This window comes from Dermacentor albipictus, chromosome 8, assembly GCF_038994185.2.
Source record: "Dermacentor albipictus isolate Rhodes 1998 colony chromosome 8, USDA_Dalb.pri_finalv2, whole genome shotgun sequence".
NCBI lineage: Eukaryota > Metazoa > Arthropoda > Arachnida > Ixodida > Ixodidae > Dermacentor > Dermacentor albipictus.
Genome location: NC_091828.1, coordinates 93,026,232 through 93,294,394, shown reverse-complemented (window position 1 = coordinate 93,294,394; position 268,163 = coordinate 93,026,232). Strand labels below are relative to the sequence as shown.

General features: G+C 45.6%; 6 protein-coding genes, 3 long non-coding RNA genes and 1 pseudogene across 12 annotated transcripts; 1 reads left to right on the top strand and 9 right to left on the bottom strand.

Moving 5' to 3' along the window:
• Positions 1-39,315: 39,315 nt before the first annotated feature.
• Positions 39,316-42,249, bottom strand: LOC139048850 (uncharacterized). The gene has a single exon (XM_070523724.1). It carries the CDS (start codon positions 41,927-41,929, stop codon positions 40,943-40,945), a length of 987 nt encoding a protein of 328 aa, XP_070379825.1. The 5' UTR covers positions 41,930-42,249; the 3' UTR covers positions 39,316-40,942.
• Positions 42,250-74,879: 32,630 nt separating this feature from the next.
• Positions 74,880-83,084, bottom strand: LOC139048498 (GTP-binding protein Rhes-like). The gene is made up of 3 exons (XM_070522900.1): positions 82,687-83,084; positions 78,318-78,544; positions 74,880-76,575 (listed from the first exon to the last, which is right to left on the bottom strand). The coding sequence occupies exons 2-3, from the start codon at positions 78,519-78,521 to the stop codon at positions 76,069-76,071; spliced, it is 711 nt and encodes a 236-aa protein (XP_070379001.1). The 5' UTR covers positions 78,522-78,544; positions 82,687-83,084; the 3' UTR covers positions 74,880-76,068.
• A 9,462-nt stretch (positions 83,085-92,546) lies between these two features.
• LOC139048497 (uncharacterized) lies at positions 92,547-108,072 on the bottom strand. Of its 2 annotated transcripts, XR_011507741.1 has the most exons (4): positions 107,981-108,072; positions 105,498-105,606; positions 97,201-97,259; positions 92,547-92,696 (listed from the first exon to the last, which is right to left on the bottom strand). It is a non-coding gene; the product is annotated as an uncharacterized lncRNA (long non-coding RNA). The 2 variants fall into 2 exon arrangements; XR_011507740.1 differs by lacking the exons at positions 105,498-105,606; positions 107,981-108,072 and adding an exon at positions 101,890-102,244.
• Positions 108,073-109,166: 1,094 nt separating this feature from the next.
• On the bottom strand, positions 109,167-118,087 carry LOC139048847 (uncharacterized). 3 transcript variants are annotated; one of them, XR_011508001.1, is made up of 5 exons: positions 118,003-118,041; positions 115,651-115,666; positions 115,067-115,252; positions 113,091-113,252; positions 109,167-109,291 (listed from the first exon to the last, which is right to left on the bottom strand). It is a non-coding gene; the product is annotated as an uncharacterized lncRNA (long non-coding RNA). The 3 variants fall into 3 exon arrangements; XR_011508000.1 differs by lacking the exon at positions 115,651-115,666 and having other exon boundaries at positions 118,003-118,087; XR_011508002.1 differs by lacking the exon at positions 115,651-115,666 and having other exon boundaries at positions 109,167-109,288; positions 118,003-118,087.
• Positions 118,088-128,399: 10,312 nt separating this feature from the next.
• Positions 128,400-144,975, bottom strand: LOC139048496 (uncharacterized). The gene is made up of 7 exons (XM_070522899.1): positions 144,868-144,975; positions 142,306-142,338; positions 140,960-140,989; positions 139,705-139,887; positions 137,638-137,656; positions 130,098-130,195; positions 128,400-128,819 (listed from the first exon to the last, which is right to left on the bottom strand). The coding sequence occupies exons 1-7, from the start codon at positions 144,869-144,871 to the stop codon at positions 128,536-128,538; spliced, it is 651 nt and encodes a 216-aa protein (XP_070379000.1). The 5' UTR covers positions 144,872-144,975; the 3' UTR covers positions 128,400-128,535.
• LOC139048495 (mucin-4-like) lies at positions 144,870-164,735 on the bottom strand. Its single transcript, XM_070522898.1, has 2 exons — positions 163,157-164,735; positions 144,870-144,973 (listed from the first exon to the last, which is right to left on the bottom strand). The coding sequence occupies exons 1-2, from the start codon at positions 164,681-164,683 to the stop codon at positions 144,926-144,928; spliced, it is 1,575 nt and encodes a 524-aa protein (XP_070378999.1). The 5' UTR covers positions 164,684-164,735; the 3' UTR covers positions 144,870-144,925.
• Positions 151,469-159,608, top strand: LOC139048846 (uncharacterized). Its single transcript, XR_011507999.1, has 3 exons — positions 151,469-151,707; positions 156,122-158,073; positions 159,216-159,608. It is a non-coding gene; the product is annotated as an uncharacterized lncRNA (long non-coding RNA).
• Positions 164,736-170,448: 5,713 nt separating the features above from the next.
• LOC139048849 (fatty acid synthase-like) lies at positions 170,449-199,944 on the bottom strand. The gene is made up of 10 exons (XM_070523723.1): positions 199,768-199,944; positions 199,412-199,566; positions 197,258-197,476; positions 195,687-196,016; positions 194,991-195,110; positions 185,649-186,007; positions 177,534-177,887; positions 175,671-175,914; positions 172,459-172,698; positions 170,449-170,769 (listed from the first exon to the last, which is right to left on the bottom strand). Exons 2-10 carry the CDS (start codon positions 199,479-199,481, stop codon positions 170,582-170,584), a joined length of 2,124 nt encoding a protein of 707 aa, XP_070379824.1. The 5' UTR covers positions 199,482-199,566; positions 199,768-199,944; the 3' UTR covers positions 170,449-170,581.
• LOC139049284 (fatty acid synthase-like) lies at positions 199,944-262,152 on the bottom strand. The gene is made up of 16 exons (XM_070524662.1): positions 262,105-262,152; positions 241,780-241,918; positions 230,503-230,829; positions 228,576-228,776; positions 226,298-226,420; positions 225,304-225,537; positions 222,812-223,113; positions 221,962-222,354; positions 217,323-217,512; positions 215,836-216,065; positions 212,845-213,048; positions 210,717-210,974; positions 209,928-210,144; positions 203,874-204,131; positions 202,134-202,307; positions 199,944-200,986 (listed from the first exon to the last, which is right to left on the bottom strand). Exons 1-16 carry the CDS (start codon positions 262,150-262,152, stop codon positions 199,953-199,955), a joined length of 4,332 nt encoding a protein of 1,443 aa, XP_070380763.1. The 3' UTR covers positions 199,944-199,952.
• LOC139048494 (uncharacterized) lies at positions 204,810-206,332 on the bottom strand (annotated as a pseudogene).
• Positions 262,153-268,163: the final 6,011 nt, after the last annotated feature.

Sequence of the window (268,163 nt, the reverse complement as noted above, 5' to 3'; positions counted from 1 at the left end):
CTAGTTTGCATAATGGACTCCTGAATATCAGCGTGCATCCGAGGCGCGGCGAAGGTGTGCCTAATTATGGGTTTTACGCGCCAAAATCACTTTATGATTATGAGGCACGCCGTAGTGGAGGCTTCCGCAAATTTTGACCACCTGGGGTTCCTTAAGTCGAAGGTACGCTTAAGGGCATTTTTGTCACTGCTCCACTCTCTGTAGGTTCACAAAGTAGCGGCACAACTCCAGTCGCAGACCGTCGAAAAGTTTTAGGCGAATAATTGGGTAAAGTGCATGTGAACGTCGCCATGTGAATAATTTCAAGCTACGTCGCAATGGGGAATCGCTGTAGTTGCCGTTTACAGCTTCGTTGGCCGACCACCTTCACAGCCGGGATTAGAGACCAATTTTTGCCAACTTCATTTTACTCACAGATGCAGTTAGGACGTCGACTTTGTAATCACCTTTTATAACGCCCTGGCATTCAGCGCTCTTTGTGCCTTGTCGCACAGTTCCTTAATGGGATGAAGAATCGCAGAGTGTCACATCGCATTGGGTTCGGTAGCGTACACGTTCCACCAGGTTAGCGCACAGCGTGCCGCAGATCTTTATATTCGTTACTTCTCAATCGTTCATGTCGCTTTGCAAGTCGATCGGTTTGTCTCCTCAAAAACGCGCTGTGCCGTGAATGGCAGAACGCATCCAGGGTTCAGCTGTGGAACCGCCTTGCAATGAGGAGCGGCTGCACACCTGCGCATCACAAGAGACGCCACGCGTTCTTCCCGGAATTAGAGTAGTTTTTGTGACGTTCTGAATGACAGCAAGTGATATTACATACCGAAGGACGTAAATCTGACAAGCTTGCACATTGCCGCACGTTTTTCGTGATGCAATGTTCTTCAGGAAGCGCGTTCCATATATCTGCGTGCTGCTCGCTTGAGTGGGAACTTTGGTGTCGTAATATGGCTCGCGATCTCCTAGTCGCTGCGAGGCGAAATCACCTGCCTGGACGCCTCAGAGCTCTCGCTGTAAACGGAAGCGGCCGCTGTGGTATTCCACTGGACTCTTATCTCGCGCACGGATTTAGTCTGTGTGTACATAGCTAAGAAGATAAACCTGCGTATTCGTCTTGCCGATGTTTGAAGCGATCAGTTAGGCAATTTTCACGTTCGCGCTATCGGAGCGGTAACTGCTACAGGTTGTTCCTTGTCCTACGGTGTTGACGCCTTTGCACTGGACTCTCTGTAGCCCGCGCTCTCTGTATCTGTCCGATATATCTCATTGTAGCAATTAGTACTAGCGTTACCTGAGCAGCTCTGATGTGGCATAGAAGACATTTTCTTGGCTAATACTAGAATTTTTGCTGCAATGTGACCACCGCTACGATGTCGACTTTAGGTATAAGTGGACGCATTCTCCTATTGTGAAACGTGTTGCTTATAAGCAAATGGTAGCGCCTATATTTATACAGGACAATACGCAGGTATACCTGGTCAAATTAGAGCTACATCAAATGATACATCAAATGACTGTCGATACATCAAATGACTTCTAGAAGACGGGAACACAAAGGAGTGGTTGATAATCGGCCTCGTGTTTGGTGAAAATGTTTACCCGCGAAGAAGTAAAAACCAAAGGTCACAAAGAAACCTGTTAGAGTATTTCGCTAACGCCATGCATAGATATGGGGACATATGGTGACACAGCACACACTTTCAGCCTGAAGGGAAGACATGTGGGAAAACTGTGCTGTTCCAGCCCAGCAGCTGTATGGCCAATGCTGTGACCACCACAGGGGTCCCACAATAAAGCCGGTTCACCGGTCCAGTCATCTTGACTCAGTGCCACAACCCGGGACCCCGGAGCTACAGTTGACACGGCGAGTCTCACCGCGTATCCCGCTCGCTCTCTCAAGAGGCTTTATTCATAGGCATATATGCCTGCATGTAGGCTCATTGTAAACGGCTATTTTGATGAGATACATTGACGGGTGCCTCCTTCTCGTTCGCAAGGAAGAACAAGCAAATAAAATAGTTCACACACTCTAGAATGAGGTCTTTTCACGCTTATGAAGAAGGCAACACCACGGACACTTTTTGGTGCACGCTTAACGACACCGCGCAAAGGAAGGGATTGAAGCATGTCCCAACGTCATTCTGCCGAGGGCAACGCTGCTGAACACGAGTCCCTGGCAGCGTCAAAGGACCAGAACCGGCTGTAACCGAATAGCCTAATGTGGCATCGCCGGCTGAAGGAGGTCGTCTCACCACTGCCATGTCGCCAGTAAGAAAATGTCAGCAAAGTTCATGTGCACGTACCTTTATATAATACAGCGGTACCATTTGTGGAATCAATGAATCGCATGTGATCAAGACCTTGGAATCACTGTGTCACGACTATTCCATAAGTCACCTATTACGTTCTCGCTGTCGCATACATTCACCCATTGTCCTCCCACTATGTATCCTACCATTCAACCAGCACACCCACTATTCACCCAGCACGTACACCATTCCGCCCCCCCACCCCCATTTACACAAGTCACCCTGTATGTATTCCACCATCCACCCAGCACACCCACCGTTCACTCAGCAGATTCATATTTCACCTACCATTTGCACAGGTCACCCTGCATGTATGCCGCCATCCAGCCAGCACACCTGCCCTTCATCCAGCACACTCACCCACCATTTACACAAGTCACCCAGTATGCATCCCGCTAATAGCTCCCACCCACCATCTCCCACTACGCCCACCATCCGCCCTGTGTACACACGATGAATCCCATCATACCGACATTGTTTTCCATCATGCCCAGCATAAAATTCATAATGGGCAATGCTGGGATTTTTAATGGGGTAGTGGTAACTGTCATAGTGCGCACCGGCACCACCACTAGGGCTCTAAGACGACCAAGCCACCGGCAGTTACCAGCAGCTGCAGAAACAAGGCTAGCCCTCGTCCTCCTGTTACCACAGTAGTACGGCCCCAGTCAGCGGAGTACCGTACCTCCGCATCTCGAACAGGCAGGCAAAAGAGAACTGATATCATCCTTCCATACCATCTCCGCTGCGGATAGGGCCACACGACGACTACGCCGTAGAAACCGTCAGCGATCACTGCAGCGGTACCACCGCTCTGATCCCGCGAGGGCGCAACTAGGGCGTGTTAATCGAGGACAACGAGGAGAAGAAGCGATTGGGAGGACAGACTTGTTAAGCCCACCATCGATGCCTGGCGCCGGCCGAGCTGACAAGGACCTCGAAGCAGCAGTCCTAGTAGTGCAAAAAGACATGCGTCTGTGTCCGGCTTTTACGTGGCACGTCGTAGGGCTTCGTTGGGACAGACCATGCCGCGCCCAGGACACAGGACCAAGCTGTCGAACGCGAAATGCTTGCGTAAACGGCGCAACGCCAGAACGCCAATCGCGCAAGGAAGTGAACAGAATTTTCGGCAGTGCTATCTACATAGTGAGGTTTTGATGCGCGTATAAACCAGCTTCATGGCGCCAGAGGATATGGCCAGCATAATAGTTGTTCATTGTGCATAAGACAAATTACAAGACTTCAAAACATCAAATGCAACAATGCGTACTTTAGGAGGCAATGACGGAGGCGCTGTAACGTGACGAGAAACGGACGCTAGAATGCTCAGCCACAAGGCCCAGAAGAACGATGGAAACGTGTTTCTTGTAGTTGCTGCATAACGTGATATTTAGATAAGAAGGTACGACTGAGCTCAGTGACTCACGAGCGTTGCGAAAATGTACGCATCCCTACGCAGCACGATTCCCTAGCCCAGTATAAAGCACTGTAGTAAGCTCGAGCAGGGTCTGTAGCTTAAATTCTATTGAACCATTGCCACATAACAACCCAGAAGCAGGGTAATTTATCTAGAATTAGTAAACTGTTTACCGAAAGCCACCCGAGAGAGAGAGACACTTCAATCGAAGGTCAAGGAAATGGCAGTGCCTAATCATAGTACCTTGCTGGTGAAGCAGCGCACAGACACGGACACAGTGAAGACAAACAGGAATAGACGACGCTCGCTGCTAATTCCGACGACACTCGACCCTATTCCTGTTTGTCTTCACTGTGTCCGTGTCTGTGCGCTGCTTCACCAGCAAGGTACTATGATCACTCACCAACTAGCCCAACTTTCCACGTTACTGGCAGTGCCTAAAGTTGGTTAGTGGTATGGGAATCAACCTTTAATATATTAAAATGCGAAACAAATATCTTACAATGTTTTCAGCTATAGTATAATACAATGGCACCGGACGGTGAAGTAAGCATCGTACAAGCCCATTAGTTCATGTTGACCATTATGTCAAGAGGTTGACAGCCTCTACTTGTTTGTACTAGCCCCGTACTCGCGCATTGCTAATAGTGAATGGCAGTTTCGTGCGCTTAGGCTATCATTCTCAATGTCAAGTGCATAAGGGCGGACGCGTAGCCGTTCTTACGAATCACCAGATAGAAGCAACGCTTGTTGATGAAAATTCTGACATAGAGTGCCTATGTTTTAGGTTGTCATGCTGGGGCCATTTGTTAGTATTGTTTGCGTGTTACGAACCCCTGGATTCAACACCCCATTTCATGGTCAAGCTAAAAGAATACATCTCTCCTTTTTAACATCAGAAAATGTTTCTTGTTGGTGATGTTATTCTGCCTAGCAATAACTGGGAAAGGCTTCAGGCAGGCTGTAAGGCTGACCAAAACACTAACGTTATCTTCGACATTATGCTAGAGCATGAAATAATACAATTAACTATGTAACCTACTCGTGTACAAAATTCTTTGAGTACTGTACTTGATCTGGTTTTTGTAAATCACAGCCTTTCTGAATACGTCGTTTTAGCCAATGATGGTGCATCTGACCCCAAGCTTGTAACTGTCTCCTCGCCACTGAGGGCACAGAGACACATTGTTTCAAAGATTATTCTATAGCTCATGGTGCAAGCATAATAGAATACATGGAAACGTGCTTCAGTCATTTCGGCGAAGGTGAGAACGACGTATTCACGCTCTGGGCAATGTTTCTCAAAATGTGTCGTCACTGTACAGGTACATCTGCGCAGAACAAAACAGAGAAAGCCAGCAAAGAAATCCCGTGGATGACGCGTAACATTCTTCAACTAAAGCGCCAATTAAAAAGAAACCAACAGAAGCGCACTCCGCCACAACTTCTCACTGCAATAAAAAGCAAATTGGCAACAGTGGTTCATAGTTCGAAACATAACTTCTTTAAAAAAGTGCTACCTGTTTTCACGAAAAACGCACCGGAAGAAAATTTGGGAATACTTACGTGACATAAGGTGCCTGTAAATAAATAATTGTTGGCGAAAATACCATCAAAGACAGAAATGGAATCGCTGAACCTTTCCACAACTACTTCATGGTGTCTTTTTCCCGGTCATACGTGGGTAACTTGTCTGATTATACTGGTCACGAGCCACATGAAGTGAACTTCATTGTATACAATGGAATTGTGTCAATGCTCTCAAACTTGAAGATAAAGAAATCGTGCGGCCAGGGTGAACTCACAAATATGTTTATTAAGCGTTACGGCGGGCTTATTGGTCGACTTCGTTTTATACTGTTTAGAGGTTCTTTGTTATCTGTTCAAATGGTCAATGACTGGAGGACAGCTCGAGGTGTGCCCACTTTTAAAAAGGGCAGTCAGTGGCAGTGTAATTTAGTGACAGAATAGGTTCCAGGGTAAATAGTCGGACTTGCATAAGCTTTTTTTCTCGCGGGAATTAAACATTTTGTTTAGTTGTTAATTTGTTAGGTATTCTTTTCTATATACTGCTAGCATGCGTCCGTGAAGTAGGGTGGTGTCGAAATATGTAAAATGTTGCGATAATTTTGAAGAAGTAACATTCGCTGAAGTTTCAGTAAGTGTTATATTTCATAGAGTGTGGAAACTCGAAGTACGAGAAGTCAGTATAACCTAAATACACTCTAGGAAACTAAAGGCAGGAAACAAACGCTTTATTAACCTTACTCCCCCTGCAACAGTCAGCATAGAGAAAAATGGCGCACAACTTTTTCTCTCAGCTGACTGTCACGAAAAGCATTTGGAGATTTGCGCACTTCATTATCTCTTCTACTTCAAGGAAACCAAGCATTCGCAGGCTTTTGTTTGAAACAAGCGGAGGCCAGGGAATGTGCATTTGCGGGCGAGGCGTTGTTTGGGAAGCATTTCAAGCAGCCAAAGAAAGGAATTGTGAGGGCACAGTCAACCACCCCTGTCCAAAAGAAGCTCAGCGCTTCCCATAGAAACGAAGTGAAGCGAACTCTCTTTGTCAGAAAGCCCCTTGACACTTTAATCACTTCGAGCTCATGGGCGAAAATAAAAAAAAAGTCTCTTGAAATTCGGTTTCATTCACACAAAGATTGAGGGTTTAAAAAATAATAGGAAGGAATCAAAGTAAGTGAGTGTCCAGAGCACTAAAACAGAAGCATTAAAACAGACTCGAGTACATTAGTGACAAAGAGAGCATACGGTACACGCCGGCCACTGAATACCGAGGAGCAAGCACACACGTCACTAGCGTGGTGAGCAAAACGGGTCACAGAGTCGCCGCGGTTTCGATGTACACAAAGGGTGCTATCACCATGGAGCAACTCGGAATAACATTAGCAATCACGACACATGAGTCACCCGTCAACGTCGTGAAGGATTCGCAACAGCACTGCCGCAAATTGAAGAGCGCCATGGTGGCTTAGTGGCTATGGTGTTGGGCTACTAAGCACGACATCGCGGGATCGAATCCAGACCGCAGCGGCCGCATTTCGATGGGGGTGAAATTGGCAAGCACTGGTGTACTTAGATTTAGGTTCACGTTAAAAAACCCCAGGTGGTCTAAATGTGCGAAGTTCCCCACTACGGCGAGCGTCATAATCAGATCGTTCTTTCGGCACGTAAAACCCCATATAAAACAATCAAAAACGGAAGAACCAGCACATCAGCGCTAGAAATTCGTTCAAAAGCGAGGCTTTGAAGACACAAGCTTCCTCTGGACACCGGGTCACAAATACGTAGCGGGGAACCAAGCGGCACATGCCGCATCCTGAGACAGACAGACAGACAGAAAAACTTTATTCGTAGCAAGTGAGTGTGGACTTCTCTGGGTCCCTGGACCACCGCGAGCGTACACACCGGACAACCCGGCAGGGATAATCCCGCTACGGTGATTCCGACAAACGAATGCCTAGAAAATACTCCAAAAATACTCGCACACTACAAAAAGTAACGAAGTCATTCTCCACCTGCTCTCAGGAAGCTGAACAGAGAACAAGCAGCCACCTTGAGAAGACTCACGAAAGGTATCTATCCACACGGGACACTTCTCCACGACCCGTATTTCCGGGGCATACAACAGGAACTAGATAAGGAACTTAGATAAGCAGACGTCTTTTCTGGATGGTTAATTTGGATGACGTGGTGCCACTGTGCATGGCTTAAATAAGTTTTCTCCAGAAAATAAAGTTGTTGAAGTTAGCGCACTGTGCTGTCGTCTTCCTTTTGTCCTTGTTCCTTGTTCAAGGATGCTTTCCAAGGATTTTTACACCTGTTCGGACAGGCGCATTGACATTTGCGACACTTGTGGCGCCATAAAGCCCATGACCTCAGAGATGTGCTCTTCTATGTTCATTCTTTATTGTGTGCTTTTATATTGAGGCGTATGGCCTTACTGAGTTGCTCTCTACGCTTTTCTTTCTGCTTTTTTTCATGCGAACTACGGTGAGCGTGTGTAGCCGCTTGTGAATTTGTATTAGGAACGTGTGGTACTTGTTTCAGGACTTGTGTACTACTCATGGGAACTCGTTCTGAAGTGCTTTTTATTGTTATTGCTTTTGTAGTTAAATTAGAGTTCTGGAGTGCTTTGTATTGCTATGGCTTTTGGGGTGATTTCGGAGTTCTGGAGTTCTTGTGTATTGCTACGTCTTTTGAAATGCTTTTGGAATTCTGAAGTGCTTTTGTGATGCTATGACTTTTGTTGTGCTTTTGCAGTTCTGGAGTGCTTTCTTATTGCTATTGCTTTTGAGTGCTGTTGGAGTTCTGAAGTGCTTTTGCATTGTTATGGCTTTATTCTTGCCAGTGTGTTCTATTTATTGCACGTTGGAGCAGAGGAGTAGCCGGCGCCTTTAGGAGGCGCTTACATCTACTTACGCACATTAAATAAAAAAGGAAGGATCATGAAAAGAAGCCATTAATTTAAGGCTGTAGAAAGGCTACCATTGAAGTTTATATTTGTTGCATGTAGTTTTGTAGTTGTATCTTGTCTTTAGCGTTTATGTGTAGTTTTGTAGGTGGCCCCCTCTGCAATGTATGAGCACCGTGGATATCCTAGGCATGTTTTGTACTTTGGCTCCTCTACTGAATTCTGCAATGCTCCGCGTATTCTTTTATACTCCCTTTTACGCCTTCGTTTTGTCGGGCTGTCTCATTCCGGATCTGTTCGTTCTGGTAAACAGTCCTCAGCGCGTTTCTAAATGCCTTCAGTGCTTTCATTGTATTTGTTGCCGTGACACTAAATGGCCCCAAACTCTGTTCTAAAATTGCGGTTACGGGCAGCGCGAGCGACGAGCACAACTCGTCACGAGTGAATTCTTTCCGTCGCCTTGTCTTTCGCTCTGGGCGTAACCGTGATTCAGCAATAACTTGTCTAATTTCTCGTGCTTTCCAAATCATACCATTTCACCAAAAACACGAGTGTGTTCCATTCGTGCAAAAAAAAGAAAAAATATCTGCGTGCGAACGTCTTAAGGAGGTGTTTTACCTGCTTAAGCAATCAGCTGCCTTCCTTACCCTTCCCCCCAGTTTCCGCTTTTCTCCGGATTTCCGAGGACGTTCTAATAACAATCAGTCTGAACGGTCTGTCTCGTCGTAGCCAAGGCATGCCACCGGCAGACAGACAGGCACACACCGCCTGCATGCACGCACACTCATAATTTCAGATCCCGAGTCCGTGGTCTTGTTTTCGTAATATCCGCCCTTGGTGTTGCCTTTGGCGACATTTTGCGCGCCAGCCACGTGAAGCCACCCCCCTCCACCTCCCTCTACCCCCCCCCCCCCCCCCTCCATAGTTTGACCCGGCTCTGACCCATATTCCGAGGGTGCCCGCTGTGTTTTTTCCACTCTCGTGACGGTAGCAATGATCCATGGCAGGCACAGTTCTTGGCACCCAGCGCAAGACCCCAGTGTGGATGCAGCTACTTCTCATTCTTCATCTGGACTTCCGTTCGTATATGCTTGCCCGCAAAAACACATTCCACTCCTCTCATGCTTTTTCTGCTGAGCTACGAGTAAATATGAGTCGTTAGTTGCTTCTCGTTGGTCGCGAGCTGGAGATGGTTTAACGCCTTGTCTTGTATTGTAGGCCTGTCTCTAGCGAATGAGACAAACTGTCTCGGTTAGCGAAGTAAAACTCTTGCTTGGGCTATAGTTGGTTCATGCTTTAATGAGTATGCTTTAAGATTTCATGCTTTAAGAGCATGGCGCAAAAGACCAGGACAGAAGAACACAAACGGCAGCACTGGCTGGTCCTGTCGTTTGTTTTCTTCTTCTAGTCTTTTGCGCCTTGCTCTTTACCCATTGGATTAACGAAATGCTGCAAGAAGCTACTTTACTACGGCCAAAAAGAAAATAAGGAAAATACATCTGGAAAGAAAGATGGTTCGGTGATTTATAGTCGGACATCGATGAAGAAAGCAGGGGTGAAAGAGTAGCATCTGAGAGAGTCGAAGAGGATAAATAGAAAAAAATTAAATATACTTAGTCGCGTATCCGTGGCTCTACTGGGAGTTGGCTTGTAAACAGTAAATATCTCACAATCGCTGAGGATATGATAACTAGTTGAGGTTATCAGTTACCAGCGTTCATTATTGAGTAGCCTGAATCTTTTTTTCCTAACCCGGCGCAAACAAGTGACTTCTTAAGTTTTGTCTTTCCAAGATTCCTAACTAGTCATGCAAGGAGCTTGATCAAGTGCCGTTGCTTCACATTACAAAATCTGTAATGGCAGCTCTTCTTTTGAATAAGTGAACAAAGCAAGGAAATTTTTATCGCGCCAACGCGTATGAGGAGTACTTAGTAAAAAATAAGCAGGTTGTCTGTTTTAATTTGTGGGCGTTATGTGTATGTGCGCGCTGCGACTTGATACTTCTGTCACAAAATGGCCACAGGAGAAAAGAAAGAAAAAACGCAATTTATTATGTGATAGTCTACAATAACTTAGCGCAGAAGACTGTGATGTGGAACAGGAACAAAGAAACTAGGATGCAATAAAAGACTCTCGTTGTACGACCCCGTTTCACTTTTCTTAAAGACCAGTTTGTGCCAAGACAATCGCACATTACTGCTTGCATTCTTTTGCTTTCGGAACGCGGGAGAGAATCAAATACGCGGCCTCGTTATCAGAAAATTAACGCCGTAGCCGTCGAGCTGGGTGACTAACCTGTATTACTATAGATAATTCGTTACTATCTACATTGCAAGGTAAATTTTCAGCAGCTTTTTATCAGGAGCATGAAGACAATTGATTTAATAGATAGCCTTATAAACCTAGTTCTTTCAAATGTTTTTATATGCATAGGGGACATCAACCCGAACTTTATTAATATTAGCCATCTATATCTTGCTTCCAGGATAACTTGTACCGGTCGTTGCGGCGTCTCAGAAATCAACATTACCGACCGACAACGCTAGTGTGCCTGTTATTGAAAGGCCTTCTTCTAGAGGAAGAAGCTTTGCCAGTCGTATTGCCTCTGAAGCTGCTGTTTGTGGCAATATGTCTCTTTTCAAGGAATTACGGTAACGTTCACGTCTTCAAGAGCCTGTCTTAGCGCAGCTTGTAAGTCTTTTTTTCGGTGAACAAGCAGTGAGCCTATAATTAACAACAGCAGCTTTCCCTGCGGAATCTGCACTCTTTGCTTCCCCATCATGGCTCCTCACCCCTGTCAGGGCCCATTCCTATATGTTTATGCGGTTGCAAAGTATTGCCTTGATCAAATGTCATGCCTTTTCATCAGTCCAGCTTGCGAATCGCTCGCAGGGGGGAATGCTCATTAAGGTGCATGAGTATTGCAAACAGGGTCGCATACGCGCAGAAAGAAAGAACAAGCACCCGAGAAGCAATCTGCTTGGCGGTTATGTTTACCTCCATAACTACACTACTTGTGCGTCACACGTCCAGAACCTCCGCTAAGCAGTGTTGAAGTTCAAAGTGGTTCATGAACTGAACCAAAGGCTACGAATTCGCGAGAAAAGGCGCGCTGCTGCAGTCACAGATATGATTGGGCACTAGGCAGCACTGTCTGAGTTTGTAACGCCGTAGAAGGGCTCGCTCATCTTGAACACCCTCCTTCATGCTTCATGCGTGTGGCGTCTTGACGTGTTGTGCCGTGTCATTCTGTGCCGCCTTATGTTGTTTTCGCCACGCTGTGTTGTAGTCCATAATGTGCGTGCTTTTTTTACTCGGACCAACCATTATGCTTGCTTGCCGTTAAACGCATCCATAGGCCTACAATACCGCACAGTGGCATAAACAAGGAAGCAAGGGGTACATACACCATCTGCCACTTTTGGGGCTCTTCGACTGCAGAAGGCAACTTCAAGACGCCCGTAACAACTCGCCCTCTTACCCACTCGGCCACGGGACCAATGCCCTCCCCCTCTCCCCTGTCCGTAAATCTTCCGCGAGATCTTTCTCCGCGACCAAGAATCCTCCCGACAGTCTACAAAATCACTACATGTCTTTCTCGCATAAATCACGCGGCCCACTTATCGCGCTCCCAAGAACATCCTGCCCCACTCCCCATCCCGACCTCTAAAGTCCCCCCTGCTTAAATGGACGCGGCGACCCAGTTCTCTGCCGGCAGCGGCAGCAGTGCTACAGCAGCATCGATTACAGGTGTCCCAAGCAGCGTCAAAACTACAACTTGCCTGCAGCGCTGGCTATAGCGCATTCATAGCAAAACACGGAGGTCCGAACACGAACAACGCTCGGCCTCTAAGATATAGAAAAAAAGAAAAACTTCCACGCCGATGATAGCGAATTGCATAAAACAGACGTAAAAGACGTGTGAAAGATAATTCAAATCTAATCGCACACAACACCCAGCACTCATTTTTCTAAAGCTTACGAAGCAACATCTCTGGCCAATATTTCTTCTCCACACAAACGCGCTACTGAAGATGTAAATTACAAAAAAGCAGAATATCTCTTCCGCTTCACGCTGTCATCGTGTAACACAAACAGAGTGGATTTCATTCAACACATAGCATCCAACCAGGCCTCATCTGAAACACTGTCAGAATAAGTGCAGGTCTCATATACATCAATTATTATTTCTGTTTTTTTCCTCAACATGGAAGGTTGCCAAAAAGTAAACCGAGCCCAGGTTGTGGCCGCTTGTCCGCTTTTTCCGCGTTCAAGTTGGTTGCTGCAATTGAAGCTCCAAGCATTTTCTTGATTTCTTTTTCTTTATCAGTACTTGTACGTGAAATCGCATAACCAGCTGCTTCCTCTCATTAGTGTCGTATCGCGATTCTAATGTCGGTGACGGATATTTCGATTGCCAGTCTGAACCGCCGTTATTATGACGTCGTTATATTCACCTTTCGTATTGATCTGATGTTTATTAATTATTAGCTTCACCTCTTTCACAATGTGACACCTTTCCCAGTTATTTTTTTTTGCTGGCCCTTACACTTAATTTATGTGCTGTTGCAGTTTCACGCTTGTCCATATTTGCACCCCGACCGGTGCTCGTGAAGAGCAAACTGGGTCAGCTACCCCAATAAGTCCCGCATCGCGAAAACACTTCTACGTGGGATAAACAAATGAGGTCCTGCAGCTGTCAACCGTTCCTTCAGTCTTTGCTATACTCAACCTTATGTTAAGAATGCTGCCATTCTTGAATTCGTTTTTGTATAGTTACTCACATAATTTCAGCACAAGTTTGGTGTCCGTAAAAATGACAGTGAGTCGTCATTCCACTTTTCAAGGCAGCACAAGTAGGCTGTTTCTTTCCTTTTTTTTGTTTTGCTTGGATGCTAAAATACTGTCAAGCCGGGAACAGTACACAAATGTGGGATTTCCCGTGGCAAAACCACTCTGAATACGAGGCACGCCGTAGTAGAGGACTCCGGAAATTTCGACCACCTGGGGTTCTTTAACGTGCACCTAAATCTACGTACACGGGTGTTTTCGCAATTCTGGCCCCACCGAAATGTGGCCGCCATGGCCGGGATTCGATCCCGCGACCTCGTGCTCAGCAGCCCAACACCATGGCCAATGAGCAACCATGGCGGGTGGCGGGAAAAGTAATGAAGGAACCAAAAACTCGGTGCTTTGCATTCTGTGTTCGACATACTGACATTGATTATGTGAAGGAAGTGTACGAGACGTAAATTTTAGTCCGAATCATGAAATGTATTTAACAGAGTAAGAATAGCATCGACACAGAACTTGATCACCTAATTTATGTGCTTTGTGGACACTCATTCCGTAACAGAAATTTACGTTTTCGTAACACGGGTAGTTAATTTATTATATTGTAGTAGCGTGGGTCTCAGCGTGGACTCATGATGCATTTCATCTGTAATTTTCTTCCGGCGTGTCTCCATTAATTGCCCGTTGTTGAAAACATTGAGTACAAAGATTATTATGTTGACCTAGTTGCTTAAATGTTGGCTCGAAAACAATGGAGCTTAAGCGCGTGCCCGTGGTGCTATCACTGAGGCATATTTGCTTACTCAATAGCATGTAATTAAAACGCTTTTTCGGAAGCACCGTTTTCAGGCCTGGCACTACTATACACAAATAGAAGCCTGCGCTAGCTCGTGAGTTATTCCAGTGTGGAGAACGCCAAGTATAACAACTGGCTCTTCCACGCCAGAGGAGTAAGGACACGATAAAGCACGAAAGATAAACAGATCACGGTGCTTGGCAGAATTTCTCATAATGTTCTCAAAGGGTTACCCCGAATACATCTTACTATTCAATAATAGCATTTTATGGAGCGTTGCAGAACCGTTATTATCTCAGCTCCACTGCCCGCAAGTTCTGAGAGGTCCCGTAGAGAGTCAACAACGTCTCTCTTTTTTAACTCAACTTTCTTATTGATGTCTCGCTGCCTTGATGAGCTGGTCTCGTGTAAAATATGTCGCGATAGCTTTGCCGGACCGACGAAGAGAGCCCATACCCACAACACGTCAGAGATAAACCAGAACTCTGCACACGTAAGACGATATACGTGATGTATTTGCACAGCATTCCTGAAAAGACTGGTGAAAGCTCGTCGTATCCTGCCTCGCTGTAGGTAACTTCAGCTCTTGAAACTAAATGTTCATCATGATGCCTGTGGCCATATTTACGTCCGCTGCTGCCCAAAGGTCTCTCGTGTGCCGATATCTGGTTACCCTTGTGTTGCCTCAGCTAATATTTTGCTATGCTTGCAGATTTTCTAACCTCCTCACACAATCTTACCATCTGTCTTCTTCAAGTGCATGCGGTATGAATCGAATGTGAGCGTGTTGTGAACGGGTAGACGCGAATCTGTCCACACGAATAAAGGAAAAAGAAAAACTACATAGTGTGCGCTGGTTCCTTTTACGGGCTCTGTAGAGCTGCTACACTTAGCGCTGACGCCACAAGAGTGCCTGGAGCGATGCGGGCTCTCTCAGAATCTGGGTCAGAACAGCGCCGAACTAGGGCAACACCCGGGGAGAGCACGCAATCCATCGTCGCCACAGCCAATAAGCGCAGCGGATACAATGAGAGCGAAGACCGCGGACCCGACTCCTGCGGTTACGAGTGCGTGTCCGTGTCCGTGTGTGTGTGTGTGTGTGTCCTTGTGTGTGTGTGTCCGTGTGTGTGTGTGTCCGTGTGTGTGTGTCCGTGTGTGTGTGTGTGTGTGTGTGTGTGTGTGTGTGTGTGTGTGTTTGTGCGTGCGTGTGTGTGTGCGTGTGTGTGCGTGTGTGTGCGTGCATGTGCGTGTGCGCGTGTGTGTGTGTGTGTGGTGATTTTTGTGACCGCGACAGAGAAGAGGCCGCTTTGGCGAAGAGATTGTTTGCATGGCCCTTAGAATGTGTCTAAAGAAACGAAAAGGAAAGAAGAAATTTAGAGGCATTTTTTATTATACTGTGATGTTGTGGCGGTTTTATTTTTAGTAAAAATATGTCATAAAGATACGCACAGTGCGAGTAAATGCGACCTGTGCAATCTGTGTGTGACTGTCAGCTGCCAAAGTTTACGGCACTCAGGGTTTACAAAAAGGAAAAGCTGAGTTTCTGTGAAGCCTGAGCCAATAGCCTCGCATTCAATGTTTTCGCTTTGAATTGCCTCTGGTACGTCTGCAGGTGTCAATTCAGCCAGAAACCTCATGCCCTAAGCGGGGGAACATGACATGGAACATCCATGTCTTGTAAACGTCTTTCTGAGCGGCTGTACAACACCAAAAAAAAAATACGCTAGATGTAGTGTCGTTGACCAGAAATACGGGCGAGAAGAAACGGAGTCCACTACGTTTCTCTCCGCTCAGCGACACTACATGATGCACCAATCCCAACAGTCTACGCCTCTAGATACACGAGAATACATTGGACAGAAATAAAGAAAATTAGATGAGCGTGGCTTCTGCAGCCAGATGCATTTCCTTGGGCTATCTTGTCAGCATATGCAAGCACCCCTACGACAATGGGAAATGGACGTATGGTTCTCGACTTGCGGAAAACCTGTAGGATCCAAAATTTATACGTTTACGATGCAAGTGCTTTGCCAACAACTTCGGTATGCAGCACGGCATCGGCAAGTTATTTAACAATATGATCACAGTCCTTACTAGGCTATCTTCCTTGTATGGAAAATTTATTGGCAGGATATAGAATAAAAACTAACTAAAAAGAAATAAAGTCCACGTATAATTTCAATAAAGAAACACACATTGAAGTGAGGTAAAGCACCTAGAAAACAAATTATTACATTTGATTGAAATGTAGGAGTGGTAAGAGATAGATAAATGAAACGGGACGAAACAACAACTTGCCACAAAAGGGAGTCGAACCCACATCCCCGCAGCGCGCGTGCTGCGTTTTACGAATTAAGCTACCACGGCACCATCTCTCCAGCCCCTGTGCTGAGTATTTTCGCGCTAGATTAGTCCTGGGTGTGTTAGCAAGCGCCGCTCAAAGTCACTGCGGCAGGTATAGATCATCCTTATAACCGCAAGCGTCACACATTACGTGAGCTTTGGAGCAGGCATCTACACAATTGAAGGCACGTGCATGCGACTGCGAAGTTCTTGGTTCATAACTTTCAAGCTCGACCACCTTGGCCAAGCGGCGCTGCGATGCTGATGGTTTACTGGCATCCTCTTCGAAACGGGGTGGTGGTGACGAATAATCACATGGCCTGCTTCACTTATTCCGATATACTGTACTGTACTTAGTGAGTGCAACGCTATACGCAAAAAGCATGGCAGCCGGCGCTTTTTGCGCCACCGGTGATCGCTGGGTGATCTCTGAGGAGGCCGAATGCAGTTACGTTGTATCAAGAATATTTTTGCTTTCATACGACACAAAAATGCATCATCTCAGTGTTACTAGCGCCTAGCGGCCGTGCAAGAAAGTACCGGTCGCCATGCTGTCCGAGTATCGCGTTTCACTCGCTGAGCACTGTACATGTTTTTTGCATTCTAGCACTTTTTAATGCGTCTGTATAATCATTTTTCACCACCAAAACTTCTCTATGTACCTTGTATCGCTGCCTCTGCCTGTAACGGATCCAGTCGTATCCATTTCTTCCCTGCTTCTTTTTTTCCACCAGTATTACAAAAGCCTCTTGCTTATCTCAAAGGCTGAGCGGCTGACGCTTGCGTCCACTTCAAGTCCAAAGCGCGTCTGCAAGGTGTACATGACCGCCGGGTCCCACATGGTGAATAATTTCGCATTACGCTAAGACGTGCTGGGTGGTCTACGGATATTTCCTGCAGCATACTAACGAATCAACTTGCGAATATTCTTTTTTTATTTTTTATTCATCGTCTTGCATGCTAGCCATCCCAACCTGGCTAAGAGCCTCCCCCCTCCCCCGTTGTGGTGAAGTCGCCTCAGCGGTTGCAACGACGCTCCTATGGCTGTAGGGATTGCGCTGCATCTTGAAAGACAGTACTGTGGAGTCAGTTCATTTTACTACCTTTAACGACCCCTTGCGAGTGGTACATAAGAGTTTTTTAAGACGTATATGGGACAAAAAAATAACAGCTTACACTAAGAGCTTCGAATGCGCAACATTTTGACGAGACACACTGAAGAGGAACACACACCACAGAGTGATTGGGGTGTGTGTTTCTCTTCTGTGTGTCTCGTCAAAATGTCGCGCAATCCAACCTCCAGTATGCTATACCAACACTCCCAGTCGTCAACCTTTACACTAAGAGGAAATGGGAACCATCTTAATGAACTCCGAAAATTATGTGAAGACGGCAACATTGAATGAAAGAATGCTACAGAGTTTGCCTCTCCGAGGAAAAAGAAACTGTGTACGAGGCCGAGAAACTTAGCAAACGGCCGGTGCACTGGAATTTAATGTGAAGGTGGAATGATGAGACTTGAACGACGTAACGAGTGATAAAAGAAATTACCACAGATCGAGACCATGGTGATGTGACGGCTAAAAACAAGACTGCTCAAGCCGGATACTGCTTGCAACGAAGAAATTTTGACGTCATAAAAATCCGGAGAATGAACGATTCTAGTCGAGCGATTGTGGGCCGATTTTAGCACATTGGTAATATATGTTTCATACATGCCCACCACGTCCAATGTTCACCATGTCATGTGGAGTTCCAAGGGCGTCGCCACAATAGCTGTAAATATTCGTGAGCCACCGCAAATGCATTGCAGAAACGGCAGCGCCTACGTTCGTACTAACGTCCAACGGTCCGGAAGCGATGTAGATAGAATGGTAGAGAGGAGATAGAGAATGAGAAAAATCAACGCAGCCACGAAACGAGTGAACGACAGCCTTGCCACCCTTCGTTCGCAGTTTCCATACAGGGCAGTATAGGAAAATTGCGACATAAGAAGGGCAGGAAGCGCTAGTAGACGCGACATCGGTTCAGGACAAACTGGGTGAATCTAAGTTCAATGACGGCTACAGCATTTTTCTGTCATTTCACACACACACAAAATAAAAAACACTGTGCAAGTTGTGGACAACTGACGCGCGGTGTGCGGACGCAAAGCCGTGTTGTCCGCATCATCTAGGCGACACTATGAAAGCGGTCGCACGTCAAACTTACACTGTTGTGCCCGCCGTGGTTGCTTTGCGGCTGTGGCATCGCTCGATTTCGTGGGTTTCATACCGACCGCGGCAGACACATTCCGACCGGTGCGAAGTACCAAAACGCTCCTGTACTTAGATCTAGCTGCACGTTAAAGCATCCCACAGGGTCATCATTGACCCGGAGTCCACCACCATGGCGTGCCTCGTAACCCGATTGTGCTTTTATTACGTACAGACCCATAATTCACCTGAAGGTTAACACTTCTGCCACGATGCGATAAGCCGTGTTAGGCCGTGACATCGCTAACCTTCTCAGGGGTTATAAAAAATTGTGGAAAACACGTCTCGTGGTGTGTTTTGTGTTCTACGGAGACAAGCAGCCGTGGAGAGCGCAAGGTAACGTTTAAGATCAACTCACCGCTGTCGTATTGCACTAAACGATGAAGACATTACACATTTGCAGTCGACAACTCCGCTAATTATCATGAATTAAAGCAAACAGCACAGAAAGCTATGCTGACATTGATTCCAACAGTGCGCGTTCCTGGAATTCACACTCCGTATAGTAGCAAGTTGTCAATACACCATCTTATTGAAATAAAACAGCATTTAATGTGACGCCTTTCCGCCTATGCAATGCGCCACTCACTTTTGAGGGTATGATGCACAAAACTTTATGGGGCTCCCGAATGTAACAAATGCTTATTGTGCCTTACTCACGTACTCGTCCTTTTCGCTGATTTACGCACGCATCTCTGACACCTCGACAGCGTTCAGCAGCTGTCACACGATTTTACACTGATGCGCGATTTTACACTGATCACTGCGATGATGAATTAACATTTTTCAGAACTGACTTTAATCGAAACGAACACATGTCCGCGTGATTACATTTCACACACAACGTCAGCACTGGGTCGAATGAGGTATATAATTCTAAACGTGTTATATGTGTCGTGTTTCCCTTAGGATACACCTGTAATCGTCATTCCTGCTCGACAAGCATGATATATCGTCTTCGTCCTCATGACATCAGCGCGTATACTTGTAACACTTTGCATCTGACTTGGCCTTTGTATTTAGGCATAGTTTGGAATCGTGAGGTGCGTAAATTTAAAAATTGCATTCGATAAAAAGTTGTGATCTTTGCAGTGCACACGTAAAGAGACTGCGTGGCCTTGCTCTTTGCATCAGACAAAAATGACAATAATGATTGCTGCGCTTAATTAAACCCTTCCTTGAAGATTCCAATAAGTGAGTTCCAGCTGCATATATTAATGTTATACCATTCCGAATGCACCGATGGGCTCAGGGGACTCTATCCTTTTTTCTGCAGAGCCTCTCTTTTATTCTGCAAAGATCTCATAATTAGAGAGGCCTTAAAATACAGTACAAATAATTTATTAAAACCGATAGGTAACAATGATGGAAAGTAAGTGCAGCCGGCATTTCCTATCAGTCGGAGATGTGCCGCTGTACATTTGCCTGCTCACTTACAGGCGCATTAATATGTCGTTTTCGTATGTCTCCTAGCCAGCCCCTGCAATACAGACATGTACTAAGCAGCGTCCGAGATGTCGACGGTATCGCCGACATAATGCAGCAAGTGAAGCGAGCCGCATTCCAGTGAGAAAGCATTTACACTCTCCTCATTACGCCACGGCCTGGTGGCGAGATACCGAAAATCAAGCAGGATGTCGCGCCTGCGAGCAAGCGATGACAAACGACAACAGCGAAAAAACAAGGAAAAAATCTCATTACAACCATATCGCTACGGCCAGTTGTTTCACGACCCCGACGGCGTTGCTTAGCGTCTCGTTTCCGGGTAAGCGATCAAGGCAAGCTCCGGGGCTTGGCAGCGAGGTTCAATGTCCCTTCTGAACGAGGATGTGGGCAAAGAGAAGGGAAATGATGGAGGCACTACGCGATCTTGCTTGCTTGACACCAGCATCGCGATACTCCTTTTCTTCTATTTGGCCTATCTTGAGCGAGTGTGCGTTTCTTGAAAATAAAGAAATGTGGATAACGTTAAAAGTGGGGGATATAGAGCGGGAGGGTAAGAGCTTATAGCCACACTAGAGCTGCGTTTGCTGGAAACAGTCATTCATGCAGTGTTTAAGCTCTTGATATGGGCTTTGCGACGAGGGATCATGGCTCCAATTACGCGCTCAGATGCACACCTGAGGGGCGGACATCTTGGCGTTGGGATTAAGAACTGGACTGAATTTCAACCTAACGAGCATTGATGATATTGCCTGCAATGCTGTTTGCAGCGCACGACTGACCACGTGCATTCACAATTGAGCGGCCATTTTACCTGATGATTGCGTGTGTGTATGTCTCGGACCTTTTACGGTAGTTCTCCTGTCACGTTGCCCTGTTTCATAGGTAACAACGGTGCAATAAATAGGGACTGAGAAGCAGAGAAAAACGACAGGAACGAGGTTTTCCGCCGACTTTATTTGTCCCTATTCAGTTCGCTGTTGCCCTATATGGATCAATACGAGCTGGCCCAGGCAACCGTTATTTTAATAAATAACTAAATGCATTGCATCAATTAGTCCCTCAAATAATTAATCAGTAGAGCAACTTCTATTTCGCCGAGAGAAGCAAGCAGTTCATTGAATGCACTAAGCGAGCAAGCCACCTTCAAGTGGCCAGCCATTCAAGGACTCACTGAAATAATCAGCCTAAAAACCCTTATTTTGGCTTATAGAAAGAAAGACGCGAAGCAATCATTCGGTCAAGCAACCCAAAAGTGGTCTTTCTTTGTGCAATGAATAAGTAAAATATTCAATGCGAAATTTCTTATATCGCCTTGTGGAAAAAGGGTACTAAATGGATCAATAAAAAAATCGACTAATCCTTAAGTGGTGCGCCATTTAACAATAAATGAAAGAACCATTTCACAGAATTCTTACTGCACCTGTTGCGAAAAGATGCAGAATGAATGAATGAATCGATCAGTCGATAAATTCCAAGTCGCCGAATAAATACAAAAATTAGGCGATCAATCCAAAGAGCATTTTGTCATTGGAAAGGAGATAATTAATGAATTATTTAATTAATTAATTAATTAATTAATTAATCAATCAATCAATCAATCATTTGATCGCACACTTAGTGAATGAACGGATGGATCAAATAGCATGTATTTCACCACAAAACACAGCTATTAAAATAGAGCTGTTCGAGAAAGAGCTGCAATCGGTAGCTGTGGGACAATCTGGACAACTGCAAAACAAGTGGCAAATCAAGTTTTGTTTAGATGACAAGGTAATCATTGGTCACTCTCTCCTCTAATCTAAATATTTTATTTTTGCTTCTTACCTCTCTGTGTGTTCCGTTAACGTGTCGCATCCTCTTTATTGAGTATGCATTCTAGGCTTACTACATGCAGCAGTACTCATCTCGGTTAAGATTATCACCAAAACTCATTTCGCACAGTCATGTCACACAGGTCCTAGAGGAAAGCTTGTAAGGCCGTCTCACATAAAAAAAGTTGGAGTGATCTTAGGGTGCGTTGGGCATGGTCAGCACGTCTCCAAGCATCCAAAATATTTTGTTCCGAAAAGTGGCACGAGTCCGAACGGTCTAGACAAAAGCTTAATTTCAAGTAGTGACATCTACTTCATGACATGGGCTGCATGATGTCTGCTGCACGAGAAGTAGAGGAAGATAGGAGCGTGGGGGTGTTATGAGGCATGAAATGCATGGGCAGGATAGAGGAAGAAAAAAAACTGAGGAAAAAAAACGTCTACAAACGAGCTCACGCATTGTGTCTGTCTCAAGGCTTCTCCGTTCCTGACGATGATGCCTGTTGTTCCTTCCGAAAAGGCACTCGCCTCTGCACTGTCAACGCCGAACTGAAGTGTCCTTCGGTCGGCCTCACATTGAGGGCCCACAAAAAGTACATGGTATATTCCATCGGGGGTGTGACAGACGCGACAGTATGTTTCCCGATCCCGTCTGATCTCACGAAGCTATCGGCGAGTGTACGCGACACCCAGGCGTAATCCATGAGGTAGTGTTTATCGGTCCATCTGCAGCCGAAATGTGAAGGCGGAACCACAAACAAGCGTAAAGTCTATGAAGGTGCTGTTGCCGATGGTCGGGTCGTCACAATATGGCGCTGTAGGGCGTATGATGGAGTTATAGGGCAAGGTGGTGATCTCGTACCAGGAAAAGTAGATTTTTATGTCCATGTCAACCACGTCGCGACGCTTTGGTGTAGATGCAGAGGACTCCTTCTCGATTGCCGGTCAACTCAGGTGCTGTAGAGGATGCCTTATGTGCTACCTGGAAACTTCGCATGATGCCTATTCTAAGTAACCTGTAAGCTGCCGGAGGAACCATCTACAGATACATGTTCGGTATATCCGCACAAGTAAGCAATATAGGATAACGTGGAATACTTGAGTGCAACGGTTGGGGCTTTCGACTTTTCACATTTAGCATGCTACAGCAGTATAACCGAAACAAAGAACGAATGTTCACCGATGAGCTACGCATACTAATCAAATGGCACGCGCAGATAGTTGCCCAGGAAACGTAGTTCCTTATCCCTCAGAAATAGTCATGGCATTTGAGGCAATAAGCCTACATTACCCGCCTTTCTCACTTTGCTTTATCTCTGCTTATAAATTTTGTTTGAGTAAACTTTGTGTAACGTGCACATTACTTCTATTATGTGGCCAATATGCTGCCAAGACCATTCTTGAGATTAAGTCGATGTTGTAGACAGGCAAGATGGCAGCTGCTGCACGTTTCTTATTTATTTTATTTATTTTATTGTACCCTCAAGACCAAAGTATTACAGAGGGGAGTGGGTAAAAAAAATATACACAAATAAATAAACAAAGCAGCAATAAACAACAAATGTGGTTAGTGTATTGCATCCGGGAGTAATGATGTCTGATAATGCCGAACGAAACTTTGAGTTGTCCTTGATTGCGACAACTGCGCCGGGAAGGTGGTTCCATTCCTGAGAAGTCCTAGGAATGAACGATTCGTTACAGGTTCTGGTGCGGCACTGAATGATTCCAACCTTGTGGCTATGGTCGATGCGAGAGGAAATGTAGGTAGGAGGTGATATTAGATTATCGCGTAGGTACGAATTGTGGAAATATAGTTTATGAAATAAAGCAAGGCGAAAGCACTTACGCCGGGCTGAGAGAGGAGCAAGCAGCAAAGAGTTTTTCATGGCAGTTACGCTTGATGTACGGCTGTAGTTGCTATGAATAAAACGTACGGCATTGTTTTGGATTAGTTCGAGTGGTTGAGTAAGGGTTTCGAGGTGCGGGTCCCAGATGGATGAAGCGTACTCCATTTTACTCCTAATAAGTGTTTTGTATAGAATTAATTTTAATGATGTAGGAGCAGAAGAAAAGTTTCGGCGAAGATAACCTAGCATGCGATTGGTATTGTTAATTACGTTATCGATGTGCAACGACCAGGAAAGTGATGGGGTTATGTGGACGCCTAGGTATTTATACGAGGTTACGACCTCCAGAGGAGTATCATTAAGGTAATAGTTCGGTGGAGGAATATAGCTGCGAGTTACACGCATACATTTACATTTACTTACGTTAAGTTGCATTAACCATACGTCACACCAGTTAGAGATAGCGTTTATATCGTCTTGTAAGAATTTGTTATCAGATTTGTCCGAGATTTCACGCAGGATAACACAGTCATCTGCGAAAAGGTAAATGCTAGAACAAACGTCAATGGGTAAGTCGTTAATGTAAATTAAAAAAAGAAGAGGGCCTCTAACAGATCCTTGGGGCACACCAGAGTCTACAGGATTAGATGAGGACTTATGATTTTCAACCACAACATACTGTGACCGATGAAAGAGAAAATGTTCAAGCCATGCAAACAGGTGAGGATCAAGATTAAGTTTACTAAGTTTAAATGGAAGTAATTTATGGCACACTTTGTCGAAGGCCTTGGCCTAATCTAAGAAAACACAGTCTGCGAAAGAACCTTTGTCGAGAATAAGATGAAGGCTGTGAGTAAAAGAATGAAGTTGGGTTTCACATGACAAGTTTTTTCGGAAACCATGTTGTGCTTTTGTAAAAAATGAATTATTGTGTAAGTGCTTAGCTAAATGTGAGTACAGAATATGTTCAAGAACCTTGCAAGGAATGCTTGTGAGGGAAATGGGGCGGTAGTTGAGTGGCGAATGTTTGCTACCGGACTTATGAAGTGGGACCACCTTCCCGACCTTCCAATCTGTAGGTAGCCGATGGGTATTGTTAGATATGGAGCTGTTTCCTGCGATTACTTCGAGTTCCCCAAACCACTTCGAGTCGCAGCACAGCTAATTGAGGAATGCCGAAGCAGGAAAGCACATTCCAGAGGAGCGGCCGAGCAAACAAGTTTAAGGCAACAAGTTCACGTGCCAACAAGTTCGTGCGCCGCCGGGATTAGCAGGTGGGCCTCCGACAATGGAGCATGAGCAGCCCTCCCCTTCTCCTCGTTCGAAGTGCATTGCCAGTCTGCGAGGCAAGACCACAGAGAGCCGCCAGGTGTGACACCGCGACACGGGCGCCTACCATTGGCTGAAAGTGGCGTCATCGGAGCGGACTCTCCCATTGGTCAAACATGACGTGACTTACAGTGCTCGAAGGGTTTATAAGAAGCCTTCCAGAGAGACCTGAGCATTCTGGGACATTCCCTGATTCCCTGATTCACCCCTCTCGAACTTCTTCCCGCGGGCCGCAGCGTCCGAGTTGCTGCCGGCCCGTAATGACTGTACGAATGTTACTGGACGCTCACCTTCCTGTATATAACGTAGAATAAATCCCTCCCAAGTTTTGGGTTTTCATCCCGACGCCCGTCCTTCAACCCCTACATCTGGTTGGCAGCGGTAGGATCGCCTCCGAATGCATCAGCTGGTGGCAGCGCTACAGAGAAACCTTCGTCGAGAGAGATCCTAAGGAACCGGGATGAGCGAAGAAGAGTGAGCCTTCGTCGAAAGAGGTCTGAAGAAACTGGGAGTAGCGAAGAAGGAGCGAGCCTTCGACCCAGGGAGTCCGGAGGAACCGGCAACAGCGGACGAATGAACCGGATGGCAGGGTGCTGTAACCGTAAGTGAGCGCGTGGTTTTTTTCCTTATGATTCGCCAGACTCAAAGGTCGTGTGTTCAATTTTGATAGTTCTGGGAATCGGGGGTTTGTTGCATTGTGTGTTTGCACAAATTAATAGGGAAAACAGTTTTAACCACCTGTCGGGGCAGCTGCCATGTATCTTAGAAGGTTGACGAGGTTAGACTTGTTGTTGGTGTGCGACGATTTGGGAGTTGAGGCGGACGAACGGATGGAAACGCCAGCTATCTTAAAGGCGATTCAAGATAGTGGCAATCATGATGAAAGCATTAAGCTTGCTTGGGAGGTGATACAGGAGCCACGGGAGCGTGTGCGTCGTGTACGTTTGCGGGAGCGTCGTGAACTTAAGAGTGAGAGTAAGCGTGAACAACGCGAGAAGGAACGGAAGCATGAGCTTCAAGAATTTACTCTTAGCTGTCAGCGCCACGAACGTGAGAATGAACGCAAACGTGAGTATTAGGGACGTAAGCTTGAGCGTGAGCAAAAGTATGAGAGAGAGAAGGCAGCACTGATCAAAGAGATACAGTATTGTGATCAGTTATTGGCACAGAGACAACGGCTGTCTGAGAATTCTGTCGGTAGTACAGAACGAAAGAATGAGGCAGCATCGAGCGGATTTTCGCCAGAAGCCGACGAGAAGAGTAGTGCCTGTGAGATTAGCTGCAGATTCATAAGTAAAGGGAAAAGGCTAGCTGCTAACGATGCCTTAGTGGCAATAGAGGCCGTTAAAGGCCAGAGTGAGAGCGACGAGGTGCTGTGCCAACAGATGACTGTGGAGACAGCTAGGCCAGCTGCGAACAAATTGGCACAGTTACCGCATGTGTGCGTCGCTGGTAAGGTTAGCGAGGTTGCTAGCGAGGAAAAGGGTACTGTTGACGCGACAGACGCGAGCACCCATGTAGAGCCAGATCTGCGTGCAGAAGTGAAGTGCGAGCTGAGCGGTGCAGTTGAGGGTAATTCTCAGGATTGCGAGCTGCGTAGCTCAAGAGAATACAACTGCATTGTTCAGGGATCGGTGCGGCTCTCCGCCAGTCTAGATGGCCTAGATAGGGATGATTCAGTTGTTAATCATTCGGGCTGTGCGCGTGAGACAGTGATCGATACCGACGGGCTGTGTGTCGATGCACAGCGTGCGCTGGGCAATGTAGTAGAGGGCAGTTCGCAAGAGTGCGAGTTGTCTAACTCGAGAAATGCCTGCTGCATTGTTCCAGAGTCGGTTGAGCTGTCCGCCGGTCGAGGCAGAGAGAGTGTTGATTTAAGTGAGAATCACTCAGACTGTGCGGGTAAGAGACCGATCCGGGCCGACGAAATGTGTACCGGCCAGCACGAGGCACGAGAAGGCGACATGAAGGCGAGTGCAAAGAGAAAGCGCCGTAAAAAGAAGCGCGGTAAAGACCGAAAGTCGGTAATTAATGTAGCGCCGCCAAAAATGGCGAGAAACCCAAAAGGGCAGGGCGCGAGGAAGAAGGTGCGGTCGTCTAGCACGATGTTGACGCATCCAGAACGTTCGAGCCACCGGTCAAAGGGGGACCGCGAAGAATGTTCTGCACGGACGCGGACAGAGGGCACGAGGCTGTTAAACTCCTCGTCGTTCCGTAGTTCTTTTCATAGCTCGGCGTGCAGTTCGAAGAAACGCAAGGTGGCAGGACGAGACCAGGTGGGGAGTAGCGACGCGGTCAATCAAGTTCGTGTTGAAAGCGGGGCGCCAGGACGCAAATTGGCAGGAGACCGTAACGTCTTGGGGGAGCTGATAGTGAATCAGCCCTTTTGTTGTCTCTCGGCAGCCAGAGTAGCTTTGAAACTTCGACCACCCCGGGTTCGACTCAAAGTATGAGTCAGACGTAAGCGTTTGGAACGGGAGGCCAAGAGCCCTTCCGTAGAAATGCAGTGTGTTGTTTTTATTTTTGAGCATCGGAAAATTTCGCGATTTGAGACTAGGTTTTCTTTCAATATGTAAGGTATGAGCTTTGTTTATGTTTTGGTTTGAGAAAGCTCCGAGATTTGAAAGACGCGTTTGTGTAAACATGTAGTCTCGCGAGATGCTCATTAATAAGTATATAGGCTTTCTTTTTTTATGTGTGAGTAACCTGAGGGTCAAGGTTATCGTTCAGAGGCCTATGGTAAAGCGCGTGTGTTATTTAACCTTCTTTAAGTGTTTTTGAATTTTCTAAGGTTAAGCGCGTAGGTTTTCAGTAAGTGCGTGATTTGCACGGAGAAGCGTTTTTAGTTCCGTTAGCGCGTGTCCTGTGTGGACGGAAGGAAGCAGATTTATCACTGGGTTGCTAGTGTGTGTGGAGGGCAGCCGTATTCTGACTTCTTTAGTGAACGTGCGTGGAAAGAGTTAGTAGAAGACGCATCATTTTAAGAGTTCTGCGCAGTGTGCAAGTCGCGCGAGTTTAATTGTTCGTTTACGTCACGTGTCCTGTAGGACCTTCAGGGAAAAAATGTGAGTAAGCGTAAGTGAAAAGTTTGCCTACAATGCAAGTACGCGTTTTGTTTAGTGACCACAAGGCTAGTGCGCTTGTGATTACGTACTTGTGAGGTTGACCAGATTGTTCAGTGGCACCATTACGTGCGATAAGTACGCCACTGCGATAGATTGGAAACATGCTGTTCGTGTGGTTAGGCCACTTAAGTTATGTTCGGCTGTTTTCATTTGTTGTTTGCATCGTCAACGATCCTTTTGTTTTGCAACAACAATAGTACTCTGGTCTTGTCGGCAATCGAGGAGAAATGGATAGCTGTTTGGAAGGGTGGTTGGAACTGTTTGGTCAAAATTGCGGGAAATAAAAGATAAGAGTTCATTTTGACTCAGTAATAGCCTGGCGAGTCAGGGGTGAAGAGCCTGCGCTTACACGTGGGGCAGCGCTGTGTTGTTTGGTTTGTTTGACGTATGTTCTCCAGGGCCCAGGATCCCGAGGGTTGTCAAACGAGGCTCGACCCCAGTACCCTGCAGCTTCTTTCAGCGTTCCTCATGGCCAGCGAATTGAGTTCACCGGCCATTCAGAACAACCGGGGCGAGGACGAGCTGTTAGATATGGAGCTGTTTCCTGCGATTACTTCGAGTTCCCCAAACCACTTCGAGTCGCAGCACAGCTAATTGAGGAATGCCGAAGCAGGAAAGCACATTCCAGAGGAGCGGCCGAGCAAACAAGTTTAAGGCAACAAGTTCACGTGCCAACAAGTTCGTGCGCCGCCGGGATTAGCAGGTGGGCCTCCGACAATGGAGCATGAGCAGCCCTCCCCTTCTCCTCGTTCGAAGTGCATTGCCAGTCTGCGAGGCAAGACCACAGAGAGCCGCCAGGTGTGACACCGCGACACGGGCGCCTACCATTGGCTGAAAGTGGCGTCATCGGAGCGGACTCTCCCATTGGTCAAACATGACGTGACTTACAGTGCTCGAAGGGTTTATAAGAAGCCTTCCAGAGAGACCTGAGCATTCTGGGACATTCCCTGATTCCCTGATTCACCCCTCTCGAACTTCTTGCCGCGGGCCGCAGCGTCCGAGTTGCTGCCGGCCCGTAATGACTGTACGAATGTTACTGGACGCTCACCTTCCTGTATATAACGTAGAATAAATCCCTCCCAAGTTTTGGGTTTTCATCCCGAAGTCCCGTCCTTCAACCCCTACAGTATATAAGGATTGCTGAAAAATTTTCGAAAGCAGAACAGATGAATAAACAACAGTATTTTTCAGGAATTTCGCGTTAACCAAATCAGCACCAGGACTTGATGACAACTTAAGACCTTTAATTACATTTTCGACCCCAAGAGGTTCAATGATAACAAAGTCCATAGGTGGGTAATTGCAAGACTCGAGCGTTGGAAGCACAGGGTTACTACATACGATAAAGTTGTTACAGAACACAGAGTTAAGGATATGGGGACATACATCTTCGGGTACCGGTGAACCGTTGGAATCAATCAACGTGATTGAATTATCTTTGGAAGGGTTAATAACACGCCAAAACCTTTTAGGGTCATTAGCAAGCATTGTGGGCAAAGTGTGTACTTGGGATGTCTTTTTGGCAAGTTTAATGGCTTCTGTGTAAGTACTGTTTGCCTCCTTATAAGCGTCCCATTTCGATGCCAGTGAACTTTTATTGGCAATTCGATACAGTCGTTTTTTTCGGTTTGAAAGCCTTTTTAACTTGGAATTGAACCAGGGTTTCTTAACATAGCAGGATATTACACTTGATGGAATAAACTTGTCGGTGAGGAGGAGGAGGAATAAACTTTATTTGTGCACAGCAGATTAGAGACCTAGGCCTCTGCCTAAATGACGGCCTCGAGCCCTTGGGCCCTGGCGGCATCTTCGGCCTGCTGGATTGCCTTGCGTTGGTCTTCCGGTGCACAGCTGAGCAACGCGGTCTCCCACTGCTCTCTGGTTTTAATTATTTTATTCTGTATGGGTGTACGAGGACAAGCCCATACCATGTGTTGTAGGTCCGCCCTTTCTTCACAGAATCTACATCTATCCGTGTAAAGGTCCGGGTAGTAGCGGTGGTAGGCCACCGGGTTCGGATATGTATCTGTTTGTAAGAGGCGCCATGCCGTCGCTTGCCGTCTATTTAACGAGGAGTGTGCCGGGGGGAAATGGGCCCTTCCCAATTTATAGTGTTTGGTGATCTCGTTAAAGCTGGTCATCCGGTCTCTCTCCGTTCCCAGTATTTGTTGCGTGTCACCTGCTCGGCCTGTCAGTTCTCGAGCCAGGTTGTGCGCTATTTCGTTCCCGGGAAGGGAGGAGTGTGCGGGTGCCCATATAATGTGAATGTCGCGATCTTCACGAAAGTTGTTTAAAATTCTGAGTGCTTCCGGCGAGATTCTTCCTTTTGCATAGTTCTTGACTGCTGTCTTGCAGTCGCTTACTACGATGTTGGCTTCCGTGGAGGCTATTGCCAGTGCTAAGGCAGCTTCCTCCGCCACCTCTGCCTTCCATGTTTTCACCGTCCCACTAACTCTGCAGTCACCCTCTAGACTCGTAGCAACTATCGACATACTCTGTCCATTTGCGTACTCCGCCGCGTCCACATAGACCACGTCCCTGGCATAACGGAATCTTTTGTGGAGAGCTCTCGCTCGTGCGTTTCTTCGATCTTGGTGAAACTCCGGGTGCATGTTTCTGGGGAGTGGGGGTATTGATAGATGTTCCCTTATTTTCCTTGGGATGTCTCTCCGCACTCCGTGCTGTGCTTCGTAGGTTATTCCGATGTCATCTAAGATGTGTCTCCCCGTCAAACTCTGCGTAAGCCTTTCATACTGCGCTACTCTCTGTGCCTCAATAAGTTCGTCTAATGTATTGTGCACGCCGAGCGCCAAGAATTTCTCGTTTGACGTATTTGCCGGAAGTCCCAAGGCTTGCTTATAGGCCCTTCTAATAATGCAGTCTATCTTGGCTTTCTCCGCAGCGTAGAGCTTGAGGTAAGGAACCACATATACAATACGACTGATTACGAATGTTTCTATTAATCGGATGAGATTGTGCTCTTTCATGCCATAGTGCCTGTTGGATATCCGCTTTATTAGTCTGATTGTTTGTTTAACACTATTGTCAAGTAGTCTAATGGTTTCTCCGTTATGGCCGTTTTCGGATATGCGGAGTCCCAGTATTCTCAGGCTCTCCACTATCGGTATTGTGGTGCCTTCTACTGTGACCACAATGCCCGGCCTTTCCCTAATGCTTTTTCGACCGCGGCATGTGGGCCTATAGAGCAGAAGTTCTGATTTTTGCGAGGAGCATCTCAGTCCCTTGTCTTTGATGTAGTCTTCTACCGTGTTTACTGCGGTTTGAAGGATCTCTTCCACATGCCCATCGCTTCCACCCGCCACCCAAAGGGTGATGTCGTCCGCGTAGAGGCTGTGTCCGAGTCCTTCTATCTTTTCGAGTCTCGCAGGAAGACCAATCATTGCCACGTTGAATAGAAAGGGAGATAGGACTGAACCCTGCGGGGTACCACTATTACCTAGCTTGAGTGCGTCCGATTTGGATTCTCCAATTGAAATCTTTGCGGTACGATCTGTCAAGAAGTCTTTGATGTACGCGTATGTTTTACGTCCTACATCCAGTTTTTGGAGATTTTGTAGTATGGCCTTGTGTGTGACGGTGTCAAAGGCCTTAGTTAGATCGAGACCTAGTATGGCCTTAGTGTCTAGACTTTTCTCACCCGCATCTATGATCTGATGTTTTAGTTTGAGCATAATGTCCTGCGTCGATAACTTTGGTCGAAATCCAACCATGGTATGTGGGTAAAGTCCTCCATCATCCATGTATCTCGTGAGACGTGTGAGAACCACATGTTCCATGAGTTTACCGACGCAGGATGTCAGGGATATGGGCCTTAAGTTCGTCAGTTGTGGTTTCTTTCCAGTCTTTGGTATAAAAATAATTTGGGCTGATTTCCATTGACTTGGAATGCTGCCTTGCTCCCAGCAGTTATTCATGTAGTCCCTGAGAGCTCGGATGGATACATCGTCGAGGTTTCTAAGTGTTTTGTTACTTATCCCATCAGGTCCTGGTGCAGATTTCGAGTTGAGCCTGGTCAATTCATATCTGACCTCTGCCTCCGTAATAGGGGTATCAAGATCTGGATTCTCGTTACCTAGGTAATCCGGAAGTACTTCTCTATCCGCATCTCCAACGTACATCTTTTGGAGCTCTCGGAAGAGCTCTTCTTCTGTGCCGTTGTAGCTGTGTATAACCTTCTGTAGATTGTGTCTTTGTATGGTTTTTGTACTTCCGGGGTCCAAGAGGCATCGGAGAATGTTCCAGGTCTTGGACATTCCTATCTGCCTTTCCATCAAGTCGCACGTGGCTTCCCACTTCTGTTGGGTTAATCTATTTGCATATATCTCGATTTCCTTGTTTAATTCCACAATTCTCTTCCTTAATTTCCGATTATGTTTTTGCTTTTTCCATCTTTTTAGCATGCTACCTTTCGCTTCCCACATGTGCAATAATCTGCTATCCATCTCCTCTATACCTGCCTCCTCTGGAACAGTTTTGGTAGCTCGTTTAATGTTTTCTTGCAGTTTCTCTGCCCATTTCTCTATGTCCGTTATAGTGTCTTCCGCAACATCTTGTCGGATTTTGGGGAAAGAGTCCCATTCTACTAGCTTCAGTTCTCTCCCCCTCTTTTTCCTTGGTCCTGCTTGTACCGTTGTGACGACGATGTAGTGGTCACTACCTAAGCTTTCCTGCATGTTTGTCCATTGAGAAATTGCTACATTCTTCGTAAATGTAAGATCTGGTGTCGTGTCGTTGGTTACGCTGTTTCCTATTCTGGTTGGTGCCTGAGGGTCAGTTATGAGCGTTAGGCCTTCGTGCTGAGCGTCTGCCCACAGGCTTCGGCCCTTAATGTTATCTATGCTGTATCCCCAAGCCGCGTGTGGCGCGTTAAAATCGCCGACCACGACTAGTGCCTGCTTGTGCGCTACGCTCAGCACTTTGCGGAAGAGTGGGCCGAATTTGGGCTTGTGCCGGGGTGGACTATATATGTTCAGAATAAATAGACTTCCCTCTTCTTTACGGGAGGGGATTATTTCAATCAGGACGTGGTCTATGCCGCGCACACCGGTATCGTGCTCGACAGCCGAGAGGTTTCTGTGTATGAGCGTCGTGACGGTTGCCTTCTCGCCGGAAGCACTATACGATTTATACCCCGATAATTTTGCGATCCCCCCGGTTTCCTGCAGGGCGATGACATCTGGCGCCTCCTTACTTGTTATGAACTGCTGCAGGTTTCCTCGCTTGCGACGATACCCGCGGCAGTTCCATTGCCAAATCGCGTATTGGTTACGCGGCGCCATGTTGATTTATCTGTTCTTCCCCGGTGGCCTTGCTATTTTCTACCGCATTCGGCCTGCTATACGGCTTGCTTTTAACCGGTCCTGCGCCTGCTGGCCTAATATCCTTTGTTGTGCTTTCTAGTGCCGCTACTCTATTCTCTAATCCATCGAATCGTTGTTTAATCTCTACATACATGTTTGTGATTTGTTGCTGTAACCCATCGAACATTCCTTTAAACGTTCCCATAACCTCGCTGATTGCAAAGACGCTGTTTTCTTCAGCCGTTTCTTGCGCCCTCCTTTTGTATGGTGGTGCTTCTCCGTTCGCTTGCGTGGGAATGGGCGTTGGAGCCCGACTCCGCGTCGACGCCGTGCTGGCGGAGGGTGCGTTGCCATTCTTTTCTTGCTGAAGCTTCGCGTTTTCTGCCCTAAGCTGCTTGATCTCATCTTTAAGCATTGCATTCTCTCGGGTAATCTGTTCTAGCATGTTTCTAATCTGTGTCATTTCCTGTTCTAGGGCGGACCCTTTAACTTTAGGCGATTGAGTAGCAGTGCCGGAGACCGCGCTTGCCCAGCTCACCTGCGCTTTGCTCCCGTCTCCCCCTCGATTAGTTCTCGAACCGGACCTCGACCTTGATCTCGTCCACGATCTGGTCCTGGACCTGGACCTGGAGCGTTGGCGACCGGCTTCCCCTGGCAGTCTCGGGAAGGAACCGGAGCGGTGTCTTCCATAGTTTTTCCTGCTTGTGTCTTCTCTGTCGGTTGAGGGCTGCTTGCTCGCTACAGTCTTATGATTGTTGTTGTTGCTCCCTCTGTTTTCATTGTAGTTGTGGTAGTAGTACTTTTCTTCTTCGGCCTCTTCTTCCCTCCTCCGTCGCTCCCAGCGGCGTCTCCTGACCAGGTACGGTATCTTGTATCTTGCTTGGCACTTCTTGTCTCCCGTGAGGTGGCCTTTGCCGCACAGTTGGCACTCCGCGTTGCAGTTGTGATTCTGCTGTGGATTCTTGCACCCACACCCCCGGCAAATCTTGTCTTCAGGGTTGGGGCACACGTCAGCCCTGTGCCCTGTTCTTCCGCATCCATAGCATATGTCGATGTGTTTTTTATACAAGGAGCATTGGATAAGCATCGCTCCATACCTGACATATCTTGGGACGTGAAAACCTTCAAATAAAACGATCACGTTGTCAGTGTTACCCATTCTCTTGGCGTGCAAGACTCCAGGATTGCGTGGCGTGACCAGACTGGTCACTATGTCCTCCGGACTTTCTTCCTGAGATATTCCTCTGATGAGACCCTTGGATGTATTATCAGGAGCTGCTCTGTAAGCACTTGCTTCAAATTCTTGTTCTCCAAGGCGTAGCTTCTTGATAGCCCCATATTTCCTGGCTCGGTCCTCGGAAGGCGTGCTGAGCACCACTATATTTTGTTTGCTGTTTATGCATATGCTGTCTTCCTCCGCTGTCTCTCGGCCGACCCCGGCAGCGTTGCGCAGACAGTAGTAAATGCGATCCAGCTTGTAGTCTGATACCTTAAGTCCGCCACGTGGACGCACGATAACCCTGTAGTCCTCTTTTGGCAGGTTAGGCAGCCTACTTGCTTTGATGATTTGTCGCACCTTGCGTTCGTTCTTCCATTTGTTTCTATTTTTTGCTTCCCCGACGAAGGTTCTTTCCTGCTGCTCGTGTCCCGCCAATCCGGCACCACCGCTGCATCGCTTCTTTGTGCCTCTTCTAACTTCGCACCAACCTGATTCTTTTCCGAACTCCTCCGGTTGCATTTCTTCGCCTCCCACGCTCACGACTTCCATTAGGGAGCAGGGCCTGGGTATCTCCGTCGGTAGGCCGAGCTCTCTCAGCCACCGCTGCGGCGGAGCCGTTCGAGGTGTCGAGGCGTTCTAGTTAGGTGTAGATCTACCGCCACACGCAGCGAGAGGAAGGACCGATTGACGGCCGAAAAACGGGCCCACCTGGTAGAGAATGGTGTCCTTGGACTCCTTGGCACCTGTTCTTTTGAAGATCAATGGATTTCTCCACAAAATGCGATTTTCCGCCGAGAATCATAAGAAAATGCGGAGCTGACGCGATGTGCATTCGCACTCCACGGCTTCTTCTTCTTCTTCCTCTTGTCGGTGAGCTCATGTATCTTATTTTTGAAAACGGTCCAGTTCTCATCAACCGTGCGATCATCAAATTGGCTTAGGAAAGGATCAAGAAAATTAGCTAGATGAGTATTAATATCGTCAAAGTTTGCCCTATCGTAGTGGTAAATTATTTTTTTTTCAACAATTGGTTTTATCACAGGAGATAATATGTTGAAAGAAAGACCCAGGTGATCGCTTAAGCCCGGTAAGCATGAAACATTGGTAACTATGTCAGGATGAGAGCATAATATTAAGTCAAGGAGGTTAGCGGCGCTTTCCGAGATCCTCGTTGGTTCTAATAATAATTGTGTTAGGGAAAACAAAGAGCAGAGATCAAGAAAGTCGTTACTTTGCGAAGAAAATGCATAACAGTGCGGAGGTTCAGTAGTCCAGCATATGTTGGGGAAATTGAAATCCCCCAATAATATGATGGGGTTTGAAGGATGCCGCAAAGTAAGGGTGTTAAGCACATCGTGAAGCTCAGTGGTGAAAGTGTATGGGTAGGATGGAGAGCGGTAGCAGACAACAATCGTAATTTTACGGTAACCGATATCAACGCACGCGCACACAACTTCCAGGTTACAGTATAAGTGGACTTGATGACCTTGCAGGGATTTTGAAATAGCGAGTAGTACGCCTCCGCCTTTGCGATTAGTGCGATCGCAACGGAAAGTGTGAAATCGAGACAAGTCAAAGATTTCACAATCTTGCACATGGGGTTGTAGCCACGTTTCTGTTAATGCAATGATACCAGCATTACAGCTATCGATGAGCGATTCTAGTTCCACGCGTTTGCGAAACACACTTCGAGCGTTTGCAACAAGCACGGAGACTTGTGGTGTTAAAGATACTCCATTGCCCTTTGCGCATTGCTATGTAGCAGGATGATGACGCAGATTGTCAGGTGCGCTTGCGTGATCTGGAACACTACTTTTAACTTGCTTAACGCTGTCAGTTGTTGAATCATACATAAAACACTGATTATCAATGAAAAGCTTGTTAAAACGTAGTTTAAATAAGGGGGAATTAGGTTGGTTTTTACCAAATTCGAGAAGCTTTTTTCGAGCGAGCCTTGTCGCAGGCGAGAAGTCCTCAGTTACTGAAATGTTACTATTTTTAAGCTGGCTGCGCGACGAAAGTATGCTCTCCTTAATTTTGAAATTTGTTAGTTTCATTATAACCGGACGACATTTTGTGTTTGAAAAAGTCCCGATTCGATGCGCCCGTTCAACTGAGTTTGGTGGCAAGGCATTTCCCATAGCTGACGACAGGGCATCCACGGTTTTTTGTTCAGTTTGCAGCCATGACTCATGGGAATCGGGTATGCCGTGAAAAACCAAGTTATTCCGCCTTGACCTGTCTTCCAAGTCGTCTAAGCGCGAGACTATGGTGTCCTGCTGCTTTTTTGACCGTTCAGCGCTCTCTTGAAGTATGGCGATATCTTTGTAAAATGTGTCTAGGGCTTCAGATTTTTTCTCAAGTGATTCGAGACGGCGGAAAATATCAGTTAGCTTGCCTTCGATTGCGTTTTGGCTGGCTTTCACATCCTTCATATCCGATTTCAATTCGGACTGACCTTTGGCAAGCTCGACTGTCGACTTCTTTATGTCTTTTAGCAATAATAGCACTGTACTCATTTGATCCGACTGGGATTCGGGAAGACTACTAGACGCAGAGTCTACTGGACGCAGAGTCAAACAAGTTCAATCCCTGAGAGAGTGTCATGCTTTTCAATATATCCGCATTGCTTGCGGTGCGTCAGATGTGACGTGACGACGCTTGTTACATTTACTGGCTGCAACACTCTTTCTCCCGTATTTTGTTTCACACCATTTTTCAGTCTGGCATCGTATGCACGTGCATTCCTCTTATCCTCGCCGGTGTTTACAGTGGAAGCACAGGTAGTGGACTGTATAGGTTTTTATTACACACGTAGGCCACACGCATGCACTCATCCGGGATATTGCTCGTGACGAAGATCGTTCATGAACTGCTGCAGCGTTGGACCAGCTTACAGGAACTCGATGGAGTAATGAATTGTGGATGGTATCATTCATCGACCTAGTACTCCTGCTGAAGATGTGGAGCTACCGAATGTGCTTTCAAGTCACTCAAAAGCCATTGAGTATACAAAAGAGATCAACAAACGAATTGAAAGAGGACATTGGGGCCATACGCGCATGGTTCATATCTGCCCTTGGGCTGCAGCGTACTGCAGGTGGAGACCTCTCCAAGGAGTCCAAGTCAAACGCCGAACACGACCGTCAAAGCAGTGACAGCATCTCTCGAAATAGCACTTCAGGAACCTCGTGCTTATTATGCTACTGACTCATCCATGCTGACTCAATGAACAATATTTACATCTAACCAATGTACGTCGCCGGGTCGGTTTCTCTCCACGTTTCTTTTTTGTGTGTGCGTGTGTGTCCCTGTCCTTGAAGTTGAGCTGGAATGGGCTTTGCTCGCTTGTCTAATTCTGGTTGCAAAATGCTGTACGAGGTGCCCAAGACAGGAAATTCTGCTGGCGCATTATCCGTCGGGGAACATGGTGTGTTACTGTACGTAAGCGCGGAACTGATGCAGCCTCAGCTGAACAGTCCGAGTTTTTCCCGTGCGCGGGTCGTCATGCAGTTGACGAATGAGGTTGCTCCTTACTGTATGGACGAGCCTCTCTGCGGCCCCATTTGAGGCTTAGTGATACGGAGGTGATGTTCTGACGTGATGCACCGCGTTGGTTCTGAGGAACCCTGCAAATTCGTGAGACATAACTTGGGGGCCATTGTCTATTACCATCTGCTCGGAAAGTCCAAAAGTTGCAAATACTGTGCGAAGCCCTCCTGCAGTCTTCGAGGCGATCGTCGATGTCATGGGCATGAAGCCAACGCAATTATCATGGGAGTTAACAAGAGCGAAAAAGCAGACATGCTTAAAGTACGCAAAGTCTAGGTGAACCCGCTACCATCGTCATGCGGGTCAGCGTTATGGCGCAGCGTTATGGGTGTGCGGAGAAGTTAAACAGTCATTCACTCTCACCTCAATAAGTTCATTGAATTTCGGCCGCCACACGTGACTACTTGATAGCACTTTCATGCGTGAGGTACCAGGGTATCTGTGCAAAAAACTATAGCCCTTCAGATTACGGGGACTTTTGAATAACCACTCTAGTGGCCCACGTAATACAACTCGAAGCTGCAGACAGCTCACTCATGCAGATGAAATATGGTGCCATGTCATATTCCGCAAGCATTTAACGCCAGCCATTTAAGATAAAAATTTGAACGTTCGACAATATCCGGCCTATCTTTGTTTACACGTGAATCTCTCTCGCAGAAAGTGGTACTGCTTCCACAGGTAAAAAAAAAAAAATAACCACCTAGACGCTCTTGCACGTTTCATTCAAAAGCAGTAATCGTGGTAGGGCGTCTGCGTTTTCCACTCGCGCTCCCTTCCTATAGATGCATTTGTAGCGATAAACAGCCAACAGCTTCCAACATCACCTGCACGCTGCGGCCCTCTGCGAAATCGGGTTTGTTTGCCGAAAAAAGGCTAGCTAGCGGGAAGTCACCGGAAGAGAATGTGAACTCGCGCTCATAAAGGTATTTATGAATTCCTTTTATTCCGAACACAACCACGAGCTCTTCCTTCTCGATATGCGCATAGCTGTTCTCAGCATTGCTTGAAGTGCGCTATGCATACCCTATTGGCCTTTGTTTGTTGATCACACGAAATTAAATCGCTACAACCCCATACTGGGTAGCATCGCAAACCAGAACTAGTGGTTTTCGCGGGACATAAAAAGTTACAATAAATCCCGTGTCAGCAGTTGCTTGCTTTATCTGAAATGCTTTTTACAGCGAAGCTGTTTATGCGGACCCTGTGCCTTCGTTGTCGGACTTCGTTGAAAAGGCGACATGTGACCTAGTGGGAGAGGACATAAGGGTTGTGTTGGGCAGTAAAAATTAGTAAAAGTAAAATAATTAAAATAGGAAACTAAGCCCTGCCTGCTGCACCGAAGTATTGCAGGCTGCCAAATTAGAAACATAAATGAAAATGACGTTGTCAAATAATTTTGTAGAGAAGAAAAAAAAATGGGGGGGAGTCTACCACCAGGGGAACCACGGCCAAGGGAGCGGACGGCTGCGGGATTTATTATTCTTAAATACGGTACATGATGCAATATTGTTTGTCTTGACTTACAATAATCTTCTTTTTCTTGATGTTGCATGCATATTTACACAATATTTATTTGACTTGTCTTTTCTTGACGTACAATGTTTTTTTTTTTCCTTGCTGGTATCTTGTCTTTCCGATTGTCTTCTGTTGTCTTGTGTTGGCGATGTCTTCGTCTTCTTGCTTCTGGTATCTTCTTTCCAGACTGGAATGTAATGTTTTTTTTTTTTTTTACCGGCTTCCACAGCCTACAGAGGTTCAGATTAGTTTATCTGCTTAGCTAAATGACACGATTGTAGGTCTTAGAAATATTATTCCTTGTCGCTCTTTTCCTTTATTCGAGTCTGTAATCAATTTTTCAGCTCGTCTTCATTTTTTAAAAGTGTTTAGTTCGTTTTTCTATCCCTTTACATGATACTTATATACTGTATATATATCACATACCGATCACACATATATGTTTACACCTTCAAGCATGTAAATGCGCGTACCCTATATACACCCTAACATATGAGTGTGTTATGTTTCTTCCTATTTCTTACTTATTGATTTCCTCAGTTATTTATAATGGCCTAATAGTTAAAGTTTTATAGTCTGTATTATGATTCTATAAGGATTGAGAAGATCAGATTCCGGAGGAGATTGAATTGGTTCTTTTAACACCATGGAGTGGAGTTGAAACTACGGGAAAAGGTTAGTTGTGGCTGGGTTTGACATCCCTGCCATCAGTATCACAGACCTTTGAAAAAAGGCAGTTCGAGTATCTGGGTTAGTTCTGACATTGTCCAACATATTTTTATAGGATGATTTTTTTTTTCCTGTGAGCCTCTCATTACTCAGGTGGTAGCCGAAGCCGTCATACCCTTTCATTCGAGGACTCAACAGTTGGTAACGTCTGACTTCGGTGGTAACCAACACCGTCATACCGAATGGGGCAGTTGATGTTTATCTGCTTCGGTGCTAGTGTTGATCGTCATACCGATTGCGTCAGATATATTTTTGGGTTTTTTTTTTTCCCGTACTTTTCCTATAATGTGTTCGATTTCTGTTTTATACCTTTACTTCGGTGGTGGCCGCGGCCGTCTTACCGTTTCAAGGTATCGTTTTTGTTGGATTGTTCGGTGGTAGCCAAGCCGTCGTACCGAGTTGAGGAAAAGTTTGATTTTATTCCTCGGTGATAGCTTGACCGTCTTACCGAAGGTGTCAGTAAATATTTCGTTTTTCGAAACTGCCAGAGGATTGGTCTGGTATATGATAGTTTGATGGGATGAGATGTTGTTTTATATTGAGCTGAGAATAAGTCCTTTTGGACTGTTGTTGGGCTAAGGTCTAATGCCTACGTAAGGCCTTTTAGTCGTTTATTTCTTGATTTTTTTTTCTCCATCCGTGGTGTCTGTTTTATTTATTTATTTCTTTAATGACTTTCGACAAACTAAACAGTTTTTTTTTTTAGATTTTATAATTTACTTCTTCCACCATCTCCTCCAAAATCGCAATTGTCTCCCCATCCCTTAGAATTTCGACTTTTTTCTTACTATATCCATGCCCAAATTTCATTTTTAACTTATCGCGGTACTTTCTAGTTATTTCACATTTTTCTAAATAATGTTCGAAAGAGTCGGCTTCTTCTCCGCAGGTACATATCTTATTTTGCCTAATTCCGAACCTCTGCAGGTAGTGTGGAAATCGGCCATGACCTGTCATGAATTGAGAACTATTGTAATTGGCCAAAAATAAGGTTGGAATTTCCGTAATATTTTTGATCCATTCCTTAATATAGCTTTTATAAAGGTTAGGTTCTTGATTCCAGACAATATTCCATTTTATATATATTTGTTTATATAACTGACTATTAATAAACTTTTTGGATATGGGGAGATCTATTTCTTCTCCGTATCGAATGGCTTTTTTAGCTAGGTCGTCTGCATATTCATTTCCAATATTTCCACTATGTCCTTTTATAAACGTTAATAATATTTTATGGTTCTTGTTTACTTTTCTAATTATTTCTTTAATTTGATATATATATGGATTTAAGTTGTCTGGGTTGCTAATTCCCTGTAATGTAGATAGACTATCGGTTAAAATTTGATAGCTAGCTGAGTTATTTTGGAGAGTTATATATTCTAATGCTTTTTTAATAGCTACTGCTTCTGCTTCGAAATTGTTGCTGTAATTTGGTAAGGAGTATTGCTTAGTGTCTATTATTTTTCCTGATTTTATAACTACGAAAGCTGATCCAGCTCCGTGTTCATTAGAGGAACCATCTGTAAAAATATCGTAATCGGCCTCTTGAGTTGGATTCTTATTAAAGCTGAATTTATATTTGTTAGTGGGATGAGTTTCCCATTTATCGATTTTGTGGGTTATTTTGGTACGATCGAATGCTTTATTGTTCCAAAGAAATTCTTTTCCATTGTTGATAATATTGTGCATTTCTATTTCCTTTTCTATTTTTAAATGAACTGGTGGCAAATTTGCTAAAACGTTTAATGCATTATTAGATACAGTTTTGTACGCCTTGGTTATTGATAATAAGGGTTTTCTTTGTGTTTATTTTAATCTTTTAAGAAGAGTGTTGGTGCATTTGTACCATACTGGTGCTGCGTATGTTATTATTCTTTCGGTTCCTCTTACATATATTTCGCGAAGTTGTTTGTTTTTAATTCCTCTATTATTGCCTATAAACTTATTTAAACCCATTGTTAGATTAGTTACTTTCTCTTTTATATAATCTAAATGTGGTATGAAGGAAAGTTTTTCATCTATTATTAGTCCCAATATTTTCATTTGTTGTACCATTTTGATTTTTTCATTTCCTAACTTAAGTATTGGAGGACTTTTTCAATACTTTCCTTTTAATATCATGAATTCCGTTTTTGCCGTATTGAATTCTATGTTTTTCTGTTTACCCCATTCATATATTATGTTCAAAGTTTCGGTTGCCTTATCTTGAAGATTTCTTTTGGATGTTCCTTTTATTATAATGGTTAAATCATCTTATCATCATCATCAATAATGGTTAAAACATACGTTTTTACTGGATACTTTTTTACTAAAATATCGGTCATCATTATTGTCCAAAATAATGGACTTAAAGGGGATCCTTGTGGTGATCCTTTTTTTAAATTGTATTTCTTTTCTATGTCTCCATTTTTATATAATATTCTTCGATTCGTCAGTACAGCTCTGATTAATTTTATTAGGTTATTTGGACATTCATTTTCTTCTAAATATTTTAAAATTTCGTCTTTATCAATAGTATTAAATGCATTTTTAATATCAATTGATATTATTAATGCTACTTCTTTGTCCAAAATAGTTTGATCTAACTTTTTCTTGATGTTTTCTAATGCCTGTGTTGTTGATGTTGCATGTTTAAAACCATATTGGTTTATAAGGAATAGTCCTTTCTTGTTTAGAAAATAGTATAAGCGGTCTTTAAGTAATTTCTCTAAAATTTTGCCAAATATTGAATTTATTGCTATTGGTCGAAAATCTGACGGAGTAAGTTGATTTTTCTTTTTTGTAATTAATATTATTTTCGATATTTTCCAACTCGTTGGAAAGTGCCCTGTCTTCAAGCAGCTATTGAAGAGATTTACAAAGAATGTACTCGTGTTTTGATAAATGAATTGAATAATTTCTGTTGTTAAATTATCTGGACCTGGGGAAACATCTTTCTTCAAATTTCTGACAACCGATGTTACCTCCTGTTGAGTAAATTCCACATCATCATTTTCGTTGTTATATGTTTCGACTTGGTCGTTTGACATTTCTGTCTCTTTTTCCATTGAGATTGCGTATAAGTTGTTTAAAATATATTCAATTGTTTCGCTTAAGGAGTTGGTTGTTGTCTTATCATCTTTTTCCATACTTTTTATTATGACTGGCTGTTTTATTTGATTTCTTGCGATTTTGTAACCTATGTTGAATGGGTTTTTTGTTATTTTTGATAAAAAGTCGTCCCAATTTTTCTTTTTTGCAATTCCTATATTTTCTACATATGCTTGATGTTCCTTGTAATATTGTTCTTTGAAACTTTCTCTGATTTCTCCTCTACTTTTTTTAAATCGTCTTTTCATTGCTCTTACTTTTTTCCTTTGTATCTCCAACTCCATGTTCCACCAACTTTTTCCTTGTTTTTTCTCTTTCGTTATACGTTTTTCGTATTTTTTGTACAATTCTTCAAGGGTGGCATAGAATTTACTTATTATTTCTTCTATGTCTTTTGGGTTCTGAAGACATTGGGATTCTTTTTCCCAGTTTATCTTGATTAGCTCAGTAATTGCTTTTTGCTTGCCAGTTTTAGTTAATTTGTATATTGCTGATGTTGGCTCTTGAAATAATTCTATTCTTATTAATTTGTGATCGCTATAAGATGGGTCTTTTAAAACTTTCCAACTTTTTGATTCGTTACATAGATTGTTCGATATGATGAATAAATCTATCCAACTTTTCCCATTCTTTGTTTCAAATGTGGGATCACTATCTTTATCATTTAATAATGTTAAGTTATTCCTTATAATAAATTCTGTTACACTTTCTCCTTTTTGATCTAGAATATCGCCTCCCCAGATATGGCTCTTGGCAATAAAGTCTCCTGCTATAATTATGCTTTCCGTTTGAACTTTTTGTATAATGTTATCAATGTTAATTAATAGTCTCTCGATGTTGCTTTTAGGTGGGGAATAACAGTTAATTATTAATATTTCTTTATTTTTGAATTTTACAACTACTGCTATTAATTCTTCTTCTATTCGCAAAGGGAATATGCTTATCATGTTAGAATGGATTATTATACCTGTTTTTGGATTTTCATTATGTGCTATAATTCTATCTTTTAATGGAAAAGGTATTATTTTTCCTTTTAAATGATATGGTTCTTGTACTAATGAAATATGATGCTGTTTTTCTTGTTGTAGAATATTAAGATTCTGATTTGCTTTAAATCCCGCGGATTTGCTTTAGATCCCGCGGAGCCGTAAGCGACGGCGCTCCCCAACCGTCCAGAGTGGACAGCCGGCTGGCACATCTTGTTGCGGCTAAGAAATCCATGCAACGGAGAGCGAGTAGGCAAAAACTCAACAGGAAGATACGCAAGAAGATCGCCGAAATAAACCGGGAGATCGAGACGCATTGCACCCGCCTGTGCGAGCAAGAATGGCAAGAACTGTGCGACACGATGAACGGGAACATGAGCGTTGGACGCACCTGGAAGATTCTCAGGCACCTGCTCGACCCGGCAAGCACCAGAACGGCGACCCGTACAGAGATGGCCAAGCTGCGACACAAGTACAAGGACGACCCAGAGGCCTTCGCGGAAGAGATCGTGAAGACGCACCTCGCACGCCCTAAAGGGCAAAGTCACCCAGAGTACTGCGGGGCTCCCAACGAAGAGCTGGACGCGGACTTTTCCGTGCAGGAAATTAGAACGGTCCTCCAGCTTCTGAAGACCAACTCGGCGCCCGGTCCTGACAGGATCACCAACAAGATCCTGAGGAACCTGAATGACGACGCCATCGAGAAGCTCTGCGAGTACATCAACGCGTGCTGGACGGAGGGCCGAATTCCGCAAGAGTGGAAGACCGCGGACGTTATACTGATACCAAAGCCGGGAAAACCGCTGGAGGTCCGAAACATGAGGCCGATCTCCCTCACGTCCTGCGTCGGGAAAGTGATGGAGCATGCCTGCCTTAACAGGGTGACGACGCTGCTCGAGAAACAGGACGCCTTCGGCACCCACATCATCGGTTTCCGGAAGGGCCTTTCAACGCAGGACGCCATGCTGCAGATCAAGGAACAGGTCGTGAACGCTCCGAGCACGCACGTGCGCGCCCTACTCGGGCTAGACCTCAAGAGCGCCTTCGACACTGTGAAGCACATGGCCATACTGGACAAGATCAGCCGACTCAATCTCGGGGCGAGGTTCCACCGATATGTCAGCAGCTTCCTGAATGGGCGCGAGGCGACAGTCAAGATTGACGGGGCCCCACCACGAACGGTCCGAATGGGTGGTGCGGGAACGCCGCAGGGCTCCGTACTCTCCCCCATGCTTTTCAACCTCGTCATGATCGGCCTGCCGGAGCGTCTTGAGGCGATAGAGGGCATCAATCATACCATATACGCAGATGACGTGACGGTGTGGACCACGGAGAACACGAGCGTCGGCGAAATGCAAGACCGACTGCAGCGGGCCGTCCGGGAGGTGGAGCGGCACCTCGAAAACACGGGACTCGTCTGCTCACCCGACAAGTCGGAGATCCTGCTCCACAGGCCGCGCAAGAAAGGACCCCTTCCGCAGGCCGTGCTAGACGCTCGTCGTTTGGGCGTCCGCGTCACGACGAGGGAGGGGACCCGAATACCGACGGTGTCCAAGTTGCGAGTGCTCGGCCTGTGGCTGGAAGAAAACGGTGCCAACCGCGAGCTGGTTGCCCGACTGCAGAAGAAAATGGCCGCCGCCACACACCTCGTGCGGCGGGTTGCGAACAAGAAAAAAGGAATGAAGGAACACAACGTTACGAGGCTGATACAGGCGTACGCGCTGAGCCACATAGCGTACGTCGCCGCATACGCCGACTGGAGCAGGAGCGAAACCGACAAGCTGAACGTGGCGATCCGCAGGGCCTTCAAGACCGCCCTGGGAGTACCCCAGTACACGCCAACCCACAGGCTCCTCGAGTTGGGCGTACACAACACACTCGAGGAGATCGCCGAGGCGCAGAAAATCGCGCAGCTGGAGAGGCTGTCGGGCACCGTAACGGGAAGACGAATCCTGGACTTGCTCGGGATTCGATATCACGAGGCGCGTGGACTGAAAGAACCACTGCTACCGGAAGTCAGGGACGCCATACAGACGGAAAACATGCCGAAGAATATGCACCCGGTGCATGACGTGCAAAGACGTATACGCAGGGCGGTAGCAATCCTCGAGAAGCATGGAAGACAAGAAGGCGTCCTCTTCGTCGATGCAGCGAGGTACCCCCGGCCAGTCGGTGACTCTGATGGCGACGAGGAACGTCGACCACCACCGCCGATACAAGGGAATGTGCGAGGCGAGCCTCAGTTACCAGCACCACCACCCCTACTCTTACTACGACAACAACGGCAGCAGCAACAACGGCAACGTCAACACGGCCGACCGACGGCGGCGGCGCCCGCCTTTTCCATGGCCGTCATAGATACAAAGGGAACGATCCGAGTCACGGCATCAGCGAGGCTGCCGTCGGCCGAAGCAGCGGAAGAGATGGCCATAGCCCTCGCGGTACTCCACGGAGGTGCGGAGGATAGCCTGATTATCAGCGACTCCAAATCAGCGATTCGGAATTACATCAAAGGTTGGGTGTCCGCGGATGTGGCGCGTATGCTCAACGCCCGGGCCGGGGACTTCGCATCCGGCACGATTACAAACAAGTCCCTCAAGTGGTTCCCCGCGCACATCGGGGAGCTTGGCAGTAACCGCAACTATGACACCAACATTGCTAACGGCCGAAGACGCAACGACACTCCACCCAACCACAACGAGCGCGCCCACCTCGTCGCGAGGCAGCTTACCCGCCGCGACGTGGTCACCCAGAGGGCAGCCGCTGCCGTTGTTGCGCGGGACCCCAGCGGAGGAGTGGCGGCGACGGCGGCTGCCACCCCGTCTGGCGCGGCCGCTGTCGTTACCAATACAACACAAATCGCGGCGGACGGAGCTGGGGATCACGCGGACGCCGACTGCGATGTCAGGGAGTTTCCGGCAACGTACAGAGAGGTGATTGCTCACTATCGGAAAGAAAGAAGAAAATATCCACAACCCCACGGGCGTCTCGACAGGTCCCAGGCGGTCGACCTGAGACGGTTGCAGACGGGCACTTTCACCAACCCCTACCACCTGCACCGCCTGTGGCCCGCGCTGCACCCGTCGCCCGGCTGCCCGTGGTGCGAGCACGAACGGGCTGATATGGCCCATGTGCTTTGGGAATGCCAACGCCACGTGGAACAAGGACAAAGAGGCCGGGCGAATACAACAGCGGAACCCTCTGAAGCGGGGCGCCTCGCTGAGAGATGGCAAGCCGCCCTCCTCAGCGAGGCACCCGAAGACCAGGAGTGGGCCGTCCAGCGGGCCAGGGCCGTTGCCGAGGATCTCGAAAGATCTTCCTCGGGCGATGGTCCACTGGCAGCCTAGCCCCGGGCACCAACATCAACAACTGCTGGATAAATAAAGTTTATTCCTATCCTATCCTTGCTTTAAATGCTGGTCCTAAGTTAATTTGTACTATTTGAAGTTTATTGTTAGGGTTTTGCTAGAAGAGCTGAACCGGGGGAAAGGAATTGGAGCAACGCCTTTTCCTCTATCAGAATCGTATCTTATACGCGAATCTTTCACGTTGGCCACACAGTACATTTTCGGCAATCGAGCCAGATCGGCAAAAATTTATCGATGATTGATTCCATGCGGCCGCGATAGAAACAAATGTTATGCTGACGGTTTGCAGCCAACTAACAGCGCTCAGCAATTGAAACGCGATGCTAGGAGCGCGTGGCTGCCGGTACTTCTTTCGCCAGCAAGAAGTATCGGCATCCAAGTCAATCGTCAGCCCAATCCAACCAATTGTGAAAATTGCTGCAGCGCCCACATCAGTGGGGAGAAACTCCCCGGTTTCGGTGGTAGAGGTAATTGGCGCCATCTCGGCATTGGGCGAACCCGAAAATTCGTTTCCTTTGCATGGCGTCGTAGATCGTCACACGCACGCGTGCCGATCCAGGTGGCCGAGCTCTTTTTCGCCCAACTCCTCTCCAATGACCCTCCCTCGTTACTCCCTCGCAACTCCCTCACCTTCGACTGTCTCCGCGCTTACGCCATGCGGCCCCGCCGGCGCGGCGTCAGCTCAGCCCGCTGCATGACGTTTCATGTTTCGTTATCTGCTGTTATCGCGAAGCGTGTGCTGCTGTGCGTTGAACGGCGTGGGTAGTTTGTTCAATTTCGTGATACTCGCTAGCTGTGGGCTTCTGCTCCACGATGTTTCATCCGTTTCACGACTCGTACCGCTCGTGCATCGTGCAGTGGTGCATAAATACTTCAAAAACAAGCCCTGCAAAGTTATTTCGGGTGCCTAAAGACAACAGGTGAGCGCTCAGACTCAAGGAAATCAGAAGGCGCATGTACACGAACACAGCCCTGTCCATGTGTGTGCTCCATGAGGCTCCGGACGTCGTTGCGCCGTTATTCTGTTACACTTGCCTCTTCCCGATGGAGAAAGCTGACAAATAGATGTTCCTCCTCATTGTCACCTGGTGTATGACTTGTGTTTCTTGGTGCCAAGTCTCATTCTGCAACTTCAGTAACTTGCCCAACTTTCCACACCGCCCTCAGTGCTTTTTCAGTGTGTCACGTTCTCCAAACGTATTAACAGCTGAAAAATTAATGTTCATGCTTGTGTACTATCTCAGTAACCGCCGATGGGAAAACCGCGTGAGCAACCTTCATGTGTAGGCATGATACGCTTTTTTGTTCTTCTGGAAAGCATGAGCCCTGCAAATGTCCAACATGCAGATTTTTGCAGTCCCTGTTTATTATACAAAGGAGTGCCCAGTAGGTATGACTTAGTGCCTTAAGTGACGTACGTAAATTTATTGCTAAGCATTGCATTTGGGTCGAAAGAAAAGTCGTGTTGTTGGCATATTTTACCTGGTCTTTGATTGAGGAATAAGCCTTTCTGCGAATGTTTTACATGTGCTGCAGCAAAAGCCGACTACCTTCTGTTCCCTGTACCACCGTTACTCAAGTTGTGGCCAAGTGCAAAATAATATGATAATGTGTATTTCAGTTTTTAGTACGATGTTATTTTTGTTCTGCCATGTCTTCTTCAATTTGTTCAGCAGTAATGAACATGTCATGCATTTCATATACTTTCGTGCAGATTTATAAGTAAGTTCATTTTTTTGGTTGGCTCTCAATCAAACGATGTCAGCATTTTATTCTATTTTTAGGTATTTTGCGGGTCATTGTTTTTGCCATTAACAGTGAGTTTCCCCTTTCTATAGTTGTTGTGACTATGTCATACATGTCGTCCAGTTTTGTGCAATATCATAGTGCGTATATCAGAAGCTCGTCTACGTGTCGGTCTTGAGGGCGTTATATAAAAATCGTGTTTTTTTATGTGTGTGGACATGAAGCGGCCTTCGCGTTTTCTAGCGTTTTCTTTTGTTATCTCACCGTCTGTGAACTTTTGTGTTTAGTGCTCTTGTATACGTCATGCACCTTTCACTTTTGCTCATTCTTTGAGCGTGTGTCACGCCACGTCAGAAAAATCTCTTTTCGGAAACGAAGTCAATAAAGCGAGACTAAAGATCCGTTGTGTTGGAAGTGGAGAGAGAGAGAAATAACGTTTATTTGCTCCCGCAAAAAGAGCCCCGAGGAGGCAAGAGTCTTCCTGTCTCTTCGGCTTAATTTTTTTTAAAACTGCGTCGCGCCAACGCATACTGACGGCGTACCACGTGCCCACGGCGTACCACGCGCCAGCGCGCAAGCAATGAGCTCCGTAGCGCGCGCATTGCTTGCGAGCTGGCGCGTGGTGCGCCATAGCACTCACGCGATAAAAAAAGAAAACGCGCCGCGTACAGGTAAAAACAGAAAATAAGTAAGCGGCTGCGCGGCATCGGCGAAAGGGTGAAAGTGAGGGGAGGAGGTCGGCATAACAAAAACAAAAAGAAAAGAAAAACGTTTGGGAAAGGAGGAAAAGGAGACACCGTGCGGCTGCTATTCCTGTTGCCATGACAACGTAAACAATCGTGTGCGCCGCCATTTTGCTTCTGCGTCGCCCATTGGTTAGGGCCGTAACTGAAGGGGACCTTGGCGCAGGCGTCGAAAGAGCGTCTTCTTGAAAACAGCCAATGGCAGCCATGCGGAGATTCACCCCCCTGCCCGCATCCCCAATGGCGGGCCGTGCGCGGAATGCACGGAGGTTTGGAATAATGGTTCTGCATATTACATTTCGACTATAACTATGGGAAGCCCACGAAAAGTGCGTACTCCCGAGGAAGAAGCTGCCTACAACCAATCCTTGCTCTCACTACTGGCACGCGATAACTGGCACGCGATAAAAAGCGCCACGAAACACTCACTCACACACACACACACACACACACACACACACACACACACACACACACACACACACACACACACACACACACACACACACATACACACACACACACACACTGGGAGAACAGCAAAAAAACCGCTTGTAAAGCAAGTTCACCAATCGAAGCAGGCAAAAGCGAATATGAAGTGAAACAATCGTGAAACTAAATGTTTGCATTATAGATTCCTTGCGAGGTTTTACTTGAATGGTTTAACACTCCGCTAATTTCTAACCAATTAAAGCAAATAAAGCTTTTCCTCCTCCTCCTCCTCCTCCTCGGTGTAACTAACACAGCTTCGCTGTTCAACCATCGTCACAGGATGGAAAGGGTGGTAATTTTTTCCGTTCCCGGGGACCACGCCCATGGTTTGTCTTTCTGTAGCACTTGGTACAGAGGTCTGCGCTCGGACGACATGTCCGGCATGAATCCTGAATGTAAACATGCCATGAAAGGGCCAAAGTTCAGTGCAATTTCTTGGCGTTGCAGCCTTCCTAATTGCTTCAACTTTTTCCAAGCATGGCTGCACGCGCGACTCGTCTATAATGTGACCCAGATAATTTACCGACTAACAAGAAATTTGCGTTTTTCGTGCCTTACTTTTACGCCGTGCTTCCCGAAACGCTGCAGGACTGCTTCCACACGTGCCCGGCATTCGTTGTAGTCGGCACCTGTGATATCGTCAAGATAGCAAAGCACTATGCTTAGTCCATTCTGCAAATCGTCCATGATTGCTTGGGACACTGCCGGCGCAGTAGAAATGCCGCAAGGCACTCGAAGATACTGAAATAAACTCATGTGGCTAATAATAATTGGCAAGGGCCGTAAGTCAGGGCGCAGCTCGATTTGCTGGTACGTTGACGACAGATATAAGACGATGAACACCTCTTTGCCAGCCAGGACAGCAAAAATGTCTTCAATTATCGGCAATCGGTAGCGTTCATTTTAACGCAAGGATTTACTGTCAATTGGCAGTCCTCGCATAGACGAACATCGTTTCCTGGTTTTTCGACTACGAACAACGGTGTGGCCCAGTCACTTTGCGTTACGGCTACAAGCGCCCCATCGGCGTGTGGTCTGCATAGCCCTTCCTTAACTCTCTCTCGTGTCTTAGAAAATGTAGGCAAACTGCCTTCCTTTAAGACAAGTTTCTCTTGCAAGCCCTTTATCAGACCTAACCCAGGTGTGAAAACGCTGGCATACCTTTTTACAAGGCTGTCCGTCATGAGTTCAGCATGAACGGTGTGAATGCCGTTCAGGTCAACATCTACGCTCTCAATCCAGTCCCGTCCCAGTAGCGCTGGCTTGTTTCCTGGTACGATAATTACAGACAAAGCTTTTCGCTGCCCATTCTATTCGACAGGAACCTTGTCTTGACCCTTCCAGTGGTGCCTCTCCATGCTTCTTGAGCTTGACTGAGAAGGGTGCGAGCGGCGGCGGTTCCGCTAGTTGCGTCAGCAGGTCTTCCGATAAAAGAGAAGTAGCTGCTCCGTTATCTAATTGCATCGTCACGCACTTGTTTCCTGGCGTAACTTCTACCTGATATTGCTGCTTTTCTTGCTCGACGTGACAAACGGCGTAGAGAAAGAACATGTCATCGTCCTGTTGGTCGGCCACAGTTCAAATTGTTCCCTCAACCGGCTCCCACAGCCTCCATACTCGTGCCAATTGTCCGGTGCGTTTGAAGTTGTGGTACCTTGCTTTTCTATAACGCCAGGAAAGAGCGCGGTCTTCTTCTGCACATCGGTTGACATTTCGATTTCTTTTCTTGGTCGCTCGCAAATACCGTCTTTCTGCTTGTTTGCTTTAGAACGCGGGTGTGACCTTCCGTTCCGGTGCCCGGTCAAAATGCGCTCGACTCCTGTTGAGCCAATTCAACGCTTCTGGCAAACTCGCAACCAGATTTAAAATGCAGCTCCTTCTTTGTGAGTAATCCCGTTAGGACGACACGCTTTCCTAGTCCAATGACAAGCCTCTCACGCCGAGCATCGTCAAGGAATGTGCAGTACTTGCACTTAGCGGCCGTGTGGTTCAGTGCAACTGCAAACGTCGCTACTGCCTCCCCTTCGCCTTGATACCGCCTGTTAACTTCAACTTCTCTGCGGTGATTCGACTTCCTGGCTCGTAGTGGTCGTAGTGGTCGCTGATGGGCCTTGACTAGACCTTCAAACCTTTTTTTTTTTTCTCCGGCGTCGCAGGTTGAATTAGGTCTTTCAGTGTTTTGCACGCATTCTTCCCAATGATCTTATTGAACGCTGACTTCTTCATTTTCTCGTGTGATACCCTGGCTACCTGGAAATAGTGTCCGAATCTTTCCACGTACGAAGAGCAATTGGACTGACCGGTGAGCGTTTTGAATGATCGAGCGCGGCAGCATGGACTTAATCTCGAGATTGGCTTTAGCTGCGTATTGGTCTCATCCTGAAAGGCATGTGTATCTTATTCAAAGTTACTAAAAATATATTTATAGGCATAGCTGAAGATAAAACAGATAGGTAGATAATAGAGGCCTATTAATCTAAGCGAAGCACTGTTGCATATGTCAGCGTGACGTGTTTATCCCTTCTTGATAAGGAACTGCTTTTTCTGGGCAACTCCATGTGCTTGTCATTTTATGAGCATGCGCAACTGACTGCCTAGCATTCGTTCTTTGTTTCGGTCATACTGTTGCAGCATGTTCGCCGTGGCCGCTTGACTTGGCAGTGCTTACAAAAGCCATTTCTTGTTCTGAATACCATCCCTTCGAAGTTTGAGGCAGTCCTGTCATTGCGTTAATTATGTCCTCGCCTTGCATGCGTCGCAAACTTCTTTGGAAATCTTTGCGTCATTGAGAGCCAGAATTGCATTAGAACTGAGTGTCTCCGTGTCTGGTTTTCCACAATTCCGCATGAAGTTAAGTCAGTGTTAGGCTTTTTTTATTTATTTATGTCACCAAGTATGTAGTATGCTTCTTTCATTTTGTTGTTTCTTTGTTACTGCGCGGAATTTCACTTCCTCCTGGGAAATTTCACCGCTGATACGCGTAAGCAATCCTTGGCCCTTATGTCCTCTTTTGTCTCTCTAGGTGTTTCTGTCCTACAAACCAAGAAAACTACTTTTCTACTATGGTTTTCACGCTTCCTATTTACGTTCTTGCTGGTTTTCGTGCTGCTCTTGGCAGTGCTGCTTACCTTTCATACACTCTTAAAACGGTTGCACCCTTTGGGGTGTATATTTGTCCCACAACAATAATCGTCATCTGCCTTGCTTGCGTTTCCTTTCCTGAAAACTCGGCGCTCGCTACTTTCCTGTCGAGAATGCTGCGTCACACTGATTAGGCGCATGCCGTTCGTGACTGGAAAGTACCGGGCTCGCAGCGTTAAAGAAAGGAAACGCGGGCAGCACGGATGACGATTATTGTTGTGGGACAAGATACGCCCCAAAGGGTGTAAATTTTTCTAAGAGTGTAGTTTACTATATTCTGATCAAAGATTTAAAATAATTCAACAGGGAAAGCATTGTCAGCAATTTGGATCATTTGCAGGGCGATGTACGGTCAGTTAACATTTGAAAATGTTTGTTGCATAGGCTCCTAGCTAGCACATAAACGACATTTCCGGATAATACTCGACCAATAAAAGCTACGAAACAAACCTTTCCAGCATGTGAACTCTTCTCAGCAGGTCGTTACTGATTCGGTTATTTTGAATAAGAGCGCAAGAAAAAACAAGGGGTGGGTAACGAAGGGCTTTGTTGCACTAACGCCTGCGCGCATGTCGGCGCAATACAACAAGCTTTGTTCGCCACCAGGGGGCAGCGTCCGCAATTCTTGCTTCGTAATGTCCTAGCTTTAACGTCTGCACCACTGAGCCGACGACAATGCCGAACGACCACTCGCAGTATCGTCTGCTTCAGACTGCCGGGCAGTGAACCGCAGTTTACGCCTCGAATGGTCCACGTTTTATGGCCGGCTGTCTCCGCTTTCGAATGTAGCACCCCTAGGCGCGCACAAAGGAATTGGCTTAAGGGACTAAAAGTGAGCGGATTCGAAATGGTCACGAAAGAAGCGCCAACAGAGAACGAGTAAAATTAAAAGACAACATTGAAGGAAATCTCAGCAAGGACGTACATCAGATAGTTGCACAGATAAGGCGTTTTGTGAATGCCCAAAACACAAAAAGCACGCGTATTCTTAATCGAATGAAGGCATCCTTTTTGTTGTTGTTGGGTTCGTCCAAATGATTGCCAGGGAGAAATGAGCATCTCCCAGAAGCGTGAACGGATTGTTTAAAGAACGTTACTCGAAGCACGCTGTAGATGATAAAAAGAGGCAGGTCCTGTTCGCTATTGTAACCCAGGATGCACCCAGGGTGCACCTGGCGCATCTGGGTCCATCTGGGTCACGATGCACAAGATGACGGCCTAGGAGATTTCAAAACCTCCTTCGTGACAGCGATGTTCATCGTCTGCTTCATTCCTGTCGTCTTCTGCAATATATACAGAAATCTTTGCTTGCATCGCAATAGAAACGCCACGGAATACGATTTTTCAAAAGGGAGAAGAGCTGACTTGTAACACCTGAACACGTCCTCTCTGCGTAATAATTTGCTCTGGCTATTAGGAGGCTGCTCCTATTCGTGCCGTCTGCTGGTAAATGTAGGTAACAAATACCTGCAGGGACATATTTATTGAGCTTAAGAAGTGGGACATACCGAAAAGTGAGATAGATAAAGCGGGGTCGTTTGCTCATGGATAGTGTCACGGCTACCTAGGCAGTCTGTCAGCCAAGTAGCGCTACGAAAACTGCGGAAAAGAAGAATTAAAAGTGTCGCCCGTTTCTTCCATGGCTTCAATGGTGCAAAACGTGCCGAATAACAACGCCCAGTCTTCAGAAAGAAAGTGAGAGAACCAGGGGCGGGTAATTGCATTCAAATGATAAAAACAAGAAAGTCTAGGGAGGTTTGGGAGTAGAAGATAACGAAATCGGGAAAGTCTGTAGCATAACGTAGACGGCAATGCTTTTTATTTTAAGTCCAAATTGGCTGCCTGATGACAAAAACATATGGGGCAAGTATTCGCAACCAGATGAGGCACGTGTTTGCTGCAGCAAAGTCCGGAAACAACTCAGCACATCTTAAGGGACTGCCACGATGTTCACTCTGCAAGAATGTAGGGGACGCCCTTTTTCCAGGACCGCTGGAACTGGCATCTTATGGACGCATTAACTGGTCAGCAGCTACGATAAGCAAGAGATGTTTATAATATTGGTGAAAAAAAAGCAAGCGGGATATTGATAGCACTGGAGTGGTAATAGGCACAGTAACTGTACAAAATAAAGATAAAGACTTTATAGAGAGAAAACATACCAAGGAAATATATGCAAAATGATGTGCTAGGATAGATGTAGCAATATATTAATACCTCAAGCAGTCTAGGTGACTATCTATTTTGAAGGGGATGCCAATAGAAGTCAATATCGTCATTATCATCGTCATCATCACAAATTCACGTCACCGGCACAGTGGCATCGCGGAAAAGTAATACGTATATATACAAGCTAACACTGTCATGTCTTGAAACCACAAACTAGGCTAAAATACTCATTAGCGTGGGCGGAGCTACGAATGTGGGCCGAGCTCACGGCTCTTCTCAAAATAGACAATGCATTTTTTACTGCGCGCCATTGCATTCAATGGGCACAAACGAATAGAGTTGAAGACCAGGAATGACACACATTTAGCAGAGGTGAAATTTGGCAAAGCAGTGCGTCCTTTACAGAGCTTTCCTTCTTTTCACCAGCTAAGACGCCCATTGTTTTACAACTGTGTGGTGGATATGCCAGACCCGACGATTTTTTCGCAAGGTGCCTTATGCAATTCCACTCTCTTTAATCCAAGTCTGAGTTGGCTCTTATCGATAGAGAGTGCGCGATTGTTAAGGCGTGGCAGCGCCATGAATAGAAACAGACACGAGGTGGACGACTGAGTATTTCCATTCAAACAAGTTGGCGGCATTTGCCGCAGGGACGCAGTTTGTGCCCGCATGAAAACATACCCGTATTTGCTTCCTTGAATCTTTGAAAGGAACGACCCGCTGTTTGCTCTAACCGAAGCCGACTTGAATGCAACTGTTGTCAGCGTGCTTCAGGCGGAGTCACTTGTAGGAAAACGGAGCTTCCGTTTACTGTCGTGGGCAGAAGACTTCTCAGTTACAGGGAAACGGTGTGTTTTGTTTGGAAACAATGTCAAAGTTTCGGAAACGGACATATATTGAGGACGGACACGATACAACGTATTCACTCTCTTGGAAAATTAGTTCTTTGACGGATAAAGAGCAATCAGCGTTTTCAGGTTCAGTGGAAGGAACCAGAAAGAACGTGGCAGTATTGTTTTACTGGAATAAAGTTTTAACCGATAAGGGTGAGTGAAAACAAACAAGAGAGCTAAGACGGCGATCGACGTGCAACTGCAATGTTACATATGCGTTCCCATCGATAAGGAGACTTGCGACGGGAAAGGCACGCTGCAACCTTCAGGCAAGGCTACGTTATTTTTAGTTTGGTATTATCCGAATCTGTTTTGCCTGTCGTGGGGGCATAATAAGGCAGCGAGAAAAGATATTGCGCGGGGGGGGGGGGGGGGGGGGTTCTGGCCTACTGTTTCACCTGCTTCACGTTGCGGCCATATTGGGAATTAACCCCGCAAATTCACTGCTGCTGAAACAGGGTAATATATATACATATATGTATTCATCTCTTTCTTGTTTCATTTATTGGCGCTCCATCCTAGCTGAATTTCACAAACATTCTGATTCTATTTGCGGTGAAATATCGCCATATCACATGGTGCCTTCACTATACTGGTTTCCGAAATCTTGGTTCTTTTGTGTATTAATGCCACTACCACTCTTTTTAAAAGCGGGACTTGAAGTCATGAGGCATGTTTCAGAACCAGCAGAGCTATTGAACCAAATATTTACTGGGAAACGCTCGACAAGCTCCACCTCAAGTTATCCACTGAAGTAAAAAATACAACGTTGCAGGAAAGGTACAACCACCACATTAACAAAAAACATGCATCAAATTTTGAAAAGGAAGAAAAAAGAAAAATCTGGAGCATATCTAAAAAGTGGAATGTACGGGCATGACGAAAGGTCCATATGTTATTGACGGGAGAAGGACTCATTGTCTCACATGGGTGTTCTGGCAGTTTCAACAGCGAAACAAACGAAACGAGCACAATTTGGCAAATATTCCGGCGTGACTAATTTTACGATGAACTTCGACGTTATCGCGATTTTCTTTGAAGCAGTGCACGCAGCGACATGCCGTATTACCACTGCAGAGACCCAATATATATGAGGCGTGCATGCCCCCGGTACATATCGCACTTCTCACTTAGGGTTCCTTGATGTCAGCGCCGCCTCCCGACGTTCAGAGTGGTGACACCCTTTGACCAGGCCCGCGCGGCACCTCCGCCAAATCGGGTCGGAGCTGTTGAAGCGGCCTTACAGGTACAAGCGGCGACAAAAGTGGTATACTCCACGCAGCGGAAGCCGGAGCAGCGGCACACTGCATCGCGACGCCATCTACAGGCGGCATCTGGGATCGAGACAGCCAATGGGTGCCCTTTATTCTCGGCAGACATGATCCCAGATGCTGCCTGTAGATGGCATTGCGATGCAGTTTGCTGTTGCTCCGGCTCCCACTGCATGGAGTATATCACTTTTGTCGGCGCCTGTACGCTCACTAGTCAGTGTGGTGCTATTGTGTGGCTCGGTGTTTGTGATTTACACGGTGCTGCGGATGTGTTCAATAAGTTGGCTTCTCGCGCTCGCGATGAAAGGCGCGTGACCGTGTCCTGTAGCTAAAATCATTCCGCCAGGCCAATTTGCGGTGGACATTTGTACACCAGCTCAACGGAGAGAGCGACACCTATGTCATAGATTTAATATCTTTTGTCGAATTTCTAATAGTCTTAGATAACAGAACGTATTGTACACGTGTTTTTCAGCAAGCCATTTAAGCACTGTACTTATTCAGGCAGGAAGTACCGTACTACACTAGAGGCGAGAACTATTCACAAGCTGAACGCATGGATTTATACATTAGGCTAAATGTCTGCAATGATCATGTCAGTTTATCATTGTTTATACGTCGTAAACCGTGCTTTAAATTTGTTTTTAACTTACTAAACAATAAATTATGTGATTTTACACAGCACTATCTGATTATTAGGCGTTGTGGGGGACATAAAAAATAGTTTTGTGCACCTTGGGTCTTTACCGTGCACCTAAACCTAAGAACACGAGCGCTTTTGCATTAATCTCCCATTGTAATTACCCAGCCGCAGCCGTGATCACAACTGTGACCTCGAGCCTCCTCTTTGACCCTCCTATAGAGTACGTCTCCGCTAATGTAAGACGGTTATCTGAAGCAGATAACCGTCTATATCATTCATACTTTTCATACGCACAATTTGTATTTCGATAACTAGAGCCCTTTAATTATTGGCAACGTTGCCCTATTTATTTACCCTGTTTTGCCCTATTCCTTTGCATGACATTACACACCTAATTTTTTAGGGTGAAAAGTTGCATCACACTTTTTGAAGGACAACTTCTAATACCTTTAGTATGCACCACATGCGTCAACTTGGTTTTGGAAACCAATTTCTGACAGTAAGCGAAAGCGCGGTGAAAACAACTAGTTATCTCGTGTGCTGGAATGAGTCAGCAGTGTTGCTCTGCTGTAAGTGTTCTACCTTCCCTTTTAAGTTGAGACGCAACTATTGGAATACACGTGAAGCTACGCACTCTACAAATATTTGCTGCGTCAGCGACTGCATAACCTACATTCCCGCCATCCCTCATAGCGCGCTTTCACATTTTCCGACGCAGTATGGTGGCGCAACTGGACCTTGTACAAAGAGACGCGGTATTTAGGCACCATATTTTCACTGAAGGCGCTGCACCTGCTAGTGTGTTCATGTCCTGTCTCACAAGACGAGACAAGAAAACGCTGGCTGTCTCAACGTAAGGCTTTTCTGAATATCAACTCAGACACAATTTTCTACGTCCTTAAGACTCGGGAAAAAGGGTAAATAGAAAGTTACTTCCCTAAAGGGGCGTTAAGTTTCGAATGAATGCTAACTGCATAACAAAAACTATCTGAACACATGTTTCTTCTGATCGCGAGGTAGTGCGTGATGCAATCCTAGTGTAGAAATTTTTTAAAGGTGGTGCGGACCTAAATGCCCTTCGTGGAAACCTAATGAGGTTTGTTTCGAACGTTAAGCTCTTCTATCGACTTGCAGTAAAGCAACAAGCTCCATCTTACTTATATCATGGCAAAAATAAACTGCTCGCGTTGCGGCTTTACGGGTGTGTCATCTTACACGCAGCATTGAAAAATTAAGCTGCTCGCTCGACAACATATCCACTCGCATAAGTTCTGTTACACCCTCATCCTGTGATCTCCACCTGCTCCTGTTCGCTGCTATGCGGGAAGCAGGGGATTAGTGGCAAAGCCAACAAAAACCTGGAGCTATTTTCGCAGCAACGGGCAGAAAAACAAAACAACACGAGAGAATAGAAAGAAATTCAGATGTTAAACTGTGAGCGATTCGCACGATAGCGCGCGCCGCAGATGCAGCTGTTAGTACGCGACAACGCATTTCACTTGCATCACGTTCCTGCAAAAGTCAAAGCGGTCATTACTTTTCAAAGGATGCTCACTAAGATAGAAAAGACACAAGTGTGGACGCAAGTCATTAGGCATGAATAGAGAGGTCTTTCACATTTTGGGCACACAAAGTTAGGAGACGCAAACAACCGGGCTTATAAATGAACACAAAGTACAAAAGAGCGCACAGAGCCCCCTACTGAAGTTTGTTTTCGTGCACGGAAAGCCACTCAGGTGCCCTACTTCGAAAACTCCATGACCAATTGCTAGTCAGCGAGTTCTGTGCACATGTTTTGCGCATGCTTGTCAGTGTTCTTGTGTCTTGCTTTATTGCGCGACTTGTACAAAAAAAAGAAGAAAGAAAGAAGGTTACAGATTTCGGTAGCTTAGTGTCGATATTGATGAAGCAACTGCACTCTCAATTGAGGTGCCACGAAAGAGACGCACGGAGTTATTTTTTCCAGTTTAGGGGAAAATGCTACGGAAGTTCGCGCGGAAGCGATAAATTGGTTCGAAATGCTCCGCGCAACTAAGTTCTCCGTTTCTCTACATGCTTGAAGAGGGTTCGTGACTTTTCAGGGTCAGGTGAAAGAAAGGGATAAGTACAAGCCTCTTTAGGAAGCGCTGTTTTGACAAATTCTAACCGAATGCGAAGCCAAGACCGAACACTTGCACCTTTGGCCCAGTAGCGGAAATGTCGGGTTGCTTAAGCCGTGCTTTGAGCTTTGCTGCCACGGAGGGCTTCAGTCAACTTCAGAAACCGTAATCCCTCGCGGCACTTTCTCCTGGAAGTGAACTAGAAGCGCTTTCTGTATGCCTTCGGCGTTGCAGACGCTGGGCTATCGAGAGCGTTCACCTGCACGTTTTTGGCTTAAACGTCGCCAGCTCTTCCCAGCATTTACCTCATGTGGGCGCAGAAACTAATACCACCTGACCGTCTGTACAGCTCGGCTCTTGCTTATGGGGATGGGCTGGAGCTTACGTCATCGGCGCCTTTTGGTCCAGAGTTCGTTCGGCATGTCGTGTGCTTCTCGTAATCCTATAGCGTTTTCTCGGCGTTCTAACAGACCGGAATGCAGTGTTTGGTTGCCGCCATTAACATTTTCAATGAAACCTTGTGGATTGACTTTGTTACGGCTGCTCACTCGGAGGGATTATTGCGGCCCGGTCAGTGACCTTCAGCCCCTGCATTTCGTGAGTCTAAGCTAAATTGTGGGTGATTATTCACTCCTCCTGCGGAAGCAAGCATAGTGCCTGCCATGTTGTGAGGATAGTGAGTTCGACGAGAAAGTAGGGTGCAAATAAAAACAAGATGTTTGCTAAGCGAGTTGACTTCTATTGGAAAAATGAACAGTGAAGTACCGCGATTGCCGAGTGTAGTTCCAAGCTCCATTGTATAGATAATACTTGGTCTGTCAGAGAGCCAGGACCATCACTGTCCGAGTTACACACATCGTCCCAACTACGTTTTGGTGCGAATGGCTCCCTCGTCGACGACAATGCGCTCGCCGAGCGCGTCTCAAACATCTGGGGAAACATGCGATTGCCATAGGTATGACTAAAGTGCATTTCCGAAGGGTGGACATTTCCGAAAGCAGAGGGCCGCAAAGGCCTGCTGTCGATGCCGTTCGGTTTCGAAGGACAAGAACTCCTTAGCCATGGGGACCACTAGGAACGAGGTCCGTGAAGGGGTTAGCTCTGATACTATGCCGCAACCGACTTTGGTGCCAGTTATGTGGATATGAGTTTGTACAAAACTTACCCTAGGAGCGGCGTTCAGGAAAGGGCCTGACGCCCTTACACTCCACAACGCACACATGCGCCCCGACAGGGCTTCTAGGCTCTCCAGCGCGGCATAGAGAAGCCTCTGCAATGAGACCGTCAACAAACACGTGTTTAATAAGCCAAGGTAACCAACACAGTGCGACAGTCACGGCACTGATGGGAAAACGCTCACCGCAAGACCGATTCCGCAGGCGCGCCTATTGCACTACGGCACATTGGGTGCCATGTAACCAATTCGAAGTGGGCCTGCGAGTATCTGTCGCGGCGATGGAGCTATCGATGGGAGAGGGCTAAGGTAGAGAGGACGCCCTGGGTTCGCTATCACTCGCGAGGCAAACCAGGGTGCGTCCGGGTGACTTGCGCTTACGCGATGACTCGTCGCCGCGAGGTAGAAGCACGGTTCGCGCGGGAAGGTATAGCTCCGGCACGCTAGCCATGTCTGCCATGTTGCCAGTGGGGCGGAGGTATTCTGAGACGGAGCTGATCACTACGCGCGAGCTGGGGAAGGAGGCGCGGGTAGGTGCATCGATCCCTACAATGCATAGGAAGTGTACAGGAACAATTTAGTTATGCAGCGTAAACAATACGGATAAATGAAGAGTTAACGACAAGTGGGCAATACGCCCAGAAGAAATTGTATTACCTTAACTTTGTAAAGGAAGGTTAGAAACCTATGAAAAGATAGACTTGCTGCCGGGAAGGAGATCGGAGAAGTGTCGTGAGAAGGGAATACTATAATTTAACCACCTACTCGAAACTCATTTCGTAGCTTCTTGTTCAGCGGCAAGCAAAGCGATGACCTCGCACTAGTTATGTGTGACTGCATTTGTCTACGTAAACCGGAATGCCCAGAGATCTCTCCAAAATAAACGTCCATCGAAGCCCGCTAAACGAACTAGACACATTTAGTGTTTCTTTTGAAACCTCTTCAAACAGATTTGTATGCTTCAGTATGCGAATATATCGAAAGCAATGGCAAACAATTTTTATTTCAATACAATCATTAGGTGACAACCATCTCACGATGGCTGTCGAGGGTAATGCAGTTTAGCATTGGATCAATATGGCGACACAACGTATTTCCAGCACCAAAACAAGTTATGCACGAGGCGCGTACTGCAGCTAGACTTCTCTTTCGCGGCTGCCGAATAACGCTCGCCGCCATTTCCCTGCACTGCCACGAAGCCTTAGCATGGCCTCCGAGTGCATGGCGCGGCGGTGCGTGCGGCAGCTGAGAAATGCGTCACGCCGCAGCCTGGCTCCTCTCTCGCGCTTCGTTGTAAGCGCGCAGTGCCATCTAGTGGTGCCGCCGAGAAGTCCACACGTTGCCTCCGAGACTAGAAGTACGAGTACCCGCCGTGGTTGCTCAGTGGCTATGGTGTTGGGCTGCTGAGCACGAGGTCGCGGGATCGAATCCCGGCCACGGCGGCCGCATTTCGATGGGGGCGAAATGCGAAAACACCCGCGTATTTAGATTTAGGTGCACGTTAAAGAACCCCAGGTGGTCAAAATTTCCGGAGTCCTCCACTACGGCGTGCCTCATAATCAGAAAGTGGTTTTGGCACGTAAAACCCCAAATATTATTATTATTAGAAGCACGAGTGCGTGCGAACGATGAGAATAATTTCGTCGCTGGCCGCGCACTCAGAAGCACACACGCAGCAACCAAAGTTGGCGATAGGTTCATTGAAAACCGCCTCGTACCCAGCGCACTTGTGGCAACTTGGTGCCATGCTCAGGCTTCGCGGCGGCAGCGTTACGTGGCTGTGAGTGGCCTTAGGGAAGCGCGACAGAGGAATGCCGCTCCTGTACACGCCTCGCACACATGTTTCGGCTGTCCCAATGCGTTGTGTTGCTATGTCGATTCAATGGTAACGCATTACCGTCCAGAGTCATCGTGAGACGCACTGCCGCAATTTTTTCGATAACTGGTTGATACACTATAGGAACCCTGGAAAGAGCAAGCGGAACTAGAATAATCAGTGCCCCTCTGAAACACCGAAGACGTCGCTCTTGCGACGTGTTCACATTTGGTGTGCCAGAAAGAAAGTGGAATAACAAGAGTTTGGTGGCGACGCCGTATTGAGCCTCTTTCACTAGCAACCCCATGATGTTACTAATTTCGTCCGGGTCCACTAAGAAATAGTTAAAATTTGTTTTTTAAAAGATATTACATTCTCTAATAAGAGTATTAAACACATAGTCTGAGAGCTTTCATAAATTTATTCGTCCTCAGAAACTCTTCTGACCATCATACGTAGCCTCAAAAACTTGCAAGACACGTGAGCCACCTACTCGAATGCTTCGCCACATAATTGACAAGTCTTAAGAAGATACATTAGCACGCCAAATTGGTTGGTTGTTTTTTAGTGTCTCTAACATCGCCGTTCCTCTTTTTGGAGAATATTCAGTGTCTGCATACTAATTCAGAAAGGTTTTGTGCAGTCCATTTTCAACGTAAGTTTTAACTAGACCAAACATATTGAGATCACATGAATACAGCCGGGAAATAATGTATTCACACACTTCGTGCAAGACGTAACACTTTTTTAACTCTGCTATTGCGGAGGCTTTTTATTCAAGCTCTAAATCCTGCATTGCCTTCTTAGTTTAGGCAAATGTCAGCGTTCCCCGTGGTCTTGGACACAAAAATTGTGAGTTCACTGCTATTAACTGGAGCTATTAAGCCCAATTTTACGAGCACTGTAGTCTGACGTAGTTCGACAGCAAAAACACTACGAAAAAATCTCTGAAGGCTACACAGCTATATCTGTGTTGACGTTCGTCTGAGGGCGCTATTGTTTAAAACGTTTGCTAAATTGGTTTGTAGATAATAAGGAACACCGACAAGTTTGGCTTTTTCGACTGGTGTGTGCCAGATAAGCCACAAGCACACAAAATGAAAACGAAAGAAAAATAACATTATCAGTACACTAAGATTATCTCAACTCAGGGCTAAGATGATCACATTACGACGGACCGTTAACGTCAGTGAAAAGATTTTGCGCCAAAAAACAACACACACAAGAAAAACGATGACACCACGAGCGCCCGTGGTGTAGTCGTCTTTCTTGTGTGTGTTTTTTTTTTGGCGCAAAATCTCTTCAGTATGAAAGATCACCAACTAGCCCAGCACTTAACTCTTCTAAAGTTAACGTTAGGTTTGCTGCCGACGGCCACAGGTAGCAATAGTTCCTTGGCGGTGCGGTAAACAACTGTACTTACAAGCTACCGAGCAAAGCACAATGCCAGACGCTCGAGGTGATGTCTGCTTCGATGGCCGGACACTGAATCTAAGTTCGCACCACAAGCGACCTGCGTTTTATGGCCAGCTAACTTGGCTTCGATGTGAGTGACTGAGAGTGCACTGCTTTCTGGTTTCGTAGAGCAAACCAGAGACGACGCTAACCGGGCGCAGTGACAAAACTGTCTACAGTACCCATGCAGAAAAGTGCCAACCAAAGCATTCTAGTGCAAATGAGGCAAATAAATAAAAGTGGGGGAAGACGCCAGGTAGTTCGGAGCACTACAACAGAGAGAGTGAAGGAGACTCTTGATGAGGGAAGGAAAGGTTGGAGTAAAGTGCAGCGCAGTAACTGTCTCTCAGTAGAGGACACCTCAACCGCGCTGTACAGGGGGTAGGGAATGAAAGTAGAGGGAGAGAAAGTGCACCAGAAACAGCAGCACGCCGCGGAAATGTGATGGAGCTAAAGGCGGTCGGCGAGGCCGACAGCAGAGAAGGAAGATTGGGTGGGAGTACAAAACAGGAAAGAAGGAATACATTCAAGCGATGAAACGCACGGCACCATATGACCCTGGTTCTTCTGAGCTTCGTCTGAACGATTGCAAATGAGGAGGAGCCATGCGTCCAAAGCGCACAGATAGGGATTATGTGCCACGTTCTTACCAGATGCAGAAAACCAAGGACGCTAGTCCCGGTTGCCGTGGCAACGGCTCCTGTAGGAGGATGCCTCGAGCTTCTGGGTCAAGCGAAATGACGGCTAAGGATATTTCGTTGTCTCTTTTTGACGCCATAGAGTTAAGCGCCCTGTGTCGCATTAAAATCCGATGTCGGCGTCGGATGTCGCTTGGCGAAAAAGCATTCCTAACCACCACCACGGAGGCCCTCTGCGTGTCGCAAAGGTATTGCTGAACTTATTGAATTCCTCAAAGTAAAATACGTCAGAAAAATTGTAAAGTACGACTTAAACGCAACCTACAGACATGATAGCCTCGCACCTTAATTTGAATTTACCAGAAAACATTGTTCTGTTACGGGGATACTCAAATACAAACCGCTTTTCTGCTCGGTTTTTTGCAACAACGGCATCGCTCTCGGCTCTGCGCATCCGCAAGAAAGCTGCAGTTGCCTGGGAACATGACAAGCAGTCAGGGATCTTTAAAATCTATCGCGTTTCACTTTTAAAGACGTAGGTTGAGAGTCCTTCAATTTTTTTTTCTCTTTCGTCGTCTGCACTCAAGAAGAGTGTAAAGCGAATAAAAAGAAGGAAAGCAATAAACAATGTTTGACTTTGCAATACAAGTGATTCTCTATATGTTCCTTTGCGATATACACGACGAGATCTACGGGAATAGAAAAAATAGCCCCTGCCAAAAGTATGCGGCTAAGTTACCAAAAAAAAAAAACGCTTTCAGTTAGAACTGTGCGCCTGACACTTTAACGACGAAGCCGTCAGGTTTGTTCTTTCTGCTGCAATACTTTTTTAGTCTGGTGGTAAAAGTAGGACACCAATAACCTGCACGCCCAGCTTTATTACACCCTACACTGACCTTACATCTAAGCAAGAGAGACAAAAGTGGGTCATCTGCTCGTGGCTAAAAACAGGGGACTACGTCGATTGCATGCAGTTGGACGGAAGGAAAGGTGGGTTTGTCCTTGTCACGGTTAACAGAGATGTGTAAGCTCAGCTCTATTGTCTACATCGCGCATTCGCGTAGAAGTAGACAGGGACTTTCACTCATCGTTTCTGTATTCGGAGCCATATACCTCTGACCGGGAAGCCGGTCGTCGCATTTTTGTTATTGCTTAGTTCATCAGTATCTTCAATGGCCAACGCCAGGAAGGAATACACTACGCAGTGCATGTGTTGTCACTTTCGTGTTGTCACCTTCGTGTTGGCACGAAAGTGACAACACGAAGGTAAATCTAGGACGAGCACAAGGCTCCGTAGGGAAAGCTCTTATTTCTGGAGCGTGCATACTTGAATATCATCGCATCGATTGAGTACGCAGGAGAGTTGAACCCGCGCGCAGCCGACAAAAACATGAATAAGTAGCAGACGACGCATTCTTCTCATCGGTTGCTACAAAGATAGAGCTGTCACCATCGTATTCTGCTTTCCAATGCACAGGGGTAATGCACAAGAGTACCTGGAGTTTGTTGGTTTTTCTGCCGTTAGGATTTTTCAGTTTGTTCGCTCTAGAGCCACGAGGCTCAGAACACAAATAGTAAGTACAGCGACTGCCAGCAGACGAAAAACAAAAAAAAGAAATAAAGCTGTCACGACCACCTTGTGCTTTCGAAAACCCATGGTACTGTTAAGTCTCTTGCTTGCATTTCCTTCTATTTTGTCTGTGCATTTACCGTGTTTTCAGATTTTGTTTTTATCTTCGCCATTTTGATTCGATCCGAGAAGGTACCATTGGCCTAGACGACGTAGCTTGTTTCTGGTCGTCTCGAAATCTGATCGCGAGCGAGACGTGCCTAAACGGTGACAAAGCTGGGTGACCCGCATTCTACGCTGCGCGTATAAGCGTTGTGGCATGAGCGATGCCATTTATAACACGACATTTACAATGCACCTCCCACTCGAAAAAAGAAACAGGCAGACGACAGAACACGCTGACGACAACCGTCAATCAGTTATGTCCACAATATTTCCTCAAAGACAGATCAGTTCCCTTCGCCTGCGCCTGCTTTTGAAGTCACATCTATAAACTTTCACGTATGCTGAAATTTATTTATTCTGTTTGTTGTTCCAGCAATACGTGCTTATTCCCACAGGCTGTTGTAACAAATAGAAGAACGATGCCAGCGACAGAGACAAACAAACGCTATTTCGGTGTCTCTTCAATTGCACCTCAGGAGAATTCCTGCACGAGAAAATAAATACAAAGACCCCCGCTCATTGGAATTCATACTGTTAATCTACTCAAGTCTTTCGGAGAAGCGAGCTGTTGTAGGTTTGCATGTACAAGCTACCGGAAAGTCAGTTTGTCTGCGAGACTAGAATGGGAGTGGCTGGCTGAACAATGGCTTTCGTATACTTTTGTTTAGGGAACTCTCTTACGAAGTAAGAAAGCGTACCATGTTGTCTATTAATAAAGCTGAGGTGGAATGTGACGGTGTCGTATACGAGGCATGAAGAGGGCCAGTGTAAGTTGCGAGCCAAATTAGTTATAAGAATAGGGCCTTAACGAGAAGCAGCTTTCGAAATTTTGAATGTGGCCTACCTCTCCGCTTTTCATTTATTACCCACAAGTAATTTCCCCTTTGTTGTTCTTGGTGTCAGTGTTTATTGGCTTCTATGATACGACTAACAAAAAGGGCCCCTTGGTTAACCCCCTTTTTTCTCGTTTACTACTTCCCCGCTTGTAAGCCAAGAGCATCTTTGCACTCAATTGTGGCGAATATATGTGGCCTCTCTTTAAGCAGACGAAAATGCAATATGTTCAAGCTGCACTTTCTTTCTGTCGATATCCCGGCACGTCTCTGTTGCAAAACGAAAGCTACCCGGCTTGTCAAGGTACAGGGCCGGTTCAAAGCATATTTGATCACTGTTTATATTTTCACACTCTCAACCTAAGCCACTGCCCGAGGCACTTGCTAAATATACGAGAAATTTATGTAGTTATAAAGAATATTACATTCAAATAGCATTTTCAGCACCATACATTCTAGAGGATCACGAAAACGTTGGCTTGGTTGACAGACTTATGTTTTCGGCCAGTGATATTTTGTTGCCTTCGGTGCTAGTATTGCTACTCCTATTACTACGACTTTGTCGTCGACTACGACAACAGAGTGGAACGAAGGAGCATCTAAATGAAAATCAATGCTGATGCTTCGCGCTGTGAGAATAAATCTTTTGCAACGCACCTTTCAGACAGCTGGTGGCCATCCTGTGTAGTTTAGGTTCCTCCAAAGCAGTGCCACATCAACGGACGTGTTTGTGAAAAGCGAGAAATTGTGTGTATGGACCCTGGATGACCACGCCATTGTTTTTAGAGCGTGTCTGACCACCTCGACCCCGGTACCACGTCATTTGTGTCCTGCGAAGTCATATACAGAAGATATGGCCTTAGATAATTACTTTACCTTGGTGTCAAGCCGCCGTTTGAAGAACAGGTTAAGAAGGACTTCACCAGTGAGCAACTTGGTGCCACGAAAGGAGAGTAGAAGTGTACTATACCGTCGTCTTTTTACCATCTGCACCTTCGGACTTCTCAAACTCGCTGGAAAGACCAAACCTGTAACGTAATATATTTAGCGTGTGGCACAAGGGCTAGTCGAAAAACTAAATTCGGATTATGGCTCGGAAGAATTCTTTCTTGTGGACCTCAAGGCACCCACGATGGTGGATACCCTTATGGTTATTGCACAAATGGGAAATATTTGCGCTCGTTCCTTCTTGGTGCACGGTGAAAGAACGACAGCCAGTGCGACTACCAATGTGGCGCGCGAAGTTATGGACGATGATCTCGCTGAACTTATTTCGTCACCGGTACCAGTTGCTAACAGGAATAAATTTCGACGGCCCTGTTGTATCAAAATTTTTTCAGTCAGAAACTGTGCGCCCGTCTAATCTGTCGTCATCATCATTCATCCCATCCTTTCTTGGTATTCGTCGTTTACACTTGTGCCGAGTACCAGGCTAGAGCACAATGGCTCAGGCCGACTTCCCTGCCTTTCCTCCAAATAAACCTGACTGTCTCTTACTGTGACCACATTTATGGGTCCTTGTACATTATTTGCTCGGTACGTCATCGTTTTCTGTCGCATCCACTAGTTTTGAATGTTGAAGGAAGTCTTCGACAAACAGCTCTAGCACCTTAATGCCACACTTGGGAATGAGCTACCTGACTTTGCACAGAGCTGCAAGTTTCTTCGCACAATGTGACCACCGTAAAAACTCGACCATTACGGCAATAAAAGCGCTCGAAATTCGCCAATTACAGGCTTATACGTCGGTTCGAACAAGCCCACATTGTAAACCTGCTATAATGAAGTCCACGGTGGAGGCCGAAGAGCAACTTATTTACGACGGTAAGCGTCACAGTTCCCGAGCGGCAGGCAATAACGCAGTACTACTTTGTGTTGATCGTTGTTAGATGATTACATTATGGCCACTAGTCGATATCGAAACCGATGAGCCATGCTCGGCCCCTTGAAGGCTGCTATTGAGACATTGGGCGAAATGTTTGTACTTTATCCACAACGGCATGCGCATGTACATAAGTGTACGTTCGTACGTGCGCTGCGTTTGTGACTGCGTGGTTGTTTTTACCAGCACAGTTATGCACTCATGCGACTCAGCACCCAGCGTTCATGCGGAAAGCCCGGCGTAAGATTATTTCGATCGTATAGCTCTGTGCCCGCAAGTGATACAGCGTTGCTTCCTACTGGTGATTGCGCTAAGCGACTGGAAAACCGACGTGCCTTCGTCGAAAACAGTGCGCCTGAACGAACATTACAAAAGAACTTGCGAAAGACGCGCGTTCATTGTAACACAAGAAGACTTCAACTCTTCGCTTCGAGAGGCGGAACGTGTCGTATCGTGTCCAGGCGCACGTGGCGATACTTCCGGGCTCGGCCAGGGTCGGAGTCCTTCGGGGGATACCACGTGCCCGGACTATTTGTCGTTTTGATCGTATTTTTTTGTTCTTCTATTTTTTTTTTAGTTTCCTACCCTTTTGTGTGTAAAAAGGAGGTCTTGCTTTCTTTTTAGCTATGGATCATGTTCGTCCATTACTTTATACTTGCGGAAACCTTTGGCCCTGGCGACGTGCTGGCCGAGGGTTCCCATAGACATTGTTCAATTTTCGCACGTGTGCTATCGTGTACACGTGCGGAAGTTGAAGGTGAAATCAGTGGACAACAAGAGCCGTACTACTTCTTACGTCTTTCTACTTCGCTCAATCTTCTCTTTTCTTTGAAGCGCTGGAAACGTATGAAATCTCAATGTTCCAACTAGCCCAGCTGGCCGCCTCAGATACGCTGTTGAACAAACCTCTTTCCCTCCGACGTGGAACACTGTATAGATGCGGGACAGGGTTAGGCACCACTTTCAGAAAAACGTTTTCGACGCCGAATTGTAGCACTGGGTATGCACCACTGCGGTATGCAGTGGTCTTCAGTGAACCTCTCTGACGCCATCTTGGGTCAACAAGTATTTGCAGGTAGGTGGGTGCTGCTCTTCAATGAACGTTTTTGACGCAACTTGGGTAGCCAAGCATGTGCCAGTGCAAACGCGCTTCTTTAGAATGACTAAAAAAGGTGCCTTAAATGTATCCGTTGCTGAGCAGAGTCGAAGCCACGTGCCAAGGGTTCCTCACAGGCAGCAGTCCTAGTGTTCTTAGGGAAGCGTGAAAGAGGCGGCCCACTGCAGTACACGCCTCATGCATATAGCACGTTTTAACGGTAGCAACATGTTGTCAATATATTGAGTCAATACTGAGACATTGGCATCGACAGTCATCGTGAGACGGGTTCTGGCACAATGTTTTCCGCCTATATTTGTATCTAACCATTTTCCCGCTAACCTGGGTCAATTCGCAGTCGGTGTTCTAATGGCTAGAGCATCGGGCTGCAGTGCCGAAGCAACAGACTTCGAAATCAACCGTCCGACCAACATAAGTCACTGAATCTTTCAACCGCGGACATGAGCCACTGCATATGCGAGACTGGGAGTGTGCACTGCTATTCGATGAAACTCCTTGGCGCCGACTTGGAGCAGTGGGTATTTGCTGGCTTTCAATTAAACCTTTTCGATGCCAAAGGGTGTGTTCTACGAAGATTCTACAGCTGCCTTGTTTTTACAGAAGCAAAGTAGGAGGTTACGCATCAAGAATGGAGTCAGGCGAGGAGACACAATCTCTCCATTGCTATTTATTGCCTGCTAAAGAGTATTAAAGCTATGGGACTGGGAAGACATAGGAGTGAGATTCCACGGCGAATGCCTCAAGAAGCTTCGAATTGCAATGGCATTGCCCTGTTCAGCAGCACTCTGGATGAATTGCAGCCAATGAATGAGGGCCCCAACCGAGAAAGTGTAAATGTATGGTTGAAGAATAATATCTAGAAAGGAAACGCATAGTACAATAGCCTGACCGGGGAACAAGGATTCATGATCGCCCGTCAGCCTTTAGGATCTATCTAGGGGTACGTCTGTCTACGTCAATTACTCACAGGGAACGCTGATCACGAGAAAGAAATTTACAGAAGAATAAAATAATTTTGAGTGCATACGTCAGGCATAAGCAAATCCTGATTGGGAGCTCAGCACTGTTGTTGAAAGGGAAAGTATAAAATCATTGCATTCTACCAGCGCTAAAATATGCCGAAGAGGCTTGGAAGTTAAGAAATAAGTTCAATGACAAGTTAACGATCACGCATAAATTGATAAGCGGAAAAGTTTACGCGTAACCTTGAGATATATGAAGAAAGCGGTCATGTTGCTCCTGCAATATAGTCATGTTGCTCCTGTGGTTTGAATAAAATGAACAATTGCCGGAAGGGAAAGCGGCTCATGGCCGAGGCCACCGCGATTTCTAGAATTTCCCTCATCTTTTGTTTATATTGTCCCGAAGAAATCGGGCACTAAAGTCACCTTGTGAAGTGTTGTGTAAAAGCACTGCAGCCCGACGTAGTCCGGCACTGCAGCACGATGCAAGGACTCCAAAAAGTTTGAAATGGTCACGTGCATCTCGCATTGACAATGTTGAAATTTTGAAAGAGAGAGAGAGAAAATGATAAAAGGAAGGTAGGGAGGTTAACCAGGACTGAGCCCGGTTGGCTACCCTACACTGGGGAAAGGGAAAGGGGGACGGAAAGATGAAAAGAAGAGAAAGTCCACTGGAGATATCAGTCGGTCACTCAGTCCGAATCACAGGCGCTCACTCAATCCGGTCGCTTTCAAATATCGCAGCAGCGCTTTTGTGGCCTTTTGCAGCTGCGATATGCGAGGCCATGGTCCCAAGATCTTCGCCAAGGTGAACGGCTTCCCATCCAGCTGATTGAGAGCTGTGCAGAGGTCTTGCCTTTCGGTTTCATAAGATGGGCAGTAGCACAGTAGGTGTTCTATGGTTTCCTCGACACCGCAGGCAGTGCACTCGGCGCTATCAGCCATTCCAATCAGAAATGCATAAGCATTTGTGAATGCGACTCCCAAACGTTTGAATGGGACATATTATACTGGCTTTAGGAAGACACAGCTTGAAAACGAGAATTTCTTGCTTCAGAATCTTTCACTCAAACGACGCTTAACATTGCTATGGTGGGCGCAAATTTCACTTTTTTGTGCCATATACAGCGTCAGTTTAGGAGAACGCAGATGGCATGATATTTCCTTTATTGCACACTTTCCCTGCACACCCAAGCACAAAAGGTAATCTGCAAGAGAGGAGCAAGTGAGATTAGAAAGCTGTTGGAATGCTCTTTTTTCTTCTATAATTCCTTGTGCGTTTGCAGCTTTCAAACCGATTTCCGCACCAAGAAAACATTAATAGCAAATAACGGCTAATTTAGAGTCATCCGACATGTACGATTCGAGCACTCATACAGGAATGTTTTTTGCCGAAGCCACTGCTCCTACACTGCTGTTCTGAAATGCTTCAGTTTTGTTCCGCCTATGTGATGAAAACAGCGATACGTTAAAAGGGTAGACTGGCAGTACACTGAAAACTTCCACCTCAGATTACCTTCAATCGTTTGTAGTTACAACTCCTCTACCTGATTTTCAGGTGTACCATAGGCGGCTAACTAGCTACGGCTTCGCGAGGAGGCCTAAGGCTGCTCGGTGCTGCTTAATCAGACATCAACTTAGAACACGTTGTGCGATTCCTTAGACATATGTGCACACAATCGTCTACAATGCATGGGCGAGAAAACGCAATGGTCGTAGTTTAAACGTTCTCACGGAAGACGTAATGTATAAAATACGGCAATTTATTCCGACGAGATGCAATAACACTCGTAAAGAACAAGAACTCACTGGACAGCGGCACAGTTTATGACCTTCATGATCATAAAATCGAGCATTCGCTCCCATGCTGGTTATGTTCGCAGTGCGACAGTCCTCTTAAGTGGAATGTTCCAGACCGAAGAGGACACGTGACACCAATGTATCGATCCTCATGAGAAGCCGTGGATTGCGCGGAAGTATAGGCTGTTTTTGCTGCGTCGTGCTGGTAGTATTGTGCTTGTTTTTTGTTTATTTCTTTGCTTATGCCTGGCTTCCCAGGCTGCGCATGCAAGCAGCTTGTAACTTCAGCTTTCACTAGCGAAATTCCACCGCAGTGAATTTGCTCGAAAGGAAAGAAGTGTAACCCCATACGAGATATACGGTTTTTTCTGGAGCTGGAACCTCTATCTGCCGGAAATCGAAGCCAAGAGCAACTTCGTCACCAGTCTATTTGGACCACACCATAAATGAGGCTTTGTGTTCGTGGAATCACGAGGTGAAGACGCCAGGTTGCTCAACATCACAGCTCCAAGCTCATTATACACACTGTTAAGCTCATAGTCAACTGCAGGCCCGAGTCGTCATTTTGACGAAGGAGAATCACTCGTCAACAGGCGAAAGTCACTTTTTATTTGTTTTCACAAGCTACAGACTGGAACCAACGGCGTTTTGATGTAGAATGTTCCTCCCTACACAACTTCACTCATTGTGTTTGGTAGACTGTGCTGTCGGGGACACAATAGTTGGCGCCTGTTTCCCGACTTAACGCAGACCTATAACGAAGACCTACAAACATAGCTTAGTAACTCAGGGGACCAACTGCAATGCATGCTCACTGACCTGGAGAGGCAAAGCAGAAGAGTGGGTCTAAAAATTAATCTGCAGAAAACTAAAGTAATGTTTAACAGTCTCGGAAGAGAACAGCAGTTTACAATAGGCAGCGAGGCACTGGAAGTCGTAAGGGAATACATCTACTTAGGGCAGGTAGTGACTGCGGATCCGGATCATGAGACAGAAATAATCAGAAGAATAAGAATGGGCTGGGGTGCGTTTGGCAGGCATTCTCAGATCATGAACAGCAGGTTGCCATTATCCCTCAAGAGAAAAGTGTATAATAGCTGCGTCTTACCAGTACTCACCTACGGGGCAGAAACCTGGAGGCTTACGAAAAGGGTTCTACTCAAATTGAGGACGACGCAACGAGCTATGGAAAGAAGAATGATAGGTGTAACGTTAAGGGATAAGAAAAGAGCAGATTGGGTGAGGGAACAAACGCGAGTTAATGACATCTTAGTTGAAATCAAGAAAAAGAAATGGGCATGGGCAGGACATGTAATGAGGAGGGAAGATAACCGATGGTCATTAAGGGTTACGGACTGGATTCCAAGGGAAGGGAAGCGTAGCAGGGGACGGCAGAAAGTTAGGTGGGCGGATGAGATTAGGAAGTTTGCAGGGACGGCATGGCCACAATTAGTACATGACCGGGGTTGTTGGAGAAATATGGGAGAGGCCTTTGCCCTGCAGTGGGCGTAACCAGGCTGATGATGATGATGATGATGACAAACATAGCGGTTTCACAGTTTTTGTCTCTCATGTGCGCTGAGTGTAGAACAAAGACATTTAATCCCAGCAAAAGGGTTCGCTACGGTCACGCCGATGCAGTTCTTCGTTTCACTGCAAATTTGTGCGCTCGGTATCGCATGACAGCGCAGACGATAAACATCACAATCACTGGCAACACAGGTAAACTTGCGAGTTCAGAAGTTCACGTAACACTAGGGACTCAGTACATGCAGTTATGACACGGCACAGCTGTTCCTCTTCAGCAGCGCGTTGTCCTTGATGGTCGGGCTGGTCGGGTAGACGGGCAGCGAGCGCCGCCTCTTGTTCAGAACGGCCGGGTTGAGGTCGTACGGGATCTTGGCCAGAGCGAGGAGTTCCTTGAAGATGGCAAACACGTTGACGTTCTCCTTGGCCGAGGACTCGACGAAACCGTGCTCCCAGTCGATGCAGATGATGGTCTCGGCCACCTCTCGCCTGACGCGGCGCATCGCGCCGGGCAGGTCGCACTTGTTGCCCACCACGACCACGGGCGCCTTGGCCGAGTGCAGCTCGACGATCTGGTCGTGGATGCCGCGTGCCTCTTCGAACGACTCCGGGTCGTCGATGGCGTAAATGAGCACGAACGCGTCGGCCGTGGTGATGGCCAACCTCCGCATGGCCGGGAACGGGTAGCTGCCACTCGTGTCCACGATGTCCAGCGTGAGCGAGGCACCGTTCAAGTCGTATTCGGCCGTGTGGAACTGCGTGAATGAGAAAGACGTTAAAAGATGGAGCAGTCAAGTCTGGCGCAGATGCTCAGCACTTCGTGTGTATAATGAGTTGAAATAAACAAATACACTGATGACAGTTATCTGATTTACATGGTGATTTTGATTAGAGTTACATGTCTCTCGATTTTTATGATAATTATATTTAACGTTCCTATACAAATACCTTCCGTAAAATAACCTCGAAGAAGTTTATTGACGTAATTATTGTAATTTTTACTACAGTGATCTTGTATTTCTTGCAAATGATATCCGCATGGACAGGTTAAACACAGGCAGTGACCTATTAAGGGTAAATTTTGAAGATCTTTAACGAAGTATTTGAAGTATAAGCAAGCCTAGGCGTCTGTGGCTGCTTGATAATATTTTCTAGGGCACTGAAACGCCTTGTAAAATGTACCTACAGTTAGACAATGCGAAGTCCTTTGTCACGCTCAAAACTACAGTTCTATCAAATAGCAGCAACCAGTCTAGTGCGATTCATGTTGTCCAGATGCATCGGCTAGACCATGGTCGAACTTTGCGAAGACAAGGTCGTTGTACACTTCAGATCGATTTCGGGTTCATAGCAAGGGAATTATTTATTTATCAACTTTCGCCTCCTCAAATTAGATAACTTGAGGCGTCGGAGTGCACGTACGACAATGAAAAAGGCATAAAATGAAGCTTACAGCAACAAGGACGCAATAAAGATTGTGTAAGGCTATGTGCGGAGAAGCAATAATGTGTATTTGGCGCAAGAAGGCCTGAATTAAACCGAGGTGCCTTTGTTAAAATTTCGCGCGCCTAAAGCTAGGACAGGAAATGCGCATTTACTATACGAAAATACTGGCTGATTCCGGAGGTAGTCCATTCTAAAAATGTGACGAACTGAAGGTAGTGCAGTCTAAATAATAAACCACATGCTACACTAACGCCGCAATAGGATCTTGTCTTTCTTCGTTGTCAACCGCTGTTGATTCCCCTTTTTTGATCCACCACAGGTCACTGTGTCACAGCTGTGATGAACACGTCGTGTGTTATTTCAGCACGAGACAGGTGGGCTTACAATACTTCATTCAGTACCTGACACACACAATTGTTCCAGCACGTACCAGAATGGATATTTACACGTTGCCTGGCGAATCAAGCGTCTAACCTTCCGCGTGTGTTTGGAACAATAACAAGTGCACGTGAATGGGATTGAAAGCCGGGCTATTTTACACATGTGGAATTGTGACAGATACGCCATGATATATGGACAAGAATATGGTTCGGTAATTATGTACATATATATGCTAGCTGTATCTTTATTCAGCTGTGCCATTTGACGTTGTGGCTTTTCAGGCGGATTTGTGGTAGAAGCTGAAAATTCCCAAAATAGAATATCAGAATGTCCAGCTCGCTTCGCAAACTCACTAATTCACTTTCGTATCCACTCCGTTTAAGGCCGATGTTGTGAATGCGAAATTGAAGCTTAGCAGCAGCGATGTCCCATCAGCTTAGCGGAAATCATGAGGTTTGCACCATCGTCTTGATAATCGACTTTAATATAAGCTGCGAGATGCATTCACGTTGAAGTTAAGGTTATTTCCAACTGCTAGTGGGTGCAGTGTACGGGTTTCTTAATTAGTGGTAGGTATGATTTCGCCTGCCCTACCTTGCCCTGCCTGCCCAGCCACCCGTCTGTGCGCGTGCTTTCTAGATGGCCACAGGGCGCCAGCCGGAGCACTCACCTCTTCGACGGTGGCAAAGTAGTCGACGGGGAACTCGTCGTACAGGAACTGGTGCACGATGGCCGTCTTGCCCACTCGTGCTGCACCGAGTACCACCACCCGGTACTGGTCCTTGGCCGGGTGGCGGTGGTGGTGGTTGTTGTGCGCGTCTTCGTGCGGGGGCTGCAGAGCCGACAGCGACGGTACCTGGCCCGTGATTGGCATGGCGATTCTCGGCAGGTGATGTGCTTGAAGACGAGGGTGGAGTACGAAGACAAGGTGAGATCTAGGCTCTACACCTAGAGACTCAGGGATGGCCACGCGGATAGTTAGGTGCCCTGTGCATGACTTCAAGGACAAAACATATTTCGGCGTTTAAGGCCAAATGGTTATATGCAATTACCATGGCTTTGAAACCGTTCCTGTTCTTACTGAACACATGTTTTGCACTGCCTGATGTACAAGGTAGACACTGCAAAGAGAGAAAAATTTTTAAACTTTATTTTCGTCTTGGACATTTAGAGAACGTTTGTGTGTTATACCCATGCGAGTGTTTGCAGCAAAGGAGCTCAGAGCCCCGGCAAAAGAAGTTTTCTCTAACTGCGCCCAAGACGTAAGCTTTGGAGGCTTCCTATGCTCCTTCGCGATGCTCCTTGCACCTTTTTCCATGCCTTCACTGCAAAGGCTCCGGTGGAGCAAGACGTACCCACAACTCTCCGCCTACTGAACGCTACCGTAGCGTGCAGTTTAAATTATTACACTGCAAAGGAGAATACTTCGAAGGAGAGCTACACCACTGATTTAATTGTACTCGAAACTTTGTGGACAAAGGTTGTATTCAACCATTAGTGCAGATATTGAAATCTGGTGCTGTAACGTAAGTGTTGCGTCACCACCCGGTACAGTACACTGCAAGCCCATTTACGCACTTAACAGTGTTTTGTCTCTGTAACGCACACCATTACACCTTTACGGGTGTAACCGTGTTAGTTATAGACTGATGTGTCCCCTTATCGATCCTTAAGTACTTAAATCACTTTGCAGTGTATATCATGCTTGAAATTTTGCTTTTCTTCCGGGAAACTCGCGAAAGACGTCTCCATTGAAAGATTTGCGCACGCATGCCACACAGCGACTGCATTCCTAACTGAGAACGTTTGATTAATCGCCGTTATCTTCATAACCTGCAGAACACCGGATCCCACTTTAGTCCAGGAAACGGAGCAGTATAGTACGACTTTATAAAACAAAAGCATATCTGAAAGGCTGCGCAATCACGCTAAGTCTCGGGAAAATGGAGAGCCAAGTCGGGTATAACGGAAAGAACCTTCTGTGCCGGGTTTTATTTCGGTAAAACCGGCGCCAACTACTCTTTCATTTTTCTGCGTATTGCTTTTGACCTGTGTGTTTGCCCAGATCCAGGAATACCGAGACGCGTGATAGCTTCGACATGTTCACCCAGAAGGAAGATCAGCTCAGGGAATGTGGTGAAGGGAGAGAGAGAGCTGGCTAGGGTTGTGGGGATTCAGAGCTCAGGACCAGTTAATTGATTTTGACTGCATTGAGGAAGGGTTCACAAAGGTTCAGACTGCATCGAAAGGGGTTTGGAGGTAGATGCCTCTCTTCAGACATATTCGTTGGTTCGGGAAAGTATAGCCCATTGTCCACTGAGAGAGGAGACAAAACGGGGGAGAAAGAAGGTCACCTCTTTTTCGCAACGGAGACTGTTTGCAAAAGTCTGGAACGTAGACCTCCACTAATCAATGCTGAAATTGACGGACGTGCCTGTTTCGGCCTGAGCAAAGTACGCGCTTTCGTTCAAGCTCGGACGTTTGTTTGAGTCAAGCTAACGCGTTCTGCCAAATATCTGACCAATAAAGCTGGAGCACAAAGTATGTTGAGCAGCTTTTAGTAAATATTTCTACAAGCATAACCATATCTCCCCTTCCTGGAAAGGGGAAAAAAGAATGTACCTGAAAGTTTACGGTAATAAGTTCTTACTTGATGATGTGTAATACTAGTGAGACACGGCCTTTACTTTTAACATACCAGGAATTTGTTCGCGAAATATTTCAGGAAAAAAGAACACTGGAATTTAAGAACGTTACAACGCACCGAGCACAGCTATGACTTTGGCATAATGCGCATCTAAATGAACCGTACTTTTTCTCGGTTAGGGCGTTATTCGTAAATCGAATCACAGAGAGCATCACAACGTATAGTTGAGAATAGAATTGGGGCACCCACTCCTGGGCTGCCGCGACAATTTGGTGCTTCTCAATTTCGGGGGTTTCAGAAGCCTTAGAGACCGCGATGGTGTGTGCGTGCTTTTAGGAAGCCGTAGCTGGCAGTACCGTAGTGGTTCAACACGACATTGTTCATATTGCATGCATGTGTTTAAGAAGACCGCACTGTGCACGGTCAATGAACGCTCCTGTCGCAGTAAATCACTTCAGAGCTGGAGAATATTGCTGAAGTCAGCCGACTAATACTTTTTTTTTGTTCAAAGGAACACTGAGCAACAAGCCGACTTATCTCGATAGATTATTGGTCTAGAAGTACAGAGTGGTTTTCTGTGCGTCCATATTTGGCTTTTTCTTGCCTAGAAAACTGCCAGCAAAGGTCCCCGGTTGGTTCTCCTGAGTTTTACTCGCCCGCTTCAGCACGCGTCCTCCGTCTCTATTGCTGTCTGTGAGGTTAGCCAGGGCTGACGTCACAGTAAAAGTACCGTAGCCCAGTATAAGTGGGGTCGCTCAATGAAGCTGTGTTGTCGCTACGAATGAAGAATTCCTTATTTACGGAAGCACAGTCTTTAGCTGTAGCTGGACTTCGCATTTTTCCTTCAGCGTCTATTTAACGTTCAGAGGCCTGCTTCTTGTTCTCCAATCTGTCTGATGCAACCTGATCACGTCACGCAAAGAGCGACTCGCCTTTTGCAGACTCGCTGACACGAGTTCGACAATATTCTTTCTGCGACGACCCTTACCTTAGTTACTTACGGGGTATACGCTCGCTTTGTGCGTCCTATACAATCAGGGATCCTGGTGCCTTTCACGGCCGACAGAGCGGTGCACTTACACTTGCAGCTATAGCTTGAAGTTATGATTATTTCTACACTCACCCCCGAGAAACATTTCTTTAGAGTGTACTGAAGTGAGCGATCTAAATTGTTTTACCTGTTTTGCTGGCTTCACTGATATTTTCCCCTTTCTTAACGTCAATTAAGGTTCTTATAAGGTATACCTAAGCCGTTGCGCAGCACCTTACGGCCTCTCTCAGAAAAGTACTATGCAGTTGCCCACGTGGCGCCCTTAAGTGAACGTGTCATCATGTCGTTTCTTTTTTTATGGCTTTAAATTTATCCCCTCCTTTCCCTACGTTTTGAGAAATTTATAAGCAGGCATTCTCGTAACCTGTTCATCTTTAGCGCCAGCTACGGTACAAACATATTCACCCAACCTCCTCGTGTGGCAATTTACGCCATCAGCCCGTGCGTACATCTGGAGTTTCTAGCTGTACGCTCGGTGCAGTTAAGCGTGAAGGGGCAAAGCAGCGTCGGCGCAGGAGGAGGCTTCGGCTGCAAAGGTATGCGTGTTTCTCACGTCGGCATATATTCTCGCGCCCGTGAACGCCGCAGTCAGTTTTGCAGCGCTCGTGACGAGCTTCAAGAAGAGTTTGTCATCAACAGGGCGTTTTGTTGCTAGCAGCAGTGCCTATTCGCAAAGGGGTGAAACACAGTATGTAATAGAGAAGTGCAAATGACCAGAAAATAAAAAAAGAAGAAGAAAAGTAGGCTTTATGCCTACCTACGGTGTCGAAACACGTGAAGCTGTGCGGGCTAAAGCAGCACTTTTCAACATGAAAACAAAGTGAAATAGCAATTGCCATGTCTACATGCTATCTGCTACAGATATGCCCGAGCTGACATCATGAGACGCCCAAAGCACCTCATACGTGCAACAGTTGCAGCTTGAGAGTCGCGGCACAGTGCTACGATGTACAAAGATCGCTTATACGGCGCCAATTCAATCATGCAAGCGGATTGCGCAAAGAATTCTTTCTCAGCACGAAGCAAGTAGCTTTATAATTGCGACCATTTTCTGTTTCTCATGGGCGACAACTGTCTTGCAGTTATCGAAGCCTTACTTAGAGTAGCCTCAACCCAAATGCGAAGATGCGTTGTCCGATCGAATGCCGTTGCTCTAATCAAAGCATTCTGCCTTATACGGTGCTTAGCAAAGAACATGGTTTGTGCAATAATATAAGCGATGCCTATCTGCAAAACAATTTCGATCAGGTCTTAGTTTAATAAGCCTTTTTTTATCCAAACGTTCGGAGAAAGCTGCCACGACGCGAATAACAAAAAGGTTCGGGGCGCATCAGGACTCACCAAATGCCGTGAGAGTTTCGGTCAAAAGCGAGTTGTCCGGGCTGATGCACGCAGAAGCGACCCACACTTAACCGTTGAACATTTTCCAGTGCAGGTCTCACAGCTGCTCGAGGACGGAAATTCAAGCGCTGCAGACGTAGCAGACGACGAGCTTCTTCGGCAGCAGGAAGCGGGAGATGACGTTATAAGTCCTACCGTTCGATGAACGCCCTCGAAGGGGACAGAACGAACCACATTCCGTGCTCACTTGTGGGCACATGTGTTTCAGCGTTGAGATGAAAGAAAAGAGCGTCAAGGCTGCACGCAACGAGGGAGCGCACAGCGCGACCTCTCTGCGTCTGAGACCAATGCCGACTAGGCCTCAAAGGCGGCGGCGCTTTTCTATCCACCGCCAGACGTTCTCTGGGGACGCTGGGAAACCCCTCGAGAAAGGGAGTCGTCCGGACCAGCTGGGGAGGGAAGCGTATGGTGCGGCCGGAATGAGATGGAGAGATACGCGATGCGACCGAAGGATGAGGGGAACGAAGCTTTTGAGTTAGCCGAGTGGAGGAAGAGGGCACAGCGCGTTGTCTGCAGCGCGGAGGCGAGCGGCGTGGGTTGAAGCGCGAGAATGCCGCCGACGCCAGCGCCTCGGAGTGGGTCAATAGCGAAACCATCACGTGCTCCTCCTTCTCGTTGACGTTGGGTTTGGTTTGGTTTGGTGCCTACGGGTATGGCTTAGCCGACTACGGGCTATGGGCCACAAATCGGGTGGCAGTAGGTAAAAACGGAAGAATACTTCAATCAAATGTTCGAATGATAGTAAATGAATACCAATCGATATCAATTTACACGATGTTTTATTTTAAAAGTTCATGTTAATATTTTTGTGTTCATATTCATGAAAGTAAAATGATGAAATTTAAATGGCAGTCTGTTTCTTTCACTTACAAAATTAAATATGGCATTACGTACGCTCCTAGGCAGTGCCCTAGTGCCGACGCCAGAAGAGACAGTATCACAGGAAGCGTAATGAACAATCCAAGTTTGAGAAGGGGACCTTCTAGAAGTCGTTTTCTGTGCACGTCGAGCCTTCTACACTCTATAAAGAAATGTTCCATAGTTTCAGGTTCGCTCCAAAGAAAACATTAAGGGAAAGGTACCAAGCCACACCTTTCGTAATAAAAAATTAGGGATTGGTATTCGGAAACACATTCTCCTGAACGAAACTTCAAATTTTCTTGTTGAACACCATATGCTGTGCCCAGGGAATCTAAGGTGCTGAAAATCGGTGTTATTTATTACACATGACTTGACATATTCTTCTTGCACACAGCAGTCTGAAATCTTGCAGCCGTAATGTGCGGCGAAGGTTTTAGGATTCTTAGTACCGGGTCTTCAAGAGAAGCCGCCGCTAGTGACTCTCCTGACTCGCTTAAATTGAGTCCCATGTGTTCTGCTACCCATATCAAAGGGATGAGGCGTATATGTTGGGGCATAGATGAATAAAATTCTCCGAGAATGGTAGATCAGCATGGCAGTGATAGAGCAGATCAAGCGGATAATGAGTCGTTTATAATTACGACCTAATAAACAGACGAGGAATGATGTCGTTCAGCTAGAATGATAGCCAATAACATTGCCTGAAATATTGGTCTAAAGTCGGCCACTTGAATAGGGAAAGACCAATTTAATGATGGCAAAAAAAAATGCCTGCTCTTCCCTTCTCTTCCCTGACAGAAACATTTGTGGCCATTTCTGCATTTATGTGGTGGTTCTGAAGGTGGTTGTAAGGTCGCTCTGATTGTTCGGGTTCTTAAGTCTCACGAATCGGCCTCGTGCTTTGTGTATAGAGAGGGGGTTCACTTCCCCCCATGTCAGCGGGGCGACAGTTGCTGTGTTATGTGGGGTCACAGGCAACGCGCAGGGTTGGGTGACGCGTCGCGGCAGGTTCCAGGCGGGCGAGTGCCGATTCCTGGAAGTCGGTATTGTGCGCACGATGTTGGCAGTCCGCCGACGGGTCACACAGACCAGCCTTGAAACGGGCCGCTGTACAAGGTATTGTGAGTCTGGCGCCCGCGTGCCTGATTAATTGGAGGCGCCGCCGAGGTTAAGCAGGACTTAGCAACTCTGACCCCGTGCCGCATGCAGTGAGCATGGACCTAATCTGCTACGCGTGCGGAACGTAATCGCCAGCCTTGTTGTTGGGTGCGACTGTCTGTGTGGTGTCGAAGGCCAGCTTACCATGCACGCTGTAGGAATGCGGTGCACACGTAAAGAGTGCATTCAGACGACGGCGTCTTGGAAACACGCACTCGGAGAACTTTGTCTGGTAGACAATAAGTTTGAAGGACAAGGAGGGTCATCCGTCTCCCACACGGCCAATTCCGAGACATTTGCGGCCTAGACGCCGTTGGGATTTGAAACGGTCTAGCGACAACTTGTTCGGGCCTGGCGTGTTTTGCTGAGCCCGTCACTAACTACGGAGAAATGAGAGGGCAGCGGAGTTTGGCGAAGAAGGAAAAGAGCTTTGTTTTCCAAAATGTTTATTTTTAAGAGTAAGCCCATCCCTGTGGGTTGTGGCTTAACAAACGGTTGACTCTGATTGGCAACTGAACCTGTGGGACAGGCCAACGGCCCTACCGCCTTTTTTTCTTTGTATATTTGGGCTATAAGAATCGGGACGACATGGTGTCCCTCAGACTTGGCTGAAATCAGGATTGCTGATAGATCAGTGAGCCTCCGTACTATGTACGTTAAAACGAGTCTGGGCTCTAACAGTCATTGAGACAGTCGAAGAGTGAGACTTTGTTTCTCAATTGTTCAACTTTGTAATGTATTTGTTTTACCTGCCATGTATATAGAAAAGTTCACGTATAAATATTTCTTGTACATCTTACCTCATCGTTTCCTGCCTGCGTTTGATCAACAACTGCCGATCATCATCCGAGAAGCTTCAAGTTCCAACGGTGAAGCGAGGACGGAGAACGAACGAAACTTTACTGTGGTCATTTAACAAACCTTTTTGGTATGAAGTAAGCAGAAGCTTAGCCTTATTGGGAAATATAACATCGAATTCAACGCTTACTGCCGCCGCAGGTAAATGTGGCAAAACCACATACAGATTGATACTTGTAATGGTTCTAACAGCTTGTGCGCAGAAATTACTTGGGAACGATGCAGTCGAGGCCATTGATTCGCAAAGAATGCAATCGTCTCACGAATGAACAAACAAGATATGGTTCTGTGGGGAGAAGCCTACATATTCAGTAATGTTTGGATTGTCGGTACTCGAAATCTAGTTTGAAGAGAAGGCAGGCGAGTTTCGTGATAAAGAATATTACTCGCTACAAATTTTGGAAGGCCAAGATATAGACGTAATAATTCGCATTCTAAAAGAACGAGAGGGCGTAATTGATGCGCAGTACCTCAAGAAAATAATGCGCAACCAAACTCTAAAATGGGGCGGAGATACACAAAACAAATGATCAGCAGTCTCCCTGTGCATTCCAAAACCGCTGTTGGTGACTCGTCGTAAGAAACAAACAGCACGTGCTCCCTTCGATGCGGTGTATTCTGTGTGTCTTCGCGAATTATGATTTCTGCGTATAATGATGAAGCAACATTCACTGGGCCCGAAATAAATCGGTGGTGCACGCAGGCACCAGACGGGGTGGTTCCCTAGTTACGGGACCCATATGTTTCCAGCAGCTCCTGGCCCCTGTCCATCAGTGCGAGCTGAATCGGTAGGGCGGGGCTGGATAACAAGGTCTCCCATCGCTCAAGGGGTTGGGGATTGGGGGTGTTGGGGGGAAGGGGAGGAGGGGGGGTCTTGAGTTTTGTGCACTCTGCCAAGACGTGCGGCAGGGTGCCCTTTTCTCTTCTGCAAAAAGGACAGAGCATATCGTATTCCGCAGGGTACATGCGGTTCATCAGTACGGGGTGCGCGAGCGATCCCGCCTGCGCTCGACGCAGGATCGTCTGTTGTTGCCTGGTGAGTTTGGGGTGCGGTTCTGGCAGTCTGCACCTTTCTTCTCGGTACATCCGGGTAATGTCCCGAAAGCTGGTAACCTGGTGCGGTAGCTCTTCCGGCTCGTGCTCGCTCCGGATTGACATTTCTCGGGCATGGTAGTCGGCGATGGTGTTGCCTGCTACCTGCGAGTGAGCCGGGACCCACATGAGCTCTATGGCTCTTCCCGGAGGCTTGTGCTTGGCTAGAATGGCTCGGGTCGCGGAGGAGATTACCCCCCTGCGGAAGCTTCTGTAGGCTGTCTTTGAGTCGGTGACTACGGTGTCCACGCTCGGCTGTGCGAGTGCGAGGGCTACGGCCGCTTCTTCGGCAACTGCGGGGTCTGTTGTCTTCAGGGACGCGCTGACGATCAGCCTCTCTTTTGAAGTAACCACCACGGCTGCACGGTCACTGTGTTTTCGGAGCGAGGCGTCCGCGTAGAGGACCCTGGGGTTCTCTTCCAGCTTACGGGCTAGGGCTTTGGCTCGCGCGGTGCGCCTCTCGTCGTCCTTGCCCGGCGTCATGTTCCGGGCAAGGGGTTTTGTCTGAATTGTCATTTTCCAGTCTTCCGGAAGGGCCGTCTTGATGGGTACTGGCTCGATCTGCCATCCTATCTTGCGTAGGACGGCTCGTCCGTGTTCCGTGTGACTGAGCCGGATTCTCTGATTAGAGAGGTGGGCTTCGATGAGCTCCTCCACTGTGTTGTGGGCGCCCATGTCTAGCAGTTTTTGCGTGGACGAGTATATGGGCATGCCCAGTGCTTGTTTCGTTGCCTTACGGAGCATCGTGTTTAGGGTGTCCCTATTCGCCTTCGTCAGCTGGATATACGGGGCGGAGTAGGCAACCCGCGACACGACGAACGCGCGTACCAGGCGCATGGTATCGTCCTCTTTAAAGGGGTTGGGACACCAAATTTTGAGGCTATAAAAAGCATGTTGTAGGCTGCTTCCGTATGCAAGGACACCCAGAACGAGGTACCGGACGCTGCAAACATTTCAAAATAATTTTAATTCAGCTCCAAAAAGTCATTAAAAACTCATTCTCGTAATCGAGACCCATCGCTAGCGCGGCAGCTACTACGTCACAGAGGAGGAACGAAAATATTGACGTCATAGCACACCAGCACAAAAACGTGACGTATGATGAGTAGCGATGAAATGCCGATTATGGAGCCTGCTGAGCCGAGCGACCGATAGCCTCCACTATGACCGAGCTACAGGCATATAGAAATCCTTTCTTAATGCAAAGAAGGAGTAAGGCGTGCAGACACGGACACAGGAGGAGAGAAGTGGACAACACGAACGCCGCACGGCGGCCCGCGAATGGCAAACTGCGTGCGGCGAGTTGCTGTGCCGACGGGCCTTTGCACGTTTGAGTGTGAAACAGTAGCCGGCCGCGACTCCGAAAGGGACCCAGGATATGCGGCGTTCGTGTTGTCCGTTTCTCTCCTCGCATAGTCGCATAGTTCGGCAGCTCGGAGCGGTCTCTCCTTCGCTTGGCCTTTCTCAATGTGAAGGCCCGTCCACGTTACCGGCACGGAAACTCGCCGTACGCCTTTTGCCGTTCGCGGGCCCCCGTGCGACGGCGGTTTTGCTCGCGAACGGCGAGATTTCTTAGACGTAGAGAGCACGGGCCCGGGACCCATTTGTGCGGCAGCCGTACGGCGAATTCAGCGTCCGAGGAGTGGTCACTCTGTGCACCGAGGGCAGCTTCACCGCCTCTGATCGTTCGGCGCCGCCGATATCGTGGCTAGGCCTTTTCCGGTTGACTTCGAAGCTAAAGCTTACGGCGCTTCGGAATGAATCACCGACTCTCACAAGCCGCAATATTTTCTTACCGTTGTTGTCGCTCTTCAAAATAATTATAATAATCGCGACATGCACTTCGAATCGCCAGTTGACCTCTGCTGGCAGAGCACGCGTATGCGCGAGCAGACGACGCAGCATAGTTTTACGTCACTATTTTTTGTGGCCCACGTGACCAAGCCATGTTGCGTTTCCTCCTCTGTGACGTCAAAGCATCCCCCGGAGCCTAGAAACCGAAACCGAAATCGCTCGATATAATAATGCTATTATTAAATTATTTATCGGATATATATGAATCCCGCTGTGTGTATCGTGCTCCCTGGAGCATGACGCAACGTTTGAATCAACAAACGCATGAACGAAACTTTTGATGTCTCCACCCCTTTAAGGCCTCGGTTTCTGTTTGATACCCTCCGAATCATACCAAGTATCTGTTTAGTTGTAGTCTTGATCTTTGTGATGGCGCCCTGTGCCTTTCCGTCGCTCTGAAGTAGTAGGCCGAAAATCCTAATCTGCTGTGTTGGCTGATTTCTGCGTAAATCATTGTCAGATATCTTACTGATTGTACCTGTGGAATTTCACCTCATCATACGCCAGTGTTATTCGGATAGGAAAAGTTAAGGGGAATACAATGATTGCACCTTCGTTGGCATTTAGCGACATTCGTATGTCCTAAAGCTACATTTAAATCTCATTCAAATACGACTGTAATGATTTATGAAGGCTATTTATATCATTTGACACCAAAACAAAAAGTGATACCATCAGCGTATATGTATAGATGCACATCATGGGGCGTCGGAATGTGTCTTACTAAAATATTAAGTAAACCCGGGGGGCGTGGGGGGGGGGGGGTATATTGCGCCTTGAGGAACACCCCTTGTCTGTTTGTAAAATTGAGAATAAGCACCCTTTTGATAGCAATAAAATGTGCCTGCGCTTACGAAGTTTATGATTCCATGCAATTACATACTGAGGGAGATTCCCACTTTCAAGTTTGTCGATCAAGATGGCGTGTTCGACGCAGTCATACACCTTCTCAACATGCAATTTCACCGAGGCTGCGGGCTGGTTGTTGTGGCGAGCGAGTTGTATTCGACTCTCCAAGTCAACATGGGCGCACCAAATTGAGCACCTAGGCCTGAATCCAATTTGATAGTCACTTGCGCCTCTATCTCACTGTTCCTCCTCTTCGTCATCATACCCCCCTCCCCCATCCCAGAAGAGCAACACACGGGCCCGGTTGTTGCTTTCGCGAATGCTTGCGCTTGCTTCACGTGTCCTTTCCCTGATGTTTCCGAAACAGCGCTTGTTCGACCACGGTGTCTGCATGCCTCTTGTAGGCCGACTTGTGTCCTCGACGCAACCTGAAAATCGAAGCGCACCATTTCGCGAAGACATAAGTAGAGAATTTATGCTTAAGAAGGAAGATTTGAACGCCAGAGTGCTGCATAGAAGCACTGGAAAAGAAGATTGGAAAGACAGAACGTACAGGCGTTCACGGGGGACCTCCCACGCAGAGGGCACTTTGGTTTTCCTCTTGCGTTCCTTTTTGTTGCTCTAGCCGTAATTTGAAAAATGTCTCACGGGCTTCCTGTTACCTATGATAGCAGTGCTTTGAGATTGTGTCATATTTGTTGCACGAATTAAGGTAACAGCCGTTTTTTTTAATCCTCTCAAAGCCTATATAGCACCATTTTCCAGCTTGCGGAAAGCAATCAATCATGGTAGGCACACGAGAGCTGCCTCCAAGTATCCAGCGTGGATCGCTGGTAAATACACTGCGTTTAATTTTGAAATGTTATTTCGCCATGTGATGCTGGTATCAATTGTACCCACGTGTGGCTCTTGTATAATATATGCCTGTATTTGTTTCTGGGCGCCAGACGTCCTCAAGCGATTTTTCAGGGGCTTTTTCTCGGGGGCCCCTTCCGCAATTGACTGGGACGAATAAAGCACTCATTTATTATATCCTTCAAAAAGAAGTACAAGCGTGCTACCAGCCACACTGTAAAAAAAATTTCTTCAGTTTACGGTCAAAGTTGCAGGTAAAACGTTGCCGGACACTTTTCCGTTAATGAAAAACGGTGTTTCCGTAAAACGGACAGGCCGTAAAAATTATTTCCGTTAAATGGAAAATGGTGTTTCCGTAAAACGGACAGGCCGTAAAAATGTTTCCGTTAAATGGAAAACGGTGTTTCCGTAGAACAGACAGGCTGTAAAAATTATTTCCGTTAAATGGAAAACGGTGAGCTCCGTAGTTGTGATCACAGAATTGACCGTATTTTGCAAATAAGAAAAACGGTGAGTTCCGTAAAACGGAAATGCTGTAAATTGAGCCCCGTACTTGTGATTATAGTACATGACCGTACTTTGGTAATGAAGAAACGGGGACTGGAATGCTTGTGTTCTCGAGCCAAATTGTTTCGTTCATTGGAATAAGTTATTTTCGGCAATGAACCACCCAAGTCGTACATTACAACGTGGATAACTTGCAACATCATTTAAGATATAGCTGGAAATGGGGCAGAAATCATAGCACACAGGAAATACACCACACAGAATGTGCTGTGTTTGCATGTTTCCTCCTAGTGTCATTGTTTTCTACACCGCTTATTCTTCGTGTCAGTGTTGTCATGTTGCACTTGGGTTCTACACCCAACATGTACACAGCATACACACAGATTTGTGTTCGAGAAACAACAAGCCACTTGAATCTGAAAAAACCTGTGTTTATTCTGCTTTACTGAAAAAAGCAGGGTGAGACCGGGCTAGTTGGTATTCTATGCTGAAGTGACCAGCGCAAGAGTGAACGCGGGACACTAAAAAGGTGACAAGAACAGGTGCGAACTTCCAATTGGTGTTTATTACGAAAAGGCATGTATATATACTCTTTTGCACTTGATCCTAATCAGTTACAAGAGCCCACTAAGGCCGCCCCACATCCTAAGGCGGCCTCCCACATACAGACCCCAGGTATGCAAATTCTTTAATGTCAACGCTAGGGATAATTTGCTAATGCAGTTGCCTTATGCGTTATCTGCCCCCTCAATGATGGGCCTAGTGCTTTCTTGTGCATTGCTTGCTATTATTTCTGTTTTTTCAGAGTGCATGACATTTGCATTGGGAGTTGTGGATTCCAAGGAAATCCTCTCTCCCTTTTGTACTTTTGTGTTATGTTCCTGTAGTCTCATATTTAGGCACCTTCCTGTTTGTCCCACGTAACGCTGCCCACAGAAAAGAGGTGTGCTATTCACTGCTCCCCCTGAGCATTTCGACGAAACCTTTTCTGTGAGCAATGTTGCATGAAATTGATTGTCTGCTGACAGGGCTGGTTTTGGCACATAACTGAGATAACTTGTTGGGTGCGAGAAAAACGACCGAAGCTCCCGCCCTTTCGCCTATTTTCTTTAGTTTATGCAAGATAACGTGAATGTATGGGATGACTGCTAGATTCCTGCGAACAGTATCACATAGGTGTAACTAAAGAAAATAGGCCAAAGGACTGCAGTCTTGGTCATTTCTTCCGCGCCCCGCAAGCTAAGTTATGTGCCAAAACCAGCCCTGTCAGCAGACAATCAAAATCATGCAACATTGTGCAGAGAAAGGGTTTCATCAAATGCTCAAGAGGAATAGTGTATAGCATACCTCTTTCCTGCGGGCAGCGTTACGTGGGACAAATGGGAAGTTCCCTAAACTTGAGACTACATGAACATAATCGGAAAGTACAAAAAGGGAAAGAAGGTTGATTTGGAATCCATTGCTCCCAATGCAAATGTCATCGGCTGTTTGAAAAAACAGAAATAATAGCAAGCAGTGTGAAAGAAAACACTAGACTCATCATTGAGGCAGCGGCTATTGTAGAATGCAACTGCGTTAGCAAGCCATCCCTATAGCACTGACTGTTAAAGAATTTGATTATCTGGGGTCTGTATGCAGGAAGCCGCCTTAGGCCTTGGTGCGCTCGTTTATTTGTGATGGCCATGTTGACTTGCACGTTTGTAACAGATTATGATCAAGTGTGCAAGAGTACATATACATACCTTTTTGTAATGAACACCGGTTGGAAGTTTACGTCTGTCCTTGTCGCCTTTTTAGTGTCCAGTGTCCACTCTTGCGCAAGTCCTCTCCGCATGGACACTAGAAATTAGCTGACTGGAGGAAGGATTGGTTGAGACTTGGAATGACTGGCTGCTTGCAGAGGCTTTCGGCTTTGCCTGGAAAGAAAGAAACACCAATCAATTAAGGCTGTTCAATTATTTACTATCATCATCACTATTGTTTTTCAGATAAACAATGATTTCGTATTCACAACTGTCACTACAAGTGCTCTTGTCAAAAGAAATGGTTCAGACTCAGCCATGTTGGTATATACTCATTCGTAGCCTTATAGCATAAAAAGCTTCAGATAGAAAGGACCCAAGTCAATTGATGGTTTGCTTGGATGTCACGTGCACATTATGACATTCGGAGATTACATCTCCCATATTTAGGTAGAGCTGCCATGGCCACATACTGCAGACCATAGCTTTCAACTTTCACTGCTCCATTGCTCCATTAAACAACCTCGCAGATTTTACTGTTTCCCAAAACAATGAAGTACTCTTGAAACAAGCGCAAACCATGCATGTTGTTTACTTCCGACCCAGAACAAGCAAGCCAAAGATATTGTCCAGCTGATAGGCTGGTAGAATAGCAACAATAGCAACAATACAAAAAAACCATGCTTGCACCACAACTGTGTCACAACAGCTGTCAGCCCCTTTCGGATATGGTTTGTGTCACGGAAGAAGTATCAATGTGTAATATTCTTTTTACTCAAGCAGTGAAAATTGAAAGTTACGGTCATGAATGCATCAACATACCCTTCCCATCTTCATAAAAAGTTATAATATTGCACTGTGTTCACCGAAAAATTTGTTCTTTTTGTAACGAAGCCTGCAATTATGCCTGGACCCCATACATGGCTCTGGCAGGCAGTACTGTTTATTCTGTCCGTTTCTTGACTTGCAATCCCATAACGAAACAAATAATGCAACATATTTTTCCAGATTGCATTGCTTCATGTGAATGTGCTTAATTTGGGAAATTTCTGAAATGAATCAAGCCTCTCCTAAAAAAATTTAAAGTAGAGTAATTCATTAACGTGCCTAAACATGAGCGCTTCCCGTGGATTTTGAGAGCCAATGAGGACAGAGCTATTTTCTCAAATTTCTACGACTCATGGCAACAGGATGGCCAAATTCCGTGCTATTAGTAAATGCAAAGAAAAAAAACTTTGGTAAATTTATGCAATGTTTCTTTCCAAAATTTTTCTTCTTTATACCATAGTGGGGATATTCTGTGATAATTAGTTGGAATTAATGCTATTGGACTGCAGTCTGGTACAAAATATTTTTAAAACCGCAGCGACAACACTATTTCCTTAAGGATCTATTCAAAATGCAGATTCGGTAAAATCCAGGGAAAATGCTTTTAACTAAACAGGTAATTCTATATTGTTTTTTGCAGAGACCCCCTTTTTTTTCTTGGAAAACTTAGGTTATTTTTATTGTCGCCAGGCTCGGGCAGCAAAATAAATTTTTAAATCAAAATTAAAAGTGATCGCCAGGCATGTCCAGTTGAATTTATCTGAACATGCCCTACTGTCCGCAGTACACATGTTGCCACTTTAAAGGCCCGCAAGAAGGCACCGGTTATATTTTCTAGGGCAAGAAGGCAATGAAGTATGTTACTTAAGGCAATTAGTCACAGGAGTCCTGGATCAGTAGAAAAAAATTTAAAGGCTATAAATTGTTTAGAAGACTTAAGTCACATAAAGGTACCATCATTGCATTGTGCTAAAACTAACCTAAGAGACTGAAACCTGACATGATAAAAATGGAGCTTGAGAATGAAGGCTTGCTCAACAAGCAACAGAACGACAAAAAATGATGCATGATAAATTTTAAAAAACGCGCTGATGAGGACGGTAAAGAACTAGGCACCATGACGAAATTTGTAAATATGCAAGCATAGGATGGAGTCAGTTGGCGCAAGCCATATATATTTACAGATTACTAGGAAAGGCCTTCGTCCCGCAGTGGACATAATGTATGTGAGAGCACTGTGCCCCTTCGATTATGCAGTCCCAGACTGTCCGCAAACCACCTGCGGCTTCTGGTCTGGCTTGCATTGACAGAAGGGCACATCACAGTCATGTGATCCCGCTGCCTGGGACTGTCCAAGGTTTTTTTTGAAAGCACCGTGATTGGAAGTCGCTCTCCTGGCTGCTGTTGTCTGCTATTAGCTACTTAAATTATGGGGTTTTACGTGCCAAATCCACTTTCTGATTACGAGGCAAGCCGTAGTAGAGGACTCCGGAAATTTCAACCACCTGGGGTTCGTTAATGTGCACCTAGATCTAAGTACATGGGTGTTTTCATATTTTGCCCCCATTGATATGCGGCCACCGTGGACGGGATTCAATCCCGTGACCTCGTGCTTTTAGCTACTTGTAGATAGCGCCCTACCCAGCAAATTCAGTAGCGTGGTCATCAAAATGGTGCAGTCTCAGAGGCCATGCCGCCGACACAACCATAAAGCTTGCATAATGGAATCGCAGCCTGAGCACATTGAACATGTCAACAAAGCTCAGTTTACATCGTGCTCTCGCTCTTCGGGCCCCTTAACCGCTGTATTCAAGCCAGCTCATTCATTTCCTGTAAAATTTAAGCGTTATTGCCACACAAAAATAAGCAAAAACACGGTTGTGCCACATCACTGTTCACCCACAAAGCACAGGCCGATATTCTCTAAGCTCGTGAAACCGTCTACTAAAGGCCTGACGTGTGTCTAGGACAAAGCGCGTCTACACTGTCTACTAATCCTACACATCCAAAAGCAAAATTTCGAATTTGGGTAACAGAAGGAATCGGCACACATGTCAACGGCAATTGGTGAAGCTCTGATTATACAGGTTGTCCCATGTAACTTGAGCCAAACAATAAAAATATGCAAATGTGACGTAGCTCGACAGAACCAAGGTAACATTGTTTGCTGTAACTTGGAGATACTTAGATATTTTTTCATTCCACCACAATAAATATTTTATCTTCATTAATTAATCAACTTTTCAAATATTATAATTAGATTAGAAGTGTCCATGAGAAAATTGTAAAGCAACATGAAAAGCTCCCCATACAGCTTTCTGTTGTCCGAAACATGCTGCGTAGAAGTGTTTTTTCGAGAAAGAAGCTTGCGAATACACGCAAAGTGCTGCGAATGTGTGTATTTAGTGTGTATTTGCAATTACACGCAAAGTGCTGCGAATGTGTGTATTTAGTGTGTATTTGCAGGCTTCTTTCACGCTAGGAAAAACACTTTTATGTAGCACGTATTAATCATAATATTTGAGAAGTTGATTAATTACATAATACTAATGATTTAACCTGGCAAAATAAAAAAAAATGAGTATCTCGAAGCGAGGGCAAACAACTTTACCTTGGTTCTGTGCAGTTACGTGGCATTTGCATATTTTCAACGTTTGGCTCAAGTTACGTGAAACACCCTGTATGCGACGCCAGCTACCAGCATTAAATATCTACATGCAATATGATATGTTTCCTCGTCCACCAGTTTCACTCATCTGAACAGCGAAATCTACCTGTTTACTATACATATAGCAATGAGCATGACAGATTTCACGAAACACATCAAGAAAAGCAAGCATTTGCACCTGATCACTGTGCTTTGCCCTAAAAAAACACAAGGACTAAGGTTGCAGCAATTCGACCACTCATGAAAACCTCGCATTATGGCACACAAAGCATCGGTTTAACGGAAGCAATAGCTGAGTGCATGATATTTTCTGTCTGGAATGCGCAAAGTACACATAAACACTCAGCCTCTTTTAAAACATGGCGTCAAGCCCCATGCATCTTTTTAAGACAGCCGCCGTCTGGTAGCTACTTGCATATGTCTGAACAAATATCTGCTGACAGCTCCGAGAGTCCGCAGAGTCTGTGACTTCTGGTAAAACGAATGCGATACTGTCTGCCCACGGACTGGTGGATGGGGCTTCGGAAGCTGATTGAAAAAATCGAATGCGGGACAGCAGTGCTAAGCAGTCCAGGACTGTCAAGGACTGATAATCGAAGAGGCCCACTAATGCTTTGTGTTCCTATCCTATGTAATCTCTTCATACTGATCAGCTCAAGCTGCATGGCAAAGAAGTCTCTTGTTAGTGCTCTGAAGACAAGGCTCTTGCCCAAACATTGGCTATAGAGACGACCATCGTTCGACAACTGTTGATCTGTTCATAGAAGTGAGAATTCCACGACAAACTTTTCAATGAAGTAAGCAATATGATGATGAACTTGTTTCACAAAACTTCATAAGTACACCTGACATTTGACTCACTTTTGCATGTAAGTAAATATTATGAAATTGTCGCTGTGAACAATTGTCCCCGACTGCTGTACACTTGTGATACAAAAATTAACCGTATTTGAAAGTTTGTATAATTAGCCAGGAGAGCCGCACTTGCTGGATGGCTCATCATTTAATTTGGAAAAAAATTCAGCAGTGAGCAGCAATTGTATCACTAATGACCTTGAACATCTCTTATAATTATTAATTTGTAAACACCTGTTGTCGAACAGCCCATCTACTGAAGTTTTGAACACATTGTACACAATTATAGCACATACTACACGAAATAATATCTGTAATAGACCTTACCAAATACAATATTAGTGTGGCGGCAGGTCAAATGGCTCCTTGCAATGCTTGCGTCCTTCCTGGGAGAACAAGAAACGACATTAGGCTTGCACTGACAGCACCAAACCACATAATTTAAGTTGCAAACAAGTGCCCGAGAACATAGGAAGTTCTAATTAGATATGGTCAACCTGCTTAACCACGTCACAGACATTGAATGACAGAATGTACTTTTATGGAGCCTCAACTCCATGAAATACATGCTAATACAAACATGCTAGTACACAGAATCAAATTGGATGCATGAAAATTCTCAGTGAACTTTTCTTTCCTAGCAACCACAAGTTGCTCTTTGTGAAGTGCAACAAGTGAGTGTCTAACCTACACTAAGAAGGTGGAAAATTCGGGATCCTTTCTGGTGAATAACTAACCATATCTCTACGGGTACCCAGCAACACAAAGGTGAATTGTAAGTATTATATTGATTAAAGAAACAGTTCAGTGCTACCAAGCAAGTACAATAAATAAATTATTTCAAATTCATCTTCAAGTCAGGCTAATCAAGTTAATTTTCTTTAGATCACATGAGAGAATGGTTCGAAAAAAATATTGGAATCTGTCAACAATGTTGAAGCAATTTTATGACGGCCTGCAGATAGCAGTTGTTGAAATAAGATCTGGGGCAGGGGGAGAAAAGACAAAGTGTGATAAGACAAAATGGGGCCTGTGCTGAGCAGCTACTAAATGCAGTTTTATTAAATTATGATGTGCAAAACAGCAGATGTAAGAGTTGCGAGACCCTCAGGTGGCATTTTGCAATGTTGTTATGATAAATTGTTTCAAGGAGCATGACTCCTTAACCCTTCGAGGGTCAATGACGTAAATATACCGCACTGCGAAGTACAAAAATGGTCAATGCCGTATATTTACGGCACTGTCTGTAGGTTTAAAAAGCGCGACAATTTCCTAACCTTTTCTTTTCTGTCATGTGCTGCCATTATGTGGAAATACAGGGAATTTCTTTAGCACGCCTCGCTCTCTCAGTTTTCGTTGCATGGTTTGTTTTAGAGCTAGTTTGCTCCTGCGCGTCTATGTACTACCGCTAGCGCATTGGCATGCGTACGGGTGGCGGTTTGGGTTTTGTTTTCGCAGGCCGTTTCGGCTTCTTGCGCTTGCAAAACTGATAACTATCTCGTTACTAATCGCTGAAAAGGCTACTGCTTGTTTCTCGCTCATTTAGTGCTTGCAGGGGTGCGCATAGGAAGGTTGCTGCCGTGCATGCGCTTCTGTTGCTCCTTTTCTTTTTTTTTTAGACTTGCGAAAACTAATTGCATCTGGTTGGCGATAAGATGAAGATTAGTGGAAGTTTGTCACACGTTTTGATTTTTTGATGGGCACACAACCGCAGAGTTTTCTTGAGTGCGTGCACCTACACAGTTCGATTACGCTATGGATATACTATCATAAGCAATATGAAAGGGAACACAAGAACGCATGGCAAACAGCCTTGAAACAGACTCGGAGCGATACACAGATGGCACTGTGAAAAACGAAGGGGGTAAGGAAAGCGCTCTTCCACTAACTGTTGGCACTCCCACCACGCTGGCATTTCTACAAAGGAGCAGCTTACGTCATGGATCGTCCAACAGCCGATAAGACGGTGATCGTCGCCAGTGACCTACACCGTTTCACTTTTTTTTCTTTCATTCTCTTTTTTTGTTCGTGCAACCGCTTGATAGTACCCCGAGAAGTTTGCCCTGTATTTCAAACCAATTCTTTATTTGAATCGACGCACTCGGTTGTCAGTGGCACCTTGAACAGCGGCGACGCTCGAACCAATGACGACAGAGGAATAGAATAAAGAAAAATTTTAAAAAGAACATTGACAAACTGTCTCTCATGCGACTGTTGCACGAAGTTCGTTCAGAAAAAATTCACGTCGCACACTGCAGTGGCCCACGCAGAGCAGTCAACTCCGAATTTGTAGCATCAAGATGCCTCGAGTGCCTCTTAAAGAGCGGGAAGATATAATAGAAATGTCTAAAAGAGGTTATACGCAGCGCAATATTGCTCTCGTGACAAGCCGCCCATTGAAAACGGTCAACCGGATCATCCAGGCTTACCGAGACGAAGGACGCATAAACGATGCACCGCACTGCACACGACCTCGATCAACAACGAAGGACCAAGACCTTTGCATCGTGGCTGCCATCAGCGACAAGCCATTTCAAAGTGCAAAAGACGTTCGAGGTGCTCTTGGCTTGAACAACTTGAGCGACAGCACGGTACGACAAAGGCTTAGAGAAGCAGGACTGCAAAGTCACATCGCCGCAGAGAAACCTCTGCTCACCGCAGCCAACAAAGCGGCTCGCCTGAGGTTCGCTATGAACACCGCAGCTGGAGTGAGAGTAAGTAGAAGTATGTAGTTTTCTCTGATGAGTTCACATTCTCGAGCCGCTGGGACCAACGAAAGAGAGTGTGGTGGACCGTTAACACACGCTTTAGTCCGCAGAATATCCAGGAGGTGGCCGCCAGTGGACACGTGTCTGTGAACGTCTGGGGGGCGATTTCCCACGCAGGCCTAGGCCCACTGGTGAGAATTGATGGGAGGTTCACCAGTGCTGCGTATTGCACTCTGCTCGAGCGCCAGATGATCCCCTATGTGTTGAACAGGCCGCACCCGGATGGGTGTTATTTTTTCCAGCAGGACTTGTCTCCCGTTCACACATCGAAGGACGTGGCGCGCCTTTTGGAAGAGCGAGGGGTAATGCAACTTCAGTGGTGTGCGAAGGGTGCCGACATGAACATTATAGAGCACGTTTGGGGCCGTATGAAAGTGAACCTTTCGAAGAGCTCACTAGAACTGGCGAACTCCAACCAGCTATGGGAAGCAATAGAACATGAGTGGAAGCCCGCCTTCAGCGTGATACCGCATTCATCGAGGCTGTCTACGCGTCTTTGCCTCAAAGAATGGAGGCCGTCGTTAAGTCGACGGCGGCATGACGCATTATTAGGACACCAACGAACAAAGCAAAGGACGAGGATAAGCTGCAATAACGCTATTGCCTTATTTCATTTGCTTCAATATCTTTTTAATATTCAGCAAGCGCCAATAAATTTATTTTGAACTCACCCTTAAAGACAATTTTTTCCCAGTTTAGAAGATTTACCACAAATCAATATAGAAGTCCGGAACAGTGCTATCTTTTGTAATGATTCGACGCAAAAGGTTACCAGTGACGCAATATCGAACAGTGTTATCACTGTCTGCTGGCGATGTGAAATTCCGCACTTTGCAGACGCATGGCGGGAGTGTGAACAATTGTTACAACAGCGTCCCCCTTTCCACTTTGTTTCTGATGGTGGCCGCTGCGTATCACCCATATAGCTGGGTCTGAGGGTGTTTTCTACGCGTTCCTGTGCTCCCTTAGATATTGCTCATAATAGTATGTATTAGTGTAAGAGCAGGAACATTTGAGTCTTGCAAAGTATTCTCATGTGCACATTTTCAAAGCCTTGAACTATAACAATGTAACAAATTTTTTACTCTTATAGGTTTATTTCCTTTTTATTATTGTTATTCATGAATAAAGAGTACATATAGTATACCAACGCAAAATAATTTTTTTCTGGCTTTACAGACACCCTAGAAAAATTACGGTAAATTTTTTTCGAAATAAGTTCCTAAGAATTGGAATCTGCAATAAAAAAAATCGGCCCTGGGCGGTCGAATATGGCGAAAAAGATCGACCCTCAAAGGGTTAATTATATTCATGTAATCTTTAGAAACGGATGGCATAAAGGACATACTTGTTGACAGTTTCATGCGAGTCATGAACGCGATGCACGCGGGAGTTAAGCATCTTTAAAAAATGCTCTAGAAACTTGCAAAAAGCAAGTTTCTATAACCTCTCACAACACCGAGCTTCACCTTCAAGTGTTGTAACATTTCCTTGCAACGTGCAGCACTGTTTTCACAGACATAGTTTGAATCACTGTGGCACAAGCTCTGGAAACAAAAGTGCATACGTAAGTGCTAAACAAGCACATATGATGCCCTACCCCTACCCCTACTGCACAGACACATTTATCTACACCAACACATGTAGATGGATTATGTCATCCATTTGGTAGCTTCTGATCATGTTCCAAAGCATGAATCTCATAACTGCAAATTCTATAAGAATGTGACACCGACTGATTACTTGGGGACAACATGAAAAGACAGTAGGCCAAACAACACGAGCGCAGGCTGACTTTTGGTTAATTGCGCGCGTGCTCACACACACACACACACACACACACACACACACACACACACACACACACACACACACACACACACACACACACACAAACAAATATTAGGCCTATTTGTCCTGCCTAGTTGCAGCTGCAGGACAGCGGGATGTTGTAAACAACCACACAGTTGAACTGCTGCATGTGCCTCTTGCTACATTGCGTCAAGGCCTGGTCTGATTCACCTTTTTGAACACAGATTTTGAGACTATGGCTGACCTTCTGAATGTGATCTAACAGTGGTCACACCACTGTAGGTCAATGTTAGACCTAGGTATAGAAGTTCTCGACTTGTTGAGGATGCTATTTCGTGCTTCTGTGACAGAGCTTCAGTCGAACAGTGCACTGATGTGAAAGGCAGAATTCCCTCCTTAAAAGACAGGGCATAGATGCAGTGCACATGACACTCACCAAAGAAAACAATGAGGTCAAGAAATGGAAGATCACTGTCTAGTGGTAGTTTTCCAGTAGAACACGTTGTGGGGCTACTTGGTGAAGGGCTTTCAGAAGATGAAGCGCCAACAGAGACAACACTGTAAGAAAGAACAAAGACAGGACAAGGTGCTACTTGCAACTGTTTATTGAGGTCAAAAGCAGCTGAATATATAGCCATGGGGAGAAGGGGAAGAAAAAAACAGAAGCATTGCTTGTGTGAAGGTGCACGCGCGAGAACACAGAAGATGAAGGGAATCATAAGATTAGCCAAAATCTAAAACTTATCTATAAACATGCATTCATTTGTGTAAATATTCAGACACAGGCATGCTGACACAGGCATCCCCTCTATTCTTAATCTGGTTGGCCTCCAACAGTTCACGTGCCACAGTGTATTTGCTTTTAAGCACGATCGTTGTATCCTGAAGCCTTGCTTCACATACTTGCTTATTCTCATTCCTGCAGGCCTTGCAATGAAGTGGCAAGTTTGAGCCATAACTATTTTTCAGCGAAAGCTTGTGCTCCCACAGGTGTTCGCTAATACATGAGCCAGTTTGTCCGATATACTCTTTCCCACACTTCCACGGTATACGACCGCTTCTCCACACTTCACAAAAGGATTTGTATGTTTAATAGAACACTCTACTTTTAGAGTCATGAGATCCAATCAGGAGGCACGAAGTAGCAAGCTTTCGGGGCGCAGCAAAAACTACAGGAATTTTATATTTAGCGGCGATATGTTTAAGATTACGCGCCACTTCGTGAGAATACGGTATCGCCACTGGATAAGGCAGAAATTCCTTGTGGGCATGAGGTCGGTATACCGACCCTGCAATTAATTGTTGCAGTATAAGTCTATGCACTCCAAGACTGTTAAACGTGCGATTGCCACTATGTGCCTTGAATTTACCCTTAAAAAATTGTGCTGTCATAAGGCACACAAAACCTTTGACGAACAGATTTTGAAGTTGAAGAAAGCTGCCTTTCCTTGTTTGGTTTTGAGCAAAGTTTCAGAGGCGTTGTTGAAAAAGGTGCAAAAAGAAAGAAACTGAAGCAGTGAAGAAGGTCAAACATTGGAAAAGAACGCTAAACCAGTGGTGATACCGTATTCTCACAAAGCAGCGCATAATCTTAAACATGTCATCGTGAAATACAAAATTCCTGTGGTTTCTTCCGAGGCCCAAGAACTTGCTACTTTGTGCCGTCTGATTGGATATGATGACTAAGAAAGTAGAGTGTTCTAGTAAACACACAAACCCTTTTGTGAAGTACGGAGAAGGGGTCGTATACTGCATACCGCTGAAGTGTGGGAAGGAGTAAACCGGACAAACTGGCCAATGTATTAATGAACGCCTGCAGGAGCACAAGCTTTCACTCAAAAATGGTTATGGCTCAAACTTGCTGCATCATTGCAAGGCATGTGAGAATGAGAATAAGCAAGTACGTGAAGCAAGGCTTCCTGATACAACAATCATGTTTAAAAGCAATGACACTGTGGCACGTGAACTTTTGGAGGCCAACCAGCCTAAGAAAAGAGGGGACACCTGTGTCGACACCCCGTCTCCGACTATTTACAGAAATGAACGCATGTTTTTAGATAAATTTTTGATTTTGGTTAATCTTATGATTCCCTTCATATACATCTTACATATTTTTGCACATGCGCGTTCACATAATCAGTGCGTATTTTTTTTTCTTCCCCCTCTCTTCATGGCTATATATTCAATGCTTTTGACCTCAATAAACAGTTGCAAGTAGCACCTTGTCCTGTCTTTGTTCTTTCTGACTGTGCTTTCTCTGTTGGCACTTCATCTATTGAAATGTAGTTTTCCCCCTTCCATGAGCTCATCTAGCACTGTAAAGAAGACAGAAAACAAATCACTCAACCCATTTAGTAGCCTTACTTCACGTCATATATGGTAAAAAGTTTCCAATGAAGCAGAATACCTTTACTACGCTGGTTCTTACAGCAGCTAGTGTTTTACGACTAGCTGACAGTGTTCTCGGCAGTGAAAAGTCGCAATTAAAGTGGTTGAGCAACTTTTTAATGTCTCCTACAAAGTGCCACGCATGTTCAAGTAAGCAATACTACTGAAAGGCAAGCTCCACTATCTGGGCCTGAAGATTTTCTGTGGTGAGCATTGAGCTGGAGCTATTCCTTGCACTCAAAGGTGTTTTTAACTTTTCTATTGGTGCACCTGAACAGTGAAGCATGTTGTTTCTACAGGAACACCAGAGAGCACATTTAACCTTTGGTACCACCCCGACGTGGAGGGGAGCTTCCATAACCAAGTACAATGTTTGCTTTTAACAGTGCGTTCGCACTGCCTTTTAGCATGCATTGCCAAGAAGCATTTAATGGAGTTGAACGTAGTTGACGTCTCAGGTCAGACAACTTCGAGAAAGCCAAGGCCTATGACTGTTATGCAATCTGTACACAAAGGCAACCATCAATTCAAGCAAATTGCTCAGAGAGTTGAAACTACCTTTTTATTTTCAGTGCCAAGCAATCTGGGCATGTACAAAATGTTAACCGGACCAGGGCAACACGTGAAGTTTACATCAAAAAGTATGTGCTGGAGTTGTTCATAAACAGCACCACTACGGTTGGTGCTGTTTACAATATCCCACTGTCCTGCAGCCGCAATTATGTAGGACAAACCGGCCGACGACTCAAGGATTATCTTACAAAACATGCACAGACCCTTGACACAACATGGGGGAGCAACATAGCTATTGATGCTTTGTGCAGTTGTACACCAAATTTTTAGCAGTGAAGTATCTTCATGACACATTTTCATAGCAGACATAACTTTCAGAATAGCTCCCATTATGCTAGCGTGCCATCACTTAACCTGCTTGGCAAATTGAAGTATTCAGATCAACCTGCCGAACGTTCTGAATTGGGCTGCTTGGTGCATGTTTAGAAGGGAACCGAACAGGGCTACAGACAGGACAAAGGGAATATGTTGCTGTGTACAACACTGTCACTTCATACTGGCAGTAGCACTGTTCGTTCCCTTTTAAATATTCATATCTTTTGGTCGCCTGACCACGCAACACAGCTGTGAGCTCAGGCTATAATTTTACATTGTTACATTGCCTTCTAATGTTGCACTTAATTACACCATCGCATACTCACCTGTTATAGTTAGCTCAACACTAGCTCACAGTGAGCTTATTCGTGGCTAATCTTAGTTACCATGGAGCCCATGCATGACAGTGCTAACGATCAGTGTGCGGTGTTGTTGCATACTCATTAAGCCAACACTAGACAAACAGTTATTTTATTGGTGCATGTTTTATCTGTTGCCTCAAATCTTGAACTCTGGCACTATAAGTGTTTTTTAAACACCACTCATATGTGCAACCAAGTCAGGTACGAAACAATATCCCTTTCAAGTCGACGTGCTCATACTGAACCAATTTGTTGCCACAGGAAAACAAATCATCTATTATCCTTTGAATGCATCTGCAAAAATTACTCTACTTGCATAGGCCTCGTCATTCCACCAACATTTGCAATCACTGTCTATTAAGACTGCATATGCAAGACAGATATACAATAGAATGGCACAGCTTACCAGAACAAAGAGCACTACTCGACAGACTGCTCTGGCACACTTTCTCAGGCTCACTGGCTGAGAAACTGAGCACAAACCGGCACACAGACATCCTTCAGTGGTGCAATAGCTGCAACTGAAGCAAATATTATCAGGTATTTTCAGACGGTCATCCACAGTAAAGCAAAAACATTTTCATATACAAATGCTCTTGCACATAAGCTTGTCACCGAATTACCGATTGCTGTGGTATTGTTTGGTGTCTTCAATTGTATCATTCAGCTCATTTAAAAAAGACTTCATGAAGCACCTTCTATTCGGCAAAACAGCAGACATTTTGCTCTACATAACTCACAACATGTATTTTAGAATAATTATTGTATTGATGCCTATATGCTGAAAATTAGTCTACGCAACTAGAGACAGTCAGTATTAGAACCAGCCTTTAACATCAGTGTTGACACATCTTTTGATTTTCTTATACCAGTTTGGAACATTTGTAATTTTGGATGTCCATTACACACTTTTGGGCACCGCTATTCTGTGTCAAGGTTACGTTAAAAATTACTTATCACATGCACTTGCTTTACAATTATGGCCGCAGATGGGCAAAATTTACGTGGCAATCCACTCCCAGATTACGTTAAATGCTGACGTATTGCGTCAGAACGTTGATAGTCAGCCTGGTAGCTGTCTGAAGTAAAAACAAAACAAAAACAAAAATTCGCGAGACATCTGATGCCGATTACCAGCTAGCAAAATAATCAATTTCTTCTCCAGCGACCCTTAATGGGTATCCACGCGGACACTTTCAAGTGCGATCGCGCACGATTGCTCGGGCTCGATCCCAAAGTGTTCCAAGGCACCGTGTTACACCAGTGTTACGTAACACTGCAGATCGCACGAGGTTACGGCAGCAAGCACGCTACACCGTCCATTCATTGTGATGTAGAAGCATCGCATGCAACATGCTCTATGAGGTCTTCATACACAAGCAGACTTTCGATTCCAGAAGCAGTCTTTCAATTACGCATATGAACACAGCGATTATGCACGCCAAGCACACTGCGTCCTAAGCTTAAGGAAAAATAGAATTCCGCTGTGATGCAATGCGTCGCCGAATACGGCTAACATAGTGTTACACCACGCCGTGAGAGATTGCTAAGGGGAACACTAACTGCACTTTATTTTGGAATGCCAAGAACACATCACAACACATTGCAAAACTGGAATACCAACGTCAGTAAACCAGCTGGCACATACAGCCGATAACGAACTGCTACAGACGACATCTTCGCTGATGTTGCCTACACGCCTCAATGTACTCTATATGCAATCAGCACAACAAATGCTACACCGTTTATCACAGTCTCGCAATGCCGCGGCTTTATCAATCCTCATGGCCAAGCGGGAATGTCGTTACAGGGCATTGACAGGGCATGCTCACACAACACAGTTGAGCCCGTCACCGGCCATCGCGGTGCATTTCGCACGCGCGACGTGCACCACCAACAAAAAAACAACATTACCGACGATTACGTTACTTCCTAATGCGAAATTTGAGCGCAGCAAATAAGCTGTTTCACCTTTTCGATAGATTGAGGCAAAGAAATCGAGCAACACATGTATGCGCTATCACAGAATTTTTTTTTTATTTTTCACACGTATTCCTTTAACAAAGACTCCACTAACAGTTCTTGACAGTCATGAAGGAACCTTTGTGGTCGGAGAAATAGACTGATATATGTTCGACTTGGTACACCAATGCTTGATTCTCAAAGACGAGATCTATACAAGTGCCTCGCGAGGTTGTCACAGCCGTGGGACGCGTTACGAGCGAGAGGAACGGGATGTTCTCCCGCATAAGTGTTAGGAAATTGCTGTTTGTCTTTATGTCAACATTAAAGTCCCCCACAACTAACATCGGTGTGGATCGATGGACGGTTAATGCGAGTTGCAGGAAGTGCACGACGTCTTTCGTGAGTGCGGTAGCCGACTCACGAAAGCGGTATCAGTCGGTCGCTGCTAGCGCTGGGGGGATGAAAGGGGGGCGGAGCTGGTTACGAGGCCGACGATAACGCCGACGACGACGCGAAACCCAGGAACGGACGCCAAAGAGCTATTTGTGTAGCCAGCCCTCCTCCACAGTCTCTCCTCCTCCCTTCCATCATCCTCCCTCGCCCGGAGAGCCGACAGCGCGCATGCGCGGCGGCGGAGCAGATTCGTCGGCGAGCTACGACGCGAAACCCAGGAACGGACGCCAAAGAGCCATTTGTGTAGCCAGCCCTCCTCCACAGTCTCTCCTCCTCCCTTCCATCATCCTCCCTCGCCCGGAGAGCCGACAGCGCGCATGCGCGGCGGCGGAGCAGCAGATTCGTCGGCGAGCTGGTTACGAGGCCGACGCCGACGACGACAACGCCAACGCCGACGACGACGACGACGACGCGAAACCCAGGAACGGACGCCAAAGAGCTGCGCTCTAAAAGGACACTTAAATCACTTACTTGCGTAGCAGTCCATCGTCGATTCCTTCTTATTCTTTCAGTGAAATCCCAAATGCAACAGGCATACCACCACCGCACACCGCCATTTCCAGCCGCTGTCCACTCTATACTGTTGAGGCGGAGAAATGCAACCCGTCGTGTAGAAGCGATGAAGGGTGGTAAGCAGCGCCACCGCTGAAACCTCTTCCGTTTGTGCGTGCGTACTACGATTCGCCTATGAATAAGGTTCAAGCAGCGTTACTTATGGTGATATTATGTAACTGCTGGTAAACGTGGGTGGTGTCTTTTCTTTATATTCGTTGCGTGTTGATTTTTCGCTCTTAACATGCTCAGTTGCCCTCCACATGAAATTACGGACGGTTCTCCGTATTTCAAAAAACAGAGCTCACGTCCGTTTTTTTACGTAGAATTCCGCCGTTTTTCATGAAACTGAACGGTCTACGTAATTTTTACGGCAGGTTTGACCGTAAAATTACGGAAATTTTTTACAGTGCATGATCTTGGCTCAAGCGGGACCTTAACGCTTGGTAAAGGAACCTACCGTATCAAAAATTTACGGCAGGCGTCCATTTGTTTAATACCTACACTGTAAAAAAAATTTGCCTTACTTTACAGAAAATTTGCTGGTAATTTGTGACCGAACACTCTTCCGTAAATTAAGAACGGTCATTTCCGTGGAACGGACAACTGTAAAAAAAGAGACCGTAATACAAGATACGAGTGCTTCTGTATCTAGAAAACGGAAGATTCTGTATTCTGAATCTGTACTATAACCGTTAAAGTACAGGTGCTTCCCGTATTTCATCTTGCAGAGCATATCCATTCGAAGAATGTGCCATCGGGCACAAAATTGCCCAGGACGTGCGAGAGTCGACCGAATTTCATTGGTGTGCTATTTGCTGGGATCAGCCGTGCCACCATCTGCGTTCAGCATGTGCATACGTGACCCACTGTTTTCAGCGGTCTTGAGCAGAAATGCAATTTGGTCAACGCTCGCACTTCCAGGGTACTTTTGTCCACGATAGTACATCTCCTTTAATGCAAATGTCATGAAGGCAGCTCATAGTAAAAGCAGCAGGTCACCATTGAGAAAATTGTCTTGCCAACACACTGACATGGCTGCAGAGATGAAACACTTTGCACTTTGTGATATGAATGCACTGCATAGCATATATACAAAAAGGTGCAACATTTCAGTCCTCAAGTTCTTAGATCACAGAAGCAACTTTATTTTCTTCAATCACTCGTCTTGCACTTCTTCCTGGTGAAAGTTGTTCTTGACTCCAAACACTTGCAAGGATAAACTTGCTGCTGTTAGGAGAAACAAATAGTCTTCGTGAATATCCATCCTAAAGAAAGCGGCAAAAAAGTTTAATCACAGAACACGAGAAAGCAGTAACTTCTGTGTTAGAAAAACATGTAAGTAGATCAACATTGCTGGCACAAGGGATGTTGCTGTAGCCAACATTTCGACATAGGTGCTTGTCATTAGGGTAGCAAATGTTTTCCTTGGCTGTGTTGTGGGATTGTGCATATCTCACTGGCCCCTAGCCTCATTGGGGGAGAAGTAACTGGTGCATTAATAGGTCAAGAGAAGCCAAAGTGTTAAAATAAAGGAAGGAAGGGTGTGCTTAGCAGTGGTGATCGTGATGGAGCGGGTATGAGCAATGCTGTCAGTACTTGCCAAGAGTAGGGGTGACCAAAACAGAAAACGATGTACACATGTATGCAGTCATTAATCCAGTAGAACCAATCTTCCCAGAAGACAAAATAGGTATCAAGATAAACAGTTTGCACTTTTGAAAAAGGAAAACGAAGAATTAAGGAAAATAAATTTTGTATCAAGATGCATCTGGTTAAGATCACTGCAAATGGTAAATGAAGGCACATTATGAATATATATTTTGTTGCAAGCCGATGAAGAAAGTATATATTAACCAAATATTAAAAAATAGGGACATTAAAATTAAACTGGATATGACCATAAAACAGTAAAGAACAGCCTGTGGAAAAAAATGGGATGGATAATATAACCAGGTGCAAGATTGCAAAACGTCGAGTGCTGTTTATATTCATGCTGCTGTTGACGGCTTCAAGTTTCTGTCTTCCTGTGGAACCTTTGTCTTACTTGAACAAGGAAATGGGTCATTTTTTAAACAAGCCAGTTCAAATGCAGTTCAAAGCTTCAGCGGTGTTATAATGAAAGAAAATATTATGGTCAGTTCTCCTGCTCATCTTGAAACTTATTGTGCGCAACAAACAGGGACGAAGAATAGAAGAAACACAATGTTAAGCGCTCGTCCTTGTGTTTCTTCTATTCTTCGTCCCTGTTTGTTGCGCACAATAAGTTTCAAGATGAATTTGTTCCAACTAGGCCGACTCGCAGTCTTGCTTGAGTTCTCCTGGGTGTGCTTTCATTCACCAGTTATTTCCACCGGTGTAAGTTCAAAATTTAATGGTCTAAATGGACCTTAGCTCCTGGCAAACCATTAGCTGGTCTTTTTTTCAACACAGATGCCTGCACATTATATGTGTTGGCAGGAGTGCTAGCGAACTACATTATACTTGTTGCCACAACCAAAGTGAAACTAGGTAACAGTGATTGAAAAAAAAACCAGCATTCCACAATACTGATTCAAGTCGTCTGGAAAAGTTGCTTAAGTTAACGTACACCCCCTACTCCACCAGACAATTATTCACCACACTGACTCTCATGGTGTCAACCATGCTATTACAACACTAGGCATCAAGTGAGGAGAATTAGGGGATAAGAGGGCACAATGCTTTTTGTTAGAACATCAAATGTGCTTTACATAAATGCTACATTCCAACTAACAAAGGAGCAACCGGTTTGTGAGATAGTGACCAATGCATACAAAAGCTAATGACATTCTGTGCAGCAGAATGTTGACGATGAGGTGTTATGCGCACAAGTGTACTCTTTCACACAAAATGACATCCTGCACTCAAACCTTGTGCCAATATTAGAGTTTGAAAAACACCGTAGTGGAAAGCAAAGAGTGCTAAATTTGTTGAAAATTACTAAAAATTATTCGATTATTCATTATCGTTACTGTTCGTTAAAGATTCACAGATTGTTCCCTATGGGTGCTGTAAACAGGCACCCTGCTTTTACAGTGGTAGCAACAATGATCTGTGGCACAGACAAGAATAAATGCTCATTAAGTTTATGCAAGAGTATATCCTACAAATTACACCCCATTTCACATTCCAATATGGTAGAAGAGGAAGACGAAAAAAACTACTTTCTGGTGGAGGATGCATACCCCAGAATAGAAGAAACAAGCGTACTCTAACCATTGCTGCTGCCTATGCCTGTGCACTAGCAGTTACATATAATATGGCAGTTACAATTGTTTTTCCACAAGCACTGCAAGCTGCGGCCAGTTTACCAGTACACAGCTGTAATAAATTTAGGGCAAGCTAAAGCTCTCTAATGGATTTATCTCATATGACACAATTGGAATGCAATATTCTGCAAATAAGTGAAGCGCGATGTGCCATCCCATACAATGAAACACCTTTGAAGAATCTGAATCACCACCTGCACTCTTAGGCAAAGTTACACCCTTTGGAGTGCCGCTTCTGCCACACAACAATAATCGTTATTTGCCTCGATGCGTTTCCTTTCTTGAAGACGCCACGCCCGCTACTTTGTTGTCGGGAATGCTATCATGCTGATAACGCGCATGCCGTTCGTTACTGGAAAGCACAGGGCTCGCAGCGTTAAAGAAAGAAAATGCATAAAGGCAGATGACAATTATCGTTGTGTGGAAGAAGGGGCACTTCAAAGGGTGTAACTCTGCCTAAGAGTGTGAGCCGTGACGAGGGAAAAGAGTGTGTTCTGTGTAAAGTAGTGCACCTGTATAACCTAAAGCTTTGGAGAATGCATTTAGTATGAGCTGGGAAGGTTCCTAATTTTATATGCACACAGTGAAAACCTCCATGCAGTTTTGCAAAATGCGAACCCCCAACCTTTTTGTTGTTCAAACGTAATGACACGTAGGGCCATAACATGTACATTATGGGTTTCGTTCCCAAACAATCAAAGTGAATAGCACCACCCTAAGTGTTATGTGCCTTCTTGTTAGTGTCGAATGCTGCGATCGGCAGAGAAACGGATTTCTGGAGCAATATAAAGTATTAGGTACTGTGATATCAGTTCTTTCACTGCTGTTTTAGCATTATCGGGTCCTAAAGTAAAGAAACGAGAAATAAATACATGCATATTTTATGCTACAACCCTCATAAGTATTTAGTAGTCTGGATTATAAAGGATTCCAGATTTACAATGCAGGACAGATTTTATTCCACTGAAAGAATGGCATCATGCCAATGATTCTGCATTTGGTGCTATATTTATTTGCATTTAGTTCAGTTGGAATGTGTGTGTGTATCGCCAGCGATATCGCTTGACATTTTTTATATTGGCTGTTTTCTAAATTTAGGCAAATTCGTATTCGCAAATAACCTTGTATGACACCAAGAACTTGCTTAGCAGGAGTATTTCTAACATTTGCAAGATATGAGGCCCTTGAAAGCGGCCTGGGGTACACGCCGCCCCCTAATCTCATCAGCAAGTTTCTGGAACTCATCTACGAGGTTTCTTATGATCAATGTAAAGTTGCTTGAATGGGGGAAATAGGGAATTTATAACAGGTGAATTATGCAGCATAAGAATGATGTCAGCAAGAAGCAAGCATCAAGAACTATAAAATGAAGACTATAAAATGCAAGAATTATTTGGGATGATTTAAAATTCTGGCATTGGAACGAAATGTCTTTCAATCTGTATATAAACTCTGATTATTCACTCTACTACCACTGCCTTCATTAGAAACATTCATAATCATTATCCTATCTATGCCACATCATCCTAGCTAATATTCAAGCCTTCATAAGCTGCTTTTTTTACTGCTAATTCTCTGTGGGAAAGAGGTGTCCGTATGAAGACCATATCATATACTTATTACCCGTTTTTTTGATAAATGATAAGGGAAAAACTTCACACCAAAAATGCATTGAGCTTGAGCAAGTTCTGCGTTTGATGCTGTTGATTCTTTTTTTCCCTTTGCCATCATTGACCCACCTGGTTAGCTAAGTAGACAGAAAAGCTGCAGGAGAAAGGTGGGGGTGCCAAACCAGACTTGTGCCCCAGGGGACCTTTTCACGGTCACTGGAGGAACTGCCTGTGGCCTCGGCATCTTCCTTGAGGGCCACGGCCATGTCTAAGAAACCTTGTCTCCACAGGCTGCACAAAGAAAGATAATTTGCTGAGCTAAGTCTTTTTCTTAAAAGAACCCATTTAAGTTGTATTCGTGGCTTTGCACCACAAAACTGACACATGACTGGCCACTCAAGACACTTTATGTGTATTCGCAGGCTTATTCCTTGGAAAAACACTTTTATGTAGCACACAATGAGTAACAGTAACAAAAAAGTGTATCAGGAGGCTTTCATATTGCTCTACAACTTTTCATTGACACATTTCATTTAATTATTTGAGATATTTAATAAATAATTAGGAATTATGTAATTAGGCAGAATGCACAATATAATCAGAGTATCTCCAGGCGATGGCAAACATTACCTTCATTTTGTCCAGTTACATCGCATTTACATATTTCTGAATCTTGGTGCACGATAGTTAAGACACCCTGTAGATCAAAAAACAATATTAAAATTTTCATAATCATCTCTTGCGTGTTATTGGTGGCTATGGCTGCTTCAAGTTATTCTTTCAGTGTGGTACAAGCAGTTTTGAAGTGAAATTGTTTTGCATCGAGGGCATGTAATCTAGGCAATCAAGCAAAAGGTCAAGTTGTGTTCACTATTCAGATGTTTAACTAAGAAGCTGCAGGAAAAGGAAACAAGACACAACACCTAATAAACAATGCAAAATTCGAAAATTTAAACTGAACAAGAAACCAGTTTTTGAAAACACAGAAAAAAAGCCAGCAGCTTACATTGAATACACCCTTGCTATGTACTCCAAGTGAAGTTGTTACCGCAATGCTTGGGCACCATATGAACGTAACAATCAACAACTTCGAGCAGAATATTAACACCACTAAATGAACTGGCCTTTGAAGATTCTTGATCTGAAATCCTCAACGACTTGTTCTGGCGTTTAATCTGTCAAGCTCAATCTGTATTCTCAAAAGCTGGCTCTCGGCCATAATTTCTCTAAACGCAACATCAGCTTAAATCTCAAGATAGGGTTGACCTGTAAATAAACTGGATAATGCGTGGCAAACATCATGAACTCTCTTACATGTTAACCAGAGGGTTCACTCATGCAGCCATGAAATTGTGATGCAGACACGATATATTGAAGCTGGTTTTGTGAAGTGTTTCATGCTTCCAAGGCTTCTTCAGTTGTGAAAGCTGTCTCCGTTAGCTAAATAAGCGATGAGAATAAAAAAAGAACTTCAACATGCTCACAATATGTTGGCCATTTGCAAGTAAACAGCAGCCTTTTTGGGTACCCAGGTTGCCTGGTGCAAATCTACTATGCCACAGTACTTGCGTTACCCAGTACCAGCCACTTTAAAATGCAATGTGTTCAGAACCCTTTCCTTCTGTTTGTCTGCTTTGGAAACAGTTTAACATGTGTTCAGTAGGCATCGAGAAAGGGGACAGAAAACACTGTGCACCACTGATTTCTAACATGTTTCGCTGGGTGCAGCACACCGCACCGGATGCAGGTGAAGCCAGTGGAAATGCGATGTCATGCAGTCGCTTGTCCTGGAAGCAGGGCATATGGTGGACTAACTAGTGCGTGCGATCAGATAATATTGCTGCCGAAAAACTTTTCTTTGTGGTTTTTCACATTTTAGGAGGTCTCTACATGTCTGGTAAGCACTTTTATGACAATCTGAACCCGTATACGATAGTGTTCTTTTACATCAAGTTTTTTCTGATTTACCAGTGTTTCCATTGCACGCCACTTATGTTAGCGACACTGTAGACACTACAATGGAAAAATTCTGGACACCTCGAAACACTGCTTGGGTAGTTTATGGCACATCAGGCAGGCATGTTAGGGGAAGAAATGCTACACACCCGTGCAACAAAGTGCTGCCGCAAAGTTGTCAAGCACCAACTTCCGGGACAAGGCCGGCTTCAGTCGAGGGCGCTCGATGTGCTGTTCATCCCCTGTAGTAGAGATCAGTGGCGTGGACCCTTTTATACTGGCTGTCTTTTCTGGTCGGAACCTTGGAAACAGCTTCCACCATACCTTTTTTGAACCTGCAACATGTGCAGAGAAAGTCACATCACTGTGCGTTGATTGTATGGCTTTATTGTGCTACACATTCTATCAAATCATTAAAAAATACAGTTCACACATTTTTACTTCTGTATATAGACAGTCTAGTTGCTATACACGCGAAACATTATCATTCCTCTGACACAATACAACAATAGAAGCGTACACTGTAAAGCTACACTAAAATTTAAATTGATGTGACACCATATGAGCATACAGTATGCTTACTGTATGCTTTAGCCCTGTGTCAAGTAAAAGTTAATTGTCAATCATTTATGGTGTATTCCTACTTATTCTGGGTCATCAAACTGTACAATCAATGTTCCAAGTTTACACAATGTTGGCTTTTGATTGCTTATGTGATCCGTTTCCTACTTACGCATGCAGTAATCCCACTGTATTAAGGAAAAAGAGAATAGGAAATGCCGTGATAATCTTCTACATTTGATGAGGGCAGGAGCAATGACCAATAGCATGTGGTTGAAGCTACATATATACTCAGTTTTCACACAGCTTAATTATTCAGCAAGTAATAAAGAGCTATCCTGTGTACCTCTGCATGACCAATAAAATCTGACTACTTGACACTGCACTAAGGCTGCCGCTTGGTACTGTTCGGCAGTTCAGCTTTGGTTTTCTGATATACAGATCTGTTTAGGTACCAGTAGTTTACTTGCGATAAAATGGAGCTCGGAGCACTGGTCATTTGCACATAAATAATGCGACAGCAAATACAACACAAGGATAGGAATATGGGTCTCTTGGAAAAAGTACATACACATTATGATTATAATGTGATGTCATGCCACAATGAAACAGAAAGCAACGCATAGAAGTGGACGGCGCTTCTATGCCACCAAGGTTATTGGACAGACAGTACTTCAGAAGTGCCCGCAACACAATGTGTTGGCGGGCTAGTTGGTGTGAATCCATAAATACTTTGTTAAGTGCAAAACAATGGACACAAGAAAGACGACCAGCACAAGGCGCTACACTCAACTGACATCACTTTATTGCGTCGCTCCTTTATAAATAGTAGAATCTAGAAGAACATCCGCAGTTAGCACCATGTGCAGAGACCACCAACAACCAATCACAAGAGCGTACTCATGCGACGGGATCCAAAAAACCATATTGAGCACTGCACAAGGTTAAAGAAGGCACACTAATGCACTGTGACCCCAATGACTGTATGAAGAAAGCTTCCGATAACTCTCAGGCGGTGGTATCACAGCACTTTTTCAAAATCGTAGTATCACGAAACATGGCTTTGCACTTCCATATTTTACAATGTTGAGCCAAATGGGAACCTGTGCCTGTTGGTATGGATCGCTTAGGTTCGCAATGTTTCGTGATGCTACGATTTTGAAAAAAGGGCCGTGATACCACCGCCAGAGAGTTATCAGAAGTTTTCTTCATACAGTCATTGGGGTCACAGTGCATTAGTGTGCTTTCTTTAACCTTGTAAAGTGCTCAATATGTTTCTTTTTTGGATTCTGTCGCATGAGTGTGCTTTTTTGATCAGATGTTGGTGGTTCCTGCACTTGGTGTTCACAGCAAATGTTCTTCTAGATTCTGCTGTCTACAAAGGAGGGACGCAATATAGTGATGTCAGTTGAGAGTAGCGCCTTGTTCTGTCGTCTTTCTTGTGTCCGTTATTTTGTGCTAAAAAGCAATGATGTATTCCTTGTGTGTGTTTGAAGACAGCTCCACACGCAGTAGCGTATCCAGTATTGCTGCCCAGTGGTTTAGCTCGCCGCAGTTTGAAGTGCCACAAAACATAAGGAGAGAAACCTGCATTTATAGTCTTGTTGCAAACAAGAATATAACGTGAAGTGCATTCTGAGGCCAGAAACTATAAAAAAAAATTTCACGATGCACCGCTGTGCAAGGTTTTATAGCAAAGTCAAATACATTTAGTGTAAATATGACACTATGATGGTGCACAATGGTGGTAATCTGTAATAATATAAAAGGTGCCTTAATGTTACAACAAAAGCTGACATTACTTAATAATAGCCCTGTAAAATTTAGCATGCAGGGGCACCGCTTGGTTAAACAATAGTGATGTATTGACTATGTACACAAGTATTACCCACGCATTTCTGCCATTGTCTAAATGGCATAAATGAATGGGTAATACTTGTATACATAGATATTACATCTCTATTGTTTAACCAAATGGGTAAACTATGTCTGCCTGACACAAGACTAGAATTAAACCATAAATTATATATAGTCACCCTAACAGTAACACTTCACTTGAACTTCACAGTAAGTAGACGCCTGTTGATGCCAGCCTCCCCCAATGCTAAACTGTGCTGCATGCTCTACAGAGAAATTATAGTGGTATCACTCAACTCTGAAGCCATTCAGGACTGCAGCACTGTAGAAGACATCTACAAATGTCCCATTTCATGTATAACAGCCTGAATTGCTTGCACATCTTACCAAGTGCAAATTAAAATTTCTTTTTGTTTAGCATTTTTGCCTGCTAGACCACAATCCAATGTCATCAATATATTAACATATTACCTCAAAGAACCTAATTTGGCTTGTAGATTAACACCTTTGCATACTGCCACAGCTGCACTCTGTCATATGCGTTGCAATCATAAAGGAGTGCTGGTACACCAGCACTCCAATGTCACTAACAGTGATCACCTACACAGCTAAGTAAACGGTCCTGATTCAGGTGGCAAATAGCTATGAGAAAAAAAAATCCACTCACCTTGAGAGCTATAATACTGCAATAACTTGAGAGAGATGGACCCATTGCAGGCAGCAGACCTCTTCTCAGCTCCAGCACAACAGCAAATTGCCTTTCAGTAAAAGAAAAGGATTGATTAGTAATGATAAGTTACCTTGTTTTTGCTTAGTATCAATACAATCTGACTTTCATGCATATCCACTCTCCGCTTTAGTAATACAACTGAATTATTCATCAAATAAAAGAGTCTATGGTGATACCATTCGCTTCTCTTGTATGTCCAAATGTTTTCGCACTGATACCCCGTTTACTGCTTGCTTAGTGGCACGAATGCCTTGACTGCCCAGACATCATTCGAAGGAACACGTCTTGCTGCACCGCAAACGGTGCAGCAAGACGTTTTTTTCCGGTCACAATTAAAACGTGCACCCAAGCAAGAAAGTAACGATCACAGGTAGTGAGCGACTGCTATTGCCTCGAACGTTAATTTCCGTATTTTAACAGAAGTTCTTGTATCGGATACAGTATGCTCTCAAGCCAATACAAGCGTCAATACAAGAGCTCAACTGAACGCAGTTTTATTCTACGCTTTTAACGCGAGTGAACAAAAGGTTAGAAGTACCTCACGGAAATTGCGATCGAGCCAATCGCGCTACGACTGGAATCGATCTGAAAAGATAGGTTTTATCCTTTCCCCATTCATGCGTGATTTTTGCCCTAAGACGTTGCATAGTGGTCTTTTGAAACAATATTTCTGTTCGCGACACCGGCTTACCACACATCATTTTAACACCTACGTTATGCAAAACAAATAAGATTAAAATGGGCTTACCTCATGAGCAAGTTACCAGCGCGCGTAGACTGTTGAACACCCGTTGAGAGCAAGCAGGCTATCCGTGTCCAAGCGCATACGTGCACCCAAACACAGGACAACTTCTTCGATGCCGCAGCGAGCAGAGTTTTGTACACGAAGTGAAAGACATCCAGCGCAAATATCTCCGAGCGATGACGGCAAATAACGAGCGCACAAGCGGACACAACACAGCAACAAATTCGGAACTTTGCCAATTTGAACGTGCCGAGACCCAAGCAGCGTAACCATCCATCGTTTCTGTTCTTCGCTCCCGATGAGTCAATCTCTCTTCCTTGGGGTCTTGCTCCACCCTTGAGTACAAATCAAGAGATATTTACGGCGAATTAACAACATTTACAACACAACTCGAAAAATGCCGGCTGACTACACATGTGCATCTCCGTCTGCCACTCCTAACGGACGCGCAGCGCGCGCTGCCCCCTGGTGTCGCACTCTGAGCGCGGAGAACCGAAGAGAATCGGTTTCGTTTTCGCATTTGTGCTCTAGTTACTGGAACTGCAATATAATTGCTTGACAATTAATTGAATTCTAAAAGAGGAGAATGCTTTCTCTCCCACAAGTTAGTGCGTTTTATACAAAGGGAGAGAGAATTCAAAAGGAAGAAAGGCAGGGAGGTCAACCAAAGCATTCGCTACTGGCGATAGCAAACCCCTGTGCTACAATGAAGTGCAAAGCAGTGCACTGCGATGCGTCCATAAGCTCGAGTACGGTGATAATTTGGGCGGGTTGGTGCATGTAATGAACGGTTAAATAATGAGTTGTGTCATAACATTACCCATGCATAAAGCACGTGGAACTAGTGGTGTTGCATTCTATAGGTCAAAAAGAAATAAAGCTTGAATCGTTACATCTCGACACTCGACAGTATACACAGTACTAGCACGGTAATAGGTCCTTCATCTTCAGTCACCTTCCAGTAGTTTACATACATGTCGGTGCATGTTCGCGTTCTTGATTCTACCGTACAAGAACGAGCGCGCTTACCGGTCTTGTTTCAAGATGAAGCACCAAATGTTTGCGATTACATCTTACCGCAAGAATTAACACATGAACAGTGAAGATTATGCGTAATCGATTTGTCTCAATGAATGGGCAGTTATTGTCAGAGACGAGATATTTTGTAAATATCATGGGAATGAGTTCAACCAACTACATTGCAGTTCAGCAGTGCTCTTTGACACTTGGGTTAATTGCTTGCCGCATTCGAAAATTTCCTCCGACCGTTGTACTTGGATCTATAGGCCGCCAGTCCCCTTCGAGACCATTTATTGCCAAATGTAAACGCAGTTACGGTCATTATACCACTCCCTGCGTTTCGGTACTGATTTAGAGTGCGCACAATTTTTGGCGTATAGAGCACCAATGTCATTCCCAGTGTACCAGCACCTGAGTGCCGCAAGCTTGTTTACGTATGCACGTATGTCCCCGGCTCTTCATTCACTTAAACATATATGCTGCGTTATTAACTACAAAGCGCTTAATTTGAGAACATTGCGAGAACACGCATATATTTGCGCATATGATCAGCGTTACTAAGCCCATATGCATATGCTATGCCCGAAAGAAAAATACAGGTGTACAGAAAAGACGACGAGCAACAAACCGAAAAACGAGTTGTGGCCGCGCTATTGATGATCGTGAACGACCACGGATGTTCCATTGATGAAAAGAGTGAGATCGCGCCTTCAATGTTGGACCATCGCTTTGAATCGAGACGTTGAAATAATTAATTTTGGCCGCCCGATCCACAAAGACGCTCGCCTGGTGTTGATGAACACACACACACACACACACACACACACACACACACACACACACACACACACACACACACACACACACACACACACATATATATATATATATATATATATATATATATATATATATATATATATATATATATATATATGCACATACAGCGCCGATGTCATTGTCAGCGCACCATGCAGCAGCTGAGCGGTGCAAGTTTGTTTTCATTGGAGATTGGAACGTGTATCCACCACACTTCGTCCACTTACACATATATGTTGTATTATAATCTGCACAGCGTTTACACCGAATAATATATATATATATATGGAGAGAGAGAGAGTGCGCGTCAATGTATATCTATACGATCTGTTATTGAAGCTTTCGGTAGAAGGCTGAGTCTGCACGTGTCTTCATAATGTGTACAGTTCGCCTGTTCAATAAATTGTTCTTGGATGGAACTCTGCGAGTACAAGTGCATGCTCATTTAGACAGCATGCGGGTATAGTTTTCGTCGCGAAAATACGGATGTTCGCATAATAATAATACGGAATTCCGTCTGTTTCGTGCAAAACAGGGCAGTTACCGTAATAATACGTGCAAAATGTCCGTTAAGCTGAAAACGGAGAGCACTTTCCGTATTTTAACGGCAGTTTTTGCAGTTTTTTGTGAGAATGACCGATTTTCCGTTTTTTTACTTGCAGTCCTCCGTATAATGACGGAAATCCCCCGTATAATTACGGAAATTTTTTACAGTGTACAAGGCCCCACTTAGAGTTGAGAATCCCCCTAGGTAGCTGAGAAGCCAGGGCAGGAGATATCCTCATTAAAAATCTGGTGGGTCCCTGGCGATAACAGAATTCAAACCCAGTAGTTGCCGCAAACGAAGAGAATGTTATACCACTTAGATGCACTATAAAAAATGAGGGACAATAAAAAAAATTAAGGCACGGCAGGAGAAATGCTTGAAGACGTAGTTGGGGCTTCTTTTGATGTGTATAGCTTTTATGGGATATTGCAACGTAGAGCCTCACGATATTGACTAGTGGGTCGCGCTCAAGTCTCACATCAATCATTCGGTTCACATATGACTATTTTATTATTATTCATTGCATACTGTGGACCACAAATTGGTCCTTTCAGGAAGGTCACTCAAGCGTACAATGCAAATAAGAAACAAGGCAAACAATAAAAAAATACGCAAACATAGGAATAGAAATACTATACAATAAATACAAACATTATTTAAAAACTTTTTGCACGCAAACAGACAATGACAAGGAAGAGGGGCAACGCAAGGACGAGTGCTTCCTAACAATTATTTAAAAACTTTTTGTGAGCAAAACGACAGGGACAAAGAAGAGGGGCAAGACAAGGACGAGCGCTTTCTAACAGAGATCGCTCGTCCTTGTGTTGCCCCCTCTTCTTTGTCCCTGTCTTTTTGCTCACAAAAAGTTTTTGAATAATGAATCTGTTCCAACTAAGCCGACGCGCGGTTGTGCTTAAATACAAACAAATATGCATAACAGATAACATATGAGCAGCGCACTTCATTAGGAAGATTTTAAGGCATCGCAGGTCGGGAGATTCACTCAGACACTGTTCTGGGGAAGAAAGAAAATTTGCATGTATTTGTCCCGGTGAAATTAGGGGTTAATGCACATATGCGTTGATGATGTGTACACCTTGTCTACAAAGATGCGGCAATACAGTACTCCGCTGACGGGGGCCGCACTACTGTGGTTAAAGGAGGACGAGGGCAAGCGCTGTTTCTGCAGTTGCTGGCAACTGCCGGTGGCTTGGTCATCTTGGAGCCCTAATCGCGGTGCCTATGGGCGCTACGACAGTTGCCACTCCCATATTAAAAATCCCAGCATTGCCCACTATGAATTTTATGCTGCACGTGATGGAAAACAAGGTCAGTATGATGGAACTCCACATGGGTATACTGGGTGGCTGGTGGGTGCCGTGGTTGATGGTAGGATGTATTAGAGGGATACATACTGGGCGACCTGTGTAAATGGTGCGGGAGTGATGAATGTGCTGGGTGAAGGGTCGGTGTGCTGGGTGGATGGTGGCAGACATACTTGGTGACCTGTGTAAATGGTGGGTAAATCATGTACTTGCTGGGTGAACGATGGGTTGGCTGGGTGTTTGGTGGGATACATACTGCGTGACTTCCGTAAATGGTGGGTGAATGATGTACGTGCTGGGTGAATGGTGGGATACATAGTAGGAGGACAATATGTACGCGACAGCGAGGACATAATAGGTGACATGGAATAGTAGTGAAGTAGTGATGATGGCAATTTTTGATGTGATGCCATTCATTGACATCTCAAATAGTATCACTGTATTACACAAACGTACGTGTACATGTACTTTTCTAACATTTTCTTACTGGTGACATGGCTGGCGCTGAGACGACCTCCATCGACCGGCGATGCCACATTGGGCTATTCGGGAAGGAGCCACTGCTGGTCGTTAAGGCAGACAGGGACGTGGGTTCAGCAGCGTTGCCGTCGGCAGAATGAAGCCGGGACATGCCTCAATCCTTTTCGATACGCGGTGTCGTTAAGTGTGCCCCAAAAAGTTTCCGTGGTCTTGCCGTCTCCTCAAGCGCGAAACGATCTGGTGTTAGAGTTTACGAATTATTTTATTTTGCTTGTTCTTCCTTGCGAACGAGAAAAAGGCATCCGTCAGTGTACCTCACCAAAATAGCTGTTTGCAATGAGCCTACATGCAGGCATATATGCTTATGGATAAAGCCTCCTGATAGAGCGAGCGATATACCTGGTGCGACTCGCCGCAGTCAACTGTAGCTCCAGGGTCCCGGGTTGTGGCAGTGAGTCAAGATGACCGGACCCGTGAACCGGCTTTAACGTGGGACCCCCGTGGTGGTCACAGCATCGGCCATACAGCTGCTGGGCTGCAACACCACTATTTTTTCACATGTCTTCCCTTCAAGCTGATATCTGTGCTGTGTCACCAATTGTCCCCATATCTCTGCATGGCGTTATAGAAAAAAAATTGGAGGACACTTAAGCTTCGCCTTCAAGAGTGGGACGCGACAGCGTTCCCGTCGACCCGCCAAGGGGTATAAGACAATGCGCTATGGCACAGCGATCACTTACGATGCGCCCCGCATCGGACTTAGCGCGCACCTATCACGCGGTGAGCGTCGAGCAACGGAGCGTTCGCCGCGGCAACGAAACGTGCGCCTGAGCGAAAGAAACGAACCAAAGAACTCGGTGTCTCGGAGGGGAAACGGCCTACGCCAGCCAAACGTCGTGATCGGCACGCGCAGAGAGATAGATAGTAATCTAAACCGGAAGCACGGCGAAGCGTCGTCAGGGGAGAGGGAGTCCCGCGACGCGCCTGGCAGCGGTCCCAATGCGCGCGCGGCGCGCCTCCTGTCGGGGCAGCGCCGTACATTGAGAGGAGGGGGTCTTCTGTGTTTGCCGCAAGATGGCTCTGCGTGTGCGGAAAGCGCAGAAGAAATTCAGCGGAAACGCACTTCGCAACTCGTGTAATTGTGACTTCTGTACGTTACATGTTCATAATTACCGATATACACCGCAGTATAACTTTCCACGGCTCGTTTCGAAGGCAACACCGCATTCACTAGAGGCGCGTTTGCACCGCTTGGAAGCATCGAACTCGTGGCTGAGTGGTAGCGTCTCCGTCTCACACTCCGGAGACCCGGGTTCGATTCCCACCAGGCCAATCTTGGAAGTTGCTTTTTATTTATGAAGCGCCTGCCGTGATTTATCGCTCACGGTCAACGCCGCCGACGCCGACACCGACGACACCGGCTTTTCTGCGACACGAGCTCCTTAACGCTATCGCGTTAACAATAACTAGCTTGTTTGCGTCCTTCGGTTTTTACTTCTACGCGGGTAACAGACAGACAGAAAAACTTTATTCATAGCATGTGAGTTTGGACTCTTCTGGTTCCCTGGACCACCGCACGGTCCCGCACTACGTCGAAACGTTCATGCTCCTTTTGCTCATGACGTCGGCAGCCCGAGCCACCGCAGTAACCTGCGATGTCGGGTCTGTAGACGAGAGCAGGACCTCCCAGTCCTCCCAGCTTGAGATGGCGGGCTGCCCCTGCGGGGGAGGATCGGCAGGGCAGCCAAAGAGGATGTGGGAGAGTGTGGCGTGAGGGTCTCCACATAGGGAGCATGTAGGGGAGGTGCCACAGTAGTGGGATAGCAGCTGAGGGGATGGGAGAGAGCGGGTCTGGAGGCGTCTCCAGAGGATCTGTTGGGAGTGCGTCAGGGAGGAGTGGGGAGGAGGGTAAGACCGACGGTCCAAACGGGGTATTTGCGTGAGCTCCGCAAAGCTGTGTACCCGCTCCCTCGAGAAACCCGGATCGAGGCTGTCCTGAGCCCGGCAAATTAAACCTCGGGCCAATTTATCGGCAGCCTCGTTTCCGGGGTACCCAGAGTGAGCCGGCACCCACCGGAGCTCAACCCTACGTGGTAAATTCTGGGTGGGGATGTTCAACAAGTTCCAGGCAGGGTTGTGAATTCTGCCTCTGGCAAAGTTGGACAAAGCAGTCTTTGAATCGCTAAAGATGTATTCAGCATCCGAAAGGGCAAGGGCTAAGGCGATGGCGGTCTCCTCTGCTTCCTCAGGTGTAGAGCCCGAGGGAAGATGGTGAGTTAGGGGTCGGGGTAAGGTTGGGTTGTAAGCAACTGCTACAGCTTCATGCGTTGTACATGCGGCGTCTACCCAGATGGCTTTCTCGACCTGTCCGTAATACTTGTGGAGGGCATTTGCGCGAGCTATGCGGCGAGAGATGTGATATTGGGGATGGACGTTTCGAGGAAGGGGTTTCACTACAAGGGGTGTATGAATGTGTCGAGGAATGGCTATAAGAGTTGACTGATTAGCGGGTATGTTGATGCGAAGGGAGGCGAGGATATGGCGGCCAGTGGCGCTCGCGGCAAGTCTTAAGTACTGCGTCTGAAGGTGTGCCTCAACTAGTTCAGGAAGCGTGTTATGCATGCCTAGTGCAAGGAGTTTGGCTGTGCTAGTACTGCGAGGCAGGTTGAGGGCTGCCTTAGTTGCAAGGCGGATCATGGCGTTCACGCGCTCGGTTTCCGTGCAGTTCAGCTTGAGATATGGAGTGGCGTACAGAATGCGGCTAAGCGTAAAAGCATGAACAACTTTCATGTTGTCTGCTTCGTCTAAACCCTTGTGCAGGGAAGATACGCGGCGTAGAAGCTGCAACACTGATTGCGTGGAGGCCTTGAGTGTTTTAAGGGTATGGTCATTGCGTCCGGAATCCTGCAGGTAGAGACCAAGGATGCGCAGGGTGGGAGTGATGGGGATAGGGGATCCTTGTAAAGTGATTTGGATGGGTGAGTTGGCGGCAGATTTTGGTCTAATTAGGAGGAGCGCGGACTTAGAGGGGGAACATTCGAGTCCGATAGATGATACGTGAGCGGAGATCGTGTCGACTGCTAATTGTAGAGTTTCCTCAATTTCCCCTTCTGAGCCATGAGTGGTCCATGCGGTAATATCATCAGCGTACAGAGTATGTTTTAGGTGTGGGATGAGATTGAGCTTCTGGGCTAAGGGGAAGAGAGCAATGTTAAATAAAAGGGGGGAGAGGACCGCGCCTTGCGGGGTTCCAAATTCACCGAGCGTATAAGAGGGTGTGCTGAGCTGATCAATGTGCAAGGAGGCAGTGCGGCCAGAGAGGAAGGCGCGAACGTAGTTGTAGGTCTTAGGGCCTACCTGTAGTTCCTGCAGTTCCCGTAAGATGGCAGCGTGTCGTATTCTGTCAAATGCCTTAATGAGGTCAACCGCCAGGATGGCTTTAGTAAGATGGGGGATGGTATCATCAAGCACATCGTGCGTAATTTGAAGTAGGGCATCCTGCGCAGATAGATGCGCACGAAAGCCGACCATACTGTGGGGGAACGCGGGTAAGCCTTATAACGTTGCAAGAGGCCGATTACCAACCACTCCTTTGTGTTCTCGTCTTCTAGAAGTCGTTTGATGTATCGACAAGCCCTCATGTCACCAGGTATTCCTGCTTATTGTCATGTATAATTATAGGTGCTATCATTTGCTTTTAAGCAACACGTTTCACAGTAGGATATGCGTCCACTTGGATATAAAATCGGGATCGTAACAGTGACTACATTGCACCAGCGATTCCAGTATTAGCCGAGAAAATGCATTCTATGCCACATTAGAGATGCTCAAGTAACGCTAGTACTAATTACTACAGTCAGATATATCGCACAGGTACTGAGAACACGGGCTACAGGGAGTCCAATGAAAAGGCGTCAACAACATGGGACAAGGGACAACCTATACCAGTTATCACTCCGATAAAACGATCTTGAAGATTGCTTAGCTGATCGCCCCAAACATCGGCAAAAACGAATAAGCAGTTTTATCTTCTTACCTATTTACAAGCAGACTAAATCCATGCGCGAAAAAAGAGTCCAGTGGAATACCACAGCGGCCGCTTCCATTTATAGCGGGAGCTCTGAGGCGTTAAGGCAGGTGATTTCGCCTCCTAGCGACCGGAAGATCTCGAGCCATGTCATAAGACCAAAGTATCCGCTCAAGCGAACGGCACGCAGATATATAGAACGCGCTTGCTGAAGCACATTGCCTCACGAAAATCGGGCGGCAATGTGTAAGCTTGTCAGAATTGCGTCCTTCAGAATTTAATATCACTTACCGTCATTCGGAACTTCGCTAAACTGCCCTAAAAGCGGAAAGAGCGCGTGGTGTCCCTTGTCATGTGCAGGCGTGCAACTGCTCTTCATTGCGAGGCGATTGCACAGCTGAACCCTGGAAGCGGTCTGGCTTTCACGGCACAGCGCATTTTCGATGATACAACCGAAGCGACTTACAAAGCGACATGAACGAACGCGAAGTAACGAATAAAAAGTCTACAGCAGGCTGTGCGCTCACCTGGTGGAACGATTACGCTACCCGACCCAATACGATGCGACACTCTGCGATTCTTCATCCGACTAAGGAACTGTGCAACAAGGTGCAAACAGCGTTGAATGCCAAGGCGTTATAAAGGTGCTGATAAAGCTGACGTCCTAACTGCATCTATGAGTGAAACGAAGTTGGCAAAAAGTGGTCCCGAATCAATGCTGTGAAGGTGGTTGGCCAGCGAAGCTATAAACGATAACTACAAGGATTATCCGTTACGACGGTGCTTGAAATTATTCACATCGCGACGTTCAGATGCACTTTACCCAATTAATAGCCTAAAACGTTTCAACGACCTGCGACTTGTGTTGCGTCGCTACCTCGTGCACCTACAGAGAGTGGAGCAGTGACAAAAATGGCCTTAAGTACACCTTCGCCGCGCCTCGAATGCACGCTGATCTCCAGGAGTCCCCACTATGCGTGACCTTCCCATAGCACTGCCACAAGACAAACTGGTTGCTTGGCGGGTTCTTCTTTTACGTATGGAAGTGAGGTTACGTCCCTTCCTGCTTCGAATGCTACAGTACCCGCTTCCCGGCCACCGCAGCTTATGAAACCGCAATCATTACAGGCAAATGCTTGCTGCAAACGCTGTGCGCGAAGGCGCGCCTTCTGGTTCTTTTTTTTCTTTCCCCGCATGGCAGGCACTGGTGTCCGGACGCGCGCGCCCTCTGCTGGCGCTTCACGGAACAGAGCGGCGCACGCCTCCCGAGATTTTGACCACGGAGGCAACAGACGCGTTGGGAGGTAGCGCTATGCAGTTTCGCTGTAAAATTACACATGTTTGCTAAATGAAACTACTTTCAAGCGTTAACACATTGGAGTCTCAGTCTCCTAATTTATTCGCATTGTCTGAAGGTTTCCTGCACGCTAAAGCACAGCTAAGTCTCTAGTCATGTGCGCCCAAGGCGCCATGACGAGTGCCCCCTTGATTCTCTGTCCGACATTAGTCATGTCGCCTTTTCTCCCCATTTCGTCTTGTATTGCTCGTCCGAGTGGTTTCGAAGCCGCCGTAGTACAGCCTCCGAGACCGGAATGCGTGCAGGAGCACGTGATCTCGGAGGCCGGAGACCGCGAGGCGTCCCTCGGCGGCGGTCGCAGGAGAGCGCTGCCATCGGGAGCGATCCCTGCTGGTCCGACGGGAAAAGGTTGAGCGCCTGGGCAGGCGGGTTGACCGGTATCACAAGCTGCGGCTCAAACTCGGTGGTTGCTTGCCCGCGCAGAGCCGCACTCCCTGAGCGAAACGACCAGGACGCATAGCACACATCAGAGCGTCGATACCTTCCATACGATTTGTTACTTCCATCTAAAGGCGTCTAACTGACTTGTGTTCAGAGGGAAAGAAAAGGAAAGAAAGGTTAATCGGAGGCAAGCCCGATTTGCTACCCTACAGTTGGAGAAATGGGAATGGCGAGAACAATGACAAGAAAGAAATGGAGGCAGTGCGCACGCGCACGCAATAGAACATTCTTCATATAGACAGAATTGCACTGTCCGTCAATTGTTGCTCTTTGTGGAATACCAGAGCTTGTATAAACCAATAAAGAGGCGACGTTAGCGCCTTGTAGCGACCTCTTGAAGCATTTCAGCCAATACTCTTTAGGAATGTTTTGTGTTCCGTGAATAATCTCGCTCAACCGCGAAACTGTTCGAGTCGCTACAGGTTAGTGATTTTTGCTGCAAATTCTTTACAAGGAAGCTTTAAGTTGGGGCCAATTCCTATTCCGCCTCCTCAAGTACATGTAAAACTCAAAAGGAGTTTCCTGAAATAACATCTGGACCAACCTAGGCCGCTATAACGTAAAACTATTCCAAACTTTTCTATTCCAATTCTGCCATCAGCCCACCGCGATTGAAGAAAAAAACTTATTTGGACCACGCCCACTTCACCTGTCAGTTACGTGACGTCACGAAAACCGCAATTTCTCCCCATCTGATATGACGTGTACACACTGATTATGCATTATTTGACCGAACAAAACAAAACTAGTTATTTCTGATTCGACGCTTCTTTGCCATTTGCGCTATGCTATTGGTCAAAAGTTTTCGGGCTGCACCCACTTCACCTCCCTCTCACGCGACGTCACAAAACCACAAAAACTCACCACGTCAAAGTGACGTGTACGCGTTAAAGATGCAATAATATGCTGAACAAAACTGAATTTTCTTCTGAATAGCCGCAGGCTGCCCGTTCAGAAAGGAATTAAAGATGGCTGCCGCCGATCGCTCCGGCACCGGCTACTATCGCCTGCTGGAGAGCATGGGTTTATTTCCGTGTAATAAAACCTTTTGCGTGGCCGTGTAACGTATTGAGAAACTTTCGACACGTTTACGACACGTACGACTTCGTGTGTGTGTGTTTTAATTTTATGTACTGCACACTATAGTACACAAGCCTAAGCCCTACATTGGGTGAGTTTGCTCGTGTGTATCACGCGCGAGCAAACAAGAGTCTTGAACTTATATGCAGAAAAATATGCGCTCCTGTACAGCTGCTGCAAGTTGTCCTCACCAGCCGCCATCCAGACGAGGAGCGCTGCCATGGTCACGAAGAGCACCAACATCACAAGGGTCGTTCCCCAGATGACAGCCCTCTTAAGCAGCGCCCCTCTAAAAAGGAAGCAACATCGAGAGCATTAGCCAAAGCTACCGATTAGACAGGACAACACACCCTGGCGCGCAAATGTCAACAATGCAGCTTCGAGGAAGTGTCTCGGATATGTCTGAAGTTTTGTATAACTTTACAAGTATATAACGTGACCAGAAATGTGACCAAGTGCTCGGGGGTGTGAACATATTTCGAGCAAGTGAAAAAAGTAATAACTGTCAATTTCGCAGCATGTTGCGCCAACTCATTGTTCAACATTGTTCACGAATATTGTACATTGTAACGCGTAGGCTGTGAATGTAAACGCTGCGACTTCATGTGGATGACATCCACAGTGGTGGAGTGTTTAAGACAAGGCTTCCTTTTTGCTAACCTACCATTCGATATTACTACTGGCTTTGTTTAAGTTATTTCAGCTCGGTGCAGTTGTCTAGATCAAGGGGGCTATAACGTAAAGCTATACCAAATTTTTCTGTTCCAATCCTGCAATCAACCCTCCACGATTCGTCAAAAAACTTTCGAGCAACCACCGTCGCGTGACGTTGGTCACGCGACATAACGAAAACAGCAAAAACGCTTTCTTCTATATATGTGCAAAGTGATCACGCATGGTTATACCGAACGAAAAAAAATAATAATTTTTGATTTGACGCCTTTTTCGCCGTTAGCGAGAATGGCGTCCTTTGACCAAATGCTATGGGTCGAATTTGTTCGAGCTGCACCCGTTTTGCCTGTCTGTCCCACTATGTCACAAAACCTCGAAAACTGACCGCCTCAAAGTGACTTATGTGCGATGGAAGATGGATTAATATGCCGAAGGAAAGTGTAAACTTTTCTGAATATCCGCAGACTGCCCCGTTCCGAAAGGAATAGAAGATGGCTCCCCGCCGATCCCTGTTGCACTGGTAACTCGAAGATGCTAGGGAGAACAGATTTATTTGCGTATAATGAAAGATTGTGCGTGCCAATATAAATTTATAAAGACCGTGTGGCACGATTTTGCTCTGCCAACTTTACTTTGCTGAGTGTCTGTTTCAGCAACATATTTAACCTTTCGGAGAACGCCGCCGCGATTTTCGACCAGCCACCGCAAGCTAAGTAAGGGGAAGCGGGTCCATCGCAGACGCTGGCGCCACTCTCTTCATCCAGATATCTACTTTCACTGTGCTGCCTTGGCCACATCGAAACCCTCCCCACAGGAGCGTGCTCCTCGCGTCTTGTCAGCTAATTCGATAGCTAAGAGAGGGCACGGCGGGACCTTCGTGAGCACAACGATTAATCCGTTGCTCCTTTTTGTACAGGTCACGCTGTGGACTGCGTCCATACCAGTTCGCAATTCATCGGATAACACGACAACGATCGCCGATGCTCAAGACCACGTGCTCACCTACGGAAGACGGGCTTTCATGACGAGGCCAGACCATCCGGACATGACATCAGCGCCGCCACTAGGATATATAAGCCACGCCGACGGGGACCACATCAGAGGGCACGGCGGGACCTTCGTGAGCACAACGATGAATCCGTTGCTCCTTTTTGTACAGGTCACGCTGTGGACTGCGTCCATACCAGTTCGCAATTCATCGGATAACACGACAACGATCGCCGATGCTCAAGACCACGTGCTCACCTACGGAAGACGGGCTTTCATGACGAGGCCAGACCATCCGGACATGACATCAGCGCCGCCACTAGGATATATAAGCCACGCCGACGGGGACCACATCAGAGGGCACGGCGGGACCTTCGTGAGCACAACGATGAATCCGTTGCTCCTTTTTGTACAGGTCACGCTGTGGACTGCGTCCATACCAGTTCGCAATTCATCGGATAACACGACAACGATCGCCGATGCTCAAGACCACGTGCTCACCTACGGAAGACGGGCTTTCATGACGAGGCCAGACCATCCGGACATGACATCAGCGCCGCCACTAGGATATATAAGCCACGCCGACGGGGACCACATCAGAGGGCACGGCGGGACCTTCGTGAGCACAACGATGAATCCGTTGCTCCTTTTTGTACAGGTCACGCTGTGGACTGCGTCCATACCAGTTCGCAATTCATCGGATAACACGACAACGATCGCCGATGCTCAAGACCACGTGCTCACCTACGGAAGACGGGCTTTCATGACGAGGCCAGACCATCCGGACATGACATCAGCGCCGCCACTAGGATATATAAGCCACGCCGACGGGGACCACATCAGAGGGCACGGCGGGACCTTCGTGAGCACAACGATGAATCCGTTGCTCCTTTTTGTACAGGTTGGTGTGCAACGCTCATCTATATGTCTTCGTAGCGATAATAGGTTCATTATTGTCCTGCCGTGCCCGGCTGTATGTTTGTCACTGATTGATGAAGCGTGGAATGTGCTTTTGCTACTGCTGGCTGGGGATGTAGAAGTGAATCCCGGACCTTCTGGTGTTGAGCTAATGTTAAAAAACATGCAAGAAACCTTGCAGGCCTCGATAACCAGCGTTTCTGTTTCACAAACATCTCTTGAAAAAACTATGAATGATAGGTTCGATAAACTAAACGACGTACTAACTGTTATTGCAAAACACACAGAACAACTGGTTCAGTTACGGTCAGAGGTCAACTCTTTGAAAGAAACTATACACAATCAGCAGAAGAAGCTAAATGACTTGGAAGACCGAAGTCGACGAAGGAACCTTATAATTTTTGGCCTTGAAGAACCAACAAATGAGAGCGCTGGTGACTTGAGAAAGCGGGTTCTTGATGACATATTTTGTGCAAAACTAGGTGTCACCACAAATACAGTCGAACGGATACACAGAATAGGTAGAATCAGCGATAAACCTAGACCTGTGTTGCTTAATTTCTTTGACTACAATGAAAAAGTGTCTGTATTGAAGAATTGCTTTAAGCTCAAAAAAACAGGTATATCGATCTGTCACGATTACTGTAAGGCTACTCTGACTAAGCGTTCTCATCTTTGGCGGTATGGTAAGCAATTTAAAGATGAGGCGCGAAAAATTTCACTGGACTATGACCGGCTACGTGTAGACGACAAGATATACGAATGGGACGAAGTAAGCTCGCAGGTTGTCGCTCTTCATAAATCTCGATCTACACGGACATCTAACTGACCCGAAACGAAAGAACTCCGAATTATCTTGCTTAATGCAAGAAGTCTTGCCAATAAGTCTAATCAGCTTGAAGATATTCTTTTTCTTCACAACCCACATATACTTGCCGTAACTGAAACGTGGCTTACACCTAATATTAATGATTATGAAATTATTCCGCCTTCCCACAAAATAATAAGACGCGATCGCGAAGGACGAGGAGGGGGCGTGGCTATAATAACAAAAAGTGAAGTACAATGTGTCGAGCTTGAGGGAATCCGAAACCATGAAAGTGTCTGGTGTAAAATCAATTACAGAAATATTTGTACCTTGTTTGGCGTGGTTTACCGGCCACCAAAAAGCAATGTGTCATACCTGGAAGCACTGGCCGCTTACCTAGAGCGCATGCTCAAACCAAATCACAAGCTGGTGCTCACTGGCGATTTCAACTTGCCAGGCATAGACTGGAATGTACTCGCTATCTCGGGGCCCGATGATGTAGACAACGCACGCCTACTTCTCGATTCTTCATTTTTTCATGACATGAAACAAATAGTCACTATTCCCACTCGCACCACTGCAACTGTGCAATCGGTTCTCGACCTTGTTTTTCTGAAAAATTTTCCTGAAGATTACTCAGTTATTACTTCTGATGGCATCTCGGACCACAAGATTGTTCAAGTTACCCTAAAGATCAATAGCACAAAAGCACCTCCCTCGGTAGCAACTTTTCATGACTTTTCTGCTGCAGATGATGAATCTGTCCTAGATGAAATGCATTTCTCACTTTTTGATTTTGAGCATGGTGGCGATGTTTCTCATCTTTGGAACGAGTTCAAGAAATTAGTGTCATCATGCATTGACAGGTTTGTTCCTTTGCGTAGAAAGATTACAAAGCGTCGGAACCCATGGATTAGTCGGGACATAATCCATCTAAAGCGGCGTATTAAGCGAAAAAGGAAGGGTAAAACTACGTCAGCATTAACCGCCCTTCAAGAACAGCTGGTTACTAAATTGAAGCTTGCGCGTAGTAAATTTTATGGCCAAACTCTTACAGCTTTCTTGAAGGAATCTCCTGAGAAATTCTGGCGCTACTTGTCAGGTTCCCAACCGCGCGTAAATTATCTAAAGATTAATGGTAACATGTGTACAAATCTTACTCTTGTGGTAAATGAATTTAACACTACTTTTCATCAAGCGTTTACAAGACCAAATGCTCAACATTTACGAACGCAATACTCTGACCCACCGCCCGTTGCAAACTCCATGCCCGACCTAGTTCTTGGTCGCGAAGGAATACTTTCTCTTCTTTTAAATATAAAAGTGAAAAAGTCAAGTGGTGCTGACGGCATACCGAATGCCTTCCTTGTACGGTACTCAGAGATTGTGTCCCATTACCTTTATATTCTGTTTAACGCATCACTCAACCAATGCTCCTTACCCGCAGATTGGCTCACGGCAAGAGTAGTTCCCATATTTAAATCGGGAGACAGGCTAGAAGCTCGTAACTACAGACCAATTTCTCTAATAAGCACATGCTGTAAATTGCTGGAGCATGTAATAGCTCACCATATATCTCAGTACCTTGAATCAAAAAAATTCTTCGTTGAGTATCAGCATGGTTTCCGGAGGACTGTCTCAACAACTACACAACTAATTTCGGTTATACATGATTTTGCTTCAGCTCTAGATAATTGTTGGCAGATAGATGCGGTTTTTCTTGACATGTCAAAAGCCTTTGATCGTGTGCCACACACTTTACTCATTGACAAATTAAGGGATGCCGGGCTTCCTGAGAGATTGATATTATGGTTGCAGGCTTATCTGAGTAATCGATCACAGTTTGTGGAGTGTGCGGGTGTTAGGTCTGCTGATCTGCCGGTATTGTCTGGAGTTCCACAAGGTTCAGTGCTTGGTCCTCTGTTGTTTTTAATTTATATAAACGGCATTGCTTCTAACATCGATAACTCTGTTACAATAAAATTGTTCGCTGATGACTGCGTGATGTATAGTGTTGTCAAGAGCTCCTCTTGCCAAATACTACTGAACAATAGCCTCTGTACACTCGCGGACTGGTGCGAACGAAACGGTATGCAAATAAATTTTGATAAAACCGTTGCCATGACAATAACCACAAAGAAAAAGCCACTGTCTCATACGTACCACATTGCTAATAAAGCTATTCAATCGGTAACGTCTGCCAAATATTTAGGACTAACCATCACAAGCAACTTAAAATGGGACAAACATTTGAAGAACGTTTGTACAACAGCGTTCAATAAACTTTGCTTTTTGCGCAGGAAGCTAAAAGACTCGCCGTCAAGTGTTAAACTCGAGGCATACCGCACTTTGGTTCGACCAGTCCTTGAGTACGCTTCCGCAGTATGGGACCCATACTACGTTAAAGATATCGCACAAGTAGAACGAATTCAGCGCCTGGCTGCTCGATTTATTGTGTCTGACTATCGGTCTACATCATCTGTTACTGACATGTTGCAGCGACTGAATCTGGAACCCCTCTGTGTACGCCGAAAGATTGCGAGACTAAAGATGCTTTATTTGATATATCAAAACAAAATCGGTCTCCCGCGCAAAACTTATCTTTCCCGCTCACAACACAGATCTTCTAGAATTAATCACTCAAATGTTATCCGCCCGTACTTTGCGAGGACGAAAATGTTTCAGAAGTCTTTTTTTCCGCTCACAATTGAAGAGTGGAATTGTCTGCCAGCGTCGGTTGTTGATTGTGCAAATTTAGATTCCTTTGTGAAATCTTTGTCATTGCACTTGATGTAACCCTCTCCTGCTAGGGCAGCATTGCTGCCTGCAGTATTTTGAAATAAATAAATAAATAAAACCTGCGGAAAGTAGGCAATGCTAGTCGCATTCAAAGCAAAAGGAACTGTCATCCCATGAACGAGAAGCGCGTCTAATTGGGCTTTTCAAACAACGCTGCGGGTTACCACCCTATGCTTGCGTCGGCTTTTACGTAAATCACGTAGGACGTCAGGACGTCAGGAGATTGAAATAAAGAAAAACAGATTAGAATAGTTTTACGTTATAGGTCCGCAGCTGCGAGTCGTCAGGGTATCACTGAGCGTCAGCTAATCATAGTTCTTTAGGTGCATATTGTTTCTGTTGTAGCATCGGGGCTTGCACAATATTATGTCCAGTAAGCAAGTCTTGCGCTGCGTCATTCAGTGTCGGTTGGAATAAACTTTTGCAGCTGCATGTAGAGCGATGTGCTGCCGATAAGCGAACACGGTATTTATTCTGCAGGTGGCGCGCTTTCCATTTCTAATAAAGGTCGCAGAAAACACTTCGGCATTACTTGGGCAGATGTCGGAAAGACTAGGGTAGTGATAGATTAAAACATCACTGTATGAATAAAACGTTTTTCGCATTTCGACGAAACACACATTGGAGGAAGGGGTGCGATTTCAGAAAAATTAGCCTTTTAAATGAGTGTATTAGTTCGCCTAAACAGTCCTTTCCTATGGGAGTAAGGGTGCGAGCTAGAGATACGAGAAAACACCCTTAGTGGTGCAATTTTCCTTACCGCGTATCCGCTTTGAAAAAATCGCGCTTAATTAACATCATTGACGAGCTTTACTTTCATGAGTGTATGCCAGCCCTTGCTACTACTTATTTGCATTGTTGCGCTGAATAAGGGCGGAAAGAAACGATGTGGACAGGACTGTTCACATCATTTATTTTTGGCCCGTATTCCGCTCAGCAATTCAACACGACGTACCAACTGGCCCAACAGTAAACGTTTCTGGACTTCCAACCACCTTCGGGCTCCTTGCGGGCTACAAGTCGGTAGTTTGTTTCCGTGCACCTACAACCAGCATAAGTGCCTGCAATGTTCCTTCTTCGCTCGTAAACGCGTGACAGTCTGTTGAGTGGTCACATGTTCAAAGATTGTTTTTCTATCCCAATCAGCTGAATACTAAAACAATAAAAACAGCAATCTACAATTTATATGCATAGCTTGAGCACTCTGCCGCCCTCGCGAATGACGCTTCAGTCATGTTGAGCACTGCTACTGCCATGGCTTCTGTCACAACTTAAAACTTATTCCGGCGTAAGACTAAAATATACTTCAGTAATTGCGTGTGCTGCACGAGATATTTGAAGTTGTGGCAGTAGTCAAGTTTTATTTTTTTAAACGCCCTATACATTCTTTTCTGAAACGTCGTCTCCAAGTCGAAGGCTTTGATCGCCTTTCCAGCATAACGTTTTCAATACTTAATAAACCACAGTGAAGCTACTAACGATACATCATTAAGTGATTGCAGTCATATTACTGGAAAGCTCTCACTAAGTTATATAATCATACTTACGGTCTGCCGATGCGCCGGGCTAAAAAAAAACCAAATTCTATATTACGGAGACTATTCTAACGGTCAAATATCTAAAAACAGTACAAACATGAACGTGCTATCGTAAAGTTAGGGAATAAAAGAGAGGCTTTCATTGGAGCCTGCCGCTGCGAGTAACTAAAGGACTGATGAACGCTCAACATTGATGGATTGATGTTTGGAAGCCAAATATTGAAACCAGCTGACCTTACTTTTTTGTATTTATGCCTTGGTCACTGAATTGATAGAGGACTACATTCACAGCCTTCCGGCACTGGCTACGGTGGATTAGCTGCTATGGTGTTGCACTGCTAAGCACGAGGTTGCGCGATCGAATCCCGGCCACGGCGGCGGCGGTATCTCGGCGGGGGCGAATTTGTCACGCGGGCCTATTTGTCATGGGATTTTCCGTCCTATGAACCAAAAGCGCCCCTCAACAATAATTTTTTACGCCATTCTATAGAAATTTCCGATGATTTATTTGTTCCTCTGAATTCTACGTATTGCCGGCTTAAGGCCTACGAACTTAACATACGTAAACTTTTGTTCGATACGCGTTTTTTCTACACGCTTGCGCTTGCGCGCCAAGATACACCAAAATAATCGACTTATTACAGGGCTTAAGAAATAGGCGAGCCATGCATAGCTGTGAATATCGGCGAGAGGTTAACTTGGAAAACGACAAAAGAATACGAAGCAACTGAAGTTGAGTTTGGGCTTTTTGATACGAGACGTTCTTTCAGTAAGCCATTTGTGAAGCTTCCTGCTAATACTTTTGTCGACACGAACATTGTAAGCATTGCGTTTCGAAACTGACAAGCTCGCAGTCTGTTGATAAATCTGAAATCTAAAGAGAATATTGCTATATAAGCACATTCTTATATTCATTTGGATAAGGCCCGCCGCCGCCCTTAGGGCTGAATGTGACAGCGCAGCTCATTCACCTGATATTCACGTTCGGGCCACCAAGTGGCATGCCCTTTAGTGTCACTAGTGTCACAGTAGAAATTTAAAGATATCAGCTTGGATTTCAAGTGGACAGAAGTATCACACTGGCGGAGGTTGAGATAAGCAAATGAGGTTTATAGTTTCGGTGGAAAGAAAGCAGGGAATACCGGATGCAACACGTCATAGGCAGCGGTAAAAGGTAGATAGAGAAGAATGAAAAGATGTATAAAGGAATGCTAGACAGAAAACCGCTGATTGCATACCTGAGTAACACAAGGAGGCTAGGTGGCAATTTCTTCCCACCCAGTTTGAAATGGGGTGCCAATAACTTATCGTCATCATTGTCATCATCATCATCATCATCATCATCATCATCATCATCATCATCATCATCAGAAAATGCATACTAAATAGGTGTGAAGGATAAGTAGTCAGTGAAAGAAATATTTAAAATAGCAAAAAAATGAATAAAAGTAAAAATTAAAAGTGCAAAAATTTAGAGGGTTGCGCAATAGTTGTTCAAAGCCAGGTCCGTTATCTGAGGAAAAGTTGTTACAACAAAAAATTTGCCGATGACGACTTTGCATGCGTAAGGTGAGCAAATAACGCGGTAACATATGGCACATATTGTTAGCGTTTGTAAGAATTTATCAAGAGGTAAATGAGCACGTAGGTATACCTTGCCCGAGGGCTCATGTTTGAAGTATTGTAGGGACAAACTGAAGAATCTGAGCTGGGCAATATTAAAATACGGCGGCATTATTGGTGGCACAAAGGTAGGGATATAAACAGATTGAACAGACGTTGCTTCTTTGGGTAGTAAGTACCTTCCAATTGAATTTCGGGGTTTTACGTGCGAAAACCATGCTTTATTTATGAGGCACGAAATTTCTTGCAGGCTTGGCGGTTTGTTACCACTAACCGTAGATCTTAGGGGTGCCTAATAAGCGGGGCAGAAAGCTACACTTGAAAGGCACACTCGTAATGCCCATCATCGCAGGACCCAGTGACGTGTCATGTAGTTCAAGCAGTGACCACGGCATTTTTTGGCCAACTCTAATTGAGCCTGAACGAAAACCAAATCATGAAATCGTGCCATACCTTCTTTATTGTCCCGTCGACTTACTTCAGAAGCAAGGTCATGAAACGGGACGAAAGAAACCCCAGGAGGAGGTGTAGGTGGCGGAGGGGGCGGCTGGTAGTAGTCGGGATGGTAGGGAGGGTAGTAGTAATACACTAGCCACGTTCGTGGTGACGCGGGCCCGTCGAGAAAGCCCGTCTCATCTGCCGGGGCACCAGCGAAGAAATAAGCGAGCGTTAGTGATTGCAGCTTGTTAACGTTAAATTACTCGTTAAAACTTGTTAGCGACATGGATTAACCTCCTACAGTCAGGAATGTTTTCGACGGAAGACAAACGCTCAAGCTGTAGTTAGAAACACCTCTATGCACGGGTAGAAGATCCAAAATTAGTCTCACTTTTTCCACCTCTCTGAGTGAAATATCTGGACTTGCAAAAGAAGAACCTTAATACTTGTGTTCTGCAAGAAAAATGGTTTGATATCGACACGTATTCGCAACGTACAAACAATTCTGACGGTGCAGGTGAATCAATTCAAGCCGTATGACAGCCTGTAAAACTGTTCCAGACATGGCAATGAATGCCATTTGCACATCAGAATAGATGCATTAAAGGGAGTTTCCATAAATAGTACTTTCTTTAGCGCAATACAACGGACGCAAGAAAGGCGACAGGACAAGGCGCTTGTCCTGTCGCCTTGTCTTGTTGCCTTTCTTGTGTCCGTTGTATTGCGCTAAACAAAGTATTTGTGGATCCGCACCAACTAGCCCGCCAACGCATTGGAAAGTGAGTTTCTCGGAGTTTTCATCGTAGTTGGAATCATTAAATGCGGAACATTGTTTTCAGAGTCAGAGATCGCAGCGCATCATCATACTGTTATTGACCGAATGGCGTCCAAGTTAGAATTTTTCTCGCTTATAATTGTCCCGTTAAAGCTTAGGAAAAGCACTTATTAGATATTTTAATTTCTTGCAAAAATTTGGTCAAAGAACGGCGGGACGCTCGTGACCAACATTTTGATAACGTGATTACACAGAAAGAAATTTGCTGACGGGCAAAAATGGTAAGTATGGGGACTTTGCTAACAAGAATGAAATAAACAAATAAAAGAGAGCACTGAGACAGTTTTTGCCGCTTTAGTATGCGGCTGCCACAGCGACGAAAACGAACGAAGAGTCGGTCTACCATGACGTCACGTGAACATCCACATAGTGGGCGCTCAAACACTTATGAATAGCGCATGCAGGCGAGCAAGAATAGCAGCGGTAGAATCTGACCTGGCAAGGGCTTGTTTGGGTCGTGGGGACCTAGACGAAAGAAAAGGGCGACAAAATAACAGTCATTCTAATTTATCCATTGCGCATCCCTTTTTCTGGGGCTCATCGTGAAACATTTGCTTATCTGAAGTCGAGAGTTGATCGATCAGTGAGGCTACGAACGGCTGGGCAACACGCAACATACTCTCACGTTTAAGTGCCGGGTTTTGTCCGTAGGCACAGGGACGAGGCGACTTGGGAAGTGAATAAACTTTCCTTGGGCGAACTTGTGCCCATACAGAGAACTTCTGACAAACACTGTTGGGCGGCGGCGAAAAGAACACGCGCGGTCGAGCGTCGACAGGAAAGAATGCGAGCATTCCCGCCAGTCTGGTGCTGATAACCATCACGCCAAACGTTATAGCGCATGAACGCATCGCAACGCGTTTATCAAACGCTTCTACAATGCGCTACCTACGCAACGCGTTGAAACGAGTTGGAAACTGTGCTGCACAAATAAACGTACAGCAACAGAAATAAGCGCATGTGGCAATACCATGGAAAGAACGAAAGATAATGCTTCCCGTTAACATGGCGATGCCTACTATTTGGCCATACCTGGCCCTTGCGTCACTAAGCAGCGTACATTAAATAAACATGGCCATACTTGCAGAGCATGCAATGGGGACCTTCTCGCCGTACAGAAAATAACAGCGCAGCACTAGTGACTAAGTCACACATGAATGCTGACTGAGCGGTGAGGTGTAAATTTTGAAAGACCTGGCCTTAGTATGACACCAGTTTCGAGATCTTATTTCCCGAACTTTGCAGAAACATGCATCGACGTTTGAGTTAATTTTGTGCTTCTATGCATAAAAAGATGTTTCGTTAAGAAAGTAAGTGGAACAACAGTGCATTTTGACGGCAAGTTTCACGGCGCATATATGTTAATGGTGTCATCCACAGAATTATTTCCAAGTGAATATGCCTTGCAGACTCACGCGCTAGAATTTGTATATTGCAATATGCGCCACAAATTTATTAGTTAAACACTTAATTAGACAATTCTTCATTTCAATTTTTTGCTCAAGTAATGCCCGCCTCTTCGAGTAGACCAGCTTATCGACTGGAATTGTGCTATCTGCCTCTAGCAACTAAAAAAAATGATTTTTTTGCGCTGAGACACCTTGTGTGTGAGGCGCCGGATGCACGAGGGTTCTTGAAAACAAGCTGTCACTATTAAAAAGGCTGCGAAAAAGGATAAGCGAGGAACGTCCGTTTTGAAGTTGTTCGAAAATAAATGCACGACACTACAGCAGATGAAGGAGAATGCGCAAGAGTTTTATATTTTCTTCTGAAGTACTTACGCAGAGAAGCTTGGTAGATCTCGCTAAAAAGTGCTGCGAAGTAAAGGAGAAAACATTTCATAAAAAATTGACGTGAGAACTAGAAAACAGAATGGCACATTCTACTTAATTTACATCCAAATATAGCTTATCCGGGACCTACTACCGCACCCGTGAATCGTACAACCACGGTACATGCAGACATTACCGGTAGGCCTAGTAGTAATAACTTGTGGGGAAAAGATACACAGAAGTCTGAGCTTTCTTTAGGACAAGACAGATTGCATTCAAACTATTGTCTAGCGTAAACCTGCGTATTTGCATTCGCAGATTCGAATTGGCCAGCTTGAGAAAGTAAAGTTCAGTTATTCACCGAATGGTGCCAGCGTACTCTCAAGAATATAGAGAATATTGCGCCCATTACGCTAGATTCACAGGATGGATCGAATAGCTCATTCGATCCGAAGGCTCCAGTTAGGTGGCAGAAATGCAGCGGGTCGCAATTATGCCAGCCATAATACGGCGTCACTCAGCCATGTACTTTTCCTCCGCGGAGATCTCTGCACCGCTTGAATATGCGTCCCTTAACGTGGCTAGATATAACGAAATCTTTCTAAATCTCCCGTCACCGGTCAATATTGTGCGGATAGGTTACCTTTTTGAGAATTTTATTGTATTACCAGACTTCGGTTTGTTACGTATGTCCGTATTACTCTAGACGCCATCTGTGCCGATGCGAGGCCACAAAAATGGGTTCTAGCAAAAGAAACGGTGGTGCTTCTTTTCACGATTACACGGCAAACACAGGGCGCCCAGTCAGGTCCTATGGCAAAGAAAAGAAGAACTATCATTTGTTAACGCCACAGACGGCGCGCGCTTTCACTTCGTTCTTAATGAAAGCGGCGAGTACTGCCTTCCAACTTGGCATTCTGGGTGAAATCCGAGTGCCAACGAGTCGTCCATTCCTGACACCATTGTTAACACTACAGCTGAAGTAGCGCCGACATCATCAGACTATTTATGTACACTGGAAGACAAAGGCCTCTCCCTGCGATCTTTAATTGCCCTTGTCTTGCGCAAACAAATCCATCCTATACATATTAATTTCCTAAGCGCCTAATACCAACCTGGGGTACCTTAACGTGAAGCTATTCCAATCTTTTCCAATTCTATTTCTGCTGATAGCCCTCCATGAAATGCGAAAATTTTTTGGAGCCAACAGAAAAACAGGAAAAACATTACAGCCAATAGGACATGTGCAAGTTGACTATGCATGCTTAGGCCGAGTAAAAGAAAAGAAATATTCATTTTCCAATTCTACTCCATTTTCTCGCCATCGGTCCTCCTACTTGGTGAGAAGTTTTTCGGCTGCATCCACTTCGACTGTTTGTGACGCGGCGTCACAAAATCGCAAGAACTGGCCACGTCGAAGTGACGTGCGTACATTAAACATGCTTGTTTACGTCGAACAAAAGTAAATTTATTTTGTAATAGCCCGAGACTGCCCCATTCCGGAGGTGAAAAATGGCTGCCCACCGATCGCTCTGACACTGGCTACTCGCGCGTGCCGTGGAGAACGGATTTCTCTAGGCAACAACAACAACAAAAAAAAAGGCGTGGCAGTATGTCATTGTCGAGCCCTTTCGTAAAGTACACAACATCGGTCTGCCAACTCTTCTTCACTGCGGACCCGTACTAGACGCACTTTTAAGGTTCCATTGCGCGTAACTACCACTTTCGATCAGTCACCGCAAGCTAACTAAGGGAAAGCGGACCAATCGTAGTCGGTGGCACCGCCCTCTTAGTTCAGTTTACTTTTACTGCGTTAGCTCGAGCCACTGAAACCAAATCGACTTGCGTGCGCTCTTCTCCGCTTGTCAGCCAATTTGTTAAATAAACCTTTCAAGTTAGGTAATGCTACTTGCTTCCAAAGCAAACAAAAGTGACCTCGTACAAATTAAGAGAGCGTTCGATTGGGCTCTCCAATAGCGCTGCGGAAAACGTCCCGAAGCTTGCTTTGGCGATTACGTAAATTTGACGTCAGGGGGTTGTAATGAAGTAATATCGGAATGATTTTACATCGTACGGTGCCCGAGTTTTCAGCAGTTATCGACTGCTCTTCTCTTCCCTTCCCTTCTCACCCATTCTGCAACTCCAACAAACCAAATGGTATGTATTCGACAGATTACACGGCCTGCTCAACTACATTTCATCCACTTAGTTACAGCTTAAATATCGGCTACCACAATGTGCATTCCAATCCATACCGCGTTGTCTTCCGGTCTCAGGCGGTTACGTCTGTACTTTCGGTGAGCCGCTTCTCCGAAACTACAAGCGAAGTCCGTCACTGAACTATGCGTTCAACTCAAGGCTAAAAATACGAGCATATGGCGCGATTAAACTGTCCGAGAAATGACAAAGACGCAAAGGGTTGCCACTCCGCGCTCCACCGAACAATATGCGGGCCTGTGGTGGCTCGCTTCGGACAAACCTCGACTTCAGCACTCGCACATCCACTTATACTATTGAAAAACAGTTAATACCGGTGCCTTTAGAAGGTTGAAATTGGGGAGGCTGGCTTACCCATCTTGCTGTTCCAATTCTTGATGATGATGATGGTGATGCTGCCGCTGTTTTTTCTTCAAAGATGGCACAAACCCCCTGCAGGGGACAGTCCTAAAACGGAGTGCTAATACGAGAAAAAACAAGAGTTATACGAAGATGTGCAAGCAACTGATCAGAAGTTATCCTTATAAAAATTTTAATTGTTCGTACAAGAATTACGCGTCTTGTCTAATGCTGTCCGACTCTTGGAAGATGCCCAACAGTGGGATTGCGCCGTCAGTAAGTGAAAATCAAGTGGAACCAAAGGGACTCTAATTGAATAGTGAGCCTTGCAAAAGTACCTTATATATATATATATATATATATAAATATATATATATATATATATATATATATATATATATATATATATATATATATATATATATATATATATGACATGGTGAAGGGACCCTCGAGTAATTTGACTGCGAGGTTGAGAAATTTAATTTTGGAATTCGTATATATTGAGGAGGAGAAACCTCACCGATTGCACGTATGCGGAAGATAGGCAAATGATAAGACCTACTTGAAAGCGCAATGGAGATACATCAAATGTGGAATTGTCAAAAGAAGGCCGAAAGAATGGGAGAACGAAGCTAAAAAGAGAAATAATGGTGCCCAATTGAGAAGTGCGAAGTTAAGTAAGAATAGTGAGTACGATAGATTTTGTTCGCATATACAACACTTTAAAGGATATGATGTTGCTATAACCTCCTAACTACCAAAAGTAAATGTAGACAAGCGAATCAGTAACTGTTCATAAAACAACATTTCACGCTATTTCAGCAGCTCACAGAAAAACTAAGCAATGGCTGACATAGAACAGCGCTTGAAAGCGAAGTAGCAGTGAGCACAATGGTGGACGAAAGTTTTGAAAATATTTCGTGAGCTAGTTGATGTAATTGTCTTCTTTTTTTTAACGACCACCACAGCCAAGGTATGGTGCGCTCCTTTGACATTAGGCTAAACCATGATGCAGGCTGATAAGCTCGCGTCATATGAGTGTCTTGGAACTTTTCGCTGAAGCAAACTTGGCTTTAGATTAAGTGTCGACAAATGAGGGCATTGGTAGCGAACAGGAAATTTTAAGGGAACCCTCGCAGCCACATTCTTTTCTTTAAAAGCAGCTAAGTCAAGATATAGTATTTTCTTTTCTAAGTTCAGCAAATCATGGTTCAAGGTGAGAAACGCGTACAATTTTAATGCCTTGCAACTTCTCCCTCAGATGAACTTGGCTTTAAAAAAAGTGTCCACGAATGAGGACACTAGTAGCAAAGAGGAGAAGAAAATATGATGTATTAGGCTCTTGATTATTTAAAATGCACACCTACGTTTAAAAACCTAACTTGTTCGTCGTGGAAATCCTAGATAGATATGGGAGAAATGTAAAAACAAACGCAGTTGTAACGCGCACTTGAAGCACGTGACAGAATCGCAAGTCGTCTAAATGAATCCTTAGACGTATGCGGCACGAAATGCCTCAAAATGATATCGGCGTTTTGGCACCTAATACCTCAGGATTTATTGTCATCTTTATAAAATCATTGATCCCACGAATGATGCGGTAATGTTAAACAAATACAGCAAGAATCGAGACCCTGCTGTCACCACGTAGGCTAACCGGCAAAAAGGCCCCATGTGGCAATGAATTTTCCCTTCTCATCATGTGGTCTTCTTTATTACAAAGGAAATTACTTTTGCACTATCTTCTCGGAAAATTGCACTTTCACTGGAGTTTTCCTGTTGTGTTTTATTACGGACCTACCACTTTGGGCCTCCAGTTAAACGAGCGTTTGTGAAGTCATTTTCAGCTTCTAAATAGAGACTAATAATTGCCTACCAAATTTTATAAATTAGCATTCGTAAGGCACTTCACGCACTTTTCAACTGCTGCCTATCTACCTATCTGTGTGCGTCTCTAACCATTTTCCCGCCAACTTGGGTCTCAGGGAGGGAGTGGTCTATGGCCTTATAGGTAGTGCATCGGACTGGTGTGCTGAAACTAGAGCGAAATCAACCGTCACAGAAACTTGAGTCGATTGGTACGCGGTGCTGGGAATGTGCCGCTGTTCAATGAAGCTCTTTATAAGCCTCAGGTCTTATTGAACATACCATGGTTCTGGCAGTGGTTGTGATTTTCAAAGCTCCTACGGTTAGCGGAAAGTGATCAAATGACATGCAGTTTTGGCATGGACTGGCTTTTTCGAGTGACATCGAGAGATGCAGCGCACTTGTGTAGTCCGCTGTAAATTGCGTCTGCTGAGCATTGCAACGACTTCATGGCGAAAGCATGTCATAAAGGCAGAATTTTCACGTTAGGTAGAATTCCTTTACCGTGGAATATTTATTACATCAAACGAAAGACGAAAGACTGTCCTGTTTTCGGGGCGACACACAATGGCTGACACACGATTTCACTTAGATGGCCTCCGTTCCCACCCGCTGGACGCATCACCTTTCTTTGGCGCAGTGCTGTTCCGAGATGTGTGGGCGCGAGGTGGGGCTACTCCGAGTGAAAAAGTAGAGCGCTGGCTTCGCTTCCCATTGCAATGCGACTGCCTGTTCTCCCAAAAACAAAACAGCGTGCTTTTGCTCAGCGTGCGTGAGTGATATATCGCCATGTTCGGGGCAGGCTCCTACAGTTGAACGAGGAGCTTACGCTAAGTTTTGCTCTCTATTGCCACAAGAGTGGAACGGCCATTCTACTCTCTATCAGAAGGGCAGAGCGAAAAGAACAGTTCACTCTATTTGTGCTGACGGAGTGAACAATGCATTTCACGCCACTCGACATTTTGCGAGAGTAAAACAGTTCTTCGAAGAGTAAATCGGCCCCTTTATTCCTGTGATACTATCCCTAGCGTTTAGAGTGTGGGTTGTGGAAAAAATTACGTGCCCTTACCGAGCCATGATGAGCCCCCCCCCACCCCCTCGAAAATAGTGCTATAGCGGAATGACCCACAGTGGAGGTAAAGCAGGCTTTAAGCACTACGCCAACATGCAAAAAGTTTATTAAGTTAATAGTTTAATAGCTTAGGTACAAATGGCACGTACTACAATAGATTGAAACCCCACAGTCCGGATTATTTTATTCATGATAACTGGGTTAGGGTACGTTCGTATCTGTAGAAGCCTTAATGTAACCGCCTGTGGCCTACTTAATTTTGAATGGTTCAGGGAAAATCAGGGGGAAACAGGGGGAATCAGGGGGTTCAGGGCGCACTAAGTAATGGTGCTTGATCTCGTGGTAGGTTAACAGTTGGTCACTTTACTAAGGAGCGGGAGATCCAGCCCCTTCGGGGTGTACATGGCACACTAATCCTCATGCATCCCTGTGCTCCACCACGTTGAGCTTACGCGGGGCTCCCTCCACTGTCACCATGTGAACCGGGAACCAAGGAACTTTATGCGAAGTGATATCCCTACCCTGCAGCCATCTGTTAGCCACTTCCGCAACAAGTCCTCTCGAGAAGGCTTTAATCGCAGATCGCGAGTCACTCAACACCAAAACTCTTCGTGAATCAATTATTGCTAGAGCAATAGCCACCTGTTCGTCGACCGCCGGATATTTGGTATCAATAGAAGCGGCATTTCTAACGCTCCCTTTGCCATCTACCACTACCACCGAATAAGTATTTTTGCCATTAACCCATGAGGCGTCCACAAACGCAGACTCCTCCTCCTGATCCTTTGCCTCTCTCAACAAAGCCCTAGCTATCGCTATTCGCCTCCCTACATTGTCCACAGGGTGCACATCTGCAGGAAACGGACGAACCATGATATTTGCCCGAAGGTTCACGTTGAGCTCGTGTAGGGGCGCTCTATTGTACGACAGAGCCACCGATGCTTCAACTGACTCTAAAATATACCTACCCGCTAGTGTACATAGCAACCACTCCCTCTGTGACATACTCTGAGCCTCGGTAATTTCATCTAAAGTACTATGTAACCCAGTCGTAACAACATATCGTTGGACGTAGTCACAGGCAGACCAAGCGCAGCCTTGACGAATTTTCTGATTAGTGTTTCCAATTTATTTTTCTCCCCCCTAACCCAATCTAGCGTAGCTGCCACGTACGAGAAGTGCAAAATAATAAATGCGTGAACAAAGCACATCGCACCTTCGTCTCCTAAACTGCTATGCCTGTTAGAGATCCTTGTTATAAGTCTTATGGCTTCCTCCGTCTTCTTGGTAATACACTGAATGGTTCTAACGTTCGATCCATTCGCTTCAAGTACAAAACCCAGGACCCTGATTGCTTCAACTTTGGGTATCAACGGCCCTTCGCTAGCAAGTAATCTAATGCAACGCTCAACTTCCGGTACCCAACCTTTCGGCCTACGACCAAGCTTCTTAGAATTGAAGATCTTGAACAACTTCGACTCTTTATTGGAGCACTGGAGCTCCATGAGACCCAAACACTCATCCGTAGGCGTTATCACCTTCTGCAGTCTAGCCTCAAGCTCCCCAACACTACCACCGACACTCCATATAGTAACGTCCTCCGCGTCGATAGAATAGCCAATATCCTGGACAGTGTCCAGTGTATTAGCCAACTTCAGCATAGCCAGATTGAATAACATAGGCGAGGATCCCTGCGGAGTACCACTACAACCGAATTTAAAGACTTCCGACTTTATCTCCCCAAACCTGAGACATATCCTTCTATCCATATGAAAAGCCTTCAAAAAATCGAAAAGCCGCTGCCCCATATTCAAGTCCGATAGCACCCGTAGAATGCAAGAATGTCGGATTTTATCGAAAGCGTTTTCCACATCAAGTCCAATTATTCCCTTAGTATCCCTTGTCCGCTGGTCAAGGAGCTGTTGCTTAATCCTGATCATAGCATCCTGAGTCGAGAGGCCGGGCCAAAATCCTCTTATTTAGTGCGGAAAGACCCCAGTGCCCTCAACATAACGCGTTGGCCTGTTTAAAATGACGTGCTGAGCGAATTTCTCAAATCACGATGTCAGGGAAATTGGTCTGAGATTTTCAAGCCCTATGGACTTGCCCGGTTTAGGTATCAGGACAGTAGTTGCGAGTTTCCACTCTTCCGGGAAAGAGCCTTCCTTCCATCGTCTATTGATCTCTCGCGCAAGGAACTCAATTGACCCCTCATCGAAATCCCGTAACATTTTATTCATAATTCCATCCGGCCTTGATGCCGATCGACGATTAAGATTCTGCAACACCATCCTTATATCACTTTCAGTAAGTTCCTCATCCATAGCCGCATTTTCGTCCCCACTGTATTCGAAATTCACGTCAAGTGTATTGCGCCAGGTCTCCAACAGAAGGTATCTCTCAGCCAAATCCTTCAGCAACTCCTGCTCCGTGGAGTCCCGACACGTGTGATGGACCAGTTTTCCTATCACAGTCCTCTGATTAGATGCTGTGTTTGTCTCATACAGTAAATGTCTGAACAAACCCCAGGCGCCTCCCCTCCGAATGGGACCAAAAATAGAATTGCATAATTCCTACCATTGCTGCTTGCATAGTACCCGACAATGGTCTTCAATTTCCTGATGAATCACTGCTATATGCTTTATAAGCCTTCTATTCAATCTCTGACCCTCCCGGCCACGGCGGCCGCATTTCGATGGGGGCGAAATGCGAAAACACCCGTGTGCTTAGATTTAGGTGCACGTTAAAGAACCCCAGGTGGTCAAAATTTCCGGAGTCCTCCACTACGGCGTGCCTCATAATCAGAAAGTGGTTTTGGCACGTAAAACCCCAAATATTATTATACATATTATATAAAATCTCTGACCCTTCCATCTCGCTAACATCCACTGCTTCGCTTCCAACAAATGCGCCAGGCGACTATCCATGTGTTCCGTGCCAATATCGGTTTGAACCTCTTTAGTGGACACCTCAAGGTCACGTTTAAGCTCAGTAGTCCACTCTCCCAAGGTCAACTCATATCCTTCATCTTCGAGTCTCTGCGCTCTTCGCTTCCTAAAAGCATCCCAGTCAACTATCCTGAATATGCACCTGTTTTTATTAGCCTCTACATAGTAATATAAGTATGTAATGATCGCTACGAAAATCTATATTAGAATTGGACCAGGGTGCATCCACCACCCTCCGAACAAAAGTGAGATCAGGTGTCGAATCTCTACATGTCGACGCGCCACATCTGGTGGGATACGAAGGGTCTCTAATCAGAGTTAAATTCAAGTCTATTGCCTGATTCCATAGTCTCTCCCCCTTAATAGTGCTGAATAGGCTGTGATATTTTATTATCGCAAATAATGAAAAACCAATACGGGATTTTTCGTAGCCTCATATCACACTGACGAACACAGAGGGTGAATGCGGCCGACAGAAAACGCTTGTCGCGTACCAACACGTAAGTACACTTCAAGAAACAAACCTAAAATTATAGGAACATTTTGCGGCACCGCAGCCGCCCGAACGCCGCACCTGCCGCGTCCTTTCACGCCCTTCATCGCCTGCGCACTCGTTTCACAAGGGAGTCTCGTCTTGGGGCAAGATAACTAGCTTTGTTTAGTGTAACTGATACGCTGAGGACCATTATTGTCTGTAGTTGCCAGGAGGCCCACCATACACGCGTATCGCTAACGCAGCATTAAAACTTGAATCGAACTAACTTTTTGCTCGGAACTTGCGCGACGACGTCCTCGCGCGGAAGAACACGGCCAGGCGCACGAAGGCCTGGTTTCTGTGGTAGTTTCGAACGTGTGAGCAGCGGCCGGCTTCGTCCCGGGTTTCATCATTTCCTGCGTTTTTCACTGCTGCAAGATCTAGCCGAGCAGTGCTATGGATGTTACGGCTACATACCAAAGGATCGCATAGTAAGTTCGAATTACATGTGTATTTTTTGCTGTCTCCGAAAGGTGTTAATGTACGAATCACTGATCCACTGCCTCCCCGTGCGCCTTCCTTTCCATGTGGCACGCTTCCTTGCTATAGGTTACTATTCTAGACCTCATGCGAGTGTGCTTTCTCTTTTACTTTGAGCCGTCGCCAGTGTTTCTGGGCATGCAATTGAACCATGTAGCTTGCTCTATCTCCCTTAAGAATTTCAAGTTTGTCGCCGAATCGCCGCTCGGTGCTGGCTTGTCAAATCGTCTAGCTGCTCACAGAGCCGGCATATGTAGTTGATGTGACTGTGTAGTGGTGAATTGCACGGCTTGTCATTGCGCGCGTTTGTGTCGTCATTGACGGCGCGCATATGTCAACATAGACAGTTTTAGTACTGGGCCATGACGATACGTACGCAGAACGCAAGTGCTTTGCGGAACGTAGGAGCGCCTGTCGCGTTGGGACTTTTAGCACTGCGAAATGCCTAGGTACGTAAGCGGGCGAGCGTTAGACGCCGGGCGCGTCGGAGCGCATTGGCCGCGTCCGCCAGCACGACGAACCGTCGGCCGAACTAGACGCTGTTGATCTCGCTAACGTGTAATATAATGTGTGGGTGCGTCCCCTTGTCGTGGAACAATATTTAGGCCTTAAAGAGACTCTACTTTTCATACGGATGAAATACGCGAATCATATCGAGAAACATAAGAACCAAGTACTTGCTTTCTGAGGCTGGCACAGTAATTTGCGACGACCTGCGCCGAAAGCAGGTGGAGCCTTCCGCGCAAGCAGCACACACTCAACGCTTTCACAAAAACAAAGTTCCTATTTTTTCTTTGCAATCCCACCGTATAGGATCCGGGAATGGCTTCTGCGCGTTCACTTCACACGGCAAAGCCAAATCGTAGGCCACTGAAAAGTACAGTCTTCCGCTAGTCGCCTTTGACGCTGCCATTTTGGGAAACTCTTTTGTCTCATGCTCTCCCCAACAACCGAAAACCGCGAGAGCAGCACGCAAGGCTCCCTACGTACGCACGCAGGAATCGGATGCGTGCGTACGCAGCGATCGCGAACCCACCACGTACCGTTCGCGTTGCGTTCTGCGCATGCGCACTTTGCAGAACGTAGCGATATTGCGTACGCGACACCGTTGCGTACCCTAAGTACGCAGTACTAAAGCTGTCTAATATTAAGGTGCGTAATCGCGGCCAGACATGCCACCCGCGCCATACACTGGCTCACCGACGTTTGCATGCCTCTGCTGGGGACGCGTTCGATTAACGCTGGAAAGAAATTCGAAAGTCAGCCGCGGTTATCGCAGCACGATCATCTTTTGTTGGGGCATCGCACATCGTCCCTAACGCTGGCGGCAAACGAACCGCACGAAAGGCTGCGCTACTTCGACAAAAACACCACTCGTAGCTGCAAGACAGTCGGCAATGGCCAAATATCGTGCTCATCTGTTTTTATGCGAAGCATATTACGAGAGCTCAACCCAGCTCCTCAGGCGCGGTGGTGTCGCCTTCAATACCACGTGACACCGTGACGTCACGACAGAGGAGAAACGGGGCTCCAACTCGCGCCGTCGCTCGCGGCGTCGCGGCGGTATATAAGCAGCTGCGCTTGCCTCTGCTAGACACTCATGAGGTGAGATGCCTCCTGGAGACACAGCTGCTCGTTGGAATGAGAAGCGAAGGTTGCGGCGTGCTACAGAGACTGATTTTCTAGGTGGCTTTGGCTCAACTCTTGCAAAATGGGCTGGGTTGGAATCGAACCAGGGTCTGCGGAGTGTGAGACGGAGACGCTACCCCTGAGCCACGAGTAGGATGCTTCAAAGCGGTACAAAAGCGCCTCTAGTGAATGCGGTGTTGCTTTAGAAACGAGCTGTTTCTCAGGCGTGCGTCTCTTGATCAGGCGCACATTTCGTTGCCGCGCCGAACGCTGCGTTGCTCGACGCTCACCACGTCCAATGCGGGGCGCGTAGTCGATGCGCCGTAGCCCATTGTCTTACACCCCTTGGTGGGTCGACGGGAACGCTGTCGCGTTCCACTCTTGAAGGCGAAGCAGAGTAACGCATGAGTTGTTTCTTCGTCTAGCCGAACCAAATATAGCCAAGCAACAGCAGTTCACCAGGCTAAACAGTGGTTCAACAACTAAAATAAAGGCTAGTATGCTTCGCATTCTGGGCTTAACCTTAGCTAAGCCACAGCCATTTTTTCTTCTCGATCTTGATATTGTTTTCACACATGCGCCTGCGAGCGTCGTTTCGCAGAAGGTGAGACGTAAAGTTATTCATCAAAGCTGCTGTACAGCACAGCAACCATCCAAATTCATTACGGTGTCATTACAGTTACGGCGTCCGGCAGGCGATTTCACTCATGCGCCAGTTATGGTTCCGACTCTGCACTTGCCTGTTACATTTATATAACCGTTTACGCATGCGCGGCATTGACAATGTCCTTGCATAACTAGGGCTTTAGAAGTTTTCGTTCGTGGTACGAAATTGGCAATGTTGGGAGGTACTACGGCTTCAATGGTAGTTTCTTGTGGGACAGTATTTGTAATGTTGGTAAATAAGTACGGCTTCAGAGGTTCTTGCTTTTTGCCCGGCATGGGTAATGTTAAGGAGAACTACGGCTTCACAAACAGTTTCTTCAGTTATGGCATTGGTAATGTTGATTGGTAACTACGTTGTCAGTAGTACTATGTATCATCGTGGAAACTTCCTGGCATCAAGAGTTTTCAAAGGGGACTGTTTCGGCATGTGGGTGGGACATGAATGCAGCTTCTTGCGCACTAGACGAAAACGAAGAAGACGCTCACGCGTCACAGATTCTGCTATTTAAACAAGCCTCTTCTTCGTCCTCGTCTTGTGCGCAAAAAGCTGCGTTCAAGAGTTTGCAGGTTGTTATACCGTAGTATGATGGTACTTGTATTTTAACAATGTAGTATCATGTCAAACGTTTTAGGTTCTTATACTCTAGCATCTGTTTTGCAAGCCGCAATTTCCATTTGGTCTTCAACATTGAGCGAATGCATTCAGCTTCGGTTCAAATGCAATGGCTAAATCAATAGAAATCGAAGGAATCGTTATGCATTGGCGTATTAATTAGGCGGTCAGTGCGCTTTAAATATAGGTGATGTGCGTAAAACTTTTACTATTGCAAAACAGAGGTATGATTACACGCACTACATTCACCGTCAATATATATATATATATATATATATATATATATATATATATATATATATATATATATATATATATATATATATATATATATATATAATCACGCTGGCTCCTGTAGGAAAATGACTGAAGAAAGCAGAGTTCGACGAACGCTGACTAAGCGCAGCATACGCGTATTGGGCTGACCACCAGCCTGACCACAACCCGAAACATCAGTGCAATATACTGTGCGTAGTCGCCGTACGTCGTACTGTTATATATATATATATATATATATATATATATATGTACATATGCAAGAAATGAAGTTGAATTCCACATAGTTTGAAAGAGAATTCATGCGGCTTTTCAGGATCCCTCGAACGCAGCTACGCTGCGAACACGGAATAGCAACTGCCAACACCCCATTGAAAATACATTTCAACCGAAAATCGATCCCCCACTCATTCATTGCGAGACATGTCATACATAATCGATGTAATCGCAGTCTGAAAAGAGGTGTGTAGACACGTGCCCCTTGATAGACGTGGGATTTTATTAGTGTTACTGAGATTTTCTGACTGTGTTTTCATGTAAATGTGGTGCTGAACGCTTAATATTACGAATGCTTTTTCAATTTCAAAGTCAACCACTGTGGTTGCTCAGTAGCTATGGTGTTAAGCTACTGAGCACGAGGTCGCGGGATGAAATCCTGGCCACGGCGGCCGCATTTCGATGGGGGCGCAATGCGGAAACACCCGTGTACTTAGATTTAGGTGCACGTTAAAGAACCCCAGGTGTTCGAAATTTCCGGAGTCCTCCACTACGGCGTGCCTCATAATCAGAAAGTGGTTTTGGCACGTAAAACCCCATAACTTAATTTCAAAGTTCAAGCCACTCGCCATTAAATTACCTCTGCTGAATTCGACCACCATTACTCTATCACTCGGGAAGAAACTGGAAGATTGTCCATTATTCAAAAGCATCCTCACTTGCAGCAATTTTATTATATGATCTGAATACCGCGTAATACGACACACAAACCGTTTCTCCTCAAGTATGCGCTAATGGTGCTCACATGGCACTACAACTTGGCCCAATGTTACAATAACATTCGCGGTTGCAGAACAATTGTTGGCTTACTTTTTCTTGCACTGCTATGATTCTTGGTATGGTAGGTTATGCACGTGGTACTGACAAGTTAATGTTTCTAAAATTATAGTTCTGATTTCTTGCAGCCATAAACTACACTGATGCTACAAAGCAACAATTGAAATCAGAAGACAAGTCAAGAATTCCGAACACGCATTATGGCAAGTCACGGATGCTCTGCAGACGAAGGGCCCTACTTGGACTCGATATCGCCACTGGACACGAAAATTTTACAGGGTCCTTCCGTCGACTATGAGATCCCTTGCACTGCTAGCGACCAAAGAATCTGCCACATTATTCACTATCTGCCTGCTTGGAACAAGTGGCTATGTTACAACCAATCGCAGCTTCGAGAATCAACGGGAAAGAGCGGACAGTTTTCACTGGTGGCCTGCAATGCCCCTGTCCCGTCAACACCTACGGTAGATAAATTCCACAAGCGTCGTGAAGCAGACATTTTCCTGAACTGGCTACTAAAGACACATCGGTGCGTTGGAGAAATTGACTTGACGCATTGGCCGCCCTTAAGCACCGCCTTCGACCACTCACCCGACCTTCTTTTCGACGCTCTTTCACAAAACTCATCCGTTAAAGTGCTAAAGTTAAAGTCTAACAACATGAACGACCGCCTTTGTGGTGCCATTTCCTCACTAGTACAGATCAAAGAATTCGAATTTGAATACGACAATTACGGTTTTGATCGCACTCCAATGCCCTCTGCACTGTCGTCACTTCTACGGACGGCGCAGTCTCTCATCTCCCTCAGGATTCCAGACATGCGCTTCGACGAAGCTCAAGCCGATGAATTTTTGACAGCGCTCACCACTAACACAACTCTGCAGGAGCTATCAATCCGTGAGACCTTGAGCTCTCACCCTTTGCTGTTAAATCGCTCTGCGTTCGCCGCGTTTCTGAAGAGTACGTTGACACTCACCACTCTGACCATCACGATCCGATTTTCCCCACCTTACCAGCAAGCACGAAATCACTGGCTGTGGATCCTAGAGGGTCTCTTGAAGAACGGGACAATTCAGAATGTGAGTCTCGCATACGTGATAGTGGATGAAGAGAGCTCGGCACTAATAACCAAAATTTTCGCAGAGAATAAGGTCATTCGCTCATTCGAAATCATTTCAAAGAAAGAACGTTTGGACGCTCAATATACGTCGATGTCCGATTGCTGGCTTCGGGCCCTGGCAGAGAACAATAAACTAGAAGATTTTCGAGTAACAATTAGCATGTGGACGTTAAAACAGTGGAAGCGCTTCTTCTGTACAATGGCGAAGAAGAAAAGCATGAAAACAGTAACCATTCAAGTGACCATTGCTGATCGTCCGCTGCTGCCGGAGTTGTGTAAGATGTTGAAAGAAACGGGTGCTGAAGAGAAGGTGTCTCTAGGATGGTTTAGCGTCGGAGAAGAACGTGGAATACTCGAATGCAAGGCAATTTCTCAGTTGTATGCTTACAAAGGACAATATGCTAAAGTGGAACTCTGTGGCATTTTGAAACTCTTGCCGTCACTCCACCACGTGAAGTTGCTTTCTTTGAACATCGCCGTTAGAGACTTAGACGCCGGACTATATTCAGCCTTCTGTGAGTACATCGCAGCAACTTGTGCGCTGGAACAGTTAGACTTGATGCTACGAAGCGATGAAATTGAAGACAACGCTGGAGATCCTCTCTTGAGAGCTCTGCTAGAGTCGCTTTCGTGCAACAGAAGCATTAAGCACCTCGGTATCTTTGTAAGTCACATGCAACGTGAGCAAATCGAGCTTTTGGCTGATGTGATTCTACTCAGCAAGTCAACCCGAACCGTCTGCTATAAAGCAGAAACCTCCCACAATATCGACGTCTTTCTTCGGCGCTTATCCGTACGCATCGCGTACAATTACCAACTCCTCGGCGTCAATTCAGGTGACTTGTCAAAAACACAGATGCAAGCTTTTGACGACTGCTATATCGTTCTGGAAGTTACACGCCGAAATAGCAATCTACTTACTAGAGCTGCTGCATATGTGAGTGGTCTTCGACGAGACAGGTATGTGATGACTTCCTGTAATAACGCTGCTTAACAAAGAATCTTTTTTTAATTTAGTGTTCTTTCCAAGACATCTGAATCCTAACAAAAATAGGGTAACGCTTGTCATTTCAGCTCAATTCTTGTTATGTCGGCGTCTACCACACCAGCCCCATAATTTGGGTGACAGCTGAAGCAGGTGAAATATGGCCCTATCAACACAATGAAAAATAAGGAGCGTGTCGAAATATCTTCAGGCCATGAAATGGATAGCCCTTATAAAAAAAGAAAAACTCAAATACGTTGAAAAACTTGTTTCAAACTAGCAGATAGGCAAGACGGATGTTTTTTCGAAAGAAAATATTTAGGGCCATAACACCCGACGTATTATACATGCCACGCTGAGTTTCAGTGCTCGAAATGTTGATTGAGTTGAGCGAAACTTCCTGTAAAGCCAATAGTTGTGTTTTTGCATGCTTAAGTGAAGTTTCGTCTTAGGGCAGCTTAGCAAACCAATTTCTAATTTTATAATTAGTAGAGTAATTGGGTTATAACTGAAAACAACTCCTCGGTTGCTTTTGTTTTCTTCCAATATACTCTCGACCGCCCTAAATGAATGCCACCAGTTTGCTCAAATTTTTCTTGCTGTGGTGCTGTGTGTGGGCATTACATGCTTAATAATAAGATTATTTCCTTTCAAACTAAACTTCGCACATATGCTTTTTTCGCACACTTGGGTAGGTGGCTGAGCTTGTTCGAACGAAAGAGGAAGACCACGAAAAGTGCAGATCTAGTTATCACAATAGAGTACTACGCAGCGCCAGAAACTAGATACGTCAACCCGGTGCGAGCCTTTGCGTTACCCTTCCTTTCTTGCGAGATGAAATTGCACATGCATTGGTTACTACAAGCCATGCCGATGTTTGTACTAGTGGGACAGAGCCCGCGATCAAAGCGTACTGTCATATCGCGTATCTGCCGTCACTTCTCGTATCAAACATCCCCGCATCGTGTATCTTGTTTACTTCATTAGAAGCTGTCGAGGGTATCCTACGCTGTCCACGGATGAGACTTGACGTACACATGTGGCAAGCGATAGCGTCGCTCCGTCTAGCACCTGTCTCACATCTTCAGAGAGGGCGCTCACATATCGATCCTTTCAGATGCGCTGCCTGTGCACTGGACCGAGTCGTTCACCACACTGCGCTGCCGGAGGAGGTCGCCAAGCTGGCTTCAGTGAGTGAGGCCGATGCATCTGCAATGGTTCGTCGGGCGTTCGCAAGACTGCAGGGCTTGGACGAGTACATGCGGCTCGCGGGAGTCGTGCGAGAGAGAGTTGTGTGTTACCCGCGCGACGACGAGAGTGTCCAGTTGGATGGCCTCAACGACTATTGCTGGGCTGCAGTGAGGCGCTACCTGTTCATTGGCGACATCAAGGGCTCCACGTCGACATGGCCATATTGTTAGCAAACAAGATGGACATTTTATTTGTGTGTGTGATAGAAGCGGTCCGTTTGTATAATGTTTCCCACTTTAAATACTTTGATATCCAAAAAGCACTCGGTGGCACTGAATACGTGTGCGCTGGGACTACGTGCGTGCTTCTCTTTCTGTTATAACGCCTTAGTTGATGGGCTCTCCCATCAAATTCGTTGACCAGGATCCTCCATCTTTTGCCTTAGCTGAAAAGATGATAATACACTTTGTTTGCACGATGAAGTCTCAGAGTGCAAAGCTGTATGGGGACCTGCTGTTCATCAAATAACTGTGTTTTAAATAGAAAAAGGATCACAGAAATAGATAGTCTTAGGGTAGGCACTACCATTGGAAGTGTGTGTACTTACAATAAACAAATAAAAAATGAGACGTGTCAGTGACTAGGCAACTTGTAGAGAAAAAACTAAATAGTCCCTACACTCAGAAAGATGTAAATGACGAAAATAAGTAGAATATGTTGCACCACATATCACAACAGCTTTTCGCAGCAGCCACCGCAGGCAAATCTCCGCTCATGCAGCGCTTTATTTACAAATGTGGTATCGGTGGACGCAGTCGCTGCATGCCTTATCCGTGGCGGCATCGGCGAACAGTCGACGGCGCGCCACTCTGGCGCCATATCGTGGTGGCCACCGCCGCAGAGCCCGTCTTCCACGGAACTGCGCTTTTCACCTCACACTTTCGCCATGCCCTCCTGCTCCGCTTTCCTCCTCGCTCTCTCCTCACTTCCGCCGCCTTGTATCCCCCCCACCCTTCCGCTGCGCTCCGCTTTCGCACTTTCATCTTTCGCTGTGCTCATTCGCTCGGTTACGCCGAGGGACGCCGACGCTCAACGCAGGGATGGACTGCGTTAGGACTGCGAGCCTAACTGCACTCTAATATGAGTTTTGGCTTCTAGCGTGAAGTGAAACACGGACACAGAAAGGAGCAGACAGGACGAGCGCCCAACCGTGTGTCCGCCCAACCGCCTGTGTCCGTGTTTCACTTCGCGCTAGAAGCCAAAACCATACAGAAGCCAAACCGTACCAACTCGCCCAACTGTCTATCCTTTTGCGCTCTAATACGCTGTAAATCTGTGTTGAATTTAGTAGTCAACGAATCAATAGGCCACTTGGTGGCAAGGATTACGGTGTCATCTGCGCACAAAAAAAACTTGCGCTTCGGTAAGGCAATTGGGCAGATAACTATTTTTTTTTTCATTTCATTTCATTTATTGAAGCCTTAAAGGCCCGGAGGCATTACATAAGGCGGGGGCAAACAAAGTATGAGGAACTCTTCATCACGCTAAAGAGGGAAAAGGGGAAGAATAGAAAAGGAAACAACGCTCAGGAGGGAACCGAGCAAGCAGTAGTATCATCAAAATCACTGTAAAGAAACCATAATATACAACAAAATATATAGTACATAAATACTATTAAAAACATATTATGCGTGAGAACGAATCACTATCAATTAATTACCTAAAAGGGGCCAATAAGCAAATGCATTTGAGACGAACCATTCTAGGTGTAGTGGATTGTTAGTTTCTCACGGAAAGTCGTGTGGTCGGCGGGCGAAACAATACTGTCGGGCAGAGTGTTCCACAGCGCTATTGCATTTGGAAAAAGAGAATCCCTCATCGAAGACGTACGGCACTGAATGTGCGCGATTGGACTGCTGTGGTTGAGGCGGGGGGAGATTCTAGGCGGGGGTTGTAGTCGGGGGTGTCTGGCTATTGGGTGATAGTAGTAAGAGTGAAGCATGCAGAGATGCTAGATGATACGACGTGATTGGAGACTGGGAAGATCGAGTGTGCGTTTTAGTTCAGTTATGCTGGTTTTACTTGAGTAGTTTGACATGATAAAGCGTGCAGCACGATTCTGAATGGCTTCTAATTCGTAGGTGAGATATGCTTGCGAGGGGCGCCAGATAGATGGTGCGTACTCCAGTTTCGGCCGAACGTATGTCTGATATGCAAGTTTTCTTATAGCGGGCGACGCAGATTTCAGATAGCGACGCAAGAAACCAAGTGTGCGCTAGGCGTTTGCGCATATTGTTTCAATGTGAGTAACCCATGATAATGATGATGTCAAGTGAACACCTAGATGGTTATAGCAGTCTGTTCGTGGTATTGTAGTTGAGCTTATGTGGTACGCGTAATTTGTAGTGCTGCGCTTACGTGAAAAGGACATACATTGGCACTTATTAAGGTTAAGAGGCATGAACCATTTTTGACACCATAAAACGATAGTGTCTATGTCTTCTTGTAAGTCAATGGAATCACCAGGGTTATGGATGGCGTTGTAGATGACGCAGTCATCAGCAAAAAGACGCAGTCTAGTTTTTGTGTTACATGGCAGGTCATTGACATAGATTAAAAATAATAGCGGGGATAAGCCTGCTCCCTGGGGGACACCGGATGTAACATCAGAAAGGTGTGAGTCATGAGAGTTAGCGGATGTGTATTGTACGCGTCCTTTTAAGAAATGTTCGATCCAAGTAATAAGTGATGGGGGGATTCCAAGGGTAGATAATTTGGCAAGTAGGTGATTGTGAGGGACGCGGTCAAAAGCCTTCGAAAAGTCTAAGATGATGTCGTCAATTTGTAGGTGATTGTCCATGTCTTGTAAGATTTCATCGGTGAATTCAGAGAGCTGAGTTTCGCAGGATAATAGTTTCCTAAAACCATGCTGATATGAATAGAAGAAGTTAATTGATTCAAGGTAGTGCATTAGATTGGTTGCTATGATATGTTCCAGCAGTTTAGAGGGGATACTGGTTAAAGAAATTGGACGATAGTTACATGCTTTTGTTTGATCACCAGATTTATGGACGGGAATGATTTGAGCCTTTTTCCAATCGTGGGGAACTTCACCAGTGCTGATTGATTGTTGGAAAAGTAAGCTAAGTATTGCACTTGACACGGAACTGGTGTTCTTAAGTAATTTGCTGCTGATTTGATTGCAACCAGCTGAGGAGGATAATTTTAGAGCCTGTATTAGCCCAGGTATTCCATCAGCGTTAATGTGGATATCGGGCACTGTGGACAGCTAGTGGCATGGTAATTCGTCAGAATTGAAGTTTATAGCAGGAGAAAATACTGATGTGAAGAAATTGTTAAGGGCTGTAGCACATTTTTCAGTGTCAATTAGTACATTGTCGTCGTCTGATAGTTGTAGCTGAGTTTGGCGCTTGGGCGGGGAGATAATCTGAAAGAATTTACGAGGGTTGGACTGAAGGATTGATAAGAGGTCAGTTGAAAAAAAATTGTTTTTGCAAGCTTTGAATTCCTTGATGTATTTTTTTACCCCAACCCAAACTACCCAAGTTTGTCTTGGGTAGTTTGGGTTGTTTTGATTTGCTCAAGCTCTACACGAATTGCGGCTTGAACACTTTCTAATCGTTTGATAGCGTCGAGGATAGGCAGGAGCTCAGCAGTAGGGGATGGACTGGGGTTAACCTCAACGTCACCGGATAATAACAACATAATTTCACACAGAAAATCGAAGGCAAACGCATCGCGACAAAACAACACCACACCGCGACACTTCAAGTCGTAGGGGCACGACACCGCCAATATACATCTATCATCACTTCTGAATTCCTTAGAATGGGTTCGATAACAAACCTGGAAGGTTAGGAGCGTTGTGAACATCGTTGTTCTGGCGGTGTTCTGCCCCGTGTAGTCGGCGATTCCTTGCTCTTTATATTGAGCGCAATGTGGTCCCGTGGTTGCTGACGTCGGAGAGTTCCAAGGTTGCCATGTGGTGTGCCGGGCTCGTGCTGGAAACAGGCGGCTGATGCCATTAGGCTTGATAGGAGGCAGTGGGGTCGGCGGAGAACTTGTTTCGTGCAGGTAGGCGGTTCCAGGCGGGCTTTCGGCGGTCAGGGAAGGGCATACGGGTTCAGGTATCAGGTACGTCAGTACCTGGAAGGTTAGGAGCGTTGTGAACATCGTTGTTCTGGCGGTGTTCTGCCCCGTGTAGTCGGCGATTCCTTGCTGTTTATATTGAGCGCAATGTGGTCCCGTGGTTGCTGACGTCGGAGAGTTCCAAGGTTGCCATGTGGTGTGCCGGGCTCGTGCTGGAAACAGGCGGCTGATGCCATTAGGCTTGATAGGAGGCAGTGGGGTCGGCGGAGAACTTGTTTCGTGCAGGTAGGCGGTTCCAGGCGGGCTTTCGGCGGTAAGGGAAGGGCATACGGGTTCAGGTATCAGGTACGTCAGTACCTGGAAGGTTAGGAGCGTTGTGAACATCGTTGTTCTGGCGGTGTTCTGCCCCGTGTAGACGGCGATTTCTTGCTGTTTATATTGAGCGCAATGTGGTCCCGTGGTTGCTGACGTCGGAGAGTTCCAAGGTTGCCATGTGGTGTGCCGGGCTCGTGCTGGAAACAGGCGGCTGATGCCATTAGGCTTGATAGGAGGCAGTGGGGTCGGCGGAGAACTTGTTTCGTGCAGGTAGGCGGTTCCAGGCGGGCTTTCGGCGGTCAGGGAAGGGCATACGGGTTCAGGTATCAGGTACGTCAGTACCTGGAAGGTTAGGAGCGTTGTCAACATCGTTGTTCTGGCGGTGTTCTGCCCCGTGTAGTCGGCGATTCCTTGCTGTTTATATTGAGCGCAATGTGGTCCCGTGGTTGCTGACGTCGGAGAGTTCCAAGGTTGCCATGTGGTGTGCAGGGCTCGTGCTGTAAACAGGCGGCTGATGCCATTAGGCTTGATAGGAGGCAGTGGGGTCGGTGGAGAACTTGTTTCGTGCAGGTAGGCGGTTCCAGGCGGGCTTTCGGCGGTCAGGGAAGGGCATACGGGTTCAGGTATCAGGTACGTCAGTACCTGGAAGGTTAGGAGCGTTGTGAACATCGTTGTTCTGGCGGTGTTGTGCCCCGTGTAGTCGGCGATTCCTTGCTGTTTATATTGAGCGCAATGTGGTCCCGTGGTTGCTGACGTCGGAGAGTTCCAAGGTTGCCAGGCGGTGTGCCGGGCTCGTGCTGGAAACAGGCGGCTGATGCCATTAGGCTTGTTAAGAGGCAGTGGGGTTGGCGGAGAACTTGTTTCGTGCAGGTAGACGTTTCCAGGCGGGCTTTCGGCGGTCAGGGAAGGGCATACGGGTCCAGGTATCAAGTACGTCAGTGCCTGGAAGGTTAGGAGCGTTGTGAACATCGTTGTTCTGGCGGTGTTGGGCCCCCACAACACTGGTGTTCTGGCGGTGAATTGCCCCGAAACTTGAAGTCCCGCTTTTAACGGCAGAAGACATTCAAACTATAGACGACCGCACGCCAAGTTTCATCCTAGACGCCAGCGCTCGTTTCTCCCCTGGCGGAGCGATTTCATCTCCAGCGGGGGTTTCCTTCGCCGCTTCCCTTCACGGTCGCGTCCGCGTTCAGTTCGCGCTGCGCGCGAAACGTCTCTTGTTTGCGACGGCACCTCTTCGGATGACCGGAAATTATTATTGTGTTGTTAACTGTCACGACAGCAATGTAAACATGAAAAGGTTGATGCCACCAGTGAAATTCTGCCGATTCACAAGAAAATGGTACGAAAGAAGCAGACGACAGACATGGATTACTGCGGTGCGCCGAGCGAAGTAAACATCTGGCAAACGAAGCGAGCTCGTTCATTGATCCCTCCTGAGTGTATGACGGTTTCAATATGTAACCCACGTGAAATTAATAATTACTCGGTACATAATCCTTTTATTCATATAAAAACTTTAAGTTAAACGAGCGCTTGTCCTGTCTTCTTTCTCGTGTTTCGTTTGTGTGTGCGCTGTCTAAGAATGGAAACCACGTCTGTTGTATGCGCTAGCAGTGGCCGAAGTTCACGCGTGCCGAGAAATTGAATATGTGCATGATGCATTGAACATGACCGGAGTTCATTCCCGCTTCACCACCGCACCGATTGATCGGGTTACTGGACGATACACAACCGCGTCTTGGTCGCACCGGCATTGCTGAAGCAGGAATGATTAATAATACTTTCAACTTCCGTCTCTTGAGTACTGTTAAAAAATGACCAAGCTGTCTACATTGCTGCCTCTATTCCATATTGTAGGGGACGTACTAGTTAAAGTTGTGTGCGCATGTCGTACTTGTGCTATGCAGCGATATATCTTGTTTATTTCCGCACAGTGTCGATAGAAGTCCGTTGTCGCCATCTGAGACAACACGGATTTGTAGCAAACATAATGTGAGAAACTGCAAAAATGACTTTAGCTCGTAGGTGCCGTATGTATGTGCCGCATCGTATGTGCTGACGATTTTTCCGGCGGCACATACGATGTCGTTTCCAATTACCTCCTCAGCGTCCCTTACATGGTTAAGCAGACGCTGCCCTTTCGCCGCATTGCAGCCATAAAAATAATCGTCAAGCGTACCGATCTTCTTAAAGGCAAATATAGCGTGTGCAGTTTGTTTCACACTAAGGGGAAAACTCAGAACGTATTGCGTCGCGATGCGGCAAGCAATGGAGTCGTGCGGCGGCAGCAGCTCGAGCAGGCGCGCACGCTTGAGGGGCAGTGTCGTGATCTGCGTCGTCTGCTACGGCGGCGCGCGCTGGCCGCATTTTCGGGAAGCGTGGTACTGTCAGGGGCAGTGCATCGATTTCATCGGTACTGCGGGAACTGAGCTGATATTCTTTACTAAACGTTGTGCGTCGCCACACTCTGATCCTTCATTGGCGATAATGGAGTTCCACAAACTTTTTTTGACAACATGGTTCATTTGTTCTTTCGAAAGGCCGGAGTACTGAGAGCGTGTGCACGTATGTTTCTTCACTGTGTGTGCTACCGTAATGAGCAGCGACAAAAGGCACCAAGATGTGCGCGCAACGTGCTCAGTCTTTGTTTGACTCGAAAGGAAAACAAAGCACTCAACAATGGGAGTCGAACACGATGAAAAAAACGGACACGATTAAATGAACGTTTTAGGTTCAGACAATGAGCTGGAAGTGATTTTTCTCGATAATCATTCGCTACACCAGACAGACCCTGCCCGCCGGTGGGGAATTGGACACGTCACGCTCGGAACTTCAGTTAGTATCTCGTCATGTCCCCAGCGGCAGCGATGACAGCGCTCATCCTGGAAGGCAGTGAAGTGTAGAATGACTTGATCAGGGATGTGTTCATTCGCTGCACGTCTCAGTCACTGACGATGGTGGATCGAAGCCTATCCTCGGGCGACTGATAGAGGGGATGTTTCGCCAGAGATACTTTCAACGAGCCCCAGACATTTTAAATGATGTTGGCGCCCGGGGATTGAGGCGGCCGCTCCAAGAGAGTGACTGCGCGCTCTTCTAGCAGTTCTTGCACAGCACGAGCAGTGTGGATCGGCGTCCTATCGCGTTAGAATATATAGTCGCCTTCCAGGAACGGGCCGTCAGGAATGTATGGAATCAGTACGTCGTCTATGACTGCCCTGCAGCGATGAACTTACATTCGAGGCGTATCAGTGGGCGTCGCGCAACGCTTAGCAAAGAATACCGGCTCATTTCACGCAGTAACGATGTGATCAGCGCCCTGCACCTGACAGTAGAACGTTTCTCGACAATGCGGCCAGCGCGCGCCGCCGTAGCAGACGACGCCGTTCAAGATCCCGCCCCTCGAGCATCTGCGCGAGCTGCTGCCGCCGCCTGACTCAAGCGCTCGCCGCATCGCGATGCAATGCGCTTCGAGTTTTCCCCTAAATGTCAGAGAGACTGTACACCGCCCATCGAAGGAAATGTCCACGCGCACACACCGCGCGCGGCGCGAAACGTGCCCAAACACGCGCAGTGCAGGAGGCAATCAAGGCGGCGCGAACGAGAGATGGGAGAGGGGTACCACCGGCTAATAGAATTTTGCTCCGCATGCAGCGCTCTCAACGCTGGCGCAGCAGCGCCGCTCTCGGTGCCGTTCTTGTCTATACACAGATTGCCTGCTCGACAGGGTAGGACGCCGGGAATAATCGCACGTTTCGCCAGACACCCAACAAGAGACTCGTGGCTGAAAGCTAAGAACAAAGCCAAAAATGGTGAACCGCGCATCATTATCCAGGAAAACATGACTCGATATAACAGAGACTTGCTTCGAACTGCGAAAGAAAGGGCAAAAGATAGCGGTTACCGTTTTGTCTGGCATACGAATGGGAAGATCCTCGTCCGCAAAGATGAAGGAATGAATGTAATTCATATCAAAGGAGCAAACGACCTGGGCGATCTTAAATAAGAACTGCGTAAGCATAGTATGTAAAGAAAGAAAAATATGATACAGTGTCCGTATCACCTTCCGAGTGATCTGAACCGCAATGCTTCATCTTTTTCATCAGCATCCATTAAAGCCGTACATATCAATGCACGATCAGAGAAAAATAAAGCAGTATTGCTAGAATAATTTTTTGGTGGATTACAATTTAAATTCTCCGTGATAATGTTGAGTGAAACGTGAAGCACTAGCGCAGATAATCCCTATAAACTGACAAATTATAGAACATGATGTAAAATTAATTACCTCACAAATGACTAGAATCTACGTCGTCGTTAACAAAGTCTGATCAAAGCGGAAGCACTTACTGATCGTCAAATCTTGTGTTACGAATGCCGTGGTGGAAGAAGTTGACTCTACCATGCTGCGCACATGCATTAGAAAATCGCATAAGCATATCAGGTACACAAAAAAACGTCAACGTAAACAAAAGATCCACAAGACCCAAACCATATGGACCCGCGTTAAGGTACGAAACGCACACCCACTAAAGAATACATGGCAACTGCCGAACCTTCCATAACCAAAGTTTCGGCATCGCAGGCGGAACGCGCTTCCGACCATTGTTGAGAAATAGGACAACATTAAAGAACATGTGATTGCCGGTCCTCTGTGGGTCGACAGATGAATGAAATGCATACGCAATTTCTAAGCTAGCAATTAATGGAAGCAGGTTCTCGTAAAGCGACACCTACAAAAATATTTGAGAGAATATTATTGTCGGGAGCAATATGTGACCATCTTGAAGCCGCAGAAAAAAGCTACTTGAATAGGAAAATGGAAGAACACTTCTCAAGTATATGTTTATTTTTACTTGCAGATAATCAGGAGTTAACGCAACATTTATGCCTGGTACAATATCAATTCGTTTTCGGGCTTAGCTGCACGAAAACGATAACGCCATTATCAGTACTTTCCCACAATATTTATGCGCTCAAATTTTAGCCTTGTGTAATGGTGCTTCGTTAATAAACAACCAAATAAAATGCCTAGTGGTGTGCGCAAAAGTGTGGTAACCTTTGCCTTCAAACTGGAGCATGGTTCACTTGGACTCCTGAGCTAACTGGCGGAGCAGAGTCCAAACCAAATATTTTCAGCGCGGGACGGGTATGGGCCAGTCTCGGTAGGGCAGCTCATGACACTTTCACGCTTAGACCGGGCCCGAGCCAAGAAAACTGGCTCGTGGAGGGCTAAAGTACACGTCTCATATATGACGAGTTTTGGCAGTGTAAATACGGTGTGTTGCTGTAGTGTTTCAATTGTAATCGAAGTAATTCCGAAAGTCATAGGGAGATGGTTTCTGAAAAAATCTTGTTTGGTAAAGTGCCAGGCATCATGCGCATACATTAGCTGAAGCAGCCGCTTTAGCTCCAGCAGCTCACCGCTACAGGGGTAACCTAAAACCCAATCTACTATGATCTAGTTGTTTTGCTATACTGTAATCGTCGAGCGTGAGGAACAGCGGTAAATAGAGGGCATCCATTATTAAGTACTCCGTGAACTTGCATCCGTTCTGTGCATTATTTCCTGACTTACCTGGCAGTGTGTATGTGGTTAACCTCACACATAGCTCTGAGTAGCTCTACGAAAGTGGCATTGTTATGCCTTTCTCAACAAATGTATTCCGTAATAACTCCCCGTAAAAGTTGTCGTGAGCTGCTTAACAGGACACTAAACAAGCAATGAATCAGTTTGTACAGAAAACAATGAGATTTCACAAATCAATTTTTCTTAATTTTGCGTTAATACATCGAATATTAAATAGACGGATGAAGCCCGAATTTCAATTTCCTTAATTTCGCGCGGGAATTTCAGCATCAGTACGCCAGCGTGACGACATGGATGTCAAGCTGCTTTTTCATATTGAGGCCGCCCTGGCTCACTAAAGGCTACTGAAACTTGCAAATTTGAACTGTTGGCGTTTGGCTCGTTTGTAATAATTGTGTCCATCTTCACCAATAAAAGAACAACTATGAGCGAACAAACGCCGTCAAAATATATGACGTCACTATGAGTGGTCCGGAAACTTCAAGGTGGCGTCTCAATTTTGGGCCGTCGCTGGCCTATTACGTCTTCCCTCACGGTATAAAAGTGGCTACATTGGTATTGCTGACATGCAGTTTACTAGTACAGGTTCTAATACTTTTCTCTGTCGTGGCTTTTGGATACCTGGAAACGTTAGCCACGATGGCCGAGCCTTTGAAATATCCATCACCAAGGTTCTGGTCATATAAGCGCCGCAGTGCTCAAATTGCTTAAATGCGCTCCCATTGCGCTTCCATTGCGCTCCTTCGCTCCCATCGCTCACCGGAGCGAAGCCACGCGCTCCCGTGCCACGCTGTCGTTTGTGGGCGAGTCCATGTGACACGTGGTGCAGGAAAACGCGGCAATATATACAACCGCTACACACGTCGTTGTGTTACGCAACGGTGAGGTGACCGCGCCCTACGACGATAACTGTAACATGACGCGATGACATGATTAGGTGAGTCATCGAGCACACTGGACGACGTCCCGTTTTGGGGAGAAAGCGAGAAAGTGTTCTTTCCTGGTGACCTTTCATGGCAAGAAAACGCGATTATGATGTTAGGCAAAGCGAAATGATAGCTGCGACATTTAAACGAACAGTAGGTTACCTGTACGCTTGACAGCAATTGCTGTAAAGCGAAGCCAAGAAAAGGATTGCGGAAAAAGTTTTCACACATTTTATTTTAAAATATTATGAATTCCATCGTGGTGGTGCAGAAAAGGCTACTGAGTAAACTCATCTCACTCTCCAAAGAAAGGTCGAAAACATAAGAAGTTTCGTATTCACGTGAAGTTTAATTTGCACGTGGTTCTTTGCTCATCTCTCGCAATCCATTGAGGGTCAGCGTGCGTATTCCTTGCACGGACAGAGCCAGGCCGGTGTGTTTCTCGATGACTGTTAGTACCTGGACGCCCATTATTGAGTCTAAGCCCAACTCGCCGAGATTGGTGTTGTGGTTCAGCTTCGACGAATCTTGAAAGCCTGTGGGAATAACGTGAGATGAAGAAATTCAACGTGCGAACAATGTGGTTGCAAAATCGAGACGAATGAAACTGAAGTACGCCTTTACAGTAACAGTGCATTCGCGGACATCTAGTGCATGAATGTCGGTCCTCGTTGCCGAATTGAAGTACTTATCCAGTGCAGAGTTATATATAAAAAGTATTTGTAAAAACACGACTGCTCTGGTGTGTGAAGCAAGCTTCTAAAGCCATAAAAAGTATGAAAGCCAGTATTTGGCATCCTTGCACACGGAAGAGAACGTGTGGTTTAGGAAGAAGCTTTACTACAGGAGCGTCTATATGAACACAAGGGAAATGAGAAATCCTTGCACTCGCAATTTATTGAAGAAAATGTGACAAGGCTTGTTGCATATAACGAGAGGTAAAGTCTAACATCGGTACGGAGCCAATTTCTGATTTGACAAGCAATGTTTTGAGTTGATTGGAAAAATAATATTGCAGGAAATGAAAAAGAAATTAAGAACAATGTAGCACAGCCACACAACTGCGTAACTTGGGGGAAAAACTATAGCACAGTTGTTTAAACTACACCTATTAAGAAAGAGAAGAAAGGGGTTAACAGAGGCCTGATTTTTATTAGCCATATTATAAGAAGCCAACAAACACTGATACCAAGGACAACATAGGGGAAGTTACTTGTGCTTTATAAATAAAATAATGAAACGATAAATTATTGGAAATTCATGTGGATAAAAAAACAACTTGCCGCAGGTGGGGAATGATCCCACAACCTTCGCATTTCGCACCTATTAAGAAATACACCTAAACGAGGAAAAAAACGATGTATGGAGACGGCAGTAAACTGTACTGCTAATTTTTGAGTAGAACTTTGGAAAGTCTTTCTAGACATTGCAAAAAGTTCGCGTAACGAAAGCATTCATATATAACATTTATGCGCTGCAGATGGTCAAACAAAGGCAATCTACAGTATTGTGATACCTGATTTTCTTGTTTCAAATGTGTACTCTATGCTTCACTTGTTTTATCTTACGGATATGACCTGGAATTTTGTAAAAACAGCCAGGTATTCGATGAAACTTCTCAGATTGGTGGATCTCAGATTTTTCGGTTATTGTGTTGCATTACATCAATATACGTTCATCAGCTGTCCAATGAAAGCTTTCCGCGTCTCACGTTTATTCGAAACGGAAAATTAGAGTTGTTAGTCTAGAGCTTCCTCAACCTTTCCTTCCCCAACCACTGGTTTTAAACGTTAAATGATGTTTGGGGCGGCTGACAATATCTTGCAATATTTTTTAGAGTAGTTTTTGTTCTGCCCAAACATTTATCTGTCGGTGCAGCATTGCGTTCTGGCGCATCGTCTTGGCTTGTCCAGTGCTTTTCCGGGTATCTGTAGCTCGTACTGACAAAGCGAATCATGAGTGAAATCACAATTAAAGGGCGCAGCGAGATATCGAAATTTATGCTCCTCGATAAAAAAACACCAGAGAATCATCTTCTGAAATGCGGCGCAGACGAATGTTTTGCTTAGTAATTTCTTGCGCTGTAGTGTTGCACGGTAGCTGTCGCATGTTGTTTCGCATTAGCAACGTTTTCTATATATATATATATATATATATATATATATATATATATATATTTCATGTACATTGCAGTCGAACAAAGCGTAATGGTTTAAACCGCTCACCGAGAATTCGCGCCACCGCGTCAACCAGCGGGTTCTTTTCTGGTTTCTTCTCTGAACTTGAAGTGACTTCAGCCTTGACCATGCTGGAGACTACGGGGTGGTTTTGGTTCAGGAACTTCTCCACGACCTCCAAGGCAGACTTTATATGCTGGGGCTGTGTTGCCTCGAATGCCACTTGCTGTCTTTGGGCTTCGCGGGCGAGGGCTGCCTCACCAATGGCGCCCCATTGGATGGCCACGCCTAAAAAGGACAATTGAGTAGACAGGAAGAGAGGGAGAATAAGCCTTGCTCTTTTCACGCGTCATACAATACGCTGCCCGAGTGGCTCTTGTGCTTTAGCAGCGACACTCAAGTCGTGATGACTGCGTTTCCATATTATGGTTGAATGAGAAAATGCGCCTTTACGCATCTGTAACTATTCCAGAATATTAGCACGACGTTGTAACATTTGCAAATTCTCAAAATGTTAGCACTTCCTTCACTGAGTTCTTTTTGAAAAAAGAACTACCACAACCAAAAACAAATTGGGCAAAATATACAGAGAATGTCGCACACCATGGTGCGTCTCGTACTCAAGGCGAAGCTTAATAAGCGCGAAGAGATGTCTCACTTGGGGCTGATGGGCACCTAGTTGGTACCAAATTTCTAATGCAGCAGAAACACATGTCGCGCATCAGCTGCCAGAAATTTATAACGACTAGCTATGCGTAAGACAAATTACTTACATTGAGCTAGACATCGATCGCACAATAAGAGATCGAATGTACGAAACCATGAAAATTTTCTGCCACACAATATTTGAGCCTAATGTTTAGGTAAAGCTGGTAGCCTTGTCTGTTTCACTAAGACAGAAACGCCTATTTGAGTCTTTAGACAATACCCTTATCCTACATTCCCTGCACAAGTCACGCAATAGTGTATTCAAACAGCAACTCGGAAAAGGCGGCCTGGCGTCTAGCAAACACAGAAAAATGGTTTCAGGTTCTGTTGTTTAATGACTGTATACAGGTGGTAAGACAGGCTACATTAATACTGGGTATCCCATTCATTACGTAGTTGCGAAATTATGGCTACCCTTTCATTGATAAATGCGCACACGCATACCGCAATGACAAAAATACTAAGCCTGCAAAAATAAAACAAATGTACAAAAGACAAAATAAAAACTAGTCAAGAGAAGCGATTCATATGCATAAGCGTTAGGTAAGAACGTTTAGGTCCACCATGTAATTATTCTGCTAAATTAACCGTAACACACAAATGCCATATTCAGGTATCACGACATCAATCACCTAATAAACACAGAGTTAAGAATCTACTAAACAAGCCGAATTAAATAGATATTGGCGTATAATGAAATCTCGTAAGTGCGTCCGTATGTTTAGCGGAAAATGAGCAGGGACGTTGAAATACAAAAGTTACGCGGGTCCAAATAACTTCACTTAGCCAGAAAACAAATTCACTGCTGATATTTTGACAGTCTATGAGAAATTGGTGCACAGAAGCGCCTGGCATGTCACAGAAGGGCGGGATCAACGCAGGTCTCCACGCAGCTCTTGGTCTCCACGAAGCTCAAAAAGTGAGGTATGTCAGGCACGTTCGGTCCCAAAAGGGGCAGGAGGAAATTTGAGATACGGTCCACTTTGACGTTGACAGGAAAGTGTAGAGCACGGCCTCACGAATACAGCAATGACGTCTTAGTTTTCTAGTTGAACCAATTCTTGAGACAGTCTCATGAAGAGCTTCAGGTCTCCAGGGTCCGTAGAAAGTTTTTGGCGTTAAATTCAACGAGATTCACTGAATCATCATACTAATCACTGTCAAGAAGTGAGCATCAGGTGCCAGTCGGTAAGCTACCCATTTGATAGTTATAGCACTGTGACTATGAATCCGCTGAAAATGAACCCGCTTGCTGTGAAATCAAATGATAGTCAGATTGCTTGAGACAGCTAGCAGGAATGAGCACAAAAACAATATTCACTCAATGGCGCCGGTGCTGCTTTTCAGTCAAAATACATCATGCGAACTGTTACGTAATTCGTAATCCGATATATATTTTGCAGCCCCAGGGATCTCAAACAGTTCTGGTGAGGTATATGACGTCTCGCACCACAAAAGACGAGTCATGCTTTTATTTTACGTTGGGTCGCAAACGACAGACGTTGAGAGATTCTCTGCTCTAGATCACAAAGAAAATACAAAGGTGTTGCTGTCTTACTACGGACTCATGCACAGGAGGGCCAAGAATTTAGTTTCTTGTGGATGGGTTATTCATTTATGAATCCCCGGAACAGCCAGAACTAGTGATGAGTGCGCAATGCGTTACATATTAGAACAGCCATTTGAAGGAGAAAGGTCTGTAAGAGATGATTATCGTGTTGTGTTTTTGGCCTGGCTGAATATTGCAGAGCTTCATTGACACGTACAGCATTAACAGATTGTTCGCTGGCCTCAGCTATCAGAAGGCTGCTAAATCTTGTGTGAGGCTAACAAGAAACATGTAATCTAGGTATATTCATAATCTAACTGACATGGGCAACATATCTCGTAGTTGAACATCTCGACATAGAAATCTAAAAGGATTCAAAGCACTGTTTTGGGGCTCAACCGGGCTTCATTCACAATGTGTGTTATAACCACTGCTTGTCTTCAAGAGCACACTAAGTTAAAATAGTAAATCAGGAGCCACAGAGCGCGCCACCTTACACTGCCGGGCTGTAAAAAAGAGTGTAGCACCTGTATGCGGCTTCACATCTAGGATATTAGAAGTCAATCGCTTCTGGATGCCGTGCGAAACGTGTGATTTTGTCTGTCAGGCGCAACACAAATTGAATTTAATTTCTTTCTTTCACCTCAAATGGCATCCTAGAAGTTGAGTACGTAATGTAGTCGCTGACTCGACTTGCAGCAACTCCGGTCTTTGAATTAAAATGGAGAACGTCGATTGAAAAACCGCATGGAGTAAGCCTGGGCGGATAAACAAATGTCACAGAGACAATTTTTTCAAGCAAGAATCGCGTGTATTGAGTCATTCTGTGGAAGTTAATTTCTCGCATTTGTCGCACCATGATACCAGACATACTTATTTATCACATTGATGTCAGTTTTTTCTCTAAGAGGCGTCAAACACTTGACACATGGAACAAATTTTCTTGCATACTTCAACCCCTAAAGCGGGTTTTTTTAAACATCGTAAGACGCCGTCGACTTACCGGGAAACCCGTCGGCCACGCGGCGTTCACACAAGCGCTCCAACGTGGAGTCGACGTAACCGGAGAGCGCCCTCCCCGAAGTCCCGCGACCAGAACAGACGGAGGTGAAGACGACAAAGTGGTCTAGATGGGGGCACAATTTTCGGGAATGCTCGTCCAAGTGCTGCATGCACTCGGCTTTGGTCTTGTAGTCGGTTTGGAGCACCTCATTCGCGTGATCGGCTACCCAGCTGTCTTCATGGCACTGTATGGAAAACAAAGTTTTTCGTGATGACTCCCCGAATGCGTGGCGAAAAATGACCATTTCTGAGGCGAGGGTGCGAACAAAGAAGGCTTTGACAGATTGGACAGATAGACATCTGCCTCGTGAAATATCAATAAATTATCGCGACAATTTTCTATGATGAGTGTCTATAATGCAGCAGAAACAGCGACAATGAAAGCGCCTAAATCAAGTGATTAGTATTGAAATCAGAAGGCCTCCTTACATTTAAGGGCACTATAGTGATTTTAGGAACGATTCCGTCCTCACGGAGCTTTCATCATTTGGCGTCATTTTTTGAACCATTTAAATATTATCAAGAATAGAGCTCTTGAATGCGGCTCTTGCGGTTCGTAAACCACGGGACCTCCTAGTGTTTGTGAACTATGTAAAAATTTCTGGAAATATACTAAAATAATTCTGAATAATAATCTGGAAAGGCACGTTGGCGCGAGGCAAACGAGAGGCAAATGCATTCTTTGCCTCTCATTCGCCGAGTAACCTCTCAAAGCTGCATCATATCCGATGTAATTCTGTACAGCGATGGTTGATTCTTCGCAGCGTCCCATACGCGTTCTTCGCTTGACGCAGATATAAGAAAAATCAATTCCACGACACTATTGCCTTCCCCAACCAATTGTGTTTCTGAAGGCGGGAGATGACCTTATAACAGAACGTATATTGCACGCTCGCTTTCGTTGAAACGCTCTGTTTGAGCCCATGGTCGTCGCCCCAATACGACCCGCTACTTCTTACTACATTTTATCTCACGTTGCGCTGTGCGCCAAGTCTTCCAACGTTGTGCGTTGTGTTTCGTTCGTCTATGAGGAATCTTGCGAAGGGATAGCAATTGAGAACGTATCTGGGTTTCTTAATTACCAATTTTGTTTCAAGTAAATCACAGGCCTCTGTCGTTCCCGGTGACCATAGAGGACTCTGGCAGCGACAAAAGCTCTGTTGTCATTGAATCGAACCCAATGTGCACTTCATTCTCGGCAAAGCAGGCGTTGGCAGAGTATCTTGTTTAAAAAGAGGCTCAAACATAAATCCAGAAAGAGCGGGCCTGCTATCGGAAACGCCGATTGCAAATATGAAATATCAAACGCAAATATCAACGAATGTGCGAACATTTCTGGATGCCAGCACACCAAAATGTGGGCGCCAGGCTCAGAACCGAGTCTGCGACCTCGCGCTCGGCGTTGAGGACGTATTAGGCTACTCCGCTACGGCGGTGGGTGAGCGGCCGCTCAGCCTATCTGGGACAGACGAGTGGTTTACTTCCAGGGCAATGTATGTTGGGACGATATTTCAACGGGCCATCTTTATGTCCTACGCCGCGGATCAGACGAGTCATGTGAACGATCAACGCGCAGATTATATCATCCGAAGTATTTCAGGCAACACTAGCTCCTTGTGTCCAAGACTACAACTGTAACAAAGTTAGAATCGAAAGAGGTGATTGGTTGGTCCTTTGAATGCACTTATGCTCATCGTGCTGCATAACGCAGCCTTCTGGCTTTTCGAGTACAGAACGACTGATGGGCACAAAAATCGCCATCTGCACCGGATGGCGTGGGCTGCCAAAAATGATTCTGGCTCACCAAAGAAACGTTATAGATGCCGCCGATAGGACCCATTGCTTCGGCTTCCTTGATTATCTGCAAAGCACCGCGCGTTGTGGACACGTCGGCTTCGCTGACGACTACCGAGGCGCCGGCTGTCTGCCACCGATGGAGGCAGAGGCGTTGGTACCCCATCAACGTTCCGTGACTTGCGGTGAGAAGGAGATTCCGGCAGCCTCGACTGACGATCCAGTCTACAAACTCCAGAGCGAAGGTTTTAACTTCTCCGACGATGACGTAAGCCTTATGCCTGTAGAAGTATGTGCGGGCGACAGCTTCCACCGTGAAGGGTTGACTGCCGTCCTTGGCTTCCTGGCATTTGTCTGGTCGCACCTGCGCGAATAACGCACACATCTGATTTTAGAGAGATAGCAAAGAGAGAGAGAGAGAGGTAGGAAAAGCAGGAAGGTTAACCAGACTGGTCAGGATCAAGCGCAGGGTTTCTCGCCGAAAGGTGACGGAGGCCAAATTTTGAAAACATTGATTTGCCTGGCGTTTGCGCCCACTTTGCTTTGACGCCATTATCAGCGGCATGGTCATGTAAACAGTGCCGATGGCGGAGAGAATGTAATCAAAGCTAGGCCAATCACGCAGATAGTGCGATCAAAGGTTTGTCGGTCCTAACGCCAGTGCGCTACATGTGTGTCCTCGTAATGGTTTTAATGTAGTTCGTAACTTCAACCGCTCCTTCAGGCACGGCAGCTCCACATTGCCCGCACCCCACATACCGCGCAGAGCAACAACCATACAGCTAACTAATGTCCGCAGCAGCAATATCTCAGCGTGTCTACAGGAGTGCTGTCCCTTACGAGGAATGTTCAGCCCGGGGGCTGCTGTATAAGTTCATGGGAAGGAAGAAATCGGTTATTCTCTACATACAGTGCAACAAATTTGATGACGTTTGTTTTATTTAAACAAAAATGCCAATGACTGCATTTAGCATAATTATTTTGTTTAAGCCATCATTTCTACAAGAAAAAAATTGATAACAATTCAATAAATGCATTTAAACAAAACGTTAGTTTCCAACTCTGTCGCGCGCCATTGAAGACAAGAATGACAATTCTGTAATCTGCGCCTAATAATACGTCTAAAAGGGACAAAATTGATTTGTTATACAAAGATGTGAAACACACCACTAATACGTGAGTAGGATTGTCGCAAAATCTTTGTGAACATTCATACAAATTTGCGGAAGTTGTAAATACATGTTCGAAATTTGGCCAATTCAGGTGACTTACACGCAGGGGACAGAATCGCCATATCATTTTTTTTCACACGCAGATATAGATCTGTAAATGTGGTGCTTCTATATTTTTTAAACTTAGGAATTGCCGAGAATTATCGCAAATACTTTTAGGCGGCACATGAAAATAGTTTGTGGTACATTCATTCGGATTAAGCTTTCATTCTCAAACGCAACCATTTCGTTCTAATTGATCAAGGGCCTGTTTCATAAAAGCATTTCTGCGTTCTACAAGGCATCAAAGTTGGCCTCGAGCTAAAGCTGCCTCATAACTTTAACAACCATTCTCCAATAATTTCTGATCAATTATTTTCAAACGCGTCCTCTCGTCTATTGTTATATTCGCTATGACAGCCTGTTATGGCAAGAAGCAACTAGGCGTATTCCAGCATTCGATTCTAGCAACTGGTATTCAGCGCCTGTGAAAAAAAAATAATTGAAGGATGTCCGAAAGCAAAAGAAAAAGGAGACAAATTAGAAGCACGACTCTGTCACTGGAACACATACGATTAGCTCCAGCTGCAGCCACTAGCTTCGACGCCGAGGTCTCGCGTCAGGGACACGTTTGATCATGTAGGTGCCGGAAGTAGGTGACACTGACATTAGGCGAAGTGTGCAGTGGTACCTATTGCACGGTGCACATCAACACATTAAGAGGCAGGTGCGCACCTACAGTTGTGGTACATTGTGTTACGGCATTCATAACAGGCATTATGACATCATGATAATAATCATAATAATCCATCTTCGATAGATGTCTGGCTAACGTATGGAGTCGGTCAGCTTACACATTTTCACAGAAATCAACGTAGGCAACGTGAACCCATTTTACATTAGAGACAAAGTACACTGGTTCCACTTCTGCTTTTGTCACTGAAGTCAGGCTCTCAGGGCATCTTATGCAAAGGGGGCTTCCGTTGCGATTTTGATTTTCTTTTGTTTGTCGTGACAAATTAGAAAACGCTCTTCCACTAAGCTGTTCACTTTAACTTGGATCACCGGATATTGAAAAGGACGTATGTGCCTCACTTCAGCATGCCTCTTTGGTGTGAATTTGGCACGCGGCATGTGCAACGGAGTAAGTGTAGCTGTTTAATGAATAAAAAGAATCTGGGCGAAATTTTTCCGCTGGTGGGCTCAGTGACGTCGACATTATTCGTCGCGTGAATTTTGGCGATTTTTCTGCCCTCACTGACTGAATAAACTTTATTGAAACCAGCAAGAGATGGTGGCTGGGCCTAGGCCTCCCACGTGGGGACGTCGAGGTGTTGCCTCTTCGCCGCCTCGCAGGCCTGTTGGGTCGCCCAGAATTGGTCGTCAAGGTTGGGGCTACGCAGGGCAGCGTGCCATCTCGACGAGAGGGTCGTGGGGTTGGTGTCGGGGTATTGGTGTGTACAGTCCCAAAGCATGTGTGGAAGTGTGGCTGGCTGTGTCTTGCAGATATGGCACGTGGGATTGGGGTAAATGTCTGGGTAGATCTTGTTATAAAATTGTAACGAGGGGTAAGTGTTGGTTTGTAGCAGGCGGAAAGTTGTAGCCTGCGCTCCGGATAGTTTGTTTTGTGAGCCGGGGAAGGTTCTTCGCTTTAAGTAGAAGGACTTCACAAGATCATTGTAGCGTGTCAGGCGGTCCCTACCGGTGGGAGCCGCCTCCCCTTCTCCCACCTGGTTAACTAGGCCTCGCGCTGGGGAGTGGGTAACCTCGCTGAGGTTGGGGAGGTGCGCGTGGACGGTGCCTACATGAGCCGCGAACCAGACGAGTGTAACCTGATGGTCGGTTGAGCGGGGCGCTTGTTGCAAGATGCGCAAGGCTTGGTGTGAAATACGGCCGTTGATATAGTTGATAACGGCGGAGCGGGAATCAGAGACGATAGTATGGCATGTTGGGTCTAGTGTGGCTAGCGCGATGGCCACTTCAGCTGCCTCAGCGTGTGGGGTTACTAGGCTGATAGCATGGTGGAGAGAGCCTTCACGCGTGGTGACGGTGGCAAAGTGGGTACCGTGGGGATATTCGGCGTCGTCGATGACACTCACACCGTCGTGGCGAGTAAGGGATTTGGTGAGAACCGTGGCACGTGCTGCGCGACGTGCGTGGTTGTATTCGGGGTGCACGTTTCTGGGGATAGGACCGGCGTGAATCCAAGCTCGTATGGTGGAGGGGATCTTGTGCTTATGGCAGTGTTGATGGTGGTAGGTGATGCCGTGCGAGGTGAGGATATGGCGACCCGTCGCTGTGAAAGTGCGTCTCTCCAGCTTAGAGCGACGTTGGGCCTCGATGAGATTGTCCAGTGTGTTATGGACGCCTAGTTAAAGGAGGAGGTCAGTGCTGGTGCAACCGGGGAGGCCGAGTGCTTGTTTATAGACACCGCGTAGGAGGATGTTGAGCTTGGTTTGTTCAGCCTTGTACCAGTTTAGATACGCAGCAACGTAGGTGATGTGGCAAATTACGAATGACTGGATTAATCGGAGCAGATTCTCCTTTTTCATACCTCCACGGCGGTTAGAGATCCGCTTCAAAAGTCTCATGGTGTTGGCTGTATTCATCTTGATTTTGGCGAGGGCCATGCCATTCGCTCTGTTCGCCTCTATGAGCAAGCCGAGCACACGGATATTGGTGACGAGGGGTATGGGGCTGCCATCCGTGAGATGAAGCGCAATTTCTTCGTGATGGCGTCTAGCGGTGGAGTATTTTGAACGGCGGCCACGGAGAGTGGGCCTGTAGACAAGGAGTTCGGACTTCGCAGGGGAGCAGCGAAGCCCCGTGCCTTGGATATAGGTCTCGACTTTTTCAATGGCGGATTGTAGTGCCGTTTCTATTTCGCCGTCACTGCCTTTGTGGGCCCAGAAGGTTATATAGTCAGCGTATATGGTGTGGGTGACACCGTCCACTTGCTGCAACTCCTTGGCAAGATCGATCATGACAAGATTAAAAAGCATTGGGGAGATAACGAGGCCCTGGGGGGTTCCCGCGCTGCCCAAAGTCTGGGTGTCGGAGCGGAGATCCCCCACAGAAAGGAAGGCCGTGCGATTAGAGAGAAACTCTCTGACGTAATTATAAGCGCGCGCACCGATATTAAGGCGTGAGATGCGGTCAAGAATGGTGGAATGGGCTATGCTGTCAAATGCTTTTTCGAGGTCGAGGCAGAGTATAGCTTTAGTAGTACGTGTTCTATCTTCTAGTACATGGTGTTTAAGTTGTAGCATGACGTCTTGGGTCGACAGGTCGGCCCGGAAGCCAATGACAGAGTGAGGATACGCTGCAGTGTCTTCCAGAAGGGTGTTAATTCGCGTGAGGAAGGCATGCTCCATAACCTTCCCACACATGAGGTTAGTGAAATGGGGCGAAGATGATCGAGGATAGAAGGTTTGCAAGGTTTGGGAATAAGGATGACCTTTGCTGTTTTCCAGGCCGGCGGAATGGCACCATTACGCCAGCAGTCATTGATATAATCTGTCAGGTGGGTGGTGGAGGTATCATACAGATTACGGAGGGCTTTGTTAGTGACCCCATCGGGCCCAGGGGCAGAACGGCTGTTTAATTTATGCAGGGCGGCTCGGATATCAGCGACACTAAAGTCTTCGTCCAGTGGGGGGTTGGGTGCCCCGGTGTAGGAGCCGTGAGATTGCACTGGGCCCACGGGGAGATACTTGTTGGTGAGGTAGTCTAAGACTTGGGCGCGGCCCTGTTTCTTCCTTTCTGTATAGAGACGTTTAGTGAGGCGATCTTGTTGGGAAGAGCGGGTGGCTTGATTATCGAGGAGGTGTTCGAGAAGCTTCCAAGAAGAGGGACAATGGATCTGTCCGTCAGCAGTATTGCACAGTTCAGTCCACTGCTGACGGCTCAGAGTGAGGCAATGGGCTTCGATTTCCTTATTGAGGAGGGCTATTTTAGCGCGTAGGCGCCTGTTCACACGCTGCCCTTTCCAGCGGGATAGGATGGATGTTTTAGCCGCGAGGAGATGGGCCAGTCTACTGTCCATGCGCTCGACGGGGGCATCGGTGGTAACGGTGTGCGTGGCTGCATTTGTATCGGAGTGGAGATTTCGGGTCCGTGCATGAATGTCCGCTATGCGTTCCGCGTGCTGGTCAGCGGATCGATGCTTGCGAAATGCATCCCAGTCAACCCAAGTGAACTCACGGGGTTTGGCAGCAACTGCAGCTATCCGAGGGATAACTATGGCAATGGTGGAATGGTCACTACCGAGATCATGTTGTGTGTTGCTCCATTGAGCGTTGGTGACGTTCTTGGTAAATGTCAGGTCGGGGGTCGTGTCGCGGGAAGTGGAGCTACCGAGGCGTGTGGGGAATGTGGGGTCTGTAATGAAAGTGAGGCCGAGGTCTTGGGAGTCTTTCCAGAGGTTTTGAGCCGCCGTCGTCGAGTAGCCATATCCCCATAGCGCGTGGGGGAGATTGAAGTCTCCACCGATAACGAGGGGGTTGGTGCCAGCTACGTTAAGGGCCTTCTTGAAGAGGGTGAGAAAGCGGCTTCGAACTTTGGCAGAGGGATGGATGTACACGTTAAGGAGAAAAATACTTTCCTTACGTCTCCTGGTGGGGATAAGTTCAGCGAGAAGGTTTTCGATGTTTCGGTCGTGGAGATTGTGTTCGATGGCGGTGATTCTCTTGTGGACGAAAGTGCAGAGGCGGCGAGAAGCATGTGGCGGGATGAAAGGTTGGTAACCTGGGAGGGTGACCGAATCGATATGAGTTTCCTGAATCATGATGACGTCCGGTTGCCGGGTGAGGGTACGAAGGTATTGACGAATGACTGGCTGTTTGCGGAGATAGCCTCGGCAGTTCCACTGCCAGACAAGTGTATCTCTGTTAGTGTGGGCCATGATGGGGATTGGGGGATGCCGTCAGGGGCTGTGCTGGGGTTTGGAGGGTAGGAGGAGCGGGCATGGGGAAAGTTTGTAGGTGGGTTTCAATGTTTGTGACGCGCTGTGCCAGTGCGAGAACGGCGTGTTGCATGGATTCGACTGCGTTCTGGAGTGTGGTCATCGTGCTTTGAAGTGAGACTAGCATGTCCTTAACCTCTGAGTGCACTTGGCCCGTGGCTCCCTCTTGGAGGGCCCGCTTTTTGGGGGGCTGGTGTCAGTGGGGCGTCGTGGCGAGAGGAGTGGGACGCTTCGGTGGGTGGTGTAGGAGCGGGTGTCTTGGATTGTTTAAGATCGCGAACCTCTTGCGAGAGCTTGTGAATTAGGTCGCGCATAATGGCATTTTCTTTTTTTGAGGTGAGCTATTTCTGCGTTATCATTGGTGTTCGAGGACTGTGGAGAAGGTGTGTTGCGACCCTCTCGCGAGGCGCCCTTAAGGGCTTCTGCGAAGCTCACCTTGTTAGTAGGAGACTTGGCGGGTGGGGTAGAGGAAGATCTGGATCGGGAACGGCGCTGTCTCGAACGTGAAGGGGTCCGGGAACAATGTTGCCTCGAGCGTGATGGAGTCCGGGATCTGGAGCGGGGCTTTGAGTTCAAGGGCGGGAAGTCGCTTTCTTGAAGGGTGGCTCGCATTGCAGCTCGGCGTTCCCCGATGCGCTTGCGAATAACGTATGGTGTCTTGTAGCGAGCCGTACATGATTTGTCCGCTGTAAGATGAGGGCTGCCGCACAGTGAGCATTTGGGGTCACACGTGTGATCGGGAGGTGGGTTGCGGACTCCACAACCTCTGCAGATCTTGCTATTGGGAAAAGGGCAGACATCCATGTGGTGTCCGAGGCGGCCGCATTGGTAGCAAATTTCTATTTGCTTGCGGAATAATGAGCATGGGATCAAGGTAGCTCCTAAACAGACCAGATATGGCACGTCGGGGCCACTGAAGGCGATAACAACGGTGGTTGTCTTTCCAATGCGTTTTGCGGCTAGTGCGAGGGGGTTGCGGGTATTGACGATATTGGCGTTGACTTGCTGTGGGGTATCGGAGAGGGGGATTCCGCGAATGACTCCCTTCGTGGTGTCTTTGGCGGCCGTCTCATACGCGTTAACATCATGCATGACCCCATTGACTTGAATAGATTTTATGCAGACATACTGGTCGGCGTTCTGCAGACTTGGCGTACTGACAACGACAATATTTTGTTGGGTGTTGGGGCATACCGTGTCTTGTTGAATATCTGCTGGGCTGAGCTGTGCGGCTTGGAGAATGGCTGTAGTCACGGTAGGACTACCAATTTTTGCGATGTTGAGGGCTCCTTTGGCGCGAATGATAACCTTGATTTGGTTGGAAGGTAGCGGAGGCATGCGTCCAGCCTTGAGAACTTGTGCTTCGACTGGTGGCCTGGTCTTGGAACGAGAACGAGTGCTTGAGGTTTGGGTAGAGTCAGTTTGGGATGAAGAGTCGTCCCTCAGCTTCGCCGGTTGGCGAAGGCGAGTTGTTCGCCAGCCCGTCTCGGCGGCCACTTCGAGCTCCACGCTCGTTGCTGGGGAAGAGAAACTTGATCGGCGATACGGAGCTCGCTCGAGTGCGCGCCGCGCATCCGGAGCGCCCGGCGTGCACGCGCCGCGGCGGCCTGGGCGATTCACAAAAAATGTTCGCAGCACAGGGAAATGGAGTGTCCCACCTGAAAATGAGGCGTCTACGGAGTCCTGGTATCTTCACGGAGCGACTAGTCTAAAAATTAGGCCACAATTCGCAAGAAAATGCTGCAAAATCATTTCACGAACACGGAGCCGACGCGAGCACGTGTACACTCCTCGACGATCATTATAGTCATTATATTCTAGTAAGTGTAGAGAGTACTGGACATAGCTACGCGTTGAGCAGGTCATACCTTGACGTCCTGGTTCGCCACGCGTCCGTGTTGAACCGCGACGAGACTGTGATGTGCATAAGGAGGACTTGAAATCCAATTACCTGAAGTACAACTTTGCCGGCGTTCCCTTCGGAGGCTTCCAGCGCGAATGCATCCATGACCTGAGATCGCGGGAACACGGTGGCAGGCAGGGGCCTCACGGCGCCCGATGCGATTCCTCCACGCAGTAGTTCGGCGACTCGCCGCTTGTCCTCTGCTGCACTGGCGACGTTCAAGAACAGGGAATCTGTCGCAATGATGCTGACGTTGATGACATTGCGCTTCGGGGACAGTTCTTCGCGTAGACGATGCGAGGTTTTGCCAACGGCATCAAAAACAAGGAGTCGGCCGTTCCCCGTCAGACAGTGAGCGATGGCTTTACAACTGGCACTGTGAAGAGTGTCGAACACGAGGTCCACACCTAAAGAACGAGCGAAACAAGAAAGCGAAGGTGTTGAAAACAGTGAACTTAAAGGAAAGTAAAAAAAGTAAAAAAAATAAACAAAGACATAATGAGACGTCTGGATGACATATAAGATGTCCACGAAAGCTTATCGAAAACCTAAAGTTCAAGTTAAAGCTGAATATAATACAGGGAGCAGCAAATGAATCGACACTCAATACGAGCAAAATGAAACTGAGAAATCGCGTACAGAGTAAATGAGCAAAACTCGTACAAAAAAATTCTTGAGAAGGCGTTGAAATATTGTTGGTCAATGTTGAGTTTTTTATTGAGGAATTATTGAGAGTATGTTGGAGAATTGTTGGGTTGAGTGTTGAGCACTCTTGAATATTGGTCACTGAAATCACATTGAAACACCATTGGGTACCTCAATGTTGAATCATTGTTAAGTTACCATTGAAAGTCCATTGTGCTTAAACGGCCCGTTGTGTTCGTTTTGTTGAATGGTTGTTGAGTTACCATTGATACTGCGTTGAACTAACGTTGTGATAGTTCTGTTGACCTGTTGAGTTATTATTGCCACAGCATTGAAAGGCATATCGTGCCACAGTTGAGATGCCATTGAGATTTCAGAAGTCGCCATTGAAATATGATTGACGTTTCGTTGGGCTAGTGTATTTTTATTCATATATTGAAATTGCTTCGCTGTTCACACTTGCATGCCCCGGTGCCTGCTCATAACTTTCCCAAACACAAACAAAATCGAAGGAGAGACTGATCAACTTGAAGTACCTTTATTTACACTAAAGATGTGTGCACGTGAAACATTACAGTACATAAGGCACCACTACATCGAACCTGGAGACACAGGCTAGTACCTACAGCACTCTAGCAGCGTAAATACATTTGAAAAAACCTATACATATGAATCTAATCAAAACGATCATTGTGCTCTTCACTTTCGACTAAAGTTTATGACTAGAAGGCAAAACGACTCAAAAGGCAGGGCTTAAGCATACCCTTGCAACAACCAACTTTGAACACATGAACACTTGGAGCTGCTTGCATGTGAATACACAAAAGACATCTGAATATGTTACATTAAAATGTTGCGCACACTAACACATCACAGGAAGAGCTTCGGCTGACTGTGAGAAGGCAAAATAACGAACTTGAAACGAATGATTTCACGTAAATATATACCTTTAGCACACGTCTTTCACCGTGATCAAAATTCAATGAAGTACCAAAGTAGACTTGCCTGAGCTTTGTCTTCGAGATATATATATTTTCATGTTGCCCAATTATTTTATAAAATAACATCACTCAACTTAGCTATTATTTGACGAGACATCATTTAGAAATTTGTCGGGCATGATGAACACCTGAATCGTGTTTCTGACAAGCCAGGATTGCTTTCTGCAGAAATAAACTTGTAAAGCTTTTGTATAATGAAAGCAGCTTATCTCCCTGGCAAAAGTCAAGAACAAACAGTACGCCATTTGATTATGTTAATTTGGGGTACAGAGGAGTTCGTTAGTGGCATTTCCTCAATTTAGTGAGCTCATTTTCAGGTAATATTTCTGGACTTGCACAAAGCTAATTAAAGCACTTCTTGGGGCCTTTTTTTCCTATACCCAGCATCTAAGTGCTACCTCAGTCAATAAAGAGATAAGGAAAGGCTAATACCTTGAACGATAAGAGAAAAAATAATTATTTAGCACAGAAAATTGGTAGTAACACATGGCTAACACAATTCCAAACAGCCAAATAAAACCTGCACTTTCAGTATCAAGCACCCCAGACATAGTCTTACAGTATGAGAAAAGGTTCCAATGACTCGACAGCCCGATTGCTGAGACAGTGAAAAACGCAAATAAACCATATACGAAACACCAATTACCTCAATTTCACAGATAAAATGTTATTAAAATAGCACCAGAATTTCGCTGCATAAAATATATAAAGGTTGCATAAAAATTGGGACAAAGCAGTAACTCAAAGACAGAGGGAGCTACAGCGCACCCATGTTGAAAAAGATTACAAGGAAAATGATATATATGCATATTTAAGTTTACAATTTTCGCCCCAACATATAGAAAAAGAACGCATGCACTTAGAGCATAAAAAGGTTCATGTGCCTGGAGAATGCAGCGCAGTACAAAGAAGCGTCATGAGAACCGAAAAGTAGATCTTACTACAAATGCTTGCAACCTACGATCAGGCATGTGCCATGTCATGCCTTGAATGGATGAAATTCATAAATCTTACACACAAAGGAAGTTACCATCACTCTTATTGGCTTCCTGAGGGGACTCCTTGAAATTGAACTAGAAAAATGTACTCAGTGTCAAAAACAAAGAGATGATAAGTCCCTATAGCGTTCTTCCTGAAATGAATAGCGCAAATAACTTCATGTATCAATTCTATGGACACTTCACCAATTCGGTGTACATTTATATTTCACAACCACCCAAACAGAGACTAGAAGGATGAATTAAAGTAGGAACACACATGAACGCTGACTCAAGTAGAAGTTTATTCGTGAAGACGAAGATTTTAAACACACTGGCCAACTTCACAAAGAAAAAGCCATGGATGCGCAGCATACACAGCCCGGCACATCAAAAAAGGACCGAAATACGTCCTATAGAATAAACATGTGCGCCAAAAACTAACAAAAACATGAAAACTGAAAGGTTTCTCATGTAAGCGATAGTAACGAGAAGTACTGTAGCAACTCTTTCCCACTAAGGGTCACAGAAATCTTGTTTATGAATATTTCTTCGTGATCAATAAATAATGCTTCCGTAAGTCCTTTTGTGTTCTGGTCTCTGTGATGAAAGAATCGTTCTTTCTGCTCTATACCGCTACACCAGAGGAGTTCCAGAAGCAATATTTATTAATCACAAACGAAACAATTGCGTAACCAAGTTATCTGTTGCCCTTAGTATGAAAAAGTTGTTCTCAAAAGAGTATTTCCCGTTGGGTAGAATCACTTATCAGACAAATCTTTCGCTTTTTCAATAGATTTGAACGATAGTTCTCGTTTTTCACGCACGTTTATTCTACATGACATGGCTTTTTCATATTTTTTTCTTGTCGCACGTGGCTGTTTCCGCCACGCACGCACGGATTTTTACCTTTGCCAAGTTGACCAGTGTGTTTAATACCTTTGTCATCAAAAGCAAACATTTAGTAGAGCTTGCGCTCGTCTGTGCTCCTACCTATTTCGTCGTCCGCCTCTGTTCGTGCTGCTGTTTACAGTACCCACGTATCACTTGGTTAGGCTGGTAAACATTCTCACAAACAAAAGTAAATGCCTCCCCTGAAAAGGTAGCCCATCCTTTACTACTAAACGCCAGAGCAAATCGAAAGTAAGCCTTCACAGCGTCCATGCAGCAGCTGGTACACCACAGAGTAACACAAAACATAGTTGAAAATCCCACTTGATGCGAGCTTGCTAGTGAATCAGCCACATATCAACGGGTGTCTCTTGCACGACGCCAAGGTGCTTTTGGCGTAGAACACTTTAGGATCTGGGAATTTACTGCATACGTAACCTGTGAGAAGGGAATGTGGACAGAAAATGAGATTGCGCGGATTAAGAATCTGCCACGCACTGCACATAACTACGCACGAAATAGAAGTACACACTATACTGACAAGTAAAAATTTGGGACTCTTTACGAGTGCCGTCGAGAAAAGGAAGGAATGGGTTGCTACGGTAAATGTTAGCTAAAACACGCACAGCGATGTTTCACAGTGGGGAAAATATTCCCGGCTCTCTCGCAGAACCAAAGACCACGCGACAGTGCACAGCCCATACCAAACAGATATCGAATCTTTTGGTAGAAGTCCAGTAGAAGGGATGACCTAAACATACCCCGAGAGCGATGCGAGCGTGAGCGTGCCTGTACGAGTGAGAACATGTACCGCTTCTTTGAAGCTAGCCGCGCTCCGGCGTGGCTCCGATCATCCCGCGCGATTTGTGTGCAGAACGTCGCGTGCACGCCCTTGCGTTGCGCGGTAGCGTCCGCGCAGTGAGCTAGCTTCATGCACGCGTCATTCTTCACCGCGCAAACGGTGCTCGAGTGCGACGCTTAGCTCGAGGCGACAACGCGCCGATTGGCGCTCCTTTCGCTTCTGGAAACAACCCATGTTCGGATCGGTCCAACTCAAAGAGGCAGCAGAGAACGGTGGCATGTTTCGGTTATCGCTTATTAAAATTGTACAGTACGTCTTCAACGGCAAACCGCCGCGCTAGATAAAGATGCTTACTGCGGTAGTTTTGGCGGTGATAGACGATAAGGTGAACCCGTCGGCGGCTGTGTTCTTTGACCACGTCACCACACCTCTGTTCATTTGCGCTGTGTATCCATGTACAGTCACCGCGCGGAAGCTGTGACTAATCGGTTGGCCGTTCTCCGAAAATCCCAGAGAGGGATTTTCGCCGCATCATTAGACGCAACCTAAATCGAGGCGCGCTTAACCGCTACGGCACAAAAGGTGATCACACTAACCGTATGGTATACGATGAGCCACTACAGAAAAAAAATTCTGATGTTCCACGTGCCAAACCAACGATCTGATTATGAGGCACGTCGTAGTTGGGAGCTCCGTATTAATTTTGACTTCCTGGAAATTTTTACGTGCATACAATGCACTATGCACGAGCGTTTTTGCATTCCGCTCCTTTGGAATGCGGCCGCTGCAGGGATCGTATCCACGACCTCGATCCCCAAATTGCCACGGATGCCGCCATAGTTACGAAATGCGTAAGCGTGAAGTGCAACACTGCCTTCCGGTACGAGTGTGGTACAAGCGTAGCACAGCTGCACACCTGCTGCACGATTATTTGTCGCGGTTCTCCTAAACTCGTAGTGCCTGCCTAAATATCTTGAAAGGCAGCGCGCCTCTCACGTATCAGAACGCGATAACAAGCGCTTAGACGGCATACGTGAGCCGCAATGAAAAATGACGTGGCCACTGTACAAAATTATCACTGCGCAGAAAAGCCGATCCTTATGTTTCAATTGTGTTCTCTCATACAAATGAAGGAAACGTTATTAAACATGAACAAATGAAGCAATGCAATTTTACGCACATGGGACGCCGCTGCCTCTTCGCCTGCCATTGTTTCAAACAAAGTGACGGCGGCAGCGACAGTTAGTATCGCGCGCATTTGCTTCGGGGCATGCGGTTTGCTTCAAGAAAGTGAACGGTGTGCTTAACATGTCACGCTCGTCAATGTCAAAATAGAAAAGAAGCCTACGTGACCAAGAAAACGAGATTACTTACCTATCTTCAGAAGTGCGGCTGCGACTGTTTCGGGGTGCCTTCTCTCCAACAGGCATCATGGCCTCTGCCGCGCAACTCATCAAAACCGTCAGGCTCGCACATCAGTAGAAGACTAGTTGTTGGGTGAGCCAACCACTTCACCGGATAAACTTCCCACTTATCATCGTTAAAGCATTCCACTAAAATGTGCATCATGATGTCCGAAAACAAAATACTTTCATCAAGAAGCACGAGGCGTGAACCACCGCACAATTGGAACCGAATAACTGAGTCCGAAAGCCGTTCACAGCTTCACATGGTCTCACTATCGTATTCAGTTATGAAAACCTTTCAAACACAAAATAACGGCACTTAAGAACCACTAATTAATTAGCAATAATTTTTTATCAACTAACCTTCATAAATTATTAAGAACTGCCTAATTTATAGCGTAAACAATAAATACTACGACCAAAAAATGCGACTACGAAACTAGCGGTAACCATGTGTACTGTTGCAAAAGTGTGCGCAAAACGAAGCTCGGTTGCGCCCGTTTGCGCGCACACATACATACCCGAACGTTACCTTAACGTTTGTCGCGCCATCTAGAAATAAAAATTACTACTAGTTTTGCTATTTTTACAAAAATAAAGCTTCTAAAATAGTTTGTAGCGTTTTTGCAGATGACGAGGTGACAAGTAAGGTACAATAAGAGTCCGTTACCTGTATTTCTTTCATTTCCCTTTGGTGTTCTTAAGTGAACATACGAGACCTGCAGGCTTGGGAGAGGACGACCGTTCGGCGAGGCTCAAATAAATCGCGTACTGCTTGCAAGGCGAGAAACGGGAGCTGCCGCAGATACAGCGATTAGCTGTGATACTGTTGCGGCTGTTGCTGAATCTGAAGCTCTTTGAAGTCAATGGTTATAGCGGCTGCGCGCTGCGATCTCAAAGCGCGTTCATTCTTTGATCTCTAGTACCACGGACATTGGACAAAAACTATATTTGCTTTACGGACAGAGGGTACGTCGCAGGAAATTCGAAGACCTCACCCGTGTATGTTTGTAGCGTGTGCGCGCTTGCATCCTACGGTTCCCACAGTGCGTCCGATGCTCGAAGGTAGCGTCGTCGCCTGTCGGCACCTGTCTTATCGCCGGCCGCGCTGCCGCCGTGTCTACTTTTGGCGAACTCCACATGCGCGTAGTCACCGTGTTGGCAAGTGAGTTTCGCATTCTTCTGCTCCCCAAAACGTGCTCATTTCGGATAGTACCAATGGTTATGTCGTCTAATAATAATAATATTTGGGGTTTTACGTGCCAAAACCACTTTCTGATTATGAGGCACGCCGTAGTGGAGGACTCCGGAAATTTCGACCACCTGGGGTTCTTTAACGTGCACCTAAATCTAAGCACACGGGTGTTCTCGCATTTCGCCCCCATCGAAATGCGGCCGCCGTGGCCAGGATTCGATCCCGCGACCTCGTGCTCAGCAGCCCAACACCATAGCCACTGAGCAACCACGGCGGGTGGTTATGTCGTCTAGTGTATGTTAAAACGACGATGGCATTTGTACACCGGCAAAGAAATAAATCGTTATGAACTTGGGCGGTCATGAATCTAGTCTAACGTTGCAGTTTTTACGTAGCGAAAATGGCTACGAAAGTGGGGCGGTCCCGGGGATAGGCGCTTCAAAGCGCCAGCTGTAGCGACAGCACCAGGAAGTGGCACGCGGCGCACACGCCAAGCATTTCAGAGCTCACTGGCTTTCGAATGAAAGGAGTATGCGCGCGCTCGTGGCCTATTGGTTAGAGTACCGGGCTCGACAGCCGACGTTCGATTCCACCCCATCGGTCACACATAATTCTCTATTAATGAAAGCGAGGCGAAAGAAGAACCTACCTGCCGCAAAATGACAGGAATGAGGTTGGAACGCATCGCAAAACATGTTTGGAATGTCTTCATATGCGAGTCCTAATTATTGTATACTGGCCTCAACTGCTACACAACAAAAGAACAACTAGAAAAATCAACTCAAATTACCCAATAAATTGTTTATTGAGAACACTCAACGGTAATATTGTTGTGCAAGGATTGAGTGAACTCAATTGCTCTTGAAAATTTGTTGAAGTCAGTTGTTTCAACAATTCCCCAACAATATATCAATGGTTAATCAACACTCATTTTTGTACGGGAATACAGTGAGAGATAATGAAGCGAAACAAAACACTGCGCCACATTAGTACAAAGACAAGGACAGTAGCGAAGAAAATATGCAGGGGGTAACGAAGTATCTCAAGACAGAACACTTTGGCAGTGGGGATATCTGCTGAATGACAATGTGCCGTAGTAGTTCTTCGCACAAACGACATCTGAGCGACAGAATAGCCGTGTATTTGGTGCTGTGTTTATACGCGAAAGAGGGCCGTTGGAAAATTTGAAACTAACCGAAAGCCATGTTATCTTTGTACACCTGCTTTTGGTTTGTGTCTACATTCATAGGATGAGCGTGATTGCGTCTTTTGACAAGGATGAGTATTCTCGGGACACTTCACGCAGTTGCCGGTATCTATCTATCTATCTATCTATCTATCTATCTATCTATCTATCTATCTATCTATCTATCTATCTATCTATCTATCTATCTATCTATCTATCTATCTATCTATCTATCTATCTATCTATCTATCTATCTATCTATCTATCTATCTATCTATCTATCTATCTATCTATCTATCTATCTATCTATCTATCTATCTATCTATCTATCTATCTATCTATCTATCTAATACCTCTAACCGCAGAGCATCAGTTGGCTGCGGTTAATACCTCTAACCGCGTTCGAAACAAACCGTCAGGCGGTCACTAGATACATTACACTAGCTATGTGCCGCTCTTTAGAGGGCCTTGTACATGAAAACTCATGTCACGTGGTATGCGTAACCGATCAACGGTTATAGTGGACGCCAACTTTGGTCACTCGATTACGCTATGCGTGCGTGCTGCTCTTCAATTACTAAGAAATACTCGAAAATTTCTGTGTGGCAGGGCGTAATTCAATTCGTGTCAGGTGTTTTCAGTCGAAACTCTCTCTCTCTCTCTCTCTCTCTCTCTATATATATATATATATATATATATATATATATATATATATATATATATATATATATATATATATATATATGCAGGCATGCGCCACGCGCGGACATCACAGCGTGTTCTCGGGTGAGCGCGACACAGGGGACCGGCTGCATACAGGCCCCGCGCCTGACGCGTTTCGCTGGTGGCAATACGGCGTTTGGCTACAGTACTTCAATGAAACTCGAATGAGTGACGACATTCGTTTTTGAAATTAGTATATACCGGAATCGCCTCGATTTAAAAGCTTATTATTGCGGGTGATTGCGACGAATGTTTAGAAAAACTTGCCACAACATAATTACGACGCCGGGGCGGTGCACATCAAAGCAATAATCACGAATGATTTGATTATTCTTTATATGGTCTCCATCTGTAAATGTTCTCGTGATACTAGAAGGTGGATTCACAAAGACGAGACCCGTTTCAGAAATGACGCTATCATACGATAAGACATCTCTTAGAAAAACTCAGCAGAATAGGAGGATGACATATACTGTGTCATTGAACGCTTGCGAAATGTCAGATGCGTGTATTATGGGTGTTCAGAATCGTGATTTCCATCAGACACGAACTTCAACTTCTCACCTTTATCTTTGGTCTGTTGAAGGATGTGTTCTTCTAAGCAACGGCTGTTGTAGCTTATGATGTGCCTGTCTTGAAGCTGTGGGAACCGGTTCTTGATGAAGTGCCGCTCTTTTGTCGAACCTGGTCACCACGAGAAGATGGTAAAACCAGTTGAAGCCACGGGCACTAAAACTAAGCTCTTCCAGCTTATATATGCAGCACACTTTGCCTAAGCAGGACGAAGCAGAACTTTGTTTTCACCACGCGGCACACCAGCTGATGGAAAGCGCTGAGCAATAAGAAAGAACAAATAGCAATTTCGATATTTTGTTGCTGAATGGAGCAAGCTACAGTCACCTAGATGTCACCGTGCATGAGGTTCTGTGTGCGAGGCTGCCATATTGTAATTCTTCTACAGTTTAAAGGATGCGTCCCCTACTCTAGTAACTGGATTGCGTTACTGGAGTACGAACTCACATGCAACGGCTCTTATGCTACACGATTACTGTATTCTATAGCCCGCCTCCATAAACTCGTGTGGCTTGCTAACACCAGGTTGGTACTTTTATCTGAGTTGTTTGGTGAAAAACTAAAAACAGTGCATATGCATGGCTTCTGCTTCACTTTGAAATCAATGCTGCAGAATATCGAGCGTTCTTTGCAAAACTGTAGTCACTGCAATAATTTACAGAGACCTGCGAAGCTGCGCGCGCTTACCGACAGTTGCGAAGACGGTGCACCCCATGGACAGAGCGATGGCGATTGCAGCCTGCCCAACGCATCCACTGCCGTATTGGACGAGCACAGACTCTCCTGGCCGCATGTTGCCCCGCACCAACAAGGCGTAGTAAGCGGTTGAGTAAGACAAAGGAACGGTTGACGCTTCCATCAGGGTCCACGCATCAGGAACTTCCCACAGAAGTTCGGGGTCTGCTGCAACCACGGTAGCCAATGCCTGGCTTGACACAAGGCCCATGACACGACGTCCTGTTTGGTCCATTCCAGAAAACTCTTGTCCGAGAATGGACTCCGAATTCGCCAAGTCGCCTGTTGCAGCAGAAATATCATGATGTTGGCTGATGCCTAGTGGTGGATGCGGCCATTGGGCTTTTTCGCAAAACGTTGCCAAGATATTCGATTCAAAACATTTGCACATTTAAATCATGAAAAGAAATTTATATGTGAAGGTTAAACGGGAAACGTGCTGCATATCTCACACCCTCGCCTATAAGGGATTTTATAGTTTGTTACGAAAAACACGACATTTGCATGAATGACGCAGGTAGTTTCTTTCGAAAGACTAATTGTTCAAATTTTGGAATTTAAGGTCCAGAAATACATACTGCAACGCTTAGTGGTGGGTGTTCCGCGATTTTTACCGTGAACTTGAATGAAGTACATGAGCGTTCTTGCGTTTCACCCCCACTGAAATACGGCCGAAATTGCAGAGCGTCAAACGTTCGATAACTTGACCAGTCGCAAAATGCGATAGACACTGGGCCACAACAGTGGGTCGCTATACACAAGGTAAAACATTTTCCGAAGACGTTTGCTAGGAGATAGGCCAGCTAGTTAGCTCATGTGATAAGACTGTCGCTCTAAGACCAACTGGATGGTGGGTGAGTGAATTGAATCTTTCAAATTTATCACCACAGAAAGCAGCAGCAAAAGAAAAAAGAACAAACGCGATAGGCGTGGAGGTAAACCAACCATGCTCACAGTTACAGTGTGTGCCCGCCCGGTGTTCAGTGTGGGACAGTTCTTGCGCGTCATCAGGGTACGTAAGGTGCAAGTTTTTCAAGTGCCACCCTACTGTTCTTGTAATTGGCATGCGGAAGTTTTTCTTAGATGGCCACGTTTAATGGTAAGTAGCAGCTAGGGAACGTTGGCGTTGTTTTTCTTGGCAAAGCAGCCCTTGTGACGGTAAGTGCGCTTGTTGACAGCAGTTAAAAATTGTTGACTTGACAGGAAGCAGATGAAGTGACGGGGAAGTACACAACCTTGTGAGCAAAATGAGGCAATGTAGTCAGGAAAACCTACATGTCGCTTTCACAGGAGCTAAGGTAGTCGTGGCACCAAATATATTTGCGTGGTCGACACGCTTTTTCTGGAACAGTATAGGTCCACTTTGATTATCTATGCCTTAGTTCAGGATTGCCTGCATTCCACGGTTATCTTTTGAGCTACGTGACGTCTCTCGGTGAATGGAAGAGTGGGTAGCAATTGCTGAAAGAAAGCGCATATTGGTTCTCCATGGGACCATATATGCAAATTCTAAATGAACTCACCTGTAAAGGCCTCTGGCGGCAGCTCTACACTGGCGAACGTGACGTCTCTAATGTTGACCGCCGCGAAGTGGACATCACACAATATTGGTTCAGTCGCAGTCTTGGAGAGGGGCAGAGAAGCGTAGGGCACCGGGGATTGGTACCATTCCAGACTGGAGAGTTCGCCACGTTTTCCCAAGTTCAGCACTGCAAACTGTGTGCTGTTCTTCGTTGTTTCCACTAAAGTAGGCGTTCATGAAAGAAAAAAAAAACACATGCAATGTTGTACTCACGCCTACTTTCCTTAGTTTTAAAGCAAAATACATGCCAGAAACACTGTCCGCCTCCATCAGAAGAGATTTTCTTTATCCCATACCATCGTCGGCAGCGTACTATTTAATAATTTGTCATAGAGCTGTGTACTCTGTGGCTCAAGGATTTCCACTGGTTTAGGAACTGCCCCAATATACAATTACAAGGCCTATCCCTTGCTGCATTGTTTATTGTAATTTCCCATTTCTGATATCTTTTGAAGTGTTTCCACTGCTCTTCAGGAATGTTCAAATGCCTTTCCCTACTCCCACTCGGCTTTTGTGGAATCTTCATAGTGGATATACGCAACTGGTAAAGAAGTATCAGAGCAAGAGCAATACAAAATATTTATTAAAGAACTAGCAGATAGGTCAAACCGAACAAGTTGAGAAGACATAACGACCACCAGGGCAGTGTGTTTAGGTTTAGTGTGTAGTGGAGAGGGGATGGCAAGGATTGGTTAGCTGGGTATGTCTTTGATTGGCAACTAGTTTGACTCATTGTTTCTGAAAGTGGTATAGCAGGAAGAATAGTACGAAATATTATGTTGCAAAAGTTACAAAACATCCGAAATAATCACTGATGTTGCAAGATTTCTCAAGCGGCAGTCACAGTAGGTGCCTTCGGAAAGAGCTGTAGACAAGACTCATGCATGTTTGCGAGTAAAAATGTAATGATTGCTAGTGATAAATCCTCATTAGCTGAGCGTATCTTCTCTCTCCCGTTAAAAACGTATCCTAGATGAACTAATAAATCAAACTGAGTGGCGACTAAAACAGCCTTTTTTTGCTGACATCTGTACTCCCTCGTAAGCGAAGTTGCCCGTCTTGGGCTGTAAGAAAGTACACCTAAGGCACTGACGCCCGTAGGCAACTGCAGTATAGCATATTATTTAGTTTTAGAAGCCAGAGCACTTTACCGATGCTTCCTGCGGACCACCTGGTGCCACCGCATTTACTCACGCTGTAACTCAGCGTTCTCGGGGGCACTTTTTTGGACGTGAAATATTCATGGCCACCTCAAATGGTCGATAGCACTCGTAGTTTCAGCGTGCAGTGGCATACTACGGTGGCTTTTGTTCCGATGAGTCAGTTCCCACCGCTTGTACAGGCTTACAGTGAATATATACTTCCCTAGTAAATAGAGTATCTCCTACGATAGTGAACTTTCGCTTTTCTTTATGATTATGGGTTCGGACACAACGTCTCCTTTCTGCGTGATGTATATGCACTTGCTCTCCCTGCACTTAAACGCCGGTTATTATATTTCCTACACTCGTATATACCACTTACAAATTTTGCATCATAGACGCTGAAACATTATTAGTCTATGCTGCTCAACAGTAGAATCATTGCTGACTTTGTTATCAACGTGTGCATTACCGATGAACGCTGTTGTCATTTTCGAAATACTTCTTAACCAGTGAACGCACATAGCATTTTGTTGGTTTTCATTTTATTTTCATTTAGTTTATTAAATTTATAACTCGAAAACGCATTGCATATTCCAAAATTCCACGGGCTCCACTGCTGTGTTTTTCGCTTCACAGTGAAAGCGAGGTGCCTTTTTGCTGAATAAATTATTTCGTTATACCTATCTGATGCGTGCCTGTATGTGATAGGGAGTTTGGTCAAACTACTTTGGCTTCTTTGGCTGAACATACCTCAGGAGCGCTTAAAGAGATGGCTTTTCTCTTCTACCCTTCTGCGGAAAGGTTGATGAAAATGAGACTTAACTTGAAGAAAATTACTCCTTTTAAAGAAGTTTCAGCACTATCTTTAATAAAGCGCAGCTTCAGACAACTATGATTCTTCACATGGGATCCTGTGAAAATAAAGAAGCATGGGAAAGGCAAGAACTCACATGATTTTGCGATCACATGCCGGTAGGAACCCCACTGCCCATTTCGGTAAACGTTCATGACGAGGTCCATTGCTACCACGGCCTGGTATTTTGGATTTCCTGGGTTGAAGTCAGCCACCGCGTTCGTCTCGGTAGAACCAGCATCGAACACACATCTACGTTTGATGAAATCACATAGACCAGTTGTGAACTCATTAGCGTCGTAATCCATAGCTGGAACCTTAAAACACTGAAGCACGAAAGTGACATTAGGCTCACTTTATGATCAACGATATAAATTCGGCCATTCGAAAGAATACGACATCGAAGCCTAAAAAAAGGACACAATATGTTCGATCATTGTGATGATTTCTCACCTGATATGGCTCCCACCGGACTCGTATCGGAGGCAGTTTGTCAAACCAACGACGCCGCTTGCTCCAGCCTCCTCCGCGAGTAGCCAGATGTTCTCTCCTTGCGGCTTCCACTCGTAGTCAAGAACTTTCTTCTTTACCAAATCCACCAAGTCGCTACGTTTGCGGTTAACCGGGAATATTTCCTGCTACGCCTCTTCGACGGGCACGGAACGCTTCCTGAACAGATAGAGGGCGGACACGTTATTCGACTTCAAAGCCACGAGGCGTAGCCCATGCTTCAAGAACTGTGCTTCCACCTCGTCGGCAGGGGTTACTTCTAGTTCGACGCCCCCGATTTTGCCGAGGAGCGATTCCGCGGGTGTCAGTGCTGTGCGTTGGGCAATCAGAACGAAACCGTTTTCTCTGCAAATTGAAGACACTTCATCGGCGAGGTTCTTGGTTTCTCCAGAGGACCACGTGGCGCTTCGGGCCACAATCAAGTCCACTTCAGGAAGCTTCTTCCTGGATGCTGCCGAACCCAATGACACTACTGTGGTACCTTGAGGGATCTTTCCCGACAGTCTCTCTGGAGACGAATGTGCAATTGTGTATTCGGTAGTGGGCAACAAACTGAAGTTGGAAAGATACGTTGTCACCCAGGAGACCAGCAGGCAGTCGCTCCCTTGAGCAGCAAATTCCAGTACTCGCAGCTTCTTCGGGTTCGTGTTTTCGACCACGGTGTCAAGGAGAAATCTGAGAGGATCTTCCTCATAAAGAGCGGTGTTGAGTACATCGGTTTCCAAGTCTTCCTTGGCTGCAGGCAGAGCTGACTTGATATACGCTGCAATGGTATTGCGAGTGCGGTCTTTTTGCTCATGGAGAGTATTAAGAAAGCGCAGGAGGGCATGATTCTTATCGGGCTCGTTAAGATACTGGCTAACAACGTGCTCGGGAACGTTACGGACAGCGCTCATAGCGTCACGAAGAGAGGAGTTGCTCTCGCAGAAGTCTTTGAGGGCCCGTCTCGCAAGGCTGCAACAGACCGCAACGTATTCACGCGTGAGAGACTCTCTTTTGTCCTTGCTTTCCTTGTCGTCCAGGTATGGCACAAAGTGATACTCTTCGACGAGCGGCGTCTGTTGTTTGGCGCCGCTGTCGATGGTGTTGGTCTTTAGACCTCGTATGATGACACCTCCAGCGCGGCAAGTGTCTGTGATCTTATTGCAGATGACTTCCACACCTGTGCAAAGGAGTAAAGAGAGGAGCATAGCTGAAAAATATGCACATGTAAAATTTTTGAAAATTTTGACATTGTACATATCAGGGGTATCGAGAGAAAGAGTTAGTTGATGAGACTCGGCTGTGCATAAAACCGTGCCTTTCAGTCGTATTTACTTTCAATTTCCTGAACATCAAAACATGCTGCTGCTGAAAAATGCGACGGAATCGTATTTATTTACTTAACGACCCTAATAGACGTTTACTTCAACAATATATAGTGTTACGTGTAGAAAGACACAGACAAAAGAGGCTATTTACAGACTATTTAAACTAGACTGGAGCCAGAGCGCCAAGCCGACATTCACTCGCGCCAAGGGCACAGACCCACTTCGTCGTCGTTCTCACGGCGGCTCGTCTCTCGGGTATCTACCGATAATATTGTAATAATATTTATATTTGTGCTGATTGCGTGTGTAGTTAGGGTGTGTAGAAGAATCATTTAGGCTTTCTTTCTTTATCTCTACCGTAGGCAAATTCCTAAGGCATGCACCTCGAGGCGAAAACTGTCGAACAAAAAAATAACATCAATATTGCGCCTATATAATTGTCGTACCCTTTGTGTGCGGACGCTTCACATGTTCGTTGCAATCTTGAGATGAAAGCACGCTGCACACAAGGTCTGGAGAAATCGTGATTTTTATTCTGCAGCAAAGTTGCACCTTCCAGTATGCAGCCCATTTCGGCGTGAAACGGCAAATACGCAAGCGCATGCCTGGTCAGTCGTTCCGCAACGCATTTGCGAATCACCTACGTAGCGCTTACAACTGGCACGCTTTTAACTGATGGAAACACCTTGCGATTTTACTCGACATCCTGTGAACACAACCGAGATACACGTTTATTGCGTATAAATGTCCCTGGTTCCAACTTTCGCAATCATCTTTTGTCATTCTTTTCCATGGGCTTTCTTAATTAATTGTTCAGAGTACTAGGTTAGTGGGCAGCTATAGCTGGGGCCTTTTCTTAATACCTCACTTTGTCTCCTTCTGTTTATATATGTGACTGTAAGCATGTCATCAGTAATCACTATGTTCTTTCAGTTAAGCACACTGTTAAATCCGGCCACCATGCAGCTTATATACGGTATTTCGGAAAGTAATGCTCACCTGCGTCCCCGTCCTTCTTGACCACTTCAGCGTGTACGTAGGGGTCCAAGCTACAAAATTCAATGCTGGTAAGCATTCGGAGCACTCGAACAGAGCTTGTGAACATGACGTACTGTATCATGCTGTCGACGAAGGTCACCCAGTTCTCCTTCCATTGGAGCTTTCCGCGCGGCTCTGGCCAGAAACAAATAAGGAAGCTAGTGTTATTTACCACAGAGTACAAGAAGCGTTAAAACATGTCAAAACATATTCCTATTCATTCGAGAATATTGAGCAGTCTCCGGTGATGACAGACTTGACACAATGGCAGACGACAGGTGTAGTCGGTTCATGGTCAGTAACTTGCAGAGCAAGACGAACGCACGAAGATGTACACGTTTGTATATTACATTTGTGTCTCTCGTCTTCCGTGTGCGTTGCACGCAGTACTCCTGAGAACAGAGCGTGTAGCATAGCTGTCTGTGTTGGCGAAAACAGGGCCAGATAGGTGAGAACAAAAGAGGGAAACACTAGTAACTACAACTACAGATTTGCGGCAGTTTCGACCATGTAATAAATCATTCGAAAACCAAAAATACGAACACTTTTCCAACAGATTTCGTTGGGTGACGGTTCAGAACTACATACCCCGGCACAAAGTAGGATGCAGTTCGTGAACGCATAGTACAAGAGCCTATACTGGGCTTTTGGTAAACACAACGCAGAATCGTGTTGATATAAAAATAGGACTTCATTCACAGTGAGATCCATGAAAAAATATTGAGGCACTTCCTAGTGCAAATACTTGGAGGAAATAAACATAATGGGGTAGTCGTAGCACATAAGTTAATGTCATAGACATACAGCACCTTCACAGTGAAACACTGAAATACGTTAATGAAAACGCCAAACTAGCTACACAATACTTCCTTGCATAGGTGGTTCATCAGCTTAGGCGGTCAGAAGTATGCCGAGCAAAAAGAGTACGGCAGAAAAATGAATTTTTTTTTATTTCGCGGCTACAGTGTGTTCTCATATAAAATTTTTCAGACAATCGCACTCGAAGCCTACTTCGTTTTGCTTGATTTTTTAAGCGAGCATATATTCCGAGATATTCATTATAGAATTTCAATCTCGGTATGCTAATTTGGCATTCAGAGGCTCAAGACCCAATAAGAAGACGAGCCCCGCAGGTGGCCTAACTAATTCCGCATAGCATGCCAGTCTAGTTACAGTTACTGATTACAACTCCGCCCCTGATGTAGGCTGGTATAAGTAAGACTGGCGTTCACCATTCTTTCATAATGAGCTGCGTCATAAAGGGGTTTCTCTATGAGTTCCGATTGGCACCTCCCAATCGAAAATTACCGTACTGAGGGCAAAATTTGATTACATATATCTCGGAGAACGTTTTAGAAGTGTAAAAAAATGAATTTGGTTTCGAATGTGACTGTCTTCAGGCGTGTAATACAAACGCACACCGTAGTCGCTCCAATTACCAAAAGCCAATTAACAGACTCTCGTCAATTATGCGTTTGCTCATTCTTCTCATTCGCGAAACTGTTGTCCGCTAAGGCGCACAAGCCGCCTGCGTGCAAGCAGCATTTGCGTAGCTGTAGCGATCTTATTCAAGCTGTTGGCATCATTCTCTTATTTCTCCCTCATTAACACATGGGCGCGAGCTCGCTTCTTTTTGCTCTATAGACCAGGGTGGGAGCAAACAACGCTGTGGTTCGCGCACACCAGAAATGAATGTCTCACCTTGTAAGCCTGCCTGCATGATGCCTCGGAAAGCTCCTTGGTAGTCGTAACCGCGCACGGTGAGCTCCTTGTATATGCCTTCGGCGTCCAGCTCGTAGGCTGTGCTCTCGGCACAGGTCACCTGCAGGTCCGTGTCGAACGCCGAGGATCCACCTTCGGCAACGCGAATGCAACCGCTTGCCGCCACCGCGCCGCCTTGTTCACAGACTTCGAACTCGCCGGAGGAGTACATGATGGTCACGACAAGGCGCAGGGTACCTGGTCACATGCGCGAGACATTCTCGTCAGCACTTTCAACGAAGTGCAGAGTGTCTTCCACTCACATAGTAGAATGACCTTTGGACCAGGGCATAACTACTGGTCAAAGGAAGACTCGCGTGAGATCACCGACTTGTCACATCGTTGTGTTATGTGGGAGTCCGGATACTCTAAATAACAGTGGGAACACTTTCAAGCTTCAGAGAGGCCTATGTAGCTTACTATTTAGAAACAAAACACTGGGGTTTAACGTCGCGAAACATGACAGCGAGTTATGAGGGACGCTCTAGTGGGTGGCTCCGAGTTAATTTTGGCCGCGTAAGGTTTTCAACGTGTAAGCAAAACATGGTACACGTGAGATTTGCATGCATTCCGCCCCATCGGAATGCAGAATTCGGGAATCGAACGTGTAATTCCTCGTGTAACGCCTTAGCCACTGCGTCGGGTGAGTTCTTACGAAATTTTTTTTTATGCGACGCATATTACGAGAGCTGAACCCAGCTCCTCAGGCGCGGCGGTGTCACCTTGAAACCACGTGACACCGTGACGTCACGACAGAGGAGAAGTGGCTTTGGCTCAACTCTTGCAAGACGGGCTGGGTGGGAATCGAACCAGGGTCTCCGGAGTGTGGGACGGAGACGCTACCACTGAGCCACGAGTATTTTTTTTTTGTCTTTATTACCGACATGGCAACAAGGCTACAAAACAAGACATTTTAACAATAGACAACGGTCACGACAACATCTCTGCCATTGGTTGGCAGTCACAGGGCTAAAATCGCTTAAAATTCGCTAGCTCAGTCATCACACTGAGCCATGTTGGTTTTTCTTTTTGCAAATTATACATTTCCTTAATATGACAAATGCTTTCAATGAAGTATTCTCTAACAGGCCGGGCATTTACTTCGGCATGTCTCACGGCCATTCTAGTTTTCCATAAGCTATGTAAGGACACCAGCATGAACATGTCATAGGGTACTTTGTCTTCATTTAGAGTAGGCAAGAAACGAATCCCGTATGGTGTAATCGGCAAGTCCTTCTTTAGTGTTCTCTGTAATATGTCCCAATGGAAAACAGCATCCCAGCAGTCTAGAAAAATGTGTTCTATTGTTTCGGGTTTCCGGCATAGTAAACAGTTGACGCTCCAAGGCACGGAAAGACCTTTTTCATCTAGCCACGGTTTCACAGGTAAAGTATTGGTGTGGAGCTGGAAAAAGAAGGACTTTACCGATGGGCGTACTGGCATTCGTTTTACTCTTTTTAGTACGTCCTTTTCAGGTCCAATGCAGAACATCGAGCGATACAACGGCACCGGCAACATTGTGTCTACCAGGTCCTTATATAAGCGCTTTCGTGGTACCCTACTTAGGTATTCCATGGAGAACCGAACCTTTACAGCTGAAACGCCAAGACTACCTCTTTTAGGAAACCACGCGCTCTGCCTTGACTGCACCGATGTGACGATACAATAAACTCAGGTATAGCTTCGCTCAGCCTTGTCTGAAACATAGTTAATAAAAATGGGTCATTTTGGTCCCGTAAGAAAACAAACCGCGACACAATCTGCCTAATGAACAAATGTGCCAGACCTAATCCTCCATTTTTAACCGAACGAAAGAGATTAGTGCGACTGGTGCGCTCCCAGCTTGAACCCCATACAAACACTGCAAGTACTCTGTGTAAACGTTGTATGTTAGCCCTTGACATGCACAACGCTTGGAGCACGTAAAAAATTTTGGCAACGGCAAACAGGTTGCACACTGTCGCACGAGCAAACATAGAGAAATTGCGGCCTCCCCATTTAAGTGTACCTTCACGAACCCTTTCAGTTTCGGCATTCCAGTAATCAACGGCATCACGGTAGTGCTCAAGCGGCACCCCCAGGTACTTTGCCGGCGTGACTGTCCAGCGGATATTTGCAAACGTACTCGGATGGTCTTCCCAGTTGCCGATCCATACCCCTAGGGATTTATCGAAGTTGATAGCACTGCCTGTCATTCTGCAGTATGATAAAGCCTCTGCGACCGCGATTTCGATGCTTTCTTTATCCCGACAAAACAACGCGATGTCATCCGCGTATGCCAGCACTTTCACCTCCGCGGACTGCACTCTGAAACCCGATATTCTGTTGTCATTCTTGATTTTCCTACAAAGCGGCTCTAGGTAAATTGCGAATAAAAGAGGCGACAAACCACACCCCTGGCGCACAGATGACCGGACACTAAAGGATTTGATAACCTCCTTGTTTATAATGAGGCTGGAGGTACAGTCTTGATAGCACATCTTTACCCCATCCAAGATCAAATCCCCTACCTTTATGTGTTCTAGAATACTGAAAAGAATTTTATGGGCCACACGGTCGAAAGCCTTCTGCATATCTAACTGTAACATGGCACAGTGTTCACCTAGGTCATTACAGTATTCTAAGATGCTTCTGGCAATATGAATGTTTGTGTAGATAGACCTCCCTTTAATGCCGCATGTTTGATGCGACCCTACTATTCTGGTCACCACTCCCTGTAATCGCATTCCCAGCACTCTTGTAAATATCTTATAGTCTACATTCATTAGTGATATCGGCCGGTAAGCGTCAACAGCTAACAATTTTTCTGGGTCCTCTGATTTCGGTATCAGGACTACGTGCGATGTCCGAAAAGAAGGGGGAACCTGTTTCTGCGCATAGGCCTCCTTAAACAACCGTAACAGGATCTCACTGACATCACTTTTGAAGGCTTTATAAAAGGCCGCTCCGAGTCCATCAGGTCCCGGAGACTTGCCTACAACTAAATCATCTATGGCTCCTTCCACTTCGGTGATGCTCAGAGGCCACTCCAGACGTTTTTGAATGTCTTCCTCTAATTGCGGCATGTTTGACAAAAAGTCCGTCTTGAATTCTTCTGTGACGTCTTTAACAGTCCCGAATAATTTGCTATAATAATCAAGAAACACCTCTTCAATTTTTTGAGGTTGGCTCGTGATATCGTTCTCGTATTGAATCATTCTGATTTCATTTCGTCTCGCGTATGCCTTTTCGTCAGATAAGGCTCGTTTAGTCGGTGTCTCACCTAGCCAAGCCCTTTCAGCTCGTGCCCTTATAACTGCTCCTTTGAACTTCTCTTCTTCGATAAGCTCAAGCTGGCTTTTCAGTTCTCTTATCTCCTTTGTTCGGCTCCCGGGTCTCTCGCTTTCCACGGTGTACAAAAAATCAAGCTCACGTTGCATTTCATTTTCTTTTTTCCTTTTAATAAATTTCTCTTTACTGGATTCTTCTATAGCACTGATCTTGACGCCTTGTTTAAAGTTTTCCCATAATTCTAGCACGTTGCCATCTTCGGCTTCAATCAAATTATCTAACTTTTGCTTCACGCTTTCGCAAAAGGACTCGTTCATTAACAGCCCATCGTTGAACTTCCACAACTTCCAGTTAAACTTCGATTTTCTTTCTGTGGTACCTACACTAAAAGTTACAAGGCTGTGATCGCTGAACGAGACGTGTTTCACACTATAGCTGCCACACATCGGAACAAGCTCCAGTGCGACATACCCTCTATCTAGCCTTGCGTGACTTTGCCCTTGAAAATGTGTGAATGCAGGCGTGCCGGTAGTACACAGGAAATTACCGACGTCATCCAGATTATATTCTTGAACTAGTGTGTTTAAAAGTAAAGCACTTTTGTCACGCACTGGGAGGTTTTTCACTCGATCGGCCGCGTAACATACACAATTAAAATCTCCCAGCAATACGACTTTCCTGTCACAATGTAAATGCTGATTTACTGTTTCAAAGAAAGCCACACGCTCACTTCAGTGTTTGGGGCGTAGACACATATCACGCGCCAACCTACATTCAGAAAGGAAAAATCCACAAAAACCAGTCTTCCACTTTCAACTGAGCCACGAGTACGATGCTTCAAAGCGGTACAAAAGCGCCTCTAGTGAATGCGGTGTTGCCTTAGAAACGAGCTGTTTCTAACGCGTGCGTCTCTTGCTCAGGCGCACATTTCGTTGCCGCGCCGAACGCTGCTTTGCTCGACGCTCACCGCGTCCAATGCGGGGCGCGTAATCGCTGCCCTGTAGCCCATTGTCTTACACTCCTTGGCGGGTCGACGGGAACGCTGTCGCGTTCCACTCTTGAAGGCGAAGCAGTAATGCATGAGTTGTTTCTTCGTCTAGCCGAACCAAATATAGCCAAGCAACAGCAGTTCACCAGGCTAAACAGTGGTTCAACAACTAAAATAAAGGCTAGTATGCTTCGCATCCTGGGCTTAACCTTACCTAAGCCACAGCCATTTTTTGTTTGTTTTACGACCAAATTACGGTCTGGGCGTAAGTTCAGTGGATAGCACATGATGCACTGGCTCGTACCGTTCTTGCGATCGATCGAGCCTTTCATTTTTCATTTCTTTCTCTACTGTTCTGGAGGATTTTCCACAAGGCATAAAGAATACTACAAAGTTCAGCGTCACAGACGAATGTAGTCAGAAGGAGCGCGTGCTTCCCTATTGGTGATCTATTCTTTTTGGTGTCCAACGTCCTGATACCTGAGCGTTATTATTACACAAGGTCAGCAAATTTTACACCGCCCATTGTGACATCACAACCATATTAGTGACGCTATTCTACCTATTCGCGACAGGCTTCAGTATGAAATTAACACATCTTGTAAAGTGCTTCCGAACATTGACAGTTTGTGAGGTTGTTGTTTAAGTGCTAGGCTCGTGTGGTAAATTTTTTGTTACTTTGAATGTATATGCGCCAGTAGGCCTCTTAATGGGACGCTTAACTGTAATGGTGCTACGTGCAAACAGGCAGGAGAACGATTATATGTAGGCATATTCATAAACGTCTATACACGTAACACTGCCCAGAACGAAGGGCCCCCACCAGATTGTACAGTCATCGTCCTCATCGTCCTTCCAATCACGTTAGACCTGCTCTCAATGAGTAAAGTAATGGATCCGTAGCTATGCTAGGTTCGGTCGGAACACGGTAGGACGCTTTTTGCAGTACCAAAAGCGTCAGTGTCACAGAGAGATTATTCAGAAGGCAGAAAAGAGGCAAGAACAAAGCACAGGTGGCGACACCACCCGAAAGTTCAGGCCCTAGCTCAGTGGGACGTCATGGATCATGGCACAGTTTGTTCGCTGGTTGGTAACAGCTCACTGATAAAAACTTAGGTTCTGTTTGGTCGGAGCCAGCCAATCAATCTAGGAAGTTCCGTGAAAGCGCTTCGAAATTAGTCAAGGTGACACATTGGTACGAAGGTTTAGCCAGAAAGTCCTAACGAAGCAAAACCTTAGCGTTCCTTCCTCTGCTATTAATTCACTATTGTCTGTCATAACCAGACTGAGAGCTTGGAGAGGATCATTCACTGATATAAGTTTACAGCTACTCCAGCTACTACTTACAGCTACTTAATGTCGCGTTGTTTTCCTAAAAAAATGTAGCCGCTTCTTCAGAACACACACATTACGACATATTGAGAACAGGGAAAGAAATGTGCTGCTTCAGTATGTAAACCCTACATGTCGGGCAGCCCGTCGACCATTGTGACACGTTCACTAAAGGGGTGGTGCCTTAGCTGAAACAGTAAAGTCCGCATTGAGTAGGCAGAGGTTTCAGTTTTATCGCAGGGCAACGTCTGCCGTTTTCTCTCTGCAACCAGAGGATAGCATAGGCGGGCCGGATACGTACGCGATTTTGCGAGAGCTGGCCGCAAGATTTCTATGTTCGCGGTATCTAATAGTGCATACATACATGTACGCACAACTTCCTTTCTCTCTCTCTGGCTACATACCCGTATCAGGCAGGACTACGTTCTTGTGAAGTTTGACGTTCTCGAAGATGACGGGCACCTCCTCGATAACCTTGCCGCGACGTCTACTCAGAGATTTCCACGCGAGCACCAGGTGACCACCCACAGGGAACGTCGCCTCGCGAAGGAGCCGATGCCCAGCCAGGTAGGCGTCGTTCTCGTTACCGCTGATGTCAATATACACAGTATCGTCCCTTCCCTGCGCATGACAGAGAGACTCGTTACCGCGTAGTAATCGCTGTACTGCACGCTCAAAGTCTGAAGAGCTTGAAGTTTGAAGTTTAATTCAGAGCGTATTTTACTGCGAGCTCAAGTTACTCGACGTATTGGATCATTTGCTCAGACTTGTAACCCTCTTCTAAAGCACAAAATAAGCACAACAGCAGCAAACAGGAGATTTCAGTGCAATTTATTGCTAACGACACATTTCAGTCAGTACAAATGGCCAGAACATTCACAGACTTGGGCAAAGTGTTAAAACCTAAAAGGTAACGTGGAAGTTCTGTTTATAATTATAATACGCAGCAAACCTAGAAAACCATATTTCGACGAAGTACTTGGGGTACCAGCGCAAAATCCGCATACCTTACTTGTGTTCATTTTTTTTAGACGTACACCAGCTTGTTCGCATCGATTCATTTCGTCGCCGTCTTCATAGCACAGAAAGTCATTGAATATAGCGTCCTGCTCAATCCTGCCATTTGAAACAGTGATAAATTATTCGTGCTGCTGTAGGCAGACGAAAATATTGTCGCGTAAATGCTGACTCACCTCTACCAGGTTAGGAAAGTCTTTCCACGATGCGACGGCCCACTGCTGCGTGTGGTCCCAACTGACCAGGTGGCCAATATTCGGAGTTCCGCGTGGCACTGGCCACGGGACGGGTGGGTAGAGTGCCGACGGGTCTAGCTGCACTCCCAGAGTGTGGAGCTTGCCCAGGGAACCCAAGAAGAAGGAGTGGTTGTCCGTGTCTCTCTTCATCAGGCCAACGCAGGAGGCACCAGGGCCCAGCGCACGGCGCAGAATCGACTGCGGATAGTTGGCTGCTTTAACGGCATTCGCGGAGTTCCCGGAGGCCATCGGTATTGAGTTTTGTTTACAAATTCGTGCAGAAAAGTGTGGGGAGGGAACTGCGAAAGGGGTGGTGGAGAGATCAACCAGACGCTCATCCGGTTTGCTGAGAGCGCAGTTAAGGTGGGCAAAGAACGGAAGCAAGAAAGGGGAAAGGAGGAAGGAAGCGAGCAGTGTTTCGTTAGGTCCGACACATAGGTTTACCTATCGTGCATACCATCGGCTACTGCTGCCAATGAATTTCAGAATGTTTTAAAATGCCTGCGTCGTTCTGCGTGCCTGCAGCCAATGGATTCTAGTTCAAGAACAGCTTCTTACGCATCATGTGTGGATATCTTAATGACATTGCAGGTGGTGTCAGGCGTTAATGAGAAAAAGAAATCCAGAACTTTTGCAATCGCAGGAGGACAGCGTGGACGCTGGTTGTAAAGTAATTTTATTGCCAGGGGAAATGCAGCGGGAAAGTGACGTGGCAACAGAGAAAATGGTTGAAATGGTGTTAGATTCACTATACAGCCTCTTAGCCGGTCGTGAATTAGAACTACATTGCTTGCGGCAACGGACGTTCCAGAGTGGTGTTGTATTTAGGTTGCAGAACACTGTTCCCTTAGTCTGACGCGACGCAATTTATTTATTTATTTCACGTACTTTCAAGGCCCGAAGGCGTTACAGAAAGGAGTGGAGTCAAAACAAGAAGTAATGCAGTAAAACATACAAACAAGTATTAACTAAAAATTAACAAAAAATTAACAAAAAATATTAACAAAAGGCATTCTGAACGGCGGTTTCGAAGTTAGTAGGGTCGGTGATGAGTGCGATTGAGGCGGGAAGGCGATTCCAGTCCGTGCTTGTGCTGGGGACGAAGGAGTCACTGTACCGGTTAGTACGGCACAATGGCACCCCGATTTTAAGGCTGTGGTCAGTGCGGGCAGAAATATAAGACGGAGGGGCAAGAAGGGTCTCTTTTAAAAGGGGGTTCAAGTGAAAAACTTTGTGAAAAAGGGAGAGACGGGAAGATTTGCGGCGTGACGAAAGATCAGGTAAGTTAAGAGTTCATTTCATTAAAGAAATATTTGCATAGCGAGAATAATTAGATAATATAAAGCGTGCACTGCGGTTTTGAATACTTTCAAGAGTAGAAACTAATGAAGACTGAGTCGGATCCCAAATGGCTGAAGCATACTCCAATTTGGAGCGAACTAAAGTTTTATAAAGAGTTAGCTTCAGGGAAGAAGGGGCAGCGCTAAAATTACGGCGTAAGTAACCAAGCATGCTATTAGCGTTTTTAGTAACATAGTCAATATGCGAGTGCCAAGAAAGGTTATTTGATATGTGAAGGCCGAGATACTTGTAAGAGCTAACTGACGTCCCAGGTGCACCATTAATTGTCTCTCTGTATTGAATGACAAGAGCTTTGACCGTGATTCTACGGAGCAAGAGCCTCTTTCGCCGTGCGATTACCTGTAGTATACAGTGCTAATCCCATAAAAACGTCTACCGGAAAACATAAGGTGCATTGCAGCCGGCGTCAACAGTTTCAGGGGTGGAGGTGCGCAAGAATATGGTGCATTTCCAAAAAATGTGTTGCTTGCAGCCTCCCCCCTCCCACAACAATAAAAGAAGAAGGAAGGAAACGAAAAGATCATACTTCACCTTGCTGTTGGCATAGTACAGATATGAAATAGCACTGCTGCCCGCATGCCAAGGCTGCGGGATCGTCCCGCGTTTCTCTCAAACCTTATACACCATGTACTTTTCACAAGTGGCCATGGCGACCGTGAATGTAATGAAGCTCTATGCAAGAAAATGTGCTGACACTCGTCCTTACCAGCAGAAGGCAGTGAGGTGCGATCTCCACCACAATGGCGTCTCTAGGCACGTGCCGGAGGGCCTCGCAGAAGAGCACGGGTGAGACGAGGTTGTTGACGAAATACTCGGGCGAGCAGTGCTGAGCGAGGGGCTCCTTCCAGCGGCTCTCGGGAACGGAGGAGCTCACCCAGTTCTTTCCCCGGGGCTTCGGTGCCAGTACCACCTGGTCGAAGGCCGCGAGAAAAAGAAAAGGCTTGCTGGGTCGTACTGCCGAAAGCTGGTGGCGTTGACACTGACACTATGAAACGTTGCTGCAACGCGCATGCGCCAGACGAAGCACACGGGGACACGAAAGGCACAAGTGGACGCTGCACATCAACTGGATTTACTAGGCAAAATCATACGTGCTTAAGAGAAGCGCATTTGTGTAGACATTTGAGAATGCACGACACAGCACTGAAATCGCCCACCAGAGGTGCGTACCACGCGGGCAAAGCGAAAACCTAACTTATTCCGGTTAACCTCCCAACCTTAAATTTCTTCCGATATCTCTCTTTTAAATATAATATTTTGCATATGCCTAATTTCTTTATTCAAGATCCGAATGGAATTGCTGCGGAAATCCCGATCTCGAATTTGATTTACATTCGAGCTTTAAGATCGATAACAACATTATCGAGCTGAAAGTGCTGTGTTTATGGCAGATCACCTGAGAACTGGCAGTGAATTAGAAAGGCGCTTAGCGAGATCAGCAGTTTAATTTGACGGCGTCGTTTACAACTTGCGTACATCTTTCGCGACAATCGGCGTCGGAACAAAGTCTTTACAGGGCCCAGCGGTAGGATGCACGATCCTCCCGCTGCAGGTCAGATCAGTCACATATATATATAACGAATTTGAAATGCTGAATCCGTTCGCCAACGCTGGACATCAAAAGGCATACTGGTATTTCGAAGCGACAAGGACTAAAGCACTTTAAGAAATCTAAGATTAAGCGTTACTACCCTTTGATGCGTATACATGAGCAAGCAGTTAGCTCTGTTAAACATGGCATAAAGCTCTTTGCGATCCGAGGCTACACTGTCAAGCATGAACACATCCGTTATTCGAACACGACAACAAAAATATCTCTGTGGTAACAACATGGATTCTTGCTTTATTTCTGGACAAATATCTGTCGAATGGTTCTTATTTCGCGACAGGGAGTTTAACAGAAATGTCAGTTATTAGACCTATAATCCTGCCGTGAAGAAAAGCTTGTGGTAGTCACAAATAAAACATGTGTCGATAAATCGCCATTAGGTCTTCGGGAAGACAGGATGGTTGGCTCCGTCTTGACAATTGAAAGTACGTTCACTGCGGCAACCATATGGTTTGGAGAAAAATGTTTCACAGGCCACTCTGCGGTTGAGATTCTGCAACTACCAGACATGGGTATGACGAGAGTAACATTGATTTCTTCAAAATTGTGCATTTCACGTTGATTGGAAGCTATCACAGAAATGTGATGTGGATTTTACGTTCACAAACATCCGATAGTCAAATGTGAATCGTTTCTCAGAAATCGAGGAGAATTGTAAATGAAATAGTTGAACCTGAAATGATTTTTGTGTGCTGCAATCATCGCTTAGTGGCTTGAACTTAGACCTGGCTGAACAGAAACGCCGGGGATCATTAAATTGTTCCGCCTGGTGCTTACATCTATGGGCGCGATCTTGGCTCACGTGGCTGGGGGAGTCGCAGTGATTGTTATGAACAAACGTGACATGTGGCGCAACAAGTAGAAGATTGTGATTGTTTCTAAATACTTCAATGGACGATTTATCGCATGTACTCAGGTCGACTTACAGTGCAACAGATACTGAAAGGTCATTTCTTCCTACACAGCGTGATCATTAAGTTGAGCATTACAAATGAAATATTATAATAAGAAAAAATTTAAGTTTGCCCTCGATTGACTGAACACATTTGGTGTATGATGAATCGGACAAATACAAATGCAATTCTAACTTAACATTAGGCTAGGTTTGAACGTTGGACAAATTGAATTGGAATACACGAGAGAGTGCACTTTTCGAACTCTTTCTTTTTGTTATTGACGCCGTTTCCAGTGGGGTTATTGCTGTTGAGGCAGGCATTTCGGATCATCATTTGTTATCTTTCTCTTGGTCATATAACCGTGGTGCGAAGTGCACTGATCGTAATGAGACCAATGTTAGGAATTTTGAGTATAGTGACGACATATCAGGTATCTACCACTTGGAGAAAACACTTGATATCAAGGTTATTTATCAAAATGTTCATGCTTGATATGGTTTCATCTTCAGAAAAACCCCAACGAAGCGCTGTTTACTGCTATGCAATACACATGTCAGGTCTAAAACACAATATGCTTCAGTGATTTGGGATGCCGAAAGTAAACTGGATGTACAACAGATGGAGATGTTACAAAATAAAGTTGTCAGATTTGTTTTTAGAAACTAGAAATTATACTATGTAGAAATGCATGACTTCATGACATTTTAGAAAGGAAAAGCAATATGAATTTATTTATTAATTTTCTTTATGTATTTCAGAATACGCTGGACATACTGCCCCAAGGAGGCGTAGAATATGATAAATATATTGTACGAAATTCGGGTACCAAGTATGAGGCATTAATTATTTCATACGCACATTAAACGGTATTGCGAATTGTTCATTATATAACGCTACGTATTGTTGGTAACCCTCAAATTGTGAAATCTTAAATCCGCTTGAAGCGAGAATAACCAAGTATAAGCAAATTTGTTTATTATTCACCATTTCCTTGCTTGTGTGAACGTAGCGTTCGCAGCACGCTTACACACTTGCACCAAAGTTCTCTGTTGTAGTTTGTCTTTTTTTGCAGGAAACTCCCCGGCAGAGGCCGTTGGTCAAGATTGCTACACATGCTTTGTCCGTATCACAACTTCGTTTATTGTGGACCCAAACGGCAGCTACCTTTGCGCACTGCTCGTTCATCACTCACCTGTTTGTATTCTTTGAGCAGCGCTGGTCCTACGCGACGCATGTGAGTGCTGTGGAAGGCCACATTCATGGTGTTCACAACGCGAGCGAACAATTTCTCCTCTTGCAGCTCCTTCACCAGGTCGAAAATCGCGTCCTCCGGTCCGGACACGGTCACGGAATCCTCGGCGTTGTGGCATGCGGCTTCCACACCGTTGCGGCCACGCCTTTTAGCTTCTTCCCATGTCAACCCTGCGTAGAGAGACCCACGTTAAATGCACCGTCATCGGCTATAGGTGACGACTACCGATAAGGTGCCTTAGATGGCGAGGCTAACACTAATTTGCCGCTCAGAATGAACGCAAAATGCAGAATTTTTTGTTTAGGCAATGGTTGAACCGGGCTGAATGAAGTTTTTTTCAACCTAAGAATTGTAGGGCGGTACGACAAAACATATCAGATGAAGAGCGTGAAGTGTAATGACAGTGGGAAATTTTAGAGAAAATTGAAGTAACAAAATACCATCTGTAACTGTACATCATGACCATGCATCTAAGCTCTGTAAACTGCGTCTCTTAATATGCCTGAAGAGCCAAGTGTCACGAATTAGCAAAAGGCTTATGCGAAATCGCTCAGTTGCTTAACCGAGTTTTTGAAGAAGCCTTATTTCCAAATGAGTGGGGTATTCAAGAGCGATGTATGATAAATTTTGAGCGCTCTGGATATCGTAAATAAGGCTGTCAAGAGTATTAGAATATATCTGGTTTTATTGCCTACGGTCAATTTTGATTCCTCGCACATTTCGAATTTTCCAGTTATCAATGCCTCTGGTTAAAAATACGAATGCGTGGATGTGTAATGGCTCGCACAAATCGGCAAGCTCGAGTTTTTGCCTTCAGTGGAACAAACCTAATAACGATACCTTGCATTGACGACTTCTAAATGAACCTTCGTGTTCTCGTTCGTATTTATGAATAATGTAAGGCGTGCTCATGATTTTGATCTGCTTGTTAAGTGGCCTGCACTAGTAAACCATGGAGGATTCGCGGCGACGCTATTGGAATGACTCAGACTTGCAACAATTCGGTGACCATTTCCATTTTGCTTCTTATTGAATTTACATACAAGAAAAGCTAGCGCAATATAGGATATTTATAGTGTTCATCCAGTGCAGTATCCGGAAGCGAGGATACATGCCACGCTGTTTTCCGGAGAAATATTATTTTGGCTTTTTGACATTGATTTGTCACATTTTCTAGTTCTTTTTCTTTTGTGTTTTGCTTTCACTCCTTCAAAAGGCAACGTACGGGTGCTGATCGCCTTCGTCTGAAACACACGATCAAACTGGGGTGATGCATACGTTGCCGAGCAAGCAAGCGCCAAGCTCACTCCGCTTGTATCAACACCATGAGCACGATCAGCATTTTGGAGTTGACACTACACATCACTGGTTTGTACAAGTTTCCCTAGGCTGCAGGCAACTTTGCGAACACGGACCCCGATGCTTACCGACAGCGGCCATGGCTCCTCTGGGGAGATTCCCTACGTCGGTGCAGCGGCCACGCCAGTAGGCGCACAGCATGGCCTGCTCAGCGGTGAGGCCCCCATCGGCGTACGCACTGGCGATCTCTCCCAGCGAGTGACCCACGATTCCGTCGGGTCGAAGACCGAGAGCGTAAATGACGTCCACGAGCGCCACCTGCGGACACATCGTGAACCCCCCTTTTCTTTATTCATACTATATTCGCAGGTGTTGACGCACAATTTAAAGCGCCGGCTACTCCTTATCTCTCGAACGGGTCCAGCCTACAACATACAGGGTTCCAGATTACATATCGAATAACAATATTCACACAAGCACCAGAAATTGTCAACGAATGTTTTCACAGTAACACTATTACGAAAGAAATACCTGGTACATAGAATATGCAACCTAAATGACTCCAAAGTACTGTAGCAGAATGTCTCAAAAATACATATGATTATGCCGCCTAATAATAGTCTCAAGTAAGCGGCTGGTATATACAGGCTGTTTCAGCGCACTTTTTCAAAAATATATTTAGAACTTGTTGTGGCAGATATCACAAGGCTAGTTCACGAGCTGGTCTACTCGAAGCGGCGGACTGCACTTGCACAAAAAATTGAGGTGCAAAATCGACTACTTAATGAAAAGTAATAATTAAATTTTAACTAATTATGTTATGGCCCATGTTTAAATTTCGTAATTCTAGCAGCGAAGTTCGCAAGGCGGATCCACTTGGAACGAATTTTCAAGATGATACCGATTCGGAGTGATAGATTCCTGAACTTTGTGGAGAAGTTCATTGACGTTCCAGTCAATTTGTTAACAAAACGTTGTTTCATTCACTGAAGCTGACAAGTAACTGTAATGCCAGTGCATTTGTCCGCAAAGTTGGGGAATTTATATCTCGAAACTGGTGTCGTCCTGAGTATTCGTTCGAAATGGATCCGCCTTTCGAAGTCCACTGCTAGAATTTGTAAATTGCAATATGGTTCATCAGATAATGAGCTAAAAGTTAATAAGTTAAATATTTAGTAATTAGACAATTTTACGTTTCAATTTTTGTGCAAGTAGTGTCCGCCGCTTCGAGCATACCAGCTCGTCAACTGGAATTAGCTGTCTGACACAGGCAACCTTTGAAAAATGTTGAGTGTTCGCTGAAACACCCTGTATATCGTGTAAGTGCATTATTACATTTAGTCACAAAAGAACAGTCAACATAACATAGTCCTGTATATACATATATACAGCGACATTGAAATGAAAGGAGCAGTAAAAGCATTAATACCGGCAACCATGCTGCGGTCTTCGATAAAATTTTGATTCTTCTAAACTGCTCTTCCACAAGATCGTTCTTGGGCAAGGACCCAAAAGTTTCTTTAAGCTGAAAAGTTTCCGGACTAAAGAAATTACGGTTAGTTTAAGTCGACGTATCGGTGTCTCGTGATGTGAGCAATATAAAAGGAGGCGATGTACATCTTCATCTACAAATCTACAATTACATTCGGGGGTTTCTGCACGGCCGATTCTATGTAAGAACTGTTTTATGTAGGCAGTGCCTAACCTTAATCGATGCATAAAAGTTTCTATGCGCCCATCTATTGACAACAAACATTTGAATTCAATAAATGGTTCAATGTGATACAAATCCGAGCTCTTAGAATTCTGGTCAAGCAATGTATTTCTACAAATTTTGAAAGACGTTATACTTATAATGCAGCGTAATCAATATTTTTGGATATTGGAAGCGAGACCACTTCACCTTTGAGGTGTGCTTGTCGCGCTGCTTCATCGGCTGCTGTGTTGCCAGGTATGTAACAGTGCCCTGGTATCCACTGGAATGTTATTTCATGCTTCGCTTGGTTTGCCTTTGGGAAGTCTTTAAGTGTTTCGTATATAATTCAATCACTGGTTGTTTTTACTTTTGTCCCGCACAGTGATGTTGGAGCCGGCGGTTAATTGCTGAAAATTACCTATTTTCGCGCACCACTTACAGCCGTTATGAATTTTATCGCACGTAGGATTGCGAATTGTTCAGCCATTCTAGACTAAGCGGCACGAGATAACTTAAACGATTCTTGTGTATTGAGGTGCGGTATAATGAATGCTGAAGTTGAAAAGGTTGCTGCACTGAAACCATCTGTATAGACCGCTCCCGTATCCTGCATACGGCATATATATCTGGTAAAGGGCTAATTGTTGAGCAGCTTGAATGAACATGTCTCTTTTGAACATGTCTATGAACATGTCCACTCACAATTACATTGTTGGAAGTGTAAGCAGCCATAGAGGATATTAGACGTCTTAATTCCATAGTTCGTGCCTTGGCAATATATAAAGATCTTCTGGAATTTCTTTGAGAACAAAACTACTATCTCGTTTCATTATGTCTAGAGTAAGTCGGTGGCTTTTACGCTGTGTTTGAAGGCGGAAAGAATGTCGGCATGTTTCTGTAGTTCCCTTACTAGAAACGGGGATTGGCAAGCCAAAGCTATTACAAGATAGTTATAAGTCGGTCTTGAAACTCCTTGACATATGCGTAGTCCTCTAGCTAAAAACTTTTGAAGTTGATCTTCTCACGTGTGGAAAAGTCCGTGTACGATTGGCGCGGAATGCACATTTTATTTCCGTTTTTAATGCATTTTAAGTAGTCAGCATGGACGATGCCCATTTCCTTTCTTTCAGATGCCATACTCTGCTGAACACGGTTTCCACTGTGTGAAATCAGCGCGAAATTTTTCCTCGTCTAAGCGAGATCGCATCTACTGTCTGGTGGGAACAACTCCATTGTCAGCAACTTTCAGCGAGGATGCTTTTCCGCGAGTTCTCTAGCAGCTTCATCATAGCACTAGTGCTGAAACATGGAAACATTTCAGCAGAACTTCCGGTCCGCGTTTGCTAAAACCTTGCCCTTTATAAATGAAACCTCATGGAGGTTCTGCAGAATTAGTTGTTTTGTTTGCTTCAAATAAAGTTGCAATAGCTCGGCAACTACTGCCTGCTTGCGCAATCACTGGGAGTTTTCAAGGAGATCACAGGAAGCATTCACAAATTTTCTTAAAGGAGTTTTCATCCAGATTTTTGCAACTATATCTCAAGATTACAGCGAAGTGGCCGCGACGGAGCATTATGCAAGGTCGCGGTAAGGAGTTCTTGTGCAATATGGCTCAATGTGATCAAAATGGTCACCATCATTACCATCCTCAGGCGTGCGTAAGCGAGAGAAACACTGATTGTGATGTCATCAGCGAATACGTGTTGTACACTCGAACGTACATATAACCTTTTCATGTTATGTGGGTTCAAACTAGGGAGGTATTCGTGCTAAGTGAAGAAATAATTAAACTCGAATAACACGGGCAATCATGATGTTTCTACAACGTCACAGTTTCTACGCAATGTAAGCTGCTACGAGAAAAGTACCGGACAAGGTTGACCGGTCCCTGAGACAGCGTCGCCTAACACGTCGGCTCAAAGCGCGAGCTGTCACAAAGAAAGAAGACAAAGTTGCACGGGGAGCACGCGCAGAGTAATTATTTGGTGCGAGCCATGACAGTGGTTCGTATTAATCGTCATCAAAGAGCTGACGGCTTTCGCATGAGAGATGGACGCGCGTCCTGAAGGCTCAGCGCAAGATGACAAAGACAGAAAGCTCGAAACACAGAGGACAGCGCTGAGACAGTGCTTTCTGTCTTTGTCTTTCTTGCCCTGCGCCTTCAACACGCTCAACCAGTATCAACTTGGCCAAATGTCGATTCTTCTAACGCATGCGTGCGATCGTGGCCTAAATGCTAGAACACCCGGATCCTGTGATGACGGCAGAGGTTTGACTCCCGCATCACAAGGAGCTTATTTTTTTCAGAGCTAGGCCAGAAAAGGACCCTAAATACTTAGTGCAAAGTGCAACAAACGAGGCAAAGAATGCTTCGCATTAGAACATCAAATATCACCAGGGAAAAAAAAGAACTAGGGAACGGACCATTAAAACTTTGTCTTCATGGGCAGTGCAATAAAAGGTGCTAAACATATTCAGTTATAGAGGTATAAAAAAGCATGCTAAACCCTGAAAGCAAAAAAAAGGAAACACTTTTAACGCAGTTTTACAAGAATTAAAACAAACCTGCGATTTTTTAGTTTTTTTCAACTTCCAAGTTCGCATGAGTACTGTGTTTGAGTGAACGTACATTGAGCGTGATTTCTGTGGCGACGACTAAGTGTGACACAGAAGATCCGCAGGCAGTATCGCGTCAACACGAATTTTAGATAAGAATTGCCAGTGTGACATCCTTTATGCAAACCAGGACTTGGGAATGCATTCAATTAACTTTCAGTTTTTTTGCGTACACAGTGTACCCTAGAGCATAATTATGATGTTCGCTGTCACGTATAATACCACTGATATTATTTAACGCTGGTCAGTATGGAACTGCGACGATGACGATACACCTACCCACGGTACCAGGGTGCGCTTTTCCGCTGAAAATTCCTTCACGTAGAAGGATGTTGCTTTCCGCCTTACTTATCACTCGCTATGACGCTTTGACCGCCAATTTATAGGTGTTCTTGATGCGTCGCATATTAATTACGTCGAAATGCACACAATACGTCGAAAGCGCGCAAACCCACCTGAATGGCTACGATGGACACAAGGACGTTCGCGACGCTCTCCGGGCCTCGCGGTTCCACGCTAGTCACCAGGTCGATGAGGTCGAGGCCGAAGTTCCTCGCCAGCAGGTCGTGCGATGCGTGAATGGAGCGGGCGAACACGTCGAACTGCATCATCTGTCTTGCCATGCCATTCCACTGGCAGCCCATGCCGGTGAATACAAACCACAGTGGCCTCTTTGCTGGGAGGACCTCCTCGACGACCTTGGTGACGGCCTTCTGTGAGCCGTCCACGGGAATCAAGGCGTAGCCACGGAACGGGAACTGCTTTACGCTGGGCTGCCCTACTCGGTTCAAGATGGCGTACGCGGAATCGGGGTAGGGTCCGTCGGCTTCCAGCCTGTCCAGAGTTTTCTGTCATGCAAATAGAGTTTTTAAAAATGTTAGGCTTGAGGCCTCTACACAAGACTTATGTAAAATGAATGGAGGGTAAGCTATGGCGGTGTTCTCATGCTTATACATTGTAGTCACATATGCATTGCGGTCTGCGCCACATCCACCTGTGGATGTAACGTTACAGTAAAACTGTGATCAACAAGGCATTGCAATGATTCGTAAGTTACAATAAAATTTAATAAAACTGCCGTGAGCCATCACTTCACCCTCGGAATTTCCCCTTTTCAACGTTCTCAGAATGGCTAACAAGGAACAGTGGAACGACGTGATATATGGAAGAAACATCCCGATTTTCAGCAGTCGGCTAGATTTTCATAATGCTGGTGGCGCGGTGAGTAGACGTTAGCTTCAAATGTTCAGGACAAAAAAAAGTTTTTCGAGCATACCACAAAACCTGAGTACGAGTAAAACCCACTCTCAGCGAGTCTTCGCTCCTTCCAGCCATGAGAACGAGCCTGGGAAGCTCGGGCTTTTCCCGGGTCATGGTGTCCACGTGCGGTCCCGGGTTGGATTCCAGAATAGCGTGAACGCTGGTTCCACCAAATCCGAACGCGTTGATTCCAACCAGGCCTCCTTCGAAGGGCGTAACTTTGGAGATCACCTCAATGCTTCCGTCGTGAAGACACGAAATGCTCGGGTTAGGATCCTTGAAGTGTAAGTTTGGCGGGATCATGCCTGCTTCCATGAGGATGATCACCTTGGAAATGGTGGAGATTGCTGTGAACAAAAAATAAAGAAAAAAACAGCATGAACCGGCCATGTACCGTTTTTTCGGATAAAGGAGGTGAAAAGAGTTAGAATAGAGTAGAGAGAGTTACGAGATGAAATATTTATGGTACGCTAATGTGACGCTTGACATCAGACAGCAAGAAAAAAACAGAAATTCCACCATGAATAACTGACAAAACCAACTTATGAATGACGCACCGAGGTGCAGTTTGCATTCGTATAAAATGATTCTTTTTCGTTCCTTCGAGGGGCTGAGTGGTGGTGGTCGGGTTGGGACTGAAGCTCGTACATAACAAGTGTTCTGTAAGGCTGCGCGAATTTCTGAGAAATACCATTTGGCAGATAACGTAATTGTGACATTTTACTCGGGTTACTTGATTGGATTATCATTACTTGTATGATAGAACATACTGGTTAATGTTGCTGATGATAAAAATACTATTAGCTTCAGCAAGAAGTTGTAATTGAATTGCGAAATAGAAGCAGGTCAACGGTTCAGATGTTAAAAGATGAATGCCAAAGTACAAATTGGCCACAGTTCTCATCGTCGCGGTTGAATAGGACGTAACAGCAAACGTTTGAAGAATAGCGTGGGCTGAACGGAAAGCCCTAGAAGGTCAAAGCAGCCCAGAACTCCCAAATGAAATATTTAGCTCACGCGGTGCTATTCAAAAATATTCTTGATGTCGGAAAACGTTTTCGTAAAGGCCGCGGGGATATTTGACGAGGCCCTACAGCGACAGCTATTGTCCGTGTCCACTATACCAACGGCACTTCGCAATTCAGCAAATATTTAGCACCTCTGCTAACTTTGTACCCATTATGTAGATCTCTCACAAGCATTTACACTGCTTCTGCAAAGTTTAAGCAGCATAGGTTTGGTCATCTATCGCTGGTGGCAATTTTAGGATCTGCCGCTTTTCACCACAAGCAAGGAAACACTCTTGAAATTTCATCTTAGGCGCCCCTACCACGTGAGCGTGCAAATGAAAAATGTGAAATGACAAATTCTCACAGAAGATAAAAGAGGCTAGCATGTGTTTTCTCGGAAGGATGTTCTTTGCAGTTGACTGTCGCATTTTTTTGCTTATATGTTACTTCCGCTCGCAACACTAATACAGCGCACGGAGGGCTTCTCACAGGAATATCGTGGGAAGCTTCGTCCTGCAACAAGGAAACGCGACAACTGCGCGGCGCCCCTCCATGGGGAAATCTGGGAGCATACGTAGATCAAGACGGAACAGGAACGATATCAATCTCTAAATTAACAAAAAGAAATGCAAGCGACCACTTTACCTAACATGAAGTATTACAACAATGCAAGTGGGCAAGAAACAACGGGAAATCAGAGAAGGCAATGAAGAAGTCATTGCTTTACGGTTAATCTACGGTTACAGATACCACAACCTGACATCGATAGAAGCAGAACATATTGAAAAATTACGTCGGAAATATAACTGTGTTGGTTTTGCAAAAAAATTGCCGAAGGGCGTCTGCCTCTAAACTTTTAATAACAATGTCCAATAATATGGGACTTATAATTGATTTGAAAGCTTTGTAAAATTCACTGGAAAGTCCATCAGGGCCGGGTGTTTTCGACAGAGGCAGCGTAGCGATACACCGCATTCTCATCACTGAAACGCGTCATGTATAAGGCGTGCCCTGCGGCCGGGCTCCTCTCTCGCGCTTCTCTCGGGACGCGCTGTGCCCTCTAGCGGGGCCGCCTCGAAGTCCATGCTTGGCGCGTGTGCTTTGTATATTCAGACAAGATTGTCTAAATATATACGTCGTGCGATCGATTTCGCTGCACACGGCATAAACGTTCAAAGAAATATTTTTCCGATTAGCAGAGGCCACACCCAATGACACATGCCCAGTGACCTAAGCTGGCCTCACAGTGGTTGGCTACAAACAGACAAACAGGACAGTGGGTAAATTCGCACCCCCCCCCCCTCCGCCAAGAGAACGCTAATGGCACTAAAAATATAATTGACCGTAACAACTCCACGATGTCAACAAAGGTATCCAAGGTTTGTCATCTGCACGCGTTTGTATTCTCCCAGTACGACTTAGACATGGCCTTCGAGAATCGTTTCCATTTCTCAAAGGGAGCCGTCGTCGCGGGTGTGCAACGTGAAGAGTACGTAGTGCATGTTTTATAAAGAAATTCTGTCTTACAGGAGGCGCCTTCGGCATGGCCCGCGTTGCTTTTGACCGCGCCAATTTTTAGGGGCCTCTTCCGCTCCGGAACACAGAAGAATCTGCTGACCGCGGCCATCTCCCGAGGGTCTCCCACCTTCGTTCCGGTGCCGTGGGCTTCGACGTAGCTGACCTTCAGTGGGTCGACGTTAGCGCTGGCGTACACTTCGCGAAGAAGCTCCCCCTGCCTCCTGCTTGACGGAACTGTGATCCCTGCAACATTCGCACAGCCATTCGATGCCTCATGTTCTCGTTGCCCCTACGAGCGTCGTTACGTTGTCGTGTGAATAGCATCAATTGTGATGTACAGACTACACCCTCTTCATTTGATATAGAGCGTGGAATCTGCTTAAACAGGATCTATTTCGTTATGTTCCTATTCGCAGGAGTTCTGTTTACTAAGTCAGGTGGTCAGAGGTGCGGTCCTATATCACACAACCTCTTAATACTGTTACATATGTTAAGCGCAAAGACGTGGATGTAGCTGCGAATTTCGGTTTAAGCGTGGTCGACAGCTACTGGATCGACTAGGCTTTTCTAGTTTCGTATCAAAACAAAGGTATAGCTCTTGGTGCTCCATTCGGTGGGAGTATAACATCTGGTCGTGCAGGAAGAGTCCAAGTTATTAAACGGCATACTGTAAACTCTGAAATTTCGCTTGTGATTTGGTTACCTATGAGGTGAGAGGCGTTCCCGCGAAGGTGTGCAGGTCTGTACATGGTATGCATCAGAAATCTATCACATGTATAGATATATATACAGGGGGCAACTGGGGTGGCCGATGATGTTTGTTGGTCACAACCATACGAAGAAAGTACTTAGGAGTCATTGAAGATAATAGACGAAGGCAGTATGAAACTGATGAAGGTAAAAAAGCATGGGTGAATTTATTTCTACCTTTATTTGAAGTTTAGGAATGACAGGCTAAATGAAAATGATGGTCGAGAAAAGAACGAAAGAAAGTTCGCCTCACCTTCAACCTTGTAGCCGTCTGCGTTGCCCCTGACGTTAATCACCTTGGCATAGAACCTGAGTGCTTCCGAAGCCGGCTGAAGAAACATGGCTCCTATGGTTTCACTTCGCACGTAACCGTCCGCTGCACAAAAATATACGTGATGATTTAAAGATCTCTTTAGAAGCGGATGGTCCCTCTTTGTGCTTGTAGCTCACACGCGAGAAATGAAAAATATTAGTTACCACAAGCTAAATGGCAAGTACGCAGCACCAGAGTACGCGCCCGCCCATCACAATAAACGGCTGAACGACGTGACATGTTTTTCCCACGTTCAGAACCGCTGTGAGAATTCGCCGCGCCACCCTAACACGTTTAGCGCTAACCTAAACATTAACTAAACCTAAGGTAATCTAACTTAACAGCTGCGAGACGCGAAGCTAATAATCCTCACGGCGTGACATCAGGCAATGGCGTCCAACTGAGGTAGCTAAGGCGCTGTGCGTCTATTTCACTGAAAGGGAACCAATCAAAAATGTTCCTGAAAAGTCGCGGACAGCAGTATAAAAAAAGCCTGCCAAGAGCAAAGATGCTGCACCAGGAGAACAGGCCCGGCCCCTATTGCGGCCCATACCGCTACCCCGGGACGATGAGTGATGTTTGTTGAAGGTAGACAGCTGATGAGAAAGCTGGACTGACTCGGCACCATAGCCGCAGGCGCGGGAAAGTCTGCCCGACGCAATTCCGACGCAGTGACCACCAAATGAGGCTTCCGTGCCCCCTCCTTTATCAGCAGTGGGACTCCAGTGTCAGAGCGTACACAAACTCGACCCCACTTCGCAATGCCGGCACGGCTAGGGCACAAACGCACACAGCACGAGCGAAGAAACTTCGTAGTGCCGAGGCAGTCAGATATTCAAGGAGCAAAAGACCCCAGATTTTATCTCTCGCACCCGCTCTTACTCGCGCCTGCGCAGAGACGTCGGGTGCCTCCGGAAGTTCCTCGGAAAATGCCACGCCCCGCTGTACTTACTAGTAATTGTAAAAACGCCCGCCCTCCTCCGGCGCCGGGAAACGTTCGGAGCTGGCGCTCGAGAGAAGACTGCGCACTTCCTCTAAAGATTAAGGTGCGATCGACGGCTCCCCAGACAAGCTTTCATGGTTATATTGCACTTACTTTTACAATGACGATATTAAGTGAAGGACAGGACGGGGACGGACGTAGCACAAATTACCAACTCTGCCGGAGTTGGTAGTTTGCGCGGCGTCCATCCACGTCCTGTCCTTCACTTAATAACGTAAATGTAAAACTAAGCGCAATATAACCATGAACGTTCACCAACTAGCCCCCTTCATTGCTTTACTAAATGAGAAGCTTTCACTCGCACATACAGCGTATGGCGCGCGGCGGTCGTGTTATCGCCCTGGGATTGTAAACGGAACCTCACGTCGACGGAATAAGTTCACTTGGAGTGTCCATGTACACGCTATCGTAACAAAAAGAGGGCGAGAAGGCTTGCTTTCACTGACAGACACGTGCCTACATCTCACACTCAACGTGGCGCGGAGGAAATGACAACACCTTCTACGCCCGGGAGAGAGGGTGAGGGAGAGAACGCTTCATGCCCCGCTCGCAATAGCCTGGGCGGCTTCGGCGTAGAGTGTGCAGTCGAAGGTGCGTTCGATTTGGGGCAATATTTCAAAGCAGTTTGGTAATTAAGACGACACCTTCGGAGGAAAATATGGGAACGCCATCGCAACGTTCTGCTGCGACGTTACGTCGCCGCGCTTCAGTTAAAGCAAGCAAGAAAGAAGACAGATAGAGGAAGCTAATATTAACAGCATATTTGAGCACTTTGTTCATCAGAACCCGAGAAAGCTCAAGGTGGCTTCGTTAGGTGCAAGAGAAAGCTCGAGTAGGCTTTCTTGTGTGCGGAAAAAACAGTTTTTACCGTGCTTCCTAACAGACTGCTCACATGTCACCTTGTTTAGTTAGCACAGTAATCTGCATATTTGTTTAATTCGATGCTCTCTTCCCAAAGCTGTCTTTGCGGGCTTCGTAAGAGCTGGATATCACAGTAGCCGCCATCGTTCTCGACATCGACTTTGCCTTCAGGCAGCTGCCATCCTTGCTGCCTTTGTCATAACTGGAGTAAGACTTAACAGGTCCGCAGTCCATTTTACTCGATATTCTGGTGTATACGGCAAGATTTAGAACAGAGGCTATCGAGGCCCCGGATGACAAAGAACGAAATCCGTGGAGTAAGCCCAATTATTAGAAAAAAAATCGAAAGCTCACCGGAGGCAGTGAAGCTCTTGCTTTTTCCATCTCTTGACAGCATGCCGAATCTGAACTCACACAGTGTGGACATGGGATTGATCATGATAGTGGAGCCCCCAACGATGGCCGCCTCGCATTCACCACAGCGAAGCGACTGCAGCGCTAGGCTCAATGCTGTCATGGTCGAGGAGGATGCCGCGTCGATCGTCATGCTTGGTCCTGGTTTAGAAAAACAGAGCAGAGGTTTTATGAAAAAAATCACCAGTCTTCAGTGATTTCTTCAGGTGCAAACTCATTTATAGCCGCAGGAGTCGGTACGAGACAGATGCCCACGAGATAATGGAGGGTCAAAGCGTTCAACGTTTAATGACACAGGTGATGTCACTTCAGACTTTAGCCATTGTTTTGAAAAAGAGACTTGCCTTTGTCACATGACGAAGATAAGTAGCATTACCATAATGTTGGCCTCCCGGCTGAAACATCAGTTGTTCCTATTCTGTTATTCAACTCAACGGCAGTTCACTACTTCCCGGACTTCTCTCAAGGACCAAACGTTGCGCACAACTCCGGAGTCCTGTGCAAAGCTGCCCAGCTATATGGAATAAAGTGTGTCGACACGGTGGCTCCGACGACGACGACACTACGGTGGTGGCAAAGATGTCAGTGGCGGTGGTGGGAAAATAACGAAGATCGTGGTTTATTTGGGTGATATCAAGACAGCGAATATCCGTTTTTACACGAAAAAAGTCGCAGTTTTGCCCGAAAGGTAAAGCGCCGATTGCAATGGCAAATTAATGGACAGCTATACGAAGTTTATGGGCCGTATAAACTTGTAGCTAGCTCTGAGCATACTAACTAAATTAACAAGCATGTTGTCACGCGCGCATAAGCAAACATGAACACATCTCATTCGATGACCGCGGAAACTCGCTGTCAGAACACTGGAGCGAGGAACCACGGCAGCAGCAACGAGCGAATTCACCTTCGTGCTGCGTCTCGCATCAACGCGAACTAAGCCACGAAGACACAGAGCGAGGCGGACTGTCCCCGTCGTAGATGGCTTTGAAGGTACAGTGGCCCGTGCGGGCGTGCGCGACTGCCCGGGCCGACCGAAGTAGAACGCGCCCCACCTCCTTCTGCTATTATTTGTTGCACGAAGCGCCTTCCCCAGCACATTTGCCTGTCAGTGCAGGAATTTCGGAATCATTATTTTTTTCGTAACCGCTACATACAGAGTGAGGGAATAGGCAGCAACGCTGTACTTTGTATTTTTGGTGGGTCGCCGCATATACACGATCGGATCTCATCGGCCTTCATGAAGGATGACTTGCTGTCGCATGACAAAATTAGACCAAGAAGGTGACGGTACGATTTAGTTCGTTCGCCTATTAAGCTTTTACGGCTCTGCAATCATTCATTAGTCGTTGCGGTTCCTTGTTCACTTGTACACATCAACGTTATGAAGCCTGCTATTCTAAAAGACAAATTTCACTGCACGGTATTGTCTTTTTTTATTTAAGAAGTCGGCGTCGTGTTCCTTGGCCACAAATTTCGGTTTTGTCGCTTCAATTCGGGAAGTTAGACACTCCGTTTTTCGTTCACTCACTCGCTCACTCACTCACTCACTCACTCACTCACTCACTCACTCACTCACTCACTCACTCACTCACTCACTCACTCACTCACTCACTCACTCACTCACTCACTCACTCACTCACTCACTCAATCAAACAAGCAATCAATCAATCAAGCAAGCAATCAATCAATCAATCTCTGAGTAAGATATCACTACGACTCTGACTGATACATTACTGCGAATAACATGACGAATACACGGCTAGTCTAATATACAGTACATTAGCCACGTATATAGCTAATAAATCTAAACGATACACGCAACACAAATAGAGCAAGTTGCTCAGTGATTTTCAGGGCCGTCCCATACCGCAAAAGTCGAGGCAGTACGAGACCCGATTCGCGAGCATATGCAGCGCTGCTCCGGTCATGATGTAACCGTCGATGGTGGCCGCGTCACCGGCAAACGCAATCAATGTCTCGGACAGTCCGGAGCCTATGAAGACGCCAATCTTGCGTCCTCGCAGCGTCGCAGGATCGTAGCCGGCGTCGATGATGGCTTCGTAGGAAGTTTCTAAAAGAAGACGCAGCTGAGGGTCCATGAGCTGCACCTGCTTAGGCGGCACTCCGAAGAAGCTTGCGTCGAAGCGCGACAAGTCTTTGATGGTTCCCATTCTCTCGGGCACTCCGTGGAAACCTGCAGGGAGGCATGTTGCGCGCATTACAAGCGTTTGCTTTTTATAATATTTTTAAAAATCTTTTTTACCCTAAAGGTCCATCAGGCATTACATATGTTGGTGGATACATATCTACCGCTACTAACACTAAACGCCACATGCACACAACAACAAAAAATAGCCGTGCTAATAACACTTGCATAAGCACTCTTCCATAAAGTGCATATTCCACAAAGGTGGGAATACGAAAAAGAAGAAAAAAATTGTTTACAGAAAGCAATACAACAGTTTGGACACGTAGAAACTGAAGCGTGGGATGATTTGACACATCTCAACAAAAGAACTGAAGAACATCGTAAGGAAAGTTAGAAGGAGATTTGCCATTCGCAGGTGTCAAAACTACCGAACATTTGAGCTTTTGGTAAGCGATAAGAATTTATTTATTGCTTCTTAAAATTTACGATTATTTTCTCCTTCAGCTACGGATCTCGGCAACTGTTTACACTGCTGATTTCCAAATGGAGAAACGTTGCAGCTGGTCTCGTTAGTATTCAGGTAGTTTAAGGTACTGGGTTGTGACATACTTTGTGAAAAAATATTAAACGAGGCACCATCTTTCTTCTTTCTAGTGTTGCAAGGTCAAGGCGGTCTTTGATTTGAGATACACTTGAATAGGAAAAGTAATCCGACACGATGAACATAGCAGCATTGTTTTGTAATCGATCAACCCTCTTGATGAGGTATGCTTTGATGAGGGTTCCAAGTAACGGAACAGTATTCAAGTTTGGATCGAATTCTTGAGTTCTTCGTAGAAGCTTTGCGTCCTCATTAGCTGGAGGAAGTGTGCGTCGCAGGAAGCCAAGAGTCCGATTTGATTTCCCAAATAGGCAGTTAATATGTGTCTTCCAAGTCAGGCTGGAAGGTAAATGAATACCTAAATATTTCAATGACTCAACTGGTTCAATTAGCTCACCATTTATTGTAAAAGTGTGCGACACAACATTATTACAAGTAGGGAACCGCAGTAATTTTGTTTTCTTAATAAACAATTTTCATCCGTCACTCATGGCAATACTCATTTTATTTCCACATGTCATTTTCTACTTATTCGCAATCGCTATGCTCAGTGACAGCACAATAAATAACGCAATCTTCAGCAAATAGGCAAATATTTGAGTTCTACCAATGTGAATATCGTTTATAAAGACTAAGAGCAACGTTGGGCCCAATACTGAGCCCTGGGGTGCACCAGACGTGACAGGCTCAAAGTCGGACACAACGCTTTCAACCAGAATCGCTTGGCGCCTATCTCACAAGTACTCTTTAACCCAGTCAATGGCTTTAGTTTCTTTTTTAAGAAGACTTATTTTATATATCAGACGTTAATGGCTCACCTTGTGGAAGGCTTTTTCAAAGTCAATGAAAACTGCATTAGTTTGTGTTAGTTCATGCAGGTTGGTGTGGATATCACTATAAGCTCGAAGAGCTGTGTCTCGCAAGAGAATCCCCATCGGAAGCCATGCTTGTTCGAAAATAGCATTTGTTGTCGACCGTATGTTCCATAATTTGAGATGACAAAACGTGTTCTAACTGCTTGCATGTGATAGATGTCAAGGTTATTGGATGATAATTTCGCATTTAATTCTTATCATCTGTTTTAAATATCGGCACCATGTGAGCAAGTTTTCTTTTACCAGGAATTTGAGTTGGCTTACTGGTTGTTCGTATACGTAATTCATTTTGTTGTTATTTGAAAAAGTTGTCGTCATCTTCACTGCCCAAAGACAGAAAGTTAAACATAATATATTAGGTAAAATTTGGAAGCGCAGAAATTACAGAACACTATACAACCTGGTAGAAGATAATTCTTGTGTTTATTACTGTTTTGAAAAGCCATTTTTATTCTACCTTGGCTCTGAGAAAATGTATGCCTGCTGCATTTGAACAGCTTAAGCGCAGATATATTTTAGAATTCGGAGAGGAATACTCTTAAAGTAGCAAATCTATTGTGCTGTGATACAATTAACAACGATCTTTGCCTGGATTTATGCTTGTCGAGTTCTTTAATTTGTAGCTTTATTGGAATCTTACAGACTTAACCTAGCACAATAATTCGATAAAAAGAATGTGGTCGCAAATTGGGGAATGGGTTATGTCCTTGGAATGTGATTAATAAATGGGGATACAAAGCACACTAGAGCTGGATGACGCAAGGTTAGGCATGCCTCAAGCACAACAATAACCTGACAGCATATCTGTCGCCTACCGACAAAGACTGGTTTATGAATGATATGTCAGCAAGGGCCTGCTTCATCAACACATTCTGGCTGCATTACTTACAGTCAGATGTGCTACAAATTGTACCCATGTATCCAACAGGAAAACCTGTTTGATTACATTGTGCTTGCCTACTTTAGGATAAAGGTAAAGAATATTTTACAAGTTATTGATACGGCACCGGTATGTTTCTGGGCATTCCATTTTGTTAAGAATTGTCTACGAGTCCACAAAAGCTATTATTCAGTTGCTGCTCAGACGAAGGATTAACTGAAGAGTGAAGTGCACTTTCATCAACAAACAAGAATGTCAATGCATAATCATCCACGCAAGTAACACTGTCACATGTTTATATGAAAACGAAGACATGTGTCGGCTGGAAACCTTGTAACGCAACCGGAAAACCTTACGAACGATTAGATCCCCCCTCCCCACCCTTTATTTCGATATATTGCATTTTGTTAAGGCTGGCGCAAACACAGTTAAGGTGGGTATTCCTGGAAACCTCACCTAACTCTTGACACGTGAAAGTAAATAACAGGGAATATTCGAGAAATCCGTCGTGACCTGGCAACACTGATCCATGTCCGCCATCTTCTGTGAGGCATAATTCCTAAGCACATGTGTACTCAACGGCTCCGCAGCTCATCGCCGTGTGGCTATTCAGGACTCCAGAAATTGAACAGTCGCCTTCATCGTCTGACAAATAATAAGAGCCAACGGCAACGCACCCGCCCCCCCTCCCAATTCATCGAAGCAACGTCCGCTGCTTTTCGCACTCACGGATATCAAGAGATGTACAGCTTTGAAACCGATACTTCCAACGAGCCTCCATACGCGGAGACGTGCTTCAAAACCCGAGGTTAGAACCCTAAACAACTGCTCATACTTTTTTCCCCCGCCGTGGTTGCTCAGTGGCTATGGCGTTAGGCTGCTGAGCACGAGGTCGCGGGATCGAATCCCGGCCACGGCGGCCGCATTTCGATGGGGGCGAAATACGAAAACACCCGTGTACTCAGATTTAGGTGGACGTTCAAGAACCCCAGGCGGTCGAAGTTTCCGGACTCCCCCACTAAGGCGTGCCTCATAATCAGAAAGTGGTTTTGGCACGTAAAACGCCCTAATTAAAAAAATACTTTTTTTCTCGAATTTTCGACTGAAGCCTCTGAAAACTACATCGCGTTGCATTATAATCACCCGGATTACTTTGGCTTGTGCAATAAAACACCGTCTCTCGTGAAAAAAAAAATCGAAGCTCCACTGCAAGTGCGGTCAGCCGAAACTGATAACAGAATATGCTCGTCACTATAATGAGCAACGGTGGTGGCGCTGTTCACCATTGGATTCTAGCTTCAAGCGTCCGAACTGAAATTGCGCAGGTCAGGTGGGACGTGGATGTGCAGTCGAAAATGAAGTGCTAACCATGTCGGCAATCCGAAGGTCAGGAGTTGAGTTTGTTAGGTGCGCCACTGTCGGGTATTTGCCGCCACACGCAAAGTATTTTCTCACGGCGTGGTCTGTATCGGTTCTTTCTATTGTGGTCGTGTTTTGTGCAAGAAATCGTGCAAGCCGTCTGAAATTTTCAGTGTACAAACGGTATTAAAAAGCACCCATCTGTATGCTTACGTTAACGAGTCGAAGCGCTATCTTCGTTGTTTCTTACCTTCTTTCTTTAGCACGAATTCTTAAGCACGACTTGGTTCTGAGCCGCGGCCCTGCACTAACTTGTGCATCTCGCGAGATCACTCGGAAGCAGTCCGCGAAAAGCGACGTAAGATTCTCCAGTTCTCGCGAACTGTGAAGAAAGACGGAGATCGAGTACCTCTTGTTTTCAACACGCTGCACTTGAACAATGACGTTTACGAGTGGAACGCCAATGAAGGCCAGGCTGTTCTTGTTTCCCTGCACAGGGATGAATGATGTCCCTGCTTTGTTCCATTAAGCTAAGGTTCATCTACTAGCTCACCCGTAACATTGCACTGTAGCACTGACAATAAATTTCTCTTTTTATACACCAACGCTAGAAGTGTTGCGATAATGGTATTGCACTCTCATCACTCATCGATTCATTCCACGCTTCTTTAGTGCTACTTACCGAGACCTGGCTTAACGAAACCATACACGATAACAGTACCTTTACGAGCCAATCCACTTTCAAGTTGTTTCGATGCCATAGGCAACAGCGTATAGGGGGGGGGGGGGTGCTCATCGCGCTAAAGGAAGAATTCATTGCCGCACCCATCATTATCGATTCTTTTCTTGAATTTACTTGGATTTCCTTGAAGGGTGCTGCATTTGGTGTGATCATTGGCGTTTTTTACCGTCCACCCGACATGCCTGGCGCGTTTGCTGATGAGTATCATCGAGTCCTGAGCGAGGTGTGCGCGCTTTTTCCGAGGTCGGTAATTATCATATTGGGCAATTTCAGTTTTTGAAATATCGATTGGTTGACGCTCTCCGTATCGGCCACGAATGCGGCCGCACATACATTTCTCAGCAGTTGTCTTGACTTCTCATTAAGCCAACTTATTAGTCAACCAACACGATCCACTGAAACTTCTGCCAATGTACTAGACTTAGTTTTAACTAACAATCCTGATACATTTTCCAAGATAACTCATGAAGCAGGCATCGCTGACCATGATGTTATAACTGGATGCATTAACTTTCGCTTGAGCAAAGGAATAATTACCAAAAAGAAAATAAAATGTTCCGGTAAAGCCAATTCTGACGCAATTAACAGTGAATAAACAACATTTTCCGATCAATTTCTGCTTCATATTTATTAACGCTCCAGTGAAAGAAACTGGGTCCTTTTTGAAGTCACCCTCAGTTCACTCATTGACACCTACATTCCTATGTAACCAATTTCCCGCAAAAGCAGTTCTCCTTTGTTTACCAACAAGCTTGGGTGGCCTAATAACAAAAAGAAGAGACTGTGCAGGAAGGCAAAGCTGACTGGTCAAGCGAGTGCCCATGATAAACACAAAGCGTGTGAAAAGGCTTATAAGGCTTTGCTAAAATCTACTCGCCATAGCTCTTTTTCTCATGGTTTATCATCCATGCTGAAAAATAATACTCGTCGCTTTTGGCGTGTTGTGAACCCTGGAATTCGCGCTGACATCAGTCTTACTGATTCGTATGGTGTTCCTAACTCCGATTCAGATTGCCCTCAACTTCTTAATGAGACGCTTGTAAGAATTTCATTTTCACTTTCACTAAGAAAACGCTAACTCATTGCCAACTTTAAAGACATTAGTAGGAATCACAGTGCATGATGTAGTCATCAGTGACGCTGTTTTATCCCTACTAACCAATCTTAAAACGTCATCTAGTGCCAAACATCTAGGTATCAATAATAAAATTTTAAAGACTATATCGCATAGTAATTGTTCTATGTTAACCGCTCTATTTTCCCAGTCACTATCAACTGGTGGTATTCCTAATGACTACCGCATTGCTAAAATAATACCCATTTTCAAATCAGGTGATCGTGCTTCTCCGCTTAATTATCGTCCTATCTCCTTAACCAGCACTATATTTAAATTACTCGAACGTATCATACACAGTTAAATCATCAACTTCCTTGAGGACCATACCATTATTTTTAAGCATCAGCAGGGTTTTTGCAAGGGCTACTCATGCGACACCAAACTTGCCGGATTTGTTAACGACATACACGCACTGATGTACGCTGGCTTCCAAGTTGACGCAATATTTTTAGACATTTTTCAGGCATTCGACCGCGTTCCACACCATAGGTTGTTACTTAAACTTTCACAGCTTCACATTCACCCTAATATAATTGCATGGATCAGCGATTTTCTCGTATCTAGAATTCACTTTACATCAGTTAACACTTCCAACTCATGTTATGCTGATGTTACGTCTGGAGTTCCACAAGGCAGCGTACATGGACCTTTACTCTTTCTAATCTATAATAATTGCTTACCCAGTTGTGCGTTATCTAAAATCAGACTATTTGCAGATGATAGTGTACATTATCAATGTGTAACGAGTAACACTAACAGTCACTTACTACAAACTGACCTGGACGCAATAAGTTCATGGTGTTCTAATTGGTCAATGCCATTAAATCTTTTCAAAATTGAACTCATGTCTTTCACCAATAGGCCACGAATTCCAACCATATACTCCCTTGATAACAACGCTGTGGAACTCGCAACAACTTACAAGTACCTTGGCATCAATATTCAGTCAAACTTGTCACGGAATATCCATAATAATCTTACCCTTCCCTCTTCAAACCGTGGTCTCGGTCTTATTAAACATAACTTAAGAGAAGCGCCAATGCATGTCAAAACACTAGCATACACAACATTAATCCGTCCTAAACAAGGATACGCGACTGCCATCTGGGATCCCGAACAAACTTATATCATCAGTAACATCAAAGCCTTACAAAAGCGTGCTGCGCGATTTATTATTTTTTTTCACATTATTCACGTTACATCAGCCTCACTTCCTTAAAGAATAAAGCCGAGTTGGGCAACTTAGAACTTCGGCGTAAAATTTCTCGCCTAGCACTCTTCCATAGGCTTTATCACCATCCTTCACTTCATGATGATTTCTTTCAGCCACGCGCAGTTATCTTTCCATGCCGTGACCATCCATACAAAGTCAAACGCATTAACTGGCAGTCATCCCACTATGCATATTCGTTTTTACCACGCATTATAACTGTATGGAACGCCTTACCATCAGACATTGCCACAGAACCATACTTGACTAAGTTTCAAGATTTAATTCACTCACGACTTGTCAACTAACCTTATTATTATTATTATTATTATTATTATTATTATTTGTGGATTTTTACAGTGTTTTCGATGTTTGTTGGTATGTTCTATTGCCGTTGCCTTATGTTCTCCTAATGCGTACTAATGTTTTTTCTGTAATAATTGTGACTTATCTTGTGTATTACCTATGTTACAGTGTATTATTACTTTTGTCACATTCTCTTGTTTTTAGTATGATGTGCAAACTATGACCAGTGCCTGTGATAACCCCTCCCCCAAGTAATACCCTCGTAATGAGGGTTTTTGGGGGTATATTTAATAATAATAATAATAATAATAATAATAATAATAATAATAATAATAATAATAATGCACCACAAGAAGAAATACATAGTAAGCGGGCCTGTCGAAGCCTAAATGGCTTGTGTGACTAGGCCCGGCAGTGCCGGCAACAGCGATGAGGTCAGTGTATGTACATACATGCGTAACCTTAGTGACGACAAAGGATTGTGCAAACAAAATGAAAATTAAATACATGTTAATACAATGTAGCGTGAACATATTTTCACGCTTATATAGATGAAAAACAGAAAATTTGATACATGGTAGTCCAACATAGCGAACATTTTTTTAATGCTTACATAGAACAAAAAACAAAAATTAAAAACAAGTTATGGCAACGTAATGAACATTTTTGTAAGCTCAAAAAGATATACAGGCTAATACAACCAAATTACTTCAAATAAACACGTACCAATACATAAAAGAAAACTCAAATGGAAGATGACATCTTCTTTCAAACCTTTTTTGACTGAAGCGAGAAACATTCGTTAGGTAGATCATTAAACATTTTGGGCACATAGACGCATCGCCGTGCCTCGCCATACCGAGTGGACGAACGAGGAACATTGAAACGGATGTTGTCCCTCAAAAGTTGAGGAGCTACATATTTTTCTCTGAATTGGTCGTTCCAAAAATGACGAAGAACAACAGCTTGCTTAAATCATGACTGAAATGGAGGAAAACCTAACGCGGAAAATGAATTGTCTCCTTACATCTGGCCGGAGCCATAGGCAACACTTTTCAATATATTTTTCAGTAAAGTGTCAGTTCTCGTCTGCCATCTCAATGCGCAGAAAGCGAAAACGGTGATTCCGTATCGCAAGATGCTGTATGGGAGTGCATGCACTATGGTTTTCTTTACCGATAATGGCGTGAAACCTTTTATATTAAAAAGCAACCAAGTGACACTCCTAAGTTTGCCACACAGATATGCCAGATGATGCTGCCACGATATGCTGCTATCAATAAATAAACCGAGATATTTCACAGAGTCTACAAACTGAAAAGGGGTACATGTACATAAAATGCGGTGCTGATCATGCAAGAATACTGGAATGTTTTTTGCTGTGGTCTTTAAGGGATTTCTAAAACATATTAACTGTGTCTTCCTGATATTTACATTGTTACAATTTTTCGCAAACCAGTGCATTACACTGTGTATTCTATTTTGCAGGGCGCCCACAGTCTTTTCATAATTTATATGCTTTGTTAATATAACCGTATCGTCAGCATACTGATACATAGTGCCTTTATAAATTACTAGAGGAAGATCGTTTACGAATATGTTAAATAATAGAGGTGATAAAATTGAGCCCTGGGGAACACCGGCTGTGAGCCATTGCTTGCTACTGACGGTTTCCTTGTCACCCTATAATAATAATAATAATAATAATAATAATAATAATAATAATAATAATAATAATAATAATAATAATAATAATAATAATAATAATAATAATAATAATAAATATAATAATAATGATAATAATACAATTTTTGTCAGCATTCCACTGACGTTTCGGAAGTTTCCTTCATTGCTACTTGGCGCGCAAAATATTTAGAGTAAAATGTGTGCCACTGCAACCAGTGAAGTGTACTCGATGTTGTTTGTGAAATTTTTTTTTGCTGCTACAGTGCCTTAACGCCTAAAAATATATGTTTTTTGTAGATGACAGCGTAGTGCCTTCGCACTAAAATCACAAAAATACTTTTGTCACATATAAAGGCTAAACATTCTTACGCGTTCCCAAATAAATTTCACTACGAAAGCAACCATCGCCCTTGAACATTCTTCGAAATAACACTGACATGAGCACCCCCCCCCACCTCAAACTAAAGCAAAAACCTTGGTACGAGAGGGTGGAGGGAGTTGATTTTTCATACGCGTCGTAATAAACACACAGACCCAAAGAAATCAGGGGCAAAACAACGTCCGCGCTTCCCACTGTTTAGTGGTCCCGCATTTTGCCTTGATGAGATTGGTTTCGGTACCAGGATATAAAGGCCTCAATGGCCGATTCACTAAAATTCTACCGGCATCAGCTTTCCTCACAGGGCCTAGCTTTCGGAGACGAATCAGGCTGCGAGAATTTCCCTCCTCTTCTTTCATAAACTCCTCAGAATTTTCAGCACTTGTCGCATAATTGGAAAAGACAACCCTGTCAAACGCGAGCACTCTAAGTCGCAATCACTTAACTGCGCTGCCGAGTTCCTTTTCTAAATTTTTACCTACACAAAGTTAGTCTGGCTCAGTCGCCAAACTGTCCCACTGGCGGAGATCATGAAACAATAGATCCTTTTCCCATCGATTGTTCAAGATATTCTGAGCTGCGAAAAAGCACATTAGGAACACAGCGCCGCCTTCTCCAATTGCACTGAAATGTTCAAAATTTACTATTATTTGATACCTCGAGCCTTGCGCACAGTGGCAGGAAGGTTAGTATGCCATCCAGGATTTTATTTCAAGGTCATAAAGATGTCGACTATAAAACCAGAATTTGGCGTTTCGTTATATTTCTACAACGTCAACTAGATGAGCTGTATTTCGTCATTCTACTAAAATCATAAGCTAGAATCTATCTAATATTTCCCATATACCTATTCACAAATTTTCTTTAGAAAAACCTTATAATTATTTTTTCTTATTATACAGCACTACCCGGTTCTCGGCCAATCTGCGAGAGTCGTTATTTGGTACTAACATCTAGGCTCTGATTTTATTATGCCAATTGCCAACTGGAAAGAAGGCTAGGTTGTTGTCGGCGTTGCCATGAACCTCTCGCTCCGCATAAAGCAGCAAAAGGCGCGTAAGGTCACAACAGAACAAGGCCGAAAGCAGCAGCTATTCGTGCGGCGCGCGGTTAGTTTTTCCATAATTTCGACACGATGGCGGATGACGGTCTGCTATAGGTCGATAGATGGTGATTGACGTTTTTGGAATCCACTGTTCATATTTTATGATGGAATGCATTCTCATATATGTGCTTGTATTTATTTGCAATCCGACACATTAGGAAGATTCTACCCGAACCACAGTACGTGTGTTCTTCATTGTCGAATACGGCGCATTGGCGAATTAGTGTCTAGCGCACAACAGCTGTTATCACCTTCATGCATCACATGATGTGCTTCCATTTGCGTCACATTTCGGTTTATTTGCAAGATTTTCTCTTGGGAACTACGTAGAACATAAAATGCACATGTTCGACTCTAATGCATAATTTAGGGCAAAAGACATTCTGGGGCCACATTATGTAGCGATTCTTTTCGCTAGATTGTAGACACCTAATCGCATTCGTCGGCTGAGCTGCTGCTATGGGTGACAACGCCGCTGCGACAGCGTGCGAGTCAGTTGCCAAAACAGCGGAAAACGCGAAAAGAATCGTCCGAAACTACGACACTTGGTCACATTTGTGGGCTCAATTAGACAGCCGTCAACACATCCTTCACTTACTCTTCTACTATGGAGAAGCACGAACAGGCCACGACAAAGTACTACGCTTCGCCGCAGTTGTTGACAGGAGGCAAGATTGAAACACTGTGAGGAGTGCTGGTCTGTTTTCACTTTCCAAAGCATTCTCCTACGCCTACCTCGTGGCCAGCGAGCCTCGTCGTCCGTGATAAGGTCGACGCCCGCGAAGAGCTTCTCCTTGAACTCCGACAAGCTGTCTGCTTGCGGGTATCGTCCGGAGATGCCGGTGATGATGATGTCCTCTTTCGTCATGATTTCCTGTGAGCGGAAAGAAAGAAGACTCAGAAGAATGCGCAATCTTTCGGAAGGCCACATTTTACTGCTCTACTACGAACACAGTCCATGGCTTAGTTTGGCTTGAAGGGCCGTCTTCAGTCTACGTTAAGAAAATCGACCGTGATGGTGTTTATTCATTTGCTATAACCATTACAGACTCCTAGACCACTCTGACGAATATAGCATTTTACTTTTTACAAAATTAAACTAGAAGCAATGGGCGAAGAGCACTTCTCCGGCTTGAAAGAGGCTTCATGCGGCGTTTTACATTAACGCTTTACGTAAATTTTTTCATGGGTGCTTATATATTTAGCACCACTTTATAGGAAACATTTCTACCACAACCTGGTGAAGGGAAGCACCAATGTGACGCACATTTCAACCGAAAACTGGGTGACGTGACAATCCATGATGCAACATGAACATAAAGAAATGCAACACGATCATCTATTGTAATTTTTACCTTTGGAAAGGGCAAGCGGTCTTTAATCGAAGCAACGTGACCAAAAGTTTACATTGTCCGTGATCCCATATACGTGGCTCTTGAAGCCCAACTGTGGTACCTCAATAACCAATGCGCCTTTTTTCAGAATCGCAACAAACCAGACAATGTTGAAAACGAAGCACGAAAGCTACGTCTGGCCATGCCACTTAGCAAACAATGGTTTTTAGAAGTCGGAAAAAACAGCTGTCTGCAATCAAACTGACTGCGAACTGTATACCGACCATGCCACTTTAACAGCAGGACACATTTACGTTTGCAACAAATAAATAATTACGGAGAAGCCATTGCGAAATACAGCTATAACCGTGCCACTTTAACAAACAATGTTAAAAGGCTCCCAAGAAAGCAGTCGGTGATGAGAACTGACTGCAAAAAGTGTATAACCTATATAGTTCATTTGGTCATGAGAATTTGCTGCAAAATGCATTGCATACATGTCACTTTAACAAACAATGTGTTTGTTTTAGTTTGCCCGCAAAGCATTCTGCGATGAAAACTGCATAGAAAACACACGATCAGCCATACTAATTTAGGAGCCAATTTGTTTTCCAAGTGTCAAACAAACCAGTTGTTAATCAGGACTAGCTACCAAAAACTACTTCTATCTGTGTCATTTCAACAAAGAATGGAGATTGCAAGCATCAGTCATAGCAACAATTTGCTATTAGGTAGATGTTGGTGAATGCGAGGGCTCATGGACACTCTTTCGAAGGGTAGCGAAAGCTGCAATGCTGCCCAAACTTGGCCATCACAAACCTGGTGCGGTCTTGTTTCGTCCCCGCAGGTTGACAACACGTCCGCATGCGCACGCTGAATATAGCATCACAGGAACTCCATCTCTAAATGCATCACTAAAACTAAACCTTCGGTAAAAGTGACCGATAGCACGCACTGCCTGGATGAGTTACGATGCTACTAGAACAATATTTATGAACATATTTATTCTTCTAAATGCGCCCTTGATGATTCGCATGCTATTCAAGAAGGCCTCCTACCCCAAAAACGTTGCAGAGTGGAAACACAAGAATAATACTAACTTTCAGGCAAAAGTGTTGTGATACGCAGAATCCGGTGGCAACGAAGGTTACGCGATGATATCGCTGCTGCAGCAGTGTGCGAGATATATGGCTACAGACATCACCACTGTTTTATAGCTGCGCGCCTCTGGCTACAAATAGACATCGCTGTCGAGGTACATATATATTTCGCAATGACTCACTTTACGAATTTTCTATAATTCATGAGGTCAAATACTTCGTATCTATAGCGGATGTTTTTCATTATGCTGTTGGTGGCAGAGGTTATAGAAAAAAGACAGAACACCGGAAATTAAGTCATTCACACAAGAAGACTTGCTAGACGTAGACCAGTCAGTACCATCCAATTGCTTCGGATGATTTTCGCCATAGCTTCGACGCGGCTAAACAATCTTCGTTTTAGGCCAACTTGTGATTTGAAACCTGCAATGTGCACAGCCTACCCTTGCTTTGCGGCCAATTTCTTTATAAGTAATGCAATTACAGATCGAACAGCAAAATCAACCAGTCATGCGGTCGCTGAGTGGTGTTTGTGTCTGTGCTGGTGTGTGTGTAGTGTTACGATACTCCTTCATTGTGTATTGGAGAAAAACATAATGCAGGTCCTGGGCACCGTGGCATTCAATGTAAGGAAAATATGTTGCACGTAGCTGCTAATACAGTGTCGTTTGGGGTTTTGCAAAGTGTTATGAGGCAGACCAACAAGTTTGTGCATCACACATACGCATGTGTGAGTGACGTAATGACGAATTCGGCGACAACAGTATAGTGGCAACAGCTGATTTGAAAAGGGATTTATTAGAGTGCAGTGAAAAAAGTTACAACTGGTTCTGTGAGGACATACACCGGTCCTGGAGACGCTACAGTATCTCTAAAAGTGGCAGTTGCCTATAAATGATCTATGCAACCTGTGCATATCGCCACCTGGCGTTGGCCTTAAAGTGCCGTATAATAGACGGCGTAGTATAGGAACTCATATGCACGCGCCATCGCCTGATCTGAGCGACCAGGAGCACCCAAGGCTGACCCATTGTCATTCGCCTACTTGGCAAACTCGTGGAGGTGCTGGTTACAGTGATCTATTCCACGCATCAGACCACGTCCCGCAGCCGTAATGCGTGCCCTATGCCTCTGCCCACCCCCAGTGCATCGGTCGAACCAAATAAACGAGGCCTCATGTCAGAATCGGAGCTACTTGCCAAAACAGCGACTACAGCATAAACTCATACCATCATGGAAGACCCCACGCAGACCTTCTCTACCCTTCAGAAGCCGCTGCAACTGAATTCTTCTTTAGAGAAATATTTGAAGACGTGGAAGAGTAGTTTGAACAGGTCGCTGATCTCAATCCCTGAGAAGACACCACGAAACTCCGCAACGTCTACTTCAGCTTACAGGACGGCGGCTGGAACTGGTTGTTCCGAAATACGCAAAGCGTCCCAACATTCTGGCATGAATTCTCGCGTCGGCTACTGGACTGTTACACAAGCACGGATAGCCACGAACAAGTTGAATGCGCGCTCCATTCCCCTGTTCAAATCCCAAATGAGACCGTTCCGATGTACATCGAATACATAACGTGCTTCTTCAACCGAGTGGATCCTGCCCTGTCAGATGAGAAAAAGCTGCGCCGCCTTATGCGTGTCGCGAAGGAGCAGCTCTTTGCTGGTATAGCGATCCATTCGCCCATGTTTCGAGGCGACGCCCTCATCGAAAAAACTGCAGGCAGAGGCTGTTCTTGGCGAGGTTGCTGAAACTGTACGTGAGGACAACTCGCCATTACCGCGTGCACGAAATGGCAAACAGTCAATGAAGAAAGCAGTATATGCCCATAAAGAAAACACCGCATTCCCGCTTGACTGCTGTGACAAAGACGGGCCACTATACTTGAACTTTGTGGGAGGGTCTCGCTTGACGTACCTGTGCTGGGGAATGGTCTTCAGGCCACAGCTTTAGTGAATGCGGCTGCAGATTATTCTAGTATAACCGGAAAACTGCAGCAGTACTTTCAAGGTTAAGGCGCCTTGGAATGGTACGCTAATAAGCGCGGCTGGCGGACACGGTGTTATCCCACCAGAATGAAAATTCGTGCTTCGAAATTTATGGTCACCTGCCTCGTCCTCCGCAACTGTTCTCGTCAACTGTTCTCTTCAGGAGGGCTATATTTAGCGCTTTTCATGTAATGCAAGCTTCCTCCACGTCCTTCTTTTTTTGACAGTACAAGAACTTATTTTTTTCTTGCGATATTTTGTGCATCACGTGTCACAAAGATGTAGCTTGTTTGTGGCCCTGTGTAAGCTAAGTTTAGCAACAGAATGTCCATTGAGATAACAAACACCATTCTTACTGCCAGGGCCGGTCTCCGAATGAATGCTAAGTACTTCATTTGCACGCTGCCCGAGCGTGTCGTCGCTAGATCACCACAGTGGAGTCCTACCGGATGAATGATGGCACTGACCCTACATGCTCATCCATGCCAGTGAGCAAATGCATACAGAGCACGCGTGACCATACCAAGATGAAAGAGGCTATTTTTTTATGTTTACATTCGGTAGCCCTTTCAGGGCTATTGTAGGAGTAGGGAATCAGACAGTTGCATATCGTAAAAGAAATTCCATGGTAAGCAGCACGAGAGAGAGACAAAAAATAGATCAGTAACATTCATGTTTAAGCATGAAATCGCCCAACGGAAGAGAACGAATGGCGCAAGGCAATGAGTTTCAATATTCAATGGCTAACGAGAAAGGCTATATTTAAACGTAGACAGATATGGACAGAGTTTAGACAGATAGCGTATAATATTGAAATAGTGATATCTCTTAGATGAGTTGGGTTCAGTAAATTTTATGTATGTACGGAGAGAATAAGGGTTTGGTGAGTTAATTAATGAGTGCAAGAGCTATAGTGATTCTATGTTGCAACGGATGCTGAGAATAGTTAGATTTAACTGAAAGTTTAGAAGACGGGGTAAAGATGATATCGTTTCGACGGTAGATGAACCTGATAGCCTTTTTCGGAACCATTTCCAACTTCATGATGCTTGATTTCTTATGTGTATTCCATATCACACAGGCGTACTTCGAAAGTGGCCGGATAAGTGTTTTGTAAGTTACTACTTTAATGTTTAAATGAGCTGTACGCAAAGTACGCTGTATGTAGCCGAGCTTTTTAAGTACTTCATTACAAATATAATATGAGGATGTGACCATAGCAGGACTCTCAGTGGGCTTAGCTGGTGTATAATGGACAAATATTTTTCAAAGCGCAAACAGGAAACACGGCACAAAAGGGAGGTCATTTACAGGACAGGCGCGTGTCCTGTGAATGGCCTTCCTTTTGGGCCGTGCTCCTTGTTTGCACTTTGAAACATAGATGAGACCATGACATGGTATTAGTAAAATGATGGCCCAGGTATTTATATTCAGACACTTTGTCCCGTGCGTAATCAATAAATGCATAAGGGAATGTGGACGAAAACATACGCCTACAAAATTACATGTACGCGTTTTTTTATTTATATTCATTTTCAGGTTTTACGATATTGTCAGAAATAATCAAAAGAGCCGTTAATAAGAATATGATATTTAGGCGAGGTGATAGTTTCATAAAGCACATAGTTGTCTGCGTATAAACGTACTATAACATGTATGTTAGAAGGTATATTATTGATGTACATCAAGAAGAGTAATGGCCCCAGGATGGAACCCTGCGGCACACCGCATGTTACGCCAATGGCAGAAGACTTAGTGTTTATGACATAAACGCTTTTACAGCAGCCGGTAAGCAAGTTTGCAATCTAGTGAACGAGAGAAGGATTTTTAATTATTGAGTATAGCTTGCATAAAACACTGAGCACGCTCTGGTGGGCGAGTTGGTTATACATGAATACAACGAATCATGTATAACCAACCCGCCCACCAGCACGTGCTCAGTGACTTTATCTCTAGCTCAGTGGGCTCTTTTCCTTGTTTCGCACGTGTTGCCTTGCTTCGTGCGTTGTTTTATTTGGCGCCTTCGTTGTAATCTTGCATAAAAGTTTGCATTTAGTAATTGTATGAGAAGCTTTGGAGAGGTGAATAAAGATAAAATAAATTTGGTAACCAAAATCAAGCGCACTAACAATGTCGTGTATAAATTCTATCAATTGAGTGGTAATACTGCAGCTACGACGAAAACCATGTTGAAAGTTGGCTAAAATATTATTATTAAAAATTAAAAATGTAGTCTGAAATATGAGTGTGTGGTATGGGCTCCAACAATTTTCACGTGTACGATGTTATAGAGATCGGCCTGTAATTGAACAAGCATTGTTTGTTGCCAGATTCATATAACGGATAACTATCGCTGTTGTCCATGACGAAGGTACTATACTAGTTGATAGTGATTTCTTGAGCACGAGCGTAGGGTAGCGATAACACCAAAGAGGATAACGACGCAGAAAGGTACTAGGAATCTCATCTGGGCCGCAACTCCTTTTCGTATCAAGTTTCAGGATCATACTAAGAACATGTTCCTCCGATACAAAGGAATCTTCAACAGAGGGATAAACATCACTGCTGTAATCAGGAATGTCGCGGTTGTAATTGTGAAAACAGATTGAAAATGCGCGTTAAATGCTGTGTAAATTAGCTTAGGATCACTAGAGGGTGCAATTTTAACGATTAAAGCATCCCTAGAGATTACGTTAGGAAAAATTGTCCTCCAGAATTTTCCAGGATTACTGGACGACAAATTAGTTAACATTATAATGAAAATCACTGGCTTCCTTTTACTTAACGTGACATTCATCCTTACTAATATGAAACTATGTTGTAGCATAGATGTCACCCACCCGTTTGAGGCATCTGAATCTGGAAATATGACGAGACATGTGCAGTAATTCCCTAGTCATCCTAGGGACCTTTGGGCTTCGTTTCTTAGTTTTCAAAAGAACAAACCTTTGGATGCACCTAAGGTCAATATGTTGAAAGGAGGAAACTAATATATTAACATCGTAGGATGAGCGAAGCTGTTGGAAATGTTCGAAATAATTACATAAGACAAAAGTAATTGAGTCGTCATCAGCACGATTGAAAGCGCGAAAAATAGTATAAATGCACCTAGATCCAGGGACGCTAAAGCAAAGGTGCACTAGTACAGCTTTGTGACCCGACAAAGCGTCTACAACTTCGCATTCATACCCGTCATCAGCAAAGCACGCGCTTACGAACACAATGTCCAAAACATCTGCGCCTATGTTGCTGCAATCAAGAAACTGCTTTATACCAAATGAAAGTAAAAGGTCGATCAACTCTTTGCACAATACGATATCGTGACCGATACAGATAGACTTGACCAGTCTATACCAGGAGCATTGAAGTCGCCGAATAATATAACATTAGCAGAAGAAGCGTTATGTTCGTTCATGCAATTGCTTAATGTATGAAGATCTGTAGGGAGTGATCCTGGAGGGCGATAGACAAAGCCAATGAAAATGATTTCTTATGAAGATTAATTTTACACCAAACTGCCTCAAGCTCACTAGGCCATACAAGCACAGAAAAGTTGAGGTCAGGCCAAAGGAACAGTGCCAGACCACCGCTTCTTCTCACATTTCGGCCATAGCGAACTACAGTAAAACCGGGTGGTGATATTTCTGAGTCACGGATGTACCCGTATTTCACTGACTCCGACTATATGAGGGGAGTGAATTGCTGTTAAGGATACGAAATCATAAAATATATTTGTTAAACTTGTGGCATTAGTATTCCAAAGCAAAACGTTATCACAAGAATCTTGGCGTAGTCAGTGGGCCCAGCTCGTTGAGCAGTTGGGTGATCCATTGAAGAAGTAGTAGAAGTATTGGTCAAGGTTTTGGCACTGTTATCCCACATGTATTTCACATTGTGAGCAAATGCAAGATCATAGCCCGAACGGATTATGTGACCATTATTCTTGTAAGAAGCGGTAGGTTCCTGCATTCTACGCAAGCTGAGAAATCTTCAGTTATATGAATAACAGTGCGCTTAGGTTCAATGTATATTTAAGCACAACCAATATCCTGCGGTGATTTAGAAACTTATGGACGATGGGACGCGGTCGACTGCCATTTCTTTCGCATATCCTATGATATCGCTCCATTTTAGGGCACTCAATTATTAGTTGTCCTGTAATTAATTTGAAGACCTGAGTAAACAATGCTTAGTTAATTTCTTCTGTAGGATGATAAACTCAATGTAAAATAAGATTGTTTCTGCGTGAGCGGTTGTCGAGATCATCGTTCGAATACACGATTTTCTTTACTCTATCTATCAATGAACGGATTTCAACTCACAGAGTCTCATTACCGGTAGTACTGGCTTTAGAAGGGAAGACAGGGACTCAGGATCGGATACTCGTCTCTTAGTGCATCAAAGCGAGAGTCAACTGTAGGTTGGAACTGCCTTAAGTACCTGATATCTTCTGCCATTCTCTTTTGTCCTTCAAGTAGCTGTGCAAGCATATTAGCTATGCTAGGGCTTACAACGACAGAAGCCATGAGATCAGATTTGCCGTCCGATGACGCAGAGTGTGTCAAGTCTGGGGCAGAATCACCCCTGGAACGAGTGAACCTCTGGGGAGTTATCTTTACAAGGTTTACGGAGGCCTCGAATCAACTCAATGTCACCGCTCAGAAGCAGTGCACTGAAGCAATACATAAGAAACATGCGCTGCCTGCCTCAGTGGACTGCTTCCGATAATCGCTAGCTGCTAGTTGGGCCTGTTTTCCGGGCAGGGATTTTACTCGGTGGAGGGTGGTTTTCCTTTTCTTTCTTTTCTTTAGTTTCGTTTAGCAACACGTTTCCACGCTTCAAGGTCCCACGAAAAAGCGGTGAATAATGTAAATATTTTCCATTTTTTGTGCCATCATGGATGAAAAGAAACCACACTTTTGCAACCAGTTCAATTTACTTTTCACTGTGCTTTACGTAAAGCAATGCGTTTTATGTAATCTATGTATACATGCGTATTAAAAAGTGTTTTGAAAGTGATTTTATTTGCCTGCTTTAACGGGCTTTTTGCAGATTTCGGTAAATCTTATCCTGGCTTTCATAGCTTCGTTTGGTGTGGACTGGCTGCTTTTCTATTTCTAGCTGGCAAAAGTGCTGCGTTTGGCACACAATGTGCTCAGCACGCTGAACAGGCCATTGAGGTGGCCCGCGTACACATCCGTCAGCAAAAAGACACACGTGAGGGAAGTCACAAGATAAGCCACCGATATGTCACTAATCAATCCGGCGACCGAGTCTGAGCGCGGACCTCAACCCGACGCCCGTTGATACGTGAGAAACTTCTCAGCCGCTATTTCGAACCTTGTAAGGTTCTAAGACGCCTCCCCGCGTTACGTATGAGGTCTTTCCGGACGGTGTCTTGTGTTCACCTTTGACAGCCTGGAAACGAAAGCACGCAGGTCGTGAGCCTGAAAACCATATTTCATGCAATTGCGCAAATGCTTTCGCACGACTTCTCGTGTGACAGTGTGACACAATTCTTTTAGTCATCTTTCGTTCCTCCTGGGGTTTTAAATACATTTAGGTGTGCACGCGTGTGTGATTGTGGTAGTGTTCGTTTTTCTTTTCCTTCCCTACACGCCATGATTGCTTAGTGACATTGGTGTCGCGCATCTGAGCACGAAGTTGCGGGGTTGAATCCCGGCCGCGGCGGTCACATTTCGATGGGGGCAAACTGCGAAAAACACTCGTGTACTTAGATTTCGGTGCACGTTAGAGGGCCCCAGGTAGCCAAATTTGATTCTGAGTCCCCCACTACGGGGTGCCTCATAATCAGATCATGTTTTTCTTTTCCTATTTCTTCTTGGGGACACTCATTATCTGGTTTTATCTGCAGCTAAGCAGGTGTCTGTGTTTGTGTGTGTTTGGTAAAATGGTGCTGATCGTAAAGCTGGCAATTGAAGACGAGGTAGCAGAAGAACAGAGCGACCAGGAAAATGCAAGACCTTTTCTCATCCTTGAATGTGAAAATATAAGGCACACGTAGATCTCGTTGATGAAAAAACAAATCAACAAGCTTGTAGGACGCTTAAGCTTCGCCTTTAAGAGTGGAACGCCATCGCCTTCAGAAATCCCTGGCTGCTTCTCAAGCTTCTCAGCAACTGCAGCATATGCAACCGACATTTTCCCCAGACAACTCTGACGGCGAATGCTATGCACGAAGGCGAGGTTCATAAATTCCTAGGGAGAGAGAGAGAGAGAGAGAAGGGAGGAAGGAAAGGCAGGGAGGTTAACCAGATTGAGTCCAGTTTGCTACCCTACACGTGGGGAGGGGAGAGTGAAAGAGAGAGAAAGGAAACGTGAGCCTATATCGCACTTACACATGCACTAACTTAGGTGCAGGATGTCTACAATCGGGTGCTTAATTCTCTTGCCTTCAGTTAGTGAAGATGCGCTCGAATTGCTTTCTGGGCTAATGAACTGGGAATGAACGCCGCGTTCTCTAGATTTTTGCTACTGCCGATGGCCTATCGTCCAGCCCACTCAAGGCACATTGGAGAGTCTGGCGTTGGTTATCAAAGCGAGAACAGCGGCACAGAATATGACTGATGGTGTCTTCACACTTGCACTTAGCGCATATCTGCGAGTCCACAATTCCAATATGATAGATGTAGGAGTTAGTGAATGCTGCTTCTACCCACAGTCGACAAAGCAATGATGCGTCACGTCGTGACAGGTTTGCTGGTAACAAATTTCCTAGGAATAACTTTGTTCAGAATGTAAGACAAGGCATGAGCCACATTAGTTACAGAATGGTGTGGAAATATAACCCGCATATAGCGCATGTCATATATCAAGGCATTGAATTGAGATATAGCTAAATGCATACGGAAATTTTCGCTTACGAACAAATCCGCTGACGCCGATACCGACATAGGGTTTTCTGCGACACGGAGCCCTTAACACTATCGCGCCAATACAATGTTATGTTCAGTGGTTCGACAGTTTTCTTACATTGTGAATATCCCAGTTTTAGCCAAACGAGCATGTGCTACAGGATGCTCCAGCTTATATAGCAGATATTTCTGACCTACAAATCGTATGCAAAGTATCATCACAATCAACATGCGGTCGTGATTCTCGGCTAATCACCCACTGTACGTGTCATAGCATGGGAATCATAATTATCATCTGCACGCGGTTGCCATCTTGAGGAACCACCAAGCACACCTAAGAGCGCAGGTGTTTTATTCGTACGTCCTTTCATGTCACCTACTATAGCTTCTAACTGCTCTTCCTCATCTCTTAAGCTCATGTCACTACAACTCTACTACTACGCTACTACGCTAGTACTACTCTACTACGCTACTACGCTACTCGCTCATGTCTAGAACCAGCAATGCCACAGATGCCCCTCCCCCAACGCTCTGGACAAGTGACCGCGGTCACTGTTGGTCACAGTTTTGCCTGATTGCATTATGGCACACATTGCAGTTTACATATTGTAATCGACGAGATTTCAATGAATATCCACTTAGAACGAGTTATGAGCATGACAATAGTTGCAGATATTCTGGCGGCAAACTTGCTGTAAATGTCCACTGCAGTTCTAACTACCTTTTTGTCGCGAGGCCATTTTGAAACATCGAAACTGAAAAATAGCTAGAAAGCCAATGCATTTATCCGCAGACTCCGGTAACGCATATAACCTGCACATTTGTTTTAAATGCATACGCGTAGTGAACCTGCCGACTACAATTAGTAAATTACAAAATGTGCCTTAAAACATGAACGAGCAAAGGCCTCCGAGGCCTTTGCTCAGCCGCACTCGTTAATCTGAACCTTCTTTCCTAGTTTACTATATACTCAATGTAAACCCCGCTAATGACTGTCCGTAAATAAACTCAGTTCAAATTATTGACATCCAGCATCTTTAGTTCTGGAATATCGACGCAGAGAACAGTGCAGCGACTTAGGAAAAGCCGATAACGAACGAAAACACAGAGAAAGAAGAACCCGGCGGAGGAAGAAAACTTTAATCATTCCCCATACGTGGGCCTATCCGGAAGACAGTACAACATTGCCCCTACCCGCGGCGGTGGTGAAGCAAGCCTTAAGCACTCGCCATACGTGCGCCGATCCCGAAGAAAATGCAATGCCGGGCTGGCCTGCGGCGGAAGTGCAGTTCGCCATTAAGGGGCCCACTTACACAGCTTCGTTGGTCATCCTTCTTTACAGAGTGAAAGGGCACCGTGTTTATTCCTCCGTTAATCCTGCTAGTCATCGGCCGCCGACGGGCCTGACGACTCAGCGTGGCCTAGGCCAATCGCGTTAGGCGATACCGAGCGAAAACTGAACGTGCACTTCGAACCATGACCTCCGATCGTGTCCCTAGTTTCCTGCATATTGCAAGCCTGCTCAAGGTTCTATGTCTTATCTTTCCCATCTTCATACTTGGCACGAGAAACGAATGCGACGACCGAAGGCGATGCGAGTTGTGATATCGTTGAGCGAGTTGAAATTGTTAGGGGAGGGAAGCTCGGCAGACTCATGAAGTCAACCATCGCCAACGGGTTGCCCGATTTGTAGTTCAAAACAAAAAGAATTAAAAAATAACTAAACAGAAAGAAGAGTTGTTTGCCATTCACTGAAATTTCTTTATTTCAAGAGAACTCGTGAATGAGAAGAAATGTGAACGTCCACATCTACTTCGTTGCACCTGATCTTGTGATTCTCGGCGAAATTGTTAATTTATAATACACTCTTCTTATCCCATCTTAACTATTGTTTCCTCGTCTGGGGAAATACCGCATCGTGTAACACTAGCAAACTGCATGTGCTACAAAAGAAGGCCTTGCTTAATATCACTAGGGCTGATTACAATGCACAAACTGCTGAAATGTTTCGTCAGTTAGAAATAATTCCCGTGCCCAAACTTTGAGTATTTTCTACGCATAAGATGCAAAAAATCTGTATATAACTGCGAGCATGCATTTGTTAGCATATCATCGCTGAAAACGAACGCCATTGTATATCCATTTCGCAGTAAAGAATATTGGCACTTGCCATATTGTGGTACTGAGCATGGGTGGCCAATGTTACGTCATGCACTTGCAGTTCTGTTGAACAGACTGATTTTCCAGATCGTTCATGCGGAAATGTGCAGCATACGTAACATAAGAGAGTTTTTCATTTCATGTTGTCAGTACTCTTTTTCCACTGCTGTTAGTATATTTATCTATATATAGTTACTGTCAAACTGTTTGTATTGTATTACATTGTATAGCACTAGAGGTTGACCTGCAATGATAAACATTTAAAATGCCTTGTTAACGTATATTGTAACCCTTTTTGTATGCCTTGTATATTGGGGGCTCGGGCGCTTCTCAAGTGAATCGATTTTCACTTTTTGCCCGAGCATTCCCGCATTTTGATGATGCAAATAAACATCAACTTCAACCGCTAGAAACCCGTATGTTCCTTGATCGCGAAACCATCACTCCGCTTCCGGAGGTCGTCATCAGCGGCTGAGGTCACTCCAATGCGCCAGCGTGTGTGACGGGGATCATTGCTCCTGCAAGAGGTGACGGCGAGCGGCTACGAGTAAAGCTCGATGTGACGCTCCCTTGGGTGTTGTCACCTGCTGGCGCTGGTGCCACGAATTCGCCGCGATGAAGAGCCGCTCTCGTCGTTGGTGGAACGAAGGCATCAGAAGACACACGTGGTGCCGCGCAAGACGGGCTGTGCGGCGACGATGGCTACTGTACGGCGCAAGAGTAGTGCGCGTCGTCTGTATGAAGACAAATCACGCTACTCATAGCGTTCCCATACGAATATGAACCAGGTACCTATATACTCATAACACAAAACACTGACCAGCGAAGCGAGAACACATACGGGGTTCCGCTCAAATTTCATATTATGGTTTATCGTAATCGTCTGTGAATTTTTAAGCGTAACCAGCTTTTTTATTACCTCCAAAGCAAGGATAAGAACAGGCTCTAGAGATGACTTCCACTGTCATGCCTCAGACTTAAAAGCACTTCTTGTTGGGCTTGTTGGTAGCTCTTCATTATAAAATATAAAGACGCCAAACAAACGTACACACACAAGATAAGAGAACACCCTGTCTCGTTGTCTTTGTTTGTATGCATCCGTTTAGTAATATTAAAAAAATTAAATTATGGGGCTTTACGTGCCAAAACCACTTTCTGATTATGAGGCACGCCGTAGTGGAGGACTCCGGAAATTTGGACCACCTGGGGTTCTTTGACGTGCACCTAAATCTAAGTACACGGGTGTTCTCGCATTTCGCCCCCATCGAAATGCGGTCGCCGTGGACGGGATTCGATCCCGCGAACTCGTGCTCAGCAGCCCAGCCCCATAGCCACTGAGCAACCACGGCGGGTCGTTTAGTAATATTCAGTAAGGTCCTGCCTCAAATATGAAGCTGTCGCTGAAACTTGTGTCAGCACGTATGCTCAGACGAGAAAATCTCTTGTTGAAACGAGGAAGGTGTCATATTAATTATATTGTGCGTTTGTCAGGCTGCTCCACTCGGCAATTAAATTTAAATTGAACTCACAAGCCGGCATTAAACTTTTTGCGGCAGATGCCTTTTGGGCGGGGACCGCATGGCGCGATTTAAGTTGTGATTGAGGTGCGGGTGGTGGGAAGCGGGCGTCATTTTGACGCGTGCCCAGCAGGATCAGTCACGAAATCGCGCCGCCGCGTGCTGCTGCTCGGAGTAGAAAAAAAAAATGCGTCGCAGCGCGTCCGCCAATCAGAGTTCAGGTAAGTCACGTGGCATTTGGTCAAGTGGCATTTTGGTTTTTGGTTTTGCCGGCAGATCGCCCTGCTGTCTGCGCATCTCGACGGAACATCTCTGGCGTAATTCTTTTTTTTTCTCGGCAGAAGTGGCACGTGCATCAAAGAAACCACGTGCTACCGTGATTTCGTTCGCGCATCGTGTTCAGCTAAAATGGACAAAGCAACCTTCAAACGAGGTCGTAATAACTGAAGTGGAGAAGCGTCGCCTCCTGTGGGACGTACGCGACCGCAATTACAAGAACAACATCAAACGTGACCAGGCTTGGCGAGCTACAGCAGATACCCTCAGCGTAGACGATATAGCAGATGGCCTCAGAATCCCCCTTGATAGCAGCAATCGCCTCTTCTGCTCGGTAGTAAGCGGCCGACACTCTACTTTCTATGTGAATTTGTAAACAAGCTGCGGACTCTCAGCATGCGGAATGTACGTAGTCGCAGTTTCGCCCATAATCTTGCCGCTTGAAATTAAGCTTCATAAGTACACTTCGGACAAAATATCGCTGTGTAATTACACTAACATTGTTTTTATTGTAGTGTTCTGTGTGTTTAGGCGCATGTTATATATGCGGTAAGAGAGACAATGCATGTCGTTGGGAGTTATTCCTGGTTGTCTGGCAAACCAGAAAACGCGACGCAAAATTGCCGCTCCCTTCTTTCGTGCGGGTGGTCGCGCGTCGGCGGCAACGCGGGCGTTTGCCGCGAGTCCCGTTTTTCGCTCGCGAAAAACGCGCCATGCGGTTCCAGCTTTAGTCAGTGTAGTGTTAACATTGCAGCGGATGCCACGTGTTCAGCCGTGCAAGCTTGGACGCTACGTTTGAAGCAAAGCTGTGGTCGAAGCAGCATCCGACGCATCCGCTGAAATTGATTGTTTGCAATTTTATGGGAGCTACATGCGCCGTATCTCGCTTGCTTTGTCGTGTCTCGCGCTCGAATACCTCGGACGCATGTGTACGCTGAACCGCTAGACACACGCTTCCCTCTTGTCGGCACCCATATCCTGTGTGCGCTGCGGTGAAGCGTGCCTGAGTCCGCGCCGCCCGTTCAGATCGGCGAGCTCATGGCTGCTGCAACAACAGCTGCCACATCCTGTTCCACAGGGTTGACGCACGCTCTTTCAGAGCAAGAAGAAAAAAACGCATTTCGTTCGGTGCCCAAAAACAAGATACTATGACAACTTCTTATCGCATATATTCCAACGGTGCAGTTACGCCTAACTACTCGTACACTTGACTGGTGGAATTGCGCCCGTGTTGTAGCGTTTCGCAATTAAGGAGACGTCGACGCGGGAACTGCGATAGACAAATGAACATAAACGTTAACCACTAACGGATTCACAGAAGCACAGCTATTTTCCGAACAGTTAGCTCTGCTGACTGCTCTATACGTCATCTCAGATTTATTTCGCCTAAGAGGCGCGAGTGGCTGTTGTAGCACCTTTTCCTTTGCCGCTTACAAGCCGTTCCATATTGACACTTCTTTGGGGGGCAGGTGTAACCACACCGCATAACAAAAGAATTAGAAATAGATAGCCTGAGCTAGGGCGTCGTATGAAGCGTTGTGGTTATGCGCACGTGTAAAAGGATTTTCGGCCGTGTGCGTACACATTTATACATTGATGCTGTTTCCTCTACTCTAAGTAGGCAGTGGTGTATAACTGGGGATATTGCGCAAAGGTGAGGGAGAACGTAGGCGCATTACCTCGTATCTATGGTAACCACAGCAGTGCAAGTGAGGGCTCGCTTTTTTTGAGGACGTTCGGAAGTGGTGGCAGGCTCTCAATACCATATATGTGGAAGGTTAAATTAAAAACGTGCGTAAAGTGAACACGAAGCGACGTTGAGAAACGCCGAAACGAATAAAAAAATAATAATTCAGCCGGTGCGCAACATTACAAGTATAGCAATGATTGGAAGTTGCTCGTGTGATAGCATTTAGAACAGACCGGGCAAGATGATAGCAAGCAGTGCGTCTTCACTCCGACTGAACAGCCACGTGCATCGGACAGTCAGGGGACGCGTTGGAATTACTTGTTCACACTTTATTTTTTGCCAGCTTTACATAGCAAACGAGAACCAACTGAATAAGCGTAACGCTTTTAAATCTGCTGAGTGGACATGTAAAATCAGCGCAATAAACGCAACTTAAACGCATGACCTCGCGGTACAGTATGAGGTTGCCGCCTAAAGGCAGTAAGGATGCACTGCTTGCTGTGATTTGCAATCGTCAGATCGAATTAGGTGGAGAAAAGATTTCAGCCACGTCTAAATAGCTGCCGCTAAAGATAGTAAAGTGCGACGCGGAGTCGAACGTGGGATGGCAACGTGGAAAGCAGAGATGCTACCGGCAACGCCTCCGCTGGACCTTGCCTAGCTGCTTCCCTAGTTGTAATATTAACAGCTGCCTGAAAATTGTAAGGGCTTCTGCGCAATATTTTTTTGATGATGTCGCCGTTTCGAAGGCTAATTATTCTGCACATCCCGTAAATTGCGCTCTAACATTTGATCTCTAGCATATTTACCACCTAGAGCTACGTCTACATGCCTCTCTCATTAGAATAGCGAGCCGTCCGTCCACCGCGCTCGCGCGTGCTACAGCGTGTAATGAATGAATGAATGTTTATTTCGATGGGAAAAAAACAAAGAATCTCTGTCAAAGAGGCTGACAAAAAGGCACGAATGGCTAAGTATCAGTCCCCTTCCCCGACCCGTTCCCAGTGCACAAAACACTCAAGCACACAGGGCAAGCATGGTACTCAAAGCGTATACATGTACAAAGCACATGAAATACGTAACAGAAATACGGAATGTGATTTGTGTACAAAACAATGAACAGTCATACCTGAAGCGACCGATAATGCATGTTCACTTTCTTTTGAGAGTGCTTAGGAACGGTGATTAATTTATTATAGCAGTAAGCCAAGGCGATGATTCAGAAAATCGGGAACCATGAATGCCAGCTTTTGGATGCCGTAATTTGTACGGATCTTGCCGTTGTAGTAAGTTAATGGCCTTGTGTTGTATTTATGTTCATTCTGGAGGTATGCTTTTAAAAAGGTGCTTTCATTGAGTCTTGCCTCTTCAAATATTGCGATGGTTATTTTTTTTGTTAATGAGGTTTTCCATTGCTAAAACACAATTCTTCTTGAAAAGAAGAATTGTGTTTGCGCTTGTTTGCCGAGAATCGCACCTAGCACATTTCATGATGGGAAGCTATGCGTGTGTATGCGATAAGCGGTGGGAAGATGCGTGATAAACGCAGCTCTCTACGTCGTCTAACTCCACTACTCGGAAGGTATAACGAAGCTTTGCGGAATGCCGTTGTAGAAGAGCATGCGCGAAGCTGAAAATTTTAGAATATTTTATTGCGATAGCAATCGTATGGACACTCAGGGCACATTGCTGCCGTCGTCGGCGCCGTGATGTTCCGTATGAAGTCCAAACACGGTAACATCGTCCCTGTGCGCCGTATGCTGTGTGCGCGAGTGAAACTTGCGACGGTCACAGAACGATCGCGGCTAGTCTCGCGCGCACGAGGGAGGCAAGCGGGGATGAAGGTCGCCGTCTTCCGTCGCGCGCCCGCGGCAGCGGGGTGAGGACGCGAGGGCGGCAGCTGTGTACGGCGTGGCCGCGCGGGCGCGCTGTCTTGAAAACGATCTTCTATGCGCTGAGGCAGTGGGCCGAGTGCTGGTAGCTTCGTGTGCGCAGTGCCTTCAACGCTTCGTTCGCACTGAAGCGAGACGCAGCACGAAGGCCAATTCGCTCGCTGCTTCTCACGTGCTTCCTTAGTGTAGCGTTGCGACAGCGAGTTTCCGCGCTCATCAAGTGGGATGTGTTCATGTTTACCTGTGCGCGCGAGACACTGTACTTGTTAATTAATTCGTCAAGCGAATGTTGCATAGTTATTCGGCCGATAGAAGTACTATCCTTACTTCATATAGCTGTCAACTAATTTCCTATTGCACTGGATGCTTGGCCTTTCGGGAGAAACTACCACATTCTTTTACAACACTTTATGATGATCACTACGATCCGGATAATTCTAATATTAAAATTGAAATTACGTTCGTAGTGCACTCTGAGAGCACGGTTTTAGAGGTAGTAAAAGAAAGCGACTTAGCGAGCGCATTTCTTGCCTCTTCTAAGCCGTGAAGTGAGTTGAACTTGGTTTTTGAGAGCTCCTCTGCCCCGTATGTTTCCTGCGGCACGTCGGTGCAGCAAGCATGCGAACGCGCGCACAGCGAGCTGTTTAAGGTTGGTCTGGTAAAACTACTTCTGACACTACTCTCTAATTACACTTGCTAGTAGAAATGCTTCCCGTTTATGTGACTGATGCGCCGGCCTAGTGGGAAAGCGCGATCACGCCACTGAAGTAAGGAGTCACGCGTGTGTGTGCAGACAAGGACATTCCCAAAAAGAGGTTTCAAATATTTTTTTATTTTAACCAACACTTTTAAAATAATGTTACGGAAGGATAAAAGAAGAGAGAGGAAGAAGATCGCGAGACGCTGGCTGCTGCGTGGTTGCTAGTCAGCCATCTTGACACCATTGACTGTGCTTGTATATACATTATAAATACAGTCTGTCTGTACTCCCAAAATCCCCGTAACATATTGGTGGAGGCGCTGCGTGCCACGGCTGCAAACGGAGCTCCGAAGTGGACGTCGCATGACCGTCCTCACCTTGAATGACGGTGAGCACGCGGGATCAACGTCGTTGCCACCTCCAACGTCACCCTCGCCAGTTACGTCGCCGTCCGCTTCAGTTGTGGTTGTGCAACCCAAGGATCCCGGGACTTTCCGTGGGACTGATGGCACCGACGTTGAAGAGTGGGTGGCTATGTACGAACGCGTGAGTGGAATCAACAGATGGGGCCCTACGCTTTTGCTAGCTAACCTGTTGTTCTACCTGAGATGCATGGCAAAGGTGCAAAGGTGCAAAGGTGCATGGCAAAGCTCCTCTTCATGGCAAACCATGAAGAGGAGCTGACCTTTGGAACCAATGCAAAGTTAACAGAGTTGTTTGGCAAGTCGGCCGGCGGTAAAATTGCCGCAAAGGCAGGAACAGGCCTCTCGTGCCCGATCCCCAACAAAGTCCTGTGTTTCTTACATACAGGACGTGCTGGCGCTTTCTAGTAAAACCGATCACGACATGACAGAAGCTGGGAAAGAAGGTAGGGCATGTGCTGAAGGGAATTGCTGACGATGCCTTTAATCTGCTCATGTGCAAAAGCTGCTCTACAGTTGATGCTATCATCAAAAAATGCCGACCATTTGAGCGGGCGAAAAGCTGATGCGTCCTGCAACCATTCGCCAGAATTCCTAATACTGCCACAACATCGACCTGTGAACATCAGTCCGCACAGCAGCATGCGTTGCCGTCAGAGGACGTGGTGCGAATCGTTCGATGTGAACACGACTATATAGCCCCCGCAGCTTTCTGTTGGCGTAGCTCTGCTGCTACCACTTTTTCGGGTCCCCTCGTACAAGCCATCGTTCGCCAGGAACTTGAAAACATTGGCCTACATTGTGTCATTGCTGTCGCCAACCCCAGAGCCATCGAACGCCTCCTACTATTTTCGATCACCGCCGACGCTTCTCTTCGCGCTATCGCAACCCGACGGAGTGGAGAACTGCGGACGACCAGCCGATGTAATTCACCTGTCGCCGCATGGGTCATGTCGCCCGATAATGTCGCAACTCGTGGCCCTCAACACCTCGCACGCCGACCAAGCTCAGCCGTTTTAATGGAAATGCCCGCAATGTTTCGCCAACCGCCGAGTGTAGCAGCGCCGACAGCTCTGCTAGGAACACGTGGCACAGTTGCTCACCATCGTCGCGCGGACACCAATCTCGTTCTCCGCAAACACGTCGCCCATGTTCCCGTTCGCCGCAGGCACGTCGCCTTTCGTCCCCTGTGACTTTTGGCCACACTTCGGAAAACTAAGAAATGCAACCCTCGGAGGTGGTGCTGCATTGCCTACTCTTGCAGCAAATCCTGTGTCTGGGCCCACAAAGCGAAGTGTAATTGACGTTAACATAGACGGCGTACCTGTCCAAGCACTCGTCGACACTGAAAGCCACGTATCTGTGATGAGTGCTAGCATACGTAGATGTTTAAAGAAGTTCTTCGCCCCAGCAGCTGCCCGAGTGCTTTGTGTGGCCGACGGCAGCGTGCTGGTTGTTCTTGGATTGTGTACTGTGCGTTTAAGTATATCCGACCATCGCCTTGGACTATTGGACTTTTTATCCAATAATTGCGCTCTCATCGACTGTGCAACCGGCGTTCTTCAGTTGAGAGTGCCTCAAGTCGCCGATGATCCGAGCACCGCTCTACCGCACTTGTGTTCACTTCAACATGTGCGTCCGTCACCTGAGGCAGTCACTTAAGTCGCTGTGACCGCCCAGCCACAGATTCCTGACGGTGAATATGTCCTTCGCCCTATCATAGATGTGCTTTTGCACCGAAACGTTGCTCTTCCGCATTAGCTGGTGACGATTACTAACGGCGTCCTTCCGCTTCTCAATTTCAACCTGCGTCCTCAAGTGCGTCCAGCCGGCATATTCTTGGCCCGCGTTCCTAATTCTTCCGAATTTGATAATGAATGTCTGAATGCCGCGAGTCGTGTCTTAACGCCAATTGCTGCTCACAGCGTTGCTTCCCTAACAGATGACTTCACGAAGATGATTGCACTTGGCCTTATCTCTTCACAGGGCACGGACATATGACTCCTCCTCGAATCGTACTGTGACGTCTTTGATTTTGGCGACAGGCATTTAGGAGAAACATCTGTTCACCACCGTATCAACACTGGAGACACGAATCGCATTCGTCGGTGCCCCTATCGTGTATCGAATGCTGAACGGAGAGTCATCCAATCAGAAGTGGACAAAATTCTCCGCAAAGAGTTTATCGAACCATCAGCCAGCCCTTGGGCTTCACTCGTCGTCCTTGTCAAACAAAAAACATCGTACCGCCGTTCTGGCATCGATTAATGTATTTAAACAGCATCATCCGTAAAGACGTCTATCCACTACTACGCATCGATGACGCCCTGGATTGCTTGCTGGGAGCTAAATACTTCTCGTCCCATTGATCTTCGATCCGGCTACCGGCAGGTATCAATCGATGAAATGGACTGCGAGAAGACGGCCTTCATCCCAGCTGATGGTTTTATCAGTAATCGGTGGTGCCCGGGTGTCTTCCCGAAAGTTCTACAGAATTCGCGTCGCGCATGCAATCACATTACACAAGCTTCGGAGACAACAGAAGCACCGATAATATTCGAGAAACTTCCGATACATGCGGACGCTTCCCGCGCAGAGCGATAACATTCGTTAGACGGTCAAAAGTGCTCACCCGTAAAAGATAAACATGTTCACGTGTCAGTATACTAATGATTGCATCCTTGGACTCCTAAATGGCATAGCTGTTGTAGTGTACAATAGCATAACAAAAAGAAAGGTCACTACGATATACAAAAGACGGGCCTCCTTTACATGGCACACTGCCATGTGCTGGTTAAGTTGAGGACAATACTCTAACTTAGGCTCCAAGGTATCACAGTTGTTGAATGAATTCTGAAGTTTTGTTGGACATTTATTCTCCAAAAGGACTGCTTTGCCCTTCCAGCATTTGCATGAAAAAATTGCGCAACCATCGAGAGAACAACATATGAAGGAAAATTCCTCGTGGAGAACGAGCCCTCTCTGGCGCGCTTAAATTGTGCGCCCCAGTGCTTCTTGCCACCTTTTGCATGCACCAGGTGCTGCACTTTCCTGTGAAAACCTAGCACGCCTTTCTGGTGTTTTTACAGTTCTGTTTCCCAAATAAGCACAAGAAGCAGGTGAATGTTGGCCGCACCATTCGAACGAAGAAAGATATTCGTTCGAGTCATGCAAGCACGAGCAATGTTTGCAGTTACGAGGTCATTTCGACATCTGTGCCATTTTTGAGAATTCGACTGTCCCGACGTCAAGGATTCAGTCTCACTCCTGGCACTCTCTCCACCATGCAAGTCACACGCAGGCAAGATTACTTCTTCTGGTGCCTTCTGCTTGAGTTCATTAGCTTGCACCATGAACATTTCCGACATAGAAAGTGGGCCAGAATGGCAGGCTTGGTTAGCTGTAAAGATAAATTCAGACCTGCGCCAGGTTCAGGAGAAACAAAGCAACTACAGAGTAATAAGTCCGCACCAAAATCGCAATTCTGCAGCTATGGATCGCGCTAAAAATTATCCAAGGGCAACTTATGCAAAATTCATATTATAGAAAATGCTACTGAAAAACATGAAACTAACAGTAGCACTGCTTAGTCACCAGCTATATCTAGCGGAGAGCCTACACTGGTGGGGGAGGCGCCAATTATCGATTAGCAATTACTGAAAGTGGTTGCCACCTGCTTATTTAGGCCTAAAAGAGAACATTCTCAGTGTCGTAAGATGGGGACTTATTTACTTGCGCCACTAGTGTTCTATTGTTACTGCTGCCATACTTAGCCATTGTATGCCCTCTCATGTAGGTTATGTATAGTTGTAGCAAATAATGCAACCTGTCATTGCGGGGAAAGCTTCAGACAGGTGACCTCTAAAAACTAAAGCAGGTTATACAGAAAAAAAGTGCTTTCAATAGGAGGATGCCAAAATGATATGTAATTTGCTAAGTAACCTTTCTTTTTGCTGCTTCTCAATTTCTAGTCTTCTGTGCACTTTGAAAGTTATTATACTTCACTAGGTGTGATCACGGTCTGCACTTCGCATTAAGGTGTCAGGACACTTCCAGTAAAGCAAAGAGAATGCCTGACTTTCCGTGGAGTGAACTGAGCTAAAGAAAGCTGTATGACGACACCAGCTTGGTTCTACTGGTCTTGAACAAACCCTCAGATTTACTATATTATCTGGCGAGCCCAAATGTGACTACTATGCTACTATGTGATGGTTGTCTCAATTTCATTGCGCAATAGCTACGGTGGCCATTATGCACCAACTAAATGTCACAGTGGTCTTTGCAAGCGTTTTAATGAATTCACTATGTTTCATCTTCCAAAGCAACACCCAGGCCATACGAGACACCGTAATGCATGGCCCACAATTAATTTCGGCCACCTCTGTGTTCTTTCTTTAACGTGAGCCTAACTAAGACTGGTTTTCGCATCTCACTTCGATTCAAAAGCGACTGCTACATCCAGAATCAAAGCTGTGAACTCACGCTCAACAGCAGCACACTACAGCCACTGCACTTAGTTTTGTTGTCTGCTGGATGATGCGCGTTATCGCCTGCTTCCTTCTCTTTGACATTACAAGTGTTTGCATGGCTGCAGCCTCCTTAGAGTTACCAAATCAACAGATATGTAAACGCATGACAAGGTAAGAAATAAAAGGCAGAAATAAAATTCAGCACCAAGATGTGGCAGCTATCTAAGTTGCACTTTACATGTGAAAAAAAAAAAACACCAGCTATAGCGTTTGTGTATCATTCAATTGAAAAGAGTTCGCTTAAAAAAGGCGTTACTGGTGGACACTTACTTGAATAGTGCAATAGCAGAGCTTGGGGCAATGTTCTGTAGTACCTGCAACATCTGCGTGGGATCAGTCACGTGAATTTGTGGAGAAGGGACCAGCAGCTTCATTTGGAGATATTACCGTATGGGTACAACTGCGCATATATCTTGCAAAAAGTTTTTTTTCGCCCTCATGCAGATGCCACATCTGTGCAGCTAAGCGGAGGCAGAGGCCCAAGTGCTGTCTGGAAGAGGTTTTTGCTGCACAAAGCATAACTTAGATACACGAGTTGTAGGCGGCAAATTGATCAGCATAACTTTGTAAACAAGCAGAGAACCTGCCGCTACGATGTGGCCATAGTGATGATGTCTGTCTGTGTTTTTTCCTTTTGTGTGTTCTATCTAGCGCTCGAAAAACACATTTAGTAAAATGCATGTGGTTATCATGCATGTACTTTGATGCTTTGATGTGCCCTATGTTTGCTAATATAGGGGCCGTCGGCTGGTCAAGCTCCTCTTAAATGTAGCTTTTAGCGACTGCCCCATTCTCTTTGGAACGAAAGGTAAAAATAAATGATTTGTATTTGTACTGCACGCGTTAGATATCTAACCCCTTCAAATGCGACAATCAGATTTACGTATCAAAGCTGCTTTCACTGTCCATGGGCTGTGGTTATATAAAAAACATAGGTAAGAACAAAAACTCTGCAAAAGATGGCTGGTAGCATATAACATATCAATGCGCCAAGTAATATATAGTTCTGAGCGACAAAACAGTATACGCTGAAAAGTTGAACAAGTTGCTCTTCACGAAGTCTGTGAACACTCCTCTTTCCAAATGTAACTAATCTCCTATCTCAACAGCGATTTGCACTCCTGTTTTCAACCGTGAATGCAGATGTGTTCGTGAAAACAAAAAAAAAACATTGATTTTGTAATCACACAAACGAAATAATCGGGGTCTAAATGACCGTTTACCAGGCTAGAATTATTTCTCTGGGGAGTAAGCGCCGCATTCGTTTCAAAATGTGTAAACATTGAAGCAACGATATCTCATATCCACTACTACGCATCGATGACGCCCTGGATTGCTTGCTGGGAGCTAAATACTTCTCGTCCCATTGATCTTCGATCCGGCTACCGGCAGGTATCAATCGATGAAATGGACTGCGAGAAGACGGCCTTCATCCCAGCTGATGGTTTTATCAGTAATCGGTGGTGCCCGGGTGTCTTCCCGAAAGTTCTACAGAATTCGCGTCGCGCATGCAATCACATTACACAAGCTTCGGAGACAACAGAAGCACCGATAATATTCGAGAAACTTCCGATACATGCGGACGCTTCCCGCGCAGAGCGATAACATTCGTTAGACGGTCAAAAGTGCTCACCCGTAAAAGATAAACATGTTCACGTGTCAGTATACTAATGATTGCATCCTTGGACTCCTAAATGGCATAGCTGTTGTAGTGTACAATAGCATAACAAAAAGAAAGGTCACTACGATATACAAAAGACGGGCCTCCTTTACATGGCACACTGCCATGTGCTGGTTAAGTTGAGGACAATACTCTAACTTAGGATCCAAGGTATCACAGTTGTTGAATGAATTCTGAAGTTTTGTTGGACATTTATTCTCCAAAAGGACTGCTTTGCCCTTCCAGCATTTGCATGAAAAAATTGCGCAACCATCGAGAGAACAACATATGAAGGAAAATTCCTCGTGGAGAACGAGCCCTCTCTGGCGCGCTTAAATTGTGCGCCCCAGTGCTTCTTGCCACCTTTTGCATGCACCAGGTGCTGCACTTTCCTGTGAAAACCTAGCACGCCTTTCTGGTGTTTTTACAGTTCTGTTTCCCAAATAAGCACAAGAAGCAGGTGAATGTTGGCCGCACCATTCGAACGAAGAAAGATATTCGTTCGAGTCATGCAAGCACGAGCAATGTTTGCAGTTACGAGGTCATTTCGACATCTGTGCCATTTTTGAGAATTCGACTGTCCCGACGTCAAGGATTCAGTCTCACTCCTGGCACTCTCTCCACCATGCAAGTCACACGCAGGCAAGATTACTTCTTCTGGTGCCTTCTGCTTGAGTTCATTAGCTTGCACCATGAACATTTCCGACATAGAAAGTGGGCCGGAATGGCAGGCTTGGTTAGCTGTAAAGATAAATTCAGACCTGCGCCAGGTTCAGGAGAAACAAAGCAACTACAGAGTAATAAGTCCGCACCAAAATCGCAATTCTGCAGCTATGGATCGCGCTAAAAATTATCCAAGGGCAACTTATGCAAAATTCATATTATAGAAAATGCTACTGAAAAACATGAAACTAACAGTAGCACTGCTTAGTCACCAGCTATATCTAGCGGAGAGCCTACACTGGTGGGGGAG

Bases quoted from the DNA above. Each gene is read 5' to 3' on its own strand.
- LOC139048850 (XM_070523724.1), bottom strand. From the start codon at position 41,929: ATGCACAATATTATCAACAATGGAAAAGAATTTCTTTGGAACAATAAA.
- LOC139048498 (XM_070522900.1), bottom strand. From the start codon at position 78,521: ATGCCAATCACGGGCCAGGTACCGTCGCTGTCGGCTCTGCAGCCCCCG. The intron at 76,576-78,317 runs GTGAGTGCTCCG...TCATTCACGCAG, and splicing joins ACTTTGCCACCGTCGAAGAG to TTCCACACGGCCGAATACGA.
- LOC139048496 (XM_070522899.1), bottom strand. The intron at 140,990-142,305 runs GTAAGTACTTCA...TCTTTCGTCTAG, and splicing joins GATCTACCAAGCTTCTCTGC to GTCCCCACGACCCAAACAAG. The intron at 128,820-130,097 runs GTGAGGACAACT...CGTTTCGCTCAG, and splicing joins CCTCGTCTGGATGGCGGCTG to GGAGTGCGGCTCTGCGCGGG.
- LOC139048495 (XM_070522898.1), bottom strand. From the start codon at position 164,683: ATGTTCACAACGCTCCTAACCTTCCAGGCACTGACGTACTTGATACCT. The intron at 144,974-163,156 runs GTTTGTTATCGA...TTCTCGTATTAG, and splicing joins CAACGCTCCTAACCTTCCAG to CACTCCGTTTTAGGACTGTC.
- LOC139048849 (XM_070523723.1), bottom strand. From the start codon at position 199,481: ATGGACCTCGTCATGAACGTTTACCGAAATGGGCAGTGGGGTTCCTAC. The intron at 186,008-194,990 runs GTGAGAAGTTGA...CTCGTTCTTTAG, and splicing joins TCAACAGACCAAAGATAAAG to GTGTGGACCTCGTGTTCGAC. The intron at 170,770-172,458 runs GTGAGCGGTTTA...TTATTCCCACAG, and splicing joins CGCGGTGGCGCGAATTCTCG to GCTTTCAAGATTCGTCGAAG.
- LOC139049284 (XM_070524662.1), bottom strand. From the start codon at position 262,152: ATGGGCGACGTGTTTGCGGAGAACGAGATTGGTGTCCGCGCGACGATG. The intron at 210,145-210,716 runs GTGAGTCAGCAT...TGTCATGCGCAG, and splicing joins ACTTTCCTAACCTGGTAGAG to GGAAGGGACGATACTGTGTA. The intron at 202,308-203,873 runs GTGAGACATTCA...GTTTCTGGCCAG, and splicing joins CATGCAGGCAGGCTTACAAG to AGCCGCGCGGAAAGCTCCAA.